This window comes from Ahaetulla prasina, chromosome 8, assembly GCF_028640845.1.
Source record: "Ahaetulla prasina isolate Xishuangbanna chromosome 8, ASM2864084v1, whole genome shotgun sequence".
In the NCBI taxonomy this organism is placed as follows: domain Eukaryota; kingdom Metazoa; phylum Chordata; class Lepidosauria; order Squamata; family Colubridae; genus Ahaetulla; species Ahaetulla prasina.
The window spans coordinates 4,183,682-4,472,039 of NC_080546.1; the positions used below are offsets into that span (position 1 = coordinate 4,183,682).

General features: G+C 45.6%; 2 protein-coding genes across 2 annotated transcripts in view; one reads left to right on the forward strand and one right to left on the reverse strand.

The window, feature by feature from the left end:
* Nucleotides 1–11,566, reverse strand: part of ATRN (attractin) — a 241,010-nt gene extending 229,444 nt beyond the window's left edge. The window contains exon 1 of the mRNA XM_058192126.1: nt 11,110–11,566. Coding sequence (XP_058048109.1) covers nt 11,110–11,363 — 254 coding nt within the window. The 5' untranslated portion in view covers nt 11,364–11,566. The remainder of the gene's footprint in view (nt 1–11,109) is intronic.
* Nucleotides 11,567–59,481: 47,915 nt separating this feature from the next.
* On the forward strand, nt 59,482–197,355 carry DNAAF9 (dynein axonemal assembly factor 9). Its single transcript, XM_058192901.1, has 37 exons — nt 59,482–59,641; nt 70,590–70,669; nt 77,391–77,510; nt 77,644–77,768; nt 85,880–85,976; nt 89,059–89,165; nt 93,483–93,560; nt 95,805–95,903; nt 99,050–99,105; nt 102,355–102,490; nt 103,250–103,331; nt 104,080–104,116; nt 104,931–105,018; nt 108,195–108,271; nt 109,837–109,881; nt 112,596–112,641; nt 113,601–113,712; nt 117,745–117,815; nt 119,359–119,409; nt 123,411–123,498; nt 129,649–129,752; nt 138,333–138,479; nt 138,873–138,961; nt 139,662–139,760; nt 141,375–141,492; nt 142,220–142,308; nt 144,992–145,150; nt 155,032–155,157; nt 156,109–156,146; nt 161,655–161,790; nt 164,118–164,204; nt 166,825–166,931; nt 171,233–171,307; nt 174,935–175,143; nt 190,088–190,153; nt 192,521–192,614; nt 196,237–197,355. The coding sequence occupies exons 1-37, from the start codon at nt 59,544–59,546 to the stop codon at nt 196,347–196,349; spliced, it is 3,549 nt and encodes a 1,182-aa protein (XP_058048884.1). The 5' UTR covers nt 59,482–59,543; the 3' UTR covers nt 196,350–197,355.
* The last annotated feature ends 91,003 nt before the right edge of the window (nt 197,356–288,358 follow it).

Below are 288,358 nucleotides of genomic sequence, written 5' to 3' on the forward strand. Positions count from 1 at the left end.
ATCTTAGACAAATGGCTGTCCAATCTCTTCTTGAAAATCTCCAATGAATGGACCACCCACAACTCCTGGTGGCAAGCTGTTCCACTGATTAAATTGTCCTAATATCAGGAAGTTTGGAGAAACTTCCAGGTTGCTTCTCTCCTCGATTAGTTTCCATCCGTTGTTTCTTGTCCTGTCCTTCTGGTGCTTTGCAAAATAGGCTGACTGACTCTTCTCTGGGGCAGCCCCTCAAATGTCCTTGAGTGGCTCAGACTGCTAAGACAGTCTGTTATTAGCAGCAGCTGCTTGCAATTACTGCAGGTTCAAGCCCCACCAGGCCCAAGGTTGACTCAGCCTTCCATCCTTTATAAGGTCGGTAAAAAGAGGACCCAGATTGTTGGGGGCAATAAGTTGACTTTGTATGTAATATACAAATGGATGAAGACTATTGCTTCACATAGTGTAAGCCGCTCTGAGTCTTCGGAGAAGGGCGGGATATAAATGCAAAAAAAAATAAAAATATTGGAGTAGGATTATCATGTCACTCCTAGTCCTTCTTTTCATTAAACTAGACATACCCAATTCCAAGAAACGTTCGGTAGATCTTTTAGCCTCCAGCCCACTAATCATCTTCATTATTTTTCTTTGTATTCTTTCTAGAGTCTCTTTTGGAAATCATTCTGAGTCAGCCGCCTAGCAATGAACCATTGCAAAATAACTTGATCCTTCTATGTCTACCCAGTGATTGACAGTTTGGGAATCTAATGATTACCTGCACGTGTATATAATGCACTTCCAAATAAGCAGTCCCACAAATGCCAATGATCTTGAACCTGAATGATTTTTTTTAATCCCCTTCTTCCTTTGAAAAAGGAAAGACAAAGGCACCAACTTCTGACTCTCTTTAGCACTGTAGAAGATAACATTACAACCACAATTTTTTTGTTTTTACCCAGCAGTATACACAAGCCATTTCTATAACAAAAACAAAGTTTTAATTTTTTTTCCCCCATCGCAAGCACAAAACCCAAAAGCAATTTCAGAGGAGAAACAAAGTGAGATATATTCTCTTCTCTGGATAAAAGAATCCATTTGATCACCTCAGCTTCTCTTTGCTGTGGGGAGTAATATATGTTTCTGTTAACTCATTAATCTTTGTCATAATTGATATTAAGAAAATCCTCCATTTTATTTCATATAAAAAAGAATACACTTTTTTAAACTTATGATATTTAAAAGTACTCAAGTATTATATAGGTAAGGTAAAGGTTCCCCTTGCATATATTTGCTAGTCGTTCCTGACTCTAGGGGGCAGTGCTCATCTCCGTTTCAAAGCCGAAGAGCCAGCGCTCTTCATGTGGCCGGCATGACTCAAAGCCAAAGGCACACGGAACGCTGTTCCCTTCCCACCAAAAGTGGTCCCTATTTTTTCTACTTGCATTTTTACGTGCTTTCAAAACTGCTAGGTTGCAGAAGCTGGGACAAGTAACGGGAGCTCACCCCATTACGCAGCAGCACTAGGGATTCGAACCACTGAGCTGCTGACCTTTTGATCGACAAGCTCAACGTCCTAGCCCCTGAGCCACCGCGTCCCTCAAGTATTATATAATAAGGTAAAGGTTCCCCTCGCACATATTTGCTAGTTGTTCCCTACTCTAGGGGGCAGTGCTCATCTCTGTTTCAAAGCCGAAGAGCCGGCGCTGTCCGAAGACGTCTTCATGTGGCCAGCATGATTCAAAGCCAAAGGCGCACAGAACTCTGTTCCCTTCCCACCAAAAGTGGTCCCTATTTTTTCTACTTGCATTTTTTACCTGCTTCCTAACTGCTAGGTTGGCAGAAGCTGGGACAAGGAACGGGAGCTCACCCTGTTACGCGGTACTAGGGATTCGAACCTCTGAACTTTCTGTCGACTTTTTGATCGACAAGCTCAGCACCTTAACCGCTGAATCACCACGTCCCTTCAAGTATTATATATAAAGGAGAAGGAAAAAAACCCTTCATTTTAAACTCAGAGTCTTATTCCTTCATGCTGGAGAGAAGTTGTTGTTGTTTTTTAAAACGAAATGGTCCGGCCAGACAGTCCGTAGACCTCTGCAGCTTCACCTGGAATGCACCCATAAAAGTCCAGACAAAGGGAAGACAATTGTGGTGTTTCTTTCGTGGCTGAACAACGAGACTCCCAGACGAAAAGAATAAACAAGAATTGCTCCAATCTGCCAATTGGACTCAACGGCCCCCAAATGATGCTTGGCTTTTAACGCCACGATTCTGCAGCCAAGTTCGGAATGAAGGTCTAAATAGGCCACAGGGAGAAGCTGGTACTGCCAACTTTTTTTTCCCCTTTTTGCAAAAACAACCTGCTTAACTAACCCAGAGAGAATTAAATTATAAGCTCCAGCCAGACGAGTTTTCAAGCTCAAACTGTCTCAAGAATTTCACACACAGAGAGAGAGAGAGAGAGTTTTTTCGAAAGGCAACCGGACTTCCTTGGGGGTTTTATTTCCTTGAAGATGTTTCGCTTCTCACTCAGGAAGCTTCATTGGTTCATCGTCTTCAAGGGGGGAAAAAAAACCCAAGGAAGTCCGGTTGCCTTTCGAAAAAGCACCGTGACTTGGATGACGGAGAATCTCCACAGACATCAAACAGAGGTTTTCAATCAAGGGCCGTTGACATCGAAGAGGGAAAGGTTTCTGGAGAGAGAGAAAAAAAAAAGGAAGAAAACCATGGCTTGGTGCGCCCTTTGGAAACGTAACATCATTAAATTCAGAGGGAGGGGAAAAAAACTGCAAAAACGAGATGCTTGCAAAACTGAACCATTTCACTTAAGCCACTTCCTGGGGAGTATTTTGCATTAATCGGAACAGTCATAATTATTTTTATTCTTGGGCGGATTTTTTTTTTATTTGCATTTATATCCCGCCCTTCTCCGAAGACTCAGGGCGGCTTACACTATGTCAAGCAATAGTCTTCATCCATTTGTATATTATATACAAAGTCAACTTTTATTGCCCCCCCCGGGATGGACTGTTTTCTTGCAGATTTTCATAACCCAACTAGGGAACATCATCAGTGCTAGAAGAGAGTGGGGTTTGCAGACAGGAGGAGGAGGAGAGGGAGGAGATGGTGGTGGTGGAGGAGGTGGTAGTATGGAGTCAGTGATGCTCTCTGAGCTTGGCTGTTTTCTTGCAGATGTTTCATGACCCAACTAGGTGACCTGTGATCCTACCCAGTTTGGGTAATGAAACATCTGCAAGAAAACAACTAAGTTTAGAGAGCACCAAGGACCTTCCATTTCAACCCTGAAATTCACCTTTATTGAAGCCACCCTCTAGAATCTTCCAGAAAATATCTATTAGGTTAGTAGGTTGAAGCTTTAGTAAGGCAAGGTTCTGTCTATTAGGTGTAAGCAAAGGAAGAACTGGACTCAGCTGCATCTCGCTGTGTCTTTGGGCCTGGGACCGACACAATCTGCCACTTCTTCTCTCTCACACACACACAATCAAAAAGCAGAAAATAAAATGTATGGGAAAAGTTAAGCACGCATGCCCACCCATCGGGCGCCTGGGGTTGAGAGTATTTACTCAATTTCGGGAGGCATTTTTAAACAATAAGGAAGTAAACTCCACCGCAATCAGGTGGACTGGGCAGCTCTAACAAATGTAAACAATACAACAACAAACTTTCCAAACTTCCCTACCCATTTGAAAAGCAGAAAGAAATGTTGAGACACGAACTAAAAAAAAAAAACGCAGTAAAACATAATTATAAAAGTGAATGTGGTCAAATCTTCAAGCGCATCTTACAAGCGGCAAGACAAAAGAAATCAAAGAGCAATAAAACTGCATTGATCGGATAGTAACGAGACAACATAACAGATCTGGGTGGCCTGGAAATCTTTTTCAAGGGGGGTAGTTGTTCACAGCAAGTTTCTACCAACTGAAATGTGGGTTAAGGTTTCAGGAATCCCTTCACCACAGGAGCAAAGTCTGCTTGGATGGGGTGTCTCCATTAACAGAGGCCTCTCAAAAACAGCTGGAAAATCAACACTCGCCAAAATGAGCCCTCTTGTGAATTTGGGAACAATTATTTCACTCGTATCTTTTAACTTTTAAAATATGATTGGGTTTGACATGTTTATGGTTTTATCTTCCCCCCACCCCCCATTGAACACTGCCCAGGGTCTAATCTTGTGAGATGGGCAGCCATATAAATTGGATGGATGGATGGATGGATGGATGGATGGATGGATGGATGGATGGATGGATGGATAGATAGAGATTGAGATATAGAGATATCAAATTGGATGGATGGATGGATGGATGGATGGATGGATGGATGGATGGATGGATGGATGGATAGAGATTGAGATATAGAGATATCAAATTGGATGGATGGATGGATGGATGGATGGATGGATGGAAAGTAGGGGGGGAGAGAAAGAGAGAGCTGGATGGATGATAGAGATTATAGATAGATAGATAGATAGATGAGAAAGAGAGAGAGCTGGATGGATGATAGAGATAGATAGATAGACAGACAGACAGACAGACAGACAGACAGACAGATAGATAGATAGATGAGAGAGAGAGCTGGATGGATGATAGAAGTGACAGAGAGAGAGAGCTGGATGGATGATAGAGATGATAGATAGATAGATAGATAGATAGATAGATAGATAGATAGATAGATAGATAGATAGATGAGAGAGAGAGAGCTGGATGGATGATAGAGGAGACAGATAGACAGACAGACAGACAGACCGACAGACAGATGGATGGATGGATAGAGAGAGAGAGATGGATGGATGAGAGAGGTGAGAGAGAGAGAGAGAGATAAATGGAGTCCTCAACTAACAATTATTTGCTCAGTGACTGTTCAAAGTTACAGCAGCCCTGAAAAAAGGGGACTCGCTTCCGGGACTCACACTTCGCAGCATCCCCCTGGTCACGTGATCAACATCCCAGCACTTGGCAACTCACATATATTTATGACGGTTGCAATGATTCACTTAACTGTGGCCAAAAAAAGGGTCGTAGAATAGGGGAAACCCCTTTACCAATGTCTCACTTAGCAACATATATTTTGGACTCAGTTGTGGTCGTTAACGCGAGGACTACCTACCAGTCTGACTAAGCCACGGCTGATCCCGGGAATCACCTCCCACTCAGCATCCATCCTCGCAAAAACCGACTTTTAGGCCAATGTTCCTTTTTCAGGCTGAGATCACAACCCTATCTTTTTCATTTGCCCTCCTAGTGTTTATCTCCAAAGTAAACGCCACACACTTGTTGACTCACCCTCAGTTTTAACCAAGCCAAGAAAACGATGCCCCGCTGGATTATTCATCCCCATCCTTCGCCTCAACTCAATCTGCCTGCGTTCATCTGCCTCCACTCCGATGGAGGCAAGGGTGTGAGATCTTCCCCTGTCATCGCCAGCTTAGACTGTTATTTTTTTTTTCATTTATTTATTTGTAGGCCTTTTGTCGTGTCCCACTCCTCCGCTGACGGCTGGGTCCGGGAAATCCGAATCAGGCTTGCCTCTGCAGCTCTGCCCAAAGTCCTAGCAAAGTCCTCAGAGCAGGCAGGAGACCAGTAAGTGACTTCAGCAAGATAAGTTCGACTTTGCCTGACTCAGAGACTGCCAGAAAGCAGATCCTTTATATAGGCCATGGGGTGTGGCTCCATGACTCAGCACTCATTAAGGCCTGCCCCTCCCTTCCTTCTGTTGCCTCCGCCTCTCCAATCTTCTGATGCGAGGGTCACTCCAATCAGCTGTTCTTGGGAGTAAACCCTCCTCAGGCTCACCTGCTGTGGAGGAGGGGGAGGGGTCTAGCTGCTCCGTTTGCCTGGGCATGGAGTCAGGGCTGGGGCAGGGAGATGCTCCTTCTTCTGCAGTTTGTGGGGGCATGGAGCCAGGACTGGGACCGGGAGGCATACATTCCTCAGTGTTGGGGAGCAGGTAAGAAGGCCCCGGCTGCTCTGAGGGCGGGCAAGACACAACACCTTTATTATTTTTATGAATAAACCAAGGCGTGGAACAGCACATCTCTCTCCTCCTATTCCCTCCACAACAACCCTGTGAATGGGTTGGTTTGAGGGAGGAGGACTGGCCCAATGTCACCTAGCCGGTTTTCGTGCCTAAGACAGGACTAGAACTCCCAGTCTCCTGGTGATTGCCCCAAAGTCCCCAGTCACCTTTCTTGCCTAAGGTGGGACTAGAACTCACCATCTCTTGGTGATTGCCCCAAAGTCACCCAGCCACCTTTCTTGCCTAAGGTGGGACTAGAACTCCCAGTCTCCTGGTGATTGGGCCAGTCACCCAGCCACCTTTCTTGCCTAAGTTTTTTTTGTTTGTTTACATTTATATCCCGCCCTTCTCTGAAGACTCAGGGCGGCTTACAGTGTATAAGTTGTGACTAGAACTCCCAGCATCCTGGTGATTGGCCCAGCAATCACCCAGCTGGCTTTCAGAGCTAAGGCAGGACTAGAACTCACCGTGCTGGCTGGGGAATTCTGGGAATTGAAGTCCACAAAGTCATAAAGTTGCCAAGTTTAGTGAACCCAGAACTACACTAAAAGCTGCCAGCAAAGAGACTTCCCGAAAACTTCCAGAATCAAGAGCCGTTCGTCTGATTTTCATCCGTCACCTTTGCGCATCCTTCACGAAGAGCTCACCTGTAAGCCCCTTCCCATCAACTGCACCTTCTAGTCCCCCCCCCACCTCACTGAGCCACTCAAACGTTCTGTGAAGCTGAAGGCCCAAACCTCATGGAGGTAGCGCTGCTCAGCCTTCCATCATCTAGCAGCTACAGGTGGGTCTTCAACTTACGATCATAATTGAGCTCAACATTGTTGTTGTTAAGCTAAACATTTAAGTGTCTCCTTTTATGACCTTTCTTGCCACAGGGGTCAAGTGAACCACTGCAATTGTTAACTTAGTAACACAGTCGTTAAGTGAATCTGGCATTGAAGGTCGCAAAAGGAGATTGTGTGGCACTGGAACCGTCATAAATATGAGTCAGTTGCCAAGGGGTCCAAATTTTGATGACGTGATCCTGGGGATGCCGTAACGGTCGCAAGTGTGAAAAATGGTCCTAAGCAGGGGTGAAATGCTCCCGGTTCGGACTGGATTGGTAGTGATGGTGATGGGTGGTTCAGAGAACCGGTAGCAAAAATCCCTGCCCCCCCCCTCGCACCCATGCCCACCCAATCGCCTGGTTGCCCGTTTCCCCGCTTGCCGCTTCTTTTAAAAAAATGCTTTTAAAAGGTTAAAAAAAAGGCTCCAACGATCACAGCTGAGCCACGCGATCGTCAGAGCCTTTTTTTTTTTACTTTTAAAAGCGTTTTTTACCACCTATTCAGCCGAAGAGGTTGTAAAAAAAATGCTTTTAAAAGTAAAACATAAGATTGCGCGCCACAGCTAATCACACAGACCTCGCGCGCTGTTCTATTTATCCCTTGCCTCCTTTTGGCGTGCACTGCGCACACGCATCTCGCATTTGGTGCGTAGTGCACACTGCACATGTGCAGTGCGCATGCTCAGCCAGACAAACCAGTAGTAAACCGGTTCAGATTTCACCACTGGTCCCAAGTCAGGTTTTTTCAATGCCGTTGTAACTTCCAACAGTCTCTAAAGCAGGGGTCTCCAACCATGACAACTTTAAGACTTGTGAACTTCAACTCCCAGAATACCTCAGCCAGGAGTTGAAGTCCACAAGTCTTAAAGTTGCCAAGGTTGGAGACCCCTGCCCTAAAGGAACTGTTGTAAGTCAATCCCAATTTCACCTCTTGAACACTGGCCCAGACTGGGGTGCCTCTCTTTTTTTATTATTATTATCATTTTTAAAGACTGCAGTCTGGGCAAGAAGTGCTTCTTGGCAGCCTCTCGACATGTAATCCCAGATCTTCTGGGAGACCAGCCACACAGTAATGTAGCCTAATGAATAGGGGTGCCAACCTCTCCGAGGTTCTTCTTCCAAGCTTCACGTAGTCGGAGGAAATGAATTACACGGTACGAGCCACACTGTCCTGGACATCTCAGTGGGTCTGGCTGAGGTTGAAGTTATAAGAATTACTTAGGCAAGGCGAGTGGCATAATGCGTTTGGCCCGCTGCCCTCCATCAATGGCCTTATCCAGAGGTTTTTGCAATGCAGGTAATCGATAAAGGAGAATATTTGTAGCTCGGGGTTGAAATCAAGGGTCCTTGGTGCCCTCTGAGCTTGCTTGTTTTCTTGCAGACCTTTCATTACCAAACTAGGTAACATCATCAGTGCTAGTCAAGAGTCTGGTGCAAAGTAGAGTCAGTGACAGCAAACTGCACTCCTTATTAGCATGATGTTACCTAGTTTGGGTAATGAAATATTTGCAACCAAGGTTACGGAGCACCAAGGATTCCTCACACAGCAGTTCATTTAGTGACCACTCAAAGTTCCAACACTCCAAAAAAGTGACTTAGTACCATTTTTCACACTCACAACCATTGCAGCATCCCTGTGATCCTGATCCAAATCCAGATGTTTGGCACTTGGCATGTATTTATGCCTATGGCAGGATCCCGGGGTCAAACGATCCCTTTTGCAACCATCTTACAAGCAAAGTCAAAGGGGAAGCCAGATTCACTTAATGACCGTGTTACCAACTTAATAACTGCAGCGATACACTTAGCCAGTGTGGTGAGAAAAGTTGGAAAATGGGGCAAATTCCAGTGAAATCTTTCACTTAGCAACGGAAATGTTGGGCTCAACCGTGGTCGTTAAGTCGAGGACCCCCTTGTACAGAACTGACCCCTTTAAAGGGAAAATTGAAATAATCCAGATATCCAATACAGGGAAAAGAATTAGAAGGGACAAGATCCGTTCGGTCTTTTGTCATTATTGGAAAATCAAGCACTGCCTTTTTGTAGCATAAAAATTGGGTAAGCTCTACCCCCAACCTATCATTCTGTAAGAACCTAAAGACTCAGTTCTGCAAATTGGCCGGGAGACCCCAATGCGAGTGTTTGACTCTGGAGGTGGCTGCTAGATTGATAGCAGGCTCCACCTTCCCTCCTCTGTCCCCACTCTCAAATCTTTTTTGCTAACCATATCCGTGTATTTTTTTTGTTTTCTTTTTCCTTGTTCATTTCATGCTTCAATTACTTTACTTTCGCTTTGTTCCAACTTCCTTTTTCTTCTTTGTTTTTTATGTGTGTGAGCTGCTCAGAGAAGGCCGATGGGAAGAGATAGATGGCAAATAAATATAAGAACTCGATAGGTAAGACGAAAATGCCAGATCCAGTCTGAACATTTGGCTGGCTGTGCGCAAAACCATAATAATAAAACCTCCAGCACCATCAAACATCCAGATCTACCTATCCCAGGTCCTTGGTAAAAACTCAATAGGTAGACAAAAATGCCAAATCCAGCCTGAATTTCTGACTGACTGGGAGATGATCAATAACAACAATAGCAACAACAATAATAATAATATACAGATATTACCTTAACAGCTCTTAGGTCCTTGTTTAGGATTTGAACTGTTAAATTTTCACCAGTCCCAGACTGTGAATCGAATAGATTAAATAATAACAATATCAATAAGATTAAATAATAACAACTCCATATTTAGACAAAAATGTCAAACCCAACCTGAACATCTGGCTGCCTATGCAATGATTAATAATGCTAATGATAATAATCATCATCATACAGACGTTACCTTAACAACTCTTAGGTCCTTGTTTAGGACTTGAACTGTTAAGTTTGTATCAGTCCCAGGCTGTAAATCGAATACAAGATTAAATAATAATAAGAACAATATCCATAAGATTAAATAATAACAACTCCATAGGAAGACAAAAATGTCAAACCCAATCTGAACATTTGGCTGTCTATGCAATGATTAATGATGATAATCATCATCATATACAGATGTTACCTCAACAGCTCTTTGGTCTTAGTTTAAGACTTGAACTGTTAAGTTTGTATCAGTCCCAGACTGTGAATCAAATTCAGGATTAAATAATAACAATAACAGGTCCTTCCAAAGGACTCGACAGGTAGATAAAAATGCCAAGCCCAGTCTGAACAAATCATCATCATCATCATCAACCCATATCAACAATTAGCACCAGTCAATGGTATATGTGATCCATTTTTGAATGTTCAGATGACTGTTTCATGTTTAATGAATAACATAAATAATAATAATAATAATATTATTATTAATAAACCCATATCAACCATTAGCACCAGTCAATGGTATATGTGATCCATTTTTGAATGTTCAGATGACTGTTTCATGTTTAATGAATAACATAAATAATATTAATATTAATATTAATATTATTATTATTAATAATAAACCCGTATCAACCATTAGCACCAGTCAATGGTATGTGATCCATTTTTGAATGTTCAGATGACTGTTTCATGTTTAATGAATAACATAAATAATAATAATATTAATAATATTAATATTATTATTAATAATAAACCCATATCAACCATTAGCACCAGTCAATGGTAAATGTGATGCATTTTTGAATGTTCAGTTGACTGAGTTTTGTTTAATGAATAACATTAATAATAACAATAACAATAACAATAACAATAACAATAATAATAATAATAATAATAATAATGGTACTTGGTTGATACCTCGGACGCTGGCAGCAACCCGTATCAACCATCAGCATCAGTCAATGCTATTTGTGATGTATTTTTGAATGTTCAGTTGACTTGAGTTTCATGTTTAATGAATAAAGTAAATAATAATAGGGCCTTCCCTCCCTCCTATCCCAGCTGAGCTGAGTGGGTGTTTTTGAGTTTCTCCTCCCGAGCATCTAAAACCAGCCAGTTTCAAAAGCGGGGCGCAAATGGAGGCTTTGGGACCCCGAACCCCAAAAAAGGAGGAGGCGGCGGGAGGGGGGGAGAGAAATGGAGGCTGCTTCCCCCCCCTCCCCTCCAGCCTCCATTTCTTCCCCCGCCGCCTCCTCCTTTTTTAGGATTCCGGGGCCCCAAAGCCTCAATTGAGGAATGGAGGGGAGGGGCCGGCAACCCCCAAGTCCTGTCTCTCTCGCTCGCCCTGCGCCCCTCCCCCCACCCATCCCCTCCCCTCCCCCCACCCCGGGGCCCCCTCCTCACCCACCGGAAGCGCCCCCCGCAGTGCTGGCACTGGTCGCCCACCCAGCCGGGCTGGCACTCGCACTGGCCGGTGCTGGGCTGGCAGCGTCCTCCGTTGGCGCAGGGCTTCTCGCACGCCTTGCCGTCCGCCGAGGCCGACTCAGCGCCCGGCGCCGCCAGCAGCGACACCAGCAGCAGCAGCAGCCGCCACGGCAAGGCCGGCAGCCCCTCCAGCAGGCCGGACGACGCCCCCCCACGACGCCGGTCCCGCCGCTCCATGGCCGCCGAGAAACACCGCCGACGGTCGCTCTTCGGGCAGAGGCGGCGACGACGAGGAGGAGGAGCGGCCGCCTTTTTTTTCTTTTCTTTTTTTTTTCTTTCTCCCCTCACGGCTGACCCGCCGCCTTCAGTCGCCGGAACCCTCCGGAGGAAGAAGCGGCCCGGAGCCGCCGCGCCGCCATCACGCACGCGCGCGCGCGCGCATATATGTCCCCTCCCGATGACGTCACCCGGCCCTGGAGGCGCGCCCGAAAGGGCGGCGAACGAGCGTTCCGTTGGTCGCGTCTGCACGGAGGGGCTAGAGCGGCGCCGGCCGCTCTGACCGCGCCAGAAAGGCATGGAGAGGAAGGGGGGGGTGAGAGAGGGGGCGTGGCCCCTCCGCCCTCTGGCTTCGCCCGCCAGCAGGTGGGAATCCAACCGGTGGAGTCAGGAGGCTTCAGGATTCCAAGAATTACACTTATTCCTCGACTTGGGACCGCAACTGAGCCCGAAATTTATGTTGCAAAGTCAAACATTTATTAGAACAGAATAGAATAGAATAGAAAATATGGAATGGAATGGAATAGACTAGATTAGAGTAGAATAGAATAGAATAGAATAGAATAGAATAGAATAGAAGTCAGAAACGAATAGAAAATATGGAATGGAATAGAACAGAACAGAACAGAACAGAATAGAATAGAATAGAATAGAATAGAATAGAATAGAATAGAATAGAATAGAATAGAATAGAAAATATGGAATGGAATAGAATAGAGTAGAATAGAATAGAATAGAAGTCAGAAACGAATAGAAAATATGGAATGGAATAGAACAGAACAGAATAGAATAGAATAGAAAATATGGAATGGAATAGAACAGAACAGAATAGAATAGAATAGAATAGAATAGAAAATATGGAATGGAATAGAACAGAACAGAATAGAATAGAATAGAAAATATGGAATGGAATAGAATAGAGTAGAATAGAATAGAATAGAAGTCAGAAACGAATAGAAAATATGGAATGGAATAGAACAGAACAGAATAGAATAGAATAGAAAATATGGAATAGAATAGAATAGAATAGAATAGAAAATATGGAATGGAATAGAATAGAGTAGAATAGAATAGAATACAATAGAAGTCAGAAACGAATAGAAAATATGGAATGGAATAGAACAGAACAGAACAGAATAGAATAGAATAGAAAATATGGAATGGAATAGAACAGAACAGAACAGAACAGAACAGAACAGAACAGAACAGAACAGAATAGAATAGAATAGAATAGAATAGAATAGAATAGAATAGAATAGAATAGAATAGAAAATATGGAATGGAATAGAACAGAATAGAATAGAATAGAAAATATGGAATGGAACAGAACAGAATAGAATAGAAGAATAGAAAATATGGAATGGAATAGAACAGAACAGAATAGAATAGAATAGAATAGAATAGAATAGAATAGAATAGAAAATATGGAATGGAATAGAACAGAACAGAATAGAATAGAATAGAAAATATGGAATGGAATAGAATAGAGTAGAATAGAATAGAATAGAAGTCAGAAACGAATAGAAAATATGGAATAAAATAGAACAGAACAGAATAGAATAGAATAGAAAATATGGAATAGAATAGAATAGAATAGAATAGAATAGAATAGAATAGAATAGAATAGAATAGAATAGAAAATATGGAATGGAATAGAATAGAGTAGAATAGAATAGAATAGAAGTCAGAAACGAATAGAAAATATGGAATGGAATAGAACAGAACAGAACAGAATAGAATAGAATAGAAAATATGGAATGGAATAGAACAGAACAGAACAGAACAGAACAGAACAGAACAGAACAGAACAGAACAGAATAGAATAGAATAGAATAGAATAGAATAGAATAGAATAGAATAGAAAATATGGAATGGAATAGAACAGAATAGAATAGAATAGAAAATATGGAATGGAACAGAACAGAATAGAATAGAATAGAATAGAAAATATGGAATGGAATAGAACAGAACAGAATAGAATAGAATAGAATAGAAAATATGGAATGGAATAGAATAGAGTAGAATAGAATAGAATAGAAGTCAGAAACGAATAGAAAATATGGAATGGAATAGAGTAGATTAGAGTAGAGTAGAATAGAATAGAATAGAAAATATGGAATGGAATGGAACAGAATAGAATAGAATAGAAAAGAATAGAATAGAATAGAATAGAATAGAATAGAATAGAATAGAAAATATGGAATGGAATAGAGTAGAATAGAATAGAATAGAAGTCAGAAACGAATAGAAAATATGGAATGGAATAGAACAGAACAGAACAGAACAGAATATCATAGAATAGAATAGAATAGAATAGAAGTCAGAAACGAATAGAAAATATGGAATGGAATAAAACAGAACAGAACAGAATAGAATAGAATAGAATAGAATAGAATAGAATAGAATAAAATAGAATAGAATAAAATAGAATAGAAAATATGGAATGGAATAGAATAGAGTAGATTAGAGTAGAGTAGAATAGAATAGAATAGAAGTCAGAAACGAATAGAAAATATGGAATGGAATAGAACAGAACAGAATAGAATAGAATAGAATAGAATAGAATAGAAAATATGGAATGGAATAGAATAGAGTAGACTAGAGCAGAGTAGAATAGAATAGATTAGAATAGAAGTCAGAAACGAATAGAAAATATGGAATGGAATTGGAATAGAATAGACTAGAGTAGAATTGAATAGAATAGAAGTCAGAAACAAATAGAAAATATGGAATGGAATAGAACAGAACAGAACAGAATAGAATAGAATAGAATAGAATAGAATAGAAAATATGGAATGGAATAGAATAGAGTAGAATAGAGTAGAATAGAATAGAATAGAAGTCAGAAATGAATAGAAAATATGGAATGGAATGGAATAGAATAGAGTAGACTAGAGCAGAGTAGAATAGAATAGAATAGAATAGAAGTCAGAAACAACTAGAAAATATGGAATGGAATGGAATGGAACAGAACAGAACAAAATAGAAAATATGGAATTGAATAGAATATAGTGTAGAATAGAATAGAATAGAATAGGATAGAAAATGTGGAATGGAATGGAATAGAATAGAGAAGAGTAGAATAGAATAGAATAGAATAGAATAGAATAGAATAGAATAGAATAGAAGTCAGAAACGAATAGAAAATATTCCCCTTTTGACCTTGCTTGTGAGAAGGTCACAAAAAAGGATCACGTGACACCCACCCACCCACCCAAGACACGGCGACGGTCATAAATACGAGCCAGTTGCCGAGTGTCTGAATTTGGATCACGTGACCACAGGGGAGGCTGCAACGGTCATTAAGTGTGGAAAACATAGCTCACTTTTTTCAATGTAACTTTGAACGGCCACTAAAGGGAATGTTGTAAGTCGAGGACTTTCTGTAGTAATGACTCAGTTTCAACTCTTACAGACCGTTTGGAGCAAGCCGTGGTCATAATGACCATGTTTTATGCCAGTTTTGCCCAAACCTATCACTTACACTTCTGGTTTTCGGCAAAACCGGCCCCATTGAGAACCGTGCATTCGTTTAGCGACATTCACTTAACGACTGTCACAAAAAAAGATTGTAAAACTGAGGACAGTTACAACACATGACCATAATAGGTAGGCTCCATTATGCTTGTATATATAGGATCAATGAACTAGTGTGCCAGAACTTTTATGATTATAAAGTATAATAAGAGACAAGATATTCTGTAGCCCAGGCGCCTCCAACCTTGGGGCTGGGGAATTCTGGGAGTTGAAGTCCTCCAGGCTTAAAGTTGCCAAGGTTGGAGACTCCTCCGGTAGCCAATCAAAGCAGTGAAACTTTTCCTTGCCCTTTCCTGTCTAGATGGCCTAAATTGGTGTTTACGCAATTTTAATTATAATTCTTTTTTTCAAGGCAACCCTCCTCCCTCCTCCATAGCATTGAGCCGTATCAAATCACAGATGATTGAGGCATCAATCTTCTATAAAATGCCAAGAGGGACGTGGGATACAAACGGGTGAAATATGGGATCTGTAAAGAGTCTACAGTGGAAGACAATTACGCAACGTTTCTGCAAAACCAAGTGACATTTGTGAGTGACAGACGTGAGTTTCCGCAGAACGTAGTGACATTCCGATACAAAGCTTAGTAGCCATACCAATAGCCCATAGACTTTATATACCGCTTCATAGTGCTTTTGCAGCTCTTTCTAAGCAGTTTATAGAGTCAGCCTCTTACCCCTAACAATACGGTCCTCGTTTTAACGACCTCGGAAAGGATGGAAACCTTGAGCCGGTCAGGATCGAACTGCAGGCAGTCGGTAGAATTAGCCTGCAATACTGCATTCTAACCACTGAGCCACCAGGAAAGAGAAAGGGAATTAAGAGAGGAAGGAAGGAAGGAAGGAAGGAAGGAAGGAAGGAAGGAAGGAAGGAAGGAAGGATATTAGGTAAGTACAGGGCCTGCGCGGATGCTCTGGAAAGGCGAAACACGGGCCTCCTGGAAATTCCAAAAGTCTGGATATGAGCCCCATTTCTGGCCTCCGGAGGGCTTCCAGAGCCTGGGAGAGGTCGTTTTCGCCGTCCCGGAGGCTCAAAGAAAGCCTCTGGAGCCTGGGGAGGGCAAAAACATCCCCCCCACAGCTGTGGTGCAGGAGGCCGAGTAGGCCACGCCCCCATGGCCACGCCCACCCAGCAACCAGGCAGAGAACGGGTTGCTAAAATTTTTCAATCCCACCCCTTCCTTGACCGTTACTGTCACTTGATACAGGGAATCCTGGTCTCACAAGGACAACTGGGATGAGAATCTTTTGTTGCTAAACAAGGTGAAGCGCGCAGTATTACAAATTTTTTTGCTACGGTTCTTAAGCAAATGGCTGCCGTTGTTAAGGGAACCAGGCAGTCATTAAGCAAATCTGGCTTCCTGCAGCCATGAGGAATAGTGGGCTGGTGACCATCCATCTCAAAGGTAAGAAACACTTAAGTTGAACCATCCGCAAATTCTCAACCTCGGCGTCTTTAAGATGGTAGACATCAACTCCCAGAATTCCCCAGGCAGCTTTGCTTTGAACTCTTTGAATTGATGTCCATCCGTCTTAAAATTGCCAAAGTTGAGAAACATTAATCTAAGCCGTCAATAACTTCCTTCAAGAATCTAAGAGGCTATTTATCTGGCTCTGGAGATTGTATACTCTAAATTTAGAGTAAACTGATATTCCTGTTTTGCCCACTTTTGACTCGGGGGAAGTATTTATTCCCACATCCTTTCTTTCCACTCCCAAGATACAAAATCAATATCTACCTCCCTGCAATTTCAATCACAAAGAAAAGGCTTTTCGACTTCCCAAAGACCATAAAGACTTCTTTTTTTTTTTTAATTGGGTTCAAATTCCAGTTTCTATTAATCAGAAATAGTAGCTGCTTCAGGTTTTGGTTCAATGCGTGTTTAAAGAGATACGGATAGTCCTTGGCTTACGACCACAACTGAGCCCTGAAACTATGCTGCAAAGTGAAATACTTGTTAAGCGAGTTTTGTCCCGTTTTATGGCTTGCCTTGCCACCGTTGTTAAGTGAATCCCTGTGGTGGTTAAATTAGTCAGGTCGTAAAATGGGGCAGAGCCCGCTTAACCCCTGCCAGGCGTAGCAATGGAAATTTGGATCATAATGTGAGCCACCCCCACTTTATTTTGAACCGATTGAAGCTTCCGGATGCTTTTTCAAGGGCAGCCCCACGCTGAGCGCATCGCGGCCATCCATGCCACCCCCTTCAAATCCTGCCAGTAGGAACGTGTAACTCTCCGCCTCCGCGGGAGCTTCAGGTCCTCCGTCCTGCGGCTGGTAATACCCGAACTCGAGTCACCTTGTGGAGCAATCAAGCTTGCCCTCGAACCACGCGGAGACTGGACAAAGTACATTTCATGCCATCTGCAGATGTACAGAAAGATTAACTCGGCTTAAGGAAGGCACGGCTTGGTGGCGCAGAGAGAGAGAGAGAGCGAGGGAGGGAAGGAGGGAAGGGGGGGAGAGAGAGAGACGGAGAGATCTCGACTTACGAGGTTGGGTTTTTTTTCATCCTTAGTTCCAGAAGCTGACCTCGCTAAGATAACGTCGTAAATTACAAGAAGCTGCCCCAATGGAAAGTTGGGGAGGGAGAGGAAACGTTGTAAGGTAAAATCACAGGGGTGAAATGTAAAATTTATTACTACCGGTTCTGTGGGCGTGGCTTGGTGGGGGTAATGTGACTGGGTGGGCGTGGCCATTTTTTTTTCTTTTAAAAGCATTTTTTTGACCGAAGAGGTTGTAGAAAAAATGCTTTTAAAAGGCCCCTCTGGCGATCCCAGCTGAGTTGCCTGATCGTCAGAGGCTTTTTTTTTTTAAAGGCAAAAAAAATGCTTTTAAAAGCCTCTGGGGATCCCAGCTGAATTGCCTGATCGTCAGAGGCTTTTCTTTTCTTTTAAAGGCAAAAAAAATGCTTTTAAAAGAACACAAAAGCCTCTATCAGGCAACTCAGCTGGGATCGCCAGAGGGGCCTTTTAAAAGCTTTTGCTTTTAAAAGTAAAAAAAAACAACCTCTGATGATTGCGCAGCTCAGCTGGGCATGGCGGAGGGGGGGGCAGGGATTTTTGCTACCGGTTCTCCGAACCACCCGCCACCATCGCTACCGGATTGGGTGATCCGGTCCAAACCGGGAGCATTTCACCCCTGCATAATCGGGTTTTGTCAGTTTGCTTGCCAGTGTTTGCTTGGCCTTTGGGAGCATCTCTTGCATAGGCAGACTTACAACAGTTCACTTAGTGACTGAGACAAGGCTCAGAGTAACTTTATTGTCACTTTGAATGTCCATCGATCGGCATACATTAAAGTGAAATTTCATTGCCTGCGGCTCTCAAAGGCTCACCACCTCCAATAGACACTGCATAAACCCGACAAAACAAATCAGTAAATAAATACAAAATTATGCTTATATGTAGCATGTATGTACCTTGTGACTTCAAAGTTACTTCAAAGACACTGAAAAAGGTGACTTCTGACCATTGTTCACACTTGTGACCGTTGCAGCCTCCTCAAGGTCACAAGATCAAAACTCAGACACTTGGCAACTGACTCATATTTATGACGGTCACAGTGTCCCGGGGCCATGTGATCCCCTTTCGCGACCTTCTGACAAGGGAAGTCAAGGGAGATTCACTTAACAACCGTGTTACTAAATTAACAAATGGAGTGATTCACTTAATAGCTGAGGCAAGAAAGGTCATAAAATGGGGCAAAACACACTTAACAAATGTCTCACTCACCCACGCAAATTTGGGGCTCCATTATGGTCGTAGTCAAGGACTACCTGTATCGCTCATCTATTTTGAGTAGAGAAAAACAGATTCGATGAAATGTGACCAGATTCCAATGCAACATTTCCCGAAACTTGTCTTCCATCCAGGTCCAATTACAGGTAGTCCTTGACTTACAACCACAATTGAGCTCCACATTTCTATTGCTAAGCAAGACAGTTGTGAAGTGAGTTTTGCCCCGTTTTGCAACCTCTCTTGCCACAGATGTTAAATGAATCAGTGCTGTCGTGTCCCACTCCTCCGCTGACGGCCGGGTCGGGGAAGTCCGTATTAAGCGTGCCTCTGCAGTTCTGCCAAAGTCCTATCAGAGTTCTCAAGGAAGGCAGGAGACCAGGAAGTGACTTCAGCAATCCAAGGTAGACTTTGCCTGACTCAGAGAATGCCAGAAAGCAGGTCCTTTATATAGGCCATGGGGTGTGGCTCCATGACTCAGCACGTATCCAGGCCTGCCCCTCCCTTCCTTTTGCTGACGTCGCCTCTCCATTCTCCGGAAGCGTGGATCCCTCCACCCTCCAGCTGCCAGCAATTCCAGCTCGTGACTGGCTTCATGCTCCTCATATTCACATGCTGTGTGGGAGGGGTTTATTTGCTCGGTCTGTCCGGGCATGGTGCCAGGACTGGGGGCTGGAGGCATGCCAGGCCATTCGTCTTGCTCAGTCTGTCTGGGCATGGTGCCAGGACTAGGGGCTGAAGGCACGTCAGGCCCTTCGTCTTGCTCGGCCTGTCCGGGCATGGTGCCAGGGCTGGGGCCTGGAGGCATGCCAGGACATTCTTCCGAACTATCAGCATCCGGCGACACTGCGACCGTCATAAATACGAGCCAGTCGGCAAGCATATGATAATGTGAATGCTGGGGATCATAAGTGTGAAAAATCGTGATAAGTCCCATTTCTTCAGTGCTATTATTATTTGAAAGGTCAGTAAATGAACGTTTGTAAGTCAAGAGCTACCATACTGCTTCTATCCTTTTCAGCCTACTGTTGTCCCTTGTTTCTAAGAAGCAGATGGGATAAAAACCTATGGAGATCTACCATCCTTATAAAAAACCTATTTATCAGGCCTTTCTTTTTCCCAGGAAAATTCATGTCGTCTTTCTGAAAAGAAGTTTGTGCATCTTTTTTCTACCGGCACTCTGAGGCTGGCGCAGCCCCAACTGTGTCCTCACAAGGTCTGTGTTTGCAAGGATCCTTGATTAAATCCAATCAAGACTCAGTCTCCGCATTTACATGCGGTGCTCAGCCTGGGACTCCCCATCTGCAGGCTTCACAGTTCGGTTATTGTGTGCACAGCAAGACAATGGGCAAATTGTCAAAACTAAGGGTGCGCGGCTGAATGGCTCACTCAGCTTTGTAGAAAGCTGCACGTTTGAGGCAGGATCACTTCTCTGTTGTGGCCACAGATCAAGAGGGTGATAAGACAAGGCCTGTCCCCATGTTGATCTCTGCGGCAAGAGGCTGCTGTATTTAACCAAATTGGGCAGAAGCCAGCCGTGCAGCTGCAGCTGCTCAAAAAGCCAACGCAATCCTTTTTTCACTGCCAAGAAAAAGGGAAGGGGTGTGTGTGTATGATAAACCTGGATTTGAAAGCTCACCCTTCATTTTCAATCTCTTGCTTCTGTTCGCATGACGCGTGAGATGTAGGAATATGGTTTAATCAGCATGTTAAACTAGCTCAAGAGTAGTAACTGTGAGAGGGATCTTAGAGTTCTAGTGGACAACTATTTAAATATGAGCCAGCCGTGAGCAGCAGCTGCCAAAAAAGCCAACACAGTTCTAGACTGCATAAACGGAGGGATAGAATCAAGATCATGTGAAGTGTTAATACCACTTTATAAGCCTTGTTAAGGCCACACTTGGAATACTGCATTCAGTTTTGGTTGCCACAATGTAAAAAATATGCTGAGACTCTAGAAAGAGTGCAGAGAAGAGCAACAAAGATGATTAGGGGACCAGAGGCTAAAATGTACGACAAACGGTTGCAGGAATTGGGCATGACTAGTCTAGTGAAGAGAAGGACTAGGGGAGACAGGATAGCAGAGTTCCAATATCTCAGGGGCTGCCACAAAGAAGAGGGAATCAAGTTATCCTTCAAAGCACCTGAGGGCAGGACAAGAAGCAACTATGGAAACTCATCAAGAGAACCAACCTAGAACGAAGGAGGAATTTCCTAAAGTGAGGATCATTAACAAGTGGAACAGCTTGCCACCAGAAGTTGTGGGTACTCCATCACTGGAGTTTTTTAAAGAAGAGATTGGACTCCCATTTGTCTGGTACAGGGTACAGGGGCTCCTGTCTGAGCAGGGGGTTGGACTAGAAGACCTCCAAGGTCCCTTCCAACTCTTGTCATTCTGTTGTTAAGCCAAGTTGGGCTGTTTTCCAAATGGTGTTTGAGACAGAAGGTTGTTCACATGTTCAGTTTGCTTTGCCAGATGTCGTCTTCGAGAGCAGCAGCCATTTCCGAAGCAGGAGAAAGGCTCAGATGTCCATAGTGGGTTGCTTTGAGTGGGCTGGCTTAGCGGGAAGTGAACCGGGCAATTATGACCCACTGGAGAGATGACCATGGATAAGGAAGTCATGACTCAGCACAAATGGGCAATCCCCTTTTTTTCTTCTTCTTTTTGGTGATAGTTTGACGACTCCAGAAACTGCAGGGTATCTGGCTGTAACCATATCCTTAGAAAAGGGGAGGAAGGCGAAGGGTTTTGACCCTTTTGTGGGGGGCAGTACTTTGAGGGTGTATTGACAATATAATTCCCTTTTTTAAAATTTCAATCTCTTTTGTCCTTATTTCTGGAGATAAAAACAAAGGCAAAACGTCACAATGCAAAACACTGGTGATTTGCTATTCAAATTCGGGAGCTGCCAGGACTTCAGGGGAGGGGAGGGGAGGGGAGGGAGACCACAGGCCAGGGATGGTATTCACTTACCTTCGCTATTGGTTCGCAAATGTGAGTATGCCTGCAAGCGCACAGCCTCAAAAACGGGACATGATGACATCGCCGGTGGGTGGGCGGAGCCTCCTGCAGCCGCCGCTACCAGTTCGCCCGAACCCAGATAGAACCGGCTGAATACCACCACTGCCACAGGCTATGCCTAGGCTGACCACACCTGCTCTACAATACCTTATGGCAGAGGTCTCCAACCTTGGCAACTTTCAGCCTGGCGGACTTCAACTCCCAGAATTCCCCAGCTGGGAGTTGAAGTCCGCCAGGAATTTATATGGCTGCCAGCCTCACTTTTGGCGACTTTGGGCAGCTTACGAAGATAAAACCCCAGTACAAAAATCAATAACCTGCCACCATCAATAACCTGACAACCACTTGACAGGATCCGTGTCACGCCAAGGTGCCCAGCCCTGTGGGCAGGACCACATCTTCAGATCTTTTGAAAGAACGTCACGGTGGAGGCCAATCTTATCTCCGCAGCGATGATGTTCCACAGGGAGGGAGCCACCAAGGAGAAGGCCCTTCTTCTGGGTCCCAGCAGATGGACCTTCTTAAGAGGGTTACACCCGTCACATCCCATGGCTCCCCACTCTGGTGGGTGGGATGGATACGACTGAGAACAGATGGTCCTTCAAATAATGATTCCCATCTTCTATTCCAACGCTTCAAATTACAAGACGTCCTCGACTTACGACCACAATGGAACCCAAAATTTCCACGGCTAAGCAAGACAAGTGAATTTTGCTCCATTTTATGACCTTTCTTGCCGCAGTTTTTAAATGATTCGCTGCAGTTGTTAAGGTAGGAACACGGTCTTCAAGTGAATCTGGCTTCCCCATTGAGTTTGCTTGTTGGAAGGTCGCAAAAGGGGATCACGTGACCCCAGGATGCTGCGACCATCACAAATATGATGGTCATATTTGCCAAGTGTGTGAATTTTGGTCACGTGACCATGGGGAAGCTGCAGTGGTCTTAAGTGTGAAAAAGGGTTGTCACTTTTTTCAGTGCAGTTGTAATTTTGAACAGTCATTAAATGAACTGTTGTAAGTTGAGGACTACTTGTACTAACGTCCCAGCTTCCTAATGACCTGAACCAGAAACATGGAGCAGATAAAAGGGATGATAGGAGGCTCTAAAAAAAAAAAAACCAAGAAAGACACATTATGATTCTTCCAAATGGATCTCTTCATTGTTCCTCACTTACAGACAGAATCTTGCCAGATTCAAGCGTGCTAACATTCCTATGAAGCATATACTCTGGGAACTATTAAGGAGGAGCCGTCTTCATCCCTTTTCTCCCACACCAACTATCAGAGCTGAATTGTTTCTCTTGCTCCTCAGGAATGCAGCCCCTCCCTCCAGAGAATCCAGGCCACATTCCATCACAGATGTTGAGAATCAGATTAATGGTTAAAATAAACTGGATTAAAGGTGGCTTTGCAAGCCCAAGAATTGAGGGGTGAGATTCACTGCCTTCCTTTTACTCCTTTGAACCCTTTCTGGTTCATTTAGATTAGGGGTAGCCTAATCTAAATTTAATTTTAATTTAGATTAGGGGCAGCAGTGGCTCAGTGGCTAAAACACTTGTCAATCAAAAGGTCAGCAGTTTGAATTCCTAGGGGTGAGCTCCCGTTACTTGTCCCAGCTTCTGCCAACCTAGCAGTTCAAAAGCATATAAAAATGCAAGTAGAAAAACAGGGACCACTTTGGTAGGAAGGGAACAGCGTTCCGTGCACCTTTGGCATTGAGTCATGCTGGCCACATGACCATGGAGACGTCTTCAGACAGCGCTGGCTCTTCGGCTTTGAAACGGAGATGAGCACTGCCCCCTAGAGTCAGGAACGACTAGCACATATGTGCGAAGGGAACCTTTACCTTTACCCAACCTTGGCCCTATGGACTTCAGTTCCCAGAATTCCCCAGCCAGCTATCCTATGAGTTGAAGTCCACATGTCTTCAAGTCACCAAGGTTGGACATCCCTGATTTAGATCCTTCCCTCTTTCTTGAAATATGGGAAGTGACATTTTTCCCACTCCTGAAAAAAGGCATAAACCTGAGCATTTTGTCATCTTGTGTTGCCTTAAGCTGGTGGCTTATATTGCAGACCTCCAAAACACCCTTGGAAGAAAAGCAAACAAACCCGACAAGTCTAACAAGGCTAACGCAAACAAAGGAAGTTAATTAGCAGATATTGCTTTTCCATAACGGAGAACGTGTTTATTTGCAAGTCACTTGTCTCGTTCAGCTCTTACGAATGTTGTATTATAGATTATCGCTGGGCTTGTGGGTCGTACCTTGAAGCAATCCATGCTTTGTCAGATCAAATAAAGGTCAAAGTGTGGAATGACTTTGAACAAAGCACTTAATGTTGGCGGTTTGCAGAAAGGAAGCAAGCTAAAACTCACCAATTATGCACCTGGTTTGCAGGCCATAAATCACCAATTGTGCACCTGGTTTGCAAGCCATAACCCACCAATTGTGCACCTGGTATGCAAGGCATAACTCGCCAATTGTGCACCTGGTTTGCAAGCGATAACTTGCCAATTGTGCACCTGGCTTGCATGTAAAGGGTATCAGATCCCTCTCTTAATATTTTGGGATTGAAAAATTGGATTAGAAGATTAACACTGGCCTTTACGTTAACTTGGAAGAAAGTAAAGTTAGTCAGAGAACACGCTATAGGTACCCTTCAACTTACGACCACAATTGAGCCCCAAATTTCCATTGCTAAGTGAGGGATTTGTTAAGTGAACGTTTGCCTCATTAGATGACTTTCTTTCCACAGTTGTTAAATGAATCACTGCAATTTATACGTTAGTGACATGGTTGTGAAATGAATCTGGCTTCCCCATTGACTTCGATTGCAGCAGAAGGTTGCAAAAGGGGATCCCATGACCCCTGAGACACTGCAACCATCATAAATATAAGCCAGTTGCCAAGTGCCTGAATTTTGATCCCGTGACCATGGGGACTCTGCAACTGTCATTAAGTGTCAAAAATGGTCCTAAGTCACTTTTCTCAGTGCCAATGTAAACTCAAATGGTCACTAAATGAACCATTATAAATCGAGGACTCGCCGTACATCCCTCCACTCACGTCTGTTGAAAGAAAAATCCAGGTCCAATTCCAAGCTGGGAATAAAATGGAGGCTGAACCAACAAAAGCATGCAGTTCTGGGAAGATGTCCCAATTGGTTTGATGAGGATTTTTATAGGTTCTGAGATGCTGAAGGGGCTTGTGCAATGTAGTCGAGCCTTTTTTGTGCCTTTTGCTATTTCCATGGTTGTGGGTTAATCCTATTACAGTGGAACCTCCGGTCACAACCGTTAATTCGTTCCAGGACTTCGGCTGCAACCCAATTTGTTCATGACCGAAAGCAAGACAGACTGCGCATGTGCATACACAAAAAATGGCGCGGAAGGGAAAATTGCCGCAGCTGGGAAAATCGCCGCAGCTGTGTTTGATCGCCACCTGAGCGAGGATGTGTTCATGACCAGAGTGAAACATTTAGCGGATTTTTTGGTCGGCACCCAATTTGGTTGTGATCAGAAGCATTCATAACCCAAGGTTCTGCTGAGAGGTCATGCATGTCCTGTCCTTAGAATTTGGGCGGGGGATGTAGATTTTAGGAAGCCTTTGTTTTTCTACTTTTAATTCCCTTCTGGGGAAGGTGGGATGAAGGTAAAGTTTTGCTTCGAACAGGCTGGCCTGGATTTCTTCATGGGTCCAAAAATCTCCATCTCTGAAGACTTCAGGCATCTGCTGGAGGCCGTTGGGTCTGCTTTCTGCCTTTAAGAACACGATTCTGTGGTGACCCAGGCCCAAGTAGGTAGGAAGAAACTCAGTCCGTGAAAAAACAAACAAACTTTATTCAAACAGCTAAGAATTACTTCATTCCCAGCGTCGTTCAACTCAAATTAAAACAAATTCCTCCCGACACAAATTCCTCACTCCTATCGCAAACCTTGGTCCAATTAGGCAAACTGCCGAAGGCCTTTCTTGGCAAACGTTCACAAGTCACAAAAACAAAGGCAAGACTTAGACGAAGCAGAAGATGAAGCTACCAACGTTGTTTTCTGGCAAAGCTCAAACGCCGTTGCTGGTCTGTTTTAAGCCTTATGGGAGGGGCCAATCATCTCTTGGCCTTACTCCTGAGTTGTCCTTTTTGCTTGAGCTGCTCTTGCCTTCTGGCAGCTCTTCTCATGCGTGCATTAGGAACAGGCTCCTCCTGTTCCTCTGCCTCACTACTATCAGTCTCTGGAGGCTCTGGAGTCCGCACCTCACTCCCCGATGGCCCTGGCCTCACCTCAGCCACATTGCTGTCCGACTCCGTTACCACCTCCGTAGGCTGCTGATGGACCACAACCGTTTGTTCATTTCTCCCTTTGGGGAAATACAATATTCTGCCTCTTTCAATATTCCCCAAGATATTTCATTCTCTGGAGCAGGGGTCTCCAACCTTGGCCGCTTCAAGACTTGTGGACTTCAACTCCCAGAATTCCTCAGCCAGCAAAGCTCTGGGAGTTGAAGTCCACAAGTCTTAAAGCGGCCAAGGTTGGAGACCCCTGCTCTGGAGGGAGCAACGGCGGCTTCCCACAATCCTAAGTCAGTTTTCTCAGTGCCGTGGCAATTTCGGCCACTAAATGAGCCGTTGTAAATCGAGGACTATCTGTACAGCACTGAAATGGCTGCTCCATTCGCTTCCATTGAGACAGTTGGGCCCTTCCCGGCCATGTTTAGCCCTGAGAAGAAAAAAAAACAATAAAAAATGAACGGGGATAATTTTATTCTCCTCAAAATCCTGAAAGAAAAAATATGCAAATAAATAAATCAATAAATGAAGGAAAGTGAATGTGAAGAGAGAAAAATAGCCACGAGAAACCGTGACAGATCTCCTCAGACCTCACATAATTCCCTTTAAAAGCTTCTCCCCCCTTTTAAGCGTGTTTGGGAGGGCCTGACTCGGGTCAGGCGGGTCGTGCGAAGGCGGCGGCCCTCGCGTGTTCCCTCACATTTAGGGCCTTGGAGCGCCCCCTGCAGGCTGTGAGGGGCAACAGCGCCATTGTCCCTCCGCCGGGCCTGCCGCGCGCTCTGACGGGAGGGGCGGGCCGTACCAACAGAACAGCAGCTGGAGGGAGGGACAAAGGCGGGAGGGAGGAGCGAAAAAGGCCACCCCCGGAGGGCGGACCTATCTGCCTCCCTCCTTTCTCCCCCCACGTCGCTTGGCCGAAGGACATCCCCGCCCGCCGCCAAGATGGTACGGCCCAAGAGCAGCTGTTCGCAAAGGGGGAAAAAGTGAGAAGATGGGAAAGGGAGAAGTCGTTTCCTTGGCAACCGCAGAGCAGCCGGCCACGCCCCTTAGCGACCGCCCTGTCGGAGGCGGAGGAAGCAGGCGGGCCTTAGCAACGCCTCTCTTTCCCCAAGCGGCGCCCTCCGCCCTTGGGGACTCCCAGACCCATCCTCCCCTTTCCTGCCTTTCCAAGACTGCAGCTTCCAGGATTCCCAGCCAGGAGGAGTTTTCACAGAATGCAGAGGTCGAAAGCTCAGAACAGCCACTGAGGATAGTTGCAAAGAAAAGGCTAAGGAGCCGGGTGCGAAGTCTGCAGAAAGGAAGGAAGACGGACAGCTGCCGCTCATCAGTGTTATAATAACTCAGTTTTTTGCAACCTTAAAGGTGGCTGGACTTCAGTTCCCAGAATTCCGCCGGCCAGCATGCTAGCTAGGGGATTCTGGGAGTTGAAGTCCAGGCATCTTAAAATTGCTGAGATTGAGAAATGTTGCTTTAATCATCATCCGATTTTTATCTCTCCCGCATTTTATCTTCCTCGTTAATTTATATTTTAATTATTTGATTGCTTTAATTCTAATTTAATGGGGGGAGGGGTTGCGAGTCACCCAGGGTCACGTATGCAAGATGGGCAGCTACAATATAAACCTTTTTTCCTTGATTTATTTTCCTTTTTTTCCCCCTTCCAGTTACAACTTTGGACATTTCTGACCGAGACACCAATAGTTTAATGCTATTTTCTAAGAGAAGTTAAAAGAAACACCTGGATATTCTCACACGCAGAAAAATATAAATGTAAATATCAAGTTGTGGGACCTTCATCCCTGGAAGCTTTCAAGAAGAGACTGGGCTGCCATCTGTCAGAACCGGTGCAGGGTCTCCTGCTTGGGCCGGGGATGGGGGGTTGGACTAGATGACCTCCACGGTCCCTTCCAACTCTGTTACTCTATACCGTACAGTTTAATCTGACGGGATGAACCAGGTTCTGTCAAGGTTTGCTCTCAGTCCGTTTCCCCCCTTTAAACAGAAGAAACAAACTTTGCAATTTTCTGGGGTTGAAAATCCCAATAAACTATTTAAGGCTTGAAAAATGATCATCACTCGGGATCTATTTCCAAGGGTGACCCAGAGGCCAGCTTGCAATTTCTTGCCAGGGAAAGTGGGGGCGGGGAAACCACCCACTGTTTTCTGCAGGATAGAAATTGTTTGATAAAATCGGAAACAAGGCGCATAAATCAACTGTCTCCTGCAGCAGAAAACTCTGGAAATCACCTGGCAAAAATCTGTCCCAAGAAAGGAAGCGCCAAACAGCCATATTCAGATGAGGGAGGGAAGGAGGGAGGGAGGAGAAAGAAAGAGAAGGAAGGAAGGAAGGAAAGGAAAAAGAAAAAGAAAGGAAAAAAGAAAGATGGAGAGAATTAGGAAGGAGAAAGAGACTGGGAGGGAGGGAGGGAAGGGAGGAAGAGAGGAAAGGAGAGAGAAAGAAAAAGAAAGGGAGGAAGGGGGAGATGGGGAGAGGGAGGAAAAGAAAAAAGAAAGATGGTGAGAGTTAGGAAGGAAGGGGAAAGAGACAGGAGGGTGGAAGAAAGGGAGGGAGGGAGGGAGGAAAAAGAAAGGAAGAAAAAGCAAGATGGAGAGACAGGAAGGAAGGAGAAAGAAAGGGAAGGAAGGAAGGGAAGGAAGGCGAAAGAGACAGGAGGGAGGAAAGAAAGGGAGGGAGGAAAAAGAAAGGAAGAAAAAGCAAGATGGAGAGAGGAAGGAAGGAAGGAGAAAGAGAGGAGGGAAGGAAGGAAGTGAAGGAAGAAAGGAAGGCAAAAGAGGGAGGAAAGAAAGGGAGGGAGGAAAAAGAAAGGAAGAAAAAGCAAGATGGAGAGAGGAAGGAAGGAAGGAGAAAGAGGAGGGAAGGAAGGAAGTGAAGGAAGAAAGGAAGGCAAAAGAGGGAGGAAAGAAAGGGAGGGAGGAAAAAGAAAGGAAGAAAAAGCAAGATGGAGAGAGGAAGGAAGGAAGGAGAAAGAGGAGGGAAGGAAGGAAGTGAAGGAAGAAAGGAAGGCAAAAGAGGGAGGAAAGAAAGGGAGGGAGGAAAAAGAAAGGAAGAAAAAGCAAGATGGATAGTGTTAGGAAAGAAGGAGAAAGAGGAGGGAAGGAAGGAAGTGAAGGAAGAAAGGAAGGCAAAAGAGGGAGGAAAGAAAGGGAGGGAGGAAAAAGAAAGGAAGAAAAAGCAAGATGGAGAGAGGAAGGAAGGAAGGAGAAAGAGGAGGGAAGGAAAGAAGGAAGGAAGGAGAAAGAGAGAACGGATTTCCCCCATTGACTTTGGGCTGCCTTCCAGTCTGGAGCTGATCCCATTTTTGGGGGGAGAACATTTCAAAATGACTGGTTTGGGAAGGTCTTCTTCTTCTTCCCTGGATGCACTTGCGCTTTCCTTCTTTCTCTCTTCTTTTCCCTGTTGTGGCGTCTTTTTTTGTTTCTGGTGTGCTGATCACTGTTTGCCATCATCCTGTCGATTCCTGTCAATCTCACCTTGGGCCTTTCAATTCTGGCTGACTGCAGCCCAGGGCTCTGCAAACTTGGCTCTTTTAAGACTTGTGGACTTCATGGGTTGATCATATGTTTTATAACTATCATAAAAGACTAGATATTTGGATTTATACTGGATTTTGACGAGGAAGGACTAAAGTTGAATAGATATTGTAATTTCCCTGTATTGAAATTTTATAATCTGTTGTATTGAATTTTAAATAGAATATTCTCGAAAGATCTTATGTAAGAAAGACTTGGGGGGGGGAAATTATATGGTTATAGAAGCTATAAGGGAGATATTCTCTGAATTGGATTGGATTTTTATGCTTTAGCTGGTTTTAAATACTTTAGGATTAATTTGTTCTATTGATCTATATATTTTATTACTGTTTATTGTTAATAAACTTTCTGGGAAGCTCCAGAAAGTCTCCAGGCGGTCAAGCCACACACAGCCCCGTTTCGGACCCAGACGTCCGCAAATCCACCCAGACGTCCGAAACGGGGTCAAAAAAGTCAAGATGGCGACTTCTGCAGGGCCCTTGAAGCTCTGCCCACGTTTACGTGGGTTGCACACACCTGGGGCAGGTTTGATGACAGAGTTGTGGGGGGGGGGAGACACCATCTTGACTCTTTTGACCTCTCCTCACGAATACCCCAGGAATCAGTTTTGGACAGGCCAACAAGACGTGAAGTTGGAGACGAAGATGGCCGGAAAACGGAAGCAGAAGCTTAGTTTGGAAGGAGTTTTTTTTTATTATTATTTTTTATTTATTTCTTTTTGTCACAACAGTATACACAAACAATTGTCATAGATAAAACAACATGTCTTGAAGAAAATATATGTAAAAAATATGCATCAACTATATTAATTTGATATAATGAAGGGAACAATAGGACAGGAACGGTAGGCACTATTGTGCTCTTATGCATGCCCCTTAGTTTTTGCTAGCAAATCTTTCTTTCCTGCACCTTCAGATGCTCCTTGATTTGAGGGAGAGGTTGCTTGAAAAAAAGAACTTCTTTTTTTTTTTACTTTTTTAACCCCTTTTTATTCGGCTATCCTTCGCGGAGTTATACAAAATTATTTTGTTTGATCCACAAGAATCAAATGCAAAACAGAAAAAACATACATCCGACATTAAAAATGGGGGGGGGGAGGATTTGTGTACAAAGAAGGAGGAAAAAAATGACCCAAATATCAAATAAATCTAACATTAAACATAAAGAAGCCACCTTGACTGAAAAAAAGCCTGAGAAAAAAACTTTCAAAAGAAGCTCCCCGGGGGCTTCTTTCTTTAAGCCGCCTACATCAGAGAAGGACATAAACATTTTTGCTCCGACTCATCATCTCTTTTAAGCCGCAAATTTGGTCTCAATTATTCAGGCCGGATCATTTCTTCAGCCTCGCCCAAATAATTCCTCTTTCTCTAGGAAAAATGAAAATAAAACCCAGGCCTTGTTCAGCTCAGCCCAGCAGCCCTTCTTCTGAATGCTGCCTTTCCCAAGGCAAAAGATTAGCCTTGTAGCTTAAACAACCTCCTCCTCGAAAGGCATTCTTCTCCCAGAGACAAAGCTTGGGGGGAAAAGAGAGAAAGGAAAGGCAGAGAAATAGAAGCTTTCCCTGTGCAAAAAACAACAGCAAGGTCTCAAGCAAAGCGATTCTCTTCGGCCGGGAACTGGGCTGAGCTAAGGGATAAAAAAACTGGCCGCCTTCTCACCGCCGAAATAAGAAATCACAGACCATTTGGTCATCCGGCTTTTGTGGCCGGACAGAAGGGAGGCTTGGAAACAGGCAGCGAAGGTGGGAAACGTTTTGGAGAATTTGAGGGAAGGAAAAACAGCCTCCTTGCTTAGTAAGGGAAATTCTGGTCCCAACTGACGTTGTAAGTCAGGGACCACCTGTAAATTCCTTGTGTGTCTGATCAGACCTGGCCAATAAATAATTCTATTCTATTCTATTCTGATTAGATTAGATTAGATTCGATTTGATTCAATTCTCTCTCCTCCCTTATCTTATCTTATCCTATCTTATCTTTAATTCTCTTCCCTCCATTAAATTCTAATTCTAATTCTATTCTATTCTATTGTATGCTATTCTATTCTATTTCATTAATTCTATTTTATTCTATTCTATTTCATTAATTCTATTCTACTTCATTTATTCTATTCTATTCTATTTCATTAATTTATTCTATTTCATTTATTCTATTCTATTTCATTAATTCTATTCTACTTCATCTATTCTATTCTATTCCTATTCTATTCTCTATGGAGAATTTGAGGGAAATAAAATCAGCCTCCTTCCTTAGTAACGGAAATTCTGGTCCCAACTGAGGTCATAAATCAAGGACCACCTGTAATGTATTTTAAACTTTAGGAGGGAATTTTGGGCGGGAACAAGCACGTTGCTGATTGGTTGAAGCCTCAGCCAAAATAGTATTTAAAGAGGGGTTTTGCCTGTTGTCTTTCGCTGGGTTCACTATAAACTAAAGAGCTGTTGTCACTCACTGGTCTCCTGCCTCTTTATTGCCCGAACTTAACACTACCTGTAAAATGTTCTGTGAGAGTTAGCTTTGTTTTATTGATAAGTGCTTAACTGAAGTTTACCTGTTGCTTTTAAGAAAGGAGGGCCGGAAAGAAGTGTGTGTTTGTTTGTGTGTGTCTTTGCTGGGTAGTACATTTGCACAGATTTTTCTCTGGAAAAAAATCCCTGAAGCACAAGAATTCCATCCAAGTTGCAAATTGGATTGGTTTTATTTTTCTCTTCCACTTCTCTTCTCTCTGTATACCAATGACTGCATCTCCAATGATCCATCTGTTAAGCTACTGAAGTTCGCAGATGACACAACAGTGATCGGTCTCATTCGAGACAATGACGAATCCGCATATAGACGAGAGGTCGAACGCCTAGCCTTGTGGTGCAATCAAAACAATTTGGAACTGAACACACTCAAAACCATAGAAATGGTGGTAGACTTTAGGAGAAACCCTTCCATACTTCCACCTCTCACAATACTAGACAACACAGTATCAACAGTAGAAACCTTCAAATTTCTGGGTTCTATCATATCGCAAGATCTCAAATGGACAGCTAACATCAAAAACATCATTAAAAAAGGACAACAAAGAATGTTCTTTCTGCGCCAACTCAGTAAGCTCAAACTGCCCAAGGAGCTGCTGATCCAATTCTACAGAGGAATTATTGAGTCTGTCATTTGCACCTCTATAACTGTCTGGTTCGGTTCTGCAACCCAACAAGAAAAACACAGACTTCAGAGGATAATTAGAACTGCAGAAAAAATAATTGCTACCAACCTGCCTTCCATTGAGGACCTGTATACTGCACGAATCAAGAAGAGGGCCGTGAAAATATTTACAGACCCCTCGCATCCTGGATTTAACTGTTTCAACTACTACCCTCAAAACGACGCTATAGAGCACTGCACACCAGAACAACTAGACACAAGAACAGTTTTTTCCCGAAGGCCATCACTCTGCTAAACAAATAATTCCCTCAACACTGTCAGACTATTTACTGAATCTGCACTACTATTAATCGTTTCATAGTTCCCATCACCCATCTCTTTCCACTTATGACTGTATGACTGTAACTTTGTTGCTGGCAATCCTTATGATTTATATCAATTGTGTTGTAAATGTTGTACCTTGATGAAGGTATCTTTTCTTTTATGTACACTGAGAGCATATGCACCAAGACAAATTCCTTGTGTGTCCAATCACACTTGGCCAATAAAAATTCTATTCTATTCTATTCTATTCTATTCTATTCTATTCTATTCTATTCTATTCTATTCTATTCTATTCTATTTAGCCCCGCACCCTTTGTGCAGCCAGGGCTTCTGCAAAAGGTGCAGTTTGTTCTCTCAACACAAGGAGGCAGTAGAAGCACAAGAAACTCACCACTGCCTAAAACAGGGGTCTCCAACCTTGGCCACTTTAAGACTTGTGGACTTCAACTCCCAGAATCCCTCAGCCAGCTTTGCTGGCTGAGGAATTCTGGGAGTTGAAATCCACAAGTTGGGAAAGTCCTGACTCCTGGCCAAAAGGTACCAGGGATGAGAGCAAGCCCGAGAGAAAGTCTCGGCTCTGGGTGCAAGAGACAGGGAACAGCGATTCTGAGAAGGATTGTATGTATGTAGTCCTCGAGTTCCGGCTGATTGTTTAGCAACCCTATTGAAGTTACGCACAACCCAAACAAGGGGACTTGGATTCGAACCTTTGATGGTTAAGCCTGCCCATGGTCACAGGGTCAAACGTGGGGCACTTGTCAATACAACCTCCTGTATGGCTTTTTGCAGCATCCTACGGTCAGACGATCATCTTTTACTTCTGGCGTTCAGCGAAACTGTGACTGTAACGAATCTCTGGTTTGTTTAACGACCGCCACAAAAAAAGGTGTCAGCATAAAAATCAGATTGGTCGTGGGACTGACTCGTTTTACGGTTGCTGCCACCTACAGAATATCAGAGTTGCAAGGCACCTCAGAGGTCTTCTAATCCAACCCCCCCTACTCAAGCAGGAGCGCCTATACCATTTCAGACAAATGGTTGTCCTTAAAAACCTCCAGCAACGGAGCACCCACAACTTCTGGAGGCAAGTCGTTCCGCTGACTAATTCTTATCATGACATTTCTCCTTAGTTCCAGGTTGCTTCTCTCCTTGATAAGCTTCCATCCGTTGCTTAACTATCGTTAAGTGTTAAATTTGTACCCTATGACAGGGGTGAAATGCTCCCGGTTCGGACCAGATCACCCGATCCGGTAGCGATGGTGGCGGCTGGTTCGGAGAACCGGTAGCAAAAATCCCTTTCCCCCCCCTTCCCCCATACCCCCCGCATGGCCAGCTGAGCCGCGTGATCATCAGAGGTTTTTTTTTTTTACTTTTAAAAGCATTTTTTCTTCGGCTGAAAAAATGATTTTAAAAGTAAAAAAAAAAAAGCTTCTGATGATCGCACGGCTCAGCTGGGATTGTCAGAACCCTTTCAAAGCATTTTTTTCTACAACCTCTTTGGCCGAAGAACAATTAACCAGTTAAAAGTTTTTTTAACTTTTAAAAGTTTAAAAAAAAAATTGGCCACGCCCACCCAGTCACATTACCCCACCGCCAAGCCACGCCCACAGAACCGGTAGTAACAAATTTTACATTTCACCCCTGTCCTATGACTATCATTAAGTGTAGTAAGTGTTGTACCTTGACGAAGGTATCTTTTCTTTTATGTACACTGAGAGCCTATGCACCAAAGACAAATTCCTTGTGTGTCCAATCACACTTGGCCAATAAAGAATTCTATTCTATTCTATTCTATTCTATTCTATTCTATTCTATTCTATTCTTTATTCTATTCTATTCTATTCTTTCATTCTTATTTCTATCCTATCCTATCCATCATCTCTTTCTATTCTATTCTATTCTATTCTACTCTACTCTATTCTATTCTATTCTGAACGTATCTTTTCTTTTATGTACACTGAGAGCATATGCACCAAAGACAAATACCTTGTGTGTCCAATCACACTTGGCCAATAAAGAATTCTATTCTATTCTATTCTATTCTATTCTATTCTATTCTATTCTATTCTATTCTATTCTTTATTCTATTCTATTCTATTCTTTCATTCTTATTTCTATCCTATCCTATCCATCATCTCTTTCTATTCTATTCTATTCTATTCTATTCTATTCTATTCTATTCTATTCTATTCTACTCTACTCTACTCTACTCTACTCTACTCTAGTCCTTATTTCTATTCTATTCTATTCTATTCTATTCTATTCTATTCTATTCTATTCTATTCTATTCTATTCTACTCTACTCTACTCTACTCTACTCTAGTCCTTATTTCTATTCTATTCTATTCTATTCTATTCTATTCTATTCTATTCTATTCTATTCTATTCTATTCTAAATTATCCCCCTCCTCTTTGTGATAGACCCCAAGGACTGGGAAGCTGCTGTGATGTCACTGCTAGTCCTTCTCCGCTGAGCTTTTGCAGAATACAGAACGATAAGAGCTGGAAGGGACCTTGGAGGTCTTCTAATCCAACAGCTCAAGGAGGAGACATTTCAGACAAATGGTGGATCTAGTCTCTTCTTAAAAACCTCCAGTGATGGAGCACCCGCAACTTCTGGAGGCAAGTTGTTCCACTGGTTAATTGTTCTAACTGTCAGGAAATTTCTCCTTAATTCCAGGTTGCTTCTCTCCTTGGTTAGTTTCCATCCGTTGCTTCTTCTCCCGCCTTCAGAGGTTGACCCCCGTCCTGTTCCTTGAAGTCAACTGGGAAGCCAGATTCACTTAACAACTTAAGTGATTCACTTAACGCCTGTGGCAAGAAAGGTGTTAAAATGGGGCAGAACTCACTTAACAGTTCGTTTCACTTAGCAACAGAGGCTCAATTTTGGTTGTAAGTCGAGGACTATCTTGGATTGTAGGATGAAGTACAAACCTTCAAAGGAAACCCTGCCGAATTCAATCACCCTTGCACCAGGGATAAAATGCTCCCGGTTCGGACCGGATCGCCCGATCCGTAGCGATAGTGGCGGGTGGTTCGGAGAACCGGTAGCAAAACTCCCGCCACCGCCCGCCACCCATGCCCAGCTGAGCCACACAATCATCAGAGGGGTTTTTTTAACTTTTAAAAGCATTTTTTTTTGGCTGAAAAAATGCTTTTAAAAGTAAAAAAAAAAATCCTCTGATGATTGTGCGGCTCAGCTGGGATCTTCAGAACCTTTAAAAGCATTTTTTCTACAACCTCTTCGGCCGAAGAGGTTGTAGGAAAAATACTTTTAAAAGGCTCCTCTGGCGATCCCAGCTGAGTTGCCTGATTGTCAGAGGCTTTTAAAAGCATTTTTCTATAGCCTCTTCAGCCGAAGAGGTTGTAAAAAAATGCTTTTAAAAGTTAAAAAAAAAAAAGTTGGCCACGCCCACTCAGACACATTATCCACCACCACCAAGCCACATCCACAGAACCGGAAGTAACAAATTTTACATTTCACCCTGTCCTATGACTATCATTAAGTGTTGTAAGTGTTGTACCCTGATGAAGGTATCTTTTCTTTTATGTACACTGAGAGCATATGCACCAAAGACAAATTCCTTGTGTGTCCAATCACACTTGGCCAATAAAGAATTCTATTCTATTCTATTCTATTCTATTCTATTCTATTCTATTCTATTCTTTATTCTATTCTATTCTATTCTTTCATTCTTATTTCTATCCTATCCTATCCATCATCTCTTTCTATTCTATTCTATTCTATTCTATTCTATTCTATTCTATTCTATTCTGAGCGTATCTTTTCTTTTATGTACACTGAGAGCATATGCACCAAAGACAAATTCCTTGTGTGTCCAATCACACTTGGCCAATAAAGAATTCTATTCTATTCTATTCTATTCTATTCTATTCTATTCTATTCTATTCTATTCTATTCTATTCTTTATTCTATTCTATTCTATTCTTTCATTCTTATTTCTATCCTATCCTATCCTATCCATCATCTCTTTCTATTCTATTCTATTCTATTCTATTCTATTCTATTCTATTCTATTCTACTTACTCTACTCTACTCTACTCTACTCTATTCTACTCTACTCCTTATTTCTATTCTATTCTATTCTATTCTATTCTATCCTATTCTATTCTATTCTATTCTGTTCTATTCTACTCTACTCCTTATTTCTATTCTATTCTATTCTATTCTATTCTATTCTATTCTATTCTATTCTATTCTATTCTAGATTATCCCCCTCCTCTTTGTGATAGACCCCAAGGACTGGGAAGCTGCTGTGATGTCACTGCTAGTCCTTCTCCGCTGAGCTTTTGCAGAATACAGAACGATAAGAGCTGGAAGGGACCTTGGAGGTCTTCTAATCCAACAGCTCAAGGAGGAGACATTTCAGACAAATGGTGGATCTAGTCTCTTCTTAAAACCCTCCAGTGATGGAGCACCCGCAACTTCTGGAGGCAAGTTGTTCCACTGGTTAATTGTTCTAACTGTCAGGAAATTTCTCCTTAATTCCAGGTTGCTTCTCTCCTTGGTTAGTTTCCATCCGTTGCTTCTTCTCCCGCCTTCAGAGGTTGACCCCCGTCCTGTTCCTTGAAGTCAACTGGGAAGCCAGATTCACTTAACAACTTAAGTGATTCACTTAACGCCTGTGGCAAGAAAGGTGTTAAAATGGGGCAGAACTCACTTAACAGTTCGTTTCACTTAGCAACAGAGGCTCAATTTTGGTTGTAAGTCGAGGACTATCTTGGATTGTAGGATGAAGTACAAACCTTCAAAGGAAACCCTGCCGAATTCAATCACCCTTGCACCAGGGATAAAATGCTCCCGGTTCGGACCGGATCGCCCGATCCGGTAGCGATAGTGGCGGGTGGTTCGGAGAACCGGTAGCAAAAATCCCGCCACCCCCCGCCACCCATGCCCAGCTGAGCCACACAATCATCAGAGGGGTTTTTTTAACTTTTAAAAGCATTTTTTTTTGGCTGAAAAAATGCTTTTAAAAGTAAAAAAAAAAATCCTCTGATGATTGTGCGGCTCAGCTGGGATCTTCAGAACCTTTTAAAAGCATTTTTTTCTACAGCCACTTCAGCCGAAGAGGTTGTAGGGAAAAAATACTTTTAAAAGGCTCCTCTGGCGATCCCAGCTGAGTTGCCTGATTGTCAGAGGCTTTTAAAAGCATTTTTCTATAGCCTCTTCAGCCGAAGAGGTTGTAAAAAAATGCTTTTAAAAGTTAAAAAAAAAAAAGTTGGCCACGCCCACCCAGACACATTATCCACCACCACCAAGCCACATCCACAGAACCGGAAGTAACAAATTTTACATTTCACCCCTGCCTTGCACCAAAGTAAACATTTAGCTGAGCTGCTGCGTGGTTCCGCAACTCATTCTACAGTGCAACAACACCGATTTTTGCGGCTTCTGGGCCAGAAATTAAGTCCCGTTACGGAGGGGAAACTTCTGACGAGACTTGCAAATCATTCAAGTATTTTTTGCAAAACACGCAGACACCCCTGCTCGTGCGCTACTCTGGAGATACGGTGATCCCATCCTCCTGTTCGCTGCACCTGTTTGCCACCTGCTGGGGAGAAGAACCTGCCAAAGGTGTGTTCCTCGGAGGCTGCCCACGCGCTCGCTCATTCCAGGAATGTGGAATCTCAGTTGTCAGTGCAACAACTTGCCGCTTCCTTGCCAAAGAGCTTCCGACTCACGGGAATTATTGCTGCTCTTTTGGGCGGGAGCCAGACGCCACTCACTGTTTTTTAAAAAACAACAACAGGTTGTTTTTATAGTTTCGGAACGTTTATAGGACTTTAAATATCTTCATAAACGACTCAGATGAGGGAATAGAAAAGGAAACTTACCAGATTTGCAGATGGTACTAAGCTGGCAGGAATAGCTACCCTGTTTCCCCCAAAATAAGACCTCCCCTGATAATAAGCCCAATCGGGCTTTTGAGTGCATGGCAATAAAGCCAAACACTTATTTCAGGGTTCAAAAAAATATAAGACAGGGTCTTATTTTCGGGAAAATACGGTAGATAGATAGATAGATAGATAGATAGATAGATAGATAGATAGATAGATAGATAGATAGATAGAGGTTCCCTGTTTCCCCCAAGAAACAGGGGCCTCTAGTGGCTCAACAGACTAATGCAGTCTGTTATTGTTAAGTTTGGGTATTGACGAGGCAGGAGACCAGGTTAATGACAACAGCTCTTTAATATAGTGTGACCCAGCAAAACTCTGGAGAAAAACCTCTCCTTATATACACTTCAGCCTGAGGCTGCATCCAATCAGAAGCGAGATATTTCCCGCCTAAAACTCCCGCCAAAACTTACAGTAATACATTACACTCCTTCCCTCCCAGAAGGCACTTTGCTAATATTTGCATATTACTTCTCTACGTAGTCCTGCAGGTACGTGGGGCGTCTTCTGACTCTCCCGGACCTGCGCAGTTCACTTTCTGGAGTTGAGTCGAGCTTGCCGGAGGGACTTTTCGTTCCTCTGAGCTCCTCCTCCCGGCCATCCGGCCCTGGATTATTCGCCGGCTCGGACCTGCTGTCCTCTAGAGGGACCGGAGGGTGTCGCTGGACCTCGCCTGACTCAGATAAGTCTCTGTTTGGTTCTTTGCTTACGCTTTCTGTTTGTTCTTGGCTCCGGTCAGCTGCGGGGTTAATTAAATCATAGTCAGGGCTGTTCTCGCCTAATTCTGCCTTATCGCTCAATCTGTTTCTTAATTGATCTATGTGGCGCCTCCAGACTCTGCCATCGTCTAGTTCCACTAGATAAGATTTGGGGCCCGTTTTGTCTATGACTACTCCCCTCTTCCAGTTAGGGCCGTCGCTGTAATTATGTGCCCACACCGAGTCTCCTATGTTTAACTCTCGGATTCTATCTGGTTTTGTTTTGAACCCGTCCTGTACGTAGTTCGGGTGTAGCCGGTCTAGCGGGCACCGTAGCTTCCGCCCCATTAATAGCTCGGCTGGGCTGCGGCCGGTGGCCACACAGGGGGTCCTGTGTTGGACGGTTAGGAATGCGTCGATTTGTGCCTGCCAATCGCCGGGGCCGCTTCGGGATAGCGCTTCTTTCGCACTCCGAACAAAACGTTCAGCAAGGCCGTTCGACGCAGGGTGGAACGGCGCTGAGAGGGCATGTCGGATGCCCTCTTCAGCCAGGTACCCTTCAAATAATGCTGCGGTGAACTGTGGGCCGTTATCGGACACGAGGGTGTCCGGTAGCCCGTGTGTGGCGAAAAGGTGTTTTAGTGCTGAGATGACAGCTCCCGCGGTTGTGGATTTCATTAGGATGATCTCCAGCCATTTGGAGAATGCATCCACCACAATTAGAAATGTTTGGCCGTGGAATGGGCCGGCAAAATCAATGTGTATGCGGGACCAAGGGCCTTGGGGTTTCTCCCACTCCAAAACTGGGGCCGTAGGTGGTAGTGATCTGGATTCCTGACATACTTGGCATCGGCCAACCCTGTCACTGATTTCCCTGTCCATTAGGGGCCACCAGACATAGCTCCTAGCCAAACCCTTCATCCTCACAATTCCTGGGTGACCCTCATGCAGGAGTTCCAGAACTTTTTTCCTCAGTTTCTCTGGGACTACCACCCTATCCCCCCAGAGCAGGCACCCCCCTTGTACGGACAATTCCCCTTTTTTCTTTACAAATTCCTTGAAACGTTCGCCCGGCACAGCGGGCCATCCCCTTTGAACCCAACTGATTACAGTCCTTAAAACAACGTCCCGGTAGGAGGCCCGAGCCACTTCCTGCGATGTGACTGGCCCCGAGTCCAAAGAGTCAATTAGTAGAACGGGTGTGCCCGGGGTGGGGTCCTCGATTTCCCCTGGCAATGGGCATCTGCTCAATGCGTCCGCATGCCCCAGCTCCTTTCCAGGCCGATGCTGCAGCTTGTAGGAGTATGCGGCCAAAAAAATAGTCCATCTGGTCAGTCTAGGTGAGAGTGCTACTGGCGTTGGGCGGTCGCCAGCCAGTAACCCCAATAGCGGTCTGTGATCAGTGACAATTTCGAAATCTCGCCCAAAAACGTATTCGTGAAATTTTTTCACCCCTGACACTATTGCGAGAGCCTCCCTATCTAGCTGGCTGTAATTCCTCTCAGCCGGGGACATCGTTCGTGAATAGAACGCTATAGGGGCTTCAGTGCCGTTTGGGAGTCTGTGGCTAAGTACAGCTCCTACTCCATAGGGGGATGCATCACAAACCAATACTAACGGCAGTCTGTTGTTGTATTGTATTAACAGGCTATCGCTTGATAGCAAACTTTTTACTGCCTCAAATGCCCTATTCTCTGACTTCCCCCATGACCAAGCAGTGTTTTTTCCAAGCAACTTATGCAGCGGTTCCGCAACGGTTGCCTTGTCTTTTAAAAACACGGCGTAAAAGTTTACCAGACCCAGGAAAGCCTGGAGTTCTGTCTTGTTTTTGGGTGCTGGGGCTCTCTTTATCGCCTTGACTTTGCTCTCAGTGGGGTGAATCCCTTTTTTGTCTATTCTATAGCCCAAAAATTCAACAGATTCGACCCCTATCTGACACTTGCTTGCTTTGACTTTTAATCCTGCCGCCCTAAAAATTGCCAAAACTTTCCTTAACCGCTTCCCCAGTTCTCTTAAATCTTCCCCTGATACCAACACATCATCGAAATAGGGTACGACTCCCGGTAACCCTTGTAGGAGCCGCTCCATCAAATTTTGGAATAGCCGGGCCACACTCACCCCGAACTGTAACCGGGTGCACTTAAAGGCACCCCGGTGCGTTACAATGGTCTGGGCTTCAGCTGTGCTAGCATCTACGGGTAGCTGTTGGTACGCTTGTGCCAAGTCTAATTTGGCGAAAACTTGTCCGTGCCCTAGTGAGTGCAATAAGTGTTGCACTACTGGAACTGGGTAGGCGCTCTTTGCAATGCTTTGTTCAAGGTAGCCTTGTAATCAGCGCAAATTCTTATGGACCCGTCTGGTTTTATAGGGTGACGATTGGCGTCTCCCATTTGGCATGGTCAACTGGCACTAGTATCCCTGGCTGACTAATTTATCTAACTCTTTGTCGATTTTAGGTTTGAGTGCAAAGGAACCCTCCTTGCCTTTAACCTAATGGGAGCTATTTGGGGTCTAAATTGAAGAGATAGGGGTCCCCTTGTACTTGCCTAAACGGTCCTCGAATCGTCTGCGGATTCCTCCATTAGGGCGTTTTGCAGGTTGCATCCGCTCCGGTGGACGCCAGTCACCCCCATTCCCAACGCCCGGAACCAGTCTAACCCCAGCAAGCTTGGCAAGGTTCCCTCGACTAACGTGATGGGCAGGGTCTTTTCGTATGTCCCGTACTTGACCTCGACGGTCGTTGTCCCTCGAACAGGGATGCGGTTGCCCTGGTAATCCTGCACCCGGAGCCGTTGTTTCTGTAGCTTGCGCTTTGCGATGTGCGGCAAGGCTTTCACAAAAGTGTCCCAGGACATGATTGTGATTGCTGATCCTGTGTCTACTTCCAGTCGGCACGGTACGCCTTCAATTGTCGGGTTTGTGAAGATCTTTTCTTCGATGCGGGTAGCTGCGTGGTCTATGGTAACAGTCATTCGGTTTGACTTCGCGCTCTTTCTTTCCTGGCCAATCGCGGGTCGCCTCGCCGATCTCGCTCTGATTGGCTGGTTTGAAATTTCGGCGGGAATGTGGGGTTTGCATCTCTGACTCAGAGCCGCTCTGATTGGCCGATTTGAATTTTCGGTGGGAAGGTTGGGGTGCTCGGCAGACTTGAGCCAGGTGCCCCTTCCTTTCACACCGCCGGCAAATGGCGTCCCTGAACTTACATCTTTGGCGCTGATGTCGCCCCCCGCAACTTCCGCATTCCTCCGGGTCTTCCCTTGTCGATTTTCCGGTGTAGTGGACTTCTTCCTCCTCTTCGCTGGTTGACTCACGATAGGTTTCTTCGTGGTGGACTGTGCTCGGCTTTGCGCCCGCCATCGGCGTGAGTCGCTTTTGTAAGGTGTCTGCTGCATGGTTGGACATCTCATGGGCTCTGGCTTCGTCCAGAGCGTTTGCCAATGTCAGGTTGCTCTTGGCTAGCAACCGTCTCCTCAAACGGATGTCTCTGACCCCCCGTATAAGTTGTTCCAGCAGCTCTTCGTCCAGATCGCGGTACTCGCAATGCTTGGAGGCTTGTCTCAGGGCTGCCATGTAGTCGCTGATAGACTCGCCTTCTTGGTGCCTGCGCTCCCCAAACTCCTTCCGGCCAACGTATTTGGGCGGGGCTCGTGCGTAGTGATTCTTCAGGAGGGTCTGAAGGGTCTGCCATGATACGGAGTGTAGCGGTGTTGGCTCCGCTAGGGCTTCTGCGACGGCGATGACTGCGGACCCACAGTGGCTTATGAAGTAAGCCCGTTTGCGGTTGTCGGAGACTCCCTGTAGCTCGTTTGCCTCCAGGAAACTTTCGAAACGGGTCATATATATTCCCCATGTCTCCTGGGCAGGGTCAAACGGAGTGGGTGGCGTGTAGCCGGTCATCGCTGCATTCGCTATCACCTTGCTGGGTTTGATTCTCGTAGTGAGTTCAGCTCTGTTCTGGTGCTCTGCCTCAAGATCCCATCCTCGTCGCCAATGTTAAGTTTGGGTATTGACGAGGCAGGAGACCAGGTTAATGACAACAGCTCTTTAATATAGTGTGACCCAGCAAAACTCTGGAGAAAAACCTCTCCTTATATACACTTCAGCCTGAGGCTGCATCCAATCAGAAGCGAGATATTTCCCGCCTAAAACTCCCGCCAAAACTTACAGTAATACATTACAGTTATTAACAGCAGCTGCTTGCAATTACTGCAGGTTCAAGTCCCACCAGGCCCAAGGTTGACTCAGCCTTCCATCCTTTATAAGGTAGGTAAAATGAGGAGCCAGATTGTTGGGGGCAATAAGTTGACTTTGTATATAATATACAAATGGATGAAGACTATTGCTTAACACAGTGTAAGCCACCCTGAGTCTTCGGAGAAGGGCGGGATATAAATGCAAATAAAAAAAAAAAAGATAAGACATCCCCTAATAATAAGCCCAATCGGGCTTTCGAGCGCATGGCAATAAGGCCAAGCGCTTATTTCAGGGTTCAAAAAGATATAAGACAGGGTCTTATTTTTGGGGAAACAGGGTAACACCCTAGAAGATAGGCTTAAGATCAGTGGTGGGATTCAAATAATTTAACAACCGGTTCTCTGCCCTAATGATTTCTTTCAACAACCAGTTCACCAAACTGCTCAGAAAGTTAACAACCGGTTCTCCCGAAGTGGTGCGAACTGGCTGAATCCCACCACTGCTTAAGATCCAGATGGATCTTGACAGACTGGAACGCTGAGCCCTATCGAACAAAATGAAATTCAATGTAGAAAAAAGCAGAGTCTTACATTTAGGTAAGAAAAACCAAAAGGATATATATAAACTGGGGGAAACCAGACTTAGTAGCAGTCACTGTGAGAGGGATCTTGGAGTCTTAGGTTTTTTTATTTTATTTATTTTATTTGCATTTATATCCCGCCCTTCTCTGAAAACTCAGGGCGGCTTACACTATGTTAGCAATAGTCTTTATCCATTTGTATATTATATACAAAGTCAACTTTTATTGGCCCCAACAATCTGGGTCCTCATTTTACCTACCTTATAAAGGATGGAAGGCTGAGTCAACCTTGGGCCTGGTGGGACTTGAACCTGCAGTAATTGCAGGCAGCTGCTGTTAATAACAGACTGCATTAGCAGTCTGAGCCACAGAGGCCCTTTAGTAGTGGTAGTGGACAACCATTTAAATATGAGCCGGCTGTGTGCAGCAGCAGCCAAAAAAGCCAATGCAGTCCTAAATTGCATTAAGAGAGGGATACAATCAAGATCAAGTGAGGTACTAATACCACTCTATAAAACCTTAGTAAGACCACACCTAGAGTAATGCATCCAGTTTTGGTCACCACGCTATAATAAAGAGGTTGACACTCTAGAAAGAATGCAGAGAAGAGCAACCAGGATGATTGGAATTTTTTTAAAAAAATTTTATAGACAAACAAACATACAGTACATAGTCAATCGTTCAGTGTATCATCTGAGTACATCTTTTGTGTCTTCTTCTTGTTCCTCCAATATTAATCATTTCATAATACCATTGTTTCATTTATTGTAACATTTCTCCCACATTTCTTGCTTTACTATTAATACATTTATCAATCTTCTCTCTCTTCATTATGACGTTACCCTATATATATATATATATGTATCTTCTCTAACCAATGGTAAAATTGTACCCATATCTCAAAGTATTCAGAATGCCACCAGGCTTGAAATCTTGGGTTTAGAAAACTTAGAACTCCACCGCCTTCAACATGATCTGAGTTTAACTCATAGAATCATCTATTGCAATGTCCTTCCTGTCGAAGACTACTTCAGCTTCAATCGCAACAATACACGAGCACACAATAAATTTAAGCTTAATGTGAACCGCTCCAATCTTGATTGCAGAAAATATGACTTCAGTAACAGAGTTGTTAATGCTTGGAACGCGCTACCTGACTCTGTGGTCTCTTCCCAAAATCCCCAAAGCTTCAACCAAAAACTGTCTACTATTGACCTCACCCCATTCCCAAGAGGTCTGTAAGGGGCTTGCATAAGAGCACCAGCGTGCCTACCGTTCCTGTTCTATTGTTTCCTTTGATTGTATCCAATTTCATATAGTTATTACATACTTATGATTATATTTATGCTTATATATCGTATAGTTATTTCATGCTTATGCTTATATACAGTATACTGTTGTGACAAATAAATAAATAAATAAATAAAGAATCCTCTCTTTCTTTAATTGTTTCTTTAATTCTGCACAATCCAATATTTTCTTAATTACTTCTCCCTCTGAAAGGATTGTCTCTGCTTTCCATCTTTGCGCAAATACTATCCTCGCTGCAGTCATTACATGTATAATCAAATATATATTTTCTTTACTAAATTTTTCTGGTAGGATACCTAATAGGGCAGGGGTCTCCAACCTTGGCAACTTTAAGACTTGTGGAATTCAACTCCCAGAATTCCACAAGTCTTTAAGTTGCCAAGGTTGGAGACCCCTGTAATAGGGACAGTTCAGGTTTTAACTCTGTATGTTGTTGTATCATTTCTTCTAACCATGTTTTAATTTCAATCCAATAATTTCTTTCTTCTGGACGTGTCCACCACATATGATAATACTGTCCTGGTTTCTGATGGCATTTCCAACATTTCGCTGACTTATCTTTAAACGTTTTTGCCCATTTTTCAGGTGGCAGGTGGCATGTGCCATCTATAAACCATTTTATATCGATTCTCCTTAGGTGCTGTGGACATTGTTAATTTGTAATTCCTTTCTGCAACCAGGCTGTTTAGGGGACTGGAGGATAAAACATATGAAGAACGGTTACAGGAACTGGGCCTGGCTAGTCTAGTGAAGAGAAAGACCAGGGGAGACAGGAGACCATCTTCCAATATTTGAGGGGCTGCCACAGAGAAAAGGGGGGGGCAAGCTGTTTTCCAAAGCACCTGAAGGCCAGACAAGGAATAATGGATGGAAACTGATCAAGGAAAGATTCAATAAGGAGAATTCTTCTGATGAGGACCATCAACCAGTGGAATAGAAGTTGCCTCTGGAAGTTATGGGAGCTCCATCACTTGAGACCTTCAAGAAGAGACTGGACTGCCATTTGTCAGAAATGGTGTAGGGTCTCCTGCTTGGGCGGGGGGGTTGGACTACATGACCCACAAGGTCCCATCTAACTCTGTTAATCTGTAATCTATAATCCATAAATGTAGCTTCTGTTTCTGAATTCAGACTTTTTGTCTGAAATGGCAGAGGGTCCCCCTACTTGATCAGAGGGTTGGATTAGAACAGCGATTCCCCAATCTTTTGGGCACCAGAACTGCTTCCATGGAAAGAGAAGGTGGGGTTTCACGTCCTGCCAGCATCCAGGGGATGGGGCTGCGCTTGTTTGCGCAGCCCGGTTTTTGGCATGCTGTGGCCCGGTGTTGGTCCACGGCCCACAGTTGGGGACATCTGGACTAAGAAGATCTTCAAAGTCTCTTACAACTCTGATGATGATGATGATGATGGTACAATTGTCAGCCACCTTTGAAAGGACTGTGTTGTAAACAGGAGATGGGTGGTGTCATATCTCTCTCCCTCTGTTGTGGCTCCACCCCCCTCCCCGGGCCTGGCCCCCTGCCAGAAAGTGACTCAGAGAGTGAGGGGGAAGGGCCGTCGGGGCTCCCTTCTGCAGGGCTGGCCTCTCTGGCTCAGCTCCAGGAGCCAGAGGCAGGCCAGGTGGAGGAGGTGACGAGGCCTCTGTCTCCTGTATCTCCCCCCAGCCCAGGCAACGCTTCCAGACCCAGCTGTGGACAATCAGTCCTGGTTAGATCCCAGGTTTCATAGACAAGAGAGGCAGGAACAACAAAAGAAGGGGTGGGGCAGGCCTAGAGAATGCTGAGTCACGGAGCCACACCCCACAGGGTATAAAAGCAGGAGGGGCTGCTCTACTACTTCGTGACGGACAAACCAAACTGACTGGAGAAAACTTGAGCTGAACTATTCGACTGAGAATTTGGCCTGGATTGCTGTTTGTTCCTGACTTCTTGGTTGCTCCAGTAACATCAGGGAAGATAAAGAAAACCTTGGCAGAGGTTCGCTGGTCTGCTGCCAGAGCTGATAGCTGCCGTGGACTAAATTGCTGGCCAATTGAGTCAGTTCACGTGTCTCCCGGACTGAGGTGACGGGGGGGACAGAACACCCTCTGTTAAGAGACAGATTGTTCAATTTTGACCTAGATGACCTCTTTGTCCCCTCTTTCAAATCAGTGGCCCTCTCTGTCCAAAATGTGGACTTTGCTGTCTTCAAAAGAATGGCCTTCTTCTTTCAAATGCAGATGGACTGCTAAATTTTGTCCTGATGGGTTTGTTCTCCTATGTTGCACCACGCGTTTATGAAGTGGTTGTTTTGTTTCCCCAATCTACGGAAATGCATTTGGCTCGCTGGATTGAACTGCATATACCACATTGTTCAGTTTATATCTGGGTGTTTTATCTTTGGGGTGGACAAGCTTTTGCCTTAGTGTATCCTTGGATTTTATCCTAGTTATATTCAATTAAAAACTGCCACACTTAGCCAATGAAATTTGGGGCTCGGTTTTGGTCATAAATCAAGGATTTATTGTTAATTGAAATTGTTGCAAAATGCCACGATAAGCCCACTTCTCTTACTCCGTTTTCTCCTCGCTCCTAAATACCGAGTCACAAAGTAACTACCCACACTTCCTTTCTACAATCTTGGCTTGTTCGCTTCAGCTGCCTTTTGTATTGCATAATTCCCTTTCCCTCCCCCCTTTTTTTTTCATGAGATACTGGGTTTAAAAAAAAAACAACTTTTAAATTACTTTTTGGCAAACTTTGAGTCCAGGTGCAAGATGAGTCTGCATGATCTCATTCTGGAGAAGCCAGGTGTCTCCTGTGCCAAGGTCGCGCATCGGAAATGAGTCAAAATTCCTGCGTTTTGGCCAAAACTCAGCACGCCACAGAGCCGGCGGTAACAAAAACAGCATAACTGTAATAAAACAAATAAATAAAGGCAGAAATGCAATTAGCTGCAGATTTCAACCCAAAGAGACATCGTTTTCGAAGTTCACTTTATCTGTAATAACGTAATAAATCACATTCTATTATACGCTCAATTCTGCAGCCCAAAGCTTCGTTTTGACTTATTCCTCCTTGAGAGAACACTAGTCGGTTTCTGTTATCCATGATTACACATATTTATTATTCCTTTGGAAACTCACTTACACTGTAGACATTTTCTCCCATATGTATATAGATCCGATGCTCATTATTGGGATTTTGATTCTAAGAATAAAGGAACTCATTTTTCACTGCCAAGAGAAGGGGAAGCGGTGTGGGTGTGTGATAAACCTGGATTTGAAAGCTCGCCCTTCATTTTCAATCTCTGCTTCTGTTCGCATGATGCGTGAGACGTAGGAATATGGTTTAACCAGCATGTTAAGCTGGCTCAACAGTAGTACCTGTGAGAGGGATCTTGGAGTCCTAGTGGACAACCATTTAGATATGAGCCAGCAGTGTGCAGCCGCTGCCAAAAAAGCCAACACAGTTCTGGGCTGCATAAACAGAGGGATAGAATCAAGATCACGTGAAGTGTTACTACCACTTTATAATGTCTTGGTAAGGCCCCACTTGGAATATTGCATCCAGTTTTGGTCGCCAAAAAGGCTGTTGAGATTCTAGAAAGAGTGTAGAGAAGAGCAACAAAGATGATTAGGGGACTGGAGACTAAAACATATGAAGAACGGTTGCAGGAACTTGGTATGCCTGGTTTAATGAAAAGAAGGACTAGGGGAATCATGATAGCAGGGCTCCAATATCTCAGGGGCTGCCCCAAAGAAGAGGGAGTCAAGCTATTCTCCAAAGCACCTGAGGGTAGAACAAGAAGCAATGGGTGGAAACTCATCAAGGAGAGAAGCAACCTAGAACTAAGGAGAAATTTCCTAATAAGAACTAATCAGTGGAACAACTTGCCACTAGAAGTTGTGAGTGTTCCATCACTGGAGGTTTTCAAGAAGAGATTGGACTACCATTTATCTGAAATGGTGTAGAAGAAGAGGGTTGGACTAGAAGACCTCCAAGGTCCCTTCCGACTCTGTTATTCTGTTAGTCCCCCATCAGGAACAGCTGGGGGGGTCAGACCACCATAAGATGGTACTCAAGGTGGTAATGAGTCCAGGATCTCCACAAAGCCCTACTATAGCTTGTTAATTTAGTTTTCTTTCATACGCTGGGTGTGTATGATGGTTAAGTAGAAGCAGCCGGCCTGAATAAGTGCCAAGGTTAGAAGCAGGTAAAACGAGCATTTATTGCACAAAACCAGAGATTATCCAGGCTCAGACAGAACAGGTGGTCCTCGACATATGACCGTATGGAGGCTGCCCGTTGCGGTAGCATGTCGTAATGACTGTAAAATCGAATATTTTACTTGGCAAGCTGCAGACTGGCACTCGGATCGAGCCGAGACGTTTTCTCCGGCTTGCTCCGATCCCTGGTACCTTTTGGCCAGGAGTGCCCCAATTGTGTCACCGGCAGTTGTGAGTTTCTTGTGCTTCTACTGCCTCCTTGTGTTGAGAGAACAAACCGCACCTTTTGCAGAAGCTCTGGCTGCACGAACAAACGGTGGGGGCTTCAATCAAATCCACCCAAATGTGACCTTGAGGAAATTCTTGTGCTGAAAGGAGTGTTTTGCACAGACAAAATCTGTGCAAATGTACAACCATCCCAGCACACATGCCCACACACACTTCTTTCCTCCCCGCTTGGTTAAAAGCAACCCGTAAACCTTAGTTTAGCCCTTAGCAACAGAACAGTTTCACCTCTCAGCTGACTCCCAGAGAACATTTTAGAATAGAATACTAACAGAACAGAACAGAACAGAAATAGAACAGAACAGAACAGAACAGAATATAGAATAGAACAGAATGCAGAACAGAAACAGAAAGAGAATAAAATCAATAGAACAGAACAGAAATAGGATAGAGCAGCAGAATACAGAACAGAAACAGAAACAGAATAAATAGAATAGAATAGAATAGAATAGAATAGAATAGGGAATGGGAATGGAACGGAACGGAACAGAACAGAACAGAACAGAACAGAATATAGAATAGAACAGAATGCAGAACAGAAAGAGAAAGAGAATAGAATCAATAGAACAGAACAGAAATAGGATAGAACAGCAGAATACAGAACAGAAACAGAAACAGAATAAATAGAATAGAATAAAATAGGGAATGGGAATGGAATGGAACAGAACAGACAGAATAGAATCAAAGAACAGAAACAGAACAAAAGAGAACAGAAAAGAGTAGAATAGAGAACGTAAACAGAACAGAACAGAACAGAAACAAACAGAAACAGAACAGAACAGAATAGAATTCTTTATTGGTCAAGTGTGATTGGACACACAAGGAATTTGTCTTGGTGCATACGCTCTCAGTGTACATAAAAGAAAAGATACGTTCATAAGGTACAACACTTAATGATAGTCATAGGGTACAAATAAGCAATCAAGAAACAATATTAATATAAATCGTAAGGATACGAGCAACAAAGTTACAGTCATATAGTCATAAGTGGAAGGAGATGGGTGATGGGAACGATGAGAAGATTAATAGTAGTGCAGATTTAGTAAATAGTTGAGGGAATTATTTGTTTAGCAGAATGATGGCGTTTGGGAGAAAACTGTCCTTGTGTCTAGTTGTTCTGGTGTGCAGTGCTCTATAGCATCATTTTGAGGGTAGGAGTTGAAACAGTTTATGTCCAGGATGCGAGGGGTCTGTAAATATTTTCACAGCCCTCTTCTTGACTCGTGCAGTATGCAGGTCCTCAATGGAAGGCAGGTTGGTAGCAATTATTTTTTCTGTGGTTCTAATGATCCTCTGAAGTCTGTGTCTTTCTTGTTGGGTTGCAGAACCAAACCAGACAGTTATGGAGGTGCAAATGACAGATTCAATAATTCCTCTGTAGAACTGGATCAGCAGCTCCTTGGGCAGTTTCAGCTTTCTGAATACAGAACAGAAACAGAATAAATAGAATAGAATGGAAATGGAAATGGAATGGAATAGAATGGAACAGAACAGAAACGAAGAACAGAAACAGAACAGAACAGAACAGAACAGAGAACATAAACAGAACAGAATAGAAGAGAAACAGAAGAGAAACAGAAGAGAACAGAATAGAGAATGTAAACAGAACAGAATAGAAACAGAACAGAAACAGAAGAGAAGAGAAAAAGAACAGAACAGAACAGAGAATGTAAACAGAACAGAACAGAATAGAAACAGAACAGAAGAGAACAGAACAGAGAAACTTAATATTAATCTTAATATTAACCGCTTCAATCTTGATTGCAGAAAATATGACTTCTGTAACAGAGTTATTAATACTTGTAACAGTCTACCTGACTCTGTGGTCTCTTCTCAAAATCCCCAAAGCTTTATCCAAAAACTTTCTACCATTGGCCTCACCCCATTCCTAAGAGGGGCGTGCATAAGAGCACAAACGTGCCTACCGTTCCTGTCCTAATGTTTCCTTTCATTATATCCATTATATTATATAGGACTAGCTTGAACGTAGTTTTTAAATTGGGATTTTTAAAAAAGGGGTTTAATTGAGGTTTTAAATTTGTATTTAAAAGTTTTAGGGCATCAATTGAATTTAACTGTCTATTCTTTTAGCTGTTTATATGTATTATATGTTTTCTGTTGTTTTTTGGCTGTGAACCGCCCTGAGTCTTTCGGGAAATGGGCGGTATACAAATATAATAAATAATAATAATAATAAATAATATCCAATTAATATAGTTATTACATACTCATACTTACCGGTATATATATTCTTATATATTATATAGTTATTTTCATGCTTATGCTTATATATACTGTTGTGACAAAATAAATAAATAGAAGACTGCAGTTAGTCCAGAATGCAGCTGCGCGGGTGATTGAGGGAGCACCGCGTTGCTCCCGGGTAACACCACTCCTGCGCAGTCTGCACTGGCTACCTGTGGTCTTCCGGGTGCGCTTCAAGGTTTTGGTTACCACCTTCAAAGCGCTCCATGGCTTAGGGCCCGCCTGCTGTTTCCACATGCTTCCCACCGACCCGTACGCTCTCACAGAGAGGGTCTTCTCAGGGTGCCGTCCGCCAAGCAATGTCGGCTGGGGGCCCCCAGGGGAAGGTCCTTCTCTGTGGGAGCACCTACTCTCTGGAACGAACTTCTCCCCAGTTTACGCCAATTGCCTGACTTTCGGACCTTCCGCCGGGAACTGAAAACTTATTTATTTATACAAGCGGGACTGGCCTGATTTTTAAATTTTAAATTTAAATTTTAAACTTTTAATGGTAATTTTATTGGGTATTTTTATGGTCAATCGACGGTTTTAATTTGGCCTTTTATTGAATAAGTTTTTTAATTGTTATTTTAATATGTATATTAATTGTTTTAAATGGAGGCTGTACACCACCCTGAGTCCTTCGGGAGAAGGGCGGTATAGAAGTTTGATAAATAAATAAATAAATAAATAAATAAATAAATAAATAAATAAAATAGAATGTAAACAGAACAGAATAGGAACAGAAACAAAACAGAACAGAATAGAAGCAGAACAGAACAGAGAATGTAAACAGAACAGAATAGAAACAGAACAGAAACAGAAGATAAACAGAACAGAACAGAACAGAGAACAGAACAGAGAACATAAACAGAACAGAATAGAATAGAAACAGAAGAGAAACAGAAGAGAACAGAATAGAGAATGTAAACAGAACAGAATAGAAACAGAACAGAACAGAACAGAATAGAGAATGTAAACAGAACAGAATAGAAACAGAACAGAAACAGAAGAGAAGAGAAAAAGAACAGAACAGAACAGAGAATGTAAACAGAACAGAACAGAATAGAAACAGAACAGAAGAGAACAGAACAGAACAGAGAAACTTAATCTTAATCTTAATATTAACCGCTTCAATCTTGATTGCAGAAAATATGACTTCTGTAACAGAGTTATTAATACTTGGAACAGACTACCTGACTCTGTGGTCTCTTCTCAAAATCCCCAAAGCTTTATCCAAAAACTTTCTACCATTGGCCTCACCCCATTCCTAGGAGGTCTGTAAGGGGCGTGCATAAGAGCACAAACGTGCCTACCGTTCCTGTCCTAATGTTTCCTTTCATTATATCCATTATATTATATAGGACTAGCTTGAACGTAGTTTTTAAATTGGGATTTTTAAAAAAGGGGTTTAATTGAGGTTTTAAATTTGTATTTAAAAGTTTTAGGGCATCAATTGAATTTAACTGTCTATTCTTTTAGCTGTTTATATGTATTATATGTTTTCTGTTGTTTTTTGGCTGTGAACCGCCCTGAGTCTTTCGGGAAATGGGCGGTATACAAATATAATAAATAATAATAATAATAAATAATATCCAATTAATATAGTTATTACATACTTATATATATTCTTATATATTATATAGTTATTTTCATGCTTATGCTTATATATACTGTTGTGACAAAATAAATAAATAAAAGACTGCAGTTAGTCCAGAATGCAGCTGCGCGGGTGATTGAGGGAGCACCGCGTTGCTCCCGGGTAACACCACTCCTGCGCAGTCTGCACTGGCTACCTGTGGTCTTCCGGGTGCGCTTCAAGGTTTTGGTTACCACCTTCAAAGCGCCCATGGCTCCCGGTACACGGGACCGCCTGCTGTTTCCACATGCCTCCCACCGACCCGTACGCTCTCACAGAGAGGGTCTTCTCAGGGTGCCGTCCGCCAAGCAGTGTCGGCTGGCGGCCCCCAGGGGAAGGTCCTTCTCTGTGGGAGCACCTACTCTCTGGAACGAACTTCCCCCCGGTTTACGCCAATTGCCTGACCTTCGGACCTTCCGCCGGGAACTGAAAACTTATTTATTTATACAAGCGGGACTGGCCTGATTTTTAAATTTTAAATTTAAATTTTAAACTTTTAATGGTAATTTTATTGGGTATTTTTATGGTCAATCGACGGTTTTAATTTGGCCTTTTATTGAATAAGTTTTTTAATTGTTATTTTAATATGTATATTAATTGTTTTAAATGGAGGCTGTACACCGCCCTGAGTCCTTCGGGAGAAGGGCGGTATAGAAGTTTGATAAATAAATAAATAAATAAATAAATAAATAAATAAAATAAATAGAATGTAAACAGAACAGAATAGGAACAGAAACAAAACAGAACAGAATAGAAGCAGAACAGAACAGAGAATGTAAACAGAACAGAATAGAAACAGAACAGAACAGAACAGAACAGAGAACAGAAACAGAACAGAATAGAAACAGAACAGAATAGACCTCAGCTGGGACCAGAATTTCCCTTACTAAGCAAGGAGGCTGTTTTTCCTTCCCACAAATTCTCCAAAACGTTTCCCACCTTCGCTGCCTGTTTCCAAGCCTCCCTTCTGTCCGGCCACAAAAGCCGGATGACCAAATGGTCTGTGATTTCTTATTTCGGGAGAGAAGGCGGCCAGTTTTTTTATCCCTTAGCTCAGCCCAATTCCCGGCCGAAGATAATCGCTTTGCTTGAGACCTTGCTGTTGTTTTTTGCACAGGGAAAGCCTCTATTTCTCTGCCTTTCCTTTCTCTCTTTTCCCCCAAGCTTTGTCTCTGGGAGAAGAATGCCTTTCGAGGAGGAGGTTGTTTAAGCTACAAGGCTAATCTTTTGCCTTGGGAAAGGCAGCATTCAGAAGAAGGGCTGCTGGGCTGAGCTGAACAAGGCCTGGGTTTTATTTTCATTTTTCCTAGAGAAAGAGGAATTATTTGGGCGAGGCTGAAGAAATGATCCGGCCTGAATAATTGAGACCAAATTTGCGGCTTAAAAGAGATGATGAGTCGGAGCAAAAATGTTTATGTCCCTCTCTGATGTAGGCGGCTTAAAGAAAGAAGCCCCCGGGGAGCTTCTTTTGAAAGTTTTTTTCTCAGGCTTTTTTTCAGTCAAGGTGGCTTCTTTATGTTTAATGTTAGATTTATTTGATATTTGGGTCATTTTTTTCCTCCTTCTTTGTACACAAATCCTCCCCCCTCCCATTTTTAATGTCGGATGTATGTTTTTTCTGTTTCGCATTTGATTCTTGTGGATCAAACAAAATAATTTTGTATAACTCCGCGAAGGATAGCCGAATAAAAAGGGGTTAAAAAAGTAAAAAAAAAAAAAGAAGTCCTTTTTTTCAAGCAACCTCTCCCTCAAATCAAGGAGCATCTGAAGGTGCAGGAAAGAAAGATTTGCTAGCAAAAACTAAGGGGCGTGCATAAGAGCACAATAGTGCCTACCGTTCCTGTCCTATTGTTCCCTTCATTATATCAAATTAATATAGTTGATGCATATTTTTTACTTATATATTTTCTTCAAGACATGTTGTTTTATCTATGACAATTGTTTGTGTATACTCTTGTGACAAAAGAAATAAATAAAAAATAAATAAAAATAATAATAAATAATATCAAATTAATATAGTTGATGCATATTTTTTACTTATATATTTTCTTCAAGACATGTTGTTTTATCTATGACAATTGTTTGTGTATACTGTTGTGACAAAAGAAATAAAATTAAAATTAAAATAAATAAAATAGAATGTAAACAGAACAGAATAGAAACAGAACAGAAACAGAAACAGAACAGAATAGAAACAGAACAGAACAGAGAATGTAAACAGAACAGAATAGAAACAGAACAGAACAGAACAGAACAGAGAACAGAACAGAACAGAATAGAAACAGAACAGAATAGACCTCAGCTGGGACCAGAATTTCCTTACTAAGCAAGGAGGCTGTTTTTCCTTCCTCAAATTCTCCAAAACGTTTCCCACCTTCGCTGCCTGTTTCAAGCCTCCTTCTGTCCGGCCACAAAAGCCGGATGACCAAATGGTCTGTGATTTCTTATTTCGGAGAGAAGGCGGCCAGGACCGCCTGGAGACTTTCTGGAGCTTCCCACGACTGAATAGACGGAGTCAGGGGATCTGCAAACTTGGCTCTTTTAAGACTTGTGGACTTCAACTCCCAGAGTCCCTCAGCCAGCTTTGCTGAGTTGAAGTCCACAAGTCTTAAAAGAGCCAAGTTTGCAGAGCCCTGGGCTGCAGTCAACCAGAGTTGAAAGGCCCAAGGTGAGATTGACAGGAATCGACAGGATGATGGCAAACAGTGATCAGCACACCAGAAACAAAAAAAGACGCCACAACAGGGAAAAGAAGAGAGAAAGAAGGAAAGCGCAAGTGCATCCAGGGAAGAAGAAGAAGACCTTCCCAAACCGGTCATTTTGAAATGTTCTCCCCCCAAAAATGGGATCAGCTCCAGATTGGAACGCAGCCCAAAGTCAATGGGGGAAATCCGTTCTCTCTTTCTCCTTCCTTCCTGTCTCTTTCTCCTTCCTTCCTCTCTCCATCTTGCTTTTCTTCCTTTCTTTCCTCCCTCCTTCTTTCCTCCCTCTTTTGCCTTCCTTTCTTCCTTTCTTCCTTCCTTCCTTCCTTCTTTCCTTCCTTTCTTTCCTCCTCCTCTCTTTCCTCCTCCTCTTTCCTCCCTCCTTTCTTCCTTCACTTCCTTCCTTCCTCCTCTTTCTCCTTCCTTCCTTCTCTCTCCATCTTGCTTTTCTTCCTTTCTTTCCTCCCTCCCTTTCTTTCCTCCCTCTTTTCCTTCCTTCTTCCTTCCTTCCTCCTCTTTCTCCTTCCTTCCTTCTCTCTCCATCTTGCTTTTCTTCCTTTCTTTCCTCCCTCTCTTTCCTCCCTCTTTTCCTTCCTTCCTTCCTTCCTCCTTCCTTCCTCTCTTTCTCCTTCCTTCCTTCTCTCTCCATCTTGCTTTTCTTCCTTTCTTTTTCCTCCCTCCCTCTCTTTCCTCCCTCTTTTGCCCTCCTTTCTTCCTTCACTTCCTTCCTTCCCTCCTCTTTCTCCTTCCTTCCTTCCTCTCTCCATCTTGCTTTTTCTTCCTTTCTTTCCTCCCTCCCTTTCTTTCTCCTTCCTTCCTTCTTTCCTTCCTTCTTTCCTTCCCTCCTGCCTCTTTCTCCTTCCTTCCTTCCTCTCTCCATCTTGCTTTTCCTTCCTTCCTTTCTTTCCTCCTCCTTCTTTCTCCTTCCTTCCTTCCTCTCTCCATCTTGCTTTTCTTCCTTTCTTTCCTCCCTCCCTTTCTTTCCTCCCTTTCTTTCCTTCCTTCCTTCTTCCTTCCTTCCTTCCTTCTTCCTTCCTCCTCCTCTTTCTCCTTCCTTCCTTCCTCCTCCCTTTCTTTCCTCCTCCTTTCTTCCTTTCTTTCCTTCCTTCCCTCCTCTTTCCTTCCTTCCTTCTTTCCTTCCTTCTTCCTTCCTTTCTTCCTTTCTTTCCTTCCTTCCTTCCTTCCTTCCTTTCTTTCTCCTTCCTTCCTTCCTTCCTCTCTCCATCTTGCTTTTCCTTCCTTTCCTGGGACAGATTTTTGCCAGGTGATTTCCAGGGTTTTCTGCTGCAGGAGACAGTTGATTTATGCGCCTTGTTTCCGATTTTATCAAACAATTTCTATCCTGCAGAAAACAGTGGGTGGTTTCCCCGCCCCCACTTTCCCTGGCAAGAAATTGCAAGCTGGCCTCTGGGTCACCCTTGGAAATAGATCCCGAGTGATGATCATTTTTCAAGCCTTAAATAGTTTATTGGGATTTTCAGCCCTGGAAAATTGCAAAGTTTGTTTCTTCTGTTTAAAGGGGGGAAACGGACCGAGAGCAAACCTTGACAGAACCTGGTTCATCCCATCAGATTAAACTGTACGGTATACAGTAACAGAGTTGGAAGGGACCGTGGAGGTCATCTAGTCCAACCCCCCATCCCCGGCCCAAGCAGGAGACCCTGCACCGGTTCTGACAGATGGCAGCCCAGTCTCTTCTTGAAAGCTTCCAGGGATGAAACTCCCACAACTTGATATTTACATTTATATTTGCCTGCGTGTGAGAATTTCCAGGTGTTTCTTTAAACTTCTCTTAGAAAATAGCATTAAACTATTGGTGTCTCGGTCAGAAATGTCAAAAGTTGCAACTGGAAGGGGGAAAAAAAGGAAAATAAATCAAAGAAAAAAGGTTTATATTGTAGCTGCCCATCTTGCATACGTGACCCTGGGTGACTCGCAACCCCTCCCCCCATTAAATTAGAATTAAAGCAATCAAATAATTAAAATATAAATTAACGAGGAAGATAAAATGCGGGAGAGATAAAAATCGGATGATGATTAAAGCAACATTTCTCAATCTCAGCAATTTTAAGATGCCTGGACTTCAACTCCCAGAATCCCCTAGCTAGCATGCTGGCTGGGGGGAATTCTGGGAACTGAAGTCCAGCCACCTTTAAGGCTGCAAAAAACTGAGTTATTATATCATGGATGAGCGGCAGCTGTCCGTCTTCCTTCCTTTCTGCAGACTTCGCACCCGGCTCCTTAGCCTCTTCTTTGCAACTATCCTCAGTGGCTGTTCTGAGCTTTCGACTTCTGCATTCTGTGAAAACTCCTCCTGGCTGGGAATCCTGGAAGCTGCAGTCTTGGAAAGGCAGGAAAGGGGAGGATGGGTCTGGGAGTCCCCAAGGGCGGAGGGCGCCGCTTGGGGAAAGAGAGGCGTTGCTAAGGCCCGCCTGCTTCCTCCGCCTCCGACAGGGCGGTCGCTAAGGGGCGTGGCCGGCTGCTCTGCGGTTGCCAAGGAAACGCCTTCTACCCTCTCCCATCTTCTCACTTTTTCCCCCTTGCAACAGCTGCTCTTGGGCCGTACCATCTTGGCGGCGGGCGGGGGTGTCCTTCGGCCAAGCGAGGGGAGGGAGCGACATCTGAGGGAGGCCAATGGATCCGCCCTTGGGGAGCGGCCTTTTTTCGCTCCTCCCTCCCGCCTTTGTCCCTCCCTCCAGCTGCTGTTCCGTTGGTACGGCCCGCCCCTCCCGTCAGAGCGCTCGGCAGGCCCGGCGGAGGGACAATGGCGCTGCTCCCCTCGCGGAGCCCGCTGGTGCTGCCGCCGCCCCCGGCCCGCAGGGGGCGCTCCAAGGCCCGAGGGGGCGCCCAGCCCGCCGTCAGGTGAGGGAACACGCGTCGGCCGCCTTCGCACGGCTCCCCTGACCCGAGTTCAGGCGGGCGCTTCCGGAGGCGGCCCCTCCCCAGGGAGCCACGGGTGGGGCAGGGGGCGGGGCTTCGAGAGGGGGCGTGGCTTGGGAGGATGGGCGTGGCTTGGGAGGATGGGCGGGGCACGTGGGGAGGATTGGAGTGGGGGGGGCACAGATTTAGGCCTGCTGGAGGACTAAGGGGATTGTGCTTGGATGGGAGACCACCAGGAGATCCAGATACTGGGGGTGGGTGGGGCTGGATCGGCATCCCAAGGAAGAAAGCGACAGGCGGTCCCTCTTCCTGATCTCCCTGCAGGGAAGCATCTCAGGGGGGTTTCCCTTTGCGTCCCCCCCCCAAAGAAAGTTGGATTTTAACGGAGATAGCTAAATGCGGGGTCAGAGGTGGAGAGGGCACCACCAGGAAATCCCCAGTCTGCAGACACACACACACACACACACACCCTCCCATCCAAAAAATGAAATCAAAATCCACGCCTGGAATAGTCGAATCGGGCAGCCCCGGTTAGCAGTCAGGGTGTTTGTATTCAACCAGGCAATTTTGACAACCGGAGCTAAAGTTTGGTTGCGTTCCCACAACCACACTTATACTTATACACTTATACACTGTAAGCCGCCCTGAGTCTTCGGAGAAGGGCGGGGTATAAATGTAAACAAAAACAAAAAAAAAACAAAACTTAAGGCAGATTGGGTACATTTGCAAACCTCGTGGGTGGAGGGGAGTGGAGGAGGAGGATTTGCAGCTTATTACCTTTTCTTTTTTTTTTTGGAATCAAGTTTTATTGATTTTTTTTTCCTTCCTCCCCCCCACATATTTTATGAACAGAGTAATTGGCCATATCGTATCGTCTACAATTTGTCTTATCCAAATACGTTTTACTTAGCTGCAATTTCTGCCAAAATATTCTTTTTCCATATTTTTTAATCGTATCTTAAAATGTCCATGCTTATTTATACAAACAACATCTTCCGCCCTCAAATTCTAATTTCTCCATTTTTAATCATATATATATATATATGTTCTCTTTCAATTTTTCTGATAATTCATTCTTTACCCCGATAGATTTAAACGAGTTCGGGGCTGCCTTTCTTCCATTTCATCTTTTTTTGTTTTACAGCAGTCTTTCTTCTCTCTCTCCTCTCTTTCCTCTCCCTCCCTCCTTTTACCCTTCCTACTTTCTTCTTCCCTCCACTCCTACTCCTTCTCTACTTCCACTTCCTCTCCCACTCCTCCTCTCTTATTACCTTGCAGCTTATTACCTTGTTGTCGGGATCATTGTTGTTTTGGTGTGCGATGTACAACCAGGAAGCGGGCTGGCTCAGTTTGGGTGTGTTGTGTGGACACATCTTTTAAATATTGGTGACATGGGAGCGTCGCTGCTAATCCCTTGAAGCCAGTTGCTCTCCTTCTCGATCTATTCCGCAGGTTGATTGTGAAGAGACCCCTAAGGAAGTGGAAAGGAGAGGAGCGGGCGAGTAAAATACAGGCAGTCCCCGACTTACAACAGTTCATTTAGTAACCGTTCAAAGTCACAACGGCACTGAAAAAAAGTGACTTAGGACCGTTTTTTTCACATTTACGACCGTTGCAGCCACATGTTCAAAACTCGTAAAATGGCATGAAACTCAATAACTGTCTTGTTTAGCAACAGAAATTTCCTCTTCTTCCTCCTCCTCTTCTCCTTTTCCTTCCTCTCTTCCTCTTTCCAAATTTACTGGACCAATGTCTTGCTTTGCAGCAGAAATTTTGGGCTCAATTATCGTGACTCGAGGACTACCTGTAGAGATTGTAGATCTAGCGTTCTTGCGAGAATCCAGTCTTTTTCCTGCATCCTTTTTATAATAATATGATTCTGTCTAAAAATGACCAAAAGAGCTTCCTCTCTTTTCCGTGCTGGCTGGGGAATTCTGGAAATTGAAGTCCACAGATCTTACAGAGTTGAGAAACACTCGTCTGCAGGAGTGATGGGAGCAATTTCAGGAATCTTAAGCAAATAAGTGAAAAATCAAGATGTTTTTCAGATGAAGGGTTGGATTAGGGGACTAGAGCCTAATTAAAACATATAAAAGAACAGTTGCTGAAATTGAGTATGTTTAGTCTAACAGAAAGGACGACTAGGGGTGATATGATAGAAGTCTTCCAATATTTGAGGGGCTGCCCCAAAGAAGAGGGGGGTCCACCTTTTCTCCAAAGCACCAGAAAGGCAGGACAAGAAACAACGGGTAGAAACTAATCAAGGAGAGAAGCAACCTGGAACTAAGGTGGAATTTCCTGATGGTGAGAACAATTAACCAGTGGAACTCCTTGCCACCAGAAGTTGTGGGTGCTCCCAACACTGGAGGCTTTTAAGAAGAGATTGGGCAACCATTTGTCTGAAATGGTAGAAGGCTTCCTGCCTGAGCAGGGGGCTGGACTAGAAGACCTCCAAGGTCCCTTCCAACTCTATTCTCTATTCTACATTCTCAAGGATTCTTTGTAGTCCGGGAAGTCTTTTTCCTTCCTCCTCCTCTCTTATTACCTTGCAGCTTATTACCTTGCAGCTTATTACCTTGCAGCTTATTACCTTGCAGCTTATTACCTTGCAGCTTATTACCTTGCAGCTTATTACCTTGCAGCTTATTACCTTGCAGCTTATTACCTTGTCGTCGGGATCATTGTTGTTTTGGTGTGCGATGTACAACCAGGAAGCGGGCTGGCTCAGTTTGGGTGTGTTGTGTGGACACATCTTTTAAATATTGGTGACGTGGGAGCGTCGCTGCTAATCCCTTGAAGCCAGTTGCTCTCCTTCTCGATCTATTCCGCAGGTTGATTGTGAAGAGACCCCTAAGGAAGTGGAAAGGAGAGGAGCGGGCGAATAAAATACAGGCAGTCCCCGACTTACAACAGTTCATTTAGTAACCATTCAAAGTCACAACGGCACTGAAAAAAGTGACTTAGGACCGTTTTTTTCACATTTACGACCATTGCAGCCATGTGTTCAAAACTCGTAAAATGGCACGAAACTCAATAACTGTCTTGTTTAGCAACAGAAAATGCAAGACTGAGAAAAGATTGGTGTTTGAAGCTTTAATTGTGGGTTATTTTGGAGAAGCAAGCTGGCTGGGGAATTCTGGGAATTGAAGTCCACAGATCTTACAGAGTTGAGAAACACTCGTCTGCAGGAGTGATGGGAGCAATTTCAGGAATCTTAAGCAAATAAGTGAAAAATCAAGATGTTTTTCAGATGAAGGGTTGGATTAGGGGACTAGAGCCTAATTAAAACATATAAAAGAACAGTTGCTGAAATTGAGTATGTTTAGTCTAACAGAAAGGACGACTAGGGGTGATATGATAGAAGTCTTCCAATATTTGAGGGGCTGCCCCAAAGAAGAGGGGGGTCCACCTTTTCTCCAAAGCACCAGAAAGGCAGGACAAGAAACAACGGATAGAAACTAATCAAGGAGAGAAGCAACCTGGAACTAAGGTGGAATTTCCTGATGGTGAGAACAATTAACCAGTGGAACTCCTTGCCACCAGAAGTTGTGGGTGCTCCCAACACTGGAGGCTGTTAAGAAGAGATTGGACAACCATTTGTCTGAAATGGTAGAGGACTTCCTGCCTGAGCAGGGGGCTGGACTAGAAGACCTCCAAGGTTCCTTCCAACCATTTGTCTGAAATGGTAGAGGACTTCCTGCCTGAGCAGGGGCTGGACTAGAAGACCTCAAGGTTCCTTCCAACCATTTGTTTAGCAACCGTTCAAAATTACAATCGCATTGAAAAAGAAGAGTCCCAGTGATCAAAATTTGGGTGCTTGGCAACCCAAGTTTTATTGATTTTTTCCTTCCTCTCTTTTCCGTGCTGGCTGGGGAATTCTGGGAATTGAAGTCCACAAATCTTACAGAGTTGAGAAACACTTGTCTGCAGGAGTGATGGGAGCAATTTCAGGAATCTTAAGCAAATAAGTGAAAAATCAAGGAGTTGAATTAGGGGACTAGAGCCTAAATAAAACATATAAAAGAACAGTTGCTGGAATTGAGTATGTCTAGTCTAACAGAAAGAAGGACAGGGGTGATATGATAGAAGTCTTCCAATATTTGAGGGGCTGCCCCAAAGAAGAGGGGGGTCCACCTTTTCTCCAAAGCACCAGAAAGGCAGGACAAGAAGCAATGGGTGGAAACTAATGAAGGAGAGAAGCAACCTAGAACTAAGGAGGAATTTCCTGACAGTTAGAACAATTAATCAGTGGAACAACTTGCCTCCAGAAGTTGTGAATGCTCCAACACTGGAAATTTTTAAGAAAATGTTGGATAACCATCTGTCTGAAATGGTATAGGGTTTCCTGCCTGGGCAGGGGGTTGGACTAGAAGACCTCCAAGGTCCCTTCCAACTCTGTTATTATGTTATGTTAAAATTCAGGCACTTTGGCACCGGCATGCATTTATGACGGTTGGTAACGTTCCAGCGTCCTGTGATCGCCATTTCCCAGCCGGCTTCCGACAAGGAAAATCAATGGAGGAAGCCAGATTCGTGTAACGACCATGTGATTCATTTAACTGGAGTGATTTGCTTAACGACCGTGGCAAGGAAGGTCATAAATGGGGCAAAAAGTCAGCTACCTCGCTTGGCAACAGAAACTTTAGGGCTCAGTTGGGTCAGACCTCCTGTATTATGAATCCAAGCATAGCTTTTCTCCTCACCTTGGCAATAAAAGGTCATAAAACAGGGCGCGGCTCATTTAACAAAGGCCTTCCTCAGCAACGTAAACAGTCCCAATGGTGGTTGTATGTCGAGGATTATCTTCGTTTGGGAAAACTCTGCTTGGTTTAGGATCCAGGAAGCATTTTAAGCATGCTGGGAAGAAAGATTTCAGCTCTCCTCCCCCAGGTCTAAGAATGTGTGAAATTCCACAGCTTAGAAGGGCAGATTGTCTGCAGGCAAGGCTGCTTTTCCTGGTGGGTATAGGAAGTTAACAGACTGCAGGGAAAGGAAGAGAGGAAGAAAAGAAAGAAAGAGAAAAAGGAAGGAAGGAAGACAGGAAAGAAAGAGAAAGGAAGGAAGGAAGTGTAGAGAAAAAGGAAGGAAGGAAGACAGGAAGGAACACAAGAAAGAAAGAAAAACAAAGAGGAAGGAAGGAGGACAGAAAAGAAAGAAAGAAACAAAGAAAAAGAAAGGAAGACAGGAAAGAAAGGAAGGAAGGAAGACAGGAAACAAAAAAGGAAGGAGGAAAGAGAGGAAGGAATACAAGAAAAAGGAAGGAAGGAAGAGAAAGAAGAAAGACAAGAAAGAAAGGAAGAAAGACAGGAAACAGAAAAAAAAAGGAAGGAACACAGGAAGGAAGAAAAAGAAAGAAAGAGAAAGGAAGAAAGGAAGACAGGAAAGAAAGAGAGAGGAAGGAAGTGTAGAGAAAGGAAGGAAGACAGACAGAGAAAAAGAAAAAAAGGAAGACAGGAAGGAAGATGAAAGAAAGGAAGACAAGAAAGAAAGAGAGGAAGTAAGTAAGTAATGTAGACAGGAAGGAAGGAAGACAAAGAAGAAACAAAGAGAAAGAAAGGAAGGAAGTAATGTAGAGAGAGAAAGAAAGAAGGAAGACAGGAAGGAAGACAAAGAAAGAAAGAGGAAGGAAGAAAGGAAGACAGGAAAGAAAGAGAAAGGAAGGAAGACAGACAGAGAAAAAGAAAAAAAGGAAGACAGGAAGGAAGATAAAGAAAGAAAGAAAAGAAGACAAGAAAGAAAGAGAGGAAGTAAGTAAGTAATGTAGACAGGAAGGAAGGAAGGAAGACAAAGAAGAAACAAAGAGAAAGAAAGGAAGGAAGTAATGTAGAGAGAGAAAGGAAGAAGGAAGACAGGAAGGAAGACAAAGAAAGAAAGAGGAAGGAAGGAAAAAAAAAAAGATAACTGCCATAGGACTCAGTTGGTGCTTTTTGTATATACAGGTACTCAACTTATGACCTCACGTTGTGCCCAGAAATTATTGAGCAAGACAGTTAAGTGAGTTTTGTCCCATTTTATGACATTCCTTGCTGCAGTTGTTAAGTGAGTCACTGCGGCTGTTAAGTTGTTCATTGAATCTGCCTTCCTCATTGACTTTGCCCGTGAAAAGGTCGCCAAAGGGGATCATCTGACTTGCGACCGTCGTAAGCGTGAGCCATTTGCCAAGCCTCTGAATTTGGATCCCATGACTGTGTCTGGTCGCTGCGAAAAAACAGGCGACCGGTCACTTTTTTCAGTGCCGTCGTAACTTCGAACGGTCGCTAAACCAAGTGTTGTAAGCAGGGGTGAAATGCTCCTGGTTCGGACCGGATCGCCCGATCCGGTAGCAATGGCGGCGGGTGAACCGGTAGCAAAAATCCCTGTCCCCCCCCACATGCCCAGCTGAGCCGCGCGATCATCAGAGGATGTTGTTTTTTTAAAAAAAAAATGCTTTTAAAAGGCTGCTCTAACATTCCCAGTTGAGTTGCCTGATGTCAGAGAATAGAATAGAATAGAATAGAATATTTTTATTTATAGACCGCCCTTCTCCCGAAGGACTCAGGGCGGTGTACAGCCAAGAATAAAATACAGAAAGAAAACAACAATACAAAACTAAAAACAACCCTTAAAAAATCTATTTGATATGGCTACTTGTAGATAAAATATTACCCTCTAAAATTTACAAAAAATTTAAAACCCATAAAATCAATTTGATAATTTAAAATTTAAGCGAGTTTTTTTTCTTTTAAAGGCAAAAAAAAAAAATGCTTTTAAAAGAAAAAGAAAAGCCTCTGACGATCAGGCAACTCAGCTGGGAATGTCAGAGGAGCCTTTTAAAAGCATTTTTTTCTACAACCTCTTCCGCCGAAGAGGTTGTAGAAAAAATGCTTTTAAAAGTAAAAAAAAAAAAGTTGGCCACGCCCCCCTAGTCACATTACTCCCCACCAAGCCACGCCCACACAAATTTTACATTTCACCCCTGGTTGTAAGCCAAGGACTATCAATAAAAGCCATTTTTTTAACCAGGAACGGAATTGGGCTGGGAGGAGGGGAAAAACAACCTCAGGGCCGGTGATATTTGTTAGTCTTCTTTTCAATTTTGAAATTTAAAAATTGTTTTTTCTTTTAAAGGCAAAAAAAAAAAGATAACTGCCATAGGACTCAGTTGGTGCTTTTTGTATATACAGGTACTCAACTTATGACCTCACGTTGTGCCCAGAAATTATTGAGCAAGACAGTTAAGTGAGTCACTGCGGCTGTTAAGTTGTTCATTGAATCTGCCTTCCTCATTGACTTTGCCCGTGAAAAGGTCGCCAAAGGGGATCATCTGACTTGCGACCGTCGTAAGCGTGAGCCATTTGCCAAGCCTCTGAATTTGGATCCCATGACTGTGTCTGGTCGCTGCGAAAAAACAGGCGACCGGTCACTTTTTCCAGTGCCGTCGTAACTTCGAACGGTCGCTAAACCAAGTGTTGTAAGCAGGGGTGAAATGCTCCTGGTTCGGACCGGATCGCCCGATCCGGTAGCAATGGCGGCGGGTGAACCGGTAGCAAAAATCCCTGTCCCCCCCCACATGCCCAGCTGAGCCGCGCGATCATCAGAGGATGTTGTTTTTTTAAAAAAAAAATGCTTTTAAAAGTGGCCCAGGCTGGATCCCGATGATCCACAGAGAAATCTACTGCAGCCTTTGGTCGTATTTGCTCTTCCTATTTGCATGTACGGGCAAATTTTGCCTGCCAAGGTGACAACCTAATACATTCTCAGCTACCAGTTTAACGCCTGCCACTCCTCAAAGGAGAAGGAAGGAAAAAAAAAAAGATAACTGCCATAGGACTCAGTTGGTGCTTTTTGTATATACAGGTACTCAACTTATGACCTCACGTTGTGCCCAGAAATTATTGAGCAAGACAGTTAAGTGAGTTTTGTCCCATTTTATGACATTCCTTGCTGCAGTTGTTAAGTGAGTTTTGTCCCATTTTATGACATTCCTTGCTGCAGTTGTTAAGTGAGTCACTGCGGCTGTTAAGTTGTTCATTGAATCTGCCTTCCTCATTGACTTTGCCCGTGAAAAGGTCGCCAAAGGGGATCATCTGACTTGCGACCGTCGTAAGCGTGAGCCATTTGCCAAGCCTCTGAATTTGGATCCCATGACTGTGTCTGGTCGCTGCGAAAAAACAGGCGACCGGTCACTTTTTTTCAGTGCGATTGTAACTTTAGTCACTAAGTGAACTTTGGTCACTAAATGTAGGTCGAGGACTAGCTGGGTCTGTGGAATTCTTAATTAATAAAATGCTTCCCATTAAACCCCCTGGTTTACGCCAAATACCTGCCCTTCGGACTTTTCGCCGCGAACTGAAAACATATCTGTTTGTTCGTGCGGGGCTTTCTTAAATTGTTTAGTTTTAATTTCTAAATTTCTCTTTGGTTTTAATTGGGGTTTTTTAGATTCTTAATTATTTTTAAACTCGGCCACATTGTATAATAAGTTTTTTAACTGTATTTTAACTGTATATTGTTTTTTTTATTCTGGCTGTACACCGCCCTGAGTCCTTCGGGAGAAGGGCGGTTTATAAATCTAATAAATAATAATAATAATAATAATAATAATAATAATAATAATAATAATAATAATAATAATAATAATAATAATAATAAGGGCCTCGGAGCAGTGTTCAAATGGTATTTTTGAGATGAATCAAGGGAGGGGAGGGAGGGGAGGGAGGAAGGAAGGAAGGGAGGGAAGGAAGGAAGGAAGGAAGGGAAATGGAGAGGGAGGGAGGAAAGAAGGACAGAGAGGAAGGAAGGAAGGAAGGAAGGAAGACATATTAGAAAGTGTGGCTGCCCAGAAAGTGTGCAGGTAGTTCTCGGCTTACAACAATTCATTTAGTGACCTTTCAAAGTTACAACATTACTGAAAAGCGTAACTTATGGGCCATTTTTCAGATTTAACAACCAGTGTAGCATCTCCATGGTCAGGTGGTTAAAACTCAGGCGCTTGGCAACCAACTCACATTTATGACGGTCGCAGTGTCCTGTGGTCCTGCAAAATCCCCTTTTGCAACCTTCTGACCAGCAAAGTCCAAAGGGGAGAGCCAGATTCGCTTAACAACCGTGTTCCTAACTTAACAACGGCAATTAACAATTGTGACAAGACAGAGGTCGTATAAAATGGCAGGAAACTCAATAACTGTCTTGCTAGCAACAGAAATTCCTTCCTCCTCCTCCTCCTCTTCTTCCTCCTCCTCTTTCTCCTTCTCTTCTTCCTACTCTTCTTCCTGCTCCTCCTCTTTCTTTGAGGGCCACATCGGGGTTGTGTTTGACCTCTGGGGGCCAGGGTGGGTGTGGCCAAGGTGGGCGTGGCCAGCTCGACGTCACTTGTGTCGGCGGGGCTCCTATGGTGGCCCGAACGCTCTGCCAGTGAAAACGGGCTCCCGAACTCCGTTTTCAGCTGCGACGGCCTCCGGCAACCCTCTGCCGGTGAAAATGGAAAACAGGGCCCTCCCGAGCTCCGTTTTTGCTGGCAGAGGCACTGCGGGCCAGTTCCAAGGTGGCCCCCGAGGGCCAAATCTAAGCAACCCCCCCCCCCAATCCGGCCCACGGGCCTTGAGTTTGACGCTTGCGGTATAGTTGGCCTGAAATGGTCTAGTGCCGTGACGGCCAAACTTTGGCATGCGTGCCAGAGGCGGGACACAGCATCCTTTCTGATGGCACACAAGCCGTCGTCCCTGCTCAGCTCCGCTGCGCATACGCGTGTGCGCGCCTCCCATTGGCCAGCTGGTCTTTGGGTCTCTGCCGGGGAGCGGGGCACATGTGGGGGGCACGCGCGCATGCGTGGGGGATGTGTGTGTGTGTGCGAGATGCCACGCCCACGTGTAGGGTGTGGGGCGCATGCACAGGGCTCACACGGGGATTGCATTTTGGGTGGGTTCCAGTATTCGCATGCACGCTTTAGGCATTCAGTTCAGAAAAAGTTACCCATCATTGGTCTATTGTTTCCTGCCTAAGCACAGGGGCTAGGACTAGAACAGCGGTTCTCAACCTGTGGGTCGGGACCCCGTTGGGGGTCGAATGACGATTTGCCAGGGGTCGCCTAAGACCATCGGAAATATGAGAAGTATACTTGCGAGTCGAAGAATCGCGCTCCAATGGTTGACTCCACAAGCCAGCTGCAGGCTCTTCAAATCGCTAGCCGAATTCGGCTTCAGGCACAATGCATTAAAAAAAAAGAGAAATCTTTGCTCTGATGTCTCCCTCTCAAGCCAGCTGCAATCGCTCCCAATCGCTAGCCTAATCTGGCTTCAGGCGCCATAAACTTAATAGGGGAGGAGTCTCCGCTTTAATGCCTCCGTCCTCAAGGCAATCGCAAGCAGTTCAGATCGCTAGCCAAGACGGCTTCAGGCGCGATAAATTCAAAACGAAAATAATTTTATGGTTGGGGTCGTCACATCGTGGGGAATTGTATTAAAGGGGTCACAGCACTATAAAGGTTGAGAACCACTGGACCAGAAGATCTCGAAGGTCCCTTCCAACTCTATTATCCTATTCTATTCTATTCTATTCTATTCATTCTATTCATTCTATTCTATTCTATTCTATTTTATTCATTCTTTTTTCTATTCTATTCTATTCCTATTCCTTTCCATTCCATTCCATTCCATTCCATTCCATTCCCTTCCCTTCCCTTCCCTTGCCTTCCATTCCTTTCCTTTCCTTTCCTTTCCATTCCATTCTATTCTATTCCACTTTACTGTATTCTACACTTCATTCTATTCTACTCTACTTTACTCTTTCTAATTCTATTCTATTTCTACAGCATTTTGCAAACTGCAGAAGGCAAAAGAAAAAAGAAAAAAAAAAGAGAAAACTCTGCTTTGCCAATTCTGCATAAAATAACTTGGTTTCTCTGTTTCCCACCACGGCCTCTTAATTCTTGTTCCCCCGTTTCTCTTCCCAGTTGCAGCCGACTTCGACAAATTCAAAACATTCTGACGGAGAGCAACAAATCCCAGCCAGATGGCATCCTCTGCATTTTGGGTAAATTCTTTTCACCCTTAACAGGCATTGACAGGGGTTTGTGTGTGTGTCTGTGTGTGTTTGTGTCTGTGTGTGTGTGAAAGGGGCAAAGTGGCACTCCGTGGCCTGCGTGAGAAGCATTCGATCCGTGCCAAGCTCCTTCTACTAGAGAAGGTGGCTGCTTTGTGTAGACTTTATAATTCTATGAATTACAGCATTTATAGGATTTCCTCTCCTAAGAGGAGGAGAAGTAAATGAAAAGAGGCCTTGATTGTCTCGCCCTGGGCATCTTCTGGACTATAACTTGTTGCTGGCAATCCTTATGATTTATATTGATATATTGACCATCAATTGTGTTGTAAATGTTGTACCTTGAAAATGGAAAACAGGGCCCTCCCGAGCTCCGTTTTGCTGGCAGTGGCACTGCGGGCCAGTTCCAAGGTGGCCCCCGAGGGCCAAATCTAAGCAACCCCCCCCCCCAATCCGGCCCACGGGCCTTGAGTTTGACGCTTGCGGTATAGTTGGCCTGAAATGGTCTAGTGCCGTGACGGCCAAACTTTGGCATGCGTGCCAGAGGCGGGACACAGCATCCTTTCTGATGGCACACAAGCCGTCGTCCCTGCTCAGCTCCGCTGTGCATACGCGTGTGCACGCCTCCCATTGGCCAGCTGGTCTTTGGGTCTCTGCCGGGGAGCGGGGCACATGTGGGGGGCACGCGCGCATGCGTGGGGGATGTGTGTGTGTGCGGGATGCCACGCGCACGTGTAGGGCGTGGGGCGCATGCAGAGGGCTCACACGGGGATTGCATTTTGGGGGGGGGGGTCCAGTACTCGCATGCACACTTTAGGCATTCAGTTCAGAAAAGGTTACCCATTATTGGTCTAGTGTTTCCTGCCTAAGCAGGGGCTAGGACTAGAACAGCGGTTCTCAACCTGTGGGTCGGGATCCCGTTGGGGGTCGAATGACGATTTGCCAGGGGTCGCCTAAGACCATCGGAAATATGAGAAGTATACTTGTGAGTCGAAGAATCGCGCTCCAATGGTTGACTCCACAAGCCAGCTGCAGGCTCTTCAAATCACTAGCCGAATTCGGCTTCAGGCGCGATGCATTAAAAAAAGAGAGAAATCTTTGCTCTGATGTCTCCCTCTCAAGCCAGCTGCAATCACTCCCAATCGCTAGCCTCATCTGGCTTCAGGTGCCATAAACTTAATAGGGGAGGAGTCTCCGCTTTAATGCCTCCGTCCTCAAGGCAATCGCAAGCAGTTCAGATCGCTAGCCAAGACGGCTTCAGGCGCGATAAATTCAAAACGAAAATAATTTTATGGTTGGGGTCGTCACATCGTGGGGAATTGTATTAAAAGGGTCACAGCACTATAAAGGTTGAGAACCACTGGACTAGAAGATCTCGAAGGTCCCTTCCAACTCTATTATCCTATTCTATTCTATTCTATTCTATTCATTCTATTCATTCTATTCTATTCTATTCTATTTTATTCATTCTTTTTTCTATTCTACTTTATTCTACTCTTCATTCTATTCTATTCTATTCTATTCTATTCTATTCTATTCTATTCTATTCCTATTCCTATTCCTATTCCTATTCCTTTCCATTCCATTCCATTCCATTCCATTCTATTCTATTCCACTTTACTGTATTCTATACTTCATTCTATTCTACTCTACTTTACTCTTTCTAATTCTATTCTATTTCTACAGCATTTTGCAAACTGCAGAAGGCAAAAGAAAAAAGAAAAAAAAAAAGAGAAAACTCTGCTTTGCCAATTCTGCATAAAATAACTTGGTTTCTCTGTTTCCCACCACGGCCTCTTAATTCTTGTTCCCCTGTTTCTCTTCCCAGTTGCAGCCGACTTCGACAAATTCAAAACATTCTGACGGAGAGCAACAAATCCCAGCCAGATGGCATCCTCTGCATTTTGGGTAAATTCTTTTCACCCTTAACAGGCATTGACAGGGGTTTGTGTGTGTTTGTGTCTGTGTGTGTGTGAAAGGGGCAAAGTGGCACTCCGTGGCCTGCGTGAGAAGCATTCGATCCGTGCCAAGCTCCTTCTACTAGAGAAGGTGGCTGCTTTGTGTAGACTTTATAATTCTATGAATTACAGCATTTATAGGATTTCCTCTCCTAAGAGGAGGAGAAGTAAATGAAAAGAGGCCTTGATTGTCTCGCCCTGGGCATCTTCTGGACTATAACTTGTTGCTGGCAATCCTTATGATTTATATTGATATATTGACCATCAATTGTGTTGTAAATGTTGTACCTTGATGAACGTATCTTTTCTTTTATGTACACTGAGAGCATATGCACCAAGACAAATTCCTTGTGTGTCTAATCACACTTGGCCAATAAAAATTCTATTCTATTCTATTCTATTCTATTCTATTCTATTCTATTCTATTCTATTCTATTATTTCGGCCTCCCTTCTCCAGCTTTTCCCCCCTGAATAAGACAGTCAGTGCAGGATAAACAGCCCTGCTTTGGCTTGGAACTGTGACCAGAGTCAGGAATTTGGTTAAATGGACATGACTGGTTGCTGTTCATAATCTTCCTCGAGTCAGGGTGAGATTTTTGCAAAGAAGAAGCAAAAGAGAACCAATTTGGTCAAGTGGTTAAGACACCAGGCTAGAATCTGGGAGACTCTTGAGTTCGAGTCCCACCTGAGTGACTTTGGGCCAGTCACCAGGAGATGGTGAGTTCTAGTCCTGCCTTAGGCATGAAAGCCGGCTGGGAGACTGTGGGCCAATCACCAGGAGATGGAGAGTTCTAGTCCCGCCTTAGGCATGAAAGTCAGCTGGGTGACTTTGGGCCAATCACCAGGAGACGGTGAGTTCTAGTCCCGCCTTAGGCATCAAAGCCAGCTTGGAGACTTTGGACCAGTCCCTCCCTCTTAACACAACCTACCTCACAGGGCTGTAGTGGGGAAAACGAGAGGAGTAAGGACTATTGTGTGTGTTTGCCACTTTGAGTTATTTCAAATAAAAAATAAAAAGTGGAATATAAATGAAATGCAACTAAAAGAGCAGCTGCTCGGTTTTCATGACCGATTGAAGTTTTTCTACCTCTGGTGTCTATTGCAAAAAGTGGATTTTTTCCCCTCCTGCAAAGAAAGACCCCTTCCTCTCGACCTTTCCTTCGGGCCCCCTTGCGCCCTTCCAGCCCCCTGCAACCCAGGCGCTTCCACAAGGCCTCTTTCCCAGAGCCTGCCTTCCTTCCCCAGAGCCCTGTCGAAGGCTCAGCCTCCCTCCTCCCCCCCCCCGGTCTCTCTCTCTCCCCCCCCCCCAAGATGTTTTGTCATGCGGGTTCAGGTTTTGGGTCTTGGCAGCGAAACCAGGGGCATGTGCCAGACGCCAAAGCCATCTCCTCTCTGTTGCTAAGAGACTCTTTCTGCCTTTTTTGTTGCACTGATGGGAAAAAAGAGGATTTTTTTTTCTTTTAGCATTGGAACAATACAGGTGGTCCTCGAGTTGCAACCACAAGAGAGCCCAAGTATTGCTAAGTGAGAAAGTTGCAGCTCTTTTAGTTTTTCTTTCTTTCCTTCTTTCCTTCCTTCCTTCCTTCCTTCCTTCCTTCCTTCTTTCTTTCTTTATTTTCCTTCCTTCCTTCCTTCCTTCCTTCCTTCCTTCCTTCCTTCCTTCCTTCCTTCCTTCCTTCCTTTCTTTATTTTCCTTCCTTCCTTCCTTCCTTTCTTTGTCTCTCTCTCTCTCTCTCTCTCTCATATGGCTGAAGCAGGACTAGAACTCGCCATCTCCTTGTGATTGGCCCAAAGTCACGCAGCTGGCTTTCATGGCTGAGGCGGGACTAGAATTCCTTGTCTCCTGGTGATTGGCCCAAAGGCATCCAGCTGGCTTTCATGGCTAAGGCGGGACTAGAATTCCTTGTCTCCTGGTGATTGGCCCAAAGTCACCCAACTGGCTTTCATGGCTAAGGCGGGACTAGAATTCCTTGTCTCCTGGTGATTGGCCCAAAGTCACCCAACTGGCTTTCATGGCTGAGACGGGACTAGAACTCACCGTCTCCTGGTGATTGGCCCAAAGGCACCCAGCTGGCTTTCATGGCTAAGGCGGGACTAGAATTCCTTGTCTCCTGGTGATTGGCCCAAAGGCACCCAGCTGGCTTTCATGGCTAAGGCGGGACTAGAATTCCTTGTCTCCTGGTGATTGGCCCAAAGGCACCCAGCTGGCTTTCATGGCTAAGGCGGGACTAGAATTCCTTGTCTCCTGGTGATTGGCCCAAAGGCACCCAGCTGGCTTTCATGGCTAAGGCGGGACTAGAATTCCTTGTCTCCTGGTGATTGGCCCAAAGTCACCCAACTGGCTTTCATGGCTAAGGCGGGACTAGAATTCCTTGTCTCCTGGTGATTGGCCCAAAGGCACCCAACTGGCTTTCATGGCTGAGACAGGACTAGAACTCACCGTCTCCTGGTGATTGGCCCAAAGTCACCCAGCCGGCTTTCATGCCTAAGGCGGGACTAGAACTCACCGTCTCCTCCTTCCTAGCCTGGTGCCTTAACCGCTAGACCAAACTGTCTCTCCGGCTGATGGAAATGAAATGAAGGCAGGACTTGTGCCGACACCCTTGGCCGCAAGAACGGTTGCCAGACGGAAGGTGGGAGGATTTATTATTAAACGCTGACAGCAGTCAACGCTGTTCCGACTTGTATAAAAATTAGCCAGGTGTCGGGCGCAAAACAACAACAACAACCCCAAGCCCCCATCTGTGAACTCTTTAACTTTGAAACTGACCGGCACGGTCTAATTATCTTGCCCTAGTTTCCACAGATGTGATTCTGATCCTGGCTTGGATAGCTTGGCAGCCCCGGGGGCTTTATCCCTGCATAACCCCATGGAGAAAAATGCTTGCCTGCCCACATCCTTCCCAGATGTTCCCCCAGGCCTAATCCTTCTAGCCTGGACCCCTAGTCCTCTAGTCTTAAGAGGCTTTGCTTTGCCACGGCCCAACGAAAGGGTTGTGCGATTGCACACTGGCGTTGCGGTTGTCGGATTGCAGAGGGACCCCCCCCCCCTCTGAAACCCATTGGGAAGATTTCTCCTTAATTCAGGTTGCTTCTCTCCTTGGTTAGTTTCCATCCGTTGTTTCTTGACTTCCAACTCCCTCTGTTGCAGCAGAATAAAGGATTCACATCGAACCTCAACTTTCTTACTTTTCCATAATAATATAAATTAGTCATTTCTATAACAACAAAGTAATGTAAACAATCTGGCAGGGTGACTTTGGGCCAATCACCAGGAGGCAGGGAGTTCTAGTCCCGCCTCAGGCATGAAATCCGACTGTGACTTTGGGCCAATCACCAGGAGACAGGGAGTTCTAGTCCCGCCTCGGGCATGAAATCCGACTGGGTGACTTTGGGCCAATCACCAGGAGACGGTGAGTTCTAGTCCTGCCTCGGGCATGAAATCCGACTGGGTGACTTTGGGCCAATCACCAGGAGACAGGGAGTTCTAGTCCCGCCTCGGGCATGAAATCCGACTGGGTGACTTTGGGCCAATCACCAGGAGACAGGGAGTTCTAGTCCCGCCTCGGGCATGAAATCCGACTGGGTGACTTTGGGCCAATCACCAGGAGATGGTGAGTTCTAGCCCTGCCTTAAGCAAGAATGCTGTCCAGTTGACTTTGGATCAGTCCCTCACTCTCAGCCCAGCCCACCTCGCAGGGTTGTTGTTATGGGGAAAAGAAGATGATGTATGGAATATGTTTGCTGCTTTGGGTTAATAAAGGCGTGGTAAAAATAAATGACATGAAATGAAATTTTGTAGGCGGGTTCGAAGCTGGCTGAGGAACTCTGGGAGTTGAAGTCCACAACTCTTAAAAGTTGCCAAGGTTGGAGATCCCTGCTCTGGACAGCAGACTTACGCGCTTTAATACCACGGAGATCAAATTGCACCATTTTTCCAAGGTGCCACATTTGATGGTCCAACAGAAGTTCCGGCCCTTATGGCAACAGGTGTCAAAGTTGGCTCGGCATCTCTATTTTGGCTGCTTGATGGAATCATGTTGGCTCGAAATATTCCTTATCTCAGTGATGCAACTTTTGGGTGGGAGTCCCACTGAACTCACGGAAGCAAATTACCCTGGCATCATGGGTGAGGTTTGAAACGCATCCTGCTGGCACCAGCTACCTTCCTAAGGTGTAAACTTCGTGCAAAACCGCACCCGCAATTAATTTCACTCTTAATGGAAAAAACTGGCTGGCTGCTCCAATCGATGTCAGCTGCGCGTTTCCCTAAAATGAGGGCTATCCCGAAACCATCTTTTAACTTGCTAAATTGCATCGCATCCAGAGCGGCTAAGATCACTACATCATATCTAGAATGGCTAATAGAAATACACCCCTGCAGTAGTGGCCCAAATTGTGGAAACCTTTTGGGGAAAGTGTATTTTCTAAAACTAGCTAATAACACCGGCAGGACTCAACGCCAAAGGCGCACGGAACGCCGTGACCTTCCCACCAAATGTGGTCCCTATTTTTTCTGCTTGCATTTTTTACCTGCTTTCGAACTGGTAGGTTGGCAGAAGCTGGGACAAGTCACGGGAGCTCACCCTGTTTACACGGCGCTAGGGATTCGAACCGCTGAACTGCCGACTTTCTGATCGACAAGCTCAGCGTCTTAGCCCCTGAGCCACCGCGTCCCTAAACAACAAATAACATCCCCCAATATCTTATACTCCAAATGTCCTAGTTTGGTTTTTTTTTTAATTTTTTGCAGGAATTGATAGTCGGTATAATGAAGGATGCAGGGAACTGGCGAACTATCTCCTCTTTGGCTTGTACAGCCAGAACAACAATGAGTTTGAGAGATCAGGATTCCCCGAAGAAGTCCTCGACGGTAAGAGGGAGCTGCCCCCCTCGCCCCCCCCCTCCCCCGACGGGCTGGTATGAACCTCCGTTGCTGGTTGCCGATGATGCCGGCGCTTCCCCGCTTCTCACGAGTCCTCTTTTCACGACCGCTTGTTTCGCAGATGTGATCCTGCTGGTGAAACCAGATAGCGTCCATCTCTACTGCAACCCTGTCAACTATAACTACCTTCTGCCTTACGTGGCGTTTTGGAGAAATCTGCATTTCCACTGCCTGACGGAAACGGAGGTGAGCAAGTGAGGCACAAACCGAGGAAGAACTCGGGGCGGGGGTGTGTGTGAGCAGAGTGTGAAAGTTCGGACTTCCTGTGCAGGATTTCAGCGGTCTGGAGGGGGAATTCTGGGAGTTGAAGTCCACACATCATAAAAGTTGCCAAAGTTGGAGATCCCTGCTCTGGACAGCAGACTTACGCATTTTAATACCACGGAGATCAAATTGCACCATTTTTCCAAGGTGCCACATTTGATGGTCCAACAGAAGTTCCGGCCCTTATGGCAACAGGTGTCAAAGTTGGCTCGGCATCTCTATTTTGGCTGCTTGATGGAATCATGTTGGCTCGAAATATTCCTTATCTCAGTGATGCAACTTTTGGGTGGGAGTCCCTCTGAACTCACGGAAGCAAATTAACACCCTGGCATCATGGGTGAGGTTTGAAACACATCCTGCTGGCACCAGCTACCTTTTTAAGGTGTAAACTTCGTGCAAAACCGCACCCGCAATTAATTTCACTCTTAATGGAAAAAACTGGCTGGCTGCTCCAATCGATGTCAGCTGCGCGTTTCCCTAAAACGAGGGCTATCCCGAAACCATCTTTTAACTTGCTAAATTGCATCGCATCCAGAGCGGCTAAGATCACTACATCATATCTAGAGTGGCTAATAGAAATACACCCCTGCAGTAGTGGCCCAAATTGTGGAAACCTTTTGGGGAAAGTATATTTTCTAAAACTAGCTAATAACACCGGCAGGACTCAATGCCAAAGGCGCACGGAACGCCGTGACCTTCCCACCAAATGTGGTCCCTATTTTTTCTGCTTGCATTTTTTACCTGCTTTCGAACTGGTAGGTTGGCAGAAGCTGGGACAAGTCACGGGAGCTCACCCTGTTTACACGGCGCTAGGGATTCGAACCGCTGAACTGCCGACTTTCTGATCGACAAGCTCAGCGTCTTAGCCCCTGAGCCACCGCGTCCCTAAACAACAAATAACATCCCCCAATATCTTATACTCCAAATGTCCTAGTTTGGTTTGTTTTTTAATTTTTTGCAGGAATTGATAGTCGGTATAATGAAGGATGCAGGGAACTGGCGAACTATCTCCTCTTTGGCTTGTACAGCCAGAACAACAATGAGTTTGAGAGATCAGGATTCCCCGAAGAAGTCCTCGACGGTAAGAGGGAGCTGCCCCCCTCGCCCCCCCCTCCCCCGACGGGCTGGTATGAACCTCCGTTGCTGGTTGCCGATGATGCCGGCGCTTCCCCGCTTCTCACGAGTCCTCTTTTCACGACCGCTTGTTTCGCAGATGTGATCCTGCTGGTGAAACCAGATAGCGTCCATCTCTACTGCAACCCTGTCAACTATAACTACCTTCTGCCTTACGTGGCGTTTTGGAGAAATCTGCATTTCCACTGCCTGACGGAAACGGAGGTGAGCGAGTGAGGCACAAACCGAGGAAGAACCTTGGGGCGGGGTGTGTGTGTGAGCAGAGTGTGAAAGTTCGGACTTCCTGTGCAGGATTTCAGCGGTCTGGAGGGGGAATTCTGGGAGTTGAAGTCCACGCACCTTATCCTTGCCGAGGTTGAAAAACATTGTTGTAGAGCAGGGATCCCCAACCTTGGCGGCTTTAAGACTTGTGGACTTCAGCTCCCAGAATTCTCCAGCCAGCATAGATATGCTGGCTGGAGAATTCTGTCGTGTCCCACTCCTCCGCTGACGGCCGGGTCAGGGAAATCCGAATCAGGCGTGCCTCTGCAGCTCTGCCAAAGTCCTAGCAAAGTCTTCAGGGCAGGCAGGAGACCAGAAAGTGACTTCAGCAAGATATGTTTAGACTTTGCCTGACTCAGAGAATGCCAGAAAGCAGGTCCTTTATATAGGCCATGGGGTGTGGCTCCATGACTCAGCACTTATCCAGGCCTGCCCCTCCCTTCCTTCTGTTGCCTCCGCCTATCCAGTCTTCTGACACGAGGGTCACTCCAGTCTGCAGCTGTTGGTAATTGACCTTCCTCAGGCTCACATGCTGTGGAGGAGGGGGAGGGGTCTAGTTGCTCCGTTTGCCTGGGCATGGAGCCAGAGCTGGGGGCTGGAGGTACTTCTTCCTCCTCAGCCTGTCTGGGCATGGAGCCAGAGCTGGGGGCTGGAGGTACTTCTTCCTCCTCAGCCTGTCTGGGCATGGAGCCAGGGCTGGGGGCTGGAGGTATTTCTTCCTCTTCAGCCTGTCTGGGCAAGGAGCCAGGGCTGGGGGCTGGAGGCATACTAGGACATTCCTCCGTGTTCGGAAGCAGATAAGAAGGCCCCGGCTGTGGTGAGATTGGGCGAGACACAACAAATTCTGGAAGTTGAAGTCCACGCACCTTATCCTTGCCGAGGTTGAAAAACATTGTTGTAGAACAGGGATCCCCAACCTTGGCGGCTTTAAGACTTGTGGACTTCAGCTCCCAGAATTCTCCAGCCAGCATAGATATGCTGGCTGGAGAATTCTGGGAGTTGAAGTCCACGCACCTTATCCTTGCCGAGGTTGAAAACATTGTTGTAGAGCAGGGATCCCCAACCTTGGCGGCTTTAAGACTTGTGGACTTCAGCTCCCAGAATTCTCCAGCCAGCATAGATATGCTGGCTGGAGAATTCTGGGAGTTGAAGTCCACAACTCTTAAAAGTTGCTAAAGTTGGAGATCCCTGCTCTGGACAGCAGACTTACGCATTTTAATACCACGGAGATCAAATTGCACCATTTTTCCAAGGTGCCACATTTGATGGTCCAACAGAAGTTCCGGCCCTTATGGCAACAGGTGTCAAAGTTGGCTCGGCATCTCTATTTTGGCTGCTTGATGGAATCATGTTGGCTCGAAATATTCCTTATCTCAGTGATGCAACTTTTGGGTGGGAGTCCCTCTGAACTCACGGAAGCAAATTAACACCCTGGCATCATGGGTGAGGTTTGAAACACATCCTGCTGGCACCAGCTACCTTTTTAAGGTGTAAACTTCGTGCAAAACCGCACCCGCAATTAATTTCACTCTTAATGGAAAAAACTGGCTGGCTGCTCCAATCGATGTCAGCTGCGCGTTTCCCTAAAACGAGGGCTATCCCGAAACCATCTTTTAACTTGCTAAATTGCATCGCATCCAGAGCGGCTAAGATCACTACATCATATCTAGAGTGGCTAATAGAAATACACCCCTGCAGTAGTGGCCCAAATTGTGGAAACCTTTTGGGGAAAGTGTATTTTCTAAAACTAGCTAATAACACCGGCAGGACTCAACGCCAAAGGCGCACGGAACGCCGTGACCTTCCCAGCGAATTCCCACAAGCGAAGTCAAAACGAGGGAAGCCCGATTTACTTAACGACCCAACCATTCCCTTAAACATCGGTGGCAAAGGGACATAAACGGGCAAACCTCCCTTATCAGTAAAATTTATCGCCCGCCGTCTTATCATGGGGTAACACTGCGGCCCCCAATCTTAAAGCCACCAAGTTTGAAGACCCACTACAACAGTGGTGTAGCCAGTGCTCTCAAAAAAAATATAGCATTTCCTGCCCAGAATCTTCAACTGAACTGATGACTATAAAATTTCTGTTGTTAAACAAGACAGTTGTTAAGTGGGCATTGCCCCATTTTACGACATTTCTTGCCACATTCGTTCAGCGAATCTGTGCCGTTGTTAAGTTAGTAACCATAGTTGTTAAGTGAATTTGGCTTCCCTGTTGTTTGTCAGAAGGCCACAAAAGAGGGATCGCATGATCCCAGGACACGGCGACCGTCATGAATATGAGTCAGTTGCCGAGCGCCTGAATTTTTGATCACGTGACCGTGAGGAGGCCGCAAACAGTCGTAAGTGCGAAAAATGGTTGTCAATCCCCTTTTTTCAGTGCCGGTGTAACTGTAAACGGTTGCTAAATGAACGGTTGTAAGTCGAGGATAACCTGTATTACATTCATATTGGTTAAACTGCGCTGTGTTTTCCATCCATTCCATAGAGGGAGCTACGCGTAGCTCCCACGTAACACCGCTCCTGCGCAGACTGCACTGGCTACCTGTGGCCTTTCGGGTGCACTTTAAAGTTTTGGTCACTACCTTTAAAGCGCTCCATGGCTTAGGGCCTGGGTACCTACGGGACCGCCTGCTGTTACCTCATGCCTCCCATCGACCCGTACGCTCTCACAGAGAGGGACTTCTCAGGGTGCCGTCCGCCAAGCAATGTCGGCTGGCGGCCCCCAGGGGAAGATCCTTCTCTGTGGGGGCTCCCACCCTCTGGAACGAGCTTCCCCCAGGTTTACGCCAAATACCTGACCTTCGGACCTTCCGTCGCGAACTGAAGACACATCTTTTCATTCGCGCGGGGCTGGCTTAAATTTTAAATTTTAGATTTTACATTTTCTATTAATAATTTTAAATGGGGTTTTAGTTTATTATATATTTTAAACTTTTTAGGCTAATTATAAAATAAGTTTTTTAATTTGCTTTTTAAATTGTACATTGTATTGCCTGTTTTTTATTTTTGCCTGTACACCGCCCTGAGTCCTTCGGGAGAAGGGCGGTATAAAAATCAAATCAATAAATAAATAAATAAAAAATCCCAGGACAAAAAGGCGGCTTCAGACAGGATGTCAATCTTCCCATCTGCTGGGAAATTTTTGAGCATTTTTAAAATCTAAAGTAAATAACTTTTTGGGAAAGAGCAGTACAGGTAGTCCCCGACTTAACAACAATCCATTTAGTGACCGTTCAGAGTTAACAGCGGCATTGAAAAAAAGCGACTTACGACCGTTTTTCACGGTCACGACCTTTGTAACATCCCCGTGGTCACGTGATCAGAATTCAAAGGCTTGGCAACTGGCATGTACTTACGACGGTTGCAGCGTCCCGGGGTCACGTGATCACCGTTTATGACCTTCCCAGCCGAATTCCCACAAGCGAAGTCAAAACGAGGGAAGCCCGATTTACTTAACGACCCAACCATTCCCTTAAACATCGGTGGCAAAAAGGGACATAAAACGGGGCAAACCTCCCTTATCAGTAAAATTTATCGCCCGCCCGTCTTATCATGGGGTAACTCTGGGCGGCTCCCAATCTTAAAAAGATGAAAACTATACAAAACCTAAAAGACATCAATAAAATCCTGTAAAGCGACTCAAACAACTGTCCTGCTTAGCAGTGGCAATGTTGGGTCCGATTGTGGTCACCACTCAAGGACTCCCTTAAATCCAACAAGTCAGCCTGTCGTAGTTTTCCAATTCCTTTCTTTTTCCCTGTTTCTCGCGCGACCTCGGCACGCATGCAGATCTCTTGTCCTGTAAACCACCTTCAGTATTCCATAATTCCACGGTGTCATCTATCCATCCGGCCTTGTTTCTCGGGCCGCCGAGTGGTGGCGGCTTTCCAAAATTCTCGCCAGCTGGCCTCCTGTCTGCCATTCGAGTCTTTTCGTTTTGGAAGACGTTTGACGCATTCGCAGGGGAGTTGTCGTCTCCACCGGGCTTTTAAAAGTGTCAAGTTTTGGCCCGAAGCTTGTTTCTGCTGTTCTTTTGTGTTCCGTTCCTTTCCCAGCCTTGTGCCACCAGCCCGAATTGGGAGCAAGCCTTGGATAACGAAAGGAGGGGGGGAAAACGCCATAAAAACGAATTTGTCGATGGGGTCTTTGGCATCCATGCACAATAGGCATGGGTTTTAAATTGGAGAGGGCTTGTGGAAAACCCTCCAACGGGGCTTTGAAAAATCACAAAACAGCCTCATCGGCAGGGACCCAGTTCTAGAGAGCCAAGGCAGCCTTTCATCCAATTCTGTACAAAATTCTGTTTATTTTGTTTTGGGTTTTTTTTTGGTTTTTTTTTTAATCGGGCTTGGCAGGGTTCACCGTCCGGCGTCTGGGGCTCTTTGGGAAATACGCAGAAGCCGGATTTCAGGTGCCTTTCTTTTGTGGGTTGGTTTTCTTTCGCTTTTGTTCCGAATTTTGAGAGTTCAAGGCTGGCAGAAATTGGCTGGTTTGAAAGCGGGGAGATGGTGCAATCGGAGGGTTGCAAAACTGTTTTTCACTTTGGGGCAGAAAATGCCTTGCTTGCCATATTTTCCCCCCAGTAGAAAGAAAGAAAGAGTTTGGTGCAGTAGTTAAGGTGTTGGTGTGGAAACCAGGAGCCATTAAGTTCTAGTTCCGCCTTAGGTATGAAAGCCAGCTGGGTGACTTTGTGCCAATCACTAGGAGAGTGGGAGTTCTAGTTCTGCCTTAGGTATGAAAGCCAGCTGGCTGACTGGGCCAATCACTAGGAGATTGGGAGTTCTAGTTGTGCCCTAGGTATGAAAGCCAGCTGGGTGACTTTGAACCAATCACTAGGAGACTGGGAGTTCTAATACCTGCCTTAGGTATGAAAGCGAGCTGGGCGACTTTGTGCCAATCACTAGAAGAGTGGGAGTTCTAGTTCTGCCCTAGGTATGAAAGCCAGGTGGGTGACTTTGAGCCAATCACCAAGAGATGGTGAGTTCTACTTCTGCCATAGGTATGAAAACTTGCTGGGTGACTTTTGGCCAATCGATAGGAGGTGGTGAGTTCTAATCCTGCCTTCGGCATGAAAGCCAACTGGGTGACTTTCAGCCAATCACCAGGAGGTGATGAGTTCTAGTCCGGCTTTTGGCATGAAAGCTGAGACTAGGTGACTTTGGGCCAATCACCGGGAGACGGAGAGTTTTAGTCCTGCCTTATGCACGAAAGCCGCCTGGGTGACTTTGGGCCAGTCCCGCTCTCTCAGCCTCAGCCTACCTCACAGGGTTGTTGTTATGGGGAAAATAGGAGGAGGAAGGTGTGTTGGATCTGTTCGCAGCCTTGAATAGTTTGTAGAAACAATAAAGGCAGGATACAAATAAAGAAATAAAAGGAAAACAAAAATAGCAGCCAGTGGGGGAAGCCTACTTTTGTGTAAAGTTTTTGACACAAGGATTCTTTGGCTCAAATGATTGGTGGGCACCGATTTGACTCATCAAGAGGAAAATCAAGTTCTCCCAAATAATACTTACGCTGGAAATTAGTTACAGGCATTTCCCTGGATTACAGGCAGTTCTCCATTTACAATAGTTCATTTAGTGACTGTTCAAAGTTACAACAGCACTGAAAAAAAGTGACTTACGACCATTTTTCACACTTACAACCTCTGCAGCATCCCCCCTCGGTCACGCGATCAAAATTCGGATCCTTGGCAACTGGTTCATACTTACGACCGTTGCTGTGTCCCAAGGTCACATGATCCCCTTCAGCGACCTTTCGACCCAGAAAAATCAACGGGGAAGCCAGCTTCGTTTAACAACGCGTTACTAATTGAACAACCGCGGTGAATCATTTAAAAACTGTTCGCCAGAAGGGCCGTTAAACGGGGCAAAACTCACTTAACAACTGTCTCACTGGAATGGAGGAGGAGGAAAGGAAGGGCATGTAGAGAAGGAGTAGGAGAGGAGAGAAGAAAATAGGAAGGTTAAAAGAAGGAAGGGAGAGGATAAGAAAGGGAAGAAAGATTGCTGTAAAATGGAAAAGATGAAATGGAAGAAAGACAACCCCGAACATATTTGAATGCATCAGGATAAAAATTGAATTAGCTAAAAAATAATAAAAAAGAATATATGTTAGTTAAAATGCAGAAATTTGAATTTGAGGGCGAAAGAAGATGTGGTTTATTTAAATGAGCATAGAAGCATTGAGATTGTGATTAAAATATGGTGAAAGAACATTTTGGCAGAACTTGTAACTGAGTAAAATATATTTGGATATGTTAAGTTAAGGTGTAATAAGATATGATATGGTCAATACTCTGTTCATAAATAATGTGTGTGTGTAGGGGGAGAAATTAATAAAAATTGATTAAAAACAAAACAAAAAACTGTCTCACTTAGCAACATAAACATTGGGCTCAATTGCGGTCGTTAAGTCGAGGGCTGCCTGTACTAGAATTCTCTATTTTGCTTCGTAGAAACTGGCGCTCCTAAACTGCAGCCTTTTTTAGATCGGCTGGAAGCTTAAATGCACTTCGGCTTTCAGGGAATTAAAAGCCGTCGTGCATTTTGGGAAACTCGCCCAAATGCTGCCGCCCCGCTCTTCTCTCTTCATTTTCAAAAGATTCTTCCCCTTCTTCTCCTTTTTATTAGTACGAAGATGAAGAGTCGGCTGAAGAATTTAAAATTTCCAGCTTTGTGGATATGGTTCGAGATTGCAGCCGGATTGGCATTCCCTTCAGCTCCCAAGGTAGGTTAGGGAAAAACACCCACCAATTCTTTGAAATCAGACTCTTGACGTGGTTCAGACAGTCCTCGATGTACAACGGTTCATTTAGTGACCGTTTGGAGTTAACAACAGCATTGGAAAAAAGCGACCTACGACCATTTTTCGCAATCACGACCTTTGTTGCATATCCATGGTCACGTGATCAAAATTCAAAGGCTTGGCAACTGGCATGTACTTACGACGGTCGCAGCATCCCGGGGTCATGTGATCAACGTTTATGACCTTCCCAGCCGAATTCTGACAAGCGAAGTCAAAAAGAGGGAAGCCCGATTTACTTAACGACCCAACGATTTCCTGAACAGTGGTGGCAAAAAAAGGACGTAAATGGGGCGAACCTCCCTTATTGATCAGACAGTCCTCGGCTTACAACAGTGCATTTAGTGACCGTTTGGAGTTAACAAACAGCATTGAAGGTCGTACAACGGGGCAAAACTCACTTAACAACTGTCTCGCTCAGCAGCAGAAACGTTGGGCTTCAACTGTTGTCGTAGTTCGAGGACACCTGCCTTAACTTTTGTCCCCATCTGGATTTTGGTGTTTATTTTAATGGTCCTTGAAGGAAAATCACACCCCGTTGTCTGCAAAGTGAGTAATTTGAGCCCCTGCCTAATTTATGTTAATCACACCCTGTAAAATTAACAAGCACACAATAGATCCCTTGTGCTGTACAGGAGAAGCGTCTAAATCCTCTTTTATGGGAGAAAATAACAAGATTCTTTTATTATTATGATGATGATAATGTAGCTTTCTTTTTTTAGAACAAGGAAAAAGCTCTTGGTTTCCTGTTAATTAAGGGATGCCAACATCTTAAGCAGAAAAGCCTTCACGGGGATTGTGAACAGAGGTGGGTGGGTGTTACTGGGAATAGCCAAAGCTGATGCAAGACACTTGCAAGATTCTGCGTTGTCATCTATTTATCTTTTTGAATGAACATTTAAAACAAGAAAGCAGAACTCCGTAGGTTTCTGAATAACTCTACAGGGCAGGGGTCTCCAACCTTGGCCACTGGCTGAGGAATTCTGGGAGTTGAAGTCCACAAGTCTTCAAGTAGGCAAGGTTGGAGACCCCTGCTATAGAGTGTACCGTAGTCCTTGAGTTATGACCGTAAAATTTATGCTGCTCCGTGAAACCGTTCTGAAGTAAGTTTTGCCCCATTTTACGACTTCTCTTGCCACCGTTGTTAAGTGAAACACTGCATTTGTTAGGTTAGTCCCATGGATGTTAACTTTGCTCGTCGGAAAGGTTGTAGAAGCCTAACCATAAGTCATAAATACGAAGAGGTTGCCAAGTGTCTGAATTTTGATCGCGTGGCCACGGGGGACGCTACAATGTGAACAATGGTCATAAGCCACTTTTTTCAGTGCTGTTGTAACTTTGAACGGTCATTAAATGGGATGTTGTAAGTCGAGGACTACCTGTACAGAGAAGAGCAAGAAAGATGATTAGGGGACTGGAGGCTAAAACATATAAAGAACTGCTGCTGGGGGAATTGGGGTATGTCTAGTTTAATGAAAAGGACTAGGGGAGACATGAAAGGAGTATTCCAGTATTTGAGGGGCTGCCCCAAAGAAGAGGGCGTCAAGCTATTCTCCAAAGCTGTTGTGTCTTGCCCGCTCTCACTGCAGCTGGGGCCTTCTTATCTGCTTCCGAACGCTGAGGAATGTCCTAGTATGCCTCCCGGCCCCAGCCCTGGCTCCATGCCCAGACAGGCTGAGGAGGAGGAAGCACCTCCCAGCCCCAGTCCTGGCTCCATGCCCAGGCAAACGGAGCAACTAGACCCCTCCCCCTCCCCCACAGCATGTGAGCCTGAGGGAGGTCAATTACCAACAGCTGCTGACTGGAGTGACCCTCCCTTCAGAAGAATTGATAGGCGGAGGCAACAGAAGGAAGGGAGGGGCAGGCCTGGATAAGTGCTGAGTCATGGAGCCACACCCCATGGCCTATATAAAGGACCTGCTTTCTGGCAGTCTCTGAGTCAGGCAAAGTCTAAACATATCTTGCTGAAGTCACTTTCTGGTCTCCTGCCTGCCTTGAGGACTTTGCTAGGACTTTGGCAGAGCTGCAGAGGCACGCCTGATTCGGATTTCCCTGACCCGGCCGTCAGCGGAGGAATGGGACACGACATCAGCACCTGAAGGCAGGACAAGAAGCAATGGGTGGAAACTCATCAAGGAGAGAAGCAACCTGGAATTGAGGAGGAATTTCCTAACAGTCAGGACAATTAACCAGTGGAACAGCTTGCCACCAGAGGTTGTGGGTGCGCCAACACTTTTTCTAGAGTCTCAACATCTTTTTTAATAATGCGGTGACCAAAACTGGATGCAGTACTCTAGGTGTGGTCTTACTAGGCCTTTATAGAGTGGTATTAGTACCTCACGTGATCTTGATTGTATCCCTCTCTTAATGCAATTTAGGATTGCATTGGCTTTTTTGGCTGCCGCTGCACACAGCCGGCTCGTATTTAAATGGTTGTCCACTACCACTACTAAAGGGCCTCTGTGGCTCAGACTGCTAATGCAGTCTGTTATTAACAGCAGCTGCCTGCAATTACTGCAGGTTCAAGCCCCACCAGGCCCAAGGTTGACTCAGCCTTCCATCCTTTATAAGGTAGGTAAAATGAGGACCCAGATTGTTGGGGCCAATAAAAGTTGACTTTGTATATAATATAGAAATGGATGAAGATTATTGCTAACATAGTGTAAACCGCCCTGAGTTTTCAGAGAAGGGCGGGATATAAATGCAAATAAAATAAATAAAATAAAAAAACCTAAGACTTCACGATCCCTCTCACAGTTCCTGCTATTAAGCCTGGTTTCTCCCAGTCTATATGCGCCCTTTTGGGTTTTCTTGCCTTAAGTGTAAGCCTTGACTTTTCCCTACGTTGAATTTCATTTTGTTCGATAGGCCCCAGCGTTCCAGGCTGTCAAGATCCATCTGATCCATTTTAACTTCGCTCTGTCGCTAAACGAATGGTTTTAAGTGGAGGAAACCGTCGCAAAAATGCCCCCCCCAAAAAATATATATTGCGTTTTGTGTCTTGCAGGCCACCTGCAGATCTTCGACATGTTTGTGGTAGAAAAATGGCCCATCGTGCAAGCTTTTGCCCTGGAAGGCATCGGCGGGGACGGCTTCTTCACCATGAAATATGAGGTAAGAACGGATGGGCCGGATGGGGTTAGACCCCCCTTTCCCACTCTGGGGTGCTTCCATTTAGAGGGATTTATTATTTATTTATTTTATTTATTTATTATTTAAATTTTTATACCGCCCTTCTCCCGAAGGACTCAGGGCGGTTCACAGCCAGATAAAAATACACAATAATATTACAATATAAATACAATTTATATTGTAATATAAAGGTGTTGGTTACGACCTTTAAAGCGCTTCATGGCTTAGGACCTGGGTACTTACGGGACCGCCTGCTGTTACCACATGCCTCCCACCGACCCGTACGCTCCCATAGAGAGGGACTTCTCAGGGTGCCGTCCGCCAAACAATGTCGGCTGGCGGCCCCCAGGGGAAGGTCCTTCTCTGTGGGGGCTCCCACACTCTGGAATGAGCTTCCCCCGGGTTTACGTCAAATACCTGACCTTCGGACATTCCGTCGCGAACTTAAGACACATCTTTTTATTCGCGCGGGGCTGGCTTAAATTGGATTTTAAAAGTGAATTTTAATAATTTTAAATGGGGTTTTAATTGACGGTAATTTTTAATTTCAGGCTAATTTTGAATAAGTTTTTTAAAGGTATTTTAATGTGTATATTTGTATTGTTGGTTTTATCTTGCCTGTACACCGCCCTGAGTCCTTCGGGAGAAGGGCGGTATAAAAATCAAATAAAATAAATAAATAAATAAATAAATAATTAAAATACAATTAAAAAACTTATTCAATTGGCCGAGATTAAAAAATTTAGGATAAATAATAAAAAACCCATTAAAAAACCCATAAATTAAAAAACTAATCCAGTCCTGCGCAGATAAATAAGTGAGTTTTAAGCTCGCGACGAAAGGTTCGGAGGTCCGGAAGTTGGCGAAGTCCTGGGGGAAGCTCGTTCCAGAGGGCGGGAGCCCCCACAGAGAAGGCCCTTCCCCTGGGCGTCGCCAGACGACACTGTCGCGCCGATGGCACCCTGAGGAGTCCCTTTCTGTGAGAGCGCAGGGGTCGGTGAGAGGTATTCGGTAGCAGTAGGCGGTCCCGTAAATAGCCCGGCCCTATGTGCTGAAAAGTAGGGTGAGAATCAGGCACCCCACTTTTCAGCACCCCAACAAACGCCTTCTGCATTGCGAAAGCGTTCATCTTATGGGCATCGTCTGTGTGTCGGGGGAGGGGAAAAAAATCAAAATGGTTACTCTGGTCGCTTTGTCGGCACGGTTTGGACCGGTTTGGACCAACCGGATGTTAAGTTTACATCCGGTTCCACAAACTGGTAGTTCTGATGACTGGCTGGCACCACCCCGCCCCACCTGTCCCAGGAGTCCCCCCACGGCCCGTTTTGGATCCCAGGCAAATGCAGGGGGCTCGTGGAGCCTGAGGAGGTGGGAAACGGGCCTCCCAGAGGCTCGTGGAGGGCGAAAATGGGCCTATTTCCTGCCTCCAGAGAGCCTTCGGAGCCCGGGGAGGTGGAAAACGGGCCCTCCACAGCCTGTTTTTGCTCCCGGGAGGGGGGGCAGGAGGCTGAGTGCTGCCTGTCACACCTGGGGTGGGCTTCAAAAATGTTAGCAAATTTCTGCCCGGTTGCTGGGTGGGTGTGGCCATGGTGGGCGTGGCCTAGTCAGCCTCCTGCACCATGGGCGGAAGGGGGCATTTTTGCCCTCCCCAGGCTCCAGAGGCTTTCCTCAAGCCCCGGGAGGCTCAGAAAAGGCGAAAACAGTCTCCCCAGGCTCTGGAGGCCCTCTGGAGGCTGGAAACGGATCCATTTCCAGCATTCCCGAAATTCCGAACTTGGCCCCTCCCCAAGCCTCTGTGTGCGCCCTGCACTTACCTGCATCCAAAACGGGCCGCGTGGAGACTCCTGGGAGGGGCGGGGTGGCCAGGAGTGGGATTTGGGGGTTCTCCGAACTGCATAGGATCTTACCTAGAGGTTCTCCCAAACCCCTGCGAACCCCCAGCAGCCCCACCCCTGGCCACGCCCACCCTGGCCACGCCCACCCACCCAGTCATTAGGGCAGAGATCCGGTTGTTAATTTATTTGAATCCCACCACTAGTCGGCACTCATCAGATGCTTGCAACACTCATCCCCGCAAACGGTCCAGGGAAGCAGGTTCCCGAGGTACCCCCACCCCACTTGTTCGGGCCAAGAGCCATCCTCCCTGCCCTTCTCCTTGGGGGGGTGCTGGTGGCGAGATGGCTGGCAGGCACGAGACTTGTGATACAACCTCGTTGTTTTTTTTCTAAACGACACCAAGGATCATTTATATCTTCTTATAATCATCTTCTATCTAAGATCGTTTTGGCCCCATGGGACTTTTTCATTTGAGCTGGGAACAGCCGTGGGGTGGGGTCTTTTCACCCGGTCTGCCCAGCTGGGAGTGGGGGAAAAGTGCCCTTCTGGCAGAACAATGGTGCCCCTGTGCCCACAGTACCGTTCCCCAGCTATAATAGCCTGCTTGTTAGTAGTAGCTGCAGCTTAACTGCATTGGGGTGGAGGGAATTAAAGCTAGACGGAGCCCCGCCCCTCGTTCAGTCCATCACAGCTGCAAATGGTTGTCCTGGTTGTGTCCAGTTGCGACATTGAGAACAATTAATCCGTGGAACGGGTTGTCTTCAGAAGTTGTGGGTGCCCCATCACTGTAGGTCTGGAAGAAGAGACCGGACAGCCATTTGCTTCAAATGGTATAGAATAGAATAGAATAGAATAGAATAGAATAGAATAGAATAGAGTAGAATAGAATAGAATAGAATAGAATAGAATAGAATAGAATAGAAATAAGGACTAGAATAGAATAGAATAGAATAGGATAGGATAGGATAGGATAGGATAGGATAGGATAGGATAGGATAGGATAGGATAGGATAGGATAGAAATAAGGACTAGAATAGAATAGAATAGAATAGAATAGAATAGAATAGAAATAAGGACTAGAATAGAGTAGAGTAGAGTAGAATAGAATAGAATAGAATAGAATAGAATAGAATAGGAGAATAGAATAGAAATAGAATAGAATAGAATAGAATAGAATAGAATAGAATAGAATAGAATAGAATAGAATAGAATTCTTTATTGGCCAAGTGTGATTGGACACACAAGGAATTTGTCTTTGGTGCATATGCTCTCAGTGTACATAAAAGAAAAGATACGTTCATCAAGGTACAACACTTACAACACAAATGATGGTCATAGGGTACAATTTAACACTTAAGGATATAACACTTAAGGATAAGCATAGGGTACAAATAAGCAATCAGGAAACAATCAATATCAATATAAATCGTAAGGATTGCCAGCAACAAAGTTACAGTCATACAGTCATAAGTGGAAAGAGATTGGTGATGGGAACGATGAGAAGATTAATAGTAGTGCAGATTTAGTCAATAGGGCAGAGGTCTTCAAACTTGGCAGCTTTAAGTCTTGTGGACTTCAACTCCCAGAAGGCTAACCTTTTCCGGACCCAAAGGGCGCATGTGCGCCCAAACACCCAAAATGCAATGCGTGCCCCCCCACACGCGCCTTGCCCCCCCGCGCATTCACAGCAGAGACCCAAAGACCAGCTGTCTGGCAGGAGGCGCGTGTACATGTGCAGCAGAGCTGAACTGGAGCGACGGCTCGCGTGCCGTCCGAGAGGGTGCTGTGTGTGTGCCACCTTTGGCACGCGTACCATAGGTTCGCCATCCCGGCCCTACTTCTGCTATTTCCAATTTGGCCCCGCGTGTCAGCTCTAAGTACCCTGAGTTTAACACCCCTTGTCGTGTCCCACTCCTCTGACGGCCGGGTCTGGGAAGTCTGTCTCAAGCGTGGCCACGAAGCCTCTGCAGCTTTGCCAAAGTCCTGTCAGAGTTCTCAGGGCAGGCAGGAATCCAAGGTGTGACTTCAGCAAACCAGATGAGACTTTGCCTGACTCAAGGAATGCCAGAAAGCAGATCCTTTATATAGGCCATGGGGTGTGGCTCCATGACTCAGCACTTATCCAGGCCTGCCCCTCCCTCCCTTTTGCTGACGTCACCTCTCCATTCTCCAGAAGCGGGGATCTGCCCACTTTTAGTCTTCCTGCTCAGCTGCCGGCAATTCTAGCTCGTGGCTGGCTTCGTGCTCACACGCTGTAGGAGGGAGGTTTGTTTGCTCAGTCTGTCCGGGCATGGTGCCAGGGCTGGGGGCTGGAGGCTGGAGGCATGCCAGACCATTCTTCTTCACTATCAGTCTCTGGCTCAGATAGCAGGAGATGGGAGGGGCCCGGCTGAGGAGAGGAGGGCGGGCGAGGCACAACACCCCTGCTCTGGGCCACTTCTGACTCGATCTTCCTCTTTGCAGCTGATGGACGTCAGTCTGGATCTCTGGAAGGCCTACAGTAAAGTGGATCCCATTTCTTTGGAGAGCTTACTGGATGAGGTAACGTGTCCGCAGGCTTTTTCTTGCAGGTCATTTAAAAAAAAAACGAAACACCACAAATCCATGGAGTGGTTCCGTGGACTGACTAGGAGGAAAAACTGCCGAGAGATGGGTCTCTATTCAAAAATGGCTTCCAAGATGGACCCTGTTTGGGAAGCACGGAGAGTGGGTCACTCATACGTTCGTGTCCAGATCCATTTGAGAATGTTTGGGGCATGTTTGTGGCTTATTGGAATGGCACGGAGGCCTAGAGGTGGAGCTCTCGCCTCACCATCAGGAGGCTGTGAGTTCGATCCTAGGTAGAGGCAGATATTTCTCTCTCTAGGCACGATAAGAATATTATCTGCCGAACAAAACTCCGCATTGGCAACAGGAAGGCATCCGGCCAGTAAACCGCCTGCTAGCTCCATTCAGTTGCCCAGACTCTATCCCGCAAGCGATTACAGGGTCGTTAAAAGACAATGACAATGGCTAGAGGGGGACCTTTCGAGTGGCTTGGTGGCCTAGAAGTGGAGCTCTCGCCTCACAATCAGGAGGCTGTGAGTTCGATCCTAGGTAGAGGCAGATACTTCTCTCTCTAGGCACGATGAGAATATTATCTGCCGAACAAAACTCCACAATGGTGACAGGAAGGGCATCTTAAATACGCTGCCCCCCCCCAAATACGCTGTGCACCTTTTCAAGTTCATTGTGTGAGCAGTGCTCAGATCTCCATTACGTGCCATATTGTGGCTTCTTTCATTTTTGGTTTTGGGTTTGCCTGCGGGCTCTCCTGCTTTCCTTTGGCTTCCAAGAAGCTGTTAAGCTTTTCATTCTAAGCTTTTAGTATTCTGGTAGGTTTTCCTCAAGAATTGGGAAGAGTTTTTGAAAACTGAGCCTCTGCTGACATCTAGTGGCAGTTTTGTTTTGTTTTTTTAATTTCATTTTGTCACAACAGTGTACACAAACATTGTCATAAAAAAAAACATCATGAAGAAAAATATATATATATATAAGTAAAGAATATGCATCAGCTATGTTAATTTGATATAATGAAGGGAACAATAGGACAGGAACGGTAGGCATTTTTGTGCTCTTATGCACGCTCCTTATAGTCCTCTTAGGAATGGGGTGAGGTCAATAGTAGACAGTTTTTGGTTGAAGATTTTGGGATTTTGAGTAGAGACTATGGAGTCAGGTAATGAGTTCCAAGCGCTAACAACTCTGTTAAAGAAGTCATATTTTCTGCAATCAAGTTTGAAGCGGTTGACATTAAGTCTGAATCTATTTTTTGCTCTTGCAATATTGCGATTGAAGCTGAAGTAGTCTTTTACAGGAAGGATATTGCAATAGATGATTTTGTGTGTTAAACACAAAATCATGTTGCTTGAACTATTCAGACAACTGTCTATATGGAATTCTCAATCATCCAGGTCACGGTGGTCCCACTGAGTGACTTTGGATCAATTGCCAGGAGATGGAGATTCTAGTCTTATCTCTTTCTTTCTGACCAGCCCACCTCACAGGGTTGTTGCTGTGGGAAAAATAGGAGGAGGAAGGAGTACGGCATGTCTTTTCCGCCTTGAATTGGTTCTAAAAATAATAAAGCTGGGATAAAAATAAATTATATGAAATTGCCATGCTCTTCCCCCCACCTCTCTCTTTTTATTCCTCCCTCCCTGCTTAGTGGAATCTGTTACCAGCAGCTGCTACTTCCAAAAGGATAGGTTGATGCAATGAATTTAATTTTTACTAATTGTTGTTGTGTTTGTTTGTTTTTTATTTGCATTTATATCCCGCCCTTCTCCGAAGAGACTCAGGGCGGCTTACACTATGTCAAGCAATAATCTTCATCCTATTTGTATATTTATATACAAAGTCAACTTATTGCCCCAAACAATCTGGGTCCTCATTTTACCTACCTTATAAAGGATGGAAGGCTGAGTCAACCTTGGGCCTGGTGGGACTTGAACCTGCAGTAATTGCAGGCAGCTGCTGTTAATAACAGACTGTTTTAGCAGTCTGCGTCACAGAGGCCCATTTTAACCCTGAGTTGCTTGACTTCAGAGTTTGACAAGAAGTATGTTGTTGTTGTTTTAAAAAAGACCCTTTTGGTGCAAGACGTTTTGAGCAGGTTATCCCCGTTCTTTCCAGCCCCATAAATGCAAATATTTGACTTCTTCTCTCATCATCTTTTTTTTTGGGGGGTGGGTGATGGTGGTGCTTTAATAGTGTTGGCTGAAGCTTGTTTTCTTTCTCTTCCAGGAGTTGATGACTTTTGAACATCAATGGACCAGCCTCTTTGCCAATTTTGACACCGAAATTCCTTTCATGCTGGAACTCTCAGAATCTCAGACAGGAGAGGTAGATGGACCGAATTTCAGAGGGATAGAAAAACTTAAATTTTTTACGTATCTAGTTACAGGTAGTCCTTGAGTTGCAACCATTCATTTAGTGACCATTCGTACTTGCAATTGCACTTTTAAAAAGTGACCTCTGACCTTTTTTCAACCTTACGACCATCCCCATGGTCACATGATCAGATGGCAGCTGACTCGTGTTTATGACGGCTGCAGTGTCCTGGGATAATACGATCATTTTTGGCAACCCCTGACAAGCAACGTTGATAGGGAAGCCAGATTCGCTAAACAACCCCATTACGAACTTAACAACTGCAGCCATTCACTTACCGTATTTTTTGGAGTATAAGATGCACCGGAATATAAGACGCACCTTCGTTTTTGGGGAAGAAAATAAGAAAAAACCTGATTGGCAGGTGGATCGGCCTCTCGAAATACCCCCAATCAGCTGTTCCCAGAGATGAATTTTAGCAACAGGTTCCTTGGTTCTGAACTCTGTGCCTTGCTTTTTTTTTTTGGGGGGGGGGGGGGCTTTTTTTTCTGCTTCTGAAATTTTTGAAATGCCATTTCAGAAAAACTTTTTTCTGCCTCTGAAAGCCTCCGAAACAGCTTCAGGGAAAAAAGGCCTCTGAAGCTCTGTTTGGAAGCTTTTTTTCTGAAGCTCTGTTTGGAGGCTTCTTTCCTGAAGCTCTGTTTGGTGGCTTTTTTTCTGAAGCTTCATTTCTGATGCTTTTTTCAGCCTCTGAAACCTCTCTTTGAGAAGCTGGATGGGGCTACATTCGGAGCATAAGACGCACCCAGATTTTCACCCTCTTTTTTTTGGGGGGAAAGGTGTGTCTTATACTCCGAAAAATAGAGTAACATAAAATGGGAGGAAAAACTCCCTTAAACAACTGAGCAACGGAAATTTGGAGGCTCGATAGCGGTCGTAAATCGAGGACCGCCGGTGTTTTCTTGCCACACAGCTCCTCCGTTTCCAACGTGAAGCTTGTTGTGCGTTTTGAGTCCTTGAAATGAGAACTTTTCAGGCTCGTTTCCTGCCAAATAATAAACATCCTTTCTCTTCAAGAACAAAAAAGGCATCGGTCTTGCTCGCTGAAGGCGATTTGGATGACACCCAATGGAAAAAAACAGGCCCATGGCTGCAGGCACAGGGAATTCCAGCTTTTTGACAACAGTATGAATAGCAATAGCAATAAGGCTCATCTATCGCTTCACGGGGCTTTACAGCCCCCTCTAAGTGGGTGTTGCGACCCAGGCCCAAGTAGGTATTATTAGACGCAAACAGTTTGAAAACAAACAAACTTTATTAGAACAGCTGAGAATTAACTCATTCTCACGTAATCCAAACTAAATCAAAGCAAATTCTTCATAACACAATTCTTCAGTCTTATCACCAACCTTGATCTAATTAGGCCAACTGCCAAAGGTTTTTCTTGGCAAAAGTTCAAAAGCAGAAGACACCGACAAGAAATAAATGCAGCAAGACAAGGAGCAAGACTATCAATGTTGTTTTCCGACAAAGAACCCAAACACCGTTGCTGGTCTTTTAGGCCTTATGGGAGGGGCCAATCATCTCTTGGCCCTACTCCCATGTCATCCTCTTTGCTTGAGCTGCTCTTGCCTTCTGGCAGCTCTTCTCATGTGTGCATTAGGAACAGGCTCCTCCTGTTCCTCTGCCTCTCTACTGTCAGCCTCTGGAGGCTCTGGAGTCCGCACATCACTCCCAGATGGCCCTGGCCCCAGCTCTGCCTCCAATGCAGAGCCCTTATCTGGGCCTTCCCTAGCCTCCAGGACTGGCCCATGTTCTTCCTCAGCCTCATCGCTGTCCGACTCCGCAGGCTGCTGGCGGACCACAACAGTGGGCATCTACAGTTGGCCTATTGCCCTCAACAATCTGAGTCTTCAGTTTACCAACCTCAGAAGGATGGAGGGCCGAGTCCACCTTGAGCCAGTCAGGATCGAACTGCTGGCAGTAGGCAGAATTAGCCTGCAATACTGCAGTACTGCATTCTAGCCACTGTGCCACCATGGCAATCGAAACAAATTGAACAGAACAGAACAGAATGCAGAACGGAACAGAAAAGAATAGAATGCAGGAATGGAATGGAATGGGCACTCAAGACTTATATACCACTTCATACTGCTTTACAGCTCTCTCTAAGCAGTTTACAGAGTCAGCCTCTTGCCCCCAACAATCTGGATCCTCATTTTACCCACCTCGGAAGAAGGATGGAGGGAGGGAGGGAGGGAGGGAGGAAGGAAGGAAGGAAGGAAGGAAAATAGCAATAGCCCTTAGACTTATATACCGCTTCACAGTGCTTTTCCAGCCTTCTCTAAGGGGTTTACAGAGTCAGCTTCTTGCCCCCAACAATCTGGGTCCTCATTTTACCCACCTTGAAAGGACGTAAGGCTGAGTTAGCCTTGAACCATGAGACTTGAACTGCTGGACTGAGCAGTGAGTCGGCCTCCAATACTTGCATTTTAACCCCTGCGACATCATGAATGTCGTGAAGACGCCAGAAGGCTTTTCTGCAAGAGGTCAAACAGCCCTTGAGAACAAGATGTTAGGTTTGGCAAGGGCTCACAATTTGTAGAACTAGCTGGCATGCCTGTATAGATAGTCCTCGACTTACGACCACAATCGAGCCCAAAACTTGAGTTTCTAACCAAGACAGCAGCTAAATGAGTTATACCCCATTTTACGACCCCTCTTGCCACAGTGGCTAAGCGAATCCCTGCAGCTGTTTAAGTTACGAACACAATTGTTAAGCGAAGCTGACTCCCCCCCAAGACTTTGCTTGTCAGAACGTCGCAAAAAGGGGCACTGCAACCGTCATAAATAAGAACCAGTTGCCAAGCATCCAGATTTTGCTCACGGGACCATAAAGATGCTGCGGTGGTCCTAAGTCTGAAAAAAACCTGGTCACAAGTCACTTTTTTTAGTGATGTAACTTTGAATGGTCACCAAACGATCCATTGTAACTCGGGGACCATACCTGTATGTCCGTAATCTGTAATAGTTTATAGAGCAGCACTATACTCATCCGTCTTCGGCAAGATGTTTTTTTAACAGCAGCGTAGAGATGATTTCGCCTCCCTGTTTATTTTAATGTTAATCAATGTTTGTTTGTTTTTTCCCCTCTGTAGCCATTCCGAAGTTACTTCAGCCATGGGTTGATTTCAAGCCATATAACAGATAACAGGTATTTCCTTCTTTCCATAACTCCCTTGCCGTGCAGGGGCTCACATCAACACACAAATAAAAGTTCTAGTTTTGTATAATAATAATAATAATAATAATTTTCCTGCAATAGCACCAGCAGAACTGCAAAAAACTATGCTACTCGGAGCTACTCGTGGCTCCCATATAACACCGCTCCTGCGCGGCCTGCACTGGCTACCTGTGGTCTTCCGGGTGCAATTCGTGGTGTTGGTTACCACCTTTAAAGCGCTCCATGGCTTAGGACCGGGTTATTTACGGGACCTCCTGCTGCTTCCGTTTGCCTCCCATCGACCTGTGCGCTCCCATAGGGAGGGCCTCCTCAGGGTGCCGTCAGCCAGACAATGTCGGCTGGCGACCCCCAGGGGGAGAGCCTTCTCTGTGGGGGCACCTACTCTCTGGAACGAGCTTCCCCCAGGACTTCGACAGCTTCCTGACCTCCGGACCTTTCGCCGCGAGCTGAAGACGTATTTATTCTTCCGTGCAGGGCTGGCATAAAATGATTAGTAATTTTAATGGGTTTTTTAATGGTTTTTAGGGGTTTAGTGTATTTTAATTTATGGGCCAAATTGAATAGGTTTTTTAATGGGTTTTTTAACTGTATATTGATTGTATATTGTATGTTTTATTGTGTTTTTACCTGGCTGGAAACCGCCCTGAGTCCTTCGGGAGAAGGGCGGTATAGAAATTAAATTATTATTATTATTATTATTATTATTATTATTATTATTATTATTATTATTATTATTATTATTATTATTATCATCATCATCATCATCATCATCATCATCATACATCTTAAGAACGTACTTGGTTGATACTTAAGAAACTGGCAGCAACCTGTATCAACCATTAGCACCAGTCAATGGTATTTTTGATGCCTTTTTGAATGTTCAGTTGACTGAGTTTCATTTTTAATGAATAAAGTAAATATAATAATAATAATAATAATAATAATAATAATAATAATAATAATAATAATAATAATAATAATAATAATAATAAAAATAGTAACAACAACAACAACTGAGCTATAACTTCAAAGGGAATGTTTCCACCTTGAGCCTTTGAAAACCTCCTTCCATCAAATAGCCAAAGGAAAAATACTATAAAATGTCAGATTTATGGCAATCATTCCGAAATCTCATCGTCTATCCTCAAGGATAAACTGTTGCCTTCCTACCCGGCAACCTTTCAGAATTGGCAGTCTAGATATTACCTTGGAAATTGATGTGTAGCAGGACGGGAGGTTGGTTATTATTTTGTCCGATTGCAGCTTTTATGGGGGGTGGGGGTCTTTGCGTCACTTCTTAGCCAATCCTTTTTATGGGAAGGCTTGGGGAATTAAACCTGGGGTGAGTGTGTTTTTCTGTGCTTAAATCAGAATTTCTGCTCCCTGAGAAAAAAACACTGAATATTCTTGCGCTGTGTTAAAAATACTTGTGTTTGCTTCTTGCCACTCTGAATAATTGCCTCATAATACAGGTAGTCCTTGACTTAAACTGACATTTTTGATGGTTGCGGCGTCCCAAGGGGTTGTGTGTGTCACATGATCCCCTTTTGCGACCGTCCGATGAGCAAAGCCCATGGGGAAACCAGGTTCTCTTAACATCCGGGTTACTAACTTAGCAAGGGCAGTGATTCACTTAACAACGGTGGTAAGAAATGTCATAAAATGGGGGGAAACTCAAATTAACTAATACCAGTGGAAATTTGGGGCTCAATTGTGGTCGTAAGTCGAGGACTACCTGTATTGCAGCCGGCAAAAGTTTGGTTTCGCTGATCATTAAAGCAGCCACATCTCTTAAGATCATTAAAGCCACTGCATCTTTTTCAAAGCTTGCAGATGTTGTCCATGGTTGTAGAATAGAATAGAATAGAATAGAATAGAATAGAATAGAATAGAATAGAATAGAATAGAATAGAATAGAAGTTTTATTGGCCAAGTGTGATTGGATACACAAGGGATTTGTCTTGGTGCATATGCTCCCAGTGTACATAAAAGAAAAGATACGTTCATCAAAAATCATAAGGTACAGCACCTAATGATAGTCATAGGGTACAAATTTAACACTTATTTTTTTATTATTTTATTTTTATTATTCACATTTTTATACCGCCCTATCTCCCTAGGGACTCAGGGCGGTTTACAGCCATATAAAAACATATATATATATACAAAGTAAAACATTAATTTAAAAAACTTATTACATAGGCCAAATATTTAAAATAGAGATAAATAAAACCCCATTTAAAACCAGATTTAAAATTTAAACATTTAAAAATTTAAAAATTCTAGGCCAGTCCTGCGCAGATAAATAGATGTGTCTTAAGCTCGCGGCGGAAGGTTCGAAGGTCAGGAAGTTGGCGAAGTCCTGGGGGAAGCTCGTTCCAGAGGGTGGGGGCCCCCACAGAAAAGGCCCTTCCCCTGGGTGTCGCCAGTCGGCACTGCCTGGCCGACGGCACCCTGAGGATGATACAACATAATGATACAACTTAATGATACAACATTTAATGATAGTCATAGGCTACAAATAAGCAATCAGGAAACAAATAATATCAGTATAAATCGTAAGGATACAAGCAAAAAAGTTACAGTCATAAGTGGAAAGAGATTGATAATGGGAACGATGAGAAGATGAATAGTAGTGCAGATTTAGTCAATAGTTTGACAGTGTTGAGGGAATTATTTGTTTAGCAGAGGGATGGCGTTCGGAAAAAAACTGTTCTTGTGTCTAGTTGTTCTGATATGCAGTGCTCTGTAGCATCGTTTTGAGGGTAGGAGTTGAAACAGTTTGTGTCCAGGATGTGAGGAGTCTGTAAATATTTTCCCAGCCCTCTTTTTGTATGTTCACCAGAGATCACCTTTTCCGAATAGGAATTTTTTTTATTGAAAGTCCCAAAATTTCTTGGGTTGCTGCTTATTTCAACAGAAACGCAGAGGGCATGGAGAGATGGAGAAGCAGTCCAATTTTCCTATCGCCTCTGTCCCCTTCTGTTGACATAAGCAGCAACCTGAAGAAAATGTGGGACTTTTTTAATAAAATAAAATTTAAAACATTGCTACTCGGAAAAAGGTGTTATTCAACTCCTCCCAATTTCTCCTGCTGCAGTATTGCTCTTTTAAATCTCTTTTTCTTTACCCGTTTTGAAACTTGGCCTGTTTCTTAGTGCTTTGACTTCCAATAGAAGGGAAGTGTATCATTTGCTCTCTCTCTTTGTGTGTGATCAGCCCCAGCCGGCAACCGTTTGCGCTTTTTGGCACCCACTCGTCCAGAGAAAACTTGAATTCGGGCAATTTCAGCTTCCCCTCCGAAGGGCACCTGCTTCGCAATACGGGCCTGGCTGGCAGCATCGCCAAACACATGGTAAGCCCCTGGCATGAAATTTTCTGACACAGCTGGTAGAGCACTGTGGTCAAGGCATTGCACCTTGCTCCCTGGGGAATTCTGGGACTTGAAGTCCACAAGTTTTCAAGCTGCCAAGCTTTGGAAACAGAGGAACGGGAGTCATTCCAGTGTGGGGAAACTAGGAAACTTGTGTTCTTTGTAAAAATAATAAATGTGGAAAATAGATGGATGGATGGATGGATGGATGGATGGATGGATGGATGGATGAGGATGGATGGATGGGTAGATGGATGAGAGGATGGATGAGTAGATGGAGGGATGGAGGGATGGATGAGTAGATGGATGGAGGGAGAGAGGGAGGGAGGGAGGGATGAGTAGATAGATAGATAGATAGATAGATAGATAGATAGATAGATAGATAGATAGATAGATAGATAGATAGATAGATAGATAGATAGATAGATATAGATTAGATGGATGATAGATGGGTGGGTGGGTGGGTGGATGGATGGATGGATGAGTGGATGGATGGGTAGATGGATGGGATAGATAGATAGATAGATAGATAGATAGATATAGATTAGATGGATGGATGAGTAGATGGATGGATGGATGAGTAGATAGATAGATAGATAAGATAGATGTTATATAGATTAGATAGATGATAGATGGATGATAGATAAGATTGATAAGAAAGATAGATTAGCTAGAGGATGGATGGATGGATGGATGTGGAAGCCCTAATTGACCAGTCCATTTTGTGTTTACCAACAACAGGTGGTGCAGTGTGTCTCCCCCAAGGGACCCCTGGCTTGTTCCAGGACCTATTTCTTCGGCGCCACTCACACTCCTTACCTCGGTAAGTCCAGCCGCTGATCCAGAATTTCTTCCCTGGCTGCTTTCTGAGGATCGCCATATTAGGCAGTCCTTAAAAAATATCCACCATATCATGGCACTTTCAGGCAAAATGCAAACCAGGAAAACTGACACCAATCCCCTCTTGACTTCTTTGACCCCCCCACTTCCTTCTCCGTGAAGCTCAGCACAATATATCCCAAGTTCAAAATGCTAAAAGGTAGTCTTCGACTTACAACCTCAATTGAGCCCAACATTGATGTCGCTAAGTGAGACATTTGTTACCTGAGTTTTGCCCCATTTTGCGACCTTTCTTGCCACAGCCGTTAAGCGAATCACTGCTGTTGTTCAGGTAGTAACACGGTTGTTAAGTGAATCTGGTTTTCCCACTGACTTGGCTTGTCAGAAGGTCACAAAAGGGGATCACGTGAACCCTGGGACACTGCGACCGTCATAAATACGAGTCAGTTGTTAAGCGTCCGAATGTAAATCACATGATCCTGGGATGCTGCCACAGTCGTAAGTGTGAAAAGCAGTCGTAAGTCACTTTATCCCGTGCTGCTGTAATTTTGAACGGTCACTAAAATGAAGTAAGTTGAGGACTAACTCTCTATATCCCAAGTTCAAAATGCTAAAAGTGGATCAGAAAAATTTCAGTGCATTTCAAGGATTTTATATATAAAATAATGCAAAATAACAATTTAAGGGTGGAAGAGAGAGAAATAACCGTGTTTCTCTATTTGTGTGAAAAGGGAATGGCGATGGATTGGAAAAGAAAATGGAAGAAGTGTAAGTTTTTGTCAAAATATCCTTTTATGATTCCATGGTCCTTTTCGAAGCACCTCTTGGCTGAGCAGAACAACCCATAATGCATGCCAGTTGTGGTGTTACGCTGTACACAATTGCAATTTGAATGCTTTTTTAAATTTCCCACTCCAGAGGCTTTGATTTACATCTAAAATCAGAGTTTTCCCAATATAGTTTGTGGATTTATATCAGCTGCTTCGCTTTTTTTTTTAACGAATGGCACCTAGTTACCAAGATTTACCTTGTGTTCGAGGTCTTTTTTTAATTTAAATTTGATTGAAGAGAAAAAGAACTACAAATATGAGAAACTGAAATGAAAAGAATAAAGAATAATGAATAAGAAAGAAAATAGAAATAAGAAGAAGGGGGAAAGGAAAAGAATGGAAGGGAAGAAGGAGAAGGGAAAGGAAAGGAAAGGAAAAGAATGAAGGGAAGAAGGAGAGGAGAAAGGAAAGGAAAGGAAGAAAGGGATGGGAAGGAAAGAAAAGGGAAGGGAAGAGAAAAAAGAGAAAGGAAGGCTTTCAGATTTTTTGACGGCAGTTATAATTATATTTTATCTTTATTTTATCTCCCTAAAGTTACATCAATTTCCTTCTTTCTACAAACTTCACCTTTCTAATCTTTGAACTTCGTGAATGACAACAATTATTTGTTCTCCCTTCAGGGTCTTTTCTTAAAAAAAACCAAAAACCTATCATTGTGTGACTCTGTTCCGTAAAGGAGTTTTGGATTGTGTGAAGTTAAAAATCTTACTGTATCTTCATAATTCATATTGCATTTCTTTTTTTCTTTTAAGCAAACTCTTATCTCAGATCTACTTCGCTGTGGTGGAGGCTGTCCTGGCTGGTATAGACACTTTCTCCAAAACGTCGCTTGTTACAAAGGTATGTACTTCCCTCCTCAACTTAACAACCATTCACTTAGTGACCGTTGAAAGTTACAACGGGCCCTGAAAAAAGTGACTTACGACCGTTTTTCACACGACCATTTCACCGTGTCCATGGTCATGTGGTTCAAAATTTCACACGTTTGGCAATTAGCTTGTATTTATAACCTGTCGTGTCCCACCCCCACTCCGACGAACGAGTCAAGGAAGTCCGTAACAAACTTGGCAACGAAGCCTCTGCAGCTTCCCAAGTTCCTTTGAGGTTTATCAGGGCAGGCAGGAGTCCAAGTTGTGACTTCAGTGATAGATAAGACTTTGCTTGACTCAAGGTTGGAATGCCAAAAGCAGTTCCTTTATATAGGCTGTGGGGTGTGGCTCCATGACTCAGCATTTATCCAGGCCTGCCCCTCCCTTCTTTCTGCTGGCGTCGCCTCTCAGATCTCCGGAAGCGAGGGTCCTCCCACTTTGAATTGTCTTCAGCTGGATCTGCTGTCAGCGTCTGGGAAAGGGAGGGGTCAGAGGGAGTAGGGCCGAGTGATTCTAGCACCTGGCTGGCTTCCTGCTCTGAAGGCTGAGCCAAAGGAACACACGCCGTAGGAGTGAGATTTATTGGCCTTTTCCTTTCACTCCTTGAATCCTCTCCGGGCATGGGGCCAGGGCCGGGGGCTGGAGTCATGACAGGCTGTTCATCTTCATTATCAGACTCGGAGTCTGATAAAAGGCCCAGTTGGAGACAGGAGGGGCCCAGCTGAGGAGAGGAGGGAGGACGAGTCACAACATGACTCATGCAGTGCTCAGGGTCACATGATCCCCTTTTGCGACCTTCTGGCAAGCATAGATTCACTTAACAACTGCACAATTCCCTTAGCGACAGCACTGATAAGACTTAACAATCGTGGCAAAAAAAAAAGATGGTAAAATCAGTCCTGATTCACTTAACAACCACCTAGCTTAACAATGGAAATTCTCCTCCCAAACGTGGTCGTAAGTCGAGGACTACCTGAATTATACAACCACCTTCATCCCTGGTGTGCTTGTGTATAAGAAATTATAATTACTTCTGGAGCTAACGTACATTTATTGAGGCCAAGAGCTCCAGATCTCCCTCATTCAGCCTTACACTATGTGGCTAATGATGGCCACATATTGGCCTATTCCAGTGATGGTTAACCTTTTTGCCGTCGCATGCTAAAAGTGGAGGGAGGGGGCATGCCCCATTTTGGGCCTTGCAGGCCCAAAGGCAACAGCCTCCCCACCCCACGCCGACACACGAGTCAAGGAAGTCCGTGTCAAACTTGGCAACGAAGCCTCTGCAGCTTGCCAAGTTCCTTCGAGGTTTATCAGGGCAGGCAGGAGTCCAAGTTGTGACTTCAGCGATAGATAAGACTTGATTCAAGGTTGGAATGCCAAAAGCAGTTCCTTTATATAGGCTGTGGGGTGTGGCTCCATGACTCAGCATTTATCCAGGCCTTCCCCTCCCTTCCTTCTGCTGGCGTCGCCTCTCAGATCTCCGGAAGCGAGGGTCCTCTCACTTTGAATTGTCTTCAGCTGGATCTGCTGTCAGCGTCTGGGAAAGGGAGGGGTCAGAGGGAGTAGGGCCGAGTGATTCTAGCACCTGGCTGGCTTCCTGCTCTGAAGGCTGAGCCAAAGGAACACACGCTGTATGAGTGAGATTTATCGGCCTTTTCCTTTCACTCCTTGAATCCTTTCCAGGCATGGGGCCAGGGCCGGGGGCTGGAGGCATGACAGGCCGTTCATCTTCATTATCAGACTCGGAGTCTGATAAAAGGCCCAGTTGGAGACAAGAGGGGCCCAGCTTAGGAGAGGAGGGAGGACGAGTCACAACATGACTCATGCAGTGCTCAGGGTCACATGATCCCCTTTTGCGACCTTCTGGCAAGCATGGATTCACTTAACAACTGCACGATTCCCTTAGCGACAACACTGATTCACTTAACAATTGTGGCAAAAAAAAAAAGATGGTAAAATCAGTCCTGATTCACTTAACAACCACCTAGCTTAACAATAGAAATTCTCCTCCCAAACGTGGTCGTAAGTTGACGACTACCTGAATTATACAACCACCTTCATCCCTGGTGTGCTTGTGTATAAGAAATTATAATTACTTCTGGAGCTAACATAGATTCATTGAGGCCAAGAGCTCCAGATCTCCCTCGTTCATCCTTACACTATGTGGCTAACGATGGCCACACATTGGCCTATTCCAGTGATGTTTAACCTTTTTGCCATTGCGTGCTAAAAGTGGGGGGGGTGTTCATGCCCCATTTTGGGCCTAGCAGGCCCAAAGGGCGAAAACAGCCTCCCCCCACCCCCGGAGGCCCTCTGGAGACTAGAAACAGCCCATTTCCCGACTTCCAGTAGGCCCGGTAGGCCCGTTTTTCGCCCTCCCGAGGTTCCAGAAGCTTTCCTGGAGGCTGGGGAGGGCGAAAACAGCTTCCCCCATCCCCCCACCCCCGGAGGCCCTCCAGAGGCTGAAAATGCCCTCCCAGAACCTCTGCGCGAGCTCTGCACTTACCTGGCATACAAAATGGGCTCCGTGGAGACTCCTGGGAGGGGAGGCGTGGGCGGGGCCAGTCGAAAGTCAGCTGAGTGGCGCGCTCATTCGCACTAGATTTGAGCTAGGACAACGGCTGGTGTGCCCGAAGATATGGCTCCGCATGTCATAGGTTCGCCATCACGGGCATGTCCTCTCTTCGGCACGTACAGGTAGTCCTCGACGTACGACCACGATTGAGCCCCAAATTTCCGTTGCTAAGCAAAGACAGTTGCTCAGCGAGTTTTGCCCCGTTTTGTGACCTTTCTCGCCACAGTGATTCAGTAAATCCCTGCCGTTCTTAACCCAGTCACACGACACACGGTCGTTAAGCAGATCAGGCTTCCCCGCTGACTTTGCTTGTCAGAAGGTCGCCACAGGGGATCACGTGACCTCCGGAACGCCGCAACCGCCGTAAATATGAGTCGGTTATACCCAACGTCTGACTTTCGATCATCTGACTGTGGGGGCCATAAGTGTGAAAAATTGTCACTTTGTAACTTTGAACGGTCACTAAACGAACGATTGTAAGTCAATTATTTATTCTTTTTTTTAAAAAAAATTAAGAATACGGTTGATCACATTTGATAATTTCCCCACCCCATCCTTTCTCTTGACAGGCGAAAGAAGTAGCAGAGAAAGTGTTTTTCAATATGCTTGAGGCCCTTCAATTGTCGTGCTTTAAAACTCCACTACGGTATGTGTCTTTCTCTCTCTCTCTCTCCGTTTCGTTGTTCTAAGCCAGGGGTATCAACCGCATCAGGGTTGTGTTTGACCTCGGGGACGGGAGGGGCGGAGCATGGCCAGGGTGGGAGTGGCCTGCTCGATGTCACTCATCGAGGCTCTCTTTTGAGCCGCGAAGGCCTCTTGCAGCCTTCTGCCAGCGAAAACAGAACGTGCGGCCGTTCCAGGTTCCGTTTTTATCCGCGACAGCCTCCTGCAGCCATCCGCCAGCAAAACCGGAGCTCAGGGAGGATGCGCGTGGCGGAGGCACCACGGGCCGGTCCTTTGCTGTTTTCAGGGCAAGCCCGCAGGTCAGATCTAGGGACCTCGCAGGCCGCAGCCGGCCCACGGGCCTTAAGTTTGACACCCTTGTTCTAAGTATTTTTGTATAAACTGGGATTGTATTTATTTATTTATTTATTTATTTATTTGCATTTATATCCCGCCCTTCTCTGAAGACTCAGGGCGGCTTACACTATGTCAAGCAATAGTCTTCATCCATTTGTATATTATATACAAAGTCAACTTTTATTGGCCCCAACAATCTGGGTCCTCATTTTACCTACCTTATAAAGGATGGAAGGCTGAGTCAACCTTGGGCCTGGTGGGACTTGAACCTGCAGTAATTGCAAGTAGCAATTATAACGGATTGTGTCATGTGGGCCTGATTTTTCAAAACTCCCTTAGTTCTTAGAGACTTAGAAGATTTAGATTAACTTTATTGTCACTTTGAACGCACCCTAATCGGCTTACATTAAAACGAAATTTCGTTGGAAGCAGCTCTCGAAGGGTCTCCACCTCCAGTCAGTGGTGGGTTGCTACCGGTTCGCACCGGTTTGGGCGAACCGGTAATAGCAATGGCAGGAGGCTCCATCATCAAATACCCTCTGCGCATGCACAGAAGCTTGCACAGAAGTAGCACACACGTGAGTGAATTGGTAGCAAAGGTAAGGGAAACCCACCTCTGCCTCCGATGTACACTACGTAAACACGACAAAATAAATAAATAAATAAATACAAAATTACGCATATACCTACATATAGGTAGTCCTCAATTTACGGCCATTTGCTTAGTGGCCACTTGATGTTACAAAGACAGTTAAAACAGTGGCTTAGGATTGCTTTTCACACTTAACCTTTGGAGCATCCCCCCTGTGATCAGGTAGTCAGAATTTAAATGCTTGGCAACTGGCATGTATTTATGACGGTTGCAGTGACCAAGGATCACGCCATCCCCTTTCTATGACCTCCTGATGGGCAGAGTCAATAGGGGGATCCCTGATTCGCTTAACAAGCGTGTTACCCACTTAACTGCAGGGATATTTCTTTAAAAATTGTGGCAAGGAAGGTTGCAAAACTCACTGAACAACTGCTTCGTTTAGCGACACAAATTTTGGGCTGGGTTGCGGCCGTAAGTCAAGGAATACCTGTATGTTCCTCAGATGATGATGATATTTAGTGTAACCGGAGAATCTGGTTAACTTCAGCGTTTCATTTATCTTCCTCTTTCTTTAAAAAAAAAAATTCTCTTTCGTACAGCAGCAAGATAGATTTCTGGATTCAAGCTGTGAACAACCACGGGAGGTGAGCAATTTCCTTCTCTTGAGAAGACAATGCCTTTGGCTTTGAAGTTGATGGAAGTCATGGCCTGTGGTTTTGTTTGTTGCTGTTATGATTATTAGATTATTAGATTTTCATCCCACCGTTTTTATATATCTAAACTTACCTAAGATGCCTGCCATCTGTTCTGTCCCCCCCCCCACCTCAGTCCGGGAGGCACGAGTGATGATTTAATTAGCCGGCAATTCAGTCCACGGCAGCTATCAGCTCTGGCAGCAAACTAGCGAGCATCTGCCAAGTTTCTCTGTTATCTTTTCTTGATGCCGGCGAGTCAACCAGGAAACCAGGAACAAACAGCACTTCAGCTCAAGTTCTCTCTAAGCAGTTGATTTGTTCGCCACGGAGTAGTATAGCAGCCCCTGCTGCTTTTATACCCTGTGGGGTGTGGCTCCGTGACTTAGCACTTCCTAGGCCTGCCCCTTCCCTTCTTCTGTTGTTCCCACCTCTCCTGTCTACGAAACCTAGGGTCCAACCAGGACTGATTGTCCTCAGCTGGGTCTGGGAGCATTGCCTAGGCGGGGGGAGATACAGGAGACAGAGGTTTCGTTATTTCTTCCACCTGGCCTGCCTCTGGCTCCTGGAGCTGAGCCAGAGAGGCTGGCCCTGCAGAAGGGAGCCCTGACGGCCCTTCCCGCTCACTCTCTGAGGCACACTCTGGTAGGGGGCCAGGCCCGGTGGGGAGGGAGGGTTGAAGCCACAACACCATCTCTTTTTCCCCACCGCAACAACTCTGTGAGGTGAGTTGGGCTGAGAAAGAGGAACCTGCCTAGCTTTCGTACCTAAGGCAGGACTAGAATTCACTGTCTCCAGGTGATTGGGCCAAGGTCACCCAGATAGCTTCTATCGATTTACAACCATTCGTTTAGTGACCATTGAAAGTTACAGTAGCACTGAAAAAGTGACTTACGACCTCCCCTTGCCCTAAGGACCATCGTAGCATCCGACGGTCCACATGATCAAAATTTGGGCACTTGGCAACTGACATGTACTTAAGACAGTTGCAACATCCCAGGGCGATTTGATCGCCATTTGGCAGGAGCCTTTATTAAAGTAGCTCTCGCCAAGATGTACATTAGTGGCCAAAATTGTGGAAACCTTTTGGGAAAAGTGTATTTTCTAAAACTAGCTAATAACACCACTTTTTCTTTGAGTAGTACCATAAAATTACATATCAATGGAAAGATAATTTAATCAATGCAATAACTTTTAGGAAGGATTTGCTATTAGAATAGCAGTTATAGTATAAAGAAGAAAAGCGAAACACAGAAAAAACGAGATATACAGAAATTATCACCATAGAAAAAATGATATATACAAAAATGATCCCCATTTATTTTTTATTTTATTTATTTAATTTTGTCATAACAATATACACAAGCATAACACAAAAGATTATAGAATAGAATAGAATAGAATAGAATAGAATAGAATAGAATAGAATAGAATAGAATAGAATAGAATAGAATAGAATTTTATTGGCCAAGTGTGATTGGACACACAAGGAATTTGTCTTGGTGCATATGCTCTCAGTGTACATAAAAGAAAAGATATGTTCATCAAGGATTATATAATATATAAACATATATATGAGGAGAAACAAGGTAGTATAAGCATATATATATATATATAGGGGAAGAAACAATAGGACAGGAACGGTAGGCACGTTTGTGCTCTTATGCACACCCCTTAGAGTCCTCTTAGGAATGTGGTGAGGTCAAGATTTTGAATAAAGCTTTTGGGGTTATGAGAAGAGACCACAAAGTCAGGTAATGCATTCCAAGCATAGATAATTCTGTTACAGAAATTGTGTTTTCTGCAATCTAAACTGGTGCGGTTGACATTAAGTTTAAATCTGTTGGTAGCTCTTGTGTTATTGTAGTTGAAACTGAAGTAGTCATTGGCAGTAAGGACATTATAACGGATGATTCTATGAGCTAAACCCAGGTCCTGTCGAAGGCGACGAAGTTCCAAGTTTCCTAGACCCAGGATATCAAGTCTGGTGGAATAAGGTATTTTATTGGTTACGGAGGAGGGGAGAACTCTTCTCGTAAAATACCTTTGGACACGCTCAACTGTATTGATACCAGATATATGATATGGGTTCCAGACAGGCATGTCAGTGAATACTTCGTTGGGTTAACCTTTAGCATGAATGACGGCCTTACAACGTCTTCCCATGGAGTGAACCAAGTCTTTGATATCTGCAGCTGTTATAATAATGTGAAACCAAGATTGAATGATGGCTTCAATTAACTGCGTTTTATTGCTGGGTCGTTTCTGACTAACCAGTTTCTTTAGTCGGCTCCATAGAATTTCCAATTGGGTGAAGGTTTGGGCTATTCCCAGGCCATTCCAGCAGTGGAAGAGGATTCTCTTGAAACTCCAAAAAAAAAAGTGCTGTTATTAGCCATCAAACCTCAAAAATACACTTTTCCCAAAAGGTTTCTACATTTTTGGCTGCTACTGTAACTACTCACTGTCACTGCGAGACTTTTTGGGGTGATTAAAAATTCATTTCTCCGTACGGAAATTTGGGGGAAAAAAATCCCTTTTCCAATGCTGAAGGTTTTTTCCCCCCCCTTTATTTCTTCCCAACTGATGCTATCGGAGTTGAACGTTTGAGACGTGCCACGCGCCGCAACGAAAGCCTCCTAAAATCTTATTTTTCCTCCCTACAGAATTATTCCAGTGGATAACAAGGACAGCCTGCACTTGGTTAAAACGGTGAGTATTTTTCTGCGTGCTGCAGAATTACTTACCTTGGAGCAAGCCGAGAGCTGCCTCCGGGGTTGCGCCAACTCCCCGACCTCCGGACCTTCAAACGTGAACTTAAGACTTCATTATTCCATCATGCGGGACTGGCCTAAGCGTAATTTTAAATTGTAATTTTAAATGGGTTTTACGTTGGTCTGTGACCATTTCAGTTCAATTCGGCCTATTAAATACTTGTTTTTAATTCTGTTTTAAACTTGCTGTTTAAAACAGAATTGCATTTTTAAATATGGCTGTAAACCGCCCTGAGTCCTTCGGGAGAAGGGCGGTATAGAAATTAAATTATAAATAAATTATAAATAAATAAATAAGAGGGGACAATTTGCCTTAGAACAGGGGTCTTCAAACTTGGCAGCTTTTAAGACTTGTGGACTTCAGCTCCCAGAATTCTCCAGCCAGCATAGCTGCCGTGATAGTTGCCGGGGGCGGGGGGACTATTTAAGAAATGCAGCCATTCACTTAACAGCTCTGTTAAATTAAGCTCTGTTAAGTGTTAAGGGCCTCTGGTGGCTCAGCAGACTAAGTCTGTCTGTTATTAACACAGCTGCTTGCAATTACTGCAAGTTCAAGTCCCACCAGGCCCAAGGTCGACTCAGCCTTCCATCCTTTATAAGGTCGGTAAAATGAGGACCCAGATTGTTGGGGGGGCAATAAAAGTTGACTTTGTATATAATATACAAATGGATGAAGACTATTGCTTGACATAGTGTAAGCCGCCCTGAGTCTTCGGAGAAGGGCGGGATATAAATGCAAATAAAATAAAAAATAAAATAAAAAGCTGTGGCCAGGAAGGTCGTAAACTGGGGCAAAACTCACTTAGTAACTGTCTCACAGAAAGTTTGGGTTCAGTGGTGGCCGTAGGCCGATGAATCCCATCCGGTTTAGGACGCTTTCCTCCTGCTTTGCTACAGGTGACCATGGCTGTGTACGACATCCCTGACCTGCTTGCCGGAAGAGGCTGTCTGGGATCCGTGGTCTTTTCGGAGTCCTTCCTGACCTCGCAGATTCTCGTCAAGGAAAAAGGTTCTGTGGGGAGAAAGAAACCTCTGGAGTTGTGGGGCGGGGGGAATACCTCTACGATTTAACTCATCTGTGCAATTACTTAGTTTTTTGTTTTTACTTTACTTTACCTTACTGCTTTACTTTTACTTTTCTTAACTGAAGTTACCTTAACCTTAACTTAAACTTACTTGACTCCGCTCAACCTTAACCTTAATTTAACCTTAGCCTTAACTTAAGCTTAACGTTAACCTTAACCTTTCTTAGCTCAACTCAACCTTAACCGTAAAGCTAACCTTAATTTAACTTTAGCCTTAACTTAGCCTTACTTAACTCAGCTCAGTCTTAAATTTAACCTTAAGTTAACCTTATTATTTATTTTTTATTTATTTATTAATTAGATTTTTATACCGCCCTTCTCCCGAAGGACTCAGGGCGGTGTACAGCCAAAAAGATAAAAACTCAGAATATATACAATTAAAACAAAAAATTTAAAATTTAAACCTTAGCCTCACCCTTAACCTTAACCTTTCTTAACTCAACCTTAACCGTAAAGCTAACCTTAATTGAACCTTACCCTTAACTTAATCTTAACCCTACTTAACTCAGCTCAGTCTTAACTTTAACTTAACCTTAGCCTCAGCGTCAGACTTAGCCTTAACCTTTCTTAACTCAACTCAACCTTAACTGTAAAGCTAGCCTTAATTTAACCTTAGCCTTAACTTAACCTTAACTTTACTTAACTCAATTCAGTCTTAACCTTAACCTTAACCTAAACTTAGCCTCATCCTCAACCTCAGCCTCAACCTCAACTTCAACCTCAACCTTAACTTAACCTCAGCCTCAACATCAACCTCATCCTTAACTTAACCTCAACCTCAACCTCAACCACAAGCTTAATCTCAACCTTAACTTAACCTCAGCCTCAACCTCAACTCAACCTCAACCTCAACCTCAACCTCAACCTCAACCTTAACCTTAACCTTAACCTTAACCTTACCTTTAAATTAACCTCACCTCACCTAACCTACCGTATATCCCACCTCTGTTATTTTTACAAATAACTCCTTTGGACCATCTTCTAAATCAGAGCTGTCCAACCGTGGCAACTTGTGGACTTCCAACTCCCAGAATTCCCCAGCAAGGGCCTCTGTGGAATTCTGGGTGTTGAAGTCCACAACCCTTAAAGTTGCCCAGGTTGCAGATCTCGGCTCCAAAAGGTCGCTTTGGTAGAAAGTCACATGGATGTAATGGCCTGCCGAAGCTCGGCTAGAAACCTAAACCGGCCCACTCTGAGCTGCTAACATTGATTTTGTTGTTGCTAAGCTACCTGCCCAAAGAATCCCGTAGTCGGGAAGGCAGGACTGCTTCCAAACACTTTGCAAAGTCTTCTCTAAGTTGCAAAGAAGAGCTGGTGAGATGCATTTCTTTGGATTTACTCTGTGTGTGTGTGTGTGTGTGTTTGTGTGTATGTGTGTATACGAACGTCTTTAAGCTTTTCCTCATCTGCTCCTAATTTTGGGGGTGAGCCGCCCCACACTGCCATGTCAGAGGCATCCTTGGAATAAAATGGAGTGGAGTGGAATGGAGTGGAGTGGAGTAGAGTAGAGTAGAGTAGAGTAGAGTAGAGTAGAGTAGAGTAGAGTAGAGTAGAGTAGAGTAGAGTAGAGTAGAATAGAATAGAATAGAATAGAATAGAATAGAATAGATAGAATAGAATAGAATAGAATAGAACAGAACAGAACATATGGAATGGAATGGAATGGAATGGAATGGAATGGAATGGAATGGAATGGAATAGAATAGAATAGAATAGAATAGAATAGAATAGAATAGAATAGAATAGAATAGAATAGAATAGAATATATGGAATAGAATAGAATATATGGAATAGAACAGAACAGAACAGAATAGAATATATAGAATAGAATAGAACAAAATAATACCTTGGGACCTTGGAGGTCTTCTAGTCCAACCCCTTGCTTAGACAGGAGACCCTACACCACTTCAGAAAAATGGTTATCCAACATCTTAAAAATTTCCAGAGTTGGAGCACCTACAACTTCTGGAGGCAAGTTGTTCCACTGATTAATTGTTCAAACTGTCAGGAAATTTCTCCTTAGTTCTAAGTTGCTTCTCTCCTTGATGAGTTTCCACCCATTGCTTCTTGTTCTACCCTCAGGTGCTTTGGAGAATAGCTTGACTCCCTCTTCTTTGTGGCAACTCCTGAGATATTGGAACCCTGCTATCATGTCTCCCCTAGTCCTGTATATGTATTGCATACATATCTGGTTGCCTTATCACTTCCGTGCTAAGAAAGCCATTCTTGCAATGCTCAGAGACAAGGAAACGAAAGAATTATGTAAACACACCGCTTCCTCTGGAGCGACACAACGGGCAGCTTTGTTTTGCCTCTGTGCCGAGGAAGGCCGAGTGACAAAATTAGAACAACAAGAAAAGCAATGTAAGCACAGTAAGTTTAACCAATAGAAGGGACTATTTGGAGCTCAGGGTTGAACTGTGGGGTCCTTGGTGCTCTCTGAGCTTGATGGCTTTCTTGCAGACGTCTCATTACCCAGCTAGGTAACATCATCAATGCTCGAAAGGAGCGTGGTTTGCTCTCATTTTACATTCTAGTGGGTTGCCCTGTCCATGTTGGTGGGAGTGATCTTTGTGGTTCTTTGACTGGACTGCTGTTTACTGTTCGATTGTTTGGGTTGGTTACTATAGGTGTTAATCTCTGTTTATGTGGATTGCTGGCCAGAAAGTGTTGTCGTCTTTTAGCTTTTTGGTTGTCTCTTTTGAATGGTTATTTATCTCTATGTGCTTGTTGATGGCTGATTTGTCTGAGTGCCAGGCTTCCAGGAATTCTCTGACATTTTTAGACTTGGCTTGATGTAGGATGCCGATAGTTTCCCAGTTCAGCTGCAACCAACCCCCATGTAAGCGGAGATTAACATCAGGATTAATACGAGACCAGCAATCAAATGGTAAACAATACCCTAATCCGGTGGTTCTCAAACTTTATAGTGCTGCGACCCCTTTAATACAATTCCGCACGATGCGGCAACCCCAACCGATCTCAGCGCCCTCAGCAGCCGCAGAAGGGGGGGGGAAAGCGGCAAACTGTTTTTTTGAATTTATCGCGCCTGAAGCCGTCTTGGCTAGCGATCTGAACTGCTTGCGATTGCCTTGAGGACGGAGGCATTAAAGCGGAGACTCCTCCCCTATTAAGTTTATTGCGCCTGAAGCCAGATGAGGCTAGCGATTGGGAGCGATTGCAGCTGGCTTGAGAGGGAGACATCAGAGCAAAGATTTCTCTCTTTTTTAATGCATCGCGCCTGAAGCCGAATTCGGCTAGCGATTTGAAGAGCCTGCAGCTGGCTTGTGGAGTCAACCATTGGAGCGCGATTATTCGACTCGCAAGTATACTTCCCATATTTCCGATGGTCTTAGGCAACCCCTGGCAAATCGTCATTCGACCCCCAACGGGGTCGCAACCCACAGGTTGAGAACCGCTGCCCTAATCAAAGAACCATTGAGACCACTCCCACTAACACTGACAGAGAAATGATCTGTATATAAATAGAGAACAACCCACACTCCCTTCTAGCACTGATGAGGTTACCTAGCTGGGTAATAAAATGTCGACAAGAACACAATCAGGGTCAGAGAGTTCCAATGACCCCACTGTCCTCTTTTCTCCTCCTCTTCCTCCTCCTCCTCCTCCTCCTCCTCCTCCTCTCTGCAAACCCTAATCCCTCCCTAATAGTCCTGATGCTATTACTTAGTTGGGTCATGAAAAGTCTGCCTGAAAACAACCAAGCTCAGAGAGCACCAAGGACCCCACAGTCCTTTTTCCTCCTCCTCCTCCTCCTCTTTGCAAACCCCACAGCCTTCTACCATAGTACTGATCGTGTTACCTAGTTGGTTAACGAAATGTTTGCAACGAGCACATCCAAGCTCAGAGAGCACCAAAGTAACTGCTACTTTCCAGAATTGCTTTCGGAGAGAAGCCAGCAACTCAATCCCCTTCTCTTTTTCACTTCACTGCAGATGGCAGCAACAGCACAGAAACCAGCTACCTCATCCTCACAGCAGCGATCCCGAGATCGGTGTCTTGGCTGGTAAGTAGACCTCGATTCCTGCAAAACCTCGGGAGGTTTTCCTTCCCCCGCCCCCTTCCTTTGCAAAATGAATGTAGAAAACAGATTAAAAAGCTGTTTTTTTCTAAGCCGGTCGAAAGCAAGGAGGAAAGATTGTTCTTTTGTGATGGTTTGCAGGGCATTGGGGGGGGGGGGAAATGGCGAGTTCTCTCTTGGGAGTGTGTTCCTTTGATATTTTTCCAAGAACTGCGGGTCAGATAAGAGTCAGGAACCACGGGAAGTGCTGAGGTGGCTACGGGCAGCTGAAGCGGAGAGTTCGGGCTCTACAAAACACAGCGACATTATCCCAAATAGGGGCCTTTATTGGTTTAGAAGTGCGCTTTATACAAAGGAAATACATAACCATTATTTATATTTATTTTATTGATTGATTTCGGTGCCTCTGAGTCAGTCTTGATTCCTTGGCAACTGCCTCGAGCAGTCCTTGCAGTTTTTGTGGAATGGAGATTTTGGAATGGTTTGCCATTGCCTCCTTCCTAGGGCTGAGGGAGAGGGACTGGCCCAAGGTCAGCCAGCTGGCTTTTGTGCATAGGGCGGGACTAGAACTCACCGTCTCCTGGTGATTGGCCCAAAATTATCCATATGCCTTTTATGCTTAAGGTGGGACTAGAACTCACTGTCTCCTGGTGATTGGCCCAAAATTATCCATCTGCCTTTCATGGCTAAAGTGGGACTAGAACTCACTGTCTCCTGGTGATTGGCCCAAAATTATCCATCTGCCTTTCATGCCTAAGGTGGGACTAGAACTCACCATCACCTGGTTTCTAGCCTGGTGCCTTTTAACTGCTACCCCAAAGTGCCGTCACTTTCTGTTTATACTGATTGGCAAAAACATTGTATCCCTCCCATAATATCAGAAAAAAACTAGCCATCTTTGTAGGTTTTACCCATAGAGCATTCTAGGAGATGTAGAAAGCCTTCCACAGTTTTCGTGGCCGAGGAAATCGGCCCCACGTTTATTAAAATATCAGTATTCCAGGGGGCTTTTATAATTTAAAAAAAAAACCCTCATCAAACTCTTGACAGTCCAGGAAATAAGGCCTGTCCACGCCTTAATACATGGGATTATAATTTATTTAAGAGTTTTAAATAGTTGCCTATCTCAGATACGTGACTCTGAGTGGCTAAGGGTATTAAAAGCGATTTTAAAACACATAACAATAAAGCGTAAAACCTGTAGCAGCCAGGAAAAAATTACGACAGAAACCACCTTCAGACATCTATCATAACCAAGAAACAGACCCTCCCCATCCCGCACCGAGGCGCCAGGTTTCAAGCACAGCATAATTCTATGATTCATATTTTTGCATTTCTGCTTAACTGCTGAAGTATTTCAGGCCCTTCCAGGGTTTATCCCTTTCCTTTTAAACAGCGTTGCGGGGAGGTTGAGTTGTAAGGTTGCAAAGTGGGTCTTGGAGTAGGGAGAATAGAAGACTGGAATTTGAATGCAGGATTTTCAATCCCAGAAAGCCAGAATTGAAGCTGTTGTTGGTTTCGGTTCTAGGTTGAAGAGAATGAAGTGAAACTATCCGAACGGGCGCAGCAAGTCCTGAAGGTTTGTCTTACAAATTTTTTTTGTGTGTTTTACTCTTCTAGTTTGGCCCTGAGGATTGCAAACTACGCCACTAGCCAGCATTCAATGTTGTGAGCTGGTTAGTTTTCCTTCTATGTTAGCCTAGTGTTCCTCAACTTTTAAGACAGGTGGACTTCAACTCCCAGAATCCTCCAGCCAGCATGATCGGCTGGGGGATTCTGGGAGTTGAAGTCCACACATTTTAAAGTTGGCAAGGTTGAGAAAAATTGTATTACAGATTGTCCTTGATTTACAACTGGTTGTAAATCAAGGACAAAAAAACATACTTAAGGCCTAGATTCAAAGTTTTGACAGCCTTCCGTCCCTGATGCCACACGATTGCATTTTGGATGTGTGTCCATTGGCTTGCACTTACGGCCATTTGTGGCCTCTTGCGTTCACGTGGGCACAATTTACAGTGGTTTTACTGCAAACCAGTATCAACTTCCAATTTCCAACAAAATCGCCCATTCCTGACGACAAATTCAATTAACAACCGCAACTTTCTCTTCATGACTGTGGATTGGCTTAATGACCTCTGCAAAGAAATGTTGTAAAATAAGTCCCATTACCGTGATGATCTGCTTAACAACTGGCACGATTTACGACTATAATTCCAGGCTCAATTACGGTCATAAGTCGAAGACTATGACCGTAGACATTTAAATATGAGCCGGCCATGTGTGGCAGCTGCCCAAAAAGCCAACACAGTTCTAGGCTGCATAAACAGAGGGATAGAATCAAGATCACATGACGTGTTAAGACCACTTTATAAGGCCCTGGTAAGGCCACACTTGGAATACTGCATCCAGTTTTGGTTGCCACAATGTAAAAAAGATGCTGAGACTCTAGAAAGAGTGCAGAGAAGAGCAGGAAAGATGATTAGGGGACTGGAGGCTAAAACATACAAAGAATGGTTGCTGGAATGGGTAGGTCTAGTTTGATGAAAAGAAGGACTAGGGCAGACATTATAGCAGTGTTCCAATGTCTAAGGAACTGAACCTATTCTCCAAAGCCCCTGAAGGCAGGACAAGAAGCAACGGATGGAAACTAATCAAGGAGAGAAATAACCTGGAACTAAGGAGACATTTCCTGACAGTGAGTGCAATTAACCAGTGGAACGACTTGCTCTTGTGAATTCTCCAACGTTGGAGGTTTTTAAGAAGAGACTGGATAACCGCTTGTCTGAAATGGTGTAGGGTTTCCTGCCTGAGCAGAGGGTTGGACTAGAAGACCTCTAAGGTCCCTTCCAACTCTGTTACTCTAGTCTACTCTACTGTCTGCATCTTTCCCCCCGTTGATACAGATAAGAGGTCAGGACCACGGACAGCAGCACAATGAGACAGGAGGCAGTTTTCAGCTCCCCATTTAAAACCTTTTGTCAACCAAATGTAGAATCTGCAATATTTCTGAAGCCCTGAGAACATCACCTGCCAATGTCAACCATCCCTTTGGCACAGATAGCGAAAGAAACTTCTGGGGTATTTTTATTACCAAGAGCAAAACTTCATTGACAGATCCATACAGGCACAGAAGAAGGGAAAACAGTTTCGAGTTTTCGGCATGAAGCGCAATAAGTCCTTGGCTTACATTCCAACCGTTCATTTAGTGACCGTTCAAAGTTACAATGGCTGAAAAAAAAACACCAGACTTATTTCTTCCTAGTTGCGACCTTTGCAGCATCTCCATGATCACGGGATCAAAATTCAGACGCTTGGCAACTGGTTCGCACTTACGACAGTTGCTGTGTCCCAAGGTCGTGGGATCCCCTTTTGAGACCTTGTGACAAGCAAGTGGGGAAGCCAGATTCACTTAACAACCAGGCTACCAACTTGTGATTCGCTTAACAACTGTGGCAAGAAAGGCTGTAAAATGGGGCAAAACTTACTTTAACAAATGGTCTCACTTAACAACAGAAACTTTGGGGCAATGGAATTCAGGAAGGGTCGGATTTGGACTACTTGTGGAAATGTATTGACTCAAAGCCGATGACGTGCTTAACTCCGCCTTCCAGCTCTGCCGGCTTTTCTCCCATAGAAGACATCTTGAGCTTTAGGAAGCTAATTCCAAGATGTCATACTCTTATCTAGAGATGCCAATTCCCCCATTATTTTGACAATCAGCTCCTTAGGGCTTAAGAGGCATCTATGAGATCCAAAAGACCAACTCCACACATGAAGGATGTTGTGTCTGCGCCCCCCAAGCCGGGGCCCCTGCCAGAAAGTGACTTGGAAAGTGAGGGGGAAGGGCCATCAGAACTTACCTCGGGAGCACCGGCTTCCCTGGCTCAGCTCCAGTAGCCAGAGGCAGGCCAGGTGGAGGAGATAATGAGGCCTCCGTCCCCTGACTCTTCCCCCCCCCAGGCCACGCCTCCAGACCCGGCTGATGGCAATCAGGCCTGGCTGGACCCTAGGTTTTGTAGGCAGGAAAGGAGGGAACAATAGAAGCAGGGGTGGGGCAGGCCTAGGAAGTGCTGAGTCATGGAGTCACACCCCACAGGATATAAAAGCAGCAAGGGCTGCTATACCTCTTCGTGGCAAGCAAATCAACTGCTTAACTAGAGCTGAAGTATTGTTTGTTCCTGGTTGACTCATCGGCATCAAGCGAGATAACAGAGACACTTGGCAGATGCTTGCTAGTTTGCTGCCAGAAGCTGATAGTTGCCAGCTAATTAAGTCATCGCTAGGACTGAGGCGAGGGGGACAGAACAAAGGACCAATTATACTGATTTATTGCTACTCATGCCTATGCACAGGAACCTTATCAACTAACACTTAGCATCTGGGAGGAGAGAGATACGGGTCAACAGAATTCGAGGAGGGTTGCACTTTGTCCACTTCCAGCTATGTAGAGATTCTAGGCCAGGGGTCAGCAACCGGTGGCTCTTTCATCCCTCTGCTGTGGCTCCCTGTCGCCAGTCGGCTCCACGATTGATAGGGCTTTCGCTTAGGGCAGGTAGAGGAAAAAGGACGCCGCGCTAGGAGGAGACTCTATGGTGGGGGAAACGGACTTCCGGTCAGCTCCAGAATTGAATGGGAGGTTTACGGTTAGAACAGTGGTTCTCAACCTTTATAGTGCTGCGACCCCTTTAATACAATTCCCCACGATGTGGCGACCCCCAACCATAAAATTATTTTCGTTTTGAATTTATCGCGCCTGAAGCCGTATTGGCTAGCGATCTGAACTGCTTGCGATTGCCTTGAGGACGGAGGCATTAAAGCGGAGACTCCTCCCCTATTAAGTTTATGGCGCCTGAAGCCAGATTAGGCTAGCGATTGGGAGTGATTGCAGCTGGCTTGAGAGGGAGACATCAGAGCAAAGATTTCTCTCTTTTTTAATGCATCGCGCCTGAAGCCGAATTCGGCTAGCGATTTGAAGAGCCTGCTCTTGTGGAGTCAACCATTGGAGCGCGATTCTTCGACTCGCAAGTATACTTCCCATATATCCGATGGTCTTAGGCGACCCCTGGCAAATCGTCATTCGACCCCCAACGGGGTCCCGACCCACAGGTTGAGAACTGCTGTCCTAGAGCATCGGCGTTATTGGCCTTTCATGATAAACCAGGGGTGTCAAACTTGATTTCATTGAGGGCTGCATCAGGGCTGTGTTTGACCTTGCGGGGGAAGGTAGGGGGAGGCGTCGCCAAGGTGGGCGTGGCCAGCTCGACGTCACTCATATCGGGGGCCCGAGCGCTCTGCCAGTGAAAACAGGCTCCCGAGCTCCGTTTTGGCTGCGGTGGCCTCCTGCCAACCCTCTGCCAGTGAAAACTGAGCTCGGGACGACTGCACGGAGCCCTCCCGAGCTCTGTTTTCGCTGGCAGAGGCACTGCGGGATGGTCCTTCGCCGTTTCCAGGGAGGCCCCTGCGGGCCAGATTCAGCCTCTGGGCCCTGAGTTTGACACGCCTGTGATAAAGCAAATGACTTTCATACATCCTTCAAAAAAACAAAAAAACCCCACCTCTTTTCTTGTTCACCCTACTTAGAAAGAAGAATCTTTCCTGGGAGCGCTCCTGACCGGAGGCGATGGAGCGTATATTGTTGCTAGCAATTCGCTCTGTAGACCGGAGGAAGGTAAGCAAGCAAAAATTTTCTACAGCACCACAATTCAAAGGCAACATTTTCTTCTTCTTTGGATTGGACCTTTCTGAGTTCGACGATTGTAAGCCAGATGTTAGAGCTGGAAAGCCGTAGTCTTGACAGGATGCACACCTTTGCTGTCAGTCTGAAGTCTCGCCGTTATTAATATTCTGCCTAGGCTGGTCACCGTCTCCCTCCTAACACCAGTTATTGTATTTTTATTTATCTATTGATTACATTTGTATCCTGCCCATCCCACCATTGAGAAACTCGGGGCAAACAATAAATAGAATTACAAAAGATAAATCAAGAATAGGATAGGATAGGATAGGATAGGAGTTCAATGGAATGGAATGGAATAGAATAGAATAGAATAGAATAGAATAGAATAGAATAGAATTGAATTGAATTGAATTGAATTGAATTGAATTGAATTGAATTGAATTGAATTGAATTGAATTGCCTCCCCCCCTCTTTTTGGGACCCGGATGTTTTTCTGGACAGATTGTGTTATCCAAGTCCTGGATTATTAGTTCTGGTTTATGGACTTACCAGGACCGTACCATGGGTCTGATGGTTAGAATATATTTTACATCTTATATTTCATATGTTACATCTTATATCCCATTTGTACCATGGAGATTGACTGTCCATTTTTACATCTTACGTCATCTTATATCTGGATCCTAATTAGAGAGCTACCTCAGGAGAACATCTCTGTTAACATCTCTGTTAGTCCGGGACAATCTATTTTCTGCTGACTTTTATTGTTTTATTGCATGTGCTATTCTAGATCCGAACTCTTGCGCCTGCGAGGTGCCCCCGCCTCGTGGGAACGGCCTGTTACCTTACCTAAGGCCGGCCTCAATGACGGGTCTTGGGACCCACAGAGGTGGCATGCGAAGAGGAAGAGCCTTTGGGGGTTTTTAGATAGGGCATTTTTAAGGGGTGGGAGGGTTAGGCGGGTGTTGGGGTAGTCCGTCGGGAGAAACCAGTCCCTGCAGCGTGCTCGTGGTGATTATTTAGTGGGTTCGGAGGTTATGGGGGAATGTGTTCCTTTTGTGAGGTGGTTCCATTTGCACGGTAAGTGGGAGGGGCAGATATGGCGGAAGGGGGATCGTATCGGTCTAGGGGTCACGTTCGATGTCTGCAAGCGATCGCGTGCCCGATCCCTCTGACTTTCCCGTTCCCGGATGGTCAAGACCCTCAGAGCCTGGGCCTTCGTCTCATGTTATGCAACGCACGGTCCGTGGCCAATAAGGCCCCCTAATATACGATCTTATTCAGGGGCGCGCGGATCTTATAGGCGTTACGGAGACCTGGTTGGGCACTGAAGGCGTGCCCTGGTGAAATGTGCCCACGGGTTTCCGTGCATTCCATCAGCCGAGGCCCAGGGTAGGGGTGGGGGTGGCGGTTGCTATTAAAGAGAGTCTAGAGCCGAGGAGACCACTGTACCTCAGATTGCGGTGTGAATCCCTCTTTGTGAGATGGGGTCATAGGTGTCAGATGGGCTTGCTGGTCACGTACCTGGCTCCTTGCTGCGTGACAGCTGCCCTGCCCGAGCTCCTGGAGGTGCTTGCCGGGTGGCAGTGGAGACCCCAGACTTTTAGTCATGGGGACTTTAACTTGCCATCTGCCGGCTTGTCATCGACAGTGGCTCGGGAGTTCATGGCTTCCATGACGGCCTTGGACCTGACTCAAGTAGTGGATGGCCCCACTCACACTGGGGGTGGCACACTGGACCTGATTTTTATCTCTGGTCAGTGGTTGAAGGATCTGGATTTGAGAGATGTAGTCATAGAACCTTTGTCATGGTCAGATCACTCTCCTTCCCCTGGCCTTTCTGACCGCCCCTCAACCCGGCAGGGAGACGGAACCACAGCGCTGGTCCCATCCCAGGCGCCTGATGGACCCGGAGAGGTTCCGGACGGAGCTTGGGCCACTTCCTGAGGGTCTGGCTCACGGCACGGCAGAGGAACTAGCCGCAGCCTGGCAACGGGCTGCGGCTGGGGCTTTAGACCGTGTCGTGCCTCTGCGACCTCTGACCCGGCGCAGATCCCAACCGGCTCCTTGGTTCTCCGAGGAGCTGAGGGGATGAAACGCGGAGAAGACGCCTAGAGAGCTCCTGGAGGTCTAGCCGTTTAGAGGCTGATCGGACACTAGTTAGGTCCTATACTAGGACCTACCTAGTGGCACTGAGAAGCGAGGCGTTGCTCGCCTCCTCCCTCATTGCGTCGGCAGATAACCGCCCAGCCGCCCTGTTTGGTGACCCGTTCCCTCCTTCACCAGGGGCGGGATGACCCGTTGCAGGGGCGTGCTGAGGAGTTTAACGGTTATCTATACGATAAAATCGTTCAGCTTGAGACGGTTTAGACCAAACTTGCGGCGATTCAGATGAGGCGTCTGAGGGTGGTCTTGGTGATATTTTCTGGGATGAGTTTGACCCTGTGGCTCCGAGGACATGGACAGGTTGTTGGGTAGGCTGAATGCCACCACGTGTTTACTGGACCCGTGCCCTCCTGGCTGGTGCTGGCCACTCAGGAGGTGACACGAGGCTGGCTCCAGGCGATTCTGAGTGCCTCCTTGTTGGAGGAGTCTTTCCGGCCGCCTTGAAAGAGGCGGTGGTGAAACCCCTCCTCAAGAAGCCCTCCTGGACCCGGCTGTTTTAGGTAATTATCGTCGGTCTCCAACCCGCTTGGCGAAGGTTGTTGAGAGCATGGTGGCATATCAGTTTCCCTACACCTGGATGAAACTGTCTATCTAGACCCGTTCCAGTCCGGTTTCCGGCCGGTTACAGCACGGAGACGGCTTTGGTCGCGTTGGTGGATGATCTCTGGAGGGCCAGGGATAGGGGTTGCTCCTCTGTCCTGGTCCTATTAGACCTCTCAGCGGCTTTCGATACCATCGACCATGGTATCCTGCTGCGCCGGTTGGAGGGATTGGGAGTGGGAGGCACCGTTTATCGGTGGTTCTCCTCCTATCTCTCCGACCGGTCGCAGACGGTGTTGACAGGGGGGCAGAGGTCGGCCCCGAGGCGCCTCACTTGTGGGGTGCCGCAGGGGTCGATTCTCTCGCCCCTTCTGTTCAACATCTATATGAAGCCGCTGGGTGAGATCATCAGTGGCTTCGGTGTGAGATACCAGCTGTACGCTGATGACACCCAGCTGTACTTTTCCACACCGGGCCACCCCAATGAAGCTATCGAAGTGCTGTCCCGGTGTTTGGAAGCCGTACGGGTCTGGATGGGGAGAAACAGGCTCAAGCTCAATCCCTCCAAGACAGAGTGGCTGTGGATGCCGGCATCCCGGTACAGTCAGCTGAGTCCTCGGCTGACTGTTGGGGGCGAGTCACTGGCCCCGATGGAGAGGGTGCGCAACGGGCGTTCTCCTGGATGAACGGCTGTCTTTTGAAGACCATTTGACGGCCGTCTCCAGGAGAGCTTTCCACCAGGTTCGCCTGGTGTGCCAGTTGCGCCCCTTTCTAGACCGGGATGCCTTATGCACGGTCACTCACGCCCTCGTGACGTCTCGCCTGGATTACTGCAATGCTCTCTACATGGGGCTCCCCTTGAGGGGCATCCGGAGGCTTCAGTTAGTCCAGAATGCGGCTGCGCGGGTGATAGAGAGAGCCCCTCATGGCTCCCGTGTGACACCTATCCTGCGCAGACTGCACTGGCTACCTGTGGCCTTCCGGGTGCTCTTCAAGGTGCTGGTGACAATCTTTAAAGCGCTCCTTGGCATAGGGCCGGGCTATTTACGGGACCGCCTACTGCTACCAAATACCTCTCACCGACCTGTACGCTCTCACAGGGAGGGACTCCTCAGGGTGCCGTCAGCTAGGCAGTGCCGTCTGGCGACACCCAGGGGAAGGGCCTTCTCTGTGGGGGCTCCCACCCTCTGGAACGAACTCCCTCCAGGACTTCGTCAACTTCCGGACCTCCGAACCTTTCGTCGCGAGCTTAAAACACACCTATTCATCTGCGCGGGACTGGATTAGATTTTAAAAAATTGGTTTTAAGGGGTTTTTATTATTTATATTGTTTTAAAAATTAGGCTATAGAATAAGTTTTTTAATTGTTGTTTTTAATCTGTATTTATATGTGTTTTAACTGCCTGTGAACCGCCCTGAGTCCTTAGGGAGATAGGGCGGTATATAAATAAATAAATAAATAAATAAATAAATAAATAAATAAATAAATAAAAAAAACACTTAATGATAATCATAGGGTACAAATAAGCAATCAGGAAACAATCAATATCAATATAAATCATAAGGATTGCCAGCAACAAAGTTACAGTCACACAGTCATAAGTGGAAAGAGATTGGTGATGGGAACTATGAAACGATTAATAGTAGTGCAGATTCAGTAAATAGTCTGACAGTGTTGAGGGAATTATTTGTTTAGCAGAGTGATGGCCTTCGGGAAAAAACTGTTCTTGTGTCTAGTTGTTCTGGTGTGCAGTGCTCTATTGTGTCGTTTTGAGGGTAGGAGTTGAAACAGTTTATGTCCAGGATGCGAGTGATCTGCAAATATTTTCACGGCCCTTTTCTTGATTCGTGCAGGATACAGGTCCTCAATGGAAGGCAGGTTGGTAGCAATTACCATTTGTCTGGAATGGTATAGGGCGGTGATGGCGAACCTATGGCACGCATGCCAGAGGACACGCAGCGCCCTCTCTGATGGCACATGAGCTGTCACGCCAGTTCAGTTCTGCTGCGCATGCACGCACATCTCCCGCCGGCCAGCTGGTCTTCGCGTCTCTACCGTGCAAGCGCGGGGGTGGGGCACGTGTGGGGGGGTATGCGTGTATGCGCGGGGGGGAAGGGTTCATGTATGGGGCCACGCCAGTGGTGGGTTTGAAAATTTTTTACTACTGGTTCTGTGGGCTTGACATGGCTTGGTGGGCGTGGCATGGCTTGGTGGGCGTGACAGGGGAAGGATACTGCTAAATCCCCATTCCCTCCCCAATCTAGGGAAAGGATACTGCAAAATCCCCATTTCCTCCCGATCAGCTGGGACTCAGGAGGCAGAGAATAGATGGAGGTGGGGCCGGTCAGAATTTTTACTACCGGTTCTCAGAACTACTCAAAATTTCCGCTACCGGTTCTCCAGAACTGGTCAGAACCTGCTGAAACCCACCTCTGGGCCATGTGCAGATACACTTGAGGTGGGGCGCATGCTTTGGGCACTTGGCCCGGAAAAGGTTAGCCATCACTGGTACAGGGGGTCCTCTGCTTGAGCAGGGGGATGGACTAGAACAGAGTTCTCCAACCTTGGCAAATTTAAGCCTGGCAGACTTCAACTCCCAGAATTCCCCAGCTAGCAAAGCTGGCTGGGGCAATTCTGGGAGTTTAAATTCACCAGGCTTATAGTTGCCAAGGTTGGAGACCCCTGGACTAGAAGACCTCCAAAGTCCCTTGCAATCTCCTTATTCTATGTTCCCTGCCTCCCACCGACCGGTGCGCTCCCATAGAGAGGGTCTCCTCAGGGTGCTGTCAGCCAAACAATGCCGGCTGGCGACCCCCAGGGCGAGAGCCTTCTCTGTGGGGGCACCTGCCCTCTGGAATGAGCTTCCCCCAGGACTTCGTCAACTTCCCGACCTCCGGACCTTCCACCGCAAGCTGAAGACGTATTTATTCTTCCGCGCGGAACTGGCATAAAATGGGTTTTATTAGGATTTTAATGGGGTTTTTATGTTGTTATGTATTTTATATTTGAATTATCAGCCAATTTGAATAAGTTTTTTAACTCTGATTTTATTGTATTGTATTTATGAATGCTATTTTTATCTGGCTGTAAACTGCCCTGAGTCCTTCGGGAGAAGGGCGGTATACAAATTAAATTATTATTATTATTATTATTATTATTCTAAAGTTTCTTTATTTCACAGCTAGAGCGAACGTTTGAATCTAAGAAAATAAAATCTTACTACCTGCACGATTACGCCTGGAATATACTTCGTTATTCAGAGTTTTAATTGCAGATTGTAATTGCAGATTTTGAAGTGCCTTTCAATAGCTTTAATATCTGTGGTCTTAATGTCGGCTGGACATTGGAAATTTCCCGCCAAAAAGCTTCGGTAATTGGTGGCATAAATCACTTTAAACCAACGATCTCATAATTTGGTTTATTTTTCTTTCCAGGGAAACTTTATTTCTTTTCCGAGGGCCTTTTGTTTTGTCACCCCCACTACGGGAGCATAACCATCTCCAAAGCACACATGGTGTCCATCCAGTTCTATGACGGGGTAAGTGCATGCCAGCCTATTTGTATGAAATACGAAGTGAGAAGACCATGTGCTTTAATGGTTAGAGCACCAGGCTAGAAACCAGGAGACACCAGGAGTTCTAGTCCCTCCTTAGGCATGAAATTCAGCTGGGTGATTTTGGGCCAGTCCCCCCGCCCCTGTTGTGATCTGTCAGCAGCCTACGGAGCTGGCAAAGGAGTCGGACAGCGATGAGGCTGAGGGGAGGCCAGGGCCATCGGGGAGTGAGGTGCGGACTCCAGAGCCTCCAGAGACTGACAGTAGTGAGGCAGAGGAACAGGAGGAGCCTGTTCCTAATGCACGCATGAGAAGAGCTGCCAGAAGGCAAGAGCAGCTCAAGCAGAGAGGACAACTCGGGAGTAAGGCCAGGAGATGATTGGCCCCTCCCATAAGGCTTAAAACAGACCGGCAATGATGTTTGAGCTTTGCTGGAAAACAACGTTGTAGTTCTGCTTCGTTCGCTGCTTCATGTACATCTTTTTTTTGTGTGTGTGTCTTCTGGACATTTGCCAGGAAGGGCCTTTACCTAATTGGACCAAGGTTTGCGAGATAACTGAGGAATTTGTGTTGGGAGGCATTTGTTTTACTTTGAGTTGAACGACGCTGGGAATGAAGTAATTCCCAGCTGTTCGAATAAAGGTTTTTTTTCCCCACGGACTAAGTTTATTACTACCTACTTGGGCCTGGGTCACAACAACCCCCCACCTCTCTCTCTCTCTCAGCCCAATCTAGCACACATGGTCGTGGTGGTTTTTATTTATTTATTTTGAATTTATATTGCTGCTTATTCACCCGTGGTGACTCAAGGTTCCTTACCCCATATAAAACCACATTTAAAACAATAAAACCTTAACAAAAAGAATCAAAGAAAATCTCCACCCACTGCCCCGGTGACAGCCGATCACACGAGCCATTGAACGGGCTCCATCCCGCTCCGGGTTCCCCAGGCCCGCTTGCAGAACCAGGTCTTCAGCGCCTTCCGGAGGACTCTTAGAGTGGGGGGGCCGTTTTAATCTCTGGGGGAAATGATGTTCCAGTGAGAGAGAGGGAGCCACCACTGAGAAGGCCCTTCTTCTGGGTCCCACCAGGTGTATCTCCCTCGGGGATGGGACCCACAGCATTCCCTGCCTCCCCACTCTGAGGGGTCAGGTAGATGTGACCAGCAAGAGACGGTCCCTCAGATCAGAGGTCTCCAACCTTGGCAACTTTAAGACTCGTGGACTTCAACTCCCACAATTCCTCAGCCAGCTTTGCTTTGCTGACTGAGGGATTCTGGGAGTTGAAGTCCACAAGTCTAAAAGTTGCCAAGGTTGGAGACCCCTGCCTCAGATCACCTGGTCCCAAGCCATGGAGGGCTTTAAAGGGGACATCAGCAACACCTTGAATTGCCCCCCTGAAGCAAATTGGCAACCGATGCAGCTCCCGCAGGAGAGGTGATATGGGGAATATAGGAGATGGAAGGTGTGTTGGGGAGGTTCACTACCCTGAGTTGCTTATAAAGTAATAAAGGTGGAATTAAAAAAAAAAGAATCTAATCTCAATATTCCATAAAAGCAGAAGAGGTTCCTCTCAGCTTCTTCTCAGCCTGTTTTGGAATTCTTCAGAGCAAGGTTGAGTCCCTCCAGCTATAAAGTCTCATTATATTTATATCGCATTACATCTGCTTTTCTCTCCATCATCTCCCACATGGCATGCGAGCACTTGAAATAGTACCTTATAAATAGAATAGAATTGGGATGGGATGGGATGGGATGGGATGAGATGAGATAAGAAAGGATAGGATAGGATAGGATAGGATAGGATAGGATAGGATAGGATAGGATAGGATAGGATAGGATAGGATAGGATAGAAAATCTAGAATAGAATAGAATAGAATAGAATAGAATAGAATAGAATAGAATAGAATAGAATAGAATAGAATAGAATAGAATAGAATAGAATAGAATAGAATTTTTTTATGTGTGATTGGACACACAAGGAATTTGTCTTGGTGCATATGCTCTCAGTGTACATAAAAGAAAAGATATCTTTATCAAGAATTATAAGGGAAAAGAAGAAAGGGACGGAGGGAGGGAGGGAGGAAGGAAGGAATTAGGGAGGGAGAGAAGGAGGGAGGGGGAAAGGGAAAAGAAGAAAGGAAGGGAGGAAGGAGCTAGAGAGAAAGGGACAGGAAGGAAGAAAGGAAGGAATTAGGGAGGGAAAGAAGGAGGGAGGGAGGAAGAGTAGGATAGGAAGAGAAGAGAAGAGAATATTTTATTGGAGAGAGATGTGTATGTGAGAGAGAAACTGTGTGTGTGAAGAGAGAGGGAAACACACGTGCCTGTGTTTGTGTGTAGCTGACTGGGGAATTCTTGAAGCCCACCCCTCTTAAAAGTTGCCACGTTTCAAACACACGAAGCCACCTGACCCTCGTGGTCCTTCCCCATTCTCCATTTCTATCCTCCAAATTGCCCCAAAATCTCCTCCTCCTCCTCCTCCTCCTCCTCCTCCCCCCCTTATGATCAAAACACCATCAATCCCACCCTGTTCCCCACCCTTTAGCCCAACAACCCAACAACTTGCAAGCTCTGCGTGCCGGATTCCCACACACGGCCAGCCAGCGGATCACGCAAGGATCCGGGGCTGCCATCTTGGCAGATCTCAGCTGTGCCGCAAATAGTTTGGGGCAGAAATGTCCTTCTTTGCCCTCCGGGGGTTTGTTGTTGTTGTTTTTTTCCCTCTGCAAAGGGCCTGTTCGCTCTGATTAAATCTGCAAAACAAAAACAAAACCCACCGAAGCCAAAGCTTTTCATGGTGTTTTTTTCTTCTTCTCCCCTTTCAGTTCCTCTCCTGCTCTCCACTCCCCTCTTTGTAAGCCCCCCCCCCACAAAAAAAACCCCAGCTGGGTCTCAACCTCCTTTTTTTTTTTTTTTTTGCTATTGTTCGCTTTCAAAAATCTTCATTTTCTGTCAAAGCTCTCCCCCTTCCCCCAACTCCCGGGGCTATTTATGGGACCCTCTTGTCGCTCCTGAAACCGTAGCCAGGTCTATTTTATTTTATTTTATTTTTGTCCCAAGCAAAAACCCTTGAAAGGGAATTTGTATTGTTTTCACCAGAGAGCGGCCAGCCAGGGGTGAGGCTGCCCAGCTAAAAATAACACAAAGCAGGCAAAGAACGGGGCAGCGGTTGGGGACAGCGATAAAAAAATAAAAATAAGGGAAAGGGAAAAGATAAGAGGCTTGATTTCCATGGAAATTAGTACACAAGGGTGTGTTTTTCTCTTCAGCGGCCTCCTTTATTTATTTGTTTGCTTTTTTTTAACATTGGCTCCAGGCAACTTAGTTTTATCGACCGAGGATCTTGAACATGTCAGATTTCAGCTGAATTGTTGCATGGGCTCAAGGCCCCCCTTCCTAGCACCTGGAATAAGTTAAGATGTTCTAGAGCAGGGGTCTCCAACCTTGGTCCCTTTAAGACTTGTGGACTTCAACTCCCAGAGTTCCTCAGAGGGACTCTGGGAGTTGAAGTCCACAAGTCTTAAAGGGACCAAGGTTGGAGACCCCTGCTTTGCTGGCTGGGGGACTCTGGGAGTTGAAGTCCACAAGTCTTAAAGGGACCAAGGTTGGAGACCCCTGCTTTGCTGGCTGGGGGACTCTGGGAGTTGAAGTCCACAAGTCTTAAAGGGACCAAGGTTGGAGACCCCTGCTTTGCTGGCTGGGGGACTCTGGGAGTTGAAGTCCACAAGTCTTAAAGGGACCAAGGTTGGAGACCCCTGCTTTGCTGGCTGAGGGACTCTGGGAGTTGAAGTCCACAAGTCTTAAAGGGACCAAGGTTGGAGACCCCTGCTTTGCTGGCTGAGGACTCTGGGAGTTGAAGTCCACAAGTCTTAAAGGGACCAAGGTTGGAGACCCCTGCTTTGCTGGCTGGGGGACTCTGGGAGTTGAAGTCCACAAGTCTTAAAGGGACCAAGGTTGGAGACCCCTGCTTTGCTGGCTGAGGGACTCTGGGAGTTGAAGTCCACAAGTCTTAAAGGGACCAAGGTTGGAGACCCCTGCTTTGCTGGCTGAGGGACTCTGGGAGTTGAAGTCCACAAGTCTTAAAGGGACCAAGGTTGGAGACCCCTGCTTTGCTGGCTGAGGGACTCTGGGAGTTGAAGTCCACAAGTCTTAAAGGGACCAAGGTTGGAGACCCCTGCTTTGCTGGCTGGGGGACTCTGGGAGTTGAAGTCCACAAGTCTTCAAGGGACCAAGGTTGAAACTGGCTGAGGGACTCTGGGAGTTGAAGTCCACAAGTCTTCAAGGGACCAAGGTTGAAACTGGCTGAGGGACTCTGGGAGTTGAAGTCCACAAGTCTTAAAGGGACCAAGGTTGGAGACCCCTGCTTTGCTGGCTGAGGGACTCTGGGAGTTGAAGTCCACAAGTCTTAAAGGGAGCAAGGTTGGAGACCCCTGCTTTGCTGGCTGAGGGACTCTGGGAGTTGAAGTCCACAAGTCTTAAAGGGACCAAGGTTGGAGACCCCTGCTTTGCTGGCTGAGGGACTCTGGGAGTTGAAGTCCACAAGTCTTAAAGGGACCAAGGTTGGAGACCCCTGCTTTGCTGGCTGAGGGACTCTGGGAGTTGAAGTCCACAAGTCTTAAAGGGACCAAGGTTGGAGACTCCTGCTTTGCTGGCTGAGGGACTCTGGGAGTTGAAGTCCACAAGTCTTCAAGGGACCAAGGTTGAAACTGGCTGAGGGACTCTGGGAGTTGAAGTCCACAAGTCTTCAAGGGACCAAGGTTGGAGACTCCTGCTTTGCTGGCTGAGGGACTCTGGGAGTTGGTCCACAAGTCTTAAAGGGAGCAAGGTTGGAGACCCCTGCTTTGCTGGCTGAGGGACTCTGGGAGTTGAAGTCCACAAGTCTTAAAGGGAGCAAGGTTGGAGACCCCTGCTTTGCTGGCTGAGGGACTCTGGGAGTTGAAGTCCACAAGTCTTAAAGGGAGCAAGGTTGGAGACCCCTGCTTTGCTGGCTGAGGGACTCTGGGAGTTGAAGTCCACAAGTCTTAAAGGGTCCAAGGTTGGAGGCCCCTGCTTTGCTGGCTGAGGACTCTGGGAGTTGAAGTCCACAAGTCTTAAAGGGACCAAGGTTGGAGACCCCTGCTTTGCTGGCTGAGGACTCTGGGAGTTGAAGTCCACAAGTCTTAAAGGGACCAAGGTTGGAGACCCCTGCTTTGCTGGCTGAGGGACTCTGGGAGTTGAAGTCCACAAGTCTTAAAGGGACCAAGGTTGGAGACCCCTGCTTTGCTGGCTGAGGGACTCTGGGAGTTGAAGTCCACAAGTCTTAAAGGGACCAAGGTTGGAGACTCCTGCTTTGCTGGCTGAGGGACGGACCAAGGTTGGAGACCCCTGCTTTGCTGGCTGAGGGACTCTGGGAGTTGAAGTCCACAAGTCTTAAAGGGACCAAGGTTGGAGACCCCTGCTTTGCTGGCTGAGGGACTCTGGGAGTTGAAGTCCACAAGTCTTCAAGGGACCAAGGTTGAAACTGGCTGAGGGACTCTGGGAGTTGAAGTCCACAAGTCTTCAAGGGACCAAGGTTGAAACTGGCTGAGGGACTCTGGGAGTTGAAGTCCACAAGTCTTAAAGGGACCAAGGTTGGAGACCCCTGCTTTGCTGGCTGAGGGACTCTGGGAGTTGAAGTCCACAAGTCTTAAAGGGAGCAAGGTTGGAGACCCCTGCTTTGCTGGCTGAGGGACTCTGGGAGTTGAAGTCCACAAGTCTTAAAGGGAGCAAGGTTGGAGACCCCTGCTTTGCTGGCTGAGGGACTCTGGGAGTTGAAGTCCACAAGTCTTAAAGGGACCAAGGTTGGAGACCCCTGCTTTGCTGGCTGAGGGACTCTGGGAGTTGAAGTCCACAAGTCTTAAAGGGACCAAGGTTGGAGACCCCTGCTTTGCTGGCTGAGGACTCTGGGAGTTGAAGTCCACAAGTCTTAAAGGGACCAGGTTGGAGACCCCTGCTTTGCTGGCTGAGGACTCTGGGGTTGAAGTCCATAAGTCTTAAAGGGACCAAGGTTGGAGACCCCTGCTTTGCTGGCTGAGGGACTCTGGGAGTTGAAGTCCACAAGTCTTAAAGGGACCAAGTTGGAGACCCCTGCTTTGCTGGCTGAGGGACTCTGGGAGTTGAAGTCCACAAGTCTTAAAGGGACCAAGGTTGGAGACCCCTGCTTTGCTGGCTGAGGGACTCTGGGAGTTGAAGTCCACAAGTCTTAAAGGGAGCAAGGTTGGAGACCCCTGTTCTAGAGCAGGGGTCTCCAACCTTGGCAACTGAACTTGTGGACTTCAACTCAGAGTTCCTCAGCCAGCAAAGCTGGGAATTCTGGGAGTTGAAGTCCACAAGTCTTAAAGTTGCCAAGGTTGGAGACCCCTGTTCTAGAGCCGATGTTGTTCCTTAGTTGGGTGATGACATTTCTGCAAGAAAACGATTCAGCATGGAGAACATCAAGGATCCGACAGTGCTCTTCCTCCTCCTCCACCACCACCCTTGCAAACCCCACTCTCCTTCTAGCACTGATGACGTTACCTATTTGGGTCGTGAAATATCTGTGTTTTGTGGGTGGGTGTAAGAGAGAGATGCTTGTGTGTGTGTGTGAGAGGTGTGTGTTTGTATGTGTGTGAGTGGATGGGTGAGCGAAAGAGATGTGTCTGTGCAAGGAAGCAACCATGTTCAGAGTACACCAAGGACCCCACAGTCATCGTTGTCCTCCTCCTCCCCATTCCATACCCCCTTCCCTTCTAGCACTGATGAGGTTACCTAGTTGGGTCATGAAAGATCTACAAGAAAACTGCCAAGCTCAGAGAGCACCAAGGACCCATACTTTTTTTCTTTTTCCTTTTTCCTTCTTCTTCCTCCTCTTCCTTTTCTTCCTTCTCCTCCTCCTCCTCTTCTTCTTCCTCTGCCTCCTCCTTCCCCCTCCCCCCTTTTCCTCCACTCCTCTAACCCCCCTCCCTTCTAGCACTGATGAGATTACCTAGTTGGGTCATGAAAGGTCTACAAGAAAACCACCAAGTTCGGAGAGCACAAAGGACCCATTTCCTTTGTGCTGTGTTGATCTTCCGGCGTGAGCTGAAGACTCTTTTATTTCATCGCGCAGGACTGGCCTAATAGTTTTAAATAGTTTTTAAAGGGTTTTTTTTTGGATTTTTAGAATTATCGGCCAATTTAAATTAGTCTTTTATAGCTGGTTTTAATTTTTGTATCATTGTTTTATTTGGCTGTACACCGCCCTGAGTCCTTCGGGAGAAGGGCAGTATAAAAATCTAAATAATAAATAAAATAAATAAATAGAGCTACAAATATTCTCTTCAATTAGATGGATGTATAGCTGTGGTTTTTCAAACTTGGCAAATCTAAGACGTGGACTTCAAGTCCCAGAATTCCCCAGCCGGCTCAGCAAAACAATATTTCTTTCTTTCTCCATTTATTTATATAGTTATTATTTTTAACAAATAACCCAAGTTGGCAAACCACACCTTCCTCTTCCTAGTTTCTCCACTACAACAACAACCCTGTGAGGTGAGGTGGGCTGAGGGAGAGAGATGTACTGGCCCAAGCAGTTCACCCAACCACCTTATATGGTAAGGCAGAACTAGAACTCACCAGCTCCTGGTGTTTGACCCAAAGTCATCCAGCCAGCATTCAAACCAAAGGCAGGACTAGAACTCATCATCTCCTGCTTTCGAGCCTAGTGCCTTAGCCATAATGCTGGCTGGGGAATTCTGGGTGTTGAACTCCGGACATCTTAAAGTGATTTTAAAAAACACTAACATAGTGTAACATTGAGTTGCTTTGCTCCAGAGATTCTCCATACTGGTTCAGAAAACACAACCTTCATTAGTTGAGCAAGCCAGAATTATAGTCTGACTTTGCCCTGCTGTTATTTTCCAACTACCCTGGTGCTACAACTCCCAGGTTGGCTGGGAATGCTAGGATTTTAATAGTCCTGGTACACTTGGAAGATACTTGGTTAAGGCACAGTGTTATTCTTCTTCCTTTCTTAGCTATTTTCAATCTTGACTTACATCAGCTTTAAAACCAGCAATTAAAATACTGTTTTCCTGGCTTCAGAGCAGTGGTGAAATGCAAACTTTTTTGCTACCGGTTCTGTGGGTGTGGCTTGGTGGGGTCATGTGACTGGGTGGGTGTGGCCAACTTTTTTTTTTTTTACTTTTTAAAGCATTTTTTACTACCTATTCGCCCGAACCGGTAGTAAAAAAATGCTTTTAAAAAGTAAAAAAAGTTTCCGACGATCGTGCAGCACAGCTGTGATCATCGGAACCTTTTTAAAAAAAAACTTTTTAAAGCATTTTTTTATTACCGGTTCAGCCGAACCGGTAGTTTTTATCACTACCGGTTTGCCCGAACTGGAGCGAACCGGTAGCATTTCACCCCTGCTTCAGAGTAAAGGAACATCAACACCTTGGAGATACGGCCCTGGGATGCTGAAGACCAAGAATCCAAAAGAGGGATTATAAACTTCTTCCTCGCTTAATTTATATCAGAATCTCCATCCGTTAAGTTGTTTCCTTTTCTTTCTTCTTCTTTGTGTTTCAGGATTCTACCAGTGTGGTTGCCGCGCTTTTTATAGCATACAAGGCCTCTCTGCTTCCTCATTTGCCAGTCCAGCTCCACACTCCAAACAACCTCCTGATGATTGCGGTTTTCCCAAAATCAGCCCTTTATAAAGCTTTCTATTCCCAGGTAACGTCAGCTGTGCTCTGGGTTCGGTTTATGTGCAAACGTCTCTCCTTTGCTCTCCTGGCAGAGAAGATGCAGCGTGCCTGGTGAAGGAACCCACTGTTAACCCCTAATTATAAGGCGGGTTTTTTAAAAAATCCAAACGTGTTGATTGATGTCTTGTAGCATTGATTAGCAGAGCAATGACCAGCCTTGGCAATGTCCGGAAGCACAATTCAATTCACAGTTATTAAAGGATACCGATAGAGAGAACTTTTAATTCCATTTTGGTTCCCAGCATTCTATCGGTAACCAACCAGAGGCGCTCACCCTCGTTAACAAGTCCCATCGTCAAGCTTCATTTAAACAGTGATATATGCCTCATTGTTTTAAGTTCGACCTGCTTTGTCATTGTAGGTCTTTTCCGTCTGGCAACAGCAGGGAAATTCGGGAGTAACGTTAAAAATGATCCAGGACAATGGTCTGTCTGCGGAACAGGAGAGATTGTAAGCCGATGGCTTTTTATTCCAATTCTTGTATTGTACAAGCGGCATGGAAGAGAAGGCAGGGAAGGGGCTCTGTGGGGAAACGGTTGAGATAAAAGACTTGATGTTCTTGTAGACTTTACCCCAAGTTGAACGTTAAGGCAGGGGTGTCCAACCCTGATCACTTTAAGATCCCTGGACATCAGCTCCCAGAATTCCCCAGCCAGACAACTTTAAGACCCCAGGACATCAGCTCCCAGAATTCCCCAGCCAGCCAATTGTAAAACTCCTGGACTTCAGCTCCCAGAAGTCCCCAGCCAGACAACCTTAAGACCCCTGGATTTCAGCTCCCAGAATTCCCCAGCCAGACAACTTTAAGACCCCAGGACATCAACTCCCAGAATTCCCCAGCCAGACAACTTTAAGACCCCTGGATTTCAGCTCCCAGAATTCCCCAGCCACACAACTTTAAGACCCCTGGACTTCAGCTCCCAGAATTCCCCAGCCAGCCAATTGTAAAACTCCTGGACTTCAACTCCCAGAAGTCCCCAGCCAGCTGTGCTGGTTGGGGAATTCTGGGTGTTGGAAGTCCACAAGTCTTAAAAGAGGCCAAGGTTGGATACCCCTTGGTTTAAGACGTCGAGACCTAGTTGTATCTTTACACTTTTGTGTTGACGTGAGTTGTAAGGGCTAAACAATTCATTAGCGTCCTTCTTTTTAGACATTCCAATATGCAAAAGCTCTTTGAAGTCTTATCCTATCCTGCTGGAGAACGATGGAACCAAGTAAGACTGCTTACCAGCCTCCCAGATCTGGCCAGGTGAGAACTTCCCATAAGTCCTTTGTTCTGAGCCAAAGAAGTACGGAAGTCCAATTGCGCCATTTTTAATTCTATGATATGTAGGTCATATGCAGCCCTCCCACCATTGCTCAGCTGCAATTCCCAGCATCCTTGCCATTATCTATGGCAATGTTTCTCAACCTTGGCAATTTTAAGAGGTGTGGACTTCAACTCCCAGAATTCCCCAGCCAGCTGTACTGGCTAGGAAATTCTGGGAGTTGAATCCACAAGTCTTAAAAGAGGCCAAGGTTGGATACCCCTTGGTTTAAGACGTCGAGACCTAGTTGTATCTTTACACTTTTGTGTTGACGTGAGTTGTAAGGGCTAAACAATTCATTAGCGTCCTTCTTTTTAGACATTCCAATATGCAAAAGCTCTTTGAAGTCTTATCCTATCCTGCTGGAGAACGATGGAACCAAGTAAGACTGCTTACCAGCCTCCCAGATCTGGCCAGGTGAGAACTTCCCATAAGTCCTTTGTTCTGAGCCAAAGAAGTACGGAAGTCCAATTGCGCCATTTTTAATTCTATGATATGTAGGTCATATGCAGCCCTCCCACCATTGCTCAGCTGCAATTCCCAGCATCCTTGCCATTATCTATGGCAATGTTTCTCAACCTTGGCAATTTTAAGAGGTGTGGACTTCAACTCCCAGAATTCCCCAGCCAGCTGTACTGGCTAGGAAATTCTGGGAGTTGGTCCACACCTCTTAAAGTTGCCAAGGTTGAGAAACACTGATCTATGGAGACTCTCAATCATCTAGGTCATAGTTGTCTCAAAGGTGCTTTCACCAAAAGGCAACTGGATTTTCTTGGTTTTTCTTTTGAAAACATTTTGCTTCTCATCTGAAGAACTAAAAAAGCTTCTTGGATCAGAAGTAAAATGTTTTCAAAGGAAAAAAACTAAAAAACTCCAGGAAAGAAAGCACTTTTGGGACATCCTTGTTATTGGTCCTACTTTTGGGAATATTTGGGAGCTGTACCTATGAACAAGATGCCTGTTTGTCCTGTGTGAAGGTCTCTTTCATTGAATTAGTGGGAATTTTCTGGGATTGTAACAAGTGATGTATTCTTTAGTTGAGTTAACTCCAAAGAAGTAGGTGGTCCAGGTAGATTTTTTGCAAAGAACTTGGAGTTGTTTTGCAATGATCTGTTTTCTACGTGCTTTCTAACTTTTTCATCCATCTTCAACATTGTGATTCCCAGATCGCCTCGCATTCAAATATTAACGAGATATGCTAGGCAAGCTTCTTGTGATCAGTCAGGGTTGAGTAGGTGCTCCATGTTTGGGTTGGACCAGTGTTTCACAACCTTAACAACTTGAAAATGGGTGAATTCTCAACTCCCAGAATTCAGCTGACTGGAGAATTCTGGGAGCTGAAGTCCACCCAAGTCGCCAAGATTGAGAAATATTGGTTGGACAAAGTCATTAGAACATGAAGCCTTCTCAGATAGTTCAGCTCCATCTTGGCTGGTCTACATGGATATAAAGCAGGTCTTCAGAGGATTCCTTTCAGTGCATCTCCAAAAAAGCAAATAGACTGAATGTGAGGACAATAAAGTGGAGTAATTCTGACTCCACTTATTCCTTCAAAGTTTTCTACAGCACTTTACTATCGGTAGCGTCAGCCAAGAACCAGTGATGAGGTTGCATCTGCCAGTACTTCTGCAGCAGACTGAGGACATTCCTAATAATGAGAAAGAGAATGATAAGGTAAGTTGGTCATTGTAAATCATGCATTACTTTTCATCTCCCAATTTGCTGTTCGCTTTACACGATTTATAATATTTCTGTGTCCTTCTGGTTTCAACTACTGAGTCATACAGAGTCCCAGTGGTAATTCAGTTTATTCAAGGTCAAGAGATAACAAAAGAATGCAATCCAGAAAAGAGCCTCAGACGCTTGTCTGAATGATTGGCTTTTAAATAGGAGCACGCAGAAGAAGAGTCCAAAATCAGTCCAAGGTTCCAAGAGCAGGATCAGGATTATCGGCCAATCCAGAGGTCAGAAGTTCAAGGTTTCTTTGGCGAATGGGATTCGCGGGAACATCACGCAGGCACTGGAGTCCAGATGTTGTTTCCAGCAAAAGGAATATGAGTCAGAGTTGCCTCTTAAATCAGGCTGCAGATCAAGAGATTTATTATCTTGCTTGGCAAGGAGCCTCATAGAACTCCGCTCTGCGGTCCCCTCTACCTGTGTGCAGGATTAGGACCTTATCTTCATCTGGCTGTCCCAGCGGTCCCAGTGCCACTATTTTTGATCAGCCTCCTGGCTTGGTGACTCTTGACGGTGTCTCCTGAGACAGATATTCCACAGGCTCAGCTGGAGCAGCTTCTTCCGATTTAAAATTCTGAGTCCTGCGCCTAAATAGTGATAGTCCCTAACTATTTTTTACAAAAGGTATGACAGTTTTATAATCTCATTCCTATTTCTTTTTGAGGTGGTGATTACCATCTTGACAGGTCTTCCTGGGTGCCAATCAAGTGAATTGTGCTCGTTCTTGGTCACATTTAACAAAGAATATGGAAGGTTGGTAGAACCTGATTTATTTATATATATATATTTTACGCTTTCTTGATGGCTGATTAAAAGTTACGTTCAGCTGAAATGCTTGGCGGTCTTAACACCGTGCGGGTGTTGGAGACCCAGGGGTCTCCAACCTTGGCAACTTTAAGACTTGTGGACTTCAACTCCCAGAGTTCCTCAGAGGGACTCTGGGAGTTGAAGTCCACAAGTCTTAAAGGGACCAAGGTTGGAGACCCCTGCTCTAGAACATCTTAACTTATTCCAGGTGCTAGGAAGGGGGGCCTTGAGCCCATGCAACAATTCAGCTGAAATCTGACATGTTCAAGATCCTCGGTCGATAAAACTAAGTTTTGCTGGCTGAGGGATTCTGGGAGTTGAAGTCCACAAGTCTTAAAGTTGCCAAGGTTGGAGACCCCTGATCTGACCGATCTCCCAGAAAGGACAGTTACCCCCCCAAACATCATGCAAAATGTTTACTTCTCCAGCTATAAGCACTTTCTAGAGATGTTGAAGGGACGTGGTGGCTCAGTGGCAAGGCTGAGCTTGTCGATCAGAAAGGTTGGCAGTTCAGCGGTTCGAATCCCTGGCGCCTCATAAACAGGGTGAGCTCCCGTTGCTTGTCCCAGCTTCTGCCAACCTAGCAGTTCGAAAGCAGGTAAAAAATGGAAGTAGAAAAATAGGGACCACCTTTGGTGGGAAGGGAACAGCGTTCCGTGCGCCTTTGGCGTTGAGTCCTGCCGTCCACATGACCACGGAGACGTCTTCGGACAGCGCTGGCTCTTCGGCTTTGAAATGGAGATGAGCACACCGCCCCCTAGAGTTGGGAACGACTAGCACAAATGTGCAAGGGGAACCTTTAGAGCTGTGAGGATTGTATCTCTCAGCTCGCAGCCAGCTTGAAAACAGGAATTCTGACCGTCGCAGGCCCATCACGAGTAGAAGTCCCATCTATAGAGAGGCTGTTCAGTTGGCCGAAATAATTCAGATAAACCCTGTTTTGGTGGAGATCTTGCTGCTCTCTAAGCTCGGTGGCTTTCCTGCAGGCATTTCATGCACACATCAAGCAGTGCTGATAAGGTTATCTAGTTGGTTAGTAAAACGTCTGCAAAGAAAGTCGACACAGAAATAGAATAACGGAGTTGGAAGGGACCTTGGAGGTTTTCTAGTCCAACCCACCGAGTCCACGGAGCATAAAGGACCCCACAGTCTGCCTCCTCTTCCTCCTCCACTCGCTTCCTTCACTCTGCAAATCTCACTCCCTTCTAGCACTAATGATGTTAACCTAGTTTGGTGTCGTGTCCCACTCCTCCGCTGACGGCTGGGTCAGGGAAATCCGAATCAGGCTTGCCTCTGCAGCTCTGCCCAAAGTCCTAGCAAAGTCCTCAGAGCAGGCAGGAGACCAGAAAGTGACTTCAGCAAGATAAGTTCGACTCTGCCTGACTCAGAGACTGCCAGAAAGCAGATCCTTTATATAGGCCATGGGGTGTGGCTCCATGACTCAGCACTTATCCAGGCCTGCCCCTCCCTTCCTTCTGTTGCCTCCGCCTATCCAGTCTTCTGATGCGAGGGTCACTCCAATCAGCAGCTGTTGGAAATAAACTTTCCTCAGGCTCACATGCTGTGGAGGAGGGGGAGGGGTCTAGCTGCTCCGTTTGCCTGGGCATGGAGCCAGGGCTGGGGCCGGGGGATGCTCCCTCCTCTGCAGCCTGCTTGGGCATAGAGCCAGGGCTGGGACCGGGAGGTGCCCCCTCCTCTGCAGCTTGTCTGGGCATGGAGCCAGGACTGGGGCCGGGAGGCATACATTCCTCCGTGTTCGGGAGCAGATAAGCAGACCCCGGCTGCGGTGAGGGCGGACAAGACACAACATTTGGTAATGAAACGTCCGCAAGAAAACAACCAAGTCCAGAGAGCACCAAGGACCACATATTGCTTTTCCTCCTCCTCCCCCCTTCCCCATCCTCTCTGCAAGCCCCACTGCCTACTAGTGCCGATGATGTTCCCTAGTTGGGTCATGAAACACCTGCAAGAAAACCCCCAAGTTCAAAGACCACCAAGGAGCCCACAGTCCTCCTCCTCCTCCTCCTCCAGAAACCCCATTCCCTTCTAGCACTGATGATGTTACCTAGTTGGGTCATGAAACTGTCAGAATATTCATGACTGGGAAGACATAGTAACAAGGTCAGTCACTGAATAGGCATGGCAACAGATCAGCCAATGGGAGCTGAAACAGTTTGGAGTCTGGGCGTGGCTCAGCTCTGAGTCTGTGCAAAAAGGAAACTGAAACTAGTCCGAGCTCTGAAGCTGCAAGCAAGTCTGAATTTGTCTGCTGAACTGAAACTAAGAATTTGCTTACAATCTCTCCTGTCTCTCTCTCTCTCTGCTGTTGGTATTGTAAATTTACTTCATGTGTTATTATGTATATAAAGAAGTTAATGAATCCTGCTGCATCATTCTGCCTGTGTGTGCTTTCTGGATTTGATTTATTTCTTCAACAAACTCTGACAGAAATATCTTCAGGAAAAAAACCCCAAGCGCAGAAATTACCCAAGACCCCACAACTCCGAGCTACAAATAATTCTTGTCTATGGAAGCCAAGTTTGTCGTTGCTCCTGTTTAAACAGGTTGGGTTGAGGAACGGAGAAAGCTGGGGTGAGTGCAGCAAATAAACCATCTTCCTTTCCTTCAGGTGGCTTGTTTATCGCCAAACCATGGACAGTCCTGAATGCTTCAGTGCTGCCCACTTCCAGAAGTACCTGTCGGGGGTCCTTGAATCTCAGCACAGCCGAAGCAGCCGGCCCTCTGCTTATCACAGGAAGAAGATGAGGCTGCTGGTGGTCCTTCAAGGGTAAGAAGTTTCACCTACCTACCTGGGTGGTGGGTTGTTGTTGTTGTTGTTGTTGTTAGTAAATGTTCACTTTTTCACTTCCCTGTTGAAGGATGGTTTGGTTTCCTCTGGGACTTTATGCGGCTGGTCCTTGACTTAACAATTGGAAGCAGGATTTCCATTGCTAAGCAAAAGGGTTGTTAAATGAGTGACGCCCAATTTTACAGCAGTTTTGGCCACCGTTGTTAAGCAAATCACTACAGATATTAAATGAATTGTGCGGTCATTAAGCAAATCAAGCTTCCCCTTTGACTTTTGGAACTGGGCTGGGAAGGTTGCCTGCCTATCTCTTTCTCTCTATCTCTATCTCTTTCTATCTATCTATCTATCTATCTATCTATCTATCTATCTATCTATCTATCTATCTATCTATCTATCTATCTATCTATCTATCTATCCCGCTCTTGCTCGCTCTCTATCATCTATATCTATCATCTCTCTCTGTTATATCTATCCAGTGGTGGGATTCAGCCAGTTCGCACCTATTCGGGAGAACCGGTTGTTAACTTTCTAAGCAGTTCGGAGAACCGGTTGTTGGAAGAAGTCTTATTTTGTTTTGTTTTTTCCACTTTACAGGGCTAATCCTGTAAGGAAGGCAGGAAGGAAACATTCTGGTGGTGTTTCTAGCCCAATCTTTATTGCCCTGCTTATAGAAACTGCCTCTTGGTTAACCCTAATTACATTGTAACAGCTAAGCCGAAGCACCCATCAACGTGAGTGATGTTGAGTTGGCCACGCCCACATGGTCACATGACCACCAAGCCATGCCTATCCAGCTGGTCATTAGGGCAGAGAACCAGTTGTTCAATTATTTGAATCCCACTACTCTAGTTATCTATCCATTTGTCTGTCTATCTATCTATCTATCTATCTATCTATCTATCTATCTATCTATCTATCTATCTATCTATCTATCTATCGTCTATATCATCTCTCAATCATGTATCATCCATCTCTTCTCTCTCTCTTACATCTATCTAGCTATCAAATTTCTTTGCAACCATCTCATTTCGAAGTAGGGGTCTTACAGCAAATGGCAATCACACGACCCCAAGACCCTGCAACCATCGTAAATACATGCCAGTTTCCAAGCCCCCAAATTCTGGTCACGTTAACAGGGAAGATGCTGTGACAGTTGTAAATGTGAGAACCGGTTGTAACTTCAAACAGTCGCTAAACAAGCAGTCATCAGGCGAGAACTACCTGCATACGGTGCAGAACACTGTAATTAAAGTGGGGGGGAAAAATCAAATCTGTTAAGAGAAATGAAGACCAAGCCGCTTGGAGTGCTTAAAAATTTCTTTTATCTTACGTGATACTTTATTGTTGCTTTAACCTACTTGGGCGCAGTACATATAGTCCTTGGCTTACAACAGTTCTTTTTGTGTCCATGTGAAGTTACAACGGCACTGAGAAAAGTGACTTACAACCATTTTTCACACTTACGACCGTTGCAGCATCCCCAGGGTCTCCTGATCAAAATTCAGATGCTTGGCAGCTGACTCGTATTTATTTATTTATTTATTTTATTTATTTATTATTTAAATTTGTATACCGCCCTTCTCCCTAAGGACTCAGGGCGGTTCACAGCCAAGTAAAAATACAATACTATAAATACAAATTAAAATACAATTAAAAAACTTATTAAATTGGCCAGAATTAAAATTTAGAGATAAAACCCATTAAAAACCCATAACTTAAAAAACTAACCCAGTCCAGCGCAGATGAATAAATGTGTTTTAAGCTCGCGACGAAAGGTTCGGAGGTCCGGAAGTTGACGAAGTCCTGGGGGGAGCTCGTTCCAGAGGGCGGGAGCCCCCACAGAGAAGGCCCTTCCCCTGGGTGTCGCCAGACGACACTGTCGCGCCGATGGCACCCTGAGGAGCCCCTCTCTGTGAGAGCGCACGGGTCGGTGAGAGGTATTCGGTAGCAGCAGGCGGTCCCGTAGATAGCCCGGCCCTATGCCATGGAGCGCTTTAAAGACATTCACCAACACCTTGAAGCGCACCCGGAAGGCCACAGGTAGCCAGTGCAGCCGGCGCAGGATAGGTGTCACGCGGGAGCCACGAGGGGCTCCCTCTATCACCCGCGCAGCTGCATTCTGGACTAACTGTAGCCTCCGGATGCCCCTCAAGGGGAGCCCCATGTAGAGAGCATTGCAGTAGTCCAGACGAGACGTCACAAGGGCGTGAGTGACTGTGCACAAGGCATCCCGGTCTAGAAAGGGGCGCAACTGGCGCACCAGGCGGACCTGGTGGAAAGCTCTCCTGGAGACGGCCGTCAAATGGTCTTCAAAAGACAGCCGTTCATCCAGGAGAACACCCAAATTGCGCACCCTCTCCATCGGGGCCAATGACTCGCTCCCGACAGTCAGCCGCGGACTCAGCTGACTGTACCGGGATGCCGGCATCCACAGCCACTCCGTCTTGGAGGGATTGAGCTTGAGCCTATTTCTCCCCATCCAGACCCGTTTATGACGGTTGCAGTGTCCCAGGGTCACCTGATTCCCCTTTCGTAACCTTCTGACGAGCAAAGTCAACGGGGGAGCCAGATTCGCTTAAGAACCGTGTGACTTAACAACTGCAGTGCTTCACTTAACAACTTGGGCGAGGAAGGTCGTAAAATGGGGCAAAACCCACTGAACAGATGTCTCGCTTTAGCTACAGAAATGTTGGGCCCAGCTGTGATTGTATACTTTTCGCCACACATATAACCATTCCAAAAAAAACCCACAGCCTCTATTTCAAGTTAGTGATGCGGCAGCTCAGTGGCTAAGACGCTGAGCTTGTCGATCGAAAGGTTGGCAGTTCAACGGTTCGAGTCCCTAGTGCCGCGTAACAGGGTGAGCTCCCTTGGCTTGTCCCAGCTTCTGCCAACCTAGCAGTTCGAAAGCACGTAAAAAATGCAAGTAGAAAAATAGGGACCACCTTTGGTGGGAAGGGAACAGCGTTCCGTGCGCCTTTGGCATTTGGCATCAAGTTAATCAAGCCAGTTTTGAAAAGGGAGGGGAGGGAAAGGATTTTATGAAATGATTACTTATAAAGAACTCTTGTATGCTGAAAGAGGTAGCTTGCAATTAAAATCTTTACAGGTATTAAATGAAGAAGGGAGGAAATATACTTGGTTTCAATATGGGCAACTAAGCGCTAGATGGAAAGAAGATCAAAAAATTGGTATAATGCAAAAGGAGGAAAATTTAATCTAGCAAGTTAGAAATCAGACCCAGGAGCATATAAAGAGATTGTATAATGTATTGCTTGAAATCGATTCGGAAAAGGATTTGGTAAAGGACTGTATGATAAAATGGGCACAGAATATTCAGGAACCAATAATGTTGGCAACATGGGAGAAAATCTGGGTTAGAAATGTTAAGTTTACACAAGCACAGAATCTAAGGGAAAATTTTTATAAGATGTTTTATAGATGGCATTTAGATCCTAAGAAATTATCATGTATGTATCCAAGCGAAATGTTGGAGATGTGAGTGTGATGATGCTACATATTTTCATACTTGGTGGACTTGCAAGAAAATTAAGGCCTTTTGGATAAGAATTTGGTGGATTATACAAAATGTCTTGAAGAAGAAGATAAAGTTCCTGCCGCAATTTTTTCCTTTTGGGAATTATAACGGATTGTACAGTGACTGAGACTAAATTGATTTTGAACTTAATAACAGCAGCAAGACTGCTGATTGGACAATATTGGAAGAAAAAAGAATTACCTACAATACAAGAATGGATATTGAAAGTTATCAACTTGGCTGAGATGGCAAAAATCTCAGCCTTTTTGAAAGACAATACGCAGGAAAGATATTTAATTGAATGGAAAAAATGGATTGATTATTTACAAAATAGATATCAGATTAAGAGATATCAGATTGCCTTTGAATAATTAGGATGTATTATCTTAGAATGTTATGGGGGAGGTTAGGAAATGAAAAGACTCGGATGAGGCTAATTGGGTTAGAAGGGAAAATTTTAGTCTATGTTTGCCTTATGTGTAATAATACCTTGTGATTGACCTGGGAAGCCGGGGGATGGGGTGAAGGGAGGGGGGGTTGAGGGGGGAAGGGGGGGAAAAAGAGGGAAAAATTTGTTTGTTTTCTAAAACTTTTTCAATAAAAAAAAGAAAAGAAAAATAGGGACCACCTTTGGTGGGAAAGTAACAGCGTTCCGTCCGCCTTTGGCATTTGGTATTAACTTAATCAAGCCAGTTTTGAAAAGGGAGGGGGAGGAAAAAGGATTTTATGAAACACAAAATGTTTAATAATAAGCCACTGGCTTTTAATATACATAATGAGTATATTGTGATTTTTTTAGTAAGCGGTCAGGAGCTTCTCCGGGGAGCAAGTTGCCTTATTCTTGATTAAAATCACATTCCCTAAATAAGTAGTAAAAAAAAAGGATGTGGCCAGCATTGTATCTCGGGTGGAGTGCCTTAAATCTCTTTTCCCCAAGGGAAGTCCTGTTTAAGTCAAGGGAATTATGTATTAAGTGTGGAAATCTTTAGAGTATTGTGTTAATCTATTAAAAATGTTGAGGTGAAGTCCAAAGTATGCATTTATTCTGTGTTTTGTTAAACGTGAAAGAGACCTTGGAAAGTCTTTAGAAAGGCTGTTTTTGCCTCAGCTCAACGCCTTTCTAATTTTAGAAGCGAGGTGGAACTTAAAACGGGTCAGCACAACCAATAGCCTTTTCGGCGAAATTAAAGTGTGAAATTAAGAATTAAGGCCGGGGCCTTCGACAGATGTGACCGAACAACCACAGCTAAAGGCATTTACGTGGTCGACAAGGCTTGGAAAAACGTGTGCGATCGGGATGATCCAAACAGACTTTTCGGGAAATCTTCCCAAAGTCCAACAGCTGTATCCCATCTGCGAAAAAGATGGATTTGATTAGGGAAACCAAAAAAAAAAAAGGGGGGGGGGGCTGGCCTAGGCCCATTTTGGATTCACTGGGAAGAGTGTTTCAATAAATAAAGAAATAAAAATCACAAGAGACTTCCTGGTTGGTCTCTGCATCCATAATCCAGAATCCGAAGGCTGAGCCAACCTCCATCCCTTGGGAAAATTTGAAAATGGTCCCTCAGGACCGTTGTTTTCCCTGGGGAGGCAGGGGGGGGGGCATCTAGCATTTGAATGCGGATGGTCTCCGAGCATGGGCCGCCCCCAATGCGATGCCTTCCACCAAAGTGGCCCCCGCTCTCCCCCACATCAGCATCTGGGTTGCAGTCGAGCACATCTGGAACAGATCACATCAAACGGAGCTGTCCAGCTGCAAGAAAGTAAGAACAAGTAGTCCTGGACTTAACAATCTCGGTTGAGCCCCGAACGTCTGCAAGAAAACAACCAAGCTCAGAAAGAACCGAGGATCCTACGGTCGTTGTCCCCCTCCCCCTCCTCTTCCCTTCCACTCTGCAAGCCCCACATTCTCTTCTAGCATTGATAATGTTACCTAGTTGGGTGATGAAACATCTGCAAAAAAGCCACCAAGCTCAGAGAGCACCAAGGACCCCAGAGTTCTCTTCCTCCTCCTCCTCTCCATATACCTCACTCTCTTTTAGCACTGATGATGTTACCTAGTTGGGTCATGAAATGTCTGAAAGAAAATCATCAAGCTCAGAGAGCACTAAGGACCCCACAGTTCTCCTCCTCCTCCATCTCGCCCTCTCCCTTCCCCTTCCCCTCCTCCCCCTGTCCCTATCCTCATCCTCCCTCCTTCCCCTCTTCCCCACTCCCTTCTAGCACTGATGATGTTACCTAGTTGGGTCATGAAAGGTCTGCAAGAAAACCACTAAGCTCAGGAGCACCAAGGGCCCCACAGTTCTCCTCCTCCTCCTCTCTGCAAACCCCCACTCCCTTCTAGCACTGATGATGTTACCTAGTTGGGTCATGAAATATCTGAAAGAAAATCATCAAGCTCAGAGAGCACTAAGGACCCCACAGTTCTCCTCCTCCTCCATCTCGCCCTCTCCCTTCCCCTTCCCCTCTTCCCCCTGTCCCTATCCTCATCCTCCCTCCTTCCCCTCTTCCCCACTCCCTTCTAGCACTGATGATGTTACCTAGGTGGGTAATGAAACATCTGAAAGAAAACAGCTAAGCTCAGAGAGCACCAAGGACCCCCACAATCTTCCTCCTCCTCCTCCTTCTCCTCCTCTTTTCCTTCTCCTCCTCCTCCTTCCCTGCACACCCACTCCTTTCTAGCACTGATAAGGTTATCCAATTTGGTCATGAAACATCTAGAAGAAAACCGCCAAGCTCTGAGAGCACCAAGGACCCCACAGTCCTCCTCCTCCTCCTCCTCCACCACCTCTTTGCAACCCCCCCCCTCCCTTCTAGCATTGATGAGGTTACGTAGTCGGGTCGTGAAACGTCTGCCAGGAAGCTACTAAGTGCAGGGAGTGCCGAGGATCTCAGTTCAGCAGCCTTTTCTGTTAAAAGCAGAAATGAAATCCTACCTCAAAAACGATGGCAAGATTTAGCCACGAGAAACGAGGGCCAAGGGAGCAGAGGGTGGCATTTTCTTTTTTATAAATAATTTTTTATTTCCATTTTTCAACATCATATTTATGTACAAACTATTATCCATCATTAATCATTAATTTTTATTTATTACTAATTCAGGCCTGCCCGACTGCCACTTCCTTACTACACAACCTCCCTCTCTACCCTCTACTACTTTCCCATCCTTCATCTCCTTCACTTTACTACTTCCTCTCCTCCTCCTCCTCTCTGCAAATCCCACTCCTTCTAGCACTGATGATGTTACCTAGCTGGGTAATGAAATATCTGAAAGAAAATCATCAAGCTCAGAGAGCACTAAGGACCCCACAGTTCTCCTCCTCCTCCATCTCGCCTCTCCTTCCCTTCCCCTCTTCCCCTGTCCCTATCCTCATCCTCCTCCTCCATCTCGCCTCTCCTTCCCTTCCCCTCTTCCCACTCCTTCTAGCACTGATGATGTTACCTAGCTGGGTAATGAAACATCTGAAAGAAAACAGCTAAGCTCAGAGAGCACCAAGGACCCTACAATCTTCCTCCTCCTCCTCCTTCTCCTCCTCTTTTCCTTCTCCTCCTCCTTCCCTGCACACCCACTCCCTTCTAGCACTGATGATGTTACCTAGGTGGGTAATGAAACATCTGAAAGAAAACAGCTAAGCTCAGAGAGCACCAAGGACCCCCACAATCTTCCTCCTCCTCCTCCTTCTCCTCCTCTTTTCCGTCTCCTCCTCCTCCTCCCTGCACACCCACTCCTTACTAGCACTGATATGGTTATCCAGTTTGGTCATGAAACATCTAGAAGAAAACCGCCAAGCTCTGAGAGCACCAAGGACCCCACAGTCCTCCTCCTCCTCCTCCTCCACCACCTCTTTGCAACCCCCCCCTCCCTTCTAGCATTGATGAGGTTACGTAGTCGGGTCGTGAAACGTCTGCCAGGAAGCTACTAAGTGCAGGGAGTGCCGAGGATCTCAGTTCAGCAGCCTTTTCTGTTAAAAGCAGAAATGAAATCCTACCTCAAAAACGATGGCAAGATTTAGCCACGAAACGAGGCCAAGGAGCAGAGGGTGGCATTTTCTTTTATAAATAATTTTTATTTCCATTTTCAACATCATATTTATGTACAAACTATTATCCATCATTAATCATTAATTTTTATTTATTACTAATTCAGGCCTGCCCGACTGCCACTTCCTTACTACACAACTTCCTCTCTACCTCTACTACTTTCCCATCCTTCATCCCTTCACTTTACTACTTCCTCTCCTCCTTCTCCACTCCTCCTTCTTCCACCCTATCTAACCCTCTTATTCCCTCCTCCTTCTCTACACTTTCCTATCTACTTTCTTCCCTCCTTCTCCTCTCTCCTTTTCTTCCTGAAATGGCAGTCGAGCATCCCCAATATCATTTTAAATTTTTAATTTCATATCTTCAAAATTACTGTACATTAATAATCAGTCCATGTATCACTTGTTGATTCATTTCCCCCTTCCCCTCCTCCCTTCCCCCCAGACTTCCCAGAGCAAATACCGGGTATTATAACCAACAATCACAAGCTAAAGTATACAAAATATACATAACCTCCCACCTTAAAAATTTTTAAAACTATAGATCCCCTCACAGTAAAAATAAAAAAGATAGGAAAGAATAATAAAAAAAAAGAAAAGAAACAATACCAACTTCACATATTGCTTTTTCAAAGGGTGGCATTTTCAAAGGGTGCCCACGCGGGAGGAGGTTACGACCTGCTCTCCGTTGCTCTACAAGCCATGATACGGATTCATGGGTGAAGAGCAACATGGGTCCCGGGCTGAGGGTAGATGTTTTAAACATTCCTACAGTGACAGCGATTTGACAGTGGGGCCCACGGCCCTGAGCGTGTGGCGCTAACCTTCCCTGCACAGGTTCAGACGGAGGTTGGGCGACCATCTGTCGGGGATGCTGGGATTTGGATCCTTGCCCTGAACAGAAGGTTAGACTCGGCAGCTTCACAATCCCGACTCTGTGATCCAACGAAGACGGAGACTTTTAAGACTAGAATAGAATCAGATTTTTTTTTTTTATTGGCCAAGTGTGATTGGACACGCAAGGAATTTGTCTTTGGTGCATAGGCTCTGAGCGTACATAAAAGAAAAGATACGTTCGTCAAGAATCGTAAGGGAAAAGAAGAAAGGGAAGGAGGAATGAGCTAGGGAGAAAGGGATAGGGAGGGAGGGAGGGAGGAAGGAAGGAAGGAATTAGGGAGGGAGAGAAGGAGGGAGGGGAAGGAAAGAAGAAAGGGAAGGAGGAGTGAGCGAGGGAGAAAGGGATAGGGAGGGAGGGAGGGAGGAAGGAAGGAAGGAATTAGGGAGGGAGAGAAGGAGGGAGGGGGGAAGGAAAAAGAAGAAAGGAAGGGAGGAATGAGCTAGGGGGAAAGGGACAGGAAAGAAGGAAGGAATTAGGGAGGGAAAGATGGAGGGAGGAAGAATAGAATTAGAATAGAATAGAATAGAATAAAATAGAATAGAATAGAATAGAATAGAATAGAATAGAATAGAATAGAATTCTTTATTGGCCAAGTGTGATTGGACACACAAGGAATTTGTCTTTGGTGCATAGGCTCTCAGTGTACATAAAAGAAAAGATACCTTCATCAAGAATCATAAGATACAATGCTTAATGATAGTCATAGGCTACAAATAAGCAATCAGGAAACAATATCAGTATAAATTGCAAGGATACAAGCAACAAAGTTACAGTCATAAGTGGAAGGAGATGGGTGATGGGAACGATGAGAAGATTAATAGCAGTGCAGATTCAGTAAATAGTCTGACAGTGTTGAGGGAATTATTTGTTTAGCAGAGTGATGGCCTTCGGGAAAAAACTGTTCTTGTGTCTAGTTGTTCTGGTGTGCAGTGCGCTATAGCGTCGTTTTGAGGGTAGGAGTTGAAACAGTTTATGTCCAGGATGCAAGGGATCTGCAAATATTTTCACGGCCCTCTTCTTGATTCGTGCAGTATACAGGTCCTCAATGGAAGGCAGGTTGGTAGCCATTGTTTTTCCTGCAGTTCTAATTATCCTCTGAAGTCTGTGTCTGTCTTGTTGGGTTGCAGAACCGAACCAGACCGTTATTGGGGATGCAGAAATCAAATCTCAGCTCGATGGCCACTTTTTTCAGAGCCGTTTTAACTTTGGTCACTAAACGAATGCTTGTCACTTGAGGGCTACAGTGAGTCACGTCTTGATTTTACAGCTTTTTTCCCCCCCCATGGCTGTTAAGCGAATCACTTCCGTTCTTAAAGTCAGTCGCACGGTCGTTAAGCAAATCCGACTCCCCCCCCCCATTGACTTTGCATGATGTCCTCTACAGATACACCGACGTGATTGACGTTGTCCAGGCCCTTCAGACTCACCCGGACGCAGACGTCAAGGCCTCCTTTGTGATTGGCGCGGTCACAACGTGTGTGGAGCCCCTCAGCTCTTACATGGAACACAGGTACACGCCGCCATCTCCATGCCCAGGTACCTGTTCTAGCAGCTCAGCTGTGGGCAATTAATTTTCCCCACATAAAAAAAACGAAGATCGTTGTGGACGGCGGCTCTTTATTCATTTAATTTATTGATTTGTATCCCGTCTCTATTATTTTTTTTTACAAATAACTCAAGGCGGCAGACATATTCAGCACACCTTCCTTCCTCCTATTTTCCCTACAACAACCCTACGAGGTGGGCTGGGCCGAGAGTGAGAGAGAGAGCGCACGACTGGCCCAAATTCACCCAGCTGGCTTTCATGGCTGAGGTGGGACTTCAACTCCCGTCTCCCGCTTTCTAGCCTGAGGCCTTAACCCGGAGGTCTCCAAAACGTGGCAACTTTTTAAGACGTGTGGACTTCAACGCCCAGAATTCCCCAGCCAGGCAGAGTTGAAATCCACAAGTCTTAAAGATGCCAATTTGGAGACACACACACATACCCCCCCCCCTCAAAATTAGGCCAAAATGGCTGAGATTATCCAAGAACGGATAAAATTAGGGGCTCTCAGATGGCTTCCATGCCCTTGAAGAACATAGCAAACTACCTGCAGGAGGAAAATGATTAAAGCAATGTTCCTCAAACTTGGCCATTTGAAGAAGGGTGGACTTCAAGTCCCAGAATTCCCCAGCCAGCATGGCTGGCTGGGGAATTCTGGGACTTGAAGTCCACCCTTCTTCAAATGGCCAAGTTTGAGGAACACAGGCTTAAAAGCTTAAACCCAGCAGGTTCCTTATTCAGGAACCCTCGTCCCCCGTAAATTATATTCCCTGAGCTTTCGGTCGAGAAGTCCGTTCACTAATAAAACGTCAAAATCTGCAGAATCTAATCTGAATCCCGAGAACCGGCTTGTCAAGGATTAACTTTCTATAAAGTTCTTAGTACAAAGATTCTCACATTCACCCTTGTCTTTTTCAGGTTTCTTTTCCCCAAGTTTCTGGACCAGTGTTCGCAAGGTCAGTATTTCTCCAAAGTTGGCTTGTAGAGATGAACGGGCCTATCTTCCCAAAGATCCTGCAGTGGGATGCCTGTAATCCTCAGTTAGAAAAAAGCCGCGTGATCTGGGGATAACGGCCGTTTCTTCTAGAACAGGGGTGTTGTGCCTCGTCCTCCCTCCTCTCCTCAGCCGGGCCCCTCCCGTCTCCACCCGGGCCTGTTATCAGACTCCGAGTCTGATAATGAAGATGAACGGCCTGTCATGCCTCCAGCCCCCGGCCCTAGCCCCATGCCCGGACAGGATGTCAGGAGTGAACAGACAAGCCCGGGAAACTTCACTCCTACAGCGTGTGAGCAGGAAGCCAGCCACATGCTGGAATTACTGACAGCAGATCCAGCTGAAGAGAATTCAAAGTGGGAGGATCCTCGCTTCCGGAGATCTGAGAGGCGACGCCAGCAGAAGGAAGGGAGGGGCAGGCCTGGATAAATGCTGAGTCATGGAGCCACACCCCACAGCCTATATAAAGGACCTGCTTTGGGCATTCCAACCTTGAGTCAAGCAGTCTCAGCTAGTGTGCTGCTATCGCTGAAGTCACAACTTGGACTCCTGCCTGCCCTGAGAAGCCTCGAAGGAATTTGACAAGCTGCAGAGGCTTCGTTGCCACGCTTGATACGGACTTCCTAGACCCAGTCGTTGGAGGCGGAGGGGGACACGACAAGGGGTCTCCAACCTTGGCCACTTTAAGACTTGTGGACTTCAACTCCCAGAATTCCTCAGCCAGCTTTGCATATTGAAGTCCACAAGTCTTAAAGTGGCCACAGTTGGAGACGCCTGTTCTAGAAGGCCCATTGGAAGGAGTTAGCCATATTGCCCTAAGCAGAATAGAGCAGGAGTCTCCAAATTTGACAAAACTTTAAAATTTGTCTTTGTGGAGATTCTCAGCCATCCAGGTCATGGTTGTCCCAAAAGTGCTTTTTTTTTTCAAGAGGCAAATGGACGTTCTTGTTTTTCCTTGAAGACGTTTCGCTTCTCATCCAGAAAGCTGCTTCAGCTCTGACTGGATCTTTCCACTCCTCACCAACCCAGTCAAGAGCTGAAGAAGCTTCTCGGATGAGAAGTGAAATGTCTTCGAAGAAAAACCAGAAAGTCCGGTTGTCTCTTGGAAAAAAAAAAAGCACCTTTGAGTTTAAGGCTTGTGGACTTCAACTCCCAGAATTCCTAAGCCAGCATGGCTACCTGAGTAGTTCTCGGAGTTGAAGTCCACGAGTCATAAAGGGGACATCGTTCCTTCATGCTGGCTGAGGAATTCTGGGAGTTGAAGTCCACTAGTCCTAAAGGGGCCATCGTTCCTTCATGCTGGCTGAGGAATTCTGGGAGTTGAAGTCCACTAGTCCTAAAGGGGCCATCGTTCCTTCATGCTGGCTGAGGAATTCTGGGAGTTGAAGTCCACTAGTCATAAAGGGGCCATCGTTCCTTCATGCTGGCTGAGGAATTCTGGGAGTTGAAGTCCACTAGTCCTAAAGGGGCCATCGTTCCTTCATGCTGGCTGAGGAATTCTGGGAGTTGAAGTCCACGAGTCATAAAGGGGCCATCGTTCCTTCATGCTGGCTGAGGAATTCTGGGAGTTGAAGTCCACGAGTCATAAAGGGGCCATCGTTCCTTCATGCTGGCTGAGGAATTCTGGGAGTTGAAGTCCACTAGTCATAAAGGGGCCATCGTTCCTTCATGCTGGCTGAGGAATTCTGGGAGTTGAAGTCCACTAGTCATAAAGGGGCCATAGTTCCCCATGCTGGCTGAGGAATTCTGGGAGTTGAAGTCCACTAGTCATAAAGGGGCCATCGTTCCCCATGCTGGCTGAGGAATTCTGGGAGTTGAAGTCCACTAGTCATAATGGGGCCATCGTTCCTTCATGCTGGCTGAGGAATTCTGGGAGTTGAAGTCCACTAGTCCTAAAGGGGCCATCGTTCCTTCATGCTGGCTGAGGAATTCTGGGAGTTGAAGTCCACTAGTCATAATGGGGCCATCGTTCCTTCATGCTGGCTGAGGAATTCTGGGAGTTGAAGTCCACTAGTCGTAAAGGGGCCATCGTTCCCCATGCTGGCTCAGGAATTCTGGGAGTTGAAGTCCACTAGTCATAACGGGGCCATCGTTCCTTCATGCTGGCTGAGGAATTCTGGGAGTTGAAGTCCACTAGTCCTAAAGGGGCCATCGTTCCTTCATGCTGGCTGAGGAATTCTGGGAGTTGAAGTCCACTAGTCATAATGGGGCCATCGTTCCTTCATGCTGGCTGAGGAATTCTGGGAGTTGAAGTCCACTAGTCCTAAAGGGGCCATCGTTCCTTCATGCTGGCTGAGGAATTCTGGGAGTTGAAGTCCACTAGTCATAAAGGGGCCATCGTTCCTTCATGCTGGCTGAGGAATTCTGGGAGTTGAAGTCCACTAGTCATAAAGGGGCCATCGTTCCCCATGCTGGCTGAGGAATTCTGGGAGTTGAAGTCCACTAGTCCTAAAGGGGCCATCGTTCCTTCATGCTGGCTGAGGAATTCTGGGAGTTGAAGTCCACTAGTCATAAAGGGGCCATCGTTCCTTCATGCTGGCTGAGGAATTCTGGGAGTTGAAGTCCACTAGTCATAAAGGGGCCATCGTTCCTTCATGCTGGCTGAGGAATTCTGGGAGTTGAAGTCCACGAGTCATAAAGGGGCCATTGTTCCTTCATGCTGGCTGAGGAATTCTGGGAGTTGAAGTCCACTAGTCATAAACGGGCCATCGTTCCTTCATGCTGGCTGAGGAATTCTGGGAGTTGAAGTCCACTAGTCCTAAAGGGGCCATCGTTCCTTCATGCTGGCTGAGGAATTCTGGGAGTTGAAGTCCACTAGTCATAAAGGGGCCATCATTCCTTCATGCTGGCTGAGGAATTCTGGGAGTTGAAGTCCACTAGTCATAAACGGGCCATCGTTCCTTCATGCTGGCTGAGGAATTCTGGGAGTTGAAGTCCACTAGTCCTAAAGGGGCCATCGTTCCTTCATGCTGGCTGAGGAATTCTGGGAGTTGAAGTCCACGAGTCATAAACGGGCCATCGTTCCTTCATGCTGGCTGAGGAATTCTGGGAGTTGAAGTCCACGAGTCATAAACGGGCCATCGTTCCTTCATGCTGGCTGAGGAATTCTGGGAGTTGAAGTCCACTAGTCCTAAAGGGGCCATCGTTCCTTCATGCTGGCTGAGGAATTCTGGGAGTTGAAGTCCACTAGTCATAAAGAGGCCATCGTTCCTTCATGCTGGCTGAGGAATTCTGGGAGTTGAAGTCCACTAGTCATAAAGGGGCCATCGTTCCTTCATGCTGGCTGAGGAATTCTGGGAGTTGAAGTCCACTAGTCATAAAGAGGCCATCATTCCTTCATGCTGGCTGAGGAATTCTGGGAGTTGAAGTCCACTAGTCATAAAGAGGCCATCGTTCCTTCATGCTGGCTGAGGAATTCTGGGAGTTGAAGTCCACTAGTCATAAAGGGGCCATCGTTCCTTCATGCTGGCTGAGGAATTCTGGGAGTTGAAGTCCACAAGTCATAATGGGGCCACCGTTCCTTCATGCTGGCTGAGGAATTCTGGGAGTTGAAGTCCACGAGTCATAAAGGGGACATCGTTCCTTCATGCTGGCTCAGGAATTCTGGGAGTTGAAGTCCACTAGTCATAAAGGGGCCATCGTTCCTTCATGCTGGCTGAGGAATTCTGGGAGTTGAAGTCCACTAGTCCTAAAGGGGCCATCGTTCCTTCATGCTGGCTGAGGAATTCTGGGAGTTGAAGTCCACTAGTCATAAAGAGGCCATCGTTCCTTCATGCTGGCTCAGGAATTCTGGGAGTTGAAGTCCACGAGTCCTAAAGGGGCCATCGTTCCTTCATGCTGGCTGAGGAATTCTGGGAGTTGAAGTCCACAAGTCATAATGGGGCCACCGTTCCTTCATGCTGGCTGAGGAATTCTGGGAGTTGAAGTCCACGAGTCATAAAGGGGCCACCGTTCCTTCATGCTGGCTGAGGAATTCTGGGAGTTGAAGTCCACAAGTCATAATGGGGCCACCGTTCCTTCATGCTGGCTGAGGAATTCTGGGAGTTGAAGTCCACGAGTCATAAAGGGGACATCGTTCCTTCATGCTGGCTCAGGAATTCTGGGAGTTGAAGTCCACTAGTCATAAAGGGGCCATCGTTCCTTCATGCTGGCTGAGGAATTCTGGGAGTTGAAGTCCACTAGTCCTAAAGGGGCCATCGTTCCTTCATGCTGGCTCAGGAATTCTGGGAGTTGAAGTCCACTAGTCATAAAGGGGCCATCGTTCCTTCATGCTGGCTGAGGAATTCTGGGAGTTGAAGTCCACGAGTCATAAAGGGGCCATCGTTCCTTCATGCTGGCTCAGGAATTCTGGGAGTTGAAGTCCACTAGTCCTAAAGGGGCCATCGTTCCTTCATGCTGGCTGAGGAATTCTGGGAGTTGAAGTCCACGAGTCATAAAGGGGACATCGTTCCTTCATGCTGGCTCAGGAATTCTGGGAGTTGAAGTCCACTAGTCATAAAGGGGCCATCGTTCCTTCATGCTGGCTGAGGAATTCTGGGAGTTGAAGTCCACTAGTCATAAAGAGGCCATCGTTCCTTCATGCTGGCTCAGGAATTCTGGGAGTTGAAGTCCACTAGTCATAAAGGGGCCATCGTTCCTTCATGCTGGCTGAGGAATTCTGGGAGTTGAAGTCCACAAGTCATAATGGGGCCACCGTTCCTTCATGCTGGCTGAGGAATTCTGGGAGTTGAAGTCCACGAGTCATAAAGGGGACATCGTTCCTTCATGCTGGCTCAGGAATTCTGGGAGTTGAAGTCCACTAGTCATAAAGGGGACATCGTTCCTTCATGCTGGCTGAGGAATTCTGGGAGTTGAAGTCCACTAGTCATAATGGGGCCATCGTTCCTTCATGCTGGCTCAGGAATTCTGGGAGTTGAAGTCCACAAGTCATAATGGGGCCACCGTTCCTTCATGCTGGCTGAGGAATTCTGGGAGTTGAAGTCCACTAGTCATAAAGAGGCCATCGTTCCTTCATGCTGGCTCAGGAATTCTGGGAGTTGAAGTCCACTAGTCATAAAGGGGCCATCGTTCCTTCATGCTGGCTGAGGAATTCTGGGAGTTGAAGTCCACAAGTCATAATGGGGCCACCGTTCCTTCATGCTGGCTGAGGAATTCTGGGAGTTGAAGTCCACGAGTCATAAAGGGGACATCGTTCCTTCATGCTGGCTCAGGAATTCTGGGAGTTGAAGTCCACTAGTCATAAAGGGGACATCGTTCCTTCATGCTGGCTGAGGAATTCTGGGAGTTGAAGTCCACTAGTCATAAAGGGGCCATCGTTCCTTCATGCTGGCTCAGGAATTCTGGGAGTTGAAGTCCACTAGTCATAAAGGGGCCATCATTCCCCACCTCTGCTTTACAAAATGGCATTTTCTGAAATGCCAAAGAACGAAGCATTCTTGCCCTTGCGTTGATGGTCTTTTTTCCTTGGCAGGTTTAGTGAGTAACGTGGTGTTCACGAGCCATACAACCGAGCAGAGGAACCCACTCCTTGTCCAGCTGCAGAAACTCATCCGAGCTGCCAACTCGTCCGTTTCTTTTATCCTGGCAGAAAACGGCATCGTCACTCGGTAATCCATAAAGCATATTAAAAGTGCCAAAATGGTAAAAGCTTGAGAAATAGCATGTGGCTTAGTCCCCACTGCGTTTTCCCTGGAGAAAGGTCAGACATCAAGAATATACCTTTATATATTTTTATTTGTATCCCACCTTCATTATTTTTATAAATAACTCAAGGTGGCAAACATAGCAGTTTCTTCATCCTACTTTCTCCCACAACAACAACTCTGTTAGGTAGGTTGGGCTGAGGGAGGGGCTGGCCCAAGGTCAGCCAGCCATCTTTATGCCTAAAGCGTGACTAGAACTCACCGTCTCCTGGTTATTGGCCCAAAGTCAGCCAGCTGGATTTCATGCCTAAGGCGGGACTAGAACTCACCGTCTCCTGGTCATTGGCCCAAAGTCACCCAATTGAGTTTCATATCTAAGGCAGGGCTAGAACTCACCGTCTCCTGGTTATTGGCCCAAAGTCACCCAGCTGGATTTCATGCCTAAGGCGGGACTAGAACTCACCGTCTCCTGGTGATTGGCCCAAAGTCAGCCAGCCGGCTTTCATGCCTAAGGCGGGACTAGAACTCACCGTCTCCTGCTTTCTAGCCTGATGCCGTAACCTGATCGATGGCTGTTTTTATCCTTAATGTCAGAAGTAGTTTACGTATTACGATTGTTTTGAACACTCTGCCATATCTAATGGCTTTCACATTTATCTTTTTTATTAATTGTGAAAGTGAACCAGAACCACCTTATCAGTGAGGCGGATGGCATATAAATGTCAAAAATAAATAAGCATTGTAAGCCAGACCAGATAAAACAGGTCTCGTAGCCTGGACTAAAAGAAAGAAAGAATGAACTTTTCCGTAAAGCTTTAGAGTTTGGGATCAGTTTTTCCTTACCTGATCTCACTTCTGGGCAGAGGTCGGCTGCTGCCGGTTTGGACCGGTTCACCCAAACCAGTAGTTCCAACCACCGGCTGGCCCGCCCCCCCACCCCCCGCCCCAGTGCTATCCTGTCCTTTATATATCACTCTCTGGCTCGCTCATCCTGCCCACGCAGCCCAGCTGAGTTCCGTGCATCGATCGCTCTACTCACCGCGGCTGCCTGAGAAGGTGTGCTGGAAGCCATGTGCATAAAATTACCGTGTGTTTGAAGCCGTGTACAAGTGTGGAAAGCGCACATGCGCACTCACATTTTCGGTTCTTCACTAGGCGAACCGGTTGTTACATTCGTCAGATTATCCGTGAACTGGCAGAGACATGGTAACAAGGTCAGCCAATGAATAGGCATGGCAGCTAAGTCAGCCAATTGGGAGCTGAGGCAGACTGGGAGCCAGGGCGTCTCTTAGTCTGCAGCTTCTGAATCTGTGCAGAGAATTGAAACTGAAACCTCTCTGTGCGTGTGTGAACTTGACTGCTGATCTGCTGTGCTCTGCTGAAATGAAACTAACTATTCTCTCCTGCCTTGTGTTCTGTCTGTAACTTTTACCACGTTGAAGAATCAACTACATTGGTATTGTAAATACTTCACCTGTTATTATGGATATGTGTGCTTTCTGGATTTGATTTTTGCAACAAACTCTGACAAAATTATGTGAAGCCTCCCCCCCCTTTGCTTCTGGGGCTTTGGCACATTACATAATACGGTCTTTGAAGTTGGGAGGCTGATTGGAAAATTGGAAGCCTCAACCCTGAACACATCTAGAGAGATCAAGTTTCAGGAAGAATAGAATAGAATAGAATGTGTGATTGGACACACAAGGAATTTGTCTTTGGTGCGTATGCTCTCAGTGTACATAAAAGAAAAGATACCTTCATCAAGGTACAACATTTACAACACAAATGATGGTCATAAGGTACAATTTAACACTTAATGATACAACACTTAATGATAATCATAGGGTACAAATAAGCAATCAGGAACAATCAATATCAATATAAATCATAAGGATTGCCAGCAACAAAGTTACAGTCATACAGTCATAAGTGGAAAGAGATTGGTGATGGGAACGCTGAGAAGATTAATAGTAGTGCAGATTCAGTAAATAGTTTGACAGTGTTGAGGGAATTATTTGTTTAGCAGAGTGATAGCCTTCGGGAAAAAACTGTTCTTGTGTCTAGTTGTTCTGGTGTGCAGTGCTCTATAGCGTCGTTTTGAGGGTAGGAGTTGAAACAGTTTATGTCCAGGATGTGAGGGATCTGTAAATATTTTCACCACTGTCTTCTTGATTTGTGCAGTATACAGGTCCTCAGTGGAAGGCAGGTTGGTAGCAAAACAAGGCAGCTTGTGAAAACAAAATCTCAGTAAATATTAATAAGTCAATAAAATTTTGATTCTCTCCCGCTAGGAATGAGGACATCGAACTAATTCTCTCAGAAAACAGCTTCTCCGACCCCCAGATGTTGGCAACACGCTATTTAATGTACCCCGGCTGGCAAGTATCTCCGTTCGGCAAAACATTTGAGCCGCTGTCTTTTAATATGCGTGTACAAGTATAGGAAGTCCTTGACTTAAGAACAGTTCATTCAATCATCATAATCATTAAACGAACCCATAACCCCTTGTGGGATGGAGTCTGGGCAACTGAATGGAGCTGAGTTGTTTACTGGCCAGATGCCCTTCCCTGTCGCCAATGCAGAGTTTTGTTCAGCAGATATATTGTCATCGTGCCCAGAGAGAGAAATATCTGCCTCTACTTAGGATCGAACTCACAGCCTCCTGATTGTGAGGGGAGAGCTCCACCTCTAGGCCACTGCACCACTCTTAAGAACAGTTCATTTAATGACCGTTCAAAGTTACAACCGCACTGAAAAAAAGTGACTTACGACTGTTTCTCAGAGTTATGACCTTTGCAGCATCCCTATGGTCACGTGATCAAAATTCAGTCGCTTGGCAATTGGTTCATATTTATGACCGTTGCTGTGTCCCAGGGACATGTGATTCCTTTTTACGTCCTTCTGACAAAAGTCCACGGGGAAGCGAAATTCACTTAACAACTGGGTTAGTAACTTAACAATTGCAGTGATTCATTTAACAACGGTGGCAAGGAAGGGCGTAAAATGGGGCAAAACTCCCCTAGCAAATGTCTCATTTAACAACAGAAATTTTGGGCGCGGTTGTTAAGTGACTCTGCAGTTGTTAAGCAAATGCCCTAGCCGTTAACTAAACGGAGGCTTTGATATGGCACGGATTTTACAGCTCCGTAAATGCAATGTGGTTGCAAATTACCTGAAGTACAGTCATGTGATCACCAGAGGAGGGATGGTCGGAATTTTAAATTGAGGTCATAAATATCCCCATATCCGTCGTAACTTCCAACGTTCACTAAGTGACCTGTCATAAGTCAAGGACTATTTGTAAAGGAAGATACATGCTTAAGATTTGAGCTGGGAAAGATTTTTTTTTTTTAATGGCAACTTTAAGACTTGTGGACTTCAACTCCCAGAATTCTTCAGCCAGGAGGAATTCTGGGAGTTGGTAGTCCACAAGTTTATACGAATCGAGGCGATTTAGAGCAAAGCTTTCCGAAGTTGGCAGCTTTAAAACTTGTGAACTTCAACTCCCAGAATTCCTCCTGGCTGAAGAATTCTGGGAGTTGAAGTCCACAAGTCTTAAAAGTTGCAAACTTCGGAGAGCCTTGATTTAAGAGGATTCCTATCCCCTATTTAATTGCCATTAATCGTCCTCCCCTTTAATTAATGCTGATATCTTATTGTATGTCAGGCTTCCCAGAATGCATTTTTATTAAGGGCATATTAAACGGAGCCTTATCCCTTTTGGATAAGGATTTTTAGGAGTGTTTTCTTCTCCGCTATTTCCAAAGCTTAATTAATCTCCCTTCCAGCTGCAGGCCAGCACATCTGGAACCCTTCTCACACTGTTTATATGATCGCATGAAGTTGCAATTTTTTGGGGTCTGGTCTGTTCTTTTTTTTGAGGTGTGCATATGTTTAACCCGTTCCTTAACCATTTTTTTTATTGCAAGAAAAATAAAAACTTGCTATGGCAGTCTGATTTAAGGGCTGTTCTCAAGTTGCGACCAAACCAGGTAGTCTCGACTTAGAATTACCCATTTAGTGACCATTCAAAGTTACAACAACACTGGAAAAGTCACTTCTGATCGGTCCTCACACTTACCACCATCAGAGAATTCCCACGGTCCCGTGATCAAAATTCAGGCGCGTGGCAACTGGCATGTGACAGTTGCAATGTCCCGGGGTCATGTGATCACCATTTGTAACCTTCCCAGATTGTCAGTGGGGGGCGGAGCCAGATTCGCTTAACAACTTCAGCGTTTTGCTTAACAACCGTGGTTAGAAAGGCTGTAAAATGGGGCAAAGCTCGCTTAACAACTGTTTTGCTTAGCGATGGAAATTTTGGGCTCGGTTGCGGTCATAAGTCGAGGACTTCTTGTATCATCACCTGTGTAGAATATTATTTAATGCTTTTTTAACATGCATGCCAAGCTCAAAAACACAACTCCGGACAAAATATATTTTCTGTGACTACAGAGTCATTAAGGGACGTGGTGGCTCGGGGGCTAGGATGTTGAGCTTGTCGATCGAAAGGTCGGCAGCTCAGCGGTTCGAATCCCTAGTGCTGCCGTGTAACGGGGTGAGCTCCCATTACTTGTCCCAGCTTCTGCCAACCTAGCAGTTCGAAAGCACGTAAAAAATGCAAGTAGAAAAAATAGGGACCACCTTTGGTGGGAAGGTAACAGCGTTCCGTGCGCCTTTGGCGTTGAGTCATGCCGGCCACATGACCATGGAGACGTCTTCGGACAGCGCTGGCTCTTCGGCTTTGAAACGGAGATGAGCACCGCCCCCTAGAGTCGGCAACGACTAGCACTTATGTGCGAGGGAACCTTTACCTTTACCTTTTACAGAGTCATTATCTCTTCTTCATCTGTATGGAAAGCAGAATTTGCCTGCTTTATTAAAATGTTCAAAAACATAAAATCAGCCTTTAATTCAATTTGCCTGATTTTCAAAAAGCAATTCGTTATTAAGTGTGGATATTTTCCTTTAAATAGTTAATATTCTTCCCCCTTTCAGGTTTGATGGGAAGTTTAGAGCCGGTTCTGTCTTCCCCCCCATGGTCCAAATTTGCGTGTGGTTTAACCGCCCTTTGGAGAAAATGCGCTTTGCAGCCAAATGTAAAGGTAAATTATCTTTTTTTTTCTTTTTCCCAGCAACGTGAAGTCTTAACCCCATTTATGGGGTTTTGTACATAGGTTTTTTAATAAGGGTTTTTTAAAGGGGGGGAGGAAAGTGACGGGAGGGGGGGAGATCCCGTCGGGGAGGGTTGGTTCAGTCCCAGTCCCAGTTCACGGCGTGTTTCATCTGGTCCGAGGGAGGGTGAGGTTCGTTCCAGGGTGGAAGTTGGTTCCATCTGTACGGTAAGTGGGAGGGGCAGATATGGCGGAAGCAAGGGGCCGTATCGTTCGTTGGGAGCACGTGTTCGCTGTTTAAAAGCGATCGTGTGCTCCGGCCCCCTAGTCTTTCCCCGTTCCCCGGAAGGTCAGGATCCTCAGAGCCGGGCCTCCGGTTGATGTTGTGCAATGCCGGTCCGTGGTTAACAAGGCCCCTGATTTGCGATCTTATCCAGGGGAATCCACGGACTTTATGGGCATTACGGAGACCTGGCTGGGTGCAGAAGGGGTGCCCCTAGTTGAACTGTGCCCGCCAGGTTTCGAGCATTCCATCAGCCAAGGGCCCAGGGTAGGGGTGGAGGGTGGCGGTTGTAATGAGAGAGGGTCTAGAGCCGAGAGAGACCACTGTTCCTCAGATAGCCGGCTGTGAATCCTTCTTGTGAAGTGGGGCCATAAGAATCAGATGGGTTTGTTGATCGCGTACCTGGCTCCTTGCTACGTGACTACAGCCCTGCCTGAGCTACTGGAGGTGCTTGCCGGGTGGCTGTTGAGATCCCCAGACTTTTGGTCATGGGCGATTTCAATCTGCCATCGGCTGGCTTGTCATCAACAGTGGTTCAGGAGTTCCAGGCTTCCATGACGGCCTTGGACCTGATTCAAGTAACTGATGGCCCTACTCACACGGGGATCTGCGCTGGATCTGATTTATATCTCTGGACAGTGGTTTAATGATCTGGTAGTAAGAGATTTAGTGACAATACCGGTGTCATGGTCAGATCATTTTCTCCTCCGCCTAGACTTTCAGACCGCTACTCACCACTGCAGGAGGCGGAGCCAATCGTTGGTTCCGTCCCAGGCGCCTGATGGACCCTGAGAGGTTCCAGGCGGAGCTTGGGCGTTCCTGAGGATCTTACCCATGGCACGACTGAAGAACTAGTCGCGGCCTGGGAACAGGCGCTGGGGCTTTGGACCGTGTCGTGCCTTTGCGACCTCTGACCCGGCGCAGATCTCGATTAGCTCCTTGGTTCTCTGAGGAGCTGAGAGATGAAACGCCGGAGAAGACGCCTAGAGAGCACCTGGAGGTCCAGCCGCTCCGAGCTGATCGGACACTAGTTAGGTCTTTTCAAAGACCTACCTAGTGGCACTGAGGGTGGCGAGGCGTTCCTCGCCTCCTCCTCATTGCGTCGGCAGATAACCGCCCGGCCGCCCTGTTTGGGTGACCCGTTCCTTCTTCACCAGGGGACGGGATGACCCCTACAGGGACGTGCCGAGGAGTTTAGTGGTTATCTATCGATAAAATCGCTCAGCTCGGGATAGCTTGGACCAAGATTGCGATGATCCAGATGAGATGACTGAGGCTCGCCTTGTTGATGTGGTTTGGGATGAGTTTGATTCTGTGGCTCCCGAGGACATGGACAGGTTGCTGGGAGGCTGCATGCCACTACATGTTTACTGGACCCGTGCCCTCCTGGCTGGTGCTGGCCACTCAGGAGGTGACACGAGGCTGGCTCGGGTATTATAAATGCTTCTTTGATGGAGGGGTCTTTCCGCTGCCTTGAAAGAGGCGGTGGTGAGACCCTCCTCAAGAAGCCTTCCTGGACCCAGCTATTTTGGGTAATTATCGTCCAGTTCCAACCTTCGCTTTGTTGCGAAGGTTGTAGAGAGTGGTGGCACGGCAGTTCCTCAGTACCTGGAGGAAGCTGTCTATCTAGACCCGTTCCAGTCCGGCTTCCGACCCGGTTACAGCACGGAGACGGCTTTGGTCGCGTTGGTGGATGACCTCTGGAGGGCCAGGGATAGGGGTTGTTCCTCTGCCCTGGTCCTGTTGGATCTCTCATCGGCTTTTGATACCATCGACCATGGTATCCTGCTGCGCCGGTTGGAGGGGTTGGGAGTGGGAGGCACCGTTTATCGGTGGTTCTCCTCCTACCTCTCCGACCCGTCGCAGTCGGTGTTGACAGGGGCAGAGATCGGCCGCGGGCGCCTCACTTGTGGGGTGCCGCAGGGGTCGATTCTCTCGCCTCTCCTGTTCAACATCTACATGAAGCCGTTGGGCGAGGTCATCAGTGGCTTTGGGGTGAGTTATCATCTGTACGCTGATGATACTCAGCTGTACTTTTCCACCCCAGGCCACCCCAGCGAAGCTGTCGAAGTGCTGCCCCGTTGTTTGGAGGCCGTGCGGGTCTGGATGGGGAGAAACAGACTCAGACTCAATCCATCCAAGACGGAGTGGCTGTGGATGCCGGCATCCCGGTACAGTCAGCTGCAACCGCGGCTGACTGTTGGGGGCGAGTCACTGGCCCCAACGGAAAGAGTGCGCAACTTGGGCGTTCTCCTGGATGAACGGCTGTCGTTTGAAGATCACTTGACGGCCGTCTCCAGGAGAGCTTTTTACCAGGTTCGCCTGGTCCGCCAGTTGCGCCCCTTTCTTGACCGGGATGCCTTATGCACGGTCACTCATGCTCTCGTCACTTCTCGACTGGATTATTGCAATGCTCTCTACATGGGGCTACCTTTGAAGTGTACCCGGAGACTGCAGTTAGTCCAGAATGCAGCTGCGCGGGTGATTGAGGAGCACCGCGTTGCTCCCGGGTAACACCTCTCCTGCGCAGTCTGCACTGGCTACCTGTGGTCTTCCGGGTGCGCTTCAAGGTTTTGGTTACCACCTTCAAAGCGCTCCATGGCTTAGGGCCCGGGTACTTACGGGACCGCCTGCTGTTTCCACATGCCTCCCACCGACCCGTACGCTCTCACAGAGAGGGTCTTCTCAGGGTGCCGTCCGCCAAGCAATGCCGGCTGGCGGCCCCCAGGGGAAGGGCCTTCTCTGTTGGAGCTCCTACTCTCTGGAACGACCTTCCCCCCGGTTTGCGCCAAATATCTGTCCTTCGGACCTTTCGTCGGGAATTAAAACTTATTTATTCATCCAAGCGGGACTGGACTGATTTTTTAGATTTTTTAAATTTCTAAATTTTAAATTTTAAATTTTTAAATTTTCTGTAATTTTATATGGGGTATTTTAGGTTGGTCAATTTGACGGTTTTAATTCGGCCACTATTGAATAGGTATTTTAAATTGATTTTTAACTTTGTATACTTACTGCTTTTTATCTTGGCTGTACACCGCCCTGAGTCCTTCAGGAGAAGGGCGGTATAAAAGTTTAATTAATAAAAATAATAATAATAATAATAATAATAATAATACATTTTTTTCCTCTGGAATGGCTGACAAGAATATATGGCTGAAACTCTTTATCAGAAGAGGCAGTCTCCGTAAACTTCAGATGAAATATATTTACTATAATTTTTCTGGTTTTAAAAACTCCCAAGTAATGTCATTGTTTTCACATTTATGTATCCGATCCTAGAACGCTTCTTTTAAAAAAAGAAAATGGTTTTTCTTGAAGCAAATTTTTCCCTCAACGTTATAAATCCTTACCACTGTCTTCCATCAGGGTACAATTTTTTAGCTTGCGCAGAAGTACTTGTGGGTAAAATGTGCGTATTCAACTGTATTTCTCTAATTCTCAGCCTTGGTGACTTTAAGAAGGGTGGACTTTCAACTCCCAGAATTCCCCAGCCAGTCATGTCTGGCTGGGGAATTCTGGGAGTTGTAGTCCACCCCTTTTAAAGTCACCAAAAATGAGAAACGCTGAATTAGAGGGAGATCAAATTCTCCATATAAGATGTTGCAAAAACCCCAAACGGTGCTAAATGTTCCTTATTCCCCTTCAGCCACCCAGGCAGATCCAAAGGGGCAGCTCCTGGATTAAATCCTTGTAGCCACCATCTTGAATTTTTTGCCCACGGTACTCTGCCGTACACCCTCTTTGAAGGGGGGGGTTGGAATGGCAATTGCACCTTTCTTAAGCTGCCATTAGGAGATAAAGTTCTAATCGTGATCCAGTTTGATAATGCAGCTCAGCTGTGTTTAAGCCATAATTAGAAATTCACGAAAATGGGTGGACTTCAGCTCCCAGCATCTCCCAGTCAACATGGCTGTCTGGGGAATTCTGGGAGTTGAAGTCCACCCTTCTTAAAGTTGCTAAGGTTACAAAACGCTGCTCTAACCCCGATAATTGTCTTTTCAAACAGCTTTGAAGTCATCTAACAAATCGAGTCCCTTCTCTGGAAACATATACCACATTTTTGGGAAGGTCAAGTTTTCAGGTAACTGTTTAGCCTCAACCTCTCCCGCTATTTTTGAGCCATTTTATCCTCGATCTTTGCCAGGCGTCATCTACGTACGTATTTTAATGCTTGCATTTACGCCCCATGATTGACAAGAGTCTCAAAAACGTATCTCAAGTTTTGGAGCTGAAGAAAGTACAGGTAGTCCTCGACTTAATGACCGTTCGTTTAGTGACCATTCAAAGTTACCATGGTATTGGGAAAAAAAGGGACTTTATGGCTGTTTTTCACACAACCCCTCCATGGTCAGGTGATCAGAATTCAGACGGTCGGCAACTGATTCACATTTATGACAGGTTGCAGTGCACGTGATCCTCTTTTGCGACCTTCTGACAGGGAAAGTCCATGGGAGAAGCCAGATTCACTTAACAACCGTGCTACTAACTGAACAATTGCAACGATCCGCTTAACAACAGTGGCAAGAAAACTCATAAAATGGAGCAAAACAAATGTTTCACTTAGCAACAAAAATGTTGGACTCCGTTGTGGTTGTAAGTCGAGGACTTCCTGTAATTGGAGCACAGAACAAGGCCTTCTATAGAGTTGTGATACTCTCAGGGCAAAGTTTGGGGTAACAGCCCCCAAATCTGCTTGGCAGCATGTGTGGGACCCCCAGCTCAGTACAGCTGCAAGAGTTTTCTGCTCTAGAAGTGAACGAAATGAAATTTCCCTTATTTCTTTACAGGTAGTCCTTGAGTTACGACCTAAATGGAGCCGGCCCACTATGGTCGTAACTCATGATAGTTGTGAGCTCAGACACATGACTGGCCCAGTTTTAGAACCTTTTTCGTAGCAGTCATTAAGCAAATGCTGCGGTTGTTAAGTGAACCTGTAGTTTTCTATAGTTTATTTAGTTGTTTATATCCCACCTTTATTATTCATACAAATAACTCGGGGTGGCGAACATATCCAGCGCACCTTCCTCCTCCGATTTTTATCACAACAACAACCCTGTGAGGTGGGCGGGGCTGAGAGAATGTGACTGGTCCAAGATCACCCAGTTTTTATGCCTAAGGCAGCACTAGAACTCACCATCTCCTGGTGATTGGCCCAAAGTCACCCAGCCGGCTTTCATGTCTAAGGCGGGACTAGAATTCACCGTCTCCTAGTGATTGGCCCACCCAATTGGCTTTCATGCCTGAAGTGGGACTAGAACTCACCATCTCCTGGTGATTTGCCCAAAGTCACCCAGCTGCCTCCCATGGCTAAATTAGCACTAGAAGTCACACTTTCCCAGTTTCTAGCTGCTGCTTCAACCACTAGACCAGGGGTCTCCAACCTTGGTCCCTTTAAGACTTGTGGACTTCAACTCCCAGCTTTGCTGGCTGAGGAACTCTGGGAGTTGAAGTCCACAAGTCTTAAAGTGGCCAAGTTTGGAGATTCCTACACTACACCAAAATTGTCTGAAAATCTGAAAAAAATGGCAAAACCATCTTAAAATGCAGTCAGGTAAAATGCAGAACACTGCAAACAGGGGCCTCTGGTGGCTCAGCAGACTAAGCAGTCTGCTATTAACAGCAGCTGCTTGCAATTACTGCAGGTTCAAGTCCCACCAGGCCCAAGGTTGACTCAGCCTTCCATCCTTTATAAGGGAGGTAAAACGAGGACCCAGATTGTTGGGGGCAATAAAAGTTGACTTTGTATATAATATACAAATGGATGAAGACTATTGCTTAACACATTGTAAGCCGCCCTGAGTCTTCGGAGAAGGGCGGGATATAAATTCAATCAATCAATCAATCAATCAACAAACAAACAAACAAACAAACAAACAAGCCATAAATACAATCTGGTTGCCAAACACCCAAATTAAATAAATAAAAAATTGTTTGTTTATTGAACCAGAGAATGGAATTTGCCTCCGATTGTGTTGCTTTTTTTGCTTTTCTATGCAAGTATTTCAGATCTAATCAATTAACAGAATAACAGAATTGGAAGGGACCTGGGAGGGCTCTTAGTCCAACCCCCTGCTCAAGCAGGAGACCCCCCCCACATACCAGGGACCCCAAATTCCCGGGCTGCAGCCCATTACAGGGCCACGGGCTCTTTCATAACAGGCCGCGTAAGCAATGGGCAAGCGCACAAGTGCCCTCATGTCACGTGCAAAGCTCCATTTGTTCGTGCGGAGGGCTCACACGCACTCTGCTCACACCAATGGAGCTATGAGCACATGTGTTGTCTCCCCCCCCCCACTCCGACGAACGAGTCAAGGAAGTCCGTAACAAACTTGGCAATAAAGCCTCTGCAGCTTGCCAAGTTCCTTCGAGGTTTATCAGGGCAGGCAGGAGTCCAAGTTGTGACTTCAGCGATAGGGTCCGGTATCAGCAAACTCGATAAGACTTTGCTTGACTCAAGGTTGGAATGCCAAAAGCAGGTCCTTTATATAGGCTGTGGGGTGTGGCTCCATGACTCAGCATTTATCCAGGCTTGCCCCACCTGTCCTTCTGCTGGCTTCACCTCTCAGATCTCCGGAAGCGAGGATCTTCCCACTCTGAATTGTCTTCAGCTGGATGTGCTGTCTGGGAAAGGGAGGGGTCAGAAGGAGTAGGCCCGAGCAATTACAATACCTGGCTGGCTTCCTGCTCTGAAGGCTGAGCCAAAGGAACACACGCTTTATGAGTGAGATTTATCGGGCTACTCCTTTCACTCCTGGAATCGTCTCCGGGCATGGGGCCAAGGCTGGAGGCATGACAGGCCATTCATCTTCATTATCAGACTCGGAGTCTGATAACAGGCCCGGTTGGAGACGGGAGGGTCCCGGCTGAGGAGAGGAGGGAGGACGAGTCACAACAACATGCATGCGCCTGCCACTCACAGCCCCCCCCCTCCCTGTGCTGGGCCGCCAAAGTGGTAAGGTTGGGCACCGTTTGTTGTGGTTCGCCAGCAGCCTGTGGAGCTGGTAAGCATCGGAGGCAGAGATGGGGCCAGGGCCATCTGGGAGCAATACGGACAGCAGAGAGGCAGAGGAACAGGAGGAGCGTGTTCCTAGTGCATGCATGCAAAGTGCTGCCAGAAGGCAAGAGCAGCTGAAGCAAAAAGGACGACTTGGGAGTAAGGCCAGGAGATGATTGGCCCCTCCCATAAGGCTTAAAAGAGCAGCAATGAGCCATTGGGTTCTTTGTAGAAAAGCAACATTGATTCCATTGCTTCTTGTCAGCGTCTCTTGAACTTCGTGGGGTTTTTGCCACGAAAAGCCTTTGGCAGGTTGCCAAAGACAACAAAGGTTGGTGATAAAGCCGAAGGACAGTTTATGAAGAATTTGTTTTGGACGAAGCTGAGAATGAATTAATTGTCAGCTGTTTTAATAAAATAAGTTTGTTCAGGACTGAATAGTGTTTGGTAATCACTACTTGGGCCTCCATCACAATACCGTTTCCATATATCATTTCAGAGAAATAGTTGTCCAGTCGTAATAATTGTTGGTCACGGCTGGTAATTTATTTTTGCTAGCATTCAGAAGAGATGGAAGCCTCACTCAACCTTGGCCGACGGGACCTTTACGGCTACTGAGTCTGGGGTCTCATACCTGAGACCACCTCAGGACCCAACCACCCCTCCCTCCATTAATAACCCTCCCTTTCCCCTTTGGTCGTGTCTTTGACGCAGATTCTGACCGGATGGTTGAAGTATGTCACCACGCATCTTCCAACACCTTGAGCCTGGTACCTGTCCAGGAGGGGCCCCTCCCTTCCCCTCCTGATTCCAAAACCGAGAACCGGGACTACTCTGGAACTCAGGAATGTTTCCTGGTGTTTGTGGGATGCTCCCTCAAAGAAGACGACATCAAAGACTGGCTGAGGCAAACGGCCAAACAGGTGAGTTTCTCTTCCGGATTCCTGGGGGCGGCGGGGGAGGGTTACCTTCCACTCCTTAGGAAGCTACAGATAGTCCTCAACTTACGGCCACAATTGAGCCCAAAATTTATGTTTGGTAAGTGAAAAATTTGTTAAATGGGTTTTGTCCAGTGGTGGGATTCAAATAATTTAACAACCGGTTCTCTGCCCTAATGACCAGCTGGGCGGGCGTGGCTCAAAGGTCATGTGACTGTATGGGTGTGGCCAACTCAGAGTCACTCACATCATTGGGCGCTTCGCCTTAGCTGTTACAATGTAGTAAGGGTTAAGCAGAGAGGCAGTTTCTGTAAGCAGGGCAATAAAGATGAGGCTAGAAACACCACCAGAATTTCCTTCCTGCCTTCCTTACAGGATTAGCCCTGTAAAGTGGAAAAATACAAAATAAGATGTCTTCCAACAACTGGTTCGCCGAACTGCTTAGAAAGTTAACAACCGGTTCTCCCGAATGGGTGCGAACTGGCTGAACCCCACCCCTGGTTTTATACCATTTTACGATTTTTCCTGCCACGTGTGTTTCTTGCCACATCCGAAGTTATTAAACTAGCAACCCGGCTGTTAAGTGAATCCGGTTTCCCCCTTTGAATTTTCTTGTCGGAAGGTCGCAAAAGGGGATGACGTGACCCCGGGAAAGCGGCGACCGTCATAAATGTGAATCACTTGTCAGGCATCCGAATGTAAATCACGTGACCCTGGGGATGCTGCTATGGTGATAGGTATGAAAAATGGTCATATGGTCACTTTTTTTCAGTGCTGTGGTAACTTTGGTCACTAAGTGAACTGTTGTAAATCGAGGACTCGCTGTACATGTAGTCCTCATCTCAAAACCACAATTGAGATGTGATGCCCACACTGCAAATAAATGCGAAAACCACTCGCACTGTAATCACAAAACTCCAGAATCGTAAAGTCTACAAACTTGAAATTTGCCACGTATGTTCCTCTTGGCTTCTAGGTGCTCACTGAGAAAGGATTTTTCGAAATGACCATCAGAGCCATTCGTATTTCCTATGTTATGATTAACACGCTCTGATGCTAGAGTTCTACTCCCTGTCCCCACCTGAAAAGAAATCTGTTCCAAACGCAAATCACAAGCAGAGGAGAGGAGTTTCACTTTCACAGGAGTTTCACAGCAGGAAGCAGCTTTAATACAGAACACTTGAGCTAAGCCACGGCCAGCCTCCTCCTCGCTCACACAGCAAATACTGTTTCGCTTTCCAAACAGCCCTCTGATGCTAAGGAGTTCTACTCCCCCTCCTCACCTCAAAAGAAATCTTGTTCCAAATGCAAAGCACAAGCAGAGGAGAGGAGTTTCACTTTCAGTTTTATTTTTACAACACACCCCTCAACACACCTTCCCAAACACCCCTCAACTCTCTCACACAATGACAGGATGCTAGCCAGATGAACACCGATGGATGCTGGTAGGCAGAGGCAGCATTTCCCCCCCCCCCTTATTTTCCCCCTCAGTTCAGGCGAATCTGTTCCTTCTACTGTAACACCAGTTGAAGGGAAAATAGGCAAAAAAATGCAGAAAAAGGTTTAGAGATGCGATTAGGAAAACACAAGTAAGGGAAGCTGCACACAAGTATCGTCGAACTCATCCCCAAGTCAGTAGACAGGCTGTAAAAAATTATATATCTGATAATCCCAAACAGCCATGGTGCGCTGCTGGAATTAAAGGGCTTAAGCCAGGGGTGAAATCCAGCAGGTTCTGACAGGTTCTTGAGAACCGGTAGCCGAAATGTTGAGCAGTTTGGAGAACCGGTAGCAGAATTTTGAGTAGTTTGGAGAACCGGCAAATACCACCTCTGGCTGACCCCAGAGGCGGGTGGGAATGGAGATTTTGCAATGTCCTTCCTCCAGGAGAGGGGAGGGAATGGGGATTTTGCAGTATCTTTCTCCTGGAGTGGGGTGGGAATGGAGATTTGGCAGTGTCCTTCCTCCAGGAGAGGGGAGGGAATGGGGATTTTGCAGTATCCTTCCCCTGGAGTGGAGTGGGAATGGAGATTTTGCAATGTCCTTCCTCCAGGAGAGGGGAGGGAATGGGGATTTTGCAGTATCCTTCCCCTGGAGTGGAGTGGGAATGGAGATTTTGTAATGTCCTTCCTCCAGGAGAGGGGAGGCAATGGGGATTTTGCAGTATCCTTCCCCTGGAGTGGGGTGGGAATGGAGATTTTACACCATCCTTCCCCTGGAGTGGGAAGGAAATGGAGATTTTGCAGTATCCTTCCCCTGCCACGCCCACCAAGCCACGCCCACCAAGCTGTGCCACACCCACCAAGCCACACCCACAGAACCAGTAGTAGAAAAATTTGGATTTCACTACTGACTTAAGTCCATCTATTTTATTGTTATTACACTTAACAATAATGTCTCCATCTGCAACAGAAACTTAGCTTCCCATCTCTAACAAAATAATGCAGTCACTTTTTTAACTACTCATTAATTGTCAAGCTTTAAATGTCAATTTATCAAGCCCCATCACATCGTTTGGTAGCGAAGCACGGGCCTCCAGCTAGTTAAGTTATGAATTTCAGCACAGACCGAAGAGAAATCTGTTACATAAAGATAATTTGCACGCGCTCCTCATTTCGAGAACAGCCACCGTAGAGCCACAGGGACTTCCAACTTTTCCTTTTCTGCTTTTCTCGTGGGCTTCAAGACATCTGTCAGGGTGAGCTAACCTCAGTACTCCCGATGATCGAGTGCACAGTGGCAGGCGAAAGTCACGGAGAGTTAAGTTCTCACCGAGTCACAAAACAACCAACTAGACAGCAGATCCGACCTTTGCAGAAATAAGGGACAGATGGGAAGAGCTCCTGCCAACCTAGCAGTTTCGAAAGCACGTAAAAAATGCAAGTAGAAAAAATAGGGACCACCTTTGGTGGGAAGGTAACAGCGTTCCGTGCGCCTCTGGCATTGAGTCATGCCGGCCACATGACCACGGAGACGTCTTCGGACAGTGCTGGCTCTTCGGCTTTGAAACGGAGATGAGCACCGCCCCCTAGAGTCTGGAACGACTAGCACATATGTGCCAGGGAAACCTTATAGTCCAACCTGCTGCTCAAGCAGGAAACTCTCTACCATTCTGGACAAATGGCTGTCCAGCCTCTTCTTAAAAACTTCCAGGGATAAAGCACCCACAACTTCTGGTGGCAAGCAGTTCCACTGGTTAATCATTCTCACTGTCAGGAAATTTCTCCTTAGTTCCAGGTTGCTTCTCTCCTTGATTAGTTTCCATCCGTTGCTTCTTGTCCTGCCCTCTATTGCTTTGGAGAGTAGAGGTTCAAGAGCAGAAATATTTTTTTATATTAGATTGTGTTAAGGATTGAAACCGGGCATAGTTTTTATAAGAAGCAAAGCAAAAAGTCCCATTATCTTCATTTCTGTGCGCGCACAAACATATCTTAAAATGCAAACCCACACAGTCTAGCTATGTAGCCATCCAGTTTCGCACATTAAAGAGATTTTTTTTCAGAAGCCTGACATTTAAAAGCATCTTAAAATTCATAAACCGCCACAATCCGCCTCTGTGATTCACATAATTAATGTCTATCGGTTCTGAACATCGCATGAAAATTGATCCCTGGGACATTTCATCAGATGTAATGCTTGATTTCTGGGTCTTTGATATACGTGCCAAATCGTTTAAAAATGTATCGGGCTGTCAAATGTAAGCATCAGTCTAGGTTGTCATTTTATAAAACATTTTTCTTCCTCTTCGCACGATACAAATTCTTCAACAGAGGAAAAAGGTTAGTTGTTTTAAGCCAACCGCAATTCTGGATGATAGGCAGTTGGCAATGAACCCTATAACAAATTACAGCATTAATGCATAAAAACTTAACAAACAACAGCCTATGAAATGTGTATTATTAGAATATTAGAATAGGAATGGAATGGAATGGAATGGAATGGAATAGAATAGAATAGAATAGAATAGAATAGAATAGAATAGAATAGAATAGAATAGAATAGGAATAGGAATAGGAATAGGAATGGAATGGAATGGAATGGAATGGAATGGAATGGAATGGAATGGAATATGGAATGGAATAGAATAGAACAGAATAGGAATGGAATGGAATGGAATAGAATAGAATAGAATAGAATAGAATAGAATAGAATAGAATAGAATAGAATAGAATAGAATATGGAATGGAATGGAATGGAATGGAATAGAATAGAATAGAATAGAATAGAATAGAATAGAATAGAATAGAATAGAATAGAATAGAATATGGAATGGAATGGAATGGAATGGAATGGAATGGAATGGAATGGAATGGAATGGAATGGAATAGAATAGAATATGGAATGGAATAGAATAGAACAGAATAGGAATGGAATGGAATAGAATAGAATAGAATAGAATAGAATAGAATAGAATAGAATATGGAATGGAATGGAATGGAATGGAATAGAATAGAATAGAATAGAATATGGAATGGAATGGAATGGAATGGAATGGAATGGAATGGAATGGAATGGAATGGAATGGAATGGAATGGAATAGAATGGAATAGAATATGGAATGGAATGCAATGGAATGGAATGGAATAGAATAGAATATGGAATGGAATGCAATGGAATGGAATGGAATAGAATAGAATAGAATAGAATAGAATAGAATAGAATAGAATAGAATAGAATAGAATAGAATATGGAATGGAATGGAATGGAATGGAATAAAATAGAATAGAATAGAATAAAATAGAATAACAGAGTTGGAAGGAACCTTGGAGGTCTTCTAGTCCAACCCTCTGCTCAGGCAGGAAACCCTACACCACTTCAGACAAACGGTTATCCAACCTCTTTTTAAAAATTTCCAGTTTTGGAGCATTCACAACTTCTGGAGGCAAGTTGTTCCACTGATTTAATTGTTCTAACTTTCAGGAAATTGTTCCTTAGTTCTAAGTTGCTTCTCTCCTTAATTAGTTTCCACCCATTTCACACCAGAGCATGTGAAATGTGCAGGGGTGGAATTCAGCCGGTTCGAGTGAACCGCTAGTTACGGCCAACAGCTGAGCCCCCCCATCTGCCGTGGCGCTATCCCCGTCTTATACAATCGCCATGTTTTTGACGCTGTGTGCAAGGCATGGGCAGGAGCGAATCTATCCCGTCCTATACAAAGGCTGTGTTTTTGATGCAGTGCGTGTGTGCGCAAGCCTGCACGAGCAAAGCGAGCGTGCGCGCACACTTGCTCACATTTTTTGTTCTTGGTGAACTTGCTTTGTTCAATTATCTGAAGCCCACCTCTGGAAATGTGCATCGAAATATAAAAACTTACACAAAAAAACAGTATATGAAATGTGTCTCGAAATATAAAACACCACGGACGGTAAAGTGAACCATTTTTAAAACATTACAGCCCTCATGATGCATAGAATAGAATAGAATAGAATAGAATAGAATAGAATAGAATAGAATAGAATAGAATAGAATAGAATTTTTATTGGCCAAGTGTGATTGGACACACAAGGAATTTGTCTTGGTGCATATGCTCTCAGTGTACATAAAAGAAAAGATACGTTCATCAAGGTACAACATTTACAACTCAATTGATGGTCAATATATCAATATAAAGAAAGATTCTACGCATGTCCAAGATGGCGCCGCGCCGCTGAACGGGAGATGCGGCGACGGGCCTTCTCCGGACCTGACCGGGTTTGGGGGGGTCTTTTTAGGAACTTGGACCCCCCGCCCGGGTAGAGGGCAGTGTGCGTCGTCAGGGAAGGGGTAGAGTGGGGCTGGGCGGCTCCGGGCTGCTTCAGGAGGAGCCCCGGAGCGCTCTCCCCCCAACGGCGATGGCCCGGCGTTCTCCAGCGCCGGCTGCCGCGGCCGGGATTCTTTGCCGGCGGCGGTGGCGGCAGCCGGGCGTCGCATGGCCTCGGGGAAAGCCCCAACGGCGATGGCCCGGCCTTCTCCAGCGGCGGCTGCCGCGGCCGGGCTCTTTCGGGATTCCGCATTTTTCGGCGGCGGTGGCAGCGACCGGGCTTCGCATGGCCTTGGGAGGGCCCGGGCTCTCTCCCACCAGCGATAGACCATCGCCGGGATGGCGGCTTGGCCTGGTTCTCCCGCCAGTGGTGGCGACGGCGGTGGCGGCGGCTCGGCGATCCCTTGGGAGGAGCCTGGAGCCTCTTCCTCCCAGCGGTATGATCTTCAGTGGCGGCAATGGCGGTGGCGGCCTGGCCTGGCCTGGCCTGACCGGTCTGGAGATGGCCTGGCCCGACGGTGGACCACTGGGCCCGCGAACTGGCCTGGGGTCGGAGTCGGTGGTGTGGCCCAGCGGCCCAGCGGACAGTGGCCTATTCCAGCGGCCTATTCCAGCGGCCTATTCCAGCGGCCAGGCCGGCTGGGCAGCCTATTTGGAGAGTGCAGGTGGGCCCGATGGGCGCCTTGCTGGTACCATCTGGAGGATGTCCTCGGCCTAGTGGTCGTCCTCTCTATTATTTTTACCACCTAAGGGCGTCTATGGACCGCCTGCTGGGGGACCTTTAAGACCCTGCTCCCCCTCGGATTTTGGGAGAGACATGGCTTAGCGGCTGGCGGCCTTGCCTGGTGGATGTCCCTGGCCTAACAGTGTAACAGCTTCCTTCCTTCCTTAACCACCCTCGGGACTGTAGAATGAGGGGTTGGTGAAAACGACTGAATTATGGCGGTGTTATTCATCTACCGCCCAAGAACTATTCCTCAACTGTGCCTACCGGAATTGCGGAATTATCAATTATCATCTTGACTGGTCCAGGATGGGCTTGTTTGCGGACTCTTAGTATGCGGACTTTTACAGCGGCCGACCTTCTTGCCCTCGAGATTCCCTCTCTCGGGTTTGGCCCCTACACTATCGAGGCCCATCTTGAGGACGGGTTTTGGAACCCGAGGTGGCATGCCAAAAATAGGAGACTTAGGGATTTTAATTAATTGTTTTAATCGTTTTTTAAGGGAGTTTTAATGGGAATTTTAATGGGAATTTTAATGCGGGGGTGGATGGGTGGGGAAAACCCGTCAGGAGGGGCTAGGTCCACCATGTGTTGTGGCGGTAACTTAATAGGTCCTGGGGTTATGGCGAGGTGTCGTTCCAGTTTGTCAGGGTCGAGTTATTACTACGGTAAGTGGGAGAGGCAGATATGACGGAAGGGGGCCACATCAGGTCTCGGGGCTCGCCCTCGCTGTTTCTGACGATTGCGTGCTCGGCCCCCAGAAATTTCCGTGACCAGTGGCCAGAGTAATCGGGACCTGGGCCTCCGGCTGATGTTATGTAATGCCAGGTCCATGTTAATAAAGCCCCTGATTGCAGATCTTATTCAGGAAGGGACCGCGGACGTTATGGGCATTACGGAGACCTGGTTGGGCACTGAGGGGGTCCCCTAGTGGAGATGTGCCCACCAGGCTTCGAGCATTCCATCAGCCGAGGCCCAGGGTAGGGGTGGAGGGTGGCGGTTATTATTAAGGAGAGTCTCGAGCCGAGGGAAACCACTGTGCCTCAGATAGCTGGGTGTGAATCCTCTTCGTGAAGTGGGGTCGTAGAACTCAGGTGGGCTTGTTGATCACGTACCTGGCTCCTTGCTGCGTGACTACAGCCCTGCCTGAGCTGTTGGAGTTGCTGGCCGGGCTGGCAGTTGAAACCCCCAGACTGTTGGTCATGGGGGATTTCAATTGCCATCAGCCGGCGTAGCATCTTCGGCAGCTCAGGAGTTCATGGCTTCCATGACGCCATGGACCTGATTCAGTTAATTGACGGCCCTACCCACGGCGGGGGAGGTACCCTAGATCTGATTTTTATCTCTGGCCAGTGGTCTAATGATCTGGTTTTAAATGATTTAGTTGTTGAACCTTTGTCATGGTCAGATCATTTTTTCCTTCGTCTAGACTTTCTGACCGCTACCCACCACCGCAGGGGGGCGGGACCAATGCGGTGGTTCCGTCCCAGGGGCCTGATGGACCGGAGAGGTTCCTGACGGAGCTTGGGCGTTCCCGAGCACCTGGCCCACGACTCGACTGAAGAGCTAGTTGCGGCCTGGGAGCGGGCGCGGCTGGAGCTTTGGACCGTGTCGTGCCTTTGCGGCCTCTGACCCGGCGTCGGTCTCAACCAGCTCCTTGGTTCTCCGAGGAGCTGAGGGAGATGAAGCGCGGAGAAGGCGCCTAGAGTGCCTGGAGATCCAGCCGCTCTGAGGCTGACGGACACTAGTTAGGTCCTATAGTAGGACCTACCTAGTGGCAATGAGGGTTGCGGTTGCCCACGCTTCCTCCTCATTGCGTCGGCAGATAACCGCCCGGCCGCCCTGTTTCGGGTGACCCGCTCTCTCCTTCAACAGGAGGGGCGGGAGGACCCCCTACAAGGGCGTGCCGAGGAGTTTAACGGTTATCTATACGACAAAATCGTTCAGCTTCGGGACGGATTGGATCAAAATTGGGTAGATCCAGGCGAGGGTTCTGAGGCCCGTCTTGTTGAGGTGGTTTGGGATGACTTTGATCCTGTGACTCCCGAGGACATGGACAGGTTGCTGGGTAGGCTGAACGCCACCACATGTTTACTGGATCCGTGTCCCTCCTGGTTAGTACTGGCTACTCAGGAGGTGACGCGAGGCTGGCTCCAGGGGATTACAAATGCTTCTTTGCGGGAGGGGGTCTTTCCCGCGGCCTTGAAAGAGGCAGTGGTGAGACCCATCCTCAAGAAGCCTTCCCTGGACCCAGCTGTTTTAGGGAACTACCGGCCAGTCTCCAATCTTCGCTTCACGGCGAAGGTTGTTGAGAGTGTGGTGGCATGTCAGCTACCCCAGTACCTGGATGAAGCTGTCTATCTAGACCCGTTCCAGTCCGGCTTCCGGCCCGGATACAGTACGGAGACAGCTTTGGTCGCACTGGTGGATGATCTCTGGAGGGCCAGGGATAGGGGTTATTCCTCTGCCCTGGTCCTATTAGATCTCTCAGCGGCTTTTGATACCATCGACCATGGTATCCTGCTGCGCCGGTTGGAGGGGTTGGGAGTGGGAGGCACCGTTTATCGGTGGTTCTCCTCCTACCTCTCTGATCGGACGCAGACGGTGTTGACAGGGGGGCAGAGATCGACTCCAAGGTGCCTCATGTGTGGGGTGCCGCAGGGGTCGATTCTCTCACCCCTCCTGTTCAACATCTATATGAAGCCGCTGGGTGAGATCATCAGTGGCTTTGGGGTGAGATACCAACTGTACGCTGATGATACCCAGCTGTACTTTTCCACCCCGGGCCACCCCAGTGAAGCTGTCGAAGTGCTGTCCCGGTGTCTGGAGGCCGTACGGGTCTGGATGGGGAGGAACAGGCTCAAACTTAATCCCTCCAAGACGGAGTGGCTGTGGATGCTGGCACCTCGGTACAGTCAGCTGCAGATGCGGCTGTCTGTCGGGGGTGAATCATTGGCCCCGATGGAGAAGGTACGCAACTTGGGCGTGCTCCTGGATGGTCGGTTGTCCTTTGAAGACCATTTGGCAACCGTCTCCAGGAGAGCATTTTACCAGGTTCGCCTGATCCGCCAGTTGCGTCCCTTCCTGGACCGGGATGCCTTATGCACAGTCACTCATGCTCGTTACCTCTCGCCTGGACTACTGCAATGCTCTCTACATGGGGCTCCCTTGAAGAGCACCGGAGACTTCAGCTAGTTCAGAGCAGCGGCTGCGGGTTATTGAGGAGCGCCTCGAGCTCCCATATAACACCTATCCTGCGCAGACTGCACTGGCTACCTGTTGTTTTCCGGGTGCGCTTCAAGGTATTGGTTACCACCTTTAAAGCGCTCCATGGCTTAGGACCGGGCTATCTACGGGACCGTCTACTGCCGGCTTCTATCTCCCCTCGTCCGGTACGTTCCCCCACGGAGGGAGTCCTCAGGGTGCCGTCAGCCACACAGTGTCGACCGGCGGCCCCAGGGAGGGCCTTCTCTGTGGGGCTCCGACCCTGTGGAACGAACTTCCCCTCGGACTTCGACAATTACCTGACCTTAGGACCTTTCGCCGCGAACTTAAAACTTATTTATTCCGTATGGCTGGACTAGCCTGATTCTTATTTTTATTGGATGGGTTTTTAAAATTCTGTGATTTTATGGGGAAGTACGTTTTTAATATTTTGGGCATTTAAATTAGTTTTTTAAGGGATGTTTTTAATTATTGTATCTATGTATATTTTATCTGCCTGTTCACCGCCCTGAGTCCTTCGGGAGAAGGGCGGTATACAAATTAAAATATTATTATTATTATTATTATTATTATAAATCATAAGGATTGCCAGCAACAAGTTATAGTCATACAGTCATAAATGGAAAGAGATTGGTGATGGGAACGATGAGAAGATTAATAGTAGTGCAGATTCAGTAAATAGTTTGACAGTGTTGATGGAATTATTTGTTTAGCAGAGTGATGGCCTTCGGGAAAAAACTGTTCTTGTGTCTAGTTGTTCTGGTGTCTAGTTTTTCTGGTGTGCAGTGCTCTATAGCGTCGTTTTGAGGGTAGGAGTTGAAACAGTTTACGTCCAGGATGCGAGGGGTCTGTAAATGTTTTCACGGCCCTCTTCTTGATTCGTGCAGTATACAGGTCCTCAATGGAAGGCAGGTTGGTAGCAATTATTTTTTCTGCAGTTCTAATTATCCTCTGAAGTCTGTGTTTTTCTTGCTGTGTTGCAGAACCGAACCAGACAGTTACAGAGGTGCAAATGACAGACTCAATAATTCCTCTGTAGAATTGGATCAGCAGCTCCTTGGGCAGTTTGAGCTTACTGAGTTGGCGCAGAAAGAACATTCTCTGTTGTCCTTTTTTAATGATGTTTTTGATGTTAGCTGTCCATTTTAGATCTTGCGATATGATAGAACCTAGAAATTTGAAGGTTTCTACTGTTGATACTGTGTTGTCTAGTATTGTGAGAGGTGGAAGTATGGAAGGGTTTCTCCTAAAGTCTACCACCATTTCTACGGTTTTGAGTGTGTTCAGTTCCAGATTGTTTTGGTTGCACCACAAGGCTAGTCGTTCGACCTCTCGTCTATATGCGGATTCGTCATTTTCTTGAATGAGACCAATCACTGTTGTGTCATCTGCGAACTTCAGTAGCTTAACAGATGGATCGTTGGAGATGCAGTCATTGGTATACAGAGAGAAGAGAAGTGGGGAGAGCGCACAGCCTTGGGGGGGCCCTGTGCTAATTGTACAGGTATTTGATGTGATCTTGCTTAGCTTCACCTGCACACATAAAAACTGTGACTAAAATTAAATCATATATGAGCAGTTAGTAGAGTGGCTAAGCGTATGGCCGGATATCTAGATCGTTTAACCATTGGGCAGCACTGCCCAAGTGATGCTGAATTTCAGGCAGGGATGAAGACAACAATTTTGAGGGGGGGATGGCATTCCGTCGCAATACAACGTCAAGTTTGCAAGACGTTAACAGTTAGGAGGATCAACTGGGCCCCCCCATTTATATTTCCAGTATTGGCAGCTGCCGTAATTGGTTCAAATCCAGTTGAGTGGTCTCCAGATTTAGGAGATCAAAGCTGCAAGCCTTCTGCTTAGATCAGATATTAAATTCAACATATCTGGATTAGAAGCTGCCCACTCCTGGCACCACGCTATCTCAGCGTCACAGTCTTCTCTGAGATAATTGCTGCCCAGGTTTCCACGGCGGCTTTCGAGATTTGACTCTGAATATTTGGCGGGTCACAGTCCTCGAGTTACGTCCCTCGGTAAAACGGTGGTAGGAATGTTATCGACTTTGAATATCGGAGTCACATCCGGTGGGCTCCAACACTGCAGGTCAGGGGTCTCCAACCTTGGTCCCTTTAAGACTTGTGGACTTCAACTCCCAGAGTCCCTCAGCCAGCAAAGCTGGCTGAGGGACTCTGGGAGTTGAAGTCCACAAGTCTTAAAGGGACCAAGGTTGGAGACCCCTGCTCCAGGTGACTTCAAGCTAGGCACAAAGCTACTTTAGCTAGCGTACAACACTGAAAAGTTCTCAACTTGTAACAACCACAACTGTGCCCAAAATTTATGTTGCTAAGTGAGGCAAAGGTTGAGTTTTGCCCCATTTTACGACATTTCTTGTCACAGTTCAGTTTGGTTGAGTTTTATTTTATTGATTAGCCCTTGGCCATGTCGAAGGGCAGAGTTCCAGACACAAATTATTACTGAAATCTGATAAAATGCGATTTAAAGTGAAATTGGAATAAAATACAGTTTAAAGCGCAGTTGTTAAGTGAACCCCTATAGTTGTTAATTCAGTAACTCGGTCGTTAAGTGAATCTGGCTTCCCCACTGACTTTGCTTGTCAGAAGGTCGCAAAAGGGGATCACGTGACCCAGGGACACTGCGACCGTCATAAATATGAGTCAGTTGCCAAGCCTCTGAATTTTGATCACGTGACCATGGAGATGCTGCGACAGTCGTCAGAGTGAAAAACAGTCTTTTTTTTCCAGTGCCATTGTAATTTCAAACGGTCACTAAATGAGCTATCGTAAGTCGAGGACTACCTGTAATTGTTCTCATAGTCAGGGAATTTCCCTTTAGTTCTAGGTTGGTTTCCATCTGTTGCTTCTGGTCCTGCCTTTCAGTGGATTTGTAACTTGAAACCCGTGGTGAAATGCTATTGGTTCGCACCGGTTTGGCCGAACCTATAGTGATAAAAACTACCAGTTCGCGAGAACTGGTAGTTAAAAAAAAAAAAAGCTACAAGTTCCTCCTAATCAGTATTTCCAATGATCAGCTGTGCTGCACGATTTAAAATTGCTAGAAAGCAGGAAATCCTATTGTCGTGTCCCACTCCTCCTCTGACGGCCGGGTCAGGGAAGTCCGTATCAAGCGTGGCCGCAAAGCCTCTGCAGCTTTGCCAAAGTTCTGTCAGAGTTCTCAGGGCAGGCAGGAGACCAGGATGTGACTTCAGCAATCCAAGTTAGATTTTGCCTGACTCAGAGAATGCCAGAAAGCAGATCCTTTATATAGGCCATGGGGTGTGGCTCCATGACTCAGCACTTATCCAGGCCTGCCCCTCCCTTCCTTTTGCTGACGTCGCCTCTCCATTCTCCGGAAGCGTGGGTCCCTCCAGCCTCCAGCTGCCGGTAATTCCAGCTCATGACTGGCTTTATACTCCCCAGGCTCACATGCTGTGGGGGAGGGGCCCAGCTGCTCCGTTTGTCCGGGCATGGTGCCAGGTGTCGTGTCCCACTCCTCCGCTGACGGCTGGGTCCGGGAAATCCGAATCAGGCTTGCCTCTGCAGCTCTGCCCAAAGTCCTAGCAAAGTCCTCAGAGCAGGCAGGAGACCAGTAAGTGACTTCAGCAAGATAAGTTTGACTTTTGCCTGACTCAGAGACTGCCAGAAAGTAGCTCCTTTATATAGGCCATGGGGTGTGGCTCCATGACTCAGCACTCATTAAGGCCTGCCCCTCCCTTCCCTCTGTTGCCTCCGCCTCTCCAATCTTCTGATGCGAGGGTCACTCCAATCAGCTGTTCTTGGGAGTAAACCCTCCTCAGGCTCACCTGCTGTGGATGAGGGGGAGGGGTCTAGCTGCTCCGTTTGCCTGGGCATGGAGTCAGGGCTGGGGCAGGGAGGTGCTCCTTCTTCTGCAGTTTGTGGGGGCATGGAGCCAGGACTTGGGCCAGAAGGCATACATTCCTCAGTGTTGGGGAGCAGGTAAGAAGGCCCCGGCTGCTCTGAGGGCGGGCAAGACACAACACCAGGACTGGGGGCTGGAGGCATGTCAGGCCATTCGTCTTGCTCGGTCTGTCCGGGCATGGTGCCAGGACTGGGGGCTGGAGGCACGCCAGGACATTCTTCTGCACTATCAGCGTCCGGCAGGAGACGAGAGAGGCCCGGCTGCGGAGAGGGGGGCGAGCGAGGCACAACACCTATTTTCTAGTGAATCTAAATCATGCAGCACAGCTCTTCCCCCTCCCTCGCTGTTCTACTTATCTTCCCTTCTCCTTTTTCCATGCGCAGCATGTGTTTGGCGCACACTATGCATGTCTGTGCACAGTGTGCATTTGGTGCGCACTGTACATGTGCGCACACAGTGCGCCCTTGGCACACACCGCGCATGCACGGCCAGAGAACCGGTGGCAAACCGGTTCAGATTTCACCACTGCTTGAGACGGTCACTAAGTGAACGGTTATAACTTGAGGACTACCTGTGTCCTTGTTGAATTTCAGGTTTGTAAGCATTCTTACGGGACCATCTGCTGCCACCGATTACCTCCCACCGACCCGTGCGCTCTCACAGGGAGGGACTCCTCAGGGTGCCGTCCGCCAGGCAGTGCCGGCTGGCAACACCCAGGGGAAGGGCCTTTTCTGTGGGGGCTCCCACCCTGTAGAACGAACTTCCCCCAGGACTTCGCCAACTTCCTGACCTTCGAACCTTTCGCCGCAAGCTTAAGACACATCTATTTATTTGTGCAGGACTGGACTAGAATTTTAAATTTTAAATTTGGTTTTAACGGGGTTTTATTATCTTATTGTAATTTTTTAATATTCGGCCTTATTTAATAAGTTTTTTAATTGGTGTTTTATTTTGTATTTATATGTATGTTTTTATTAGGCTGTAAACCGCCCTGAGTCCCTTGGGAGATAGGGCGGTATAAAAATGTGATTAAATAAATAAATAAATAAATAAATAAATAAATTTTAAATTTTTCTTTCCCAAATTCTTCCTCTTTCCATCCACATATCATGTGTCGTTATTCTAAGAGGAGAAACGGCTGGGACCCCTGAGCATCCGTGTGGTGGATGATGGTTTTTTTGGTGGATGATGGTTTAAATTGTTCAAACCAAACAATTGTTCTCAAATTATACTCTACATTTATCCGATTCTGGTTTTTTAGGGTTTTTTAGGGTTTTTTTTAGTTTTTCATTTAGGTTTTAAATAAGCTAAACTGGTTTTTTCTTTGTCTCGCCCAAACACAGAAACCCCAACGAAAAGCTTTGAAGACTCGAGGCATGTTGACGTCCCAGGAGATCAAGAACATTCACGTAAGTGAGCAAAATGGCTTCTGGGTAGGACCAGCTGAGTCAGCAGAGCCGAGCAAAAAGTATCTTTATCAATCCATCAGAATAGAGCTAGAAGGGACCCTGGAGGTCTTCTAGTCCAGCCACCTGCTCAAGCAGGAGACAAGTGGCTGTCCAGTCTCTTCTTGAAAACCTCCAGTGATGGAGGACCCACAACTTCTGGTGGCAGGCTGTTCCACTGGTTAATTGTCCTCACTGTTAGGAAATTTCTCCTTAACTCCAGATTGTTTCTCTCCTGGATTAGTTTCCATCCGTTATTCCTTGTCCCGCCTTCAGGTGCTTTGGAATATAAAGTAGATAAAAGTAGATAAAGGACATAAGGAGAACGGTCACATCTTCATCTCGACTGGAGTTACAACTCCATGGATTGGCTGTGTTGTCCCTTCCGTCTTTGTTTATTACTTAATTTAATCTGCTAAACTAAAAGGCAGAATGCTCTCTCCTCCCTTTGGTAAATGTTTGCAGTTGGCACATGCTTTTCTCTGAATAGAATAGAAGAATAGAATTTTATTGGCCAAGTGTGATTGGACACACAAGGAATTTGTCTTGGTGCATATGCTCTCAGTGTACATAAAAGAAAAGATACCTTCATCAAGGTACAACATTTACAACACAATTGATGGTCAATATATCAATATAAATCATAAGGATTGCCAGCAACAAGTTATAGTCATACAGTCATAAGTGGAAAGAGATTGGTGATGGGAACTATGAAAAGATTAATAGTAGTGCAGATTCAGTAAATAGTCTGACAGTGTTGAGGGAATTATTTGTTTAGCAGAGTGATGGCCTTCGGGAAAAAACTGTTCTTGTGTCTAGTTGTTCTGGTGTGCAGTGCTCTATAGCGTCGTTTTGAGGGTAGGAGTTGAAACAGTTTATGTCCAGGATGCGAGGGATCTGCAGATATTTTCACGGCCCTCTTCTTGATTCGTGCAGTATACAGGTCCTCAATGGAAGGCAGGTTGGTAGCAATTATTTTTTCTGCAGTTCTAATTATCCTCTGAAGTCTGTGTTTTTCTTGTTGGGTTGCAGAACCGAACCAGACAGTTATAGAGGTGCAAATGACAGACTCAATAATTCCTCTGTAGAACTGGATCAGCAGCTCCTTGGGCAGTTTGAGCTTCCTGAGTTGGCGCAGAAAGAACTTTCTTTGTTGTCCTTTTTTAATGACGTCTCCTGCTTGGATGAAGGGGTTGGACTAGATCAGGGATCTGCAAACTTGGCTCTTTTAAGACTTGTGGACTTCAACTCCCAGAGTTCCTCAGCCAGCTTTGCTGGCTGAGGGACTCTGGGAGTTGAAGTCCACAAGTCTTAAAAGAGCCAAGTTTGCAGATCCCTGGACTAGATGATCTACAAGGTCCCTTCCAACTCTGTTAATCTGTATCTAAGAGTTGTGTACAGGTAGTCTTCGACTTATGACTCAGTGGCCGTTCAAAGTCTGAAAAAAGCAATTTATGACCGTTTTTCACACTTAACGACCGCTGCAGCATCCCCATGGTCATGTGATCAAAATGCCAGACGCTTGGCAACTGTCTCGTATTTATGACCGTTCCAGTGTCCCGGGATCGCGCAATCCCCATTTTGTAACCTTCTGACAAACAAAGTCAACGTGGAAGCCCGATTCACATAACAACGGAGTTGTTAACCAAACAGCTGCAGTGTTCACTTAGCAACTGTGGCAGGAAAATGGGGCAAAACTCACTTACAATTAGCGACAGAAATTTTTGGCTCACTTTTGGTCGTAAGTCGAGGACTACCTCCACTTGGCCTCTTCTGCTGAGGCTAGTACTAAGGGACTGTTTTTTGTGTGTGTTGTTGGTTCACAAGGTTCAGTTTCTAGACAAGCGTGCTTCACCTGGGATCCTAATTTATTTATATTTTTACTTATTAAAGTTTTTATGCCGGCTATCTTCCCTATAAAGCAACTCTCAGCGGCTTATTGGCTACAGAACAAACAGAAAAATAATCAAAATATATTAAAATACCCATTTTTCTCTGAAAATAAGACCGGGTCTTATATTAATTATTGCTCCGAAAACCGCAGTAGGGCTTATTTTCTGCTTATGTCTTATTTTGTGGGAAATACGGTACTAAATGCATCACATCTGGCTGACAATCGTAACTGGGGCTTATTTTGGGGGTGGGACTTCTATTACTAGCATCCTGAAAAGTCATGCTAGGGCTTATTTTCCGTTTGGGTCTTATTTTCAGGGGAACAGGGTATTAAAATTATGCAAATTTAAAAAATTTAAAATATACATTTAGGGACTTGCAGTGGGAGTCTGTTTTATGAATACCACTTTTAGCAATATTTCTCTCTCTGAATTCCAGGTAAAACGACACCTCGATCCACTTCCAGCTGGCTACTTCTACAACGGGACCCAGTTTGTGAATTTCTTTGGCGACAAGATGGATTACCATCCATGTATCTTTTGTTATACCTAGTGTGTTTTGCAGCCTTCCTTCCTTCCTCCCTTCCTCCCTCCCTTCCTTCCTTCCTTCCTTCCTTCCTTCCTTCCTTCCTTCCTTCCTTCCTTCCTTTCTCCTTCCTTTTATTTATATCTCACCTTTATTAATTTTTTTTACAAATCACTTAAGTCAGGGGTCTGCAAACTTGGCTCTTTTAAGACGTTAGACTTCAACTCCCAGAGTTCCTTACCCAGCAAAGCTGGCTGAGGAACTCTGGGAGTTGAAGTCCAAAGTCTTAAAAGAGCCAAGTTTGCAGTCCCCTGACTTAAGGTGATGAACATATCTAACTGTTGTGTCTGCACCCCCCGAGCCAGGCCTCCTGCCAGAAAGTGACTTGGAAAGTGAGAGGAAGGGCCGTCAGGACTTACCTCGGGAGCACCGGCTTCCCTGGCTCAGCTCCAGGAGCCAGAGGCAGGCCAGGTGGAGGATATAACGAGGCCTCCATCCCCTGATTCTTCCCCCCCAGGCCTTGCCTCCAGACCCAGCTGATGGCAATCAGGCCTGGCTGGACCCTAGGTTTTGTAGGCAGGAGAGGAGGGAACAACAGAAGCAAGGGTGGGGGAGGCCTAGGAAGTGCTGAGTCATTGAGCCACACCCCACAGGATATAAAGGCAGCAAGAGCTGCTGTGCCTCTTCGTAGCAGGCAAATCAACTGCTTAACTAAGAGCTAAAGTACTGTTTGTTCCTGCGTCGAGGGGAGATAACAGAGACACCTGGCAGAAGCTCACTAGTTTGCTGCCAGAGCTGATAGTGCCGGCTAATTAAGCCATCGCTCGGACGGAGGCGAGGGGGGACAGAAAATCAACCCTCTTTCCTCCTTCTGTTTTCCCCACAACTCTGTGAGAGGTGGGTTGGGCTGAAAGAGAACGATTGGCACAAAATCACCTCATCGGCTTTCGCACCTAAAGCAGGACTAGAACTCGCAGCCTTCGGGTGATTGGCCCAAAGTCACCCAGCCAGCTTTCAGGGCGAAGGCGTGACTAGAATTCACCATCTCCTAGTGATTGGCCCAAAATCACCCAATTGGCTTTCATGCCTGAGGCGGGACTAAAACACACCATCTCCTGTCCTGATGATTGGCCCAAGCTGGGGGCTCAATTGTGGTCGTAAGCCGAACGCTAGAGGTAGTCCTCCACTTACAACAGTTCATTTACTGACCGCTCGAAGTTACAACGGCACTGAAAATAGTGACTTACAACCATTTTTCACACTTATGACCACTGCAGCCTCCCCGTGGTCACCTGATTTACATTCGGGATGCTTGACAGTTGACTCATATTTATAACAGTTTCAGCTGAGGAGTCAATTTTGCGGTCTTCTGACAAGCAAAGTCAATGGAGAACCCAGATTCACTTAACAACCGGGTTACTAATTTAACATCTGCAGTGATTCCCTTAACAAATGTGGCAAGGAAAGTGTTCTGACCCAGCTCTCCAAACACAACAAACCATCTGTAGTTGAAACAACGATTCTTTTATTGGGAGAGCCGGCGGCCCCGGCAAAGTTTCTCTCTCACCGCGGGCTAACAAGTCCGTCTGATCGGGAGATGAATAGTTGTTTGCCACATCTATTCATTTCCGCCCTCTGCCTTTTATCCCCCGAGCCAGGGTGGGGCTTCGCTAGCAGCGGTGGCTCTTTGGCTCTTCTATCCCAAGGACCAGTCCATACATTTCCACTGCTCTCCTCTCCACTGCCTTCTTTGCATCTGCACGTCAGGCACTGGATCTGTCGTGTCCCCCTCCGACGACTGGGTCAAGGAAGTCCGTATCAAACGTGACAACGATGCCTCTGCAGCTTGCCAAATTCCTTCGAGGTTTATCACAGGGCAGGCAGGAGTCCAAGTTGTGACTTCAGCGATAGAGTCCGATATCAGCAAACCAGATGAGACTTTGCTTGACTCAAGGTTGGAATGCCAAAAGCAGGTCCTTTATATAGGCTGTGGGGTGTGGCTCCATGACTCAGCATTTCTCCAGGCCTGCCCCTCCCTTCCTTCTGCTGGCGTCGCCTCTCAGATCTCCGGAAGCGAGGATCCTCCCACTTTGAATTGCCTTCTGCCGTTTGGGAAAGGGAGGGGTCAGAAGGAGCAGGCCCGAGCAATTCCAATCCGTATGAGTGAGGTTTATCGGGTTTGTTTGTTCCTTCCTGGAATCGTCTCTGGGCATGGGGCCAGAGCCGGGGGCTGGAGGCATGACAGGCCGTTCATCTTCATTATCAGACTCGGAGTCTGATAACAGGCCCGGTTGGAGACGGGAGGGGCCCGGCTGAGGAGAGGAGGGAGGACGAGTCACAACAGGATCTAACTGTTCCTCCTCTTCCTCATCAGCCACCTCTAGACCTGGGGGCTGTTGACTCTCCATCTGAGGGTTGACGGACGGCCCAGGCTCTGCCTCTGCCTCTCTATCTCTGACAGCCCCATTCCCTCTTCCCCCTCGGGGCTCCCAAGTTGCCTTGATGCTGACCCTAACTCCCATTCCTCCCTCCTCCCTCCTCCTCCTCCTCTGATTTGGCTATTGGAAGAGCTGGCGGCCGACAGGCCACAAGAGAAAGTTATAAATGGGACAAATTCACTTAAGAAATTTTTCACTTTTAACAATTATTCCCCCCCTCCCTTCCCCTTCCCTCCACCCTTTCCCCCCCCCCCCAAGACTTCCCAGAACAAAATACAGGGTATAAAATCTAACAATCATAAACTAAAATACAACAAAAACTATAACCCATAGTCTCTCCTCTCCCTTTGCACTCTTAAACTCCCCTTTCCCAATTAATTAATATATTACAATTCCTAGATTCATTCATAAGCTATTTGATACTTTTTAGTCTGATACTTATTTAGTCAATCCAACTTCTCCATTCCACTATATATCTTTCTTGTGAATAGTCTTTCAAATACACAGAAATTTTAGCCATTTCTGCTAAGTTCGATACTTTAAGCGTCCATTCTTCAATTGTAGGTAGATCTTTCTTCCAATATTGCGCAACCAAGAGTCTTGCAGCTGTTATTAAATTTAAAATCAATTTATAATAATAATAATAATAATAATAATAATAATAATAATAATAATAATAATAATAATAATAATAATAATAATAATAATATCAGAGTTGGAAGGGACCTTGGAGGTCTTCTAGTCCAACCCCCTGCCCAGGCAGGAAACTCTACACCATTTCAGACAAATGGCTATATAATTTAGTCTCTGTTACCGTACATTCCGTAATCATGCCCAATAAAAACAACTGTGGAGTAAATTTTATCTTCTTTTTCAAAATATTCTGCATATTCCGCCAGATTTTTATCCAAAATGCCTTGATTTTCTTAAAAGTCCACCATACATGATAATAAGTAGCATTCTCACAATTACATCTCCAACATTGTTAAAAAAAATTTGTTTTGTTTTTGTCTTTGTAAAACTTTTTCAATAAAAAAAGAAAGAAATGTTTCACTTTTAACAATATAAATGTTTGCTCAATTATGGTCGTAAATCGAGGACTATTTATACTCCTCTTTAGTTGTTTCTCAAGTTCTTCCCAGAAATCCTTTTTTTCTTCTTCTTTTCTTCTCCTTAACGGTTTCATCCCAGTAATGGACCAGTTCATGAACGATTACTTGGAAGAGGCGAACCGAGAGATTGAAAAGTACAACCGAGAACTGGACGACCAAGAATATCACGATCTCTTCGAGCAGAAGACCTAAAGCCTGGGAGCCACGTGCGGTACAGCAAAAATCCCAGAGAGCTTCTTTACATTCTGAAAATTAATTTGTCACCCAAGAAAACATCCTTGTTTCATCTTGGCTAGCTTTAAAGCTGGTTTTTTTTTAAAAAAAAAATTTAAGTTGCATTCACGTTAGCTTGGCACCTTAAAATGTGATAACGGCCCCAGTGATATTTGTGGGCCGGCGTATTTCCAAATTTGTTGTCGCGTAATCATGGAAATTTTCATTTCAAGCGTTTACGGAGCTGTATTTCCTCTGTCATTGAGATGGTCCTTCAGGTTACTTTTCTGACGTTTCCCAAAACCCTTTTGCTTAGGTTTACTAACCGAGATAATCGGGGACTGCTCATTGTTTGGCAGCCCTGCTTTATTTCTGAGGGAAACGCATCTAAAAAGGCTGATTTCGAGCCATAACCCCAAGGTCAAATGTAAATTATCTTAAGAGCTGCCCCAAGCCGACCTATCGTGGTTTGAAGATGTTCCTAAAGCGAGAAATGAGGGAACGTGCCTGTTTCTAAAGGCTTCTACTAACCAACATGGCGGTTTGGTGGTGTTCCCAAAGCGAGAAATGGGGGAACACAAGTCATCTTGACGGTGCCTCAAACCGACACCTGATGGTTGGAAGACGTTCTCACAGCGGGAACCGAGGGGACGCATCTGTCCCTGAGAGCTGCTACTAACCAACATGGTAGTTTGGTGGAGATCCTTAAGCGAGGAATTGGGGAACACAAATGATCTTGATTAGTATCACAAACTAACACATGATGGTTTGAAGATGTTCCCAAAGCAAGAAATGAGGGAACGCAAGTGATCCTGACAGTGCCTCAAACCAATATATGATGGTTTGAAGATGTTCTCAAATTGAAAAATGAGGGAACACTAATGATCTTGATGGTGCCTCAAACCAACATATCATGGTTTGAAGATGTTCCTAAAGATAAAAAAGGGGAACATACTTGCCCTTAAGGACTGCTACTAACCAACATGATGGTCTGGTGGTGTTCCCAAAGCGAGAAATGAGAGAACACAAATGATCTTTATATCTGCTCCAGACCAACATTTGAGGGTTTGAAGATGTTCCTAAAATGAGAACTGAGGGAACATATATGTCCCTAAGAGCTGCTACTAATCAACATATGATGGTTTGAAGTTGTTCCTAAAGCAAAAACGGGGAACATACTTGCCCTTAAGGACTGCTACTAACCAACATGATGGTCTGGTGGTGTTCCCAAAGCGAGAAATGAGAGAACACAAATGATCTTTAGATCTGCTCCAGACCAACATTTGAGGGTTTGAAGATGTTCCTAAAATGAGAACTGAGGGAACATATATGTCCCTAAGAGCTGCTACTAACCAACATGGTAGTTTGGTGGAGATCCTTAAGCAAGGAATTGGGGAACACAAATGATCTTGATTAGTATCACAAACTAACACATGATGGTTTGAAGATGTTCCCAAAGCGAGAAATGAGGGAACACAAGTTACCCTGACAGTGCCTCAAACCAACATATGATGGTTTGAAGATGTTCCTAAAGCGAGAAATGAGGGAACGTGCCTATTTTTAAAGGCTGCTACTAACCAACATATGATGGTTTGAAGATGTTCCTAAAGCAAAAAAGGGGAACATACTTGCCCTTAAGGACTGGTACTAACCAACATGATGGTCTGGTGGTGTTCCCAAAGCGAGAAATGAGAGAACACCAATAATCTTTAGATCTGCTCCAGACCAACATTTGAGGGTTTGAAGATGTTCCTAAGCGAGAAATGAGGAACACAACTCTCCTTAAGAGCTGCTACTAACCAACATATGATGGTTTGAAGATGTTCCCAAAGTGAGAAATGAGGGAACGTGTCTATTTTTAAAGGCTGCTACTAACCAACATATGATGGTTTGAAGATGTTCCTAAAGCAAAAAAGAGGAACATACTTGCCCTTAAGGACTGCTACTAACCAACATGATGGTCTGGTGGTGTTCCCAAAGTGAGAAATGAGAGAACACAAATGATCTTTAGATCTGCTCCAGACCAACATTTGAGGGTTTGAAGATGTTCCTAAAGTGAGAACTGTGGGAACATATATATGTCCCTACGAGGTGCTACTAACCAACATATGATGGTTTGAAGATGTTCCCAAAGCGAGAAATGAGGGAACACAAGTGACCCTGACAGTGCCTCAAACCAACATATGATGGTTTGAAGTTGTTCCCAAAGTGAGAAATGAGGGAACGTGTCTATTTTTAAAGGCTGCTACTAACCAACATATGATGGTTTGAAGATGTTCCTAAAGCAAAAAAGGGGAACATACTTGCCCTTAAGGACTGCTACTAACCAACATGATGGTCTGGTGGTGTTCCCAAAGCAAGAAATGAGAGAAGACTAATGATCTTTAGATCTGCTCCAGACCAACATTTGAGGGTTTGAAGATGTTCCTAAAGTGAGAACTGTGGGAACATATATATGTCCCTACGAGGTGCTACTAACCAACATATGATGGTTTGAAGATGTTCCCAAAGCGAGAAATGAGGGAACACAAGTGACCCTGACAGTGCCTCAAACTAACATATGATGGTTTGAAGATAATCCTAAAGTGAGAACTGAGGGAACACAACTCTCCTTAAGAGCTGCTACTAACCAACATGATGGTCTGGTGGTGTTCCCAAAGCGAGAAATGGGGGAACATTCCTGTCCTTAAGGACAGCTACTAACCAACATGGTAGCTTGGTGGTGTTCCCAAAGCGAGACGTGAGGGAACACAATTGATCTTGACAGTGCCTCAAACCAACATATGATGGTTTGAAGATGTTCCTAAAGCGAGAAATGGGGGAACATGCCTGCTTTTAACCAGATACGTTAATGACCAACATGGTGGCTTGGTTGCTGTTCCTAAGCCAAGAAATAGGCGAATACTTTCGTTCCTACGAACCGCTGCTAACCAACATGGTGGCTTGGTTAATATTCCTGCAGTGAGAAATAGGGGGAATGCAATCAATCTTGAGCCTAAACCAACATTTAAGGCCTTTGGGAGATTTCTCAAGGGACAAATGAGGGGACAAAGCTATTCTTAAGGTCTACAACATGGCAGCTTACATAACCTTCCTAAAATGAGAAACAGAGGAACACAAATATTCTTAGACAGCTGCCCCAAACCCACAAGTAACCATGTGAAGATAAGTACAAAATAAGAGTCTTATTTCTACAATAAGCAGTGGAAAAGGTTTGCATTCTTAAAGAATGCTTGAAATTAACACTTTCCGGTTTCTAAACTGCTCTTAAAAGCAAAAACAGGGGTGGGGGAACGTCAATATTTTTGCGGGCTGCCCCCCAAATAGCATCTGCCTTTGAATTATTTTTCCCCCCCCTTAAAGTATTCCGTGAAGCTGCTCCTAAGCTACCCAGTGAGATTGGCAGCCAGTGTCCTTGATAACCCCCTTCTAAAGAAATTTAAAATGCAGGCTGTGTTGAAACAAGAAACGCGCGCTGATCCATTTTAGGCCGAGAAATGATGCCTCAAAACGTTTTGCAAAAAAAAATCCTTGATGCTGTTTGATATTTACCTCTTAGGTCGATTAATTCATTCCCCCCCCCCCATCCACCCCCCGGGAAATAGAAGCCAGGTTAATCTGGAACAGACAAGCTTTGGAATACTTTATGGTGGCTTCTTAATTTTTTAGTTCCGTAGGACGTCTGCAAGGAATCCAGCGGTTTCCTTCGAACGGAAAGCTTGGCGGTTCCTGGTTAAAATCCACACGCGAAGCTTTCTGTGGGGTGCCTGAAGGCCCCCCCCCCTCCCCTTACAGACGATTAGAGTGTCCTTAATGAAAATTGTGGATTTTATCTATGCATGGTTGTAACCTAGTTAATCTTTCAGATGTAACTGATAGTGCCTGGTAGGAATAACGTAGCTAGGAATTGTTTAAGGAGGAGCCACGTGGCTGTCACAGGTGAAAAGACCAAGTGTTCTGGGAGGCGGGTTTGGCAGGAAATGCAGGTTTTTGGCACAAAATGCATTGCAATTCCAGAGTTTATCCCACCTGAATTATATCTCTCCAAACTGGAACACATCCAGAAAAGTGAAATGAACCCCTTGAGATGGTGATTCTGAAAACACCTTCGGCTTCTCCAGAGCTTCCTAGGGAAAGCCGGTGGAGAATTTTTTGCCCATCCAGCCACATTTATGGAAGGCTCCTTTTTTGTTTTGCTTAGCATAGTTTGTCTAACGATCCGCGAAGCCATATATATCTTATCTATCTAGAAATAACCTTGTTTGCTACCCAGCATCTGGAAGCGGAGACAAAGGCATCTTATAGCCTGGTTTGTCTCCGCTTTGGTGTTGGTAAGGAGAGTGAGTAGGTTTTAAGTGCAATTGTTAACGAATGAAATAGGTTTGCAACATTAAAAGCTCTGCTGAACTGCAACACACAGGTCCTGCATAGAAAAACAAATTATCCAAGGCTGTGTTTTTTCAAGTTTGGGGACTTGAAGATGGGTGGGCTTCAACTCTTCAACTTGAAGCCCACCCATCTTCAAGTCCCAAAGCTAGATCAACATTGGTCCAAAGATCGTATTAAACACAGAGGTGAGTTTCACATATTTTTACGCATGCGCCCAGCCTTGAAAATGTGGCTAAGTAGACAGCTGTAGTACCAGGGCGGATGGGCAGGCCCACCTGCGATCTCCGCTACCGGTTTACTCAAACCGGCTGAATCCCACCCCTGATTAAACACAGCCTTTCACCCACACAAGCCACATAGGTGTGAACCCAACGCAACAGCGTCCACAACATGTCTGGCTGCTCCAAGATTCCCGCCCATTAGCAGCCCGCGCACGGTGCTTTTCAAAAACAGCTATCCTATCGGGTCACAGTTTCCACGTTGCATCGGAAACGTTTCTTGCTCGTTGGACTGGACCCGGTATCCGTCACCAACGGTGCCCTGATCACATCTGGCAATTTAAGAGCTATAGGGAATGCTTGGAACCAGCCCCATTGCAAAGACCTAACTCTGCTGGTGTTCCTTGGCTCAGCCAGATGCGCTCTTTCTGCCCCGAAGAAGTTGACCATCCGGTGGTCCAATCCCGACACAGAACGAGAGAGATTTTCAGGGTGCAGAATAGGTTTCTTCCTTGCGCGTCTCCGGGAGTCCCATGGGCAACCCTTTCGGTGTTGTGCGTTGCGTTAAGTCACGCCTTGCAGAGCCGAGTCAGCTGTTTAGCAGAAGCTGGAAGCGAAGACACGGTAGAGAAGGATGTATTTTGTACTGCATGCAAAATAGAAGAATATTGAAAACAAAAATCACCGTATTTTTAGATTCAAGACCTTCCACCATTTCGGTACTACGTGAATAATTCTCTCTTTTTGGGTAGGGATCTTTTTTTTAAAAAAAATTGGTTTCATTACCTCAACTCGGTTGATCTTGGAACTGTGATTTACGATTGTGGTTTTCTTTTTTCCTAAACCGAGTAGGGTAGAGCGAGGAGGAATTAAATAGCCAAAATAATTTCTAAAACTGTGATGACGAGGGTCCTATCCGAGACATACCAGTACCTTTTTTTGCAGCGCCGTCGATAAAACGTCGATGATCTGGACACCTGGATGACGTCACGGCCCTTAATTCTCACGCCCTCTTTTGAAGGGAAGAAAAAAAACACACCATCTGGTGGAAGGACTCTGAACTTAGCAAAGCGTATTTAGCACAGATATATAGTTAGGCTCTGTTTGGTGTTCTTTTAAAGAATGAAATCTCCAAACTCTTTGAGGACTGAAATAAATAATAAATGGAGAAATACTTGATCCTGTCAGGAATTTGAAGACAATTGCGGGGGGGGGGAGGCTTTTTTCCTCCCCCCCCATTAGGAATTGCTTCAACAGACCGACAGCGTTTTTATGAAGGGGGGAACTAATTTTCTTTATTTTATTATATATATAGATATATATATATATAGAAATATATATTTTAAGGGGAAGGGGAATGGCAGGGCTGATAGACATTTAATCGGGGAGGGGTGGCAAAGAAAATTAGCCTGCTGTAGAAAAACACACACACACACACACAAACTGAAAAAGCGGTCCCTCTGGAGCCGCGAACACTCCCCCATCCAAAGTGCTATTACAGGCTTTCTCGGGTTACCGCGGCTCCCCGAGATTGTTGGGTTCTTTCCGTCGGCGGAAGGGCCACCGTTGAGTCCTCAAGGAGTTTTCGTGCTTGCTGACTTCTCATGTAGCCCATTTGTGTGATTATGTGTCCTATCGACATGAGGTTGAGTGTGGTCAGAAGTCGCTGAAGTTATACGGGGAGCGGGTGGGGGGGGCGGGCTGGGTGGGGGGGCAGATTGCAAACTTGAGAGAGCGGCACTCTTACAGCTCCCCCCCCCCAACTTTGCTGCTGGAATAAAAACGGGGAAAACACTTGGAGAAGGTTGACTCTGGATCGGGCTGCCTCTGCTGTCCGTTACGGCGGATGGGCAAGCTTTCCGCTGGGCGAAACGGGTGCCTGGCATTTTGGGTGACACTGGGGGGCACCTCCTCAAACACGGCTGTCATCGTCACCTTCCAGACCCCGCTTCCTTTTTTTTTTTTTCACCCAAACCCCCTTTCTATTTTTAGCAGCATCAACTAAGGGCGGGGGAGCTTAATCGCGCCCGAAATTGTCTTCTGAAAAAAATTTTTGTTTCTTTTTAAATTTTGTCCTGAATTTTGCACAGCCGATAAGCTCTCGAATCCCCTCCGGGTTGTTAGGGGATTAGGGGAAGGATAAGACATAAAACTGTGAGTTTGTTAGCAACTGCATTGCTAAATCTACTTTTAGGTGATTAAAAACGTACCTCAGAAAACTAGTAAGAAACTTTGTCTTTGTGCTCTTTTGTGACCGATTCCGCTAACCATTGTCTCTCTCTCTCTTTTGTTTGTTTTTTAACCCGGTGCCAAAATGGAAAGTTTCATACTAGTTTTCACCACGTTTGCAAGACTCTGTCAAATGTGTTACTTTTTTACAAAAACTCTACTGTAACTTCAGTTAAACTGAAAAGGTGTGATTGAAGCTTTTGGGCTTATCTGTATTTATTACACAACTTGATTCCGTAAATATATAAAAGTACTTCTGCCTTTATTTTTGTATTATTTTACACGTTTATACTGGCTGTTTGTGATTATGATGACGATGATGATTTTTTACACCTGTAACTTGGATGCGATTCTAAAACCCAATAAATTATATTCATCCAGTCAGATGAACCGCAGGGCTGTTTGGACTTCTTCCACCTGAATGTTTGCGTGTTGAAACTGCATTTGGAGTTTATGGTTCATCCAAAAGAACCCAGCCTTTTGAATATGGCCAAGATACATTGAATTATAGGGCTGGAAGGGACCTCGGAGGTCTTCTAATCCAGCTGTCGTGTCCCACTCCTCCGCTGACGGCCGGGTCGTGGAAGCCCGTATCAAGTGTGCCTCTGCAGCTCTGCCAAAGTCCTAGCAAAGTCCTCAAGGCAGGCAGGAGACCAGGAAGTGACTTCAGCAATCCAGATTAGACTTTGCCTGACTCAGAGAATGCCAGAAAGCAGGTCCTTTATATAGGCCATGGGGTGTGGCTCCATGACTCAGCACTTATCCAGGCCTGCCCCTCCCTTCCTTTTGCTGACGTCGCCTCTCAATTCTCCAGAAGCGAGGATCTCTCTAGCCTCCAGCTGCTGGTAATCTTAGCTCATGACTGGCTTCACATTCTTCAGGCTCACATGCTGTGGGGGAGGGGTTTAGTTGCTCCGTTTGCCCTGGGCATGGTGCCAGGACTGGGGGCTGAAGGCACGTCAGGCCCTTCGTCTTGCTCGGCCTGTCTGGGCATGGTGCCAGGGCTGGGGGCTGGGGGCTGGAGGCATTCCAGGACATTCTTCCGAACTATCAGCGTCGGGCAGGAGATAAGAGGGGCCCGGCTGCGGCAGGGGGAGCGAGCGAGACACAACACCAGCCCACTGCCCAAGGCAGGTCTCCTTATACCATCCAGGACAACTGATTGTCCAATCTTTTCTTGAAGACCTCCAGTGACTCTGGGAGGGGGGCAAGCTGTTCCCTTCATAATTGTTCTCCCTGCGGGGAAATTCCTCCTTATTTCCAGCTTGGATTTCTCTCTGATTATTTTCCACCCATTGCTTCTTTTCCTGCCTTTCAGGTGCTTTTAAGAAGAGACTAGACAGTCACTTACCGAAAATGATATAGCTTCTCCTGCTTAGAGGCGGGGACTGGACTAGAGGACCTCCAAGGTCTCTTCCAGCTCTTTTCTGTTCTGTTCTACTCTACTCTGTGCTACTCTACTCTACTTACTCTACTCAATCTACTCTATTCTACTCTAACTACTCTAGTCTAGCTACTCTACTTTACTCTATCTCCTCTACTTTAGCTACTCTTCTCTAGCTACTGTACTCTAGCTACTTATCCTACTCTACTCTAGCTACTTACTCTATTCTATCTACTCTATTTATTCTATCTACTCTACTCTAGCTATTCTATTCTATCTACTTACTCTAACTACTCTACTCTAGCTACTTACTCTACTCTAGCTACTCTACTCTAGCTATTCTATCCTACTCTACTTTATCTACTCTACTTTAGCTACTCTTCTCTAGCTACTGTAGTCTAGCTACTGTACTCTAGCTACTTATCCTACTCTACTCTAGCTACTTACTCTATTCTATCTACTCTATTTATTCTATCTACTCTACTCTAGCTACTCTATCTACTTACTCTAACTACTCTAGCTACTTACTCTACTCTAGCTACTCTAGCTACTCTAGCTATTCTAGCCTACTCTACTCTACTCTACTCTACTCCACTCCACTCCACACCATACCATACCATACCATACCACACCACACTCTATTTTACTCTACTCTCTAGTTTCTATTCTAAGACTACTCCCCTCTTCCCAGTGATAGCCCTTCAAGGATTGGAAGATACTATCAGGTCTTCCCCTCAGCCTTCTCTTCATCAGGCTAAACATATTTAGTTCCCCCAACTGTTCATCCTATGGCTTAGCCTCCAGTCTCCTAAGCATCTTTGTTGCTCTTCTCTGCACTCTTCCTGGGCCTTTCAGCATCTTTTTCTCTTATTGTGGTCACCAGAACTGGACACACCGATCCAAGGGTGGCCTCATCAGGGCCGTGTGGAGCGGTACTACTACTTCTCGTGATCTGGATGCTGTCCCTCTGCTGATGCAGCCTAGGATTGTGTTGGCCTTTTGGGCAGCTGAAGGACACGGCTGGCTCATGTTTAAATGATGTAATCAGGATACCTAGATCCCTCTCACAGGTACTAGCCTTCAGCCAGGTAACACCTATTCTGTTCCTGTGTATTTGGTTTTTTTCTGCCTAAGTGCAGGACCTTACCCTCTTTCCTCTCTTTCTCTCTCTCTCTTTCTCTCTCTCTCTCCCTCCCCCTCTTTCTTCTTTTCCCCCTCTCTTCCTCTTTCTATTTTTTCTTTCATTCTCTCTCCCTCTCTTCCTCTTTCTTTTTCCCCTCTCTTCCTCTCTCTCTCCTTCCTCTCGTTCTCTTTCTCCCTCCCTCCTCCTCTCTCTTACCCTCCTTGTCTATCTGTCTCTTCTCTTTTGTCTCTCTCCTCTTCCTCTTTCTTTTCCCTCTCTTCCTCTCTCTCTCCTTCCTCTCGTTCTCTTTCTCCCTCCTCCTCCTCTCTTACCCTCCTTATCTATCTGTCTCTTCTCTTTTGTCTCTCTCCTCTTTCTCTCATTCTTTCTTCCTCTTCCTCTTTCTCCATCTTTCTTCTTCTCTCTCTTCCTCTTTTTCTTTCTCTCTCCCTCCCCTCTTTCTTCTTTTCCTCTCTTCCTCTTTTTTTTTTTCTTTCATTCTCTCTCCTCTCTTCCTCTTCCTCTTTCTCATTCTATCTTCCTCTTTTCCCCTCTTTCTCCCTCTTTCTTTTTCTCTCCTCTCTCTCTTCTTTTTTCTTTCTCTCTCTCTCTCTCCCCCTTTCTCCTTTTTCCTCTCTTCCTCTTTCTCTTTCTCTTTCATTCTATCTTCCTCTCTTCCTCTTTTCCCCTCTTTCTCCCTCTTTCTTTTTCTCTCCTCTCTCTCTTCTTTTTTCTTTCTCTCTCTCTCTCTCCCCCTTTCTTCTTTTTCCTCTCTACCTCTTTCTCCCTCTTTCTCTCTTCTCTCTATTTCTCTTTTTATTTCTCTCTCCCCCCCATTCACTCACTCTCTCTCTCACACACACACACATACACACACATCAAAGCTGGATACTTGCCAGCTTGCTTTCCCAGAGCGCCTTTATCTCTTGCGCAGAAGTAATGAACTGCCAAGCCTGTCTTTAAAATGCTATTGTGGCACTTTCTGCTAAGTCGCCGTGAGAGATAAAGGGATGCCAACGAAAGAGATCTGGAAAGGGGCCAGGCTGGAGAGCCTTACGCGGACACCTCCCTCCGCTCTGGCTGCAAGATAAAACAGCACCGTTCTTGCCCCCCAGCCCACGTCTTCAGTTCCACGCTCCTTGACCCTTGCTGGGGCAGATACGATGACGCGGTCCAAAGAGGGAGCCACTGGTTTGGGCCGAGTCCGGGAGCAACCTGACCATTCCAGCTGCAGACAGATGCAAAAAACACAGAAAATACTTCAAAGGAAAGTTTGGAGAAATCAACTATTGGTTTTAAGAGCCACGGGGACTTTTTAAACTCAAGGCATGGAGGAGAAGGACCGGCAGAGCTTGAGGGTGGAGTCAAGGGAAGAATAAGCCTGGAGTCAGGGCGTTCCCACAAGTGGAGCTACATCCAACCCCTCCCGAATACCTTTATTTCTATCTAGTGCTGGACCGTCAGTTGATGACATTGCTGTGTATAGGCCTGAGCAATAAATCGGCTTAGTTGGGACTTAACTGGGTGGTCCCGATTCTTCAGGCCTGACAGAGCCTGGGGACACAGAGTGACTTTAAGGGGCTTGTTTAACCAGGCAAGAGGTTGTGTGGATGGAACTACCAGTAACTTAACCGAAACTCTCAACAAGCCAAACTACATAGCTTCCTTCCTTCTTCCCTCCCTCCCCTTCCTTGCTTCCGTTTTTTCTCTCTTCCTCTCTCCCCTTTCTTTCCTCGTTCCTTCCTCCCTCCTTCCCCCATCTCCCCTTCCTCCATTCCCTTCCTTCTTTCATTTCTCCCTCCTTCCTTCCTTCCTTCCTTCCTTCCTTCCTTCCTTCCTTCCTTCCTTTCTTCTTTCATCCCTCCCTCCCTACATCCCCTCCTTCCTTGCTTCCGTTTTCTCTTCCTCTCTCCCTTTCTTTCCTCGTTCCTTCCTCCCTCCTTCCCCATCTCCCTTCCTCCATTCCTTCCTTCCTTCTTTCCTCCTTCCTTCCTTCCTTCCTTCCTTCCTTCCTTCCTTCCTTCCTTCCTTTCTTCTTTCATCCCTCCCTCCCTACATCCCCTCCCTTCCTTGGCTTGTTTCTCCCTCCCTTCTTCCTTACCCTTTTTACATCCCTTCCTTGCTTCATTTCTCCTTCTTTCCTCCCTCCCTCCCTCCTTCCTTTCTCTCCCCTTCCTCCATCCCCTTCTTTGCTTCCTTCTTTTCCCCATTCCTTCCTCACTCACTCCCTTCTCTTTCCTTCCATCTCAATCCTTCCTCCCTCCTGCCCTATATCCCCTTCCTTTCTTGATTTGTTTCTCCCTCCTTCCCTCCCTTCTTACCTACCTTCCTTCCATCCATCTCAATTCTCCCTCCCTTCCTCCCTAAAGCCCCTTCCTTCCTTCCTTGGTTTGTTTCTCCTTCCTCCCTTCCACTTTTTGATGAACAGAAGGTCTCAGCAGAGCCGGAAAACCAGGCTGTGTCGAAACTGGTACAGTTGGGACAGGAGACCACCAGGAACATACAGCAGCCCAGAAGCAGCCCATGGCCGCCCATTTCCATGACTCACTCGAGAAAAGACGGTGGGTGGGTGAAGTTGGTCTTCAGCGTCTTAAGGAAGGAGGATCTAGCTTGGTCTCTCAGAATATGGCTAGACCAGGGGTCTCCAACCTTGGCAACTTTAAGACTTGTGGACTTCAATTCCCAGAGCTTTGCTGGCTGAGGGATTCTGGGAGTTGAAGTCCACAAGTCTTAAAGTTGCCAAGGTTGGAGACCCCTGGGCTAGATAAAAGCACGAGAATCAGTTTCTACCTCTGGGCTCTTGTTACCTGCGATTTTTTATTCCTAAACACGAGTGCAATTGGAAACACAACATTGGACGGACACACATACACCCTGTCCCTATGTGGAAGGAGGAAGAAAGCAAAAGAATGAACGCAGAATTGAACGAAGAAGAAGGAGGAGAAGGAGGAGGAGAAGGAGAAGGAGGAGGAGAAGGAGGAGGAGGAGGAGAAGGAGGAGGAGGAGGAGGAGGAGGAGGAGGAGGAGGAGGAGGAGGAGGAGAAGGAGGAGGGGGAATGAGGATGATATGAGAAGGAGGAGGTGGAGGAGGTGGAGGAGGAGGAGGAGGAGGAGGAGGAGGAGAAGAAGAAGAAGAAGAAGAAGAAGAAGAAGAAGAAGAAGAAGAAGAAGAAGAAGAAGAAGAAGAAGAAGAAGAAGAAGAAGAAGAAAGACTCTTCCAAGCTCCAAAATCGAACAAGAAGGAATCACTTTTCGCAGGCATCCAGGCAGCCCCAACATTGCCATGCAATGCCTACAGCACAACAAAAAAAACAGCGGTGGAACAACAGCGAGCAAATTAAAAGCTCCAATGAACCTGGCAGGGCCAGAAAATGGGAAAGGTGGAAGCGTTTGAAAGCCGGAACTTTTGCAAACGCACCAAGCGATTCCAGTCCATTAACAAACCGATGTTCAGCACAGCCTCCAATTCTCGGGGCGGTGATGTTATCTCCAAATTACCAATGGATGGGTGAGCGCAAAGAGCCGTGGAATTAGTTCGTTGGAGGAGCCAAAAAAAAAACTACCATGGAGTTGGAACAAATCTACATTTTGAAGGCTTCCTCCTAAAGCAGGAGTCTCCAAACTCGACAACTTTAAGACTTGGGGACTTCAACTCCCAGAATTCCCCAGCTAGCATGTGGAGAAGTCCCCAAGTCTTAAAAAGTTTCCACGTTTGGAGACCCCGGTTCGAAAGCCACTACAATCAGAGGCAAAGCTTGCTTTGCAAATAGTCCTGAGATCAGTCTGTCATAATTTCGAACGGACTCTTAGCAACTGGTCGTAAATTGAGGACTTTCTGTTCGTTAAATCTGAGTGGTAAGTAGTCCCAAGGCAGGTCGGTCGTAATTTTGAACACTCTCTTAGCGACCGGTCATAAGTCAAGGACTAACTGTACTTCAGATCTGGGTGGTAAGTAGTCCCAAGGCAGGTCGGTTGTAATTTTGAACGCTCTCTTAGCAAACGGTCACAAATTGAGGACTGCATCGCCTAGTGATGGGAGCCACAGGCCAACCCTCACAATTCTTGCTCCCGAACTCAATCCTCTCTCTCTCACTTCTTACTCTTTTCCCTGAAAATTATTTAGATTTATTTCAAGGCAGCTTAAAAATAACCCAGAGAAAGAGAGATGTGAGCAATGCAAATAATTTCTGTAAAAATTAATAATGATAATAATAATTCACCAGCAAAACCCTATCGGCTCCTCTACTTTGCGATAATCCTGACGGAAAGAAGATGGGATTAAGGTGTCCTTGGCTTCGAGCGACGTGCAGAACACCCAGGTGGCCCTGGACTGATGAGGTTTCATTTAGTGACCGTTCAAAGTTACAACCGCACTGGAAAAAGCGACTTCACGACCGTTTTTCACCCTTTTCCTTCCTGGGCATAGAAAGTGGGAACAAAGAAACGGATTAAGAGAGGGACAGAATTAAACCTCCTGCTGGATTTATTTTGCTCGGAGGATGTTTTTCCACTTAAAAGAGCAAAAGAACTTTTTGGTATTTTCTTTTTCTTTTTTCTTTTTTGCATAACTCTGACAGGTGAAAATACCTGCGGGCAGAATGAGGAAGATTTTGTCAAAGGCCTCCTTTGACACGGCAATTAATCTTTCTCGGGAACAATTTCTGGTGAAAGTACACACACCAAGCCGTAAAACTGTAGGAAGGAAAGAGAGTCTGAGCATCTATCTGACATGGCCTGCAATGCTTCCCTGGTTACGCTTGGCCAGGCCATTGTTTGTCCTAACTGTGGTTTGTTAATAAAGCACACCGGTTGCGTTTTACCAGAACGCTAAACGGTGGTTTATCAACCAGGATAATAGATTCTCACAAAACCTTCAGCCCAATAACTGAATTAATTCATTTTTCTGGATTTGCACAGGGCATTCAAGAATCCAGAAAAATGAATTAGGGGCCTGGAGGCTAAAACACGAAGAACGGTTGCAGGAACTGGGTTAATGAAAAGAAGGACTCGGGGAGACGTGATAGAAGTATTCCAGTATTTGAGGGGCTGCCCCAAAGAAGAGGGAGTCAAGCTCTTCTCCAAAGCCCCTGAAGGCAGGACAAGAAGCAACGGGTGGAAACTCATCAAGGAGAGAATCCGGAATTAAGGAGGAATTTCCTGACTGTGAGGACGATTAATCAGTGGAACAGCCTGCCACCAGAAGTTGTGGGTCCTCCATCACGGGAGGTTTTTAAGACAAGACTAGACGACCATTTGTCTGAAATGGTAGAGGGTTTCCTGCCTGAGCAGGGGGCTGGGCTAGAAGACCTCCAAGGTCCCTTCCAACTCTGTTATTTTATGTTGTATGTTCATTCAACCGTAAACTAACAAAATCAGTGTGTTCACACAATGCAAAGATGTGCACAGAGCTGCACAGCTAAACCTTCCTTGTGAGAACTTCCCTCCCTCTCCACTCTTCATTTCAGCCTGCCTTCCTTCCTCCTCCCTCCCTCCTTTCTTCCTTCCTTTCTGTGCTCCTCCCTCTCTTCCTTCCTATTTCCTCCCTCCACCCTCCCTCTGCTCCTTCCTTCCTTTCCTTTCCATTTCATCCTTCCTCTCTCCGTCTCCCTCCCTTTCTTCTCTCCCTTTCTTTGATCCTTCCTTCTTTTCTTCCTTTCTTCCTTCCCTCTCCACTCTTCATTTCACCCTTCCTTTCTCCTCCCTCTCTGTTTCCCTTCCTCCCTCCCTTCTCTCTGTCCCTCCTTTCCTTCCTTCCTTCCTTCCTTCCTTCCTTCCTTCCTTCCTTCCTTCCTTCCTTCCTTCCTTCCTCTCTACTCTTCATTTCACCCTTCCTTTCTCCTCTCTCCCTCCCTCTGTTCCTTTCCTTTCCTTTCCTTTCCTTTCCTTTCCTTTCCTTTCCTTTCCTTTCCTTTCATCCTTCCTTTCTCCTCTCTCTCTGTTTCCCTCCCTCTCTCCCTTCTCTCTGTCCCTCCTTTCCTTCCTTCCTTCCTTCCTTCCTTCCTTCCTTCCTTCCTTCCTTCCTTCCTTCCTTCCTATTTCCCCTCTCCCTCCCTCCCTCCTCTTCATTGGAGTTTACCCAACCAAACCCCAGCAGAAAAATGGGCTCCGTCCCCTTCTGGGCCAAGCAGAAAAAAGCTGCCAGGCAGCCTCTTCTCCTCAGTTCTTACGAAGAAAAGACTTCGGGCTTTGGGCAGGCAGTGAAGGATCTTCTGATTTCAGCCCACAGCTCAGCAGACCAAGCTGACCTCAATCAGCTCAGGGACAAGCTAAGCCTGACCTCATAAAAAAAGAAAACCCCTCTCCCTGCATCTAACTTTGCCAAGGCAACCACCGATACCATGTTTTCCTCTCATTAAACAAAAGCAAAATTGATTTGGCTAAGTGGTCAAGGATGGAGCAGGTCAGAGTGACCTCCCCGTCCCATCTTCGTGTCCTTCTCCCCATTCTTGCCGGCTCTGCACGCTTCAGCGGCCAAACGAAACGAACCTCTTCCGAATGACAGGAAGAAGCAATAATACGCAGCGCCCAGCTGTATTTCCCATCGATCGGAAGATAACTTTAATGCAGAAACAGGAGACGTTCTCTGTCCCCTTCCAAAGCTAGACAAATTTCAAAAGCCCAAAGAACTTCTCCGAGAAACCCCTTCCTCCTGGCTGTCTTGGCATTCAGTTAATTTTGCAGGCCAAGGTAAGTGTCAATAAAAAACTGGGTCTCAAAATATTAAAGGAAATTATGTCTCTGCTTGCAGTAAAGTCTATTTTGTCTCTTGGAAACAATCCGGACGAGTCCCTGTGCTTTTCTTTGCAAGATTTCAGAAGCTGTTTGCCATTGGCTCCTTCCTAGGGCTGAGAGAGAGGGACTGGCCCAAGGTCACCCAGTTGGCTTTCATGCCTAAGGCGGGACTAGAACTCACCGTCTCCTGGTGATTGGCCCAAGGTCACCCAGTTGGCTTTCACGCCTAAGGCGGGACTAGAACTCACCGTCTCCTGGTGATTGGCCCAAGGTCACCCAGTTGGCTTTCACGCCTAAGGCGGGACTAGAACTCACCGTCTCCTGGTGATTGGCCCAAGGTCACCCAGTTGGCTTTCATGCCTAAGGCGAGTCTAGAACTCACCGTCTCCTGGAGATTGGCCCAAGGTCACCCAGTTGGCTTTCATGCCTAAGGCGGGACTAGAACTCACCGTCTCCTGGAGATTGGCCCAAGGTCACCCAGTTGGCTTTCATGCCTAAGGCAGGACTAGAACTCATCGTCTCCTGTGATTGGCCCAAGGTCACCCAGTTGGCTTTCATGCCTAAGGCGGGACTAGAACTCACCGTCTCCTGGTGCTTGGCCCAAAATCACCCAGTTGGCTTCCATGCTAAGGTGGGACTAGAACTCACCATCTCCCACTTTGTAACCTCAATTTTTCAATTGCTACATAAACTGGGATACCTCAAAACAGACAATAGGTTTGAAGCAGATATGAAGGATGAAAACGATCGGTCTGTGATTCACTTAACAATTGCATAGATTCACTTAACAACCACAGCTAAAAGGTCATAAACAGATAGTCCTCGACTTACTATTCATTTAGTGACAATAGCCCTGAAAAAAACTGACTTATGACTGTTTTTCACACTTTAATAGTTGTATCATCCCCATAATCATGTAATCCAAATTTGGATGCTTGGCAACTGATTCATATTTATGACCGTTGCCATATCCCGGGGTCACATGTTTTCCTTCTGACGAGCAAAGTCAACGGGGAAGCCAGATTCACTTAACAACCGTGTGACTCACTTAACAAACGCAATGATTCACTTAACAACCGTGGCAAGAAAAATCATAAAATGGAGCAAAACTCACATAACAAATCTCTCCCTTAGCAACATGGGCTCAACTGTGGCCGTAAATCAAGGACTTTAGGGAACAAATTTAGGATCCCATCACTCCAAACTTAAGGGATTTTTTAGCAAGTGAGGCTAGTCGATGCGGCCGGTCGAGCTGCAAAATTGGAGGGGGATGAAATATGAACTGTGAAGCTTCACAGAGACAACAGCAGCCATGTAGTTTTCAAGCTGGTGCTTGCAAACAAACAGGATAGTTTTACAAGAAGGGGCAAAAAAGTCGAGATGGCAGCCACAGCTGGGCCGCGGTGTGGCTCAGGCTGTAAGAAGCCTGTTATTAAAACACAGCTGCCTGCAATTACTGCAGGTTCTAGTCCCACCAGGTCCAAGGTTGACTCAGCCTTCCATCCTTTATAAGGTAGGTAAAATGAGGACCCAGATTGTTGGGGGCAATAAGTTGACTTTGTAAATATACAAATATACAATATTTACAAATATACAAATAGAATGAGACTATTGCCTTACACACTGTAAGCCGCCCTGAGTCTTCGGAGAAGGGCGGGGTATAAATGTAAACAAAAACAAAAACAAAACAGCCATGCAACTCAAGCCCCCTCCCTTTTCCCCACATATCTCATATACGATTCTCGTTAAAAAAAAGGGGGGGATATTAAGATTTAGACTGTGGATATCATTTTGACTATTTTTTTTTTACCCACCAATCAGAGTTTATTGTAAAGAGTTCAGTTTCCAATTTAACTTTTTTTATTAGTTTATCGAAGTATGAAAAACACAAAGAGAAAAACAACACGGACAAATAAAAGGAAGGGAAAAAGAGGGAGAAAAAAGGCACCAACTTCCGATCCACTTTAGCACAGTCGAAGGCAACAACATTACAACCACAACTTTACACAACAGAATACACAATACACAACAGAACACAATGTACAAGCCATTTCTATAACAATAAACCTGTCTCGTTTACAAGAACAGAATCAAACTTTCAAAAAGATATATATATATATGTATATATATATATATTGTTCTTTTTCTTTCTTCCTTTTAACTGCTAGTGGGGTTTGAAATGGCTAATGTTGCAGCTGCGGTCTGGCTATATATATATTGTTCTCATTGCAAACACAAAATCTGGAAGCAAAGTCAAACTGAAGACACAATTAAATATAATCTCTTATTTGGATAAAAGAATCATTTTGATATTTTTTGAGCCAGCCCCATGGATATCTCCCACCAATGGAGCGATCCTGAGGTGACCCTTCCATCCTTTATAAGGTAGGTAAAATGAGGACCCAGATTGTTGGGGCAATAAGTTGACTTTGTAAATATACAAATAGAATGAGACTATTGCCTTACACACTGTAAGCCGCCCTGAGTCTTCGGAGAAGGGCGGGTATAAATGTAAACAAAAACAAAACAGCCATGCAACTCAAGCCCCCTCCCTTTTTCCCACGCATCTCATATACGATTCTCGTTAAAAAAAAAAGGGGGGGATATTAAGGTTTAGACTGTGGATATCATTTTGACTATTTTTTTTTTACCCACCAATCAGAGTTTATTGTAAAGAGTTCAGTTTCCAATTTAACTTTTTTTATTAGTTTATCGAAGTATGACAACACAAAGAGAAAACAACATGGACAAATAAAAGGAAGGGAAAAGAGGGAGAAAAAGGCACCAACTTCCGATCCACTTTAGCACAGTCAAGGCAACAACATTACAACCACAACTTTACACAACAGAATACACAATACACAACAGAATACACAATACACAACAGAACACAATGTACAAGCCATTTCTATAACAATAAACCTGTCTAGTTTACAAGAACAGAATCAAACTTTCAAAATATATATATATATATATATATATATATATATATATATATATTGTTCTCATTGCAAACACAAAATCTGGAAGCAAAGTCAAACTGAAGACACAATTAAATATAATCTCTTATTTGGATAAAAGAATCATTTTGATATTTTTTTTGAGCCAGCCCCATGGATATCTCCCACCAATGGAGCGATCCTGAGGCGACCCCCTTCCATCCCTCAGCAAGGGCACAAAAAATTTCTGGCATCATTAAAAGAGCCACGTGCTTGTAATGGATCCCTAAGCGACATCTGTTGCAGTTTTGATTTAATTCAGTTCTGGACTCGGAGCTTTGATTTCTTTGGCCAAAATAGCTGCAATAATTAATTCGCAATCAAGCTGGAATTAAAAGAATGGTACCCGAGCCGCTGACAGATCAAGGGCTTGAAAGAAAAAAGAAAAAGAAAGAAAGAAAGAGGCCAATGGATTTTACTTTCTTTTGAGTTTCAGGATTTGGGGATTTCTGAATGGGCGGGAAGGTGGAGGCCCGGGAATGCTTTGTGCTTGGTTGCCGCGGAAACCGCATCAGCACCGAAAGTGGTGACTGCTTGCCTTTCCTCTGCCTAAAATCTCTTCCCAATTATTTCTCAATTATTTTGCAAGAATCAAAGGCTCGCGGATGTCATAAACGCGATCGGCAGCCAGCGCTGCAAACTTTGGAACTTGAAGAAAAGCCCAAAATTGAATGGACACTCCATCACTAGGGGTCTTCAAACAATATTGGGGCTCCTGCCCCGTGCGCTGGGCAGGAGCTGGGGGGTTGGACTAGATGACCTTCAAGTTCCCTTCCGAGGCTACGACTGATACGGGCCACTGAACGAAGGTGGTTCTGCTCCTGCTTGGATGGCTGTTTCCAGAGGGTGGGGCTGGGGTTGATCTTCCGGCAAATGGGTTTTGGAGTTCCTCCGGGCTCCTTAATATCTACACCAGGCGTGGGCAGCTATAGCGATTTTACGCCTTGTGGACTTCAACTCCCAGAATTCCATGCTGGCTCAGGAATCCTGGGAGCTGAAGTCCACAGGTGGTGAAGTTGCATATCCACAGAGGCAAGGCGCCATCTCTGCTTCCTCCTGGCATCTCAAGCGAAGAGAGCCGGCGGGGGATTTGAACTGGGGGGAAAATGGATGGGGCGAGGGTCAAGAAACCAGAGGCCTAGGGGAGATGGGGACGAAGATTGTGGAGGGTCCAACTGGGAGGGGGGTGGCCTCCCTGCCTATCCTGGAGCGGGGGGGGCTTCACCCCAAGGAGCCGTTTCAAAGTTTAGGGATGCTCCAGACGGTCACTGTCAGTAGAAGCCCAGGGAGGTCTAAGGGCAGGCAGAGTCTTTGGGCAGTTTCCGCTGATTTAGCAACCTCAGGTCCTCCATTCTCTTCTTCTCATTCTTTTCTTCTCTTTTCTTTCTTCCTTCCTTCCTTCCTTCCTTTATTTCCCTTCCTTTTTCTTCTTTTCCACTTCCTTCCCTCTCCCTCCCTTCCTCCCTCCCCCTTTCTTTCTTTTTTCTTCCTTCCTTTTTCTTCTTTTCCCCTTCCTTCTTTCCTTCCCTCCCTCCTCTCCTTCCTTCCTTCCTTCCTTTCTTTCCTTTCTTTTTCTTCTTTTCTTCTTCCTTTCTTCCTCTCCCTCTCCTTCCTTCTTCCTTCTTTCCTTTCTTTCTTCCTTCCTTCTTTTCTCTTCTTTTCTCCTTCCTTCCTTCCTTCCTTTCCTTTTTTTTCTTCTTTTCTTCTTCCTTCTTTCCCTCCCCCTCCCCCCCTCCTTTCCTTTCTTCCTTCCTTCCTTTCCTTCTTTTTTCTTCTTCCTTTCTTCCTCTCCCTCTCCCTTCCTCTTCCTTTTTCTTTCTTCCTTTCCTTTCCTTCCTTCCTTCCTTCTTTTCTCTTCTTGTCTCCTTCCTTCCTTCCTTCCTTCCTTCCTTTCCTTTCTTTTTCTTCTTTTCTTCTTCCTTCTTTCCCTCTCCCTCCCCCTTTCTTTTCCTTCCTTCCTTCCTTCCTTCTTTCCTTCCTTCCTTCCTTCCTTCTTTTCTCTTTCTTCCTTCCTTCCTTCCTTTTTTCTTCTTTTCTTCTTCCTTCTTCCTCTCCTCCCCTTTCTTTTCTTTCTTCCTTCTTTCCTTCCTTCCTTCCTTCCTTCCTTCCTTCTTTTCTCTTCTTTTCTCCTTCCTTCTTTCCTTCCTCTTTTTCTATTCCCTTTCTTTCTCTCTCTCTCTCTTTCTCTTCCTCCACTAACATACGCACTTCCTCCCTCCCTCCCTCCCCTTTTATATTTGGATTGCAATCTTGATTTCCGCCACTCCCACTTATTCTTATTATGGGTCCTCTCAATTAATTACAACTTTGATTTGAGCGATGCTTCCTGCGCAGGTTTTAATTTGCTTTCGGTGTTGTTCCCCGCTGTGAGTCTGTTTCATCGGCTGTATTTAAACAGAATAATAACCGCAGGAATAACGGTCGTAATAACCAACATCTATTCATCCTCCTGTTTATCCTCTTTCCCCCCCCACCCCCCCCAGCTCTGGAAAAGTTTGCATCCTGCCCGTTGATGCCGGAAATCTCCTGGCGCACTTCTGGCTCAACCTAGAACTTTTCATGGCATCATTCTGTCTAACTTGCCGGCTGTTGCCGCTGCTGTTTATATCCCCAGCCTGGATTTTGTTTCATTTAATGCAAAGACAAATTAAATTAGGAAGAGATGCAGATCCCTCCCCAAAGAGAGCCCAGTTTTAGGAGAGGCTAATGGAAGCCATAATCTGGGCCCTGGGTGGGGGGGGAACGGGAGACAAAAAGGAGGCCTTTTAAGTCGGCTTGTTAAAAGGACTCGGGGAGATTCAGATCCATTTGGGGAAGAGACAGTCTGGCCTAATGGCACCTGCAGGTCCTGTACTGAAGCCCTTGGAAGCCACAGGGGGGGAAAATAGCATTAGGTGGAAAAATGCAGAGAAATGGAACCAGTAGAAGAAAATATATGTAGCACAGGTTGACCGGTGGGGTCCTTGGTGCTCTCTGAGCTTGGGGGTTTTCTTGCAGACGTTTCATGACCCAACTAGGTAACATCATCAGTGCTAGAAGGGTTTGGGAGAGGAGGAGGAGGAAGAGGAGGAGGAGGAGGAGGAGGAGATGGGAGAACTGTGGGGTCCTTGGTGCTCTTGGAGCTTGGGGGTTTTCTTGCAGACATGTTTCATGACCCAACTAGGTAACATCATCAGTGGTAGAAGGGAGGGGGGTTTGCAGAGAGGAGGAGGAGAAAGAAAGAAAGGAGGAGGAGGAGGAGGACGGCGAGGTGTCTGAGCTTGGTTGTTTTCTTGCAGACATTTCATGACCCAACTAGGTAACATCATCAGTGCTAGAAGGGAGTAGGGTCTCTGAATACCCCTCTCCCTTCTAGTACTGATGATGTTGCCTAGTTGGGTCATGAAATGTCTGCAAGAAAACAACCAAGCTCAGAGAGCACCAAGGACCCCTCAGTCCTCCTCTTCCTCTTCCTCCTCCTCCCACACCCCACTCTCTTCTGGCACTGATGATGTCCCCTAGCTGGGTCATGAAACACCTGCAAGAAAACCACCAAGCTCGAGAGGACCTCTCAGTCCTCCATCTCCTCCCACACTCTGCTCCCTTCTAGACCTGATGATGTTACCTAGTTGGGTCATGAAATGTCTGCAAGACAACAACCAAGCTCAGATACCTCACTGTTCTCCTCCTCCTCCTCCCTCCTCACATTGATGACATCCCCTAGTTGGGTCATGAAACGTCTGCAAAAAACAACCAAGCTCAGAGAGCTCCAAGGATCCCACAGTTCAACTCTGAGCTACAAATATTCTCCTCTATCAATGTTTCCTTTGTCTGGCTATGCCAGACAATCCAAGAAAATCTAATTTGATTTGTACTCCATTTTCAGTCTTGTGCCATGTGCCATTATAGCCCAAGGTGGTGTATCTTGACTTTGGCATCTTTAAGATATCTAAGCTTCCATTCCCAGAATTCCCCAGCTAGCCAGCAGAGGGAATTCTGGGAGTTCACTGTCCTTCCTGTTAAATCTGATTGGTTGGAAAGAAGGGCAGGCTTACGGGAAAATTGCACGTAATAATAAACCTCACTTGGTTATGATTCCAAGCATTGTAACCCAACCGTTTTTCAAAAAAGATTTTTTTTTAAATTTACATTTATACCCCGCCCTTCTCCGAAGACTCAGGGCGGCTTACGTTGTATAAGGCAATAGTCTCATTCTATTTGTATACTTATATACAAAGTCAAAGTCAATTTTGCACCAAATGCCGACATTCTGGGCCGAATCTGCCTTTGCAAGCGGCTACCTTCTGGGTGTATTGGGACCACACCTGGCTGAGGATGATGGTCGTTGCAGTCCAATGCCCTCTGATAAGCATCATGCCGCTGAAAGTTATTAAAGGTATTTATGAATGCCTTACAGCCTCACCTGGCTGCCTTCGAAAGGTATCCTCCAGGTACCCATCCCTGGAGGCTGCAAATCCCTGAATTCTCCCGTTGCCCAGGCAACCGCAGCATCCTCTTCATGGCCTGGAGTCAAAACAGTTCCAGTGTTTTTATCTTTGGGCTTCATCCTGGACAATGCTTGCTCTTCTGGGGAGGAAGGCAAAAATACCATTTTGTCTTCCCCCAGATTCAGAGGGCCCTTCACTTCCCCTCCCGCTTGAGTTGTTAAAAAGTCCCTTCATTCAGGGGGAGGTTAGATCCTTTTGAGGGCTCCTTTTGCATTTTGAAAGAAAATATTCAAAATTGATGTGGGGAAGAGTTTGAAACAACTTGTTTCCTTTCATATTATATTCAGTTCCTTTCCACATTCTCTTTCCCTTCCAGATGTGTCTCTAACTCCTTCCTGTCTTTCTTTCTTTCTTTCTTTCTTTCTTTCTTTCTTTCTTTCTTTCTTTCTTTCTCTTTCTTTCTTTTCTTCTATTTTTCCTTCCTTCTTTCTCTTTCTTTCTTTCTCTTTCCTTCCTTCCAGATGTGTCTCTAACTCCTTCCTGTCTTTCTTTCTTTCTTTCTTTCTTTCTTTCTTTCTTTCTTTCTTTCTTTCTCTTTCTTTCTTTTCTTCTATTTTTCCTTCCTTCTTTCTCTTTCTTTCTTTCTCTTTCCTTCTTTCTTTCTTTCTTTCTTTCCTTTTTTCTTTCTTTCCTTCTTTCTTCCTTCCTTCCTTCCTTCCTTCCCTTCCTTCCTTTCTTCCTTCCAATCTCCTTTCCTTTCCTTTCTTTCCTCTTTTCTCCTTTCATTTCGTTTCATTTTCTTCCTTCTTCCCTTCCCTTCTCTTCTCTTCTCTTCTCTTCCTTCCTTCCTTCCTTCTTTTCTTCCTTCCTTCTTTCTTTCTTTCTCCTTCCTTCCTTCCTCCTTCCTTTTTCCTCCCTCCCTCGCTCTTTTTCTTCTTTCCTTCCTCTCCGGTTCCTTCCTTCCCTCCCTTCCTTTTTCCCTCCCTTCCTCCCTCCTCCCTCCCCCTTTCCTTTTGTTTGTTCTTTCTCTTTTTTGCTTCTTCTCCTACATTCCCTTCCTGTCTTCCTTTTTCATTTCTCTTCCTTCTCTCTCTCCCTTTCCCCTTTCTCCCTCCCTCCCTTTTTTCTCTCTCTCTCTCTGTTTTTCCACATGTCTTGGAAGTTCACTTGTCTTCAAGACTGGGATGTAGGATCGGATGCTGGAACGACTGTACACCTGGACCAATCAGCCTGACCACCTACCATCTACCATCTATGTACGCTGAGAGCATATGCACCAGGACAAATTCCTTGTGTGTCCAATCACACTTGGCAAATAAAAAATTCTATTCTATTCTATTCTATTCTATTCTATTCTATTCTATTCTATTCTATTCTATTCTATTCTATTCTATTCTATTCTGAACGTATCTTTTATTTTATGTACACTGAGAGCATATGCACCAAAGACAAATTCCTTGTGTGTCCAATCACACTTGGCCAATAAAAAATTCTATTCTATTCTATTCTATTCTATTCTATTCTATTCTATTCTATTCTATTCTATTCTATTCTGAACGTATCTTTTCTTTTATGTACACTGAGAGCGTATGCACCAAAGACAAATTCCTTGTGTGTCCAATCACACTTGGCCAATAAAAAATTCTATTCTATTCTATTCTGTTCTATTCTATTCTATTCTATTCTATTCTATTCTATTCTATTCTATTCTATTCTATTCTGTTCTGTTCTGTTCTGTTCTGTTCTGTTCTGTTCTATTCTATTCTATTCTATTCTGTTCTGTTCTATTCTATTCTATTCTATTCTATTGTCAGGCTAATTTTTTCCCCCAAGCTCTGTCAATCCTTTTCTGCACATTCTCTCTCCTCAAAGCCCGTAAATTCACGCTTTAAGCATCTACCTGCCACCCAGCCCGTCCAAAATGGCCCTTAGAGCAGGGGGTCTCCAACCTTGGCAACTTTAAGCCTGGAGGATTTCAACTCCCAGAATTCCCCAGCCAGCTTTGCTGGCTGGGGGGTTCTGGGAGTTGAAGTCCTCCAGGCTTAAAGTTGCCAAGGTTGGAGACCCCCTACCTTAGAGGCAGTTAGAGGCATCTGATCAGCTGCAAATTATTATTCCTGTTCCAGAAGCCCTTTGTATGAAAGTAGAAGCACGAGCCAAATTCTGTGGTGCGTTAGTCTTTTTTGGCAGATGGCAGAAAGCTCTGGGAACATGCCAAAAATCCATACATAAGATTTTTCTTTTAATAAGACAAAGAAAACAAGGCTGCAAAAGAGACAGCCAGAGAGCTTGAAATATAATCAAGTTTTTCTGAAGTCCTTTCCTTTCCTGCTGAATAAGATTTTTTTTCCCCTTTTTTTAAAAAAAATTTTTTTTTTCCAGCCGAACTAGATTCTTGAAGATCCTGTCCATGTCCAGGTTCATTTCTGGGCATCATGGCTTTTTTTCTCCGTTGCTTTCCCAATCACTTCATCTGGTTTGCAGCCCTGAAGATTTCCTAGTGGTGACTCATCCATCCAAAAAAAATTTTTCCTCCCTCCCCACCATTCTAAAATGGTAGCTGGGCAGACCCGACCCTACATTAATTATATTTATACATCTTCAATAATCCCTGTACATTAACCATCACTCCATCCTCTACCCTCAAACCACCACCCCCCAGTTCCCCTCCCCCTACCCCCCAGACTTCCCAGAACAAAATGCAGGGTATCAAAACTAACAATCATAATCCAAAATAAATCTTAAATTATAATCTCTAGTCACTCCACACATAATCACACTCTCAATTCCCCTCTCCTTCAAAAATATATCTAATACAAAATATTACCTAAATTTACTCATATGCTATTCGATTATTTTTTTATCTGATACTTATTTTGAATATAATCAATCCACATTTTCCATTCTAAAATATATTTTTCTTGTGTGTAGTCTTTCAAATAAGCAGAAATTTTTGCCATTTCTGCCAGATTTGATACTTTACGTGTCCATTCTTCAGTTGTAGGTAATTCTTCTTTCTTCCAATATTGAGCAATCAGAAGTCTTGCGGCTGTTATTAAGTTCAAAATCAATTTTCATCCATCCAAATTTTAACCGGATCCAATCCTTCCTTTTGACTGAGCCTCAGCAACATCAGCTGGGATTCCTATTAGCTCCTGAGACCATGACACCCTCACTAGTCCAATTTTTTTAGTATTCCAGTATTTGAGGGGCTGCCACTAAGACGAAGGGGAAAACTTATTTTCCGAAGCACCAGAAGGCAAGACGAGAAAGAATGGGTGGAAAACTGATCATGGGGAGAAGCAACCTGGAATTAAGGAGAAACTTCCTGACAGTAAGGACAATTAACCAGTGGAACAGCTTGCCACCAGAAGTTGGAGGTCCTCCATTACTGAAGGTTTTTAAGAAGAGACTGGACAGCCATTTGTCTGAAATAGTATAGGTTCTCCCTGCTTGAGCAGGGGGGCTGGACTACAAGACCTTCAAGGTCCCTTCTAGCTCTATTCTAATTGATTGATTATGACCAATTAGAGAAAGCTGTGCTGAAAAAAATTCAAGTAGGGGCCATTTTTCTCCCCCATTTCTTCCTCTTTTCCTCCATTCTTTCTGCATTGCATTATGGGAAAAATGAAGCCAGAAGCTAGAAAACCTTCACGCCGAATACGCTGGTTCTCCAAAGGCGGTTAGTTCAATGTTTGCTTGATTTAAACCTCAAACAGGCCTACATCTACATAAGCGGAGAAGCAACCTTTAAGGTGCTGCAGCAGCTTGCAAAATATATATATATATATTAATAAATTAAAATGCAACACCTCCCCAAAAATTGCTAACATAGTGTTAGCCGCCCTGAGTCTCCGGAGAAGGGCGGGATATAAATGCAAAAAAAAAAAAAAATAAAAATAAACTGCTGCAAGTGACTTTAAGATGGGGTGGAAAAGTTGCAGTTTACAACCAACTGGAACTATCCTCCATTCGATCAATTTATGCGTTTTGCAGAGTGGGAGAAAATAATGTGGTTTTTGCAAACCTTTGTGGGGAATTTCCTTTGATTTTTCTTTTCAGTTTTTGCGTGTGTGTGCAAAGCTGCTGTTTTTTCCAAAGGTTTCAAGGCCTCCATGAGTTTGGATTTCAATTTTTTTTTTTTTTTTGCAGCCTGGAAAGAGGGAGAACTGGGCGTCGCATGGGTCATTGCAACATTTCAGCACCCAGCGTTCGGTTGCAAATATTTTATTGATGCCGCAGAGAACCCATTTAGCGATTGCACACTCATGCCGAGTGTGCAAAATGTTTCTTATCTCCTTGCTCAGATGAAATGGGTTGGGTGATGACAACCTCCATGTTGGCTTGGTTTGAACTTACTTAGCTCTTGTATTTGATGTACTGTCGGTTGCAATAAATAAACAAATAGCTTTAAAAAACTATAATTCCCCCCTTTTTTAAATCATTTTTTCCCGATTTGGAAGGATTTTCCTAATGTGGGCCTGTAAATCCATATTCGTTCATCGTGGGGCAATTTTGAGCAACCCGAACTCTAGCTGATTTTTGCAAAACCCACTACTTTTCTTTCTTATTTATTTACTTATTAATTAAATGTATAGGCCTGCCCATCTCAGTCTGCCAGGGGACTTTGACGCCTTCCAATTGATCTGTAACTTTAAAAGATTTCAGTTTGAACAGGGCCCCGAGGTCTGTTTATTATCTCTGGGATAATGTTCACAGATAGTGTTCAAAAAAAAAGCTCAAAGGTTTGGTGAAAATTAAACCAGGCGGAGTTTTCATGGCGCCATCGTGGGCGCCATCTTGACTTTTTTGACCTCATCTGGCAGGCAGCCATGTCATGGATGAGGCTGTTGACTTTCATGGCAGCTCTGCTCCGTAAGGGTCAGTGTGTTTATGTGTGTGAAGAAATATGCTCTCTAAAAGCCATATTTTAATTAATTTCTTTTGTTATTATTATTATTTACACAAAATGACAGTATACACAGCAAATTATTATTATTATTATTATTATTATTATTAGTTTGTTTCATTATTACAAAGTGATCATTGAATAATGGGTAGTTAAATAAATAACTGTTGCTATGCGAATTAAATTGTGTTCATGTCATTGTTTCATTTTCTTCTACTGCCTTCTGATGTTGGCTTCTCGCAAACCATGATTTAACCGTTGTGCAATCTGCATCTGGTTGATGGGCTGTGCTGGTCCTTGGCTTACAGCTGTTTTGTTTAGTGACCATTCAGGGTTACAGTGATACTGAAAAAAGTTGATGTAGGACTGGTCCTCAGACTTACGACCACAGCAGTGTTCCCCCTAGTCGAGGGATCGCCATTTGTGGCATTGCCAGTCAGCTTCTGACAAGCGAAGTCCGTGAGGGAAGCTAGATTCGCTTAATGACTGCGTAATTCACTTCATGGCAGTGATTTGCTTAACAGCCGTGTCAAAAGCGGGTCGTAAGATTATGTGCAACTCGTTTACGACGCGTCTTGCTATTGGGGTTGTAAAGTGAGGACTGTACTGATTTTACTGCGTTTGTCTGTTTTTTTAAAAATAGGGAAGCTTCAACTTATGACCACAATTGAGCCCAGACATTCTGTTGCTAAGTGAGACATTTGTTAAATGAGTTTTGTCCCATATTACGACCTTTCTTGCCAGAGCTGTTAAGTGAATCACTGTTGCTGTTAACTTAATAACCTGGTTGTTAAGTGAATCTGGCTTTCCCATTGACTTTGCTTGTCGGAAGGTCACAAAAGGGGGATCACGTGACCCCAGGACGCTGCGACTGTCGTAAATATGATCAGTTGCCAAGCATCTGAAGTTTGATCACGTGACCATAAGGATGCCGCACTGGTCATAAATGTGAAAAATGGTCATAAGTCACTTTTTTCAATGCTGTTGTATTGAACATTCACTGAAGGAACTGTTGTAATTTGAGGACTAACTATATTTTCATTTAAAATTAGCATTAGGTCCTCTGTGATTGGACGGTGTCCTGGTGGGAGGTCGTATTACGAATCAAATGTCTTGTTTGTTTGTCCTGGTGAAGAATAACTAGAGGTCAAAATTGAATTGTTGGGTTATTTGGGGTCTCTGAACTTGGTGGTTTTCCTGAAGACGTTTCAAAACCAGACTAGGGGACGTCATCAGGGCTAGTAGCGAGAAGGGTTTGATGGTTGGTCTTATATGGCTGCTTGTCCTACCAGCTTTGACTGAAGTACGGTTAGTCCTCAACCTACAACCATTCGTTTTGCGACGTTCAAGTTTACAACGGCATTGAAAAGAGGGACTTAACGACCGTTTTATTATTTGAATTTATATCCCGCCCTTCTCCGGCTTACATTGTTTTTCACACTTACGACCGTTGCAGCCCCTGGTGACGTATTCAAAAATTCAGGCACTTGGCAGTTGGTGCATATTTATGACGGTTTCAATGTCCAGTTGTGGTTAAGGGAGTATTGCTCCATTTTACGACCTTTCTTTCAGTTGTGATGTGAATCACTGCACTTGTTAAGTTAGCGATATGGACGTTAAGTGAATCTGGCTTTCCTGGGACACTGCGACCGTCATAACAGTCAGCTGCCAAGCGCTTGGATTTTGATCACGTGACCCCGGGAATGCTTGCCGCCGCCGTGAGTGTGAAAAATCACAAGTCACTTTTTTTTAGCGCCGTTATAACTGTGGACGGTCGCTAAGTGAACTGTTTTAAGTCGAGGACTACCTGGAAAAGGCAGACAGCTTACAACGTTTTGTGTCTCTTGTTCGCTCCGCGATAATGGACGTGGATTAAAATACAGGATGATGATAAAGGAAAGAAAAACGAAGATTTGATAGCACAGACCAGTAAGAGGAGGAAAAACAATCCAGCAGTTAAAATGTCTCTTTTCGTTTATTGGTACCCGAAAATATCCCGTTTCTCTTCCTGGCTTTGCTATGTAAGATGATACGGCTTTTTTTAAGGGTTGGAAATGATATATTTTTCTGTCTTTGACTCCCGTTTTTGGGTACAATGCTCAAAGGACCAGAAGCATTGTGTACAAACACGTTGCAAAGTAGTCCTCAACTTACGACCACCATGGAGCCCAAAGTTTACGTTGTTAAATGAAAAATTTTCCCCCACCTCTCGTACGACTTTTCTTGCCACGGCTAATAAGCGAATCGCTGCGGTTGTTAAATGAGTAACATGTTTGTTAAGTGAATCTGGGCTCTCCATTGACTTTGCTTATCAGGAAGGAACAATCAAGAGACAGAGTTTGGTCTACTGGCTAAGGCGCAGAGCTACAAAGCAGGAGACGGTGAGTTCAAGTCCCACCTTAGGTATGAAAACTGACTGGGTGACTTAGGCTAATCACCAGGAGTTTGGGAGTTCCAGTCCTACCTTAGGCATGAAAGGAGGCTGGGTGATATTCGTCCACTCACCAGGAGACAGTGAGTTCTAGTCCGACCTCAGGTGTAAAATGCAACTCGGTGATTTGGGGCCAATCACCGGGAGACAGTGAGTTCTAGTCCCACCTCAGGAATGAAATGCAGCTGGGTGATTTGGGGCCAGTCACCAGGAGACAGTGAGTTCTAGTCCCATTTCAAACCATTTCAAACAAGTGATTGTCTAATCACTTCTTTTTTTTTCATGTTTTATTTATTTTATTTATATAAATATAAAAATTCAATTTCAATCAAACAGGGTGTTGTCTGGGTACAATCGTTTCTTAGGCAATCATAATCAAAATGTTTACAATAGTATTCATCACCATAACATTAATACTCTAATAACAATAATATTTAACTTATCTACTTTAACAAATCTCTGTTTTAACATTTATCCTTTTTATGTCCCCCACCCCCATTTCTAACTTCTGTTTCTATTGTCTGACCATTGGTAAAATAGGTCCCTTATCAAAAAACATTCAGTTACTTCTTTGTCCTTAATAGTAAGCGTTAGTTTCTGCACATTCTAATATTTTCTTAATTACACTCTCATCTGTCGGGATCTCGTCGCACTTCTGTTGTGACCCAGGTCCAAGTAGGTAGTAGAAAACTCAGTCAGTGTAAAAACAAAACAAACTTTATTAGAACAGCTGAGAATTAACTCATTCTCAGCATAGTCCAACTAAATTAAAGCAAATTCCTCCCAACACAATTCCTCAGTCCTATCACCAACCTTGGTCCAATTAGGCAAACTGCCAACGGCCTTTCTTGGCAAAAGTTCAGAAGACACCGATACTAAATAAATGGAACAAGACGAAGCTATCAATGTTGTTTTCCAGCAAAGAGCCCAAACGCCATTGCTGGTCTTTTAAGCCTTATGGGAGGGGCCAATCATCTCTTGGCCTTACTCCCAAGTCGTCCTCTCTGCTTGAGCTGTTCTTGCCTTCTGGCAGCTCTTCTCATGCGTACATTAGGAACAGGCTCCTCCTGTTCCTCTGCCTCACTACTATCAGTCTTTGGAGGCTCTGGAGTCCGCACCTCACTCCCCAATGGCCCTGACCCCACCTTTGCCTCCTATGCAGAGTCCTCATCTGGGCCTGTCCCATGTTCTTCCTCAGCCTCATCGCTCTCCAACTCCGTTGCCAGCTCTACAGGCTGCTGGCGGACCACAACATCTTCCATGGTTGAGCATATACAATTCTATCTGCAGTTGATACGTGTAAAGTCAAATATATAGTCCTTTTATCATATTTTTCCGTCAGAATGCCCAATAAAAATATTTCTGATCTCTTCTTAAAAACCTCCAGCGATGGAGAATTCACAACTTCTGGCGGCAAGCTGTTCCACGGGTTAGATGTTCTCGCCGTCAAGAAATTTATCTTTGCTTCTAGGTTGCTTCTGTCCTGGATGAGTTTCCATTTTTTGCTCCTTGTCCTGCCTTCAGGGGCTTTGAAGGAGGTGCCTTACTTGGGGGTGGTGGGGGAGACGTGTCTTCTGCCCAACCTCTCTCTCTGTCTCTCTTTCCTCGTTCCCACGTGGGAGAAAATCGTGGGGGGTTTTCCCCTTCTTTTTTTTTTTGCAAAAATGCAGAGCTTAAGCAAGAGTATTTATTTTTAATGACCCTTCGTCTGAGGCTGCCTGGAGGAGACATGCAGAAAAGGGCTGCAGGTGGTTAAAAGGTCTCAAGACCTGGAAAAGTAACTTGGAAATAGAAATAATAACAGGTTGGATTAGTGAGCAAAAAAAACAGAGAGAGAGAGAGAGAAAAAATTGCGCTAAGGAATGTTACGCTGCCCCTGTTACATAATTCAGGTCTTTCACAATCGGTTGAATGCAAAACCTGTTTGCCAGTCGCTCGGTGCGATGACGCGAGAGGCTTAACCACTCTTCAGATCTGGGGTTTTTCCTGGTTTATTTCCCTTCCTGGCTCGGCAACGTTTCCTCCGATCAGAGTTCTATAAGAGCTCTTAAACCTGCCCTTGCTTTTCTGCCCGTTATTTATTTGCGGCCTACCTTTTATTAGTTTTACAAATAATTCAAGGAGGTGGACACAGCCAACACACTCGCCTTCTCTTGTTTTCCTCACAACAACCCTGTAAGGTGGGCGGAAAGAGAGGGAGTAGTCCGAAGACACCAAGCCGGCTTTCAGGCCCAATGTAAGACTAGAACTCACCGTCTCCTGGTGATTGGCCCAAAGTCACCCAGAAAGCTTTCATGCCTAAGGTGGGACTAGAACTCACTGTCTCCTGGTGATTGGCCCAAAGTCATCCAGTTGGCTTTCATGCCTAAGGTGGAACTAGAACTCACCGTCTCCTGGTGATTGGCCCAAAGTCACCAACCTTCTTTCATGCCTAAAGTGGGACTAGAACTCATGGTCTCCTGGAGATTAACCAAAGTCACTTGGCCAGCTTTCATGCTTAAGGCAGGACTAGAACTCACAGTCTCCTGGTTTCTAGCCTGGTGCATAAACCCCTAGACCAAACTGTCTGTCTTTGATTAGAACTGATTAATTGTGACCTGTGGCATGGATTATTTTCCCTGCTGACTTTTTGGAGGTGTGATGATGTAACCCAACCTTTCCAAACCTGGTGGCATGTTGGAAAGCAGCTCCTGGAAAGGGTTTGTGCCCTGGAATAAGCCATGGTTTGTGTGACCTCAGTGGACTGAAGAAATGAGGGTTATGTAGCGTTGGAAATATAAACGGCAGAATTGATGGACCCCCTGCCTCTTTTTCTGTGGCTGGTTTTCTATGGTTTTCTATGTTCTCTATGAGAGAGAGAGGAGAGAGAGAGAGAGAAGGAGGGAGAGAGAGAGAGTTGATAGATAGATAGATAGATAGATAGATAGATAGATAGATAGATAGATAGATAGATAGAAGGAAGGAGGGAGGGAGGGAGAGAGGAGAGAGTGAGAGTGAGTGATAGACAGGCAGACAGGCAGAGAGATGGAAGAGAGAGATGGGAAAGAAGATAGATAGAAGATAGATATAGATAGAAGATAGTAGATAGATAGATAGATGATAGATAGATACTGGTAGATAGATGATAGAGATAGATAGATAGATAGATAGATAGATAGATAGATAGATAGATAGATACTGGTAGATAGATGATAGAGATAGATACATAGATAGATAGATAGATAGATAGATAGATAGATAGATAGATAGATAGATAGATAGATAGATACTGGTAGATAGATAGATGATAGATAGATAGATAGATAGATAGATAGATAGATAGATAGATAGATAGATAGATAAAGATAGGGAAGGAGGGAGAGAGGAGAGAGAGATAGGCAGACAGGCAGATAGATGGAAGAGAGAGATGGATGGGAAAGAAGATAGATAGATAGATAGATAGATAGATAGATAGATAGATAGATAGATAGATAGATAGATAGATAGATAGATAGATAGATAGATAGATACTGGTAGATAGATGATAGAGATAGATACATAGATAGATAGATAGATAGATAGATAGATAGATAGATAGATAGATACTGGTAGATAGATAGATGATAGATAGATAGATAGATAGATAGATAGATAGATAGATAGATAGATAGATAGATAGATAGATAGATAGATAGATAGATAGATAGATAGATAGATAGATAGATAGATAGATAGAGATAGGGAAGGAGGGAGAGAGGAGAGAGAGATAGGCAGACAGGCAGATAGATGGAAGAGAAAGATGGATGGGAAAGAAGATAGATAGATAGATAGATAGATAGATAGATAGATACTGGTAGATAGATAGATGATAGAGATAGATAGATAGAGAGAGAGAGAGATAGGAAAGGAGGGAGAGAGGAGAGAGAGATAGGCAGACAGGCAGATAGATGGAAGAGAGAGATGGATGGGAAAGAAGATAGATAGATAGATAGATAGATAGATAGATAGATAGATAGATAGATAGATAGATAGATAGATAGATAGATAGATAGATGATAGATAGATAGATAGATAGATAGATAGATAGATAGATAGATAGATAGATAGATAGATAGATAGATAGATAGATAGATACTGGTAGATAGATGATAGAGATAGATAGATAGAGATAGATAGATAGAGAGAGAGAGAGAGGGAAGGAGGGAGAGAGGAGAGAGAGATAGGCAGATGGAAGAGAGAGATGGATGGGAAAGCAGATAGATGATAGATAGATAGATAGATAGATAGATAGATAGATAGATAGATAGATAGATACTGGTAGATAGATAGATAGATGATAGAGATAGATAGGGAAGGAGTGAGTGAGTGAGGAGAGAAAGAGAGAGAGAGAGAGAGAGAGAGGGGAGAGAGAGAGAGATCTTAAGCAATTAAAACAACATGCTTTGCAAGCCAAACAGACTAGATTCATACATTCAAACCTAGACAATTTATATCCTATTTCTCAAGCCTGGCAACTTTTAAGACATGTGGAGAATTCTGGGAGTTGAAGTCCACGCGTCTTAAATGTGCCAAGCTTGAGAATCATAGAGTCACCGTATGGTGTATAAGCAGCCAAGGAAGGATTAAACTACAACGAAATGGAAAAAAACCAACCATTACCAAGAAAGGAAGTTTTTGGTTTTTCCCCCCTCCCACATAAAAAGAGAACAGACACTTCAGGCCAAAATTTTTTTCCAAATAAACGTTTTTGCTTTGAGGGTTTTTGTTATTATTGTGAAATAAAATCTATGGATGAATAGTTAAAATATCGGTCGGCTTCACTCTCTCACCCCATCCTTGGCGGAATTCAGGAGGGCAATCTGATCCAAGGGTTATATAATTTGAACAAATTGCACAATTACGCGCACCATGTAATTCGGTATAAAAGAAACACACACACACACACACACACACACACACACCCAGGGCGGGGGAGGGGCACCCTTCCCATATTCCAGAAAGAACCAGAACACCTGCGTGGAAATTCCTGGGGGAAAAAAAACCTACCAGAAACATCTGGAATGTTATTAAATGAATAAAAACATATACCAGAGGCCACCCAAAGATGCCGAAAATCCAAAATGAAATGTTGTGCAAAATCCCTTGGCCAAGGGACTTAGGAAAACACATGGTTGCAATATGGGGAATTCCTCGAGTTACGACGCTTAGCAAATGTTCAAAGATATGATGCACCTTCTCCCCCAGCCCCCCAAAAAATACAGGTGGTCCTTCACTTATGACTACTACGGTAAGCAAGCCATTGGCTGAATGAGTTCCCCCCCCCCATTTAAAGGCCTTTCTTTATTTTCTTTCTTTCTTTTATTCATTTTATTTGTCATAACAGCATACATAAGCATACGCATGAAGCAACAGTAGGACAGGAACGGTAGGCACGTTTGTGCTCTTATGCACGCCCCTTACAGACCTCTTAGGAAAGGGGTGAGGTCAATAGTAGACAGTTTTTGGTTAAAGCTTTGGGGATTTTTGGGAAGAGACCACAATCAGGTAGTTTATTCCAGGCATTAACAACTCTGTTACTGAAGTCATATTTTCTGCAATCAAGATTGGAGCGGTTCACATTAAGCTTAAATCTATTGTGTGCTCGTGTATTGTTGTGATTGAAGCTGAAGTAGTCTTCGACAGGAAGGACGTTGCAATAGATGATTCTATGAGTTAAACTCAGGTCCTGTTGGAGGCGGCGGAGTTCTAAGTTTTCTAAACCCAGAATTTCAAGTCTGGTGGCATAAGGTATTTTGTGGTATTCAGAGGAGTGGAGAACTCTTCTTGTAAAATATTTCTGGACACGTTCAATTGTGTTGATGTCTGAAATGTGGTATGGGTTCCAGACAGGCGAGCTGTATTCAAGAATTGGTCTAGCAAATGTTTTATAAGCGCTGATTAGTAGTATAGTATTTCTGGAGAAGCTACGTAAGATTAGGTTTACAACTCTTAATGCCTTTTTTTGCGATGTAGTTGCAGTGGGCTTTGGCACTTAGATCATTGGATATGAAGACTCCAAGGTCTTTGACAGGGTGGGGGTCATCTGTAAGATAATGTCCGTTGAGTTTGTATTTAGTGTTTAGATTCTTGAGTCTATCATTTGCACCTCTATAACTGTCTGGTTCGGTTCTGCAACCCAACAAGAAAAACACAGACTTCAGAGGATAATTAGAACTGCAGAAAAAATAATTGCTACCAACCTGCCTTCCATTGAGGACCTGTATACTGCACGAATCAAGAAGAGGGCCGTGAAAATATTTGCAGACCCCTCACATCCTGGACATAAACTGTTTCAACTCCTACCCTCAAAACGACACTATAGAGCACTGCACACCAGAACAACTAGACACAAGAACAGTTTTTTCCCAAATGCCATCACTCTGCTAAACAAATAATTCCCTCAACACTGTCAGACTATTTACTGAATCTGCACTACTATTAATCGTTTCATAGTTCCCATCACCCATCTCTTTCCACTTATGACTGTATGACTGTAACTTGTTGCTGGCAATCCTTATGATTTATATTGATATACTGACCATCAATTGTGTTGTAAATGTTGTACCTTGATGAACATATCTTTTCTTTTATGTACACTGAGAGCATATGCACCAAGACAAATTCCTTGTGTGTCCAATCACACTTGGCCAATAAAATTCTATTCTATTCTATTTTTCCCAATGTGTAAGACAGAGCATTTGCTGGTTGAGATTTGGAGTTGCCAGGTTTTAGACCATTCTGACACAAAGTCAAGGTCTTTTTGAAGGGTAGCTATATTGTTGGTAGTGTTAAATAGTTTGACATCGTCAGCAAAAAGAACACAATTACTTTTAATATAGTCGCAGGGATCATTAATGTTACAATCTTGCCGCAGTTGTTAAGTGAATCGCCACAGTTCTCACGTTAATAGCACCGTTGTTAAGTGAATCTGGGATTTCCCATGGACTTTGCTTGTCAGAAGGTCGCCAGAGGGGATCACGTGACCCCGGGACACTGCGACCGTCATAAATAGGAGCCAGTTGCCAAGCTCCTGAATTTTGATCACGAGACCATGAGGACGGTACAACGATCGTAAGTGTGAAAAATGGTCATAAGTCGCTTTTTTCAGTGCTATAACTTCAAACCATCGCTAAACAAATGGTTGTAAGTAGAGGACTACCTATATTCTTGTTGAATTTCATGTTGACAACTGCCGTCGTAACTTCAAACGAATGGTTGTAAGTCAAGGACAGCCTGTAGTTATAACCTGGATATGAAGTTTTGATGCCTCCCCCCTACCTCCCCCGATTGTTACATGATCACATTTTGGGTCCTCAGCAAACGGCTCAAATTATGACCATTTGCAGCATTGTGGTCACATAACTCTAATTTATTGCTGGTTTTTTTTGGTTGGAAATGGTCATTTATTTCTGGTTTTTGTGAGTGGGAGTCTTTTTTAGTTTCCTCTAGGCTGCTGTTTATTCCTTGCTTGGCTGAGTTGCTAGTTCCTTGATTGGCGTGTTTACAGCTTGATTGATGGTCTGATATTAATCCTGTTCCTTTTTATAATGACAAAGGTGTCCTTTACATGTAGATAATCAAAACGCCAAAAAAAGCAAACAACAAAACCAAAAAATAGAATGGAATGGGATGGGATGGGATGGAATAGAATAGAATAGAGAATAAAATGGAATAGAATAGAATAGAATAGAATAGAATAGAATAGAATAATGAAGGATAGAATAGAATAGAATAGAAGAGAAGAGAAGAGAAGAGAAGAGAAGAGAAGAGAGAATAAAATAGAATGGAGTGAAATGGAATGGAATGGAATAGAATAATGAAGGATAGAATAGAATAGAATAGAATAGAATAGAATAGAATAGAATAGAATAGAATAATGAAGGATGGAATAGAAGAGAAGAGAAGAGAAGAGAAGAGAAGAGAAGGGAAGAGAATAGAGAATAAAATAGAATGGAGTAAAATGGAATGGAATAGAGAATAGAATAGAATGGAATGGAATGGAATGGAATAGAATAGAATAGAATAGAATAGAATAGAATAGAATAGAATAGAATAGAATAGAATAGATATCAGAAATGAATAGAAAATATGGAATGGAATGGAATGGAATAGAATGGAATGGAATGGAATGGAGTAAAATGGAATGGAATGGAATAGAGAATAGAATAGAATAGAATAGAATAGAATAGAATAGAATAGAATAGAATAGAATAGAATAGAATAGAATACCTCCTCACCAGTAACCATCATCCAAATAAGCAGAGATTGACACCGGGATTAATAGCAGATCAACAATCAACAAGTAAACAATAAGAAATAAGTAAGTAATATATAAGAAAAGAACACTTCTAAATCACCAAGCTCAGAGACCACAAAGGACCTCACTGTCCTCCTCCCCTCCCCCTCCTCCCCCCCCTCTCTCTGCAAACCCCACTCCCTTCTAGTCCTGATGATGTTATCTAGTTTGGTAATGAAACGTCTGTAAGAAAACAACCAAACTCAGAGAGAAACAAGGACCCCACAGTCCTCCTCTTCCTCTTCCTCCTCCTCTCCTTTCAATTATTGATGATGTTATTTAGTTCGGTAATGAAATGTGTGTGTGTATATATACATATAAATATACATATACATACACACACACACACACACACACACACACACACACACACACACACACATAAAAACAACAGAGTTGGAAGGGAAATTTATCCTTAGTTCTAAGTTGCTTCTTTCCTTGATCAGTTTCCACCCATTGCTTCTTGTTCTACCCTCAGGTGCTTTGGAGAATAGTTTGACTCCCTCTTCTTTGGGGCAACCCCTGAGATATTGGAACACAGCTATCATGTCTCCCCTAGTCCTTCTTTTCATTAAACTAGGCATGCCGAGTTCCTGCAACCGTTCTTCATGTGTTTTAGCCTCCAGTCCCCTAATCATCTTTCTTGCTCTTCTCTGCACCCTTCCAAGAATCTCAGCATCTTTTTTACATCGCGGCGACCGAAACTGAATGCAGTATTCCAAGTGTGGCCTTACCAAGGCATATATGCGCATGTATGGATATGGTGGTTGTTGTTAATTGCGAAGTCGTGTCCGACCCATTGCGACCAGGGGTGAGATTCACTTACTTTCCCTACTGGTTTGCAAATGTGAGTGCGGGCTTTCCATGCATGTGCCCAGTCTCAAAAACATGCCTAAATAGGATGGCATACAGCTGGGGCGGGTGGGCAGGCCCACCCACAATTTCCGCTACCAGTTCGACTGAACCGGCTGAATCCACCTCTGATGACGAACCCATGGACAACGTTCCTCCAGGCCTTCCTGTCCTCTACCATCCACTGGAGTCCATTGAAGCTCCCACCGACTGCTTCAGTGACTCCCTCCAGCCACCTCGTTCTCCGCCGTCCCCTTCTTCTTTTGCCCTCCATCGTTCCCAGCATTCGGCTCTTCTCCAGGGAGTCCTTCCTTCTCATTAGGTGGCCAAAGTATTTCAGTTTCATCTTCAGGATCTGGCCTTCTAAAGAGCAGTCAGGGTTGATCTCCTCTAGGACTGACCAGTTGGATCGCCTTGCAGTCCAAGGGACTCGCAGGATGGATCTGTCTGTCTGTCTGTCTGTCTGTCTGTCTATCTATCTATCTATCTATCTATCTATCTATCTATCTATCTATCTATCTATCATCTATCGTTAGTTGTGAAGTCATGTCCAACCCATCGCAACCTCATGGACGATGTTCTTCCAGGCCTTCCTGTCCTCTACCATCCTCTGGAGTCCATTTAAGCTCCCGCCGACTGCTTCAGTGACTCCATCCAGCCACCTCGTTCTCCGCCGTCCCCTTCTTCTTTTGCCCTCCATCGTTCCCAGCATTCGGCTCTTCCCCAGGGAGTCCTTCCTTCTCATTAGGTGGCCAAAGGATTTCAGTTTCATCTTCAGGATCTGGCCTTCTAAAGAGCAGTCAGGGTTGATCTCCTCTAGGACTGACCGGTTGGATGGCCTTGCAGTCCAAGGGACTCGCAGGAGTCTTCTCCAGCATCAGAGTTCAAAGGCCTCCATTCTTTGGCGCTCATCTTTACTTATGGCCCAACTTTCACAGCTGTATGGATATGGTATAGATATGGTATTCATATCCATATGATATGGTGTAATGGATATGGTATGGAGACATATATATTGGCACACACTAAAAATGAAATTCTGATACAAGCTCTCAAAAGAATACACACACACACACATACATATACATATACATCAGTGGTGGGATTCAAATAATTTAACAACTGGTTCAGAGGTGGGTTTCGGCAGGTTCTGACCGGTTCTGGAGAACCGGTAGCAGAAATTTTGAGTTGTTCGAAGAACCGGGAGTAAAAATTCTGACTGGCCCCGTCCCCTATTTATTCTCCGCCTCCCAAATCCCGGCTGATCGGGAGGAAATGGGGATTTTGCAGTAACCTTCCCCTGGAGTGGGGTGGGAATGGAGATTTTACAGTATCCTTCCCCTGCCACGCCCATCAAGCCACGCCCACCAAGCCACACCCACAGAACCAGTAGGAAAAATTTTTGAAACCCACCACTGAACTGGTTCTCTGCCCTAATGACTGACTGTATGGGCGTGGCCATGGTGGGCGTGGCCAGGGGGTGTGACAGGCAGCTCTTGGCCTCCTGCACCCCCTGGGAGCAAAAACGGGGCGTGGGGGGGATGCGCCCCCCTCGTGTCCTGTTTTGGGCCTAGGAAGCCTTCCTGCACTTACCTGGGAGCGTGGGAACTCCTGGAAGGGGCGGGGCCAGCCAGTAATTTAACTACCGGTTCTCCCGAACTTGCCTGAACCGGCTGAAACCCACCCATACACTGTATTTTCTTTTGACAGCGAGTATCAGAATTTCATTTTTTAATGTGTGCCAGTCTTCACATAAGAAAGTGACAATCGAGGGGATCTTATTTTATCTTACTGGCCGGGCCCTAGAGTTTTCGTGTGAAAATGACAATTTCTGCCCGTTTGTGCCGCAAGGCAGGTTGTTCATCCATCCCCTGTGCATGTTTTATGGAAATTCCTTGTTCCCTTCGCAAACTCTGCCTGCGTCGGCAGTTTCCAAAGATTTAATTAACCGCCTTGACGGGGACAGAGAAGCCTTTAGAACCAGGGCTATTTTTAAGCGCTAAAATTCTCAATCAGCAATTTGGACGATGATTATTTTTTTCTTTTAGGTGCCAACGACATGAAAAAGGAAAAACCTCAGCAATTTTTTTTTCCCCCTTCGGATTTTAGACCCGCAATTTAGCTGCTAATTGGGATGTGTGATGCTTGGAGGGTTTGTGTTAGGAAGCGTCAATAGGGCATCCTCGACTTACGACGGTCCGTTTAATGACCGCTCGAAGTTACGACGGCACTGAAAAAAAGGGACGTGGGATCGTTTTTCACACTTACGGCCTTTGCTACATCCCCATCTTCACGTGATCGCAAGTTCAGACACTTGGCATCTGATTCGTATTTATGACGGCCGCAGTGTCCCCCGAGGGTTCACGCGATCCCCTTTGGCGACCTTCTGACGAGCAAAGTCCCGGGGAAAGCCGAATTCACTTAACAACCAAGTTACTAGCTGGTCACCTGCAGTGATTCACTTAACAACCATGGCAAGAAAGCTCGTAAAATGGCTCAAAGTTCGCTTAACCACTGTCTCACTTAGCCATGGAAGTTTTGGGCTCGATTGTGGTCGCAAGTCGAGGACGACCTATATCTTGCGGGATCGTATGTGTAAAGACGGGTCAACATAGCACTGTGGTGCAATTGAGTTGGGGGTGCAAAACTAGAATTGTGCAGGGTTCACACCTTCCCAGTTCATTGACGACTAAGCCAGATGTCTCCAACCTTGGCAACTTTAAGACTTGTGGACTTCAACTCCCAGAATAGTCTTAAAGTTGCCAAAGTTGGAGACCCCTGGACTAAGCCGCTGTGGCTGGCTGAGGAATTCTGTGAGTTCAAGTCCACCCATCTTCCAGTGGTCAAGCTTGAGAAAGACCCCGTTAAGTTGTAACCTCTCGGTTGACAAATTGTAATTCTCGATTTGGGCAACTGGTTGAGATCCAGCCAACGTAAGGATGCGCCAACCCATCCATAAATGATATCTTAAGTAATGTATTTGACAGCAAGCCAAAGAAACGCCCATCCTAATGGGCCCATATTAGAGAGTGGCGTTTTAATTAGGAACTGTCGGCCCCGCCTGTTCATTTCCAAAAGTTAAAAATAAAAGCCGGTTTCATCATGCTGTCTGCATTTTAAGGTTTTAAAGTGAGTTTTTTTTCCCCCCCCACGGTTAAACCTTCACTATGAACCTCTGCGACAAATTTTTTATTTTTATTTTTTTATTTTTTAACAATTTTAACAAAAAGAACAACAATACATAACATACATTGACATAAAATATATATTCCTTCTTTACATTAGCTTCGTTTCCTTATTCTTCTCATATTTACATCCTTATTCCCCCTCTAGTTTCGTTTAATTATACTTTTCTTTTTTGTCCCGTTCTCTCATTTCTTTTTATCTTCTATCCTATCTATCCTTCTAATTATTCATTTTCTTTCATATCTTGCCATTTTATATACATGTATATATAAGCTTTTCATCTTTTTTCATCATCTAATATTTCTAGTCTCTGTCTAGCCAATTATACAATTTGTTCCATACTGTGTAATATTCCGACTTTTTCTTTTAACTCCTTTGTTAGTTCATCCATCTCAGCACAGTCCAAGATTTTCTTTATCACTTCCTCCTCCGTTGTCTGCGACAAATTTTATCAATCTTGACAACTTAAAAAATGGGTGGACTTCAACTCCCAGAATTCCCCTTGCTGGCTGAGGAATTCTGGGAGTTGAAGTCCACCTATCGTTATGTGGCCAAGGTTGAGAAATGTTGCTCTAGTCTAGGACGTTTGGGAAAACCATGGATAGGGGATCTTGAAGTCAAAAATTATAAATATTTGAAGGAGCTGATGGGATCTTCACTCATTTCATTTCCAAGTCTACAATTTTCTCTTTTTTTCATCTGCATTAAATTTTTGGCTGTTTTCCAGCAGGGATGTAGCGATCCAGATATTGCACTCCGATAACCATAAGCCTTGCGCAGCAAAGCCATTGCTGAAAAGAAGATGGAGTATGTAGTCCAGCCATTTCTGGGGGAACCGTTGTTTTTCTGATCTGATTTTTCCGATCCTTAAATTTTTTTCCCCCCCGCTGCCTTTCTACCAAAATAACTAGAACATGATCCTTTAAAAAAAAAATCAATCTTAAAGGTTTACAAGAAGGAGATCTGAAAGAAACACAAAACCAGGTTGGATATTTGGGGGAGAATTTAGCTATCTTTTCGTCCTGTTGTTCTAAAGCTGTTTGTTGACTTTGCGGATGCTGACAAAATGGATAATTGTGATTGCTTAGCAACCCGTTTTTGCAGGGGAATATTCTCATTTTAAAAGTAATTTCCACCCGGTCCTGCAAAGGTGTTTTGCCAGGGTCTCAGAAATTAGTCCATTCCACCACTTAGAATTTTGCTCCAGCAAAATAAATTGGCAAATATTGTTTTCAGGTGTCCCGAGTACTCATACTTGGGGAAAAATCGATACGAATCCAATCCAGAAACAGGCTCTTGTGTTACATGATTTGGGATATTAATTTGTGCTGTTTTTTTTTTCTTTGTTGTTTCTATAGAAGATCTCGCCTCCTTCCCAGGTTGACGCACACACATACATTAATGTAAATTTATGCACTTTTTAAAGGTAACGTTCCAGGATAAAAGATCAATTTTTAAAACATTTCTTTTCCTTTTCTAAATGAGTTTTTCCAGCAAATCCAGGTTAATAAAATGTAAGGATCACAGTGTCCACCGACTGCTATACAGGTAAGTCCTCGACTTACGATCGCAATTGAGCTCAAAATTTAGGTGGTGAAAAAATTGTGAATTTCTCCCGACTTTTCTTGCCACGTTTGATAAGGGAATCACTGCGGTTGTTCAATTAGTAGCATCAGGTTGTTAAGTGAATCTGGCTGCCCCTTTGAGGTTGCTTGTCAGACGGTCATAAGAGTGGATCATCTGACCCCGGGACACGGTAACCGTCATCTGACTGTAAATCACGTGACCATTGGGATGCTGCAGTGGTCGTAAGTGTGAAAAATGGTCATAAGTCGCTCTTTTCGGTGTTGTTGTAACTTGGAACAGTCACTAAATCAGGGGTCTCCAACCTTGGCAACTTTAAGCCTGGAGGACTTCAACACCCAGAATCCCCCAGCCAGCTTTGCTTAACCACAGACATTTTGGGCTCCTTTGTGGTCGTAAATCGAGGACCACCTATACCAGGGGTCTCCAACCTTGGCAACTTTAAGCCTGGAGGACTTCAACTCCCAGAATTCCCCAGCCAGCCAAAGCTGGCTGGGGAATTCTGGGAGTTGAAGTCCTCCAGGCTTAAAGTTGCCAAGGTTGGAGACCCCTGCACTAAATGAACTGTTGTAAGTTCAAGGATTACCTGTATAGGATCTCTTTTTCTTTCCTAGTTGTATTTCCCACAAATCGGTCGGGGATGTGTGTTTGTAGTCTGTGTGTAAATGTTTGACCTAAGAAAGAGCACTCGCTACAGCTACTCCTCAACGTACGACCGCAATCGAGGCTAGAATTTCCTCCGCTGAGTGAGACAGCCGTGATGTGAGTTTCTGTCCCACGTTACGACCTTTCTGGCCACAGCGGTTAAGTGAATCGCCGCAGTTCTTAAATTAGTAACCCGGTTGTTCAAGTGAACCTGGTTTCCCTACGGACTTGGCTTGTCAGAATGTCGCAAAAGAGGATCACGTGACCCCAGGAACAATGCAACTGTCATAAGTACACGCCAGTTGCCGAGCCTCTGAATATAGATCATATGACGGTTGTTCGTGAGAAAAACCATCGTAAATCACTCTTTTCAGCGCTGTTGTAACTTCGAACGGTTAGTAAATGAACGGATGTAAATGGAGGACTATCTTTGAACAACAAAATGCACAGGTACCTTGCTCAATAGTAGTACCTGTGAGAGGGATCTTGGAGTCCTAGTGGATGACCATTTAGATATGAGCCAGCCGTGTGCAGCAGCTGCCAAAAAAGCCAACACAGTTCTGGGCTGCATTAACAGAGGGATAGAATCAAGATCACGTGAAGGGTTAATACCACTTTATAATGCCTTGGTAAGGCCACACTTGGAATATGGCATTCAGTTTTGGTCTCCACGGTGTAAAAAAGATGTTGAGACTCTAGAAAGAGTGCAGAGAAGAGCAACAAAGCGGATTAGGGGACTGGAGGCTAAAACATATGAAGAAGGGCTGCTGGAACTGGGTATGTCTAGTTTAATGAAAAGAAGGACTAGGGGAGACATGATAGCTGTGTTCCAATATCTCAGGGGCTGCCACAAAGAAGAGGGAGTCAAACTATTCTCCAAAGCACCTGCAGGTAGAACAAGAAGCAATGGGTGGAAACTGATAAGGAGAGAAGCAACTGAGAACTAAGGAGAAATTTCCTGACAGTTAGAACAATTAATAAATGGAACGACTTGCCTGCAGAAGTTGTAAATGCTCCAACACTGGAAATTTTTAAGAAAATGTTGAATAACCATCTGTCTGAGATGGTGTAGGGTTTCCTGCCTGGGCAGGGGGTTGGACTAGAAGGCCTCCAAGGTCCCTTCCAACTCTGTTGTTATTATTATATTAACACCAATGCAGGGTGTTACCTACCCGTTGCATTGTTCCAGATTTTTCTGGGGAGCTGTTTATCACCGAAGTCGGTATGGATTCCGTTTTTCATACGCCCATTTTAATGAACGGGGACCCGATGTTCTTAATTGCAGTTTAGGGCGTGCTGTTGTTGTCGACCCCTCCTTGTTTCGGTCCTCTTTCGGCAAGGAATTGCCTCGGGGGCCCTCCGATTTTGACAAGCTCACATTGTGTTTGCTTCAGTGGGTGCATCATTTTGAAGTCAGGCTTACTGAATTCGAGGTGTGTGTTTCGGGCATGCATCGGCCTGCAAGCAGCAGACCCAAAAACAGCAGGATTAGCCTCCTGGTTGGTTTTAGGAGATTAACTGAGTTGGAAGGGACCTTGGAGGTCTTCTAGTCCAGCCCTCTTGCTCAGGCAGGAAGCCCCTTACCAGCCAAAGAATAATGGACTGAAATGGATCAAGGAGAGAGTCAACCTGGAAATAAGGAGAAATTTTCTGAACAATCCACCGATGGAACAGACGTTGCCTTCAGAAGTTGTGGGAGCTTCATCCCTAGAGGCTTTCAAGAAGAGACTGGACTGCCATCTGTCAGAAATGGTGTAGGGTCTCCTGCTTGGGCGGGGGTTGGACTAGATGACCTCCAAGGTCCCTTCCAACTCTGTTACTCTATTCTATTTCAGACAAATGGTTGTCCAATCTCTTCTTGAAAACCTCCAGTGATGGAGCACCCACAACTTCCAGTGGCAAGCTGTTCCACTGATTCACCGTTTTCCCTATCAGGAAATTTCTCCTTATTTTTTGTATTATTATTATTTGCATTTATATCCCGCCCTTCTCCAAAGACTCAGGGAGGCTTACACTATGTCAAGCAACAGTCTTCATCCATTTGTATATTTATATACAAAGTCAACTTATTGCCCCCAACAATCTGGGTCCTCATTTTACCTATCTGATAAAGGATGGAAGGCTGAGTCAACTTTGGGCCTGGTGGGACTTGAACCTGCAGTAATTGCAAGCAGCTGCTGTTAATAACAGACTATCTTCCCAGTCTCAGCCACAGAGGCCCTTTTCTAGGTTGTTCCTCTCCTTGATTAGTTTCCATCCGTTGCTTCTCCTCCTTCCTTACAGGTGCTTTGGAAGGTAAGTCGACTCCCTCTTCTTTGGGGCAGCCCCTCAAATATTGGTAGACTGCTCTCATGTCACCCCTAGTCCTGCTTGTCATTAAACTAGACATACCAAGTTCCTGAAACCGTTCTTTATATGTTATAGCTTCCAGCCCCCTAATCATCTTTGTTGCTCTTCCCTGCCCTCTTTCCAGAGTCTCAACATCTTTTTCACATCATGGTGACCAAAACTGGATGCCATATTCCAAGTGTGGCCTTACCAAGGCCTTATAAAGTGATATTAACAAATCACGTGATCTTGAGTCTACTATCCCTCTGTTAATGCAGCCTAGGATTGTGTTGGCTTTTTTGGTAGCTGCAGCACACGGCTGGCTCGTGTTTAAGTGATTGTCCAAGACTCCAAAGTTTTTTTTTTGAACCATTGCCTCGTCCAGAACTGGATTTGGAAGTTTCAAAAGCTGGAGACTCCTGGGATTTGAACTGGTGGACTTCTGCAGAAAAAGCTGCTCTCTCTCTTCTGGACCTTTTTTAGAAAGCTAATAGTTTTGATAATTGATAGAAACCAGAAGGGTCTGTAGGCCAGGGGTCCCCAACCTTGGTCCCTTTAAGACTTGTCGACTACAACTCCCAGAGTCCCTCAGCCAGCAAAGCGGGCTGAGGAACTCTGGGAGTTGAAGTCCACAAGTCTTAAGGGGAGCAGGAGTCACCAACCTTGGTCCCTTTAAGACTTGTCGACTACAACTCCCAGAGTCCCTCAGCCAGCAAAGCTGACTGTCTCCAACCATGGTCCCTTTAAGACTTGTGGACTTCAACTTCCAGAGTCCCTCAGCCAGCAAAGCTGACTGAAGAACTCTGGGAGTTGAAGTCCACAAGTCTTAAAGGGAGCAGGGGTCTCCAACCTTGGTCCCTTTAAGACTTGTGGACTTCAACTCCCAGGGTCCCTCAGCCCGCTTTGCTGGCTGAGGGACTCTGGGAGTTGAAGTCCACAAGTCCACTAATTTAAGTCTACAAATTAATTAATTTAACTAATTAATTAATTTAATTAATTAATTAAGTCCACTAATTTAACAACTAGTTCTCTGCCCTAATGACCTGGTGGGCGGGCGTGGCAATGGTGGGTGTGGCCAGGGGGTGTGACAGGCAGCACTCAATGTCCGACACCCCCCGGGAGCAAAAACAGGGGAGACGCACTTCCCCGCGTCCTGTTTTGGGCCTTGTAGGCCTCTCTGCTGCCTCCTGGGAGCAAAAACGGGGCACGGGGGGGCCGCACCACACCCCCCACCCTGTTTTGGGCCTTGTAGGAGCCCAAATGGGGCACCGGATGGGGCGGGGACGGAAGCGGAGGGGCCAGCCAGCAATTTAACAACCGGTTTACCCGAACCGGCTGAATCCCACCACTGTCTGTAGGGGACACGAAGTCCAGCCTCTTCTCAGATATCCAAATTAAGGTCCAGTTTCATAGATTCAGGAGATCACTATATAACGAATCGGCGGAAAAGATCCTAGGATCCACAAAGAGATCCAGCTTCTCACCGGAAGGTTGTTAAGAAGGAAATCAGGAAGCCTCCCCCCCCCACCCCCATTGGTCCCATACAGGTAGTCCTCGACTTAACAGCAGTTCATCTAGTGACCGTTTGAAGTTACGACGACGCTGTAAAAAGTAACTTAGGGACATTGCAGCATCCCCATGGTCTGGTCACATGATCAAAATTCAGATGCTTGGCAACTGACTCATATTTATGACGGTTGCACCCTGGGTCACGCGATCGCGTTTTGCAGCCATCTGACCAGCAAAGTCAATGGGGAAGCCAGCTTAATCCCTCCAAGACGGAGTGGCTGTGGATGCCGGCACCCCGATTCAGTCAGCTGCAGCCGCGGCTGACTGTTGGAGGCGAGTTATTGGCCCCAAAGGATAGGGTGCGCAACTTAGGTGTCCTCCTGGATGAACGGCTGTCGTTTGAAGATCACTTGACGGCCGTCTCCAGGAGGGCCTTCCACCAGGTTCGCCTGGTTCGGCAGTTGCGCCCCTTCCTTCCTTGTGCACAGTCACTCATGCGCTCGTTACCTCTCGCTTGGATTATTGTAATGCTCTCTACATGGGGCTCCCCTTGAGGTGCACTCGGAGGCTTCAGTTAGTCCAGAATGCAGCTGCGCGGGTGATAGAGGGAGCTCCGCGTAGCTCCCATATAACACCGCTCCTGCGCAGACTGCACTGGCTACTTGTGGCCTTTCGAGTGCACTTTAAGGTTTTGGTCACTACCTTTAAAGCGCTCCATGGCTTAGGGCCTGGGTACTTACGGGACCGCCTGCTGTTACCGCATGCCTCCCACTGACCCGTACGCTCTCACAGAGAGGGACTTCTCAGGGTGCCATCTGCCAAGCAATGTCGGCTGGCGGCCCCCAGGGGAAGGGCCTTCTCTGTGGGGGCTCCCACACTCTGGAACGAACTTCCCCCGGGTTTACGCCAAATACCTGACCTTCGGACCTTCCACCGCGAACTGAAGACACATCTTTTCATTCGCGCGGGGCTGGCTTAAATTTTATTGATTTTAAATTATCTATTATTAATTTTAATGGGGTTTTAGTTTTATATATTTTAAAGTTTTTTAGGCCAATTATAAAATAAGTTTTTTAATTTGTATTTTAAATTGTATATTGTATTGTTTGTTTTTATTTTTGGCTGTACACCGCCCTGAGTCCTTCGGGAGAAGGGCGGTATAAAAAATCGAATAAATAAAATAAATAAATAAATAAATAAAAAAGATTCCCTTAACAGCTGGGTTGTTAAGTGAACAATTGCAATGATTTCACTTAGGAACCGTGGGAGGAAAAGTCATAAAGCGAATCAGATTTAACAACTGCCTTGCTTACCGACAGAAATTCGGTCGTCAGTCGAGGACTTGCTGGCATTGGCTCCAAATGGGAAGTATATCGTCTGCCGGTAATTCCGCCCAAACTTTGCAATAAATCTCGCTTAAAGATCACTCTGTCAAAATCGTAGCGGGAGACAAGAACCCTATTTTGGTGGTCGACTGTGGTCGCAAGTCGAGGACTTACCTGTAGAGCTAGTCCTGTGGCCACTTTTAATTTCATTTTTTGCAATTTTTAGGACTTTGCTGTCATTTCAGCGTCGTTTTTTTGCCTCTGGTGGTGTTTTTCTTTTGACATCGTTCGTTCGGTTTCTGGATCGCTCATTTAAAGACATTTGTTTCCCTTTTCTAGTTACAGCACTTAATTTGTTTTAACTTTGAATATCGCCCAGAGAGCTCTTGTCAGGCACTTGATAAATTAAAAAAGCAAATTAGGAGAACGGTGATTTGTGGTGTTTTTTTTTTTGCAGTTCTGTTCCAATAAATTCTTTTGTATCTTTTTTTTTTCTTTCTGTTTGCGGAGAAGGGAGTATAATGTGGCATCAGACGAGCAAGGAGAGGCGGCGTATTAATCATATTTTTCCTTTGCATCTCTTGTTTTGCTGGATTCAGAATGAAAAGGATTCAGGAAAGGAGAATATTGGTAGCTAGGGGTTGAAGGAGGGATCCTTGGTGCTGTCTGAGCTTGATTATAAGAAAACAACCAAGATCAAAGAGTACTAAGATTTAGAAAGAGATTCAGGAAACCTTTTGGAGGATTATCATATCTGGGTCTGTCTATCTATCTATCTATCTATCTATCTATCTATCTATCTATCTATCTATCTATCCATCCATCCATCCATCCATCCATATGTCTGCCTATTTCTCCCTCCATCCCTCTATTTCTCCCATGTCTGTCTGTCTATCTGTCTCTATCTATCTATCTCTCTCTCTCTCTCTCTCTCTCTCTCTCTCTCTCTCTCTCTCTCTCTCTCTCTCTCCATATGTCTGCCTATTTCTCCCTCCATCCTTCTATTTCTCCCATGTCTGTCTGTCTATCTGTCTGTATCTATCTATCTATCTATCTATCTATCTATCTATCTATCTATCCATATGTCTGCCTATTTCTCCCTCCATCCCTCTTTCTCCCATGTCTGTCTATCTGTATCTATCTATCTATCTATCTATCTATCTATCTATCTATCTATCTATCTATCTATCTATCATCTATCTATCCATCCATCCATCCATCTATCATCTATCTATCTATCTATCTATCTATCTATCTATCTATCTATCTATCTATCTATCTATCGAATATCTCTCTCAATCTGCAAACACCCACTCCATCTACCAATCAAGATGCAACCACACAGCCAACCAACCCACTCACAGCAACATTTCCCACTTCCCCACCAGTATTTATAGAGAGACGGCAGCTCCGACCATGCTTTGCTCGCACAAGCATGAAGCCGAAAGCACCAGCCTGAAGATGATGAGTGAGACCTCGTCGAAACATCGCCAAGATACTCTCAACCTTACACGGGAAAAGACCCGAATATGCCAAGACTTACATGTGTGTGTGTATGCCTGCCTGCCTATTTTTCTTTCTATCTATCTATCTATCTATCTATCATCTATCTATCTATCTATCTATCTATCTATCTATCTATCTATCTATCTATCTATCTATCTATCGTCCAAAAAAATCAAATTGGCAACTACAACCACAAGTAGTCCAGGACTTACAACAGTTCGTTTAATGATGCTGAAAGTTACAATGGTTACAATGGCACTGAAAAAAGTGACTTATGACCGTTTTTCACACTTATAACTGTGTTGTACCATCCCTGAGGTCATGCGATCAAAATTCGGACACTTGACAACTGACTCGTATTTATGACGGTCGCAATGTCCCAGGGTCACGTGATCCCCTTTTGCGACCTTCTGACCAGCAAAGTCAGCGGGGAAACCAGATTCACTTAACGACCGTGTTACTAGCTTAACAACCTCCGTGCTTCACTCTTAGGAACTGTGTCAAGAAAAGTCGTAAAATGGGGTAAAACTCACTTAACGAATGTCTCACTCGGCAACTTCATCTTTGGGCTCAATTACGGTCGTAAGACGAGGACTACCAGTATTATTATCATTGTTGCATCTTATTATATACTCCTTGGGCAACCAAAGCTTACGTAATGCTTTATTTCTACTGCTTAGATAATTTGAAGGAATTATTTTGACCTGGGAAATTTTCAGCAACTTCTCCCGGACGTATCACGGCGCGACTGCATGTCTTAATTAAAACAGATTCGAAAAGCGGGAATTTGTGATCGGCAGCTGGAGCCTGCATTAAACATTCTGACGGAAATTTTCTTGCCGCCAGAATCTAGTTCCACACTCCAGATGTTTCCACTTAGAAGCTGGCATCACAGGGACCGCTTGGGATCTGTTTACAAGCTCAGAGATTTGAACAAAGATTGTATAGATCTGTATGCTCCTTCATGCAGAAACATGTGTGTAGAATGTGTTTCTCTCTCTCTCTCTCTCTCACACACACACACACAGGTTCAACACCTTAGGGGGAGCGCTAGGCTGGAAAAACGCTTAACCGGGTTACGGAATTAACCCAGCTCAAGGTTGACTCAGCCTTCTATCCTTCCAAGGTCGGTAAAATGAGGATACAGATAGTTGGGAGCCAAGATGCTGACTTTGTAAAGCACTTAGACAGGGGTCTATACAGCACTATAAAGCTGCATATAAGTCTAAGTGCTATTGCTATTCACTGCGATTCACAGGAATTAATGATGAGACTCTAGAAAGAGTGCAGAAAAGAGCAACAAAGAGGATTAAGAAACTGGAGGCTAGAACATGTGAAGAACGGTTGCAGGAATTGGGTATGTCTAGTTTAATGAAAAGAAGGACTAGGGGAGACATGATAGCAGAGTTCCAGTATCTAAAGGGCTGCCACAAAGAAGAGGGAGTCAAACTAGTCTCCAAAGCACCTGAGGGTAGAACAAGAAGCAATGGGTGGAAACTCATCAAGGAGAGAAGCAATTTAGAACTAAGAAGAAATTTCCTGATAGTTAGAACAATTAATCAGTGGAACAACTTGCCTGCAGAAGTTGTGAATGCTCCAACATTGGAAATTTTTAAGAAAATGTTGGATAGCCATTTGTCTGAAGTGGTGTAGGGTTCCTGCCTGGGCAGGGGGTTGGACTAGAAGACCTCCAAGGTCCCTTCCAACTCTGTTATTATTATTATTATTATTATGTTTTGCGATGCTGCAGAACTAACAATGTTCCGTGATGCACGAAAGTTAGCAGGACTTGGTGATACACAGGAATGAATAATGTTCGGTTATGGGCACGAGAGTGAATGATGCTCTGCGATGCACACGAATGAAAGATGCCCAGTGATGCATGAGGATTTAGCAATGCTCCGCGATGCACCAAGTTAATGCTCTCTCACGTGCAGGATGCTCGGTGATGCACGAGAGTTAATGCACTGCCTTATTCAAGAGGCTATGATGTTCAACAATGCATTGTGATGCGTGGGGATTTATCATGCTCGGTAACGCAGAGTTAATGCTCTGTGATGCACAGGAATTCATATTCTCATGCATAGGAGTTAAAGCAGAGAACATAGAATAACCAAGTTGGAAGGGACCTTGGAGGTCTTCTAGTCGTCCCCACCTCCGCTTGATCAGGAGACTCTATACTCATCATTTAACAACTCCATAATCCCTTGCAGGGTGGAGTCTGGGCAACTGAATGGAGCTAGTTGAGTGTTTACTGGCCGGATGCCCTTCCTGTTGTCAATGCGGAGTTTTGTTCGGCAGATAATATTCTCATTGTGCCCAGAGAGAGAAATATCTGCCTCTACCTAGAATCGAACTCACAGCCTCCTGATTGTGAGGCGAGAACTCCACCTCTAGGCCACTGCGTCACTTGGAGACCCTATACTATTTCAGACAAATGATTGTCCAGTCTCTTTTTGAAAGCCTCCAGTGATGGACAGCACCCACAACTTCTGGTGGCAAGTTGTTCCTTGGGTTGATTGCTCTCCCCGTTAGGAAATTTCTACCGCTGTTTCACACTTAACAACCGTTGTAGCATCCCCGCGGTCGCATGATCAAAATTCAGATGCTTGGCGACTTGGATATATCACAGTTGCAGTCGTGTCTCAGGGTCGTGTGATCCCGTCTCTGACGAGCAAAATCAAGGGGGAAGCCTGTTTCGGCTTAACAACTTGGTGACTCACTTAACAACTGTAGTGGTTCGACTAAGGCCGTGAGGGCAAACCTATGACACGCGTGCCGGAAGTGGCACGCAGAACCATCTCTCCGGGCACGCCAGCCGTCACCCGTTGGTTGTGGCTTCACGTGCCATTTGCGCGCTGGGAAGCTGAGCTTTGCATGTGCATGCGCTCCAGAAACCGGAAAACCAGGTGACCGACGCGCATGCGCACGCTGGAAACCAGAAGCTCCGCTTCCTGACGCGTGCATGCACGCTCTTCCGGGTTTTGGCGCTCCCCCCGCGCTCCCGTTTCGGCACTCGTTGGCGCAAAGTTTCGCCAACGCTGGACTAGGCCGATCAAGGTTGTAAAATGGAGCCAAATTCACTTCGCAAACATCTGACGTTTTGGGGCTCGTTTTTTTGGGTGGTCGCTAAGTCGAGGACTCCCTGTAATTGCGATGCTCCTATTAAACAAACCAAGTTTGTTTATCGCATCTCCGCTGTGGCTGCGCTTTGAGAAAGGCGAACGAGAGGGAAGGCGCCTTGGCGGCCTTTTTAATATGCCTTGCATTTCTCGTTGTGCCATCTGAACTTTTTAAAAATAGCTCCCCTCCTTATCTAAAGCCAGGGTGCCTCCGGCAACACACACACACACAGATATACACAACACACAGACACACACACACACAAACGTTCCTGAAGTCTGAGTCACTGCAGAAGACCAAGGAGGGAGGAGGCTTCGTGTGTTGACAAGGGAAAGCTTTAAACTTCAGCTGGCAGCGAAGAAAAGGCTGTTTGCGTTCAGATTAAAGGGGGATTTTTTGGTCATTTTTTTCACCCTCCGGCAAGAATTGGATAATCCTGGGTAGGCCTTGGCTTCCCTGCAAACATTTTCCTCGCATTTAAAACAGGCGTTCGGTTCGTTGCTCCGTTTCCTCCCTCCCCCCACTTCTTCTATGCACCCATATGATTCCTGCTCCCATCATCCCCAGAGTTAGGGTGGGCTTTGTTTATTTATTAGATTTTTTTTACCCGGCCTTTATTCTTTCGTTAGTAATTCAAGGTGGCGTACATTTGTCATGCTCTTTCCATCTCTTGTTTTCCCCACAACAACAACCCTGTGAGGTGGGTTGGGCTCAGAGAGAGGGAGTGGCCCAAACTCACCCAGCTGGCTTTCGTGCATAAGGCGGGACTAGAACTCACCGTCCCCTGGTATTTGGCCCAAAGTCACCCAGGTGGCTTTCATGCCTAAAGCAGAACTAGAATTCACGATCTCCTAGTGACGTCCAAAGTCATCCAGCTGGCTTTCATGCCTAAGGCGGGACTAGAACTCACAGTCTCCTGGTAATTGGCCCAAAGTCACCCTGATGGCTTTCAGTCCTAAAGTGGGACTAGAACTCTCTGTCTCCTTGTGATTGGCCGTAAGTCACCTAGCCGGCTTTCATGCCTAAGGCAGGACTAGAACTCATCGTTTCCTGGTGATTGGCCCAAAGTCACCCAGCTGGCTTTCATGCCTAAAGCGGGATTAGAACTCACCGTTTCCTGGTAATTGGCCCAAAGTCACTCTGATGGCTTTCAATCCTAAAGTGGGACTAGAACTCTCTGTCTCCTTGTGATTGGCCGTAAGTCACCTAGCCGGCTTTCATGCTTAAATGGGGACTAGAACTCACAATCTCCTGGCGATTGACCTAAGGTCACCCATCCAGCACTCATGCCTAAGACAGCATTAGAACTCACCATCTCCTGGTAATTAGCCCAAAGTCACCCAGTCAGCTTTCATGCCTAAACCAGGACTAGAACTTCCAATGTCCAGGTTTCTAGGCTAGTAATTTAACCACTGCACCAAAATGACTCTCAACTGGCTTCAGAGAGTTAGCTGGGAGTTGTAGTCCAGAGTCTCTGAAAGACTCCAGAGGTGAGAAGGTGATCGCCATCATAGTCGCGTGATCAAAACTCAAGACACTTGGCAACTGATTCATATTTATGACGGTCGCAGTGACACCGGGGGTCATGGGATTCCCTTTGGCGACCTTCTGACGCGCAAAGTTTGACCTCACCCCATTCCTAAGCGGTCTGTAAGGGGCGTGCATAAGAGCACAAACGTGCCTACCGTTCCCGTCCTATTTTTTCCTTTCGTTATATCCAGTTAATATAGTTATTACATACTTATGCTTATATATATGCTTATATATTGCATAGTTATTTCATGCTTATATATTACGGGGCCGTAATAGCTCAGGCTGGTAAGAAGCCTGCTTTAGAACACAGCAGCCTGCAATTACTGCAGGTTCAAGCCCGGCCCGAGGTTGACTCAGCCTTCCATCCTTTATAACGTAGGTAAAATGAGGACCCAGATTGTTGGGGGAGCAATAAGTTGACTTTGTAAATATACAAATAGAATTAGACTATTGCCTTATACATTGTAAGCCGCCCTGAGTCTTTGGAGAAGGGCAGGATATAAATGTATATGTGTATATATATATATATATATATATATATATATAAATATATATATATATATATATACATACATACATACATACATACATACATATATATATATATATATTTACCATTTGGAAACCCGCCCTTATTGACAAACGAGTCCCTAACACGAGGAATGACACCAGACCCACACTCACGAGGTCCACACAGGATGTCACCACCGCACATCCACCCAGAAAGCAGACCCAAACCCACACTGATCATGAAGCATGACCAAGGACCAGAAGCCAGACCGCAGCTGCAACATTAGCCATTTCAAACCCCTCCAATCCATACATGCAGCAGACTGACACCCACTATGAAGATGTAGCACGACCACAAAGCCAAACAACAGCTATGCAGCTCACCAGCTCAAATCCCCCTGCAACACAGACTAAACTGAACACAACCAAGCCCCCACCCAAACAGGACACACCCCCAGCCAATCAGAGCACAGAAAAACCCCCATCCAATCAGAGCAAAGCCAAGCTCCCACCCAATCAGTTCAAACCCCCACTAGCAGTTAAAAGGAAGAAACAGCTGCGATCACACATTGCTCCCAGAAGCACGAAGCTGAAGCCTGAAGATGACGAATGAGACTTAACTAAACGACTGCAGCGACTGACTTCCCAATGGCGGCAGGAAAGGTCGTAGCATGGGGCAAAACTCATTTAGGAAACGACTCACTTAGCAAGAGGCTCCATTGTGGTCATAACACGAGGACTAGCTGTACATTATTCTCCTATTGCTCTTATAGCCTTAGGGGAAGGTCGCTTCTGAAATCTTTACCACGTCCTCATTCCTGCTGAGAGCTCAGCCACCTCTTATCTGACTGTTATCTAGTCTGTGGCGCTTCCTCCTCTAAGGTCATTGCCACATACTGTTACAGATAAAATGGAATATTTCCTGGAGATTGTGGCAAGTAAAAAATAAAATAAAATGTTTTTCTTCTCCCAAACCCGAAAAGCAGAAACTTAAACTGCCCGAATGAAAATTTCCTCTGCAAAAACCTGTAGATGTTTGTTGTTCTTAATCTTCTTACTGGATTTACCGGTAGACCTCGACTTACGACCGCGAGGGAGCTCGAAATTTTCTCTTCTTAAGGGACACATTTGCTAAGCAATTTTGTCCCCATTTTACGACCTTTCTTGCCTCGGGTTGTTAAGTGAATCACTGCCGCGCTTAAGTCAGTGACACCATTGTTAAGTGAATCCGGATTCCCGGTTGACACTGCTCGTCCGAAGGTCACCAAAGGGGATCACGTGACCCCCGGGACACGGCAACCGTCGTAAGTAGGAACCCGTTGCCAAGGGTCTAAATTTTGATCCCGTGACTTCATCGGTCGTAAGTGTGAAAAACGGTCATAAGCCTCTTTTTTTCAATGCCTTTGTAACTTCGAATCTGCAATTACAGCTACCCATTCTACAAGATTTTGTTTTTTAGTGTGTGTTTTTCTACCGAACACATTTATTTATTTTTTTGGGGTGGTGTTTTGTTACGGGTTCAACGAGTTGCAAATTCTGCACTTCAACTTGGACGGCCGGGTTCGAAATTCGAAAGCTCTCTTCCTCTTTTTTTTTTCTTTTTCTTCCTTTCTCTGGCGGGTGAGCCGTGCGCACCGTATCCAACAGCTCTACAGCTGAATTTTGCACACAGTTCTTGCGCAATTCTTTCATGCGATTCGGTGTTTTCCCAGCATCTGTCCAAACCAGCTTTTCACATATCTTGGACTGAACATATGTGAGGATTAAAGGATCGCTTGGAGGGGAACCAAGTGTCCGCGCTAGGGCCTTTGCAGGATTTTAGCTCCTTAAAATGCAAAACTTTAACGGAGACAGTTACATAAACATCGAGGGCTGGTTTCAGTTTCGTGTTTAGATCTCTTGAATGAGGAAGCCAAACGTCAGAAAAATGCAGTGTTTTTCGTTTTAGGGTAGGGTGAAGAGAATGTATTCATTTCATTGCGGAGGAAAAACCGGGATTAATGCTATAAAAAGTAAAACAGGGGACCCTAACGCTGAACAAAAAATTAATCTGTTCCTAGCACTCGAAGGTTTTGTGAGTTCGGACACGACCCTTTGCAATCAAGCTGGAAGTCACAATCATCCAATAAAAATCCCATCCTTGTTTGCACGCATGTGCACACTCGCGTCCTTCTGATAATGGGGGTGCATTGCATATTTATGGTCTGTCTCTTTTACTGAGACCGGGAGCTTGCAATTTCTGGGGGGACCCCTGTTTTATCCAGCGTCCAGTGAAAAAGGACCGTGATGAATTTGGGAGGAAACAATGAGAGAAGATACTTGTAGCTCTGTTGAACTATGCCATCCTCTCTGAACTTGGTGGTTTTCTTGCAAGCATTTCATAACCCAACTAGGTAACAACATCAGTACTGGAAGGGGAGGAGGAGGGGGAGAACTGTGGGGTCCTTGGTGCTTTTTGAGCTTGGTGGTTTCTTTGCAGACATTTCATGACCTAAGTAACATCATCAGTGCTAGAACGGAGAGCGGGGTTTGCAGAGAGGAGGAGGAGGAGGAAGAGGAAGAGGAGGAGGAGGAACAGGAGGAGGAAGTGGAGGAGGAAGAGGGGAGGGCTGTGAGTCCTTGGTGTTCTCTGAGCTTGGTGTTTTTCTTGCAAATGTTTTAGAATAGAATAGAATAGAATTTTTTATTGGCCAAGTGTGATTGGACACACAAGGAATTTGTCTTGGTGCATATGCTCTCAGTGTACATAAAAGAAAAGATACCTTCATCAAGGTACAACATTTACAACACAAATGATGGTCAATATATCAATATAAATCATAAGGATTGCCAGCAACAAGTTATAGTCATACAGTCATAAATGGAAAGAGATTGGTGATGGGAACTATGAGAAGATTAATAGTAGTGCAGATTCAGTAAATAGTCTGACAGTGTTGAGGGAATTATTTGTTTAGCAGAGTGATGGCCTTCGGGAAAAAACTGTTCTTGTGTCTAGTTGTTCTGGTGTGCAGTGCTCTATAGCGTCGTTTTGAGGGTAGGAGTTGAAACAGTTTATGTCCAGGATGCGAGGGATCTGCAAATATTTTCACGGCCCTCTTCTTGATTCGTGCAGTATACAGGTCCTCAATGGAAGGCAGGTTGGTAGCAATTATTATCACCCAACTAGGTAACAAGATCAGTACTAGAAGAGAGTGGGCCTTGCAGGAAGGAGGAGGAGGAGGAGGACGGTGAGGTCTTTGGTGCTCTCCGAGCTTGGTGGTTTTCTTGCAGATGTTTCATGACCCAACTAGGTAAGATCATCAGTGTTAGAAGGGAGGGAGGCTTGCAGAGAGGAGGAGGAGGAGGAGGAGGAGGAGGAGAAAGAGAATGGGGTCCCTGGTGCTCTCTGAGCTTGGTGGCTTTCATGCAGACCATTCATCACCCAACTAGGCAACATCATCAGTGCTAGGACGGAGTGTGGCTGTGGAATCCTGGGAGTTGAAGTCCACCCGGCTTCAAGTGACCAAAGTTGAGAAACTCTGGATTAGGTGATGATAAATCACTTCCCATCCTTAAGATATTCCGCTTCCACTAGGGAGAACTGGCAGGATCCTCCAAGACTCACCAACCGTCTCCGGGTTTCCTTTAATCACCCTGAGTCCGAGACCTGTTCTGGGATCTATTTGGCTCTCCACCGGATGCCCCCAAACAGCTGCCCCTGGGAATCAACTCATCTAAGGGGCAGACATTCCCGTAACGGATTAGCAGAAAGAATCTCTCAGCGGCGACTGGCATAATGCAATTATCCTGCCCGCTGTGCCCGAAGTGTTTAGTAGGCTGGAAAAAATGTTTCATGTTGCGTTTGCTTTGGAAGGGGGGGGGAATCAATGCTCTTTATTTTTTTATTTATTTTATTTTATTTATTTTGTCACAACATCATATAAAAGATTATATAGTATATAAACATATATATGAGTAAAAAAAAATTAGGAGGTATAAGCATATATATATATATATATATATATATTTGTTTTCTGAGGTTTTCGCGGGTGTTTGTATGTAGGTCTTTGGTTATTTGGGTTTTCTCCTGCGTAAAATTGGAAGTGTCTTGGCGACGTTTCGACGAAGTCTCATTCGTCATCTTCAGGCTTCAGCTTCGTGCTTCTGGGAACAATGTGTGATTGCAGCTGTTTCTTCCTTTTTAACTGCTAGTGGGGGTTTGAACTGATTGGGTGGGAGCTTGGCTGTGCTCTGATTGGCTGGCGGTTTTTTTGTGCTCTGATTGGCTGGGGGTGTGTCCTGTTTGGGTGGGGGCTTGGTTGTGCTCAGTTTAGTCTGAGTTGCAGGGGGATTTGAGCTGGTGAGCTGCATAGCTGTTGTTTGGCTTTGTGGTCGTGCTACATCTTCATAGTGGGTGTCAGTTTGCTGCATGTATGGATTGGAGGGGTTTGAAATGGCTAATGTTGCAGCTGCGGTCTGGCTTTTGGTCCTTGGAATATATATATAGGAAGAAGAAAAGAAAAAAACAATAGGACAGGAACGGTAGGCACGTTTGTGCACTTTTGCACGCCCCTTATTCTTTTCAAGAAGATCAAATGAGGGGGTGCATAAGAGGAGAGAGAGAGAGAGAGAGAGAGAAACATCTCGAAGCCTCATAAATCCATTCCTTTCTGGGCCGGCCACGTGACTTAAATTCGATTGCGGATCTCCTGTTTTGATCTCCAACGCTAGAAATGCTGCAACTTCGAAGGCTTCTACCTCTCCTGCCACGTTGCGACAACCAATCAGAATGGAGCTGGAAGGGATCTTGGAGATCTTCTAGTCCAGCCCCGTGCTCAAGCAGGAGACCCTACTGCAGACAGATGGCTGTCCAAGCTCTTCTTAAAAACCTCCGGTGATGGAGCAGCACCCACGATTTCTGGTGGCAAGTTGTTCCACTGGTTAATTTTCCTCACTGTCAGGAAGGTTCTCCTTAATTCCAGGTTGCTTCTCTCCTGTGTTAGTCTCCGTCCATTCCTTCTTTTTCCTGCCTTCTGGTGCTTTGGAGAATAGGTTGACCCCTCCTCTTCTTAGGGGCAGCCCCCCAAAACACTGGAAGGCTGCTATCATGTCCCCCCCACAATCCATCTTTACTCTAGACTAGACAAATCCAAATCCTGCAAACCCTTCTTCATATGTTTTAGTCTCCAGGCCTTTAATCATCCTAGTTGCCCTTCTCTGCACTTTTTCTAAAATCTCAACATCTTGTTTTTTGGTTTTTTTTGGTAATATGGTGACCAAAACTGGATGCTGCATTCCAGGTATGTCCTTACTAAATCTTCTCAAAGAAAACATCGTCCTTGAATGCTGGCGTTAGTCCGCTTCTAGCGGTAAGGAAAGCACCTTTTAACAGATTAACAGAGTTGGAAGGGACCTTGGAGGTCATCTAGTCCAGCCGCCGCCACCCGCCCGAGCAGGAGACCCTACACCATTTCTGACAGATGGCAGTCCAGTCTCTTCTTGAAAGCTTCCGGTGAGGAAGCTCCTACAACTTGTGAAGGCAAGCCATTCCACCGAATAACATAATAACAGAGTTGGAAGGGACCTCATAGGTCATCTAGTCCAACCCCCCACCCAAGCAGGAGACCCTACATCATTTCTGACAGATGGCCGTCCAGTCTCTTCTTGAAAGCCTCCAGGGATGAAGCTCCCACAACTTCTGAGGTAACTTCTGTTCTTTACAGATGAACAGAGATGGCCGTCCAGTCTCTTCTTGAAAGCCTCCAGGGATGAAGCTCCCACAACTTCTGAGGTAACTTCTGTTCTTTACAGATGAACAGAGTTGGAAGGGACCTTGTAGGTCATCTAGTCCAACCCCCCGCCCAAGCAGGAGACTCTACACCATCTCTGACCGATGGCAGTCCAGTCTCTTCTTGAAAGCCTCCAGGGATGAAGCTCCTCAGCCAGCTTTGCTGGCTGAGGGACTCTTTGAGTCCACAAGTCTTAAAGGGACCAAGTTTGGACACCCCTGCAGGAGACTCTACACCATCTCTGACCGATGGCAGTCCAGTCTCTTCTTGAAAGCCTCCAGGGATGAAGCTCCCACAACTTCTGAGGTAACTTCTGTTCTTTACAGATGAACAGAGTTGGAAGGGACCTTGTAGGTCATCTAGTCCAACCCCCCCCCGCCCAAGCAGGAGACCCTACACCAGTGGTTCCCAACCTTTTCTTGTTTGAGGCACAACCTTTTCTTGTTTGAGGCACCCTTGGAAAGCCTTTCAAAAGTTCCCGGCACCCTTATAAGGAAATAGATATTTAAAATCTCCGTAGCTCAAAAGTTCCCGGCACCCTCAAAAGATCTCACGGCACCCCTTAGTGCCGCGGCACACTGGTTGGGAACCACTGCTCTACACCGTCTCTGACCGATGGCAGTCCAGTCTCTTCTTGAAAGCCTCCAGGGATGAAGCTCCCACAACTTCCCAAGGCAACTTCTGTTCCACTTGAACCAGCGGGCAAAGACCTGAACTTTGGTCCCCTGTTCCTGGGGATGCGGCAAAGGTCATCACTGTGAAAAACGGACTTTTTTTTCAATGCCGTTGTAACTCCGGAACGGTCGCTAAATGAACTGTCTTAACCGGAGGACTGCCTGTACCATCCAATGCAATTGGCTCTAATATTTTTATTTTATTTATTTTCTTATCTTCCTTGTTAAAACTCAGCCGGGGTGTTTCTAAATTTCTAGGTTCTACCATATCGCGAGATCTCAAATGGACAGCTAACATCACAAACATCACTAAAAAAGGACAGCAAAGAATGTTCTTTCTGCGCCAACTCAGGAAGCTCAAACTGCCCAAGGAGCTGCTGATCCAATTCTACAGAGGAATTATTGAGTCTGTCATTTGCACCTCTATAACTGTCTGGTTCGGTTCTGCAACCCAACAAGAAAAACACAGACTTCAGAGGATAATTAGAACTGCAGAAAAAATAATTGCTACCAACCTGCCTTCCATTGAGGACCTGTATACTGCACGAATCAAGAAGAGGGCCGTGAAAATATTTACAGACCCCTCGCATCCTGGACATAAACTGTTTCAACTCCTACCCTCAAAATGACGCTATAGAGCACTGCACACCAGAACAACTAGACACAAGAACAGTTTTTCCCCGAAGGCCATCACTCTGCTAAACAAATAATTCCATCAACACTGTCAAACTATTTACTAAATCTGCACTACTATTAATCTTCTCATCGTTCCCATCACCAATCTCTTTCCACTTATGACTGTATGACTTTGTTGCTGGCAATCCTTATGATTTATATTGATATATTGACCACCATTTGTGTTGTAAATGTTGTACCTTGATGTACGTATCTTTTCTTTTATGTACACAGAGAGCATATGCACCAAGACAAATTCCTTGTGTGTCCAATCACACTTGGCCAATAAAAATTCTATTCTATTCTATTTTTGTGTTTTTTTAATTTTTCTCGGCACACTTCTCCTCCCTTTGAAGGCCGCACACCCATCGATTGTGCGAGGATCAGGAGCTGTCCACACCAGCACTCCGGCTCCCTTTTCTAAGAAGAAAAGGAGGAGGGAAGGAGGGAGGGAGGGAGGGAGGGCTGGAAAGAGAGCAAAGCTGCTGCAAGTTTTTCTCCCTGGCCCATGCCTTCCAGGTGGGGCTGGGAGCAAAGCAGGTTTGCCCCTCCTGGAAAGCCAGGTAGATGGAATTTGGGGGTGATGATGAAGGGGGCAGAGGCTCTGGGTGCAAATTGTAATGCTTGCCTAGCAACGGCTGACGATTTGTGAAATGGGATATTTTTAAGAGTGGAGGGGTTTGCAAGGGACCCTATTTAAGCATTGCCAAGCAAGAAGAGTGTTGGTGGGAGGACAAAATACGGATAAATTCTTCCTTCTTTGCTTCCTTCCCTCGTCTCTCTTCTCCCTTCCTTCCTTCCTTCTCCTTTCTCCCCTTCTTCCTTCCTTACCTCCCACCCTCCCCTCTTCTAACTTTCTTCTAACTTTCCTTCCCTTTCCTCCCTCCCTCCTTTATCTCCTCCCTCCCTCCGCTTCTCTTTACTCTCCCCCTCTCCTTCCTCCCTTTTCCTCCCTCCCTCCTTAATCTCCCCCTTCTTCCTTTTCTTTCTCCCTCCCTTCTCCCTCCCTTCATTTCTCCTTCCTTTCTTCTCCTCCCTCTCTCTTCTCCTTTTCGCCCTCCTTTCCTTGCTCTCTTCCTTCCCTCCCTCCCTCCCCTCTTTTCTTTCTTCCTTCCCTCCCTTCCTCCTTCCTCTTTTCCTTCCCTTCCCTCCTCTTCTTTCCTTTCTCCCCTTCTTCCTTAATTTCCCCTTCTTCCTTTTCTTTCTCCATCCTTCTTCTTTCTCCCTCCCTCCCTCCCTCAATTTCTCCCTTCTTCCTTTTTTCTCCATCCCTCCTTCCTCCATCCCTTCCTTTTTTTCTCCTCCCTCCTCCTTTCTCCTTCTTTCCTCTTTCCTTTCTTCCTCCCTCCCTCTTCTGTCTTCCTTCCTTCCTCCTTCCTCTCTTCTTCCTTCCTCCCATTCTCCTTCCTCTCTCCCCTTTCCTGCCTCCCTTCCCTCCTTAATATCTCCTTCTTCCTTTCTTTCTTTCCTCCTTCCCTTCCTCTCTTCCCTTTCTTCCCTCCCTCCCCTCTTCTGTCTTCCCTTCCTTCCTCCTTCCTCTCTTCCTTCCCTTCCCTCCCATTCTCCTTCCTCTCTCCCCCCTTTCCTGCCTCCCCTTCCTTCCTTAATATCTCCCTTCTTCCTTTTCTTTCTTTCCTCCTTCCCTTCCTCTCTTCCCTTTCTTCCCTCCCTCCCCTCTTCTGTCTTTCCTTCCTTCCTCCTCCCTCCCCTTTCCTCCCATTCTCCTTCCTGTCTCCCCTTCTCCCCTCTTTCCTGTCTCCCCTTCCCTCCTTAATTTCTCCCTTCTTCCTTTCCTCTTCCTCCCTCCCTCCTTTTTCTCCTCCTTTCCTCTCTCCCTCCCTTATCATCCTCCCTGCCTTGAAGCAAGGCCAGGCCAAAGGCTCCGTTCATTTCACAAGGCTGTCTCCCATGCAGAGGCCAGCCTGATGCCTCTGGGAGGTGGGGGGGAGGGGGAAGAAGACCCTTCCCCCTCCCCGATGGCTCCCGGCCTTCAGACCTCAGCTGGCAGAGAGCTGCCCAGGAGCCTCCGTGCCCTCGGCTGACATCACTGCAGATGCCATCAGGCGCCTGAGCGGGCCTCTCCTGCTGCCAGCCTTTAGGTGCCCGCCTAATTGAATTCCTTGGGAATCAGGACTCTCGTTTCTTCTGGCATGTTTACTCTGCAGCTTTGAGCTCCGTGGGACGGGGTGGGGGGGTGGGGAGGGTTTGGCAACTCGGCTTTTCTTCCCCTCCGGTTTCGAATTCGGGTAACTAACGGCCTGTTGTGTACTTTTTTGTGAAATCTTTTGTTTTGGGAGGCAACGTAGCCACCGTCAAACATCTCTCATTGCAACCCAAGAAGGTGTATATTTGAGAAGAAAGCCAACAAGGAAACTCTGAAATATTTTCTTTCCCTTTCTTTCTTTCTTTCTTTCTTTCTTTCTCTTCTTTCTTTTTTCTCTTTCTTGCTTTCTTTCATCTTTCTTTTCTTTTCCTTTCCTTTCTTCTCCTTTTCTGTTTTCTTCCTTTCCATCTATCATCACATATCCCTTTCCTTCATCTTTTATCTTCTTTCCTTTTTCTCCTTCCTTCCTTCCTCTTGCCTCTTTCCTAATTCCTTCCTTCCTTCCTTCCTTCTTGTCTCTTTGCTAATCCTTCCTTCCTTCCTTCCTTCCTTCCTCTTGCCTCTTTGCTAATCCTCCCTTTCTTCCTTCCATCCTTCCTTCCATCCTTCCTTCCTTCCTCTTGCCTCTTTGCTAATCCTTCCTTCCTCTTGCCTCTTTCCTAATTCCTCCCTCCCTCCCTTCCTCCCTCCCTCCCTTCCTTCCTCTTGCCTCTTACCTAATCCCTCCCTTCCTCTTGCCTCTTTCGTAATCCTTCCTTCCTTCCTCTTGCCTCTTATCTAATCCTTCTTTCCTTCTTCTTGCCTCTTTCTTAATCCTTCATTCGTTCCTTCCTTGGGGAATTCTGCAAATTGAAGTCCACCCATCTTAAAGTCCCCAAGGTTGAGAAACTTTGCTATATGGTGTCTCAGATATAACCAGAATTTGGTAAATGGAAATCCCCCCCCCCTCCGGAGTCCACCATTAATTCTAGAAGCTTTCTATCTATAAGTTGACTTTGTATATAATATACAAAATGGATGAAGACTATTGCTTGACATAGTGTAAGCTGCCCTGAGTCTTCGGAGAAGGGCGGGATATAAATGCAAATAAAAAAATAATCCAATCTAGAGGCGAGAGATTCGGGTTAGCCTAAACTGGGGTCTGTTTTAAACATGCAACAGCAGTTAAACCACCACTGGACGCATCCAGAGAACACAATATGTGATTTAGGCATGTTCGACCAGCCAGAGAGGCTGGCTTCACCCAGTGCCAAGACTCACACATTCTAACGGTGCCAAGCACAATAGCCAGGTGCTGCCTTTGAAAGCTGGCATCTAGTTTCGTAAAAGCATTTGGCTGGTCCCCTTTACCAGGAATGGCCGCTCAGTTCTACTTTTCTATTGCAAGTATAGAGGTATAGTTGGGTTGTGGTTTTTTTTTGTTTTTTTGCAAAGGTTACTCCGGGGCTCTGCTTGTACAACTTGATTTAGCAGGTGAGCGGCTCCCTGCAGCCGGTTAGTTCATTTTTCTCCCCACTTTAGTGGCATTGTTTATGGTGCCAACCCAACCTGCTGGATGGGTTTAAGGCAGCCAGTTGGGTCTGGTGGTTGAGGTACCAGATTAGCAACCGGGAGACGGTGAGTTCTAGTTCCTCCTTAGGTGTGAAGGCCGCTGGGTGACTTGGGGCCAATCCCCAGGAGACGGTGAGTTCTAGTTCCACCTTAGGCATGAAAGCCATCTGGGTGACTTTGGGCCAATCACCAGGAGATGGTGAATTCTAATCTCACTTTAGACATGAAAGCCAGCTGGTGACTTTGGACCAATGACCAGGAGACAGTGAATTCTAGTTCCACCTTAGGTGTGGAAGCTGGCTGGGTGACTTTGGGCCAATCACAGGTGAATTCTAGTTCCACTTTAGACATGAAAGCCGGCTGGTGACTTTGGGCCAATCACCAGGAGGCAGTGAGTTCTAGTTCCATCTTAAGCATGGAAGCTGGCTGGGTGACTTTGGGCAAATCACCAGGAGACGGTGTGTTATACAATATTGTTGAAGCATCCCTGTGGCCACGTGACCAAAATTCAGACCCTTGGCAGCTGACTCGTATTTATGACGGTTGCAACGTCCCAGGGTCATGTGATCCCCTTTTACAACCTTCTCACAAACAAAGTCAGTAGGGAAGCCAGATTCACTTAGAATTTTTTTATTGGCCAAGTGTGATTGGACACACAAGGAATTTGTCTTGGTGCATATGCTCTCAGTGTACATAAAAGAAAAGATACGTTCATCAAGGTACAACATTTACAACACAAATGGTGGTCAATATATCAATATAAATCATAAGGATTGCCAGCAACAAAGTTACAGTCATACAGTCATAAGTGGAAAGAGATGGGTGATGGGAACTATGAGAAGATTAATAGTAGTGCAGATTTAATAAATAGTCTGACAGTGTTGAGGGAATTATTTGTTTAGCAGAGTGATGGCCTTCGGGAAAAAACTGTTCTTGTGTCTAGTTGTTCTGGTGTGCAGTGCTCTATAGCGTCGTTTTGAGGGTAGGAGTTGAAACAGTTTGTGTCCAGGATGCGAGGGATCTGCAAATATTTTCACGGCCCTCTTCTTGATTCATGCAGTATCCAGGTCCTCAATGGAAGGCAGGTTGGTAGCAATTCTTTTTTCTTTTATTTTTAATTTAACAGCTGCAGGGATTCACTTAACAACTGTGGCCAGAAAGGTCGTAAAATGGGGCAAAACTCACCGAACAAATGTTTCATTCAGCAACATACATTTTGGGCTCCATCGTGGCCGTAAGTCGAGGACTACCTGTCGTTTCCATTCGGAAGACATAATTCTGAACCCGCAAGCCATCTTCATTTTAAATGTTCTTTTACCCATGGCCAGCCGGGTGACTCTTGGTGCTTCAGACATCACAGTAGAGTCGAAGGGATCAGGGCCACAAAGAGAAGGATAAGCAAAACAGCAGCCGCAGAAAATCCTCGACTTATGACCGTAATGAAACCCAGAATTACAGCCATGTCAAGTTAAGGCATTTAAGTGGGTCATCTTGTCAGCAACCTGATTTTATGAACTTTTGTGGTTGTCATGAATGGAATGGATGGGAACTCATCAAGGAGAGAAGCAACCTGGAATTAAGGACAAACTTCCTTACAGTGAGAACAATTAACCTGTGGAACAACTTGCCACCAGAAGTTGTGGGTGCTGGTGCTCCATCGCTGGAAGTTTTTAAGGAGAGATGGGACAGCCACTTGTCTGAAATGGGATAGGGTATCCTGCTTGAGCAGGGGGGGTTGGACTAGAAGACCTCCAAGGTCCCTTCCAGCTCTATTTCTGATTGATTGATAAATGTGGCAGTTGAGTAAGCCCATTTTCTGCAATGGGCGGTTGTTGTTTTTTCTGTCAGAAACGGGAAGTGGACATTGGTTTCTGGCAAAAAATAAGAAAGAAGTCATAGTTATAGGATTATTAAAATGCTGCAAATGGCTGTAAATCCCAGCCGGTTGCAAAATGCCCCAGATATAATCACGTGACTTTTCCAAAAGTCATGTGACTTTTGGACCTTTAAATCTGGGTCATAAGTATGAAATTGGTCGTAAGTAGAGGACTATCTCTCTGTGCCCCCAGGATTTGGGAGCTTCCTGTTGTGTTTGTCAAACTTTGCGGCCCTCTTAAAATAACGGATTTGTACAGGGCGCCCCCCCCCCCACACTTAACAATCATTCGTTTAGTGACCATTCGAACGTACAACGCCGTTTTCCCCAGTTACGACCTTTGAAGCATTCACGTAATCACAATTCGGACGCTTGGCAACTGTCTCGTATTTATGACGGTTGTGTTTGGCGGCTCCTGTGATTTCCTGCTTTGCGACCTTCTGACAAGCAAAGTTTAGAGAAAGCCAGATTCACTTTACAACCGATTCATTGAACTGCGTTGTAAGGGTGAAAAATGGTCGTTAAGTAGGAACAACAGTCATAAGTCACTTTTTTCCTTGGTGTTATAGCTTCGAATGGTCACTAAATGCACGGTTCTAAGTCGAGGACTGTCTGGACAGGTAGTCCTCGACTTATAACAGTTCATTTAGCGACTATTCAAAGTTGCAACAGCACTTGGAAAAGTGACTTATGTCCATTTTTCACACTTACGACCATAGTAGCATCCTTCTTATCAAAATTCAAAGGCTTGGCAACCGACTCATATTTATGACGGTTGCAGTGTCCCGGGGTCACGTGATCCCCTTTTGCGACCTTCTGACAAGCAAAAGTCCACCGGGAGCGCCGGATTCACTTAACGACCGTGTCCACTAATTTAATCACTGCAGTGATTCACTTAACAGCTGTGCGAGAAAGGTCGTAAAACGGGGCAAAGCTGACTTCACAAGTGTTTCCGTCAGCGAGTGGAAAAAAAAATGAAACTTGGATTTTGGGTTTAACCGATTCGATGGATTGGTTGTTATAGAAAGTTTGAATTATTTGGTAAAAGTAAAAAGTTGAGATGTGATGCTAATGCTTTATTCTATGGCTGAAAACGGAGTCTTTTCTTTTTCTTTCTTTTTTCCCAGTTCTTTTCCACACTGTTCCCTATTTTTTTTCTATTTGTTTTTGTACTTTTTGTGTGTTATAACATCAACTAATAAAACCGTGAATTGAAAAAAAAACCCCACAAATGTTTTAGTTAGCGACAGAAAATTTGGGCTCCATTGTGGTCACAATTTGGGGACTACTTGTAGAGCCAGTCCTCAACTTACGACCACAAAGGAGCCCAAAATTGACATTGTCAAAAGAGGCCTCTGGTGGCTCAGACTGGTAAGACAGTCTGTTATTAACAGCAGCTGCCTGCAATTACTGCAGGTTCAAGTCCCACCAGGCCCAAGGTTGACTCAGCCTTCCATCCTTTTATAAGGTAGGTAAAATGAGGACCCAGATTGTTGGGGGCAATAAGTTGACTTTGTATATAATATACAAATGGATGAAGACTATTGCTTGACATAGTGTAAGCCGCCCTGAGTCTTCGGAGAAGGGCGGGATATAAATGCAAATAATAATAATAATAATAATAATAATAATAATAATAATAATAATAATAATAATAATAATAATAATAATAATAATAATAGTTAAGTCAGAAATTTGTTAAGGGACTTTTGCCCCCATTTTATGACTTTTTTCTTTTTGGCCAGCTTTGTTAAGTGAAACCCTGCAGCTGGAAACCTAGTCACACGGTCGTTAAGTGAATCTGGCTCCCCCCCCCCCCCGTTGACTTGGTCGCAAAAAGGGGATCACAAGACTCAGGGACAAACACTTGCGACCGTTGTAAACACGAGTCCGTCGCCAAGCGCGTGCGTGGGATGCTGCAACGGTCATAAGTATGAACCGGTCCTCAGTCGCTCTCTTCAGCGGTGCTGTGAACCTGGAGCGGTCGCAAGTCGAGGACCACCTGCGCACGGCCTCCGCTTAGAGAGCTCTGCCAACCCGCCGTGGTTCCCCAACCCAGAGCGCCCTTCCCAGCCGATGCCACGGCAGAGGCGCCCGCGGCGGCGCCCGCAGCAAAGCTTCCCTTGCATCGGGAGCTCGGGCCGGGCGGGGAAGGGGAAGGGGAGGCAGCCGGCCCAGGAGCGCGCTAGGACCGGCGCGGGCGGGCCGGAGGAGGTGTGTCGCTGGGCCGCCTCCCTGCCCGGTCCCCGCCCGGCTCCTCACTTCGGGCTGCTCCGCTCGTGGCGACGGAGCCGGCCAGCCGCTGCCCGGGGCCATGGCAGCGCCCAGGCGCGTCTTCCACCTCCAGCCATGCGGTGAGCGGGGCGGAGGGAGGGAGGGCGGCGCGGGAGACCCCCACCCCCACCCCCGAGCCCGCTCTGGCCCCGGGACGGAGGAGCCCCGCCGGCTGGACTCCTTGCAACTCCTCGGGCTCCGCGTCCTTCTCCTCCTCCTTTGCCTCCGCTTGGTCCTCCTGCTACCTCTTCAGTCCTCTTCCTCCCTCTCCTTCCTCCTCCTCCTCCTCCTCTTCCTCTTCCTCCCTCTCCTTCCTCATTCTCTTTCCTCCTCTTCTTCCTGCTACCTCTCCTTCCTCCTCTTCCTCACTCTCTTTCCTCCTCCTCCTTCCTCTTCCTTCCTCCTCCTCCTATCCCTCCTCTTCCTACCTCTCCTTTCTCCTCTTCCTCCTCCTGGTCCTGCTGCTTCTAATTCTTCCTCCTCTTCCTCCTGCTACATCTCCTTCCTCCTCTTTCCTCTCCTTCCTCTTCCTCCTAATCCTTTGGCTTCTCCTTCCTCCTGGTGCTTCTGATTCTTCCTTTTCCTCCTCTTCCTCCTGCTACCTCTCCTTCCTCCTCCTCCTCTTGGTTCTTTTGCTTCCTCCTCCTCCTTTTCCTCCTAATCCTTTGAATCCCCCTTCTTCCTCCTCCTGGTCCTTCTGCTACCTCTAACTCTTCCTCCTCCTCTTCCCCCTGCTACCTCTCCTCCTCTTCCTCCTAATTCCTCCTTTGGCTTCCCCTTCCTCCTCCTCCTCCTCCTCCTCCTCCTTTTCCTCCTGCTACCTCTTCTTCCTCCCCTTGCTTCCTCCTCTGCCTCCTCCTCTCCTTCCTCTTCCTCTTCCTCCTAATCCTTTGGCTTCCCCTTCCTCCTCCTCCTCCTGGTCCTTCTGCTACCTCTAATTCTTCCTCCTCCTCCCTCTCTTCCCTCCTCCTCTTCCTCCTGGTTCTTTTGCATCCTCCTCCTCCTCCTCCTCCTTCCTCTTTTCCCTCTCCCCCCCCCTGGCACCCCCAACCTGGCTCGCACCCCTTCTTCGCACCCCCCTTCCAACTTTGCCAAGCCCAAAGCGCATGCTGGACCAGGGTTGCAACTTGGAGCTTCTTCTCCCCAGCCCCAGGAGGGGGAAACCCCCCCCTCCTCCAAAGTGTAGGGCTGTGTGTGTGTGGGGAAGGTGTCTTTTCCCTTTGGGGGTGCCAAGAGAGGAGGGGGCCTCCCATGGAAGGAATCCCCTTCGCTGCTTTCTTGCTCCCTTCCTGCGCTCCAGCGCCGCCGCCTCCTTCTTGTTTTTCTTGATGCTCGGGGATGCTCGCCTGTGTTTTTGGCCACATCCTGCTACTTGCTGCTTGCGGTTTGGGGGTTGTGTGTGTGTGTGTGTTTATGTGTGTATTTTTTTTTTTAAAGGGCTTTCACACTGCTTGGAAAACCAAGCCTCCTTTTTGCTGCACGCTTCGGGTTTCTTTGCGCGTTGCGCAACTCCGTATTGGTGATGGTTGATTCTGTCTGTGTGTGTGTGTTTCCCCCCCCCTGAGTGTTTTTTTTCTCGCACTTCCTCAACGTGTTGTGGGGTCGCTGGCTGGCTGGGGGTGAGGTTGGGGTTGTCTTTTCCGCCCCCCCCCTCCTTTTCCTTCCCACTTTCTTAGAAACAGAAAGTCACCGGTGGAATCTGGAAGGGAAACGCCAGTGCTGAGCTATTGAAAAAAAGTGCTCTCACGACTCTTTTCTACTTTTATTTTTTAAATTCTGATTTTTTTCCCCCCTCTCCGGAGTAAAAAACAAACAAACAGAGAAGTTTCTTCCAAGGAAAGTTTTTTTTTTCTTGAGTCTTTCTTCTGGGTTTTCCTCTTGAGGGCCATGGAGGATGGACTTTGTAATACTTGAAATCTGGTTTTTGTAGTTCTGCCGCACTGGCTAACTAACTCAACCTGGGTTTTTCCTTGTATTTTAAATTTGCTTTTTGTATTGCTGATCATTTTCCATAAGTCTTCACCTTCAAGGAAACCCGTGTGAAGTTAGATGGTGCTGCAGTACTACAAATGCCATGTTTCGAGTATTGCAAAGCCCATCCTCTGTGGTCCTCAGTCCGGAGCAAAAGCACAGAGGACGGACTTTGTAATACAAGGAGTCCTCGCCTTAGGACCACCGTAGAGCCCAAAATTACCGTTGCTAACTGAAACACATTTGTTAAGCAAGCTTTGCTCTGTTTTTTTCTGTGCTGTTATAACTTTGAGCGGTCACTAAATGAACTCTTGTAAGTTGAAGACTACCTGTCCTGGAAACCTGGTTTTTGTAGTAGAGGGTAGTCCTTAACTTACAACAGTTCATTTAGTGACCGTTTGAAGCGACAACGGTTCTGAAAAAAAGAGGCTGATTATTACCATTTGTCGCACGTATGACCCTCGCAGCATCCCCCACGTGGTCACATGATTTACATTCGGGATGCTTGGCAACTGACTCACACTTACGACGACTACAGTGTCCCGGGGTCCCGTGATTCCCTTTTGCGACCTTCTGACAAGCAAAATGAACGGGGAAGCATAGATTCGCTTTACAACCGTGTTGCTAATTTAGCAACAGCGGTGATTTGCTTAACAGCCGTGGCAAAAAAAAAATGGGGCCGGGCTCGCTTTAACCAATGTCTCACTTAGCAACAAAAAATTGCATTCCGTTGTAGTCGTAAGTCAAGGACGGCCTGCATTCTGATTTTTTCCCCCTCTCGAGCGAAAGCAGAGTTTCTTTCAGTGAAGGCTCCCTTCTTGTCTTTATTGTGGTTTTCCTCTGGAGGGCCACAGAGGATGGACTTTGTAGTACTTGCAACCTGCTTTTTTGTAGTATTGCTGCAGTGGCTAACTCAGGGGTCGGCAAGCTTAAACACTCAAAGAGCCACAGAGGTTCTAACCGGAAGCCCCTGTTCAATTCTAGAGCCGACTGGAAGTCTGGTTCCCCCCCATCATGGTCTCCTAGCGCAGCGTGCTTTTTCCTCTGCTGACCGAAGTCTGGTTCCCGCACCATAGAGTCTCCTCCTAGCGCAGCATCCTTTTTCCTCTACCTGTCCTAACCGAAAGCCCTTGTTGTGTCTGCGCCCCCCGAGCCGGGCCCCCTGCCAGAAAGTGACTTGGAAAGTGAGGGGGAAGGGCCATCAGGACTTACCTCGGGAGCACCGGCTTCCCTGGCTCAGCTCCAGGAGCCAGAGGCAGGCCAGGTGGAGGAGATAACGAGGCCTCCGTCCCCCGACTCTCCCCCCCCAGGCCACGCCTCCAGATCTGGCTGATGGCAATCAGGCCTGGCTGGACCCTAGGTTTTGTAGACAGGAGAGGCGGGAACAACAGAAGCAGAGGTGGGGCAGGCCTAGGAAGTGCTGAGTCATGGAGCCACACCCCACAGAATATAAAAGCAGCAAGGGCTGCTATGTCTCTTCGTAGCAGGCAAATCAACTGCTTAACTAAGAGCTGAAGTACTGTTTGTTCCTGGGTGACTCATCGGCCTCAAGGGAGATAACAGAGTCACTTGGCAGACGCTCGCTAATTTGCTGCCAGAGCTGATAGTGCCAGCTAATTAAGCCATCGCTCGGACGGAGGCAAGGGGGGACAGAACAGCCCTATCAATTGCGGCACTGACGAGCAACAGGGAGCCGCAGCAGAGGGTTGCTGACCCCTGGGCTAACTCAACTGTTTTTTTCCTTGTATTTTAAATTTGCTTTTTCACTTGTACCGCTAATCATTTCCCATAAGCCATAAACCTTCCAAGAAAACCCAGGTGAGTTGCACAGTACTACAAAAACCAGGTTACGAGTATTGCAAAGTCCATCCTCTGTGACCCTCACTCTCTGGAGCTAAAGCAGGAAGCCCCTTGCAGCGAACACTTCAACCCCTCCCCTCCGTGTGTGTTATTTTGATTTTGCAGAAGCAGAGAGTTGCTCGCAGTGAGACATCCCCCACCCCACCCTGTAGTAGTCTTTCCAGGTGACAGGCCTTAACAGGAGAACAGATTGAACACAAATCTCGTGGGGAAAACGTCCACGATGAAAATATAATAATCCCTGGAAAACGAAAATCTTTGCTGGAGGCAGAGTGTTGCCAGCACTTGACGTGTTTCTTGCCAAAGATGCGGAATTCTTCTTATTTTTTTTCCTTCTCCACTTTTTACCTGGTTTAAATAGGATCAGCCATATTGGCAAGAAACACAATATCGCTTAGATATTGCTTTGAGAGCGGGTTTAGTCTAGGGCGGTGATGGCGAACCTACGGCAAACGTGCCACAGGTGGCATGCGGAGCCATATCGGCGGGCACGCGAGCTCAGCTCCGATGCGCATGGCCACGCCGGCCAGCTGATTTTCGGGCCTTCTGGGCCCACCGGAAGTAGGGAAAAAGGCTGTTTTTGGCCTCCGGGGGGCCTTCCGGGGTGAGTGGGAGGCCGTTTTTGCCCTCCCCAGGCTCCTAGAGAGGCTCTGGAGCCCAGGGAGAGCAAAAAGCGGGCCTACTGTGCCCACCGTGCCATCACGTGCCAGGAGTGTGTGGGGGGATTAAGTGCACATGCATGGGGGGGCATAGAATTATGGGTGTGGGGATGTGCGCGCTCTACCCCCTGCACTCCCCCCCCCGCTTTTGCCACGCGATGGCAAAAAGGTTAGCCATCACTGACCTAGGGGCCGACTTAGAAACCAGGAGACGGTGAGCTCTAGTCCCAACTTAGGCCTGAAAGACAGCAGCTGATTTTGTGTCAATCACCAGGAGACAGGGAGTTCTAGTTTTGCCTTAGGCATAAAAGCCAGTCGGGTGACTTTGAGCCAATCCCCAGGAGACGGTGAATTCTAGTCCTAACTTAGGCCTGAAAGACGGCTGGGTGACTTTGTGTCAGCCACCAGGAGGTGGTGAGTTCTAGTTCTGCCTTAGGTATGAAAGCCAGTCAGGTGACTTTGGGCCAATTCCTAGGAAATGGTGAGTTCTAGTCCCGATTTAGGCCTGTAAAACGGCAGGATGACTTTGTGTTCAGTCACCATAAGGTGAGTTCTAGTTCGTAGGTATTGTGTGACTTTGGGCCAATCACCAGGAGACTGTGAGATCTAGTCTTGCCTTAGGCTCTGAAGCCGGTTGGGTGACCTTGGGCCAGTCACACTGTCTCAGCTCAACCCGCCTCATAAGATTGTTGTTAATGGGGGAAAAATGAGGAGGAATCATAGAATAGAATAGAATAGAATAGAATAGAATAGAATAGAATAGAATAGAATAGAATAGAATAGAATAGAATTTTTTTATTGGCCAAGTGTGATTGGACACATAAGGAATTTGTCTTGGTGCATTTGCTCTCAATGTAGATAAAAGAAAAGGTACGTTCATCAAGGTACAACATTTACAACACAATTGATGGTCATTTGATTGATTGATTGATTGATTGATTGATTGATTGATCATAGGTGTGTTCACCGCCTTGAGTTATTTCTAAAGTAATAAAAGTTGGGATGCAATTCACTTAACAACTGCCCTCATTTAGCAACAGAAATTTTGGGCTGGGTTGGGATTGTAAGTTGAGGAACACCTGTAGCAGAGCAAGATTTAATTACCGATAAATTTAATTGACTTGGAAGAAAGAAGATGAATGCAACCCAGAATTCCTAACAGTGAGGAGAGTTATCCAGGGGAACAGCTTGCCACCAGACGTTGTGGCTGCTTAATCGCTGGAGGTTTTTAAGAAGAGCCTGGACAGTCACTTGTCTGAAATGGTAGAGGGTCTCCTGTCTGAGCAGGGGGCTGGACTAGAAGACCTTCAAGGTCCCTTCTACCTCTGTTCTGATTCTGGCACCCAAAGCTTTGGGCCCCACTATCACTGTCCTAGGAGGTTGATATACAGGTAGCCCTTGACTTGCAACCATTCCATTAGTGACCGTTTGAAGTTACAACTTTAGTGGAAAAAAAAAATGACCGTTTTTCACACTTGCGACCGTCGCAGCGCGTGATCCAAATTCAGATGGTTGCGGTGTCCCCGGGTTTCACGAGATCCCCTTTTGCGACCTTCTGACAAGCGAAGTCCGAGGAGTCACTTCGCGGCCGCGTTACAACGTTAACGCCACCAGCGGTTCACTAAACAGCTGCGGCCAGAGAAGTCGCAAAACGGGGCAAAACTCACTTAACGTCTGGTCTTGGTTTCTTGGAGAGAAATTTGGTCGCTCGGCCGTGGTCGTAAGTCGAGGAGGGCCTCTACTTCCGTAGCTCTGTCACTTGAGGCAATGGTTGGGTGAAATATGTCCCTCAGCAGCTACCAAAAGTTTTCCAGACTCGGGACAGGATGGTCCGAAAATATGTGAACGGCTGGTGTTTGAAACGCTTTCCATAAACAGGAGAAAGTCGTGGGTGATAAAACCCAGAGCCTCAGCAAACGTCTAAAAAGTGTATTTATGTGGTCTTCAGGTGGGCTTGGAGACAAGCTGTCGTGTCCCACTCCTCCTCTGACAGGGGAAGTCCGTATCAAGCGTGGCCGCAAAGCCTCTGCAGCTTTGTCAAAGTTCTGTCAGAGTTCTCAGGGCAGGCAGGAATCCAAGGTGTGACTTCAGCAATCCAAATTAGACTTTGCCTGACTCAAGGAATGCCAAAAAACAGATCCTTTATATAAGCCATGGGGTGTGGCTCCATGACTCAGCACTTATCCAGGCCTGCCCCTCCTTTCCTTTTGCTGACATCCCCTCTCCATTCTCCGGAAGCGGGGATCTGTCCACCCTCCAGGTGCTGGCAATTCCAGCTCGTGACTGGCTTCATGCTCCTCAGGCTCACATGCTGGGGGGGAGGGGTTTATTTGCTCGGTCTGTCCGGGCATGATGCCAGGACTGGGGGCTGGAGGCATGCCAGGCCATTCATCTTGCTCGGTCTGTCCGGGCATGGTGCCAGGACTGGGGGCTGGAGGCATGCCAGGCCGTTCATCTGCACTATCAGTCCCTGGCTGAGATAACAGGAGATGAGAGGGGCCCGGCTGCGGAGAGGGGGGCGGACGAGGCACAACACAAGCTTGGCAAGATGCTGGATTGTAATATCTGGGGGTAATGATACACAGAGTTGGAAGGGACCTTGGAGGTCTTCTAGTCCATCCCACTGCTCAGGTAGGAGACCCTCCACCATTTCAGACAGATGGTTGTCCAATCTCTTCTTAAAAGCTTCTGGTGGCAGGCTGTTCCACTGGTTAATTGTTCTCACTGTCAGGATATTTCTCCTTAATTCTGAGTTGCGTCTCTCCTTGATTAGAATAGAATCACAGAGTTGGAAGGGACCCTGGAGGTCTTCTAGTCCATCCCGCTGCTCAGGCAGGAGACCCTCCACCATTTCAGACAAACGGTTGTCCAATCTCTTCTTAAAAACCTCCAGCGTTGAAGCACCCTCAACTTCTGGAGGCAAGTTCTTCCATTGCTTAATTGATGATACATACCATAACAGAGCTGGAAGGGACCCTGGAGGTCTTCTAGCCCAACCCCCCTGCTCAAGCAGGACGACCTGTACCACATCAGACAAATGGTTGTCCAATCTCTTCTTAAAAACTTCCCACGTTGGAGCACCCACAACTTCTGGTGGCAAGCTGTTCCAGTGGTTAATTGTTCTAACTGATTCGGAATATGAGTTAGAGCAGTGTTTCTCCACTTGAAAATAGAATAGAATAGAATAGAATAGAATAAAATAGAATAGAATTTTTTATTGGCCAAGTGTGATTGGACACACAAGGAATTTATCTTTAGAATAGAATAGAATAGAATAGAATAGAATAGAATAGAATAGAATAGAATAGAATAGAATAGAATAGAATTTTTTATTGGCCAAGTGTGATTGGACACACAAGGAATTTGTCCTGGTGCAGATGCTCTCAGTGTACATAAAAGAAAATATATCTTCATCAAGGTATGATGGGTGGATGACAACCTACCCACCCCCGAATTCCCCAGCCTGCCAATTTTTTTCAGTGCTGTTAAAATTTTGAATGGTCACTAAACAAATTTGTAAGTTGAGGACTGCCTATTATAATGTAATGTCTTTAGGCAATGTATTTCTTATTATTAGATCATTGTATGACATCCACAATCACTATCAGCCGTGAGATTGGCAGATATAAATTAGATTAATAAATAAAATGAGTAAATAAATAGGTCACTAAGTGAACTGCTGTAAGTCAAGGACTACCTTTATTCATTTTTTCCTTCCTTCCTCCCTCCCTCCCTCCCTTCTTCCTTCCCTTCTTCCTTCCTTTTTCTTCATCTCTTCTTCCCTCTCCTTCCTTCCTTTCTTCCGCTCTTTCTTCCTTTTTCTTTATCTCTTCTTCACTCTTCTTCCTTCCTTCCTCTCTTCCTCTCTCTCTTTTTCCACCCTCCCTCCCTCCTTCCTTCCCTCTCTTTCTTCCTTTTTCTTCCTCTCTTCCTCCTTTTTTCCTTCCTCTCTTCCTTCCTCTCTTCCTCTCTTCCTCCCTCTCTTTTCCTCCCTTCCTTCCTCCTTCCTCCCTCTCTTCTTCCTTTTCTTCTTCCTCCTTCCTTTTTTCTTCCTTTTCTTTCTCTCCTCTCTCTCTTTTCCACCCTCCCTCCTCCTTCCTTCCTCTCTTTCTTCCTTTTCTTCCTCTCTTCCTCCTTTTTCCTTCCTCTTCCTTCCTCTCTTCCTCTCTTCCTCCCTCTCTTTTTTCTCCCTTCCTTCCCTCCCTTCCTCCCTCTCTTCCTTCCTTTTTCTTCTTCCCTCCCTTCCTTTTTTTCTTCCTTTTTCTTTCTCTCCCTCTCTCTCTCCCTCCCTCCCTCTCTTCCTTCCTCTTCTTTCTTCCCTCCCTCTCTTTTTCCCTTCCCTCTCATACAATCTACCTTCATTCCCCCCCTCCCTCCCTCCCTCTTCCCCTTCTGTCTTTCTGAAGAAATGCTCTTTTTTTTTCTTTCTGCAAATGCTTTGAAATTCAGGGTTGTCTTAGAGTATGTGCTAGAGAGCACACAACAAGTGAGATAACAATGTCACTCACTGGGCCCACTTTATTGTTTGCAATGAATGGCGATCATTAATAGAGTTGTGATGGATGAATCTTTTCCTGTAATTATGCAGAAGGAACAATGAGTTCATCTTTCTTTTCTCTTTTCCTCCCCTCCTTGTTGCCAAAAAATAAAAATAAAAATGGTCCTATCTTGAAAACAAAATTGTTAGGCCACGATAATCACAATGGTTGTGATTTTCACATTTGATAGTTGGATAACCCATTAATGCAGCTATCTTACTGGTAATTGATATTTATTAAATGTATTAATTTTACGAAATGGGCTTATACAGCCCGATTCCCAGATACTTTGGGCCGTACGGAGATTAAAAACACAGAGGACAATAAAACAACGCAGTAATAAAGACCCCAATAGACAAAAAAACAGAAAACTCAAATTATCCAGATTATTCACCATTTTTAAAATGAATTTGGCTCTGTTTTACAACCATTCTTCCCACATTTGGGGAACACTGGAAGTTTTTAAGAAGATGTTGGATAATCATTTGTCTGAAGTGGTGTTGAGTTTCCTGCCCAAGCAGGGGGTTGGACTAGAAGACCTCCAAGGCCCCTTTCAACTCTGTTATTCTGTTCTGTTCTGTTCTGTTCTGTTCTGTTCTGTTCTGTTCTATTCTATTTGTCTGAAATGGTGTAGGGTTTCCTGCCTAAGCAGGGGGTTGGACTAGAAGACCTCCAAGATCCCTTTTAACTCTGTTATTCTAAACTGAAGTTAATTTGTTAAGCGAATCACTGCAGTCGTTAAGTTAGACACACGGTTCTTAAGTGAATCTCATTTCCCCCTCGACTTTGCTTGTCAGAAGGTCGCAAAAGGGGATCACGTGACCCTGGGACACTGCGACCGTCATAAATACGAGTCAGTGGCCAAGCATCCAAATTTGATGACGTGACCACGGGGGGCTGCTGCATTGGTTGTAAGTGGGGAAAAACGGTCATATTTTTTCCCAGGGCTGTTGTAACTTTGAACGATCACTAAACGAACTGTTTTAAGTCGAGGACTACATGTAAAATGTGATTGGGGGATGCTGCAGTGGTCATAAATACAGGCCGGTTGTCAAACACACAAACTGATAAGAGTGTGTTTGTGTGGGTGGGTGCTGGTGTTGGAAGTTTAAACAATAACTTCAAACGTTCGTTAAGCGATTGGTCATAAGTTGAGGACGACCTGTACTTTAATAGAATAGAATAGAATAGAATAGAATTTTTATTGGCCAAGTGTGATTGGACACACAAGGAATTTGTCTTGGTGCATACGCTCTCAGTGTACATAAAAGAAAAGATACGTTCATCAAGGTACAACATTTACAACACAATTTATGGTCAATATATCAATATAAATCATAAGGATTGCCAGCAACAAGTTATAGTCATACAGTCATAAGTGGAAAGAGATTGGTGATGGGAACTATGAAACGATTAATAGTAGTGCAGATTCAGTAAATAGTCTGACAGTGTTGAGGGAATTATTTGTTTAGCAGAGTGATGGCCTTCGGGAAAAAACTGTTCTTGTGTCTAGTTGTTCTGGTGTGCAGTGCTCTATAGCGTCGTTTTGAGGGTAGGAGTTGAAACAGTTTATGTCCAGGATGCGAGGGATCTGTAAGTATTTTCACGGCCTTCTTCTTGATTCGTGCAGTATACAGGTCCTCAATGGAAGGCAGGTTGGTAGCAATTATTTTTTCTCAGGAATTACTTGTTTAAAAAATGATGTTGGTGTCTAGAAAAATGGTCCTGTTGCTATTGTTGCAGTCGTGGGAGGTTGTTCCTTCGATCTGTAGGCCTGGGGCCAAAAAAAAAAAAAAAAATTGGGGCAGGGACGCCCCATTCCAGCAAAAACCTCCTGCAATTTGCAAATCTTTTTTATTTCTCTCTCCACAATTGCAAAATCAAAACTTTGCAAAACGTTTGAAATCTCACAGTCGTCAAGAAAAGCGACCGGTGAAGTTGCTTGCTTATGCTGTTGTGTGAAAGCACGTAGCCCTTGACTCATGACAGTTCATTTAGTGACTGTTCGAAGCTACAACGGCATTGAAAAAAGCCACTTACGACCGTTTTTCACACTTACGACCGTTGCCCCGTAGTCGCGCGATCAAAATTCAGACACTCGGCGAGGGACTTGTATTTACGACGGTTGTTTCTGACCTTCTGAGAAGTGAAGTCCACGAGGAAGCCGGATTCACTTAACAACCGTCTTATTCACTTAACAGCCGCGGTGGTTCGCTTAACAACGGTGGCGAGAAAGCCTTGTCAAACGAGGCTAAACTCAATTTAGCAGCTGTCTGGCACGAGAGGTCGCAAAATGGAGCAAAACTCTCTCAATAAATGTCTCTTTTAGCCACTGAAACTTTGGGCTCCGTCATAGTCATAAGCCGAGGATTGCCTGTAGCCATTTTGGAAGGAGCTTGGTGCTAATAATGCAAGAACCCCCTTGGGGCGCATGTGAGAGAAAGAAGGGCCGGTGTGCTTGTGTAGGGTTGGGTTGCCAGGGGGGGGTAAGACGACAATCCTCTTGTGGTTGTTTACCTTCTAATTATAGGCATCCTTTAGGTGTGGCTTTAGCATAGTTGAACGGCGGCACCCGTTACCTCATGTGTTTGCAAACACCCCTTTCCTTCGAAGGGCCTCGGTTTTCCAGGCTGGGAAATAGGTTTAAGGCACGCCTAACTTACATCATGCCAGGCAGAAAGAGGCACTTCAGGTCGGAAAAGCCTCTCCAGAGTTTTAAAAACAATCCAGATACCGCGTCGTCCCGAAAATATAAATAAGACCGGGTCTTATATTATTTTTTGCTCCAAAAGACGCTTCACGTCAGGGATGGCTAACCTTTTTGCAGTCGTGTGCCAAAAGCGGAGGGGGGGGGGGGGGGCACGGGGTGTGTGTAGTAGGACCACACCCATTATTTAATGCCCCCGTCCCCCGCATCCCTGCGCATGCACGCGTGACACACATACCCTGCTCCCCCCGCTTTTGGTACGTGACGGCAAAAAGGTTACCGATGGGCCCGATAGACCTCTGTTTTTCGCTTTCTTCAGGCTCCAGAGACTTTCTTGGAGCCTGGGGAGGGCGAAAACGGCCTTCCTTACCTCCTGGAGGCCCTGACCCCCCTGTGCATGAGCACGCAACCTCCCCCTCTCCCCCGCTTTTGGCACGTGATGGCACAGTGGGCCCAGTAGGTCCGTTTTTTGCTCTCCCCAGGCTCCAGAGACTTTCTTGGAGCCGGGGGAGGGCGAAAACGGCCTTTCCCACCCGACCCCTCCTGGAGACCTTCTGGAGGCTGGAAATGGCCCATTTCCCAACTTCCAATGGGCCCGGAAGGCCCGAAAATCATCTGGCCAGCGTGTGCATGCGCGCTGGAGCTGAGCTAGGGCAAAGCTCGTGTACCCACAGATATGGCTCCGTGTGCCACTTGTGGCACGTGGGGCATAGGTTCGCCATCATGGCTTTAGGTTTTATTTTTCTGGTTTGGTCTGATTCTCAGGGAAATAAGGCCAAACGCACCCCAAAATAATAAGACCTCCCCGAAAATAAGCCCAAGTGCTTATTTCAGGGTTCAAAAAAAGGGTCTTATTTTCAGGGAAACACGGTATGAGTTGGTTGCCGAGCCTCTGAATTTTGATCCGGTGTCTGCGGGGGCTGCTGCGACAGTCATAAATGCGAAACATCCTCCTAAGTCACTTTTTTCGGTGCCGTTGTAACTACGACCGGTCACTAAAGGAACGGCCGTAAGTCGAGGACTACCTGTACAAATTTTTTTGGAAAGGATCTGACCCAAACAGAAGTGTGGGGTCTTTTGAGGACCATTTTTGAAGTTAGCGGCCAAGAATGTCCTCTATCCCTTTTATTTAAAAATAAAATCTGTAGGCTGGTTCTCGGCTTGATTAAAGAAAGCTAATGGGATTTAAATGGGAAAAGATCAAAGTACCCGCCTGGTGGTGCAGGACTGCTGTTCCCCCTCCCCAGGCATTCCTCTCCCCCCACCCCACCCCAAAATCTCAGCTAAATGTCATTAGGAAGGCAACCATGAAGCTACTTAAACCCTAGGGGAGATTTTTAAAGGAGGCTTTGCAAATGACTTCAGCAATGGGTGGTACGGATGAAACTACCGAATAAGAGAGTTGGAAGGGACCTTGGCGGTCTTCTAGTCCAGCCCCCTGCTCAGGCAGGAGACCCTACACCCTTTGACACAAGTGGCTGTCCAGTTTCTTTTCCAAAACCTCCAGTTGATGGAGCACCCGCAACTTCTGGTGGCAAGCTGTTCCTCTGGTTAATCGTTCTCACTTTCAGGAAATTTCTCCTTAGTTCCAGGTTGCTTCTCTCCTTGATGAGTTTCCATCCGTTGCTTTTTGTCCTGCCTTCAGGGGCTTTGGAAAATAGGTGGACCCCTTCTTCTTTGTGGCAACCCCCCCAAATAAAGCCTGTTATTAAAACACAGCTGCCTGCAATTACTGCAGGTTCTAGTCCCACCAGGTCCAAGGTTGACTCAGCCTTCCATCCTTTATAAGGTAGGTAAAATGAGGACCCAGATTGTTGGGGGGGGCAATAAGTTGACTTTGTAAAAATATACAAATAGAATGAGACTATTGCCTTACACACTGTAAGCCGCCCTGAGTCTTCGGAGAAGGGTGGGATATAAATGTAAATTAAAAAAAAATAAAAATACTGGAATGCTGCTATCATGTCCCCCCCCCAATCCATCTTTTCTCTAGACTAGCCAAAACCAAATCCTGCAACGGTTCTTCATATATTTTAGTCTCCAGGCCTTTAATCATCTTAATTGCTCTTCTTGGCACTTTTTCTAAAGTCTCAACATCTTTTTTTACATTGTGGTGACCGAAACTGGATGCTGTATTCCAGGTGTGGTCTGATCAAGGCCTTATCAATCTTAAATCCTGGTTTGTAGAACTGCTGGATAAAAGCAAACATGGTTTTTTGGGGGGGGCAGTACAGACAGTCCTCCACTTATGACCTCAATAGAGCCCAAAAGCGAGGCATTTGTTAAGTGAATTTTACCTCCTGTTATGACATTTCCTGCCACAGTTGTTAAGTGGAACACTGCAGTTGTTAAGTCAGTAACAGGGTCGTTAAGTGAATCGCGCTTCCCCCTCCGACGTTGCTTGTCAGAAGGTCGCAAAAGGGGATCACGTGAGGCCCCCCCCCCCCGAGGACACTGCAACCGTCATAAATATGAGTCAGTTGCCAAATGTCGGAATTTTGATCATGTGACCCTGGGTATGCTTCAAGGGTCGTAACTCAGTTTCTAGTGCTGTTGTAACTTCGAGTGGTCACTAGCATACTGTTGTAAATCGAGGACTACCTGTATTTAGGACAATTGCACTGTCCCGACTCCCGAGGTCATGTGATCCCGTTTTTGCGACCTTCTGACAAGCCGAGTCCAAAAGGGGAAGGGGGCAGCTAGATTCACTTAACGACCGTGTCTCCGACGCCACAACCGCAGCGATTCGCTTAAAACAAGGAAGGTTGTAAGATGGGGCAAAACGGACACAAGCGGTGTCTTGCTTAGCCACGGGAATTTTGGCCTCAATTACCGTCGTTAAGTCGAGGACTTGCCTTTAAATCAGGAAAGGTTTGTGACCAGAGGTGATTTCTAGCTCCATTGCTTTTTCAATCAAGTTTTACCAATCCTCTCCTTTTGCATCCTCTTCATCACAAACTGTTGTGGCTCCAGCCCGCCCCCCCCCCACCCCCGGCCTGGCTCCCTGCCAGAAAGTGACTTAGAGAGTGAGGGGGAAGGGCTGTCAGGGCTCCCCTCTGCAGGGCCAGCTTCCCTGGCTCAGCTCCAGAAGCCAGAGGCATGCCAGGTGGAGGAGGTGACGAGGCCTCTGTCTCCTGTATCTCCCCCCGCCCAGGCAACGCTTCCAGACCCAGCTGTGGACAATCAGTCCTGGTTGGACCCTAGGTTTCGTAGACAAGAGAGGCGGGAACAACAGAAGCAGGGGTGGGGCAGGTCTAGGAAATGCTGAGTCACGGAGCCACACCCCACAGGGTATAAAAGCAGGAGGGGCTGCTCCACTACTTCGTGACGGACAAACCAAACTGACTGGAGAAAACTGGAGCTGAACTATTTGACTGAGCATTTGGCCTGGATTGCTGTTTGTTCCTGACTTTCTGGTTGCTCCGGTAACGAGCTTCTGACAAGCCGGCGTCAAGGAAGATAAAAGAAAACCTTGGCAGACGATCGCTGGTTTGCTGCCAGAGCTGATAGCTGCCGTGGACTAAATTGCCAGCTAATTGAGTCAGTTCGTGTGTCTCCCGGACTGAGGTGGGAGGACAGAACACAAATACACACACACACACACACACAGAGCATAAGTTGTGGTTAGGAAACCCATGCGCTGGGGCAAAGATACGGTGAGCTTCTGGCTACCCCAAAGGGATATATGATGGATCTGGCAACGCATTCGTAGTATTCTGCAACTTGGTGCCCCTTGGAGATAGATAGATAGATAGATAGATAGATAGATAGATAGATAGATAGATAGATAGATAGATAGATAGATAGATAGATAGATAGATTTTACAGTGGAGCAATTTAGGACCCTGGCTGTTTACAGAAGTGGTGGCAAAGCTAAGAGCCCAGGATTATGGTTTGCAGAACCTTCCCTATGCCATCCATCTGGTAAACTTGCAGGATTCATTTTTTTCTTGCTATGTACATGTATATATATCCGAACTAGTTTAAGCAAACCGTAGTTAACTCATTATGAGTTCAGCCCAGGACAAGTAATTTTTGACTTAACAACCATTCGTTTAGTGATTATTCTAATCTAAGTTAACAGCACTGAAACAAGCGAGTCATGTTATATCTAACTAAGGAGATATTTTCTAACAGTGAGAGCAATCAATCAGTGGAACGCCTTCAGAAGTTGTGGATGCTCCATCACCAGAAACTTTTAAGGAGAGATTTGACAACCATTTGTCTTGAAATGGTACTCATTTGTTCAAGCAGGGAGTTGAACTAGTCCAGGGGTCTCCAACCTTGGCAACTTTAAGACTTGTGGACTTCAACTCCCAGAATTCCTCAGCAAGCTTTGCTGGCTGAGGAACTCTGGGAGTTGAAGTCCACAAGTCTTAAAGTTGCCAAGGTTGGAGACCCCTGGACTAGATGACTTCCAGGGTCCCTTCCAGCTCTGTTATTCTGTGGTCTTCGGTCTAATTGTTGCGATTCATTGGATTCCAACTTCCTTCAAGACAGCCAATGGTTCTCTTGTCCAGTTGCTGCATTCTAGCATTGTTGGAGAGCAAGCCAGGAATGATGGTTGTTGCATCCTAACATTGTTGGAGAGCAGCATCTTGAAGGATCACCATTGTAGACACCAAGTAAGCCTGCCTCAAATCAAGGTGGGTCTTAGCTGGGTCAACATAGGACCTTCTAAATGTGACAACCATCTTCTCACCTGTTGGCTTTACAATTGACCAAGTGGTCTTCTCAATAACATCCATGTTCTTCCATGCATGTGGATGATGGGCTCCAGGGAGCAAGCTTCAACTCTGTTCAACCCCATCAAGGCAGCCAATGGCTCTCTTGACCAGGTTGTTAAATCCTAATGTTGGAGATCAACAGGAGGGTCACTATTGTAGACCCAAGTAGACCTGCCTCAAATCGAGGTGAACCTTAGCTGGGTCAGCATGTTGGGTCAAAGGACCTTCAAAACATGACAGCCATCTCCTCACCCATTGACTTTAGACAGCCAATGGCTCTCTTGGTCAGGAATGATGGTTGTTACCATCTTAACATTGTTAGAAAACACCAGCTTGAGGGCCATCATTGTAGACCCAAGTTGGCCTTCCCTCAGCTCAAGATGGATCTTAGCTGGGTCAACATGTTGGGTCAAAGAACCTTCTAAACCCAACTCAAGCATCTCATCGGTTGCTTTTACAATTGACCCAAAGTTGTCTTCTCGATAACGTCCTTGTTCTTGCACGCATCTGGATGATGGTCTCCGGGATCCAAAACTCCAATTTGTTAAGGAATTAAAATAATTTTATCTTGAACGCCTTCCTGGTTGGAGTGGAAAACTCTTCTCCAGAGCTGTCTAGACAGACGATCCGCCCACCCCCTCAAGTTGCTCGTCTGCTAGGTCGAACTGAGCCTCGGAGGATGACAACTGTAATGATTTTGCTCAATTAAGCGTCTTGCGTTAGGATTTGCTTTTTAATTTCTGACAGAGAGCGACGCTCCGGAACGCTGGTTTTCAAACCCGACGCTCCAGCTTTGAAATGAGTTTGGTAGTTTTTTGGGAGGTTGTCCCTTGCGAATCGATCTTTCTCGTCGGTGTAATTTGTGTTCCTCGTTCACAACCCTGGTTGAACCCACAGCCCTGGTTGAACGGAATCAGGATTTAAATGTTGCCCTTTTAAGACACGCGCTTGCAAACTTTGAAGTGGCTTTAGAAGCGAAATGAGCCTCCGATTTAACTAAAGAAACAGAATCGTTTCATAATTTTAACGAGGAATGGTCCAGGAAGGGACTTAAATTGCAGTTTCTCTTCCCTTATCATATTTCTCCGAAAATAAGACAAGGTCTTATATTAAGCTTTACTCATAAAAAAAATGCATTAGGGCTTATTTTCCGATTAGGTCTTATTTTTGGGAAAACACGGTATTTATAATGCAGGTAGTCCTCGACTTTTTTGAGCCCAATATTTCTGTTGCTAAGGGGGAGTCAGTTGTTGAGTCAGTTGCCAAGGGCTTTAATTTTGATCACGTGACCACAGGGGACGCTGCAGCGGTCGTAAGTGTGAAACATGGTCACAAGGTGCTTTTTTCAGTGCTGTTGTAATTTGGAACGGTCACTAAACAAACTGTTGTAAGTTGAGGACCCCCTGCAGAGTTATGATACGCGCATGCAGAAAAATGTATGTATGAATTTCTCTGGTATTACGCTTTATATTGTTTGTTTTCTTTTAAGATTTTGCTCTGAATTATCTTTTTTGAAATAATTTGAAAGCTGTCAACAACTCCTACTGGATACTCTCCACTTTGAGGCTTAGCTGCTAAACCAGGTTTTGTCTTCCGTCCACATTGCAATGTCTGTCACTTTTAATGATGGCTTGTCTAGGCAGATTTGGAACTTGGCAGAAAGCATTACGGGACTAAGTTTGCGGGTTGCACCAAGTTGAAATCTGGGTTGTTTGGGGCTGGTATGAGATGCAAAACCCACCTACCCACCCCTGTTGCAAACTGGGGTTTACGGCTTAGCGTGCGGTGCGAAGGTAGTGAATGGTGGTTTAGTCATTAAAATGTGGTTAGCAAGCCATGGCATACCACTGCAGACAATGTACACTTATTCTACGTGTGTGAGAAGGACAGGAGCTTGAACCATGTTGAAAATGGGTTCACTTGACATAAATCCCCCAAATTTTGTGGTTTTATTACGTTTTGGGGGCTCAATTTTTTTCAGCAGAGCTCAGAAATTGGCCAGAGGTTAAGCACTTCCTAAAAAAACATGCAAATTTCCATGAAGGCAGATCGAACCCCAGGTCCATAGTGGTCAACCTCTGGGTTCCCCAGTGGTCATCTAGAAGGATTGGAGAGGGACCCCCCAAGCCTCGGGGATGACCTCCCCCTTTTTTCTAGTTTCCCAACCATCCCTATTTAAAGTCAAATATTGCATTATTGCAGACTAGTGTGTCACGATTTAAGGTCAGAGAGTATCAGCAGCCCCTCTGCCCATCATCAAACCCACCGACTGCTGCCATGGTTACAACCACCGCCTGCCCCTGCCAGCCTTCGGTGTGTTCTGGTGCAGGATTGTCGGCACCAAGGAAGAGGGATGCTCGGGCGCTGCCTGGGCGTCCTGAAAACCCGAACATCTGCGCGGCTTTCATCCATTGAAATGGCCTTTTGAAGGACTGGGAGGGCTTTGCGTTGCTCCCGGGAATCCTGCTGACTTAGGAGAAGCTCCAGGGAAAATGCTGGGTCACTTTAATGGGGTTTCCTCCCTTCTCCTTCCCGTCCCCTCCCTCCTTATTCACCAGCCGGAGAGAAAAGGGTAGACACGGTGCGGCTCGCCCCTTCCTTCCTTCCTTCCTTCCTTCTTTCTTTCCTTCCTTCCTTCCTTCCTTCCTTCCTTCCCTCCTTCCCTCTCTCTCTCTTTTCTTCCTCTTACTTTCACGTCCCTCCTTTTCTTCCTTCCTTCCTTCCTTTCTTTCTTTCTTTCTTCCTTCCTTCCTTCCTTCCTTCCTTCCTTCCTTCCTTCCTTCCTTCCTTCCTTCCTCTCCCTTTCTCTCTCCTCTCTCTCTCCACTCATTCATCTCTTCTTTCTTCCCCTGATCCTTCCTCCCTCCCTTTCCCTCCCCTTCTCTCTCTTTCATTCTCTCCATCCTCTCCCTTTTTCTCTCCCCCTTCCCTCGCTCTCTCCACTCGTTCATCTCTTCTCATCTTCCCCCATCCCTCCCTCTCTCCTTCCCGTCTCTCTCTTCTTTCTTCTTCGGATCTTCCCTCCCTCCCTCCCTTCGCTATCTCTCCTTCCATCCTCTCCTTTTCTCCCCCCTTTCTCTCCTTCCTTTTTCCCCTCTCCTTCCACTCACCCATCTCTTCCCTCTTGCAATCTTTCCTCCACCCCTCCATCCACCCATCCTTCTATCCATCCATCCATCTGAAGAGAAAACTTACCAGAAGAGGGTGGATGGATGGGCGCCAAAGGCAGCGAGAGCCCAGAGCGTTCCCAATCCCACCGAATCCCCAAATATCTGATTATTATTTTTTTTCCTCCCTGGGAATTGAGTCCACGCCCCCCCACCCCTCCCCTCCGTCCTTCTTTCCCAC

Coding starts and splice junctions, on each gene's coding strand:
- DNAAF9 (XM_058192901.1), top strand. CDS start 59,544: ATGGCGCTGCTCCCCTCGCGGAGCCCGCTGGTGCTGCCGCCGCCCCCG. Junction 59,642..70,589: donor GGCGCCCAGCCCGCCGTCAG/GTGAGGGAACAC, acceptor TTCTCTTCCCAG/TTGCAGCCGACTTCGACAAA. Junction 85,977..89,058: donor CATTCCCTTCAGCTCCCAAG/GTAGGTTAGGGA, acceptor TGTGTCTTGCAG/GCCACCTGCAGATCTTCGAC.